This window comes from Hemitrygon akajei, chromosome 5 (genome assembly GCF_048418815.1).
Source record: "Hemitrygon akajei chromosome 5, sHemAka1.3, whole genome shotgun sequence".
NCBI classification, from domain to species: domain Eukaryota; kingdom Metazoa; phylum Chordata; class Chondrichthyes; order Myliobatiformes; family Dasyatidae; genus Hemitrygon; species Hemitrygon akajei.
This window is the reverse complement of record NC_133128.1, coordinates 65,132,865-65,398,479: the sequence shown is the minus strand read 5'-3', so window position 1 is coordinate 65,398,479 and position 265,615 is coordinate 65,132,865. Positions and strand designations below refer to the sequence as shown.

Genomic DNA, 265,615 nt, shown 5'->3' with positions numbered 1-265,615 from the left:
ATGGCTTTCTGCCAGAGTGCAGGTACAGATGCTACTCCAAAAAGAAAACTATTATAGCAATAAAGTGCTTTGAGGGTGTCTATGGTGAGAAACATTTTGGACTCTTCTTCCATCTCTGTCTGTTGGTTGGCTTCAGTTAAATCCAGTTTGCTGAAGTGTTTTCCTCCAGAAAGGTTTCTAAATATTTCCTCTATTGTGGGCAGAGGGTGTTGATCTACTTTCAGTACTGGGTTGATGGTGACCTGAAAATCACCACAGATAATGACAGACACATCTTTCTTGGCTACTGGGACTACAGGAGTTGCCAAGGTGTTCCACTTAAACCTTGGAAAGAATTCCTTCAGACTCCATGCAATCCAGATTGCTGGCTACTTTATCACAGATGGTATTAGGAACTGGACAGGCTTTGTAAAACTTTGGCGTGGCACTTTAATCTATCACTAGTTTACCCTTGGTATGTTTGAGTTTTCCAATGCCATCCTTGAATACAACAGTGGCATCATCTAGTACCTTTCTTAATTTGCTTTCAGTTGAGTCGAGTTATTAATTTCAAACTTTCTGCATAATCACTCAAAGAGTTGAGCTGCATGTGCATGTAATGAGAACTGTATAACTCATCTCTTTCTACCTTGGGCCACGAACTTATCAAGTACCCACACTGTGGACACTTTCTGGAGGTCCAAGATCCGTATGCTCCACAACCGCTGGACTAAATGTGTAAATGTAGGAGGGGACTATGTTGAAAAATAAATGTGCTAGGTTTTCTAAAATTGACTCCTTCTACCTTAGGCCACAAACTTGTCTATCATCCCTCGTATGTGCCCTATGTCATTGCATTTTCTGAAAGTTTCACCTTTAAATTTACATTGGTCTGGTCTATTTGAGCTCCTTCTCCAACAGTAACACAATTTGTTTAACCAGGCTGTTTAGACCTTGCAATTTTGATCACGCTCACTTTCATTCCTGCCTGCAACTCAGTTGCGTCTCTGCCTGCTGTTTCCATTGATACATTGAAAAGAGCAGTTGAAATCACCAAGTTGTGTTTCAGTCAAGAACCATTTTTGAATGTTTTCTTGCAATTTTCCATAAACTAAACAAACTCTCAATGTATCATTAAGCCCATCACTGAACTGACAATGCTTGGACAATCTCTTCAATTCAGCCACATAAGCTGAAATGGACTTTAATTCCTATTGATTCCACTTAAAGTGTTCTACAATCAACAATAGTTTTGGTTCAAAGTGTTCCTGCATTATGTTCATGATATCAGCAAAGCTCATTTTAACTGGTTTGGTCAGAACAGCCAAATCTCTAAGCAAACTATGTTTTTCCTCCAATCTTACTCAGCAAATTGGCCACTCACTTTTGATTGGCTATTTCATTTGCTTCAAAGTACTACTCAATGGATTCAGAATACATGACACAGTTATCTACTGTGCAATCAAACATGCCTATCTTTCCAATGTAGCCAGCAAATTCTGCTTCCTTTATTTTATATTTTTACCCAGTATTTACCGTTCATGAACCTGTGAATTTCACCCATTTTATGTCTTTTTTAAAACTTGAATGTCTCTGTCTTCCCAAAGAAACTTATGTGGCACCTTTGATTTTTAAAAAAAAAATGTTTGTCTCTCCCCTTCCTAAAGAAAATGTACTGCACTTCAACAGATAGGTAGTTATCTTGGGCTCATTTTACAACTTACTTGTTATCACTGTTATGCTTTGCAACTGCAGAAACAAATCAAAAGAAAACCACAGGAGTCAGTAAAACTTAGTTTTACTTTTAGTGAGGCACTCACTTTTGTCATGGTGATGTAATGACATATGCCCTTCACATACTTCTTACATATAACCTATATTGAATTATGTGAACAAAGAATGATTAATCAAACAACATTTTTACAATATTAGTGGTAGAAGCTCTCAAGCCAGTGGTGCGTGCCAAATCTACAATAAGATGTTCTTGTGGACCTTTATGACCTTTCTTTGACCTCTCCTCCACTTTGTATGTCCTCATCACTTTTCCCCGGTTGAACACAGTGTGTACCCTTTGGCTCAGCGTGTCCAAGCTGATAGTTGGACGATTCTACATTCATCCCGACTACCTGTATTAGGTTCTTAGCCTTCCACGCACTGGCCATTCAAAGCCTTTCCTTGATGCAGTGATTTCATCTGCCTCTATCGGCTGTGCATTTCAGTGATCAACCACGTCCCGTGTGAAAAGTTTTCTCCTCTGATCTTCTTGAACTCATTTACCTCTCATCTTAAATCCATGCCTTCTTACTTCAAACACCCCTACCGTGAGGAGTCGATTCGTACTGTTTACAGGGCCGGCAAACCTCTGGCACGTGTGCCTAAGGTGCTAGTACAAAAAAAATTGTTGACACAATGCATACAGTGCTGCTACTCAATTATTTAAATCCCACCCATAATTAAAAGGTACATGACAAGTATCTTTACTGCCAGATGAAGCAGCAAATGTTATTTTCACAGGCAATGCCACATGCCAGCTTGGTGTCAGCTAGCTATTTGCAAGAACATATTACGTTGGGTGCTACATTTGTAATCTTCACAGCATCTGGTATACATTTTAGTACTTGGATAGTAACGGTTATAACAACACTGTTTAGAAATTATCTTTTTCAGATTGTCTCTTTAAAAGATTAGTATTAATAATTTTGAATAGGTTTTCTAAAATGTTTCATTTATTTCAAACTTTTAATTAGTAAAACAATGAATACATGCAAATAAGCAAAAAGACAATTTTTCCTAAAAAGTCCATAGTTATTATTAGTTGTTGCTCAGTTGAGTCCGACTCTTCATGACCTCATTGACCATCGGATCCATAGAGTTTTCATGACGGGATATGGAAGTAGATTACCAGGCCTTTCTTACTGTTGCTACCCAGGTTGGGACCTGGATGGGGTTGAACTCCGGACCATCTGCCTTGAAGTCCAGTGCTGATACTACTACACCACCAGCCGGCCCATAATTATTGTTACTAAGTCATTAATCTCTGCTCAAAATGACCAAGGCATGAGATTTTTATTTTTATTAAAGAAGATCACCACCAATTTGGGCACACACTCTCAAAAGCTTCATCTCTCCTAGTTTACATGGACCTATCTGTGGCATTTATAAATTTTACTCACCATTCGGCTTCCTTCACTGTATAGAATATCTCAATATCACCAAGACCAAGGAGATGGTGGTGGACTTTAGGAGATCTAGGCCTCATATGGAGCCAGTGATCATTAATGGAGAATGTGTGGAGCAGGTTAAGACCTACAAGTATCTGGGAGTACAGTTAGACGAGAAGCTTGACTGGACTGCCAACACAGATGCCTTGTGCAGGAAGGCACAGAGTCGAATGTACTTCCTAAGAAGGTTGGCATCATTCAATGTCTGTAGTGAGATGCTGAAGATGTTCTATAGGTCAGTTGTGGAGAGCGCCCTCTTCTTTGTGGTGGCGTGTTGGGGAGGAAGCATTAAGAAGAGGGACGCCTCACGTCTTAATAAGCTGGTAAGGAAGGCGGGTTCTGTCGTGGGCAAAGTACTGCTGAGCGAAGGGCGCTGAGTAGGCTACAGTCAATTATGGATAACTCTGAACATCCTCTACATAGCACCATCCAGAGACAGAGAAGCAGTTTCAGTGACAGGTTACTATCGATGCAATGCTCCTCAGACAGGATGAAGAGGTCAATACTCCCCAATGCCATTAGGCTTTACAATTCTACCGCCAGGACTTAAGAACTTTTTAAAAGCTATTATTAATGCTTTTTGAGATGGTGATTTAGATGCATATCATATTTTTTTTACTGAGTTAAGTATTGTATGTAATTAAGTTTTGCTACAACAAGTGTATGGGACATTGGAAAAAAAGTTGAATTTCCCCCTGGGGATGAATAAAGTATCTATCTATCTATCTATCTAGAAAGCATTCCTAGTCTATCCAGTCTTCCAGTAACTAAAGCTCTCCATTTCAAACAACATTCTAATGACTCTCCCTTGTTCAGTCTCTAGTACAATCACACCCTTCAACAAGTGTGATGACCAGAACTGCATATAGTTCTCCAAGGGTGGTCTAATCACTATGTTGTAGAAATACAATGTAATGTGTATTTGGCAGTCCATTGAGACCAGCCTGCTATACGACTTCTTCACAACCAGTCATTGTATTACCAGTTTCAAAACACTGTAAACTTGAATCCCAGTGATTGATCTGACATTTTTTCCTTCAGTCTCACCTATCCAGTCAAATCATCACAAAATGTCAACTCACTTATGGTATTGACTTATAAAGTCAGAGATTTTACACTTATAGTAATTTTATGTATTGAACTATACTGCTGCTGAAAAACAACAAGCTTCACAATAAATACAATTCTGAATGTCATTGGTGCCTTTGCATTATCATCTCAGCAATTCGCACCTCAGTTCACGCTCCCTGAGACATCGATATTTTGATCCTCTCCAGCAAAGGTTCTGTAAAGGTCAGAGCAATGGTCTACTCAACTGCGGCTGAATACAAATCCAGACCAGGCCCCCAAGACTAGAAATTCTCAGATGCCCCGTCCAGTGAATCAAAAAGCCATATTAAAAGGGACACACACAGAGAAAATCTACAGATGCTGGAAAAGAGAAGAGTTGACGTTTCGGGCCATGACCCTTCATCAGGACTGGGAAGAAATAGGAGGAGGCAGAGTGACTCTTTTCCATAAATATGAACAAGAAGGTAACCAGATGTACTTTAGATCAACAGCAACGAAGATACTGAATGACAGTCATGGTATCATCATGCATGACGATTATCACTAGAGCTAGTTGACTGAAGTTTAACCGTATCGTGTCTATCAAAGAAAAAGTACACTTTCCAATCCAATGAAAGTTCATTGACCAGAAATATTTGCTTTCTTCTGCAGAGACATTGCTTGTTCTTCATACATCTACAATTTATGTTTGTATTTAAAAATATCAAGATCCAGTCTTTATCCGGCACTAAAGCTAAATAATCGAGTCTCTCTCACCTGAATCCGATTAGCGAGCGGCTGGTTAATTGCTACGAACTAGGATGAAGTTATATATTGCTCAGTATGAAAATCATTAAATTTTAACAAGGTTGAACTCACCTGGAAAGACGTTTCCGTCCCGAATACAAAGTCCAATGTGAAGGAAAATCTAGGAAATTGTATAGGTTATCAGCGGAACGCGCTTGCGTTTTTATAAATGCCTTTTTATCTTGCCGTTACTTAGCTACAGTGTTGTATTAGATCTTTTGTCTCCTCCCCTCTCCTCCGAGTGCCTGTTCCTGAAGTCAAAGCCAATTTTACCCCACTCCCCCTTCATTCCGTTGTCAGTTACAGTGAAGGCAATTTAAGTTCCTTGTTGAACTTTTCCTCCGCTTTGAAGTTTCTGTAGGCAACAGGATTACAAACAAGGCGCATGTTTGAACTTGTCTGAATTGCATTGCGTGCCTGTTAACTACATCTTCGCTCCATTCAATTAATTACAGATGTCGATATCTATGACCATGATTAGCAATCAGATCCCTGAATTTGTATTTGTACCCGACCAAACAATTTTAACCCGTGTGTGCATATGTGTGCAACTGTTATAAATGTGCAATCATTGAACCAGCATTTCGGCCAGGTCCTTCCAAATGTCCGATTAACAAGTCCTCTAAATCTCCTCATATTTTATTTCTAAGTACACGTCGTAAATGTAAATTTGAAGCATCATCTTACGTTCAGCCTAGTTCTCAACCCACGCTGTCGTTGATTCCTTCAAACAGCAACCGCGAATATTGCTTTATAATGAAACAGACCTTCCCAATTCGCATATTTATCAAATACATTGAACGAGGCTGTCTCATGTCCGTCGTTATCCTATGCTCCTTTCGACTAAGAATCTGACTTTAAAACTTGTTCTTTTAATCTATACATCTATGCGTTAAGAAGAAGCACAATCCACTGTTATAACTAAAATCTGCACGTCAAACTTCACATGAGCAATTATACAACGTCTAACACACCCGGATATTTTACCGTAGTTTCAAATTTCAGTAAAGTATTCAATTTCCCCATGCTGTTTAATGTTTTGAGCAATTATGACTCGCACCAGATTACACATTATCAGAGTTTAAGACCATAAAACAAAGGATCAGAGTTAGGCCGCTCGGCCCATCAAGACTCTCCTTCATTCCATCATTGTTTAATTTAGTAACCCTTTCAATCCTATTCTCCTGCCTGCTTCTTCCACCCACCCCCCACCCGTAACCGTTGACGTCCTGACTAACCAGGAACCTATTAATCTCTGTTTTAAATATACTTGATAACTTGGCTTCCACAGCCGCCCTGGCAATGAATTCCAGATTCACCACCCTCTGGCTAAAGAAAATTCTTCTCATTTCTTCTTTAAATGGACGTCCTTCTATCTTGAGGCTATGTCCTCTGGTCCTAGACTCATCCACTATTGGAAACATCCTCCCTGCATCCACTCTATCTAGGTCTTAAAGTTTTCGATCGGTTGCAATCAGAATCTCCCTCTGAACTCCAGTGAGTAGAGTAGGCCCAGAGCCATCAAACGCTGCTCACAGATTAGCCCTTTCATTCCCAGAATCATTCTCCGGAGCCTCCTCTGGGCCCTCTGCAATGCAAGCACATCTTTTCTCAGATAAGGGGCCCAAGCCTGCTCACAATACTCCAAGTGTGGTCTGACTAATGCCTTATAAAACCTCCTGCTCTTGTATTCCAGTTCTCTTGAAAAGAATGTTAACATTATGAACCCCCTGAATGTTGTAACTGTGAACAAAATCACCAGAGAGACAATGAAGCTAGTGGATATAGAAGTTTATTCAGCATAATGAGCAGCTATTTGAGATACTCTTGCAAGAAGAAGCCTCCCAACCTAATATGACATGACATTTTTATATGCTAAAGATCAAAGGTAAAAGGGCAATTCTTTAGTTATAATGTATCTACAATGCTTCCTTTGAACTACATATAGTTTCACTCACCTCCTTCTTCGCAGCCACACTCCAAACCCAAAATTAATGTTAATCTTCACTGTCTCTAGGCCACATTCATGCATATGGAAAATGATAATGGGGCAAGAAAATGGCAGACAAACTGAATAAGTACAAACGTATTTTGCACCAGTCTTCACTGTGGAAGACACTAGTAGTATGTGGAAGTTCCCAGGCGTCAGGGGTCATGAAGTATGTGAAGTTACCATTTATAGAGAGAAAGTTCTTGGAAAACTGAAAGGTCTGAAGGTAGGTAAGTTACCTGGACCAGAAGATGCATACCTGAGGTACTGAAAGAGGTGGCTGAAGAGATAGTGGAGGCATTAGTAGTGACCTTTAAAGAATCATTAGATTCTGGAATGGTTCTGGAAGACTGGAAAATTGCAAATGTCACTCCATTCATCAAGAAGGGAGAGAGACAAAAGAACAAAAACTATAGGCCAGTTAGGCTGACCTCAGTGGTTGGGAAGATGTTGGAGTGGATTATTAAGGATAAGGTCTTAGGGTACTTGGGGGCGCAGGTTAAAATCGGCCACAGTCAGGCATGGTTTCCTCAAGAGAAAATCTTGCCTGACAAAACCATTGGAATTCTTTGAAGAAATAACAAGCAGGATGGACAAAGGAAAATTGGCTGATGTTGTGTACTTGGATTTTCAGAAGGTCTTTGACAAAGTACCACTCATGAGACTGCTTAACAAGCTGTGAACCCATGGTATGACAGGAAAGATTCGAGCATGGATAAAGCAGTGGCTGATTGGCAAGAGGCAAAGACTGGGAATAAAGGGAGCCTTTTCTGGTTGGCTGGATGTCTAATGCTGTTCCACAGGGGGTTGTGTTGAGGCGGATTCTTTTTTTGTGGACTCAGGAAAGAAATGCGGATGGTAGTTTGACTCCCAGGTGCCAGGGTCCAGGATGTTTTTGATCATGTCCACGATATCCTGAAGTGGGAAGGAGAACAGCCAGAGGTCGTGGAACATATTGCTGCCAACGATATAGGTAGGAAAAGGGAGGAGATCCTGAAAACAGACTACAGGGAGTTAGGAAAGAAGTTGAGAAGCGGGACTCAAAGGTAGTAATCTTGGGATTACTGCCTGTGACAGTGAGTATAGGAATAGAATGAGGTGGAGGATAAATGCGTGACTGATGAGTTGGAGCAGGGGGCAGGGATTCAGATTTCTGGATCATTGGGGCCTCTTCTGGGGCAGGTGTGACCTGTACAAAAAGGACATTTTGCACTTGAATCCCAGGGGGACCAATATCCTTGCGGGAAGGTTTGCTAAGGCTATTGGGGAGAGTTTAAACTAGAATTGCTGGGTGGTGGGAACCGAACTGAAGTGACGGAGGAAAGGGAGTTTGGCTCACAAATAGAGAAAGCTTGGAGACAGTGCAAAAGGGAGGATAGGCAGGTGATAGAGAAGGGATGCACTCAGTCCGATGGTTTGAGATGTGTCTATTTTAATGTGAGGAGTATCATGAATAAAGTGGATGAGCTTAGAGCGTGGATCAGCACTTGAAGCTATGATGTGGCCATTACAGAGACTTGGATGATGCAGGGGCAGGAATGGCTACTTCAAGTGCCAGTCTTTAGATGTTTCAGAAAGAATAGGGAGGGAGGCAAAAGAGGTGGAGGCGTGGCACTGTTGATCAGAGACAGTGTCACGACTGCAGAAAAGGAGGAAGTCATGGAGGGGTTGTCTATGGAGTCTCTGTAGGTGGAAGTTAGGAATAGGAAGGGGTCAATAACTCTACTGGGTGTCTTTATAGACCACCCAATAGTAACAGGGACATCAAGGAACAGACAGGGAGTCAGATTCTGGAAAGGAGTAATAATAACACGGTTGTTGTGGTGGGAGATTTTAATTTCCCAAATATTGATTGGCATCTCCCTAGAGGGAGGTAGAGCTTGTTCGGTGTGTTCAGGAAGGTTTCTTGACACAATATGTAGATAAGTCTACAAGAGGAGAGACTGTACTTGATCTGGTATTGGGAAATGAACCTGGTCAGGTGTCAGGTCTCTCAGTGGGAGAGCATTTTGGAGATAGTGATCATAATTCTATCTCCTTTACCATAGCATTGGAGAGGGATAGGAATAGACAAGTTAGGGAAATGTTTAAATGGAGTAAGGGGAAATGTGAGGCTATCAGGCAGGAACTTGGAAGCATAAATTGGAAACAAATGTTCTCAGAGAAACATATGGAAGAAATGTGGCAAATGTTCGGGGATATTTGTGTGGTGTTCTGAGTAGGTACATTCCAATGAGACATGGAAGGATGGTAGGGTACAAGATCCATGGTGTACAAAGGGTGTTGTAAATCTAGTCAAGAAGAAAAGAAGAGCTTATGAGAGGTTCAAAAAACTAGGTAATGATAGGGATCTAGAAGATTATAAGGCTAGCAGGAAGGAGCTTAAGAAAGAAATTAGGAGAGCTAGAAGGGGCAATGAGAAGGCATTGGTGGACAGGATTAAGGAAAACCCCAAGGCCTTCTACAAGTATATGAAGAGTAAGAGGATAAGATGTGACAGAATGGGATCAATCAATTGTGACAGTGGAAAAGTGTGTATGAAACTGGAGGAAATAGCGGAGGTACTTAATGAATACTTTGCTTCAGTATTCACTACGGAAAAGGATCTGTTGATTGTAGAGATGACTTGCAGTAGACTGAAAAGCTTGAGAATGTAGATATTAAAGAAGAAGATGTGCTGGAGCTTTTGGAAAGCATCAAGTTGGATAAGTCAACAGGACCTGATGGGATGAACCCCAGGCTACTGTGGGAGGTGAGGGAGGAGATTGCTGAGCCTCTGGCAATGATCATTGCTTAATCAACGAGGACGCGAGAGGTTCTGGAGGATTGGAGGTTTGCGGATGTTGTTCCCTTATTCAAGAAAGGGAGTAGGGATAGCCCAGGAAATTATAGGCCAGTGAGTCTTACTTCAGTGGTTGGTAAGTTGATGGCGAAGATCCTGAGAGGCAGGATTTATGAACATTTGGAGAGGCATAATATGATTAGGAATAGTCAGCATGGCTTTGTCAAAGGCAGGTCAGGCCTTACGAGCCTGATTGAAATTTTTGAGGATGTGACTAAACACATTGATGAAGGTAGAGCTGTAGATGTAGTGTATATGGATTTTTTTTGGCTTTTCCAATATTTTTATTAAATTTCATATACACAAATACAGAATTCGTAAGGATACTTATACAAATCAAAATAAGATAGCATAAATGCACTATATATAAATTACACTGATACAATCACTGTATCCCATATTCATGATCAATCAAATAAAATAAATTGAATTATGAAATACAATAATATGGTTAATTATATTATTAAAAAAATCTACACCCACTACCAAGACAAAGCTGGTTGGTAAAAAAAAACCAAGAGGAAAAAAAAGAGTACTTTACCATATAGTGTTTTATAATAATAGCCCAGATCTCTATTTTAATAACAATAACAAATCAAAGATTTATAAAATAGTTCAGAAAGGGTCCCCATAGCATTTGAAAATCTTGGTTAGAATTAGAAACCAAACAACGAATCTTCTCTAAATTTAAACATGACATAACATCGCATAACCATTGAGCATGTGTAGTGGAGGAAACCTCTTTCTATTTAAGCAAGATCGCCCTCCTAGCCATAAGAGAAATAAAAGCCAGTACCCGCGAATGAGAAGGCTCCAAAATTATAGCTCTTTCCTCTGCAATACCAAATAGGCAGTCAAAGGATTGGGCTTAAAATTAACTTTAAAAAGTACAGAAAAAGTTTGGAATACATCTTTCCAATATTTTTCAAGGCTCAAACATGACCAAACATATGAATTAATGAAGTCTCTCCATGATTACATCTGTCACAATAAGGAGATATATCTGCAAAAAGACAAGAGAGCTTGTCTTTAGACATATGAGCCCTATGTACCACTTTAAATTGTAGGAGGGAATGATGAGCACATGATGATGAAGAATTAACCATTTTGAAAATAGCCATCCAGGTCTCATCAGATAATGAAGTTTGTAAATCCTTTTCCCAATCTTTTTCAATTTTGTCTAAAGGAGCCATTCTCTATCCCAACAACAGACCATAAATATAAGATATTGAGCCATTATCAAAAGGTTTCAAATTAAACATTACATCTATTATGTTCTTATCCGGGCTGGTAGGAAATATACATAGTTTAGATCTTAAAAAATCTCTAATCTCTAGATATTTAAAAAAGTGGGTATTTGATACATTACATTTCACTGAGAGCTTTAGAATATAACTTCCAATATAACTCAGAGTCCTGCCATGTGCAGAAGTTCGCTGATGACACGGCCATAGTGGGGTGTGTCAGGAATGGACAGGAGGAGGAGTATAGGAAACTGATACAGGACTTTGTGATATGGTGCAACTCTAACTACCTGCGTCTCAATATCACCAAGACCAAGGAGATGGTTGTGGACTTTAGGAGATCTAGGCCTCATATGGAGCCTGTGATCATTAATGGAGAATGTGTGGAGCAGGTTAAGACCTACAAGTATCTGGGAGCACAGTTAGACGAGAAGCTAGACTGGACTGCCAACACAGATGCCTTGTGCAGGAAGGCACAGAGTCGACTGTACTTCCTTAGAAGGTTGGCGTCATTCAATGTCTGTAGTGAGATGCTGAAGATGTTCTATAGGTCAGTTGTGGAGAGCGCCCTCTTCTTTGTGGTGGCGTGTTGGGGAGGAAGCATTAAGAAGAGGGACGCCTCACGTCTTAATAAGCTGGTAAGGAAGGCAGGCTCTGTCGTGGGCAAAGTACTGGAAAGTTTAACATCGGTAGCTGAGCGAAGGGCGCTGAGTAGGCTACGGTCAATTATGGATAACTCTGAACATCCTCTACATAGCACCATCCAGAGACAGAGAAGCAGTTTCAGTGACAGGTTACTATTGATGCAATGCTCCTCAGACAGGATGAAGAAGTCAATACTCCCCAATGCCATTAGGCTTTACAATTCAACCGCCAGGACTTAAGAACTTTTTAAAAGCTATTATTAATGCTTTTTGAGATAGTGATTTAGATGCATATCATATTTTTTACTGAGTTAAGTATTGTATGTAATTAGTTTTGCTACAACAAGTGTATGGGACATTGGAAAAAAAGTTGAATTTCCCCATGGGGATGAATAAAGTATCTATCTATCTATCTATCTAGAAAAGAAGAAAGATTCCCTCCAACAAATAGATCCTGAAATTGTTTAATGCCTAATCTATCCCATTCTCTAGAAAACAGATCGGTCATAGATGGTTTTTAAAAAATTAGAAAAAATAGGACTAGAAAGGGAAAATCTCAATAAACTGAAATGTTTTCTAAACTGTAGCCAGATCCTCAAAGTATGTTTAACCACCAAACTGTCAGTTAATTTATTTAAAGATAAAGGAAGAGATGATCCAAGAAGAGAAATAATAGAAAATTTTGTAACAGAGTTGGCTTCCAAAAAGACCCATACTGGACAATCCTCATGATTAATATAACCAGAATGTAAGATTTCATATGTTAATTGCCCAATAATATAACCTAAATTGGGTAGAGCAAGGCCTCCATTCTTTTTAATTTTTTTAATTTTTTTTTATTGTTTTCAAATAGTTACAGAATAAATGTGTATGGAAAAAAAATGTGTTACCCAGCCCCCCTCCCCTTAACCCCTCTCCCCTAACATCCCTATTAAAAAAAATAAGAAAGAAATAAAGAAAAAGAGGAATGCCTGGATATTGGAGGGTCCCCACATGCTCCATGGAGTTCGTAATAACTTTAGTATATATATTTATTTATTTCCCCAAGTAACCAATTATTTCATCTTCAGAGCACCTATATATTTAATCCTGTCTTTTGTAAGTAAGGGCACCAAATTTTCAAAAATGTTTCATATTTATCTCTTAAATTATAAGTAATTTTTTCAAGTGGAATACAGCCATAAATTTCGTTCTTCCAACGATCTATACTTAGATATGTATCCGATTTCCAAGTCACTGCAATAGCTTTTTTGGCTACTGCCAATGCAATTTTTATAAATTCTTTCTGATATTTATTCAATTTGGGTATCGGTTTTATCCCTTCAATATTACCTAGTAAAAGTAATATTGGGTTGTGTGGAAGTTGTATTCCAATAATTTGTTCCAGTAAAACTCTTAAATTTGTCCAAAAAGGTTGAATTTTAGAGCAAGACCAAGTAGAATGTAAAAAAGTACCAATTTCTTGGTTACATCGGAAACACTGATCAGATAAATTTGGGTTTAATTTATTTATTTTTTGTGGTGTAATATATAGTTGATGTAAAAAATTGTATTGCACTAATCTTAATCGAATGTTTATTGTATTTGTCATACTCTCAAGACATAGTCTTGACCAGTTTTTTTCTTCAATTTTGATATTCAAATCACTTTCCCATTTTTGTCTTGACTTATGGACTCCTTGTTTAATTGCCTGTTTTTGAATCAAATTATAGCTACAAGAGATAAATTTTTTAATCTTTCCTTTTTGAATTAAAGTTTCTATTTCATTGGGTTTCGGTAGTAACATTGTTTGACCTAACTTTTCTCTTAAATAAGCCCTTTTTTTTTTGAAGTGGGCTTTATTTAATTGGGGTTTTCTGTTCTTCCATATATAGGAAGAAAGAATTGAATCTAAAGAATTAAAAAGAGACTTAGGAATAAAAACAGGTATGGCTTGAAAAAGGTATATAAATTTAGGTAAAATATTCATTTTAATAGAATTAATTTGACCAATCAATGATAAAGAGAGAGGCGACCAATTAGAAAGTGTCTTTTTCACAAAATTCATTAAGGTTAGAAAATTTTCTTTGAATAGATCTTTATAATTATTTGTGATTGTTACACCCAAATATGTAAATTGTTTTCTTACAATTTTAAAAGGAAGGTTAATAATTGGTTGGTATCAAATTATTTAAAGGAAACAATTCACTCTTATGTAAATTCAATTTATATCCTGAAAACTGACTAAAATTAGATAGTAAAAGAAACATAGAGGGTAAAGAAGTTGTAACATTAGATATAAAAAGCAATAGGTCATCAGCATAAAGTGAGACTTTATGAATAGCACCTTTCCTTAAGATACTGGTGATAGACTCTCAAAAGGCAATTGCTAAAGGTTCTAATACCAAATCAAAAAGCAAAGGGCTCAACGGACATCCTTCTCTGGTTCCACTTTGGAGTTTAATTGGCTTAGAAATCTGAAAATTAGTAAGGACCCAAGCAGAGGGAGAAAAGTAATTTAATCCAATGAATAAAATTGGGCCAAAATTAAATTTTTCTAAGGTTTTAAATAGGTAATTCCATTCAACTTGATCAAAAGCCTTCTCCCCATCCAGAGAAATCACCCATTCCGATATTTCCTTGGATGGAGAATGCATAACATTTAACAGTCACCATATATTAAAATGGGAATATCGATTTTTAATAAATCCTGTCTGATCATCAGATATTATAGAAGGTATAATATTTTTGAGTCTACTGGCCAAAACTTTAGATAGGATCTTAGCATCAATGTTGAGTAAAGAGATTGGTCTATATGAACAGCATCCAGTGGGATTTTTATTCTTTTTAAAAATAAGCTAAATGGAAGCTTCATAAAAAGACTATGGCAACCTACCCACCTTGAAGGAATCAGTAAGGGTAGAACATAAATAAGGTATAAGCTGGTCAACCCACTTGGAGTACTGTGCTCAGTTCTGGTCGCCTCACTACAGGAAGGATGTGGAAGCCATAGAAAGGGTGCAGAGGAGATTTACGTGGATGTTGCCTGGATTGGGGAGTATGCCTTATGAGAATAGGTTGAGTGAACTCGGCCTTTTCTCCTTGGAGCGACGGAGGAAGAGAGGTGACCTGATAGAGGTAAACAAGATAATGAGAGGCATTGATCATGTGGATAGTCAGAGGCTTTTCCCTAGTGCTGAAATGGCTAGCACGAGAGGGCATAGTTTTAAGGTGTTTGGACGTAGGTACAGAGGAGATATCAGGGGTAAGTTTTTTTACACAGAGAGTGGAAAGTGCATGGAATGGGCTGCTGGCGGCAGTGGTGGAGGCGAAAATGATAGGGTCTTTTAAGAGACTCCTGGATGGCTACATGGAACTTAGTAAAATAGAAGGCTATGGGTAAAGCCTAGGTAATTCTAAGGTAGGGACATGTTCGGCACAGCTTTGTGGGCTGAAGGGCCTGTATTGTGCTGTATGTTTTCTATGTTTCTACGTAGAGAGGCTACAGAAAGAAGGACTTAGACTGAGTGGGAGAATAGGTGAAGTGGGAGATGGAATACAGTGTTGGGAAGTGCATGGTCATGCACTTTGGTAGAAGAAATGAAAGTGCTATTTTCTGAATGGAGAGAAAAGACAAAAAACACTGAGGAACAAAGGGACTCGGGAGTCCTTGTCCAGGATCCTGTTACTGTTAATTTGCAGTTTGAGTCTGTGATGAAGGCAAATGTGATGTTAGCATTCATTTCACGAGGACCAGAACAAAAAAGTAAGGATGTAATGTTATAAAGCACTTGTGAGGTCCCACTTGCAATATTGAGAGCAGTTTTGGGCACCTCATCTTAGAAAGGAACTGTTGAAACTGGAGAGGGTTCAAAGAAAGTTCATGAAAATGGTTTGAGGATTGAACGGCTTGTCATATGAAGAGCATTTGATGGCTCTGGGCCTATATTTGCTGGAATTCAGAAGAACGAGTGACCTCATTGAAACCTATCGAATGGTGAAGGGCCTTGATAGAGTGGATGTGGAATGATGTTTCCTATGGTGGGAGAGTCTTAAGACCAGAGGACACAGCCTCCAAATAGAGGCTTCCTTTGAGAACAGAGATGGCAAGGAATTTCTTTAGCCAGAGAGTGGTAAATCTGTGGAATTCTTTGCATGGGCAGCTGTGAGGGCCAAGTCTTTAAGTATGTTTAAGGCAGAGGTTGATAGATTACTGATTGGTCAGGGCATGAATGGATACAGAGAGAATGCAGGAGATTGGGGCTGAGAGGAAAATTGGATCAGCCATCATGAAATGGCGGACAAGACCTGATGGGCCAAATGGCCTGATTCTACTCCTGTATCTTAGGGTCTTGTATGCTGGCGACTGAAGTCTAATTCTTCTGAGCTGTGTTTTAAATCCAGTCTGCAATCCACATTCAAATCTGAAGACTAGTTGCTGGTGAAATTAGTATTTGTTATATACCCTAACTCCAGAATATGCTGAAATTTGCCTTACTCACCACTGACTCAACCTGCAAGTTAACCTTTAGGGAATCCTGCACAAGGACTCTCAAGTCCCTTTACACCTCAGATTTTTGAATTCTCACCCCATTCAGAAAACAGTCTACACTTTTATTCCTTTGACCACGGTGTATAACTGTAAACTTCCCTACACTATATTCCATCTGTCACTTCTTTGCCCATTCTCCCAATCCATCCAAGTCCTGTTGCAGGTTCCCTGCTTTTGCAAAACTACCTGCCCCTCCACTTATCTTTGTATCATCTGCAAACATGGCCACAAAGCCATGAATTCCATCATCCAAATTATTGACATATTACGTGAAACAAAAGTGTCCCAATACCAACCCCTGTGGAACACCACTTGTCACTGGCAGCCAACTTTTATTCCGACCGTTTGCCTCCTGCCAGTCAGCCAATCTTCTATCCATGCTAGTGTCTTTCCTGATATACCATGGGCTCTGATCTTAAGCAGTTTCATGTGCAGCACCTTGTCAAAGGCCTTCTGAAAATCCAAGTACAAAACATCCATTGACTCTCCTTTGTTTATCCTGCCAGTCATTTCCTCAAAAAATTCCAACAGACTTGTCAGGCAAGATATCCCCTTAAAGGAAGTAATGCTCATTTTGGCCTACTTTATCATGCACCTCCAAGTACCCTGAAATGATGATCTCCTACATAATAATGAACTCCAACGTCTTCCCAACCACTGAAGTCAGGCTAACTGGCCTATAGTTCCTTTCTTACTGCTTCCGTCCTTTCTTAAAAAAATGGAGTGACACTTGCAATTTTCTAGTCCTCCAGAACCATTCCATTCTGGTGATTCTTGAAACATTGTTACTAATACTTCCACAATCTCTTCAACTACCTCCTTCAGAACTCTGGGGTGTAGTCCATTTGACTTATCTACCTTCAAACCTCTCAGCTTCTCAAGCACCTTCTCCTTAGTAATAGCAACTAGGCTCACTTCTGTGCCCCCCCCCCCCCAACTCTTTCGATTTCTGACATGAAGCTAGTGAATTCCATAGTGAAGAATGCCATTTTTGGTTTGATCCCCCATTACTGCTTCTCCAGCATAATTTTTCAAGAGTTCAATATCCATCTCGCCTCTATTTTACTCTATATATAGAGTGAATATGCTTGTGAATGTAAAATACCATACTATTTGCTATCCCACTTTGTAGAATACAAATAAAATAAAAAACATGGAAAACAAAAACATTTTCATGGCCACAATTATTAAAAAATCAAAATTAAACATGTTCTATTATGGCATCTAATACCTCACTGGTTAAGTTCAGGAACAGGAAGTTCAGAAAGATAGAAACAACTGTAACAATGCTAGGCAAAAATTAAACTGCCAGTACGTTACCCAGCACAGATTTGTCATTATCAAAGCCTGTTCTGAAACAGGTTATTTGGAACTCATGGTATTTGGGAGATTGTAACATCAAGGCAAATGCCAAGGTGAGCACTAGCTGTTTGTCTTTCGCTCTGCTAGCGGAGAGCGGAGAGCCTGCTGCTGTGCCTGGTTTTCTCCGTTTACGATATGGACTTGGACTACAGACTATTTTTCAGTCTTATAGTTTCTTTTTATATTTTGTATTTTCCACCCGATCTTTCTCTTTCTTCATGTGCAGGGAGAGGGATTTGGTGATTGATGTGCTTGTTTCGTTTTGTTTTTTTTTGTGCGGGAGGAGGGATATGGGGGTTGACGTGCCTGCTTTTTTTTTGAGCAGGGAGGTGGATTTGGTGATTGGTGACTGCACTGCCTTTCCTTTCTTGGTTTCATGGCTGCCTGGAGAATAATTTCTGAGTTATATACTTTGTTAATAAATGAACCTTTGATAGAAATCCACTGCAAATGTTTTTGCCTCGATATACATCTGTCAGACTTGGCATGGACAGACAAACCTCAGCACTTCAATCTTGATTTAAATTTGTCAAAGGCCTTACCTGTATCAAATGGTGGATAGGCAATACAAATACAACACGGAGAATGCAGTGTTTTTTTTCTCCCAATGAAGAGCTACAGTGGCATGCCAAAGTTTGGGCATCCCTGGTCAAAATGAGTAGAAGATGAACTGATCTCCAAAAGTAATAAAGTTAAAGATAAAACATTCTTTCCAACACTTTAAGCAAGATTAGTGTATTATTTGTTTTGTACAATTTTAGAGTGAAAAAAGGAGCACCATGCACAAGTTGGGCACCCCAAGAAATTTGAGCTCTCAGGTAACTTTTACCAAGGTCTCAGACCTTAATTAGCTTGTTAGGGCTATGGCTTGTTCACAGTGATCATTAGGAAAGGCCAGGTGATGCAAGTTTCAAATTTTATAAATACCCTGACTCCTTCAAACCTTGTCCCAACAATCAGCAGCTGCCTAGCCCTCTGAAAATTAAAACAAATTATGCCCACAAAGCAGGAGGCGGCTATAATAAGGTAGCAAAGCATTTTCAGGTAGTCGTTTCCTCAGTTCGTAATGTAATTAAGAAATGGCAGTTAACAGGAATGGTGGAGGTCAAGTTGAGGTCTGGAAGACCAAGAAATCTTTCCGAGAGAACTGCTTGTAGGATTGCTAGAAAGGCAAATCAAAATCCCCATTTGACTGCAAAAGACCTTCAGGAAGATTTAGCAGACGCTGGAGTGGTGGTGCACTGTTCTACTGTGCAGCGACACCTGCACAAATATGACCTTCGTGGAAGAGTCATCAGAAGAAAACCTTTCCTGCATCCTCACCACAAAATTCAACGTCAGAAGTTTGCAAAGAACATCTAGACAAGCCTGATGCATTTTGTAAACAAGTCCTGTGGACTGATGAAGTTAAAATAGAATTTCTTGGCCGCAATGAGCAAAGGTATGTTTGGAGAAAAAGGGGTGCAGAATTTCATGAAAAGAGCTCCTCTCCAACTGTTAAGCATGGGGGTGGATTGATCATGCTTTGGGCTTGTGTTGCAGCCAGTGGCACGGGGAACATTTCACTGGCAGAGGGAAGAATGAATTCAATTAAATACCAGCAAATTCTGGAAGCAAACATCACACCGTCTGTAAAACAAAAGCTGAAGATGAAAAGAGGATGGCTCCTACAAAAGGATAACGATCCTGAACACACCTCAAAATCCACAATGGACTACCTCAAGAGGTGCAAGCTGAAGGTTTTGCCCTGGCCCTCACAGTCCCCCAACCTAAACATCATCGAAAATCTGTGCATACACCTCAAAAGAGCAGTGCATGCAAGACGGCCCAAGAATCTCACAGAACTAGAAGCCTTTTGCAAGGAAGAATGGGCAAAAAAATACCCCAAACAAGAATTAAAGACTCATAGCTGGCTACAGGAAGCATTTACAAGCTGTGATACTTGCGAAAGGAGGTGTTACTAAGTACTGACAATGCAGGGTGCCCAAACTTTTGCATCAGGCCCTTCTCCTTTTTTGTTATTTTGAAACTGTAAAAGATGGGAATAAAAAAAGTAACCTTGCTTAAAATATTAAAGAAATGTGTCATCTTCAACTTTATACCTTTTAGAAATCAGGTAATCTTTTACTTGCTTAGCTATTCACAGTAACAAAAATTTTGACCAGGGGTGCCCAAACTTTTGCATGCCACTGTATACCTAGATATGCCCAAAGTGAAAAGACAGAATCATTGTCACAATTGCTTTAGTCACAAGGTTGTGAATGGGAATTTACCAGACTAATGCACCTACAGGCCTAGGCACATACAGACGTTGTGGCCATTCCAAGGAAATATCTGCACTTTAGGTTAAAGTTAACTGTGTGTGAGACTCCAGTCTGATCATCCTTTGCCTGTCATTTAATCCTCAAGTATTAAAGTCATATATTTACTGCCTATGCCAAGCAGAACGCAAGACTGGTTGAGACTGCATTACTGCTTCCTTCCTGTTATGAAAAAGTGTAACTTTTTTGTCCCAATAAGTTCCTGTACAAAACTGATATTATTGCTTGGTCACTTACATGGTTAATGGACAGAGATTTGAGATACTCTGCATTTTCAAACAGCCTGTGAATGTAAAGGTACAATAGACCATCCATTTCTAACTGAGAAATATATTTGTGGCAAGTTAGAAATTACTTGAATCATGATTATTTTAAATTAAAATGTACCTTTAATCACATCAATTATCCAAAATGGGCCAATTTCACATTCACTAGAACACAATCAATTCTGATGAGCTAGGGAAAGCACTGATAATCAAATGGCACAAAAATGGAAAGGCAGAAATAACTCTCTATTACTACTCTCAAACAAACTAACAACTGCTAATTTTAAAATGCCTGATTATTTCCAGAGATAATGCAGAGAGTCTAAAAATTACTGGTTAAAATACAGATTCAATTATAAAATACAGATCTCACTGATTAAAGTTGTGCTATTATAGGGCAGATGGTGGAAAAAACAATTCTCAGACAACTCTACAATTAAGGATTAATGGTAAAGTTCAGATAACATGAGGTGAGATAGAAAATTATCAACACGTAGTGGTGCTGCTGTTCCAACTTCTCCAGATACTCAGGTTAGACCACAAGACACAGAAGAATTAGGCTATTTGCTCCATCAAGTCTGCTCTGTCATTCGATCATGGATGATTTATTTTCCCTCTCAACCCCCTTCTCCTGCCTCTTCCCCATATCTACTGACACCCTTAACAGTCAAGACCCTATTAACATCCACTTTAAATATACCCAATGACTTGGCCTCCGTATCTATCTGTGGCATGAATTCTAGATTCACCAGCTTCTGGTGAAAAATTGTCATTTGTTTCTAAACAGATGTCCTTCTATTCTGTGGTTGTGCCCTCTGGTTCTAGACTCACCCACTGTTGGAAACCTAAAGCAGAGGTGTTGATTAGGCCATTTGGCCCATCTATTCTGCTGTGCCATTTCATCATAGCTGATCCAATTTTCCTCTGAGCACCAATCTCCTGCCTTTGTCCCAGACCCCTTTGTGCCCTGATCAATCAAGAATCTGCCTTAAATGTACGTAAAGACTTGGTCTCCACAGCTGTCTGTGGCAAAGAATTCCACAGATTCACCACTCTCCGGCTAAAGAAATTCCTCATCTCGGTTCTAAAAGGACACCCCTGTATTCTGAGACTATGTTCTCTGGTCTTAGACTCTCCCACCATCTCTACATCCACTATCAAGGCCTTTCACCATTTGATAGGTTCCAAGGAGGTCACCTCTCATTCTTCTGCATTCTAGTGAATACAGACCCAGACCCATCAAATGCTCTTCATATGACAAGCTATTCAATCCTGGAATCATTTTCATGTACCTCCTTTGAACTCTCTCCAGCATCAGCACATCCTTTCTAAGATAAAGGGCCCAAAACTGCTCACAATACTCCAAGTAAAGCCCCACTAGTACTTTATAAAGCCTCAATGTTACATCCTTGCTTTTATATTCTAGCCCCTTTGAAATGAGGCTAACAAAGCATTTGCCTTCCTCACCACAGACTCAACCTATAAATTAACCTTTAGGAATCCTGTCTTTTTTTTGTATTTTCTCTCCATTTAGAAAATAGTCAACCCTTTCATTTCTTCTACCAAAGCATCCTCTCCATGTATACTCTAATATTATGTTTCAATGTGATTTCCCCCACTCCTCCCAATTCTTCTAACCTAAATGATCTACCCTGTATGTTTCTCATTTTGACTGGTGCAGTTTCCTTCCACATTATAAAGTTCTGAAGGTTTGTAAGTTAATTGGCCACCGTAAGTTAGTGTCTAGGTGAGTGGGCCCAGGCACCTGGCCACTCAAGAGCCTGAAGCTCTAGCACTATAAATGCTGAAAAAGATTAAGTAGTGACTGGTATATCATGTATCAATCAGGCAACAAATTTATTTTGTGATTTGTTGTACATTGCTGTGTACAGTTATGGTTCAGTGTGTTGTATGACAAGGAACAATGAAGATCAACCCAACACATACAAATACAGCATTGTAATCAAGAATGAGGTTGATATACCCAACTTTATTAAGTTTAAAATACATGCACAAAGAAACCAGCATTTCATTAAAAATTTAATTTGAAGTACATTTTCCTCTGAGAAATTTGTTTCCTCCAATTTTCAAGCATTAAGATAGGATATTTGTCACAATAACTATTTCATCTACATAGCTCAGTTTAGAAACAACCCACATTCTATTCATTCCCTTACACAGCTTTCAATTATATGAGCAAAGACATGCACCATTCACATGCCTGGATCTGGTGAGCACCAGTCACAGCCTGAAAAGCAGGTGATCCACCTAAGTGAGGAGATTTACCGTAGTTGTCTACTGCCAATACATGCAAAACAGGTGCTGTAAGTACACAGAGCTGGAGATTTTCAAAAACATTTCAAAATTCTTGCAGTTTTCATTTCTTCCTCTTCACTAGTGTTGCAAGAATCTGACTCTTATTCCTTTGCCAAATATTTCCATGCCAAATGGACATTACATTGAATATTCTCTATAAAGTACTTTATCTCAAGACACAGGGCATCTGAGGGTTAACTAATAAATTCTCAATTAGTGATGAGCCAAGAGACAGCTCCTTAAATATATTATGCATTCTTACAAGACCATAAGATCCAACAACTCAAGGAGCATTGAAGGATGGTCGAACTATTGGGCTGAACCTGTTAGGTCATTTGACTATTACCCTTGGATGAAATGTTAACTTTCAGACCCACCTATAAATGCATTTTTTGAGGGGGAAAAAAACAGCAATACAGATGATTAAAGGATTTTGTCATTTTGCAAAGTATTTTCCTGTACAAAGAATATAATGAGTTGCCATTATGTCAAATGTAGACAAAAGCAAATAATATTCCACTGAAGCTTGATTAATCTATGTCTTTACAAGGTTACACTTTACAGCACAACTGGTGCTTCTTCTGTCAATAATCAACTGTATTATTCTACTTACAAGGAATTAAAAAACATATTGCAATCTGAACTCAAGTACATTTTTGTAGAGTCAGACTGAAGAATTCCAATCAGGTGATTTGATAAGCTTTCAAGCAACATACAGAATTATTTTCAAAGCATCCATTTTATCATCTGATATTAATTTTCCTTTAGAATCCTGGCAATATTGTCAATTCTTTATATTCCTGAAGCAGGTGAACCAAGTCTAATCATTCCAAAAGTGCCCTGAACCATATTGTATTTGAATTTCATTCAAATACTGTAGTTTAACAAAAAGTTATGATTTGTCAATCTGGACCTAGTTTGCATTCAATGATTTATGCAAAACTTAACAAATACATTTGTTATCAAATTTCCAAGGGCTTTATGTGAAATCTCTCCAGGAGATCACAGCACTTAATATCATAATTAACTGCAGTAACTTGATTCTAACATAAAAGTTGATCATGTAGTTGATTTCAAGTAGCATTCTAATTCTACTGTGCATTTAATGACCAATTTCTCCCCTTCTCTATGCTGCATCTCCATTCAGTTTCTCATTTCACTAAATTCCTTGTGTCCTTAAGCCATTTCTGTCCCAAATCCATTTTTTTTGGAAGACACACTGTCATAAAGGACTCTTCAGTAAGATGAGCAAGTGATCAATATTAGGATTTAACCCGTGCAAATTCAGCATCAAATCAGTGATAAACAGTCTCAGATTAAGAGTGCAAAATTGCAAGTCCTGAACTTAAATTTTATAAAGTCATTTAATAATTCCACAGCAATACTTTATCCTGCTTGTCGATATAATGTTCCTTCACAATTCTTACATTGGTTTTCTCTACTAAATCCTGCAATTAAAGTACCAGCATTCATTTCTGCATCTTGATAATACCTAAAAGGCACTTACAATGAATGCTTTAATTATAATTTGCTGTGTCCAAATATTAGAAGGCAAACAATTCATGAGGAAAATGGCACAGTGGTAGCTTTGAGGAACGGCCGTATTCCCTGTCCATCTGGAACAAAAAGATCAGAGTACAAATAACATTTGATATCTTTTACATTACTTCCTTCAGCTGTCCTTAGCAGTATCTGCAGACAATACTTTGTGAAATTACATTAATTTCTTTTTAGAAATGCCAAGTGACTGTGTGTGAGAGAAAATAAACATTATTGTGCATGAATCCCAGAATATATCATTTATCTAAAGGAGATCTTCATTGGATCCAAACTGGGTTTGTACTTCCCACCAGGTAGATAGAACTGATTATCAATTCAAGACATCACAAAGCACTTTGCAGCTAATGTGTGAAACTGGCAGATTTCCTGCACTCTTACATGTTATTCCAATGAATATTCCAAACACAAAATGCACTCAAAACATTTATACAATTATAATACCCTTGAGATACTTAATATCAATGGCTAAACAAACACAGGTGTGGTTCAAGGGTGTACAGAAAACAGAACAATAGTGTGTAAAAGGGAGCAGGAGAATCAGAGTCCTGATCTGCTAAAATGAACACACAATCAGATCTCTGCTCTATGATCTCAGGAGCTGGTCTGTTAAAAGGAATCTTTAAAGCAGCGTGCCTAACTAAATGTCAAACCATCAGAATTTCTAGACTCTCATATTATCAGAGATTTATGGTATTTTAATGTAGGAACTGCTCCAAGGACCAACAATTTATTACTGAGATTAGCTGCTCTTCTTAGTAAAATAATGAGGCATTTATCATTAACGATAAAACACAAATTATTCTGCTCTTCACTACAGTGCCATGGCACCTCAAAGCAGGACTGATCCTGCTTCAGGTCCCAGCAGCACTATAGTGCAGAGCCTGCTCAGATATTAGGAGCCCAATCATAGTTTGAATCCAAAACTATTTTTTTTACTCCAAATTCATCCGAATCCCTGTCATTGAAATGCTCTCTCAACCTACAGACTCACTTTCAAAGAATCATCTCATGTTCTCATTATTTTTGCTTATTTATTTGTTTATTATAACTTTGTTTTGTATTTGCATAGTTTGTTGTCTTTTGCTCATTGATTCTGTTATGTTATTATTCTGTTATGGATTTATTGAGTATGCTCACAAGAAAATGAGTCCCAGGATTGTATATGGTGACAAATATGTACTTTGACTAAAAATTTACCTAGAACTTGCTTAAATCCACACTATTCTATTCTAGTGCAGACTTAGTCCATGATTTTAACAACTGAGGTAAAGAGCACTGCAGTGTTGATAGGAGATTCTATAGTCAGAGGAACAGAGACAAGATTCTGTGGATGCAATAGAAACACCAGGGGTGGTATCCTGCCTCCCTGGTGCTAGGATCATGGACATCTTGGATCTGGTCCATGGCATTCTCAAGGGTGAGGGCGAGTTGCCAGAAGTCTTTGTGCATATTGGCATCAATGACATAGGTAGAGAAGGTGAGTAGGTCCTGAAGAGATTCTAGATAGCTAGGTAGAAAGCTGAAGACAAGACTTCCAGAGCAGGTGAATGTGTGGTTGAGATACTGGGGCAGGGGTTCAGATTTATGGATCTCTGGGATCTCTTCTAGGGAGAAGGTACGACCTGTACAAAAGGGATGGCTTACACTGGAACCTGAGGGAGTCCAACATCCTTGTGGATAAGTTGGCTGGAGTTGTTCGGGAGGGTTTAATCCAGTTTAGCACGGGTCTGGGAACTGGAGTAATAGTGCTGAGGATGAAGTAGTTGGTTTACAAACAAAGGCAAAGTGTATTGAGACTCCTAGCAAGGAAAGGCTGGTGACTGGGTAAAATTACAGTCAACAGGATGAATTACAATGTAAAAGGCAGACAAAACTGTAAAAATCAATTACAGGACTGAAGGTGCATCTGAATGCGTGAATTACACGGAATAAGGTAGATGAACTTGTAGCACAGTTACAAGATTGGTATGTATGACGTAGGCATCACTGAATCATTGATGAAAGAAGATTATAGCTGAGAGCTCAACGTCCTAGGATACACACTGTATTGAAAGGACAGACAGCTAGGCAGAGGGGTTGGCATGGCTCTGCTGGTAAAAAATGACATCAAATTGTTAGAAAAAGGTGGCATAGGGTTGGAAGGTGTTGAATCATTGTGGGTAGACCCAAGGAACTACAAGGATTAAAAGATCCTGATGGGAGCGGTAGACAGGCCCCCAAACAGCAGTAAGAACAAAGTCTACAAATTACACTTGGCTCCCAGAGCCACTCATGGCAATAAATTCCACAGATTTACCACCCTCTGACTAAAGTAATTTCTTCGCATCTCTGTTCTAAATGGATGTCCTTTAATCCTGAAGTCATGCCCTCTTGCCCTAAACTCCCCTACAATGGGAAATAACTGCCATATCTAATCTGTTCAGGCCTTTTAACATTCAGAATGTTTCTAGGAGATTCCCCCCCCCCCCCACCCATTCTCCTGAACTCCAGGAATACAGCCCAAGAGATGCCAGATGTTCCTCATTCAGTAAGCTTCATTCCTGGAATCATTCGTGAATCTTCTCTGAATCCTCTCCAATGTCAGTATATCCTTTCTAAAATAAAGAGCCCAACACTGCACACAATACTCCAAGTGTTGTCTCACAAGTACCTAATAGAGCCTCAACATCACATCCCTGCTCTTATATTCTGCGAGGGGTGAATAATAAGTTCCTGGCCTAAGGTAGAAGCAGTCAATTTTAGAAAACCTAGCACATTTATTTTTCCACATAGTCCGCTCCTACATTTACACATTTAGTCCAGCAGTCATGGAGCATACGGATCATGGACCTCCAGAAAGTTTCCACAGCAGGGGTGATTGACAAGTTCATGGCCCAAGGTAGAAGGAGATGAGTTATTAACTTTAAACTTTCTGCACAATAACTCAGAGTTGAAACACATGTGCATGTAACGAGAACTGTACAACTCATCTCCTTCTACCTTAGGCCACAATCTTATCAATCACCCCTGCTGTGGACACTTTCTGGAGGTTCAAGATCTGTATACTCCACGACCGCTGGATTGAGTGTGTAAATGTAGGAGGGGACTATGTTGAAAAATAAATGTGCTAGGTTTTCTAAAATTGACGCCTTCTACCTTAGGCCACGAACTTATCAATCACCCCACGTATATCTCTAGAAATGAATGCCAACATTGCATTCACCTTCATCACCGACTCAACCTGGAGGTTAACCTTTAGGGTATCCTGCACAAAGACTCTCAAATCCCTTTGCATCTCTGCATTTTGAATTCTGTCCCCATCTAAATAATAGTCTGCCCATTTATTTCTTCCACCAAAGTGCATGACCATTTAAATTCCAACATTGCATTTCATTTGTGAATCGTGAGTGGTGAATCTGTGGTATTCATTGCAAGAGTAGCTGCGGAGGCTACCTTCATGTTTATTTAAGGCAGAAGTTAAAATATTCTTAATTTGTTAATGCATGAAGGGATACAGGGAGAATGCAGGAGATTGGGGCCAAGAGGAGAACTGGATCAGCCAGATGAAATGGTGGACAGACTGGGGAAGAGGCGGTGGCTCACAAATAGAGAAAGCTTGGAGACAGTGTGTGAGGCAGGATAGGCAGGTGATAGAGAAGGGATGCGCTTGGACTGACAGTTTGACATGTGTTTACTTTAACGCAAATATTGTGATTGTAAAGCAGAAGAGCTTAGAGTGTGGATCACTACTTGCAGCCATGATGTGGTGGCTATTACAGAGACTTGGGATGGCTCAGGGACAGGAACGGTTACTTCAAGTGCTGGGTTTTAGATGTTTTAGAAAGGTCAAGGAGGGAGGCAAAAGAGGTGGGGGCATGGCACTGTTGATCAGAGACAGTGTCACGGCTGCAGAAAAGGTGGATATCATGGAGATATTATCTACAGAGTCTACGTGGGTGGAGGTTAGGAACAGGAAGGGGTCAATAACTTTACTGGGTGCTTTTTTATAGGCTGCCCAATAGTAACAGGGATATCGAGGAGCAGATAGGGGAACAGATCCTGGAAGGGCGTAATAGTAGAGTTGTTGTGATGGGAGATTTTAATTTCCCAAGTATCAACTGGCATCTCCCTAGAGTAAGGGGTTTAGATGGGGTGGAGTTTGTTAGGTGTGTTCAGGAAGGTTTCTTGACACAGTATGTAGATAAGCCTACAAGAGGAGAGACTGTACTTGATCTGGTATTGGAGAAATGAACCTGGTCAGGTGTCAGATCTCTCAGTAGGCGAGCATTTTGGAGATAGTGATCATAATTCTATCTCCTTTACAACTGCACTGGAGAGAGATAGGAACAGACAAGTTAGAACAGCGTTTAACTGGAGTAAGGGGAATTATGATGTTATCAGGCAGGAAATTGGAAGCTTAAATTGGGAACAGATGTTCTCAGGGAAAAGTATGGAAGAAATGTGGCAAATGTTTAGGGGATATTTGTGTGGAGTTCTGCATGGGTATGTTCCAATGAGACAGGGAAGTTAAGGTAGGGTACAGGAACCGTGGTGTACAAAAGGATGCAATAAATCTAGTCAAGAAGAAAAGAAAACCTTACAGAAGTTTCAGAGAGCTAGGTAATATTAGAGATCTATAAGATTATAAGGCTAACAGGAAGGAGCTTAAGAAATAAATTAGGAGAGCCAGAAGGGGCCATGAGAAGGCTTTGGCAGGCAGGATTAAGGAAAACCCCAAGGCATTCTACATGTATGTGAAGAGCAAGAGGATAAGATGTGAAAGAATAGGACTTATCAAGTGTGACAGTGGGAAAGTGTGTATGGAACCAGAGGAAATAGCAGAGGTACTTAATGAATACTTTACTTCAGTATTCACTATGGAAAAGGATCTTGGTGATGACTTGCAGCAGACTGAAAAGCTTGAGCATGTAGATATTAAGAAAGGATGTGCTGGAGCTTTTGGAAAGAATCAAGTTAAGATAGGTCACCGGGACCGGATGAGATGTACCCCAGGCTACTGTGGGAGGCAAGGAAAGATTGCTGGCAATGATCTTTGCATCATCAATGGGGACAGGAGAGGTTACAGAGGATTGGAGGGTTGTGGATGTTGTTCCCTTATTCAAGAAAGGGGAGTAGAGATAGCCCAGGAAATTGTATATCAGTGAGTCTTACTTCAGTGGTTAGTAGGTCGATGGAGAAGATCCTGAGAGGCAGGATTTTTGAACATTTGGAGAGGTATAATATGATTAGGAATAGTCAGCATGGCTTTGTCAAGGGCAGGTCAGGCCTTACGAGCCTGATTGAATTTTTTGAGGATGTGACTAAACACATTGATGAAGGAACAGCAGTAGATGTAGTGTATATGGAGTTCAGCAAGGCATTTGATAAGATACCCCATGCAAGGCTTATTGAGAAAGTAAGGAGGCATGGGATCCAAGGGGACACTGCTTTGTGGATCCAGAACTGGCTTGCCCACAGAAGGCAAAGTGTGGTTGTAGACGGGTCATTTTCTGCATGGAGGTTGGTGACAAGTGGTGTGCCTCAGGGATCTGTTCTGAGACCCTTACTCTTCGTGATTTTTATAAATGACCTGGATGAGGAAGTGGAGGGATGGGTTGGTAAGTCTGATGATGTCACAAAGGTTGGGGGGGTGTTGTGGATAGTGTGGAGGGCTGTCAGAGGTTACAGCAGGACACTGATGGGATGCAAAACTGGGCCGAGAATTGGCAGATGGAGTTCAACCCAGATAAGTGGGAAGTGGTTCATTTTGGTAGGTCAAATATGATGGCAGAATATAGTATTAATGGTAAGACTCTTGGCAGTGTGGAGGATCAGAGGGATCTTGGGGTCCAAGTCCATGGAACACTCAAAGCAGCTGCGCAGGTTGACTCTGTGGCTAAGGTGGCATATGGTGTATTGGCTTCATCAATCATGGAACTGAATTTAGGAGCCGAAGTAATGTTGCAGCTGTGTAGGACCCTGGTCAGACCCCACTTGGAGTACTGTGCGCAGTTCTGGTTGCCTCACTATAGGAAGGCTGTGGAAGCCATAGAAAGGGTACAGAGGAGATTTACAGGGATGTTGCCTGGATTGGGGAGCACACCTTATGAGAGTAGGTTGAGTGAACTCAGCCTTTTCTTCTTGGAGCAAACGAGGATGAGAGATGACCTGATAGAGGTGTATAAGATCATGAGAGGCATTAATCGTGTGGATAGTCAGAGGCTTTTCCCCAGAGCTGAAATGGTTGCAGCAGGAGGACACAGGTTTAAGGTGCTGGGGAGGAGGTACAGAGATGTCAGGGTATTTTTTTTTTAATAATATAAATACACCGAGTGGCGAGTGCATGGATTGGGCTGCCAGTAATGGTGGTGGATGTGGATAGGAAAGGGTCTTTTAAGAGACTTTTAGACAGGTAGAACGTAGAAAATCTAAAGCACATTAAGGCCCTTCAGCCCACAATGTTGTGCTGACCATGTAACCTACTCTAGAAACTGCCTAGAATTTCATTAGCACATAGCCCTCTATTTTTCTAATGCCCATGTACCTACTTAAGAGTCTCTTAAAAGGCCCTATTGTATCTGCCTCCACCACCGTTGCTGGCAATGCATTCCATGCACCCATCACTCTGTGTGGAAAAACGTACCCCTGACATCCACCTTGTATCTATTTCCAAACACCTTCAAACTATGCCCCCTTACATTAGCCATTTCAGCCCTGGGAAAAAAGCTTCTGGCTATCTACAGGGAGCTTAGAAAAATAGAATGCTGTGGGTAAGCCTAGTAACTTCTAAGGTAGGGACATGTTTGGCACAACTTTGTGGGCCAAAGGGCCTGTATTGTGCTGTAGGTTTTCTATGTTTCAACGACTTAATGGGCCAAATAGCCTAATTTTGCTCCGATATCTTATGGTTCAACACAGATTGCGGTTAGAGTTCAAGCAGCTCAAGCCACAGGGATACAACTTCCACCCACCTGCTCAGGGAACAACCAAGAATTCCCTGAACTCAGAAAACTGACTGTTGGCCGACAGGCTCACCTCTTTAAGACTTACTTTTGTTTTGAGTGTGATGTATTGATAAAGAGCATTGTTCAAAAACATTACGGAGCAATACCACAAGTAAAAATGACAAATTCAATCATGAAAGTAAATTAACCCTGAGTATGAGCGCATCTGTTTTGCTACAAAACATTTTCCAAAAAAAAAAAAAATCCATTATCCAAGGCTGTCAACCAAACCATTTTGCCATTTAAGTCTCTCCACTGCTTGTGGACAGTTCTGAAGTTGAGTGACTCATTTCCCAGGATGATTAGTAATTGGCAATAAATGTTGTGCAGGTTGATGAACATCTCATCCCAAAAGCAAAGAAAACCAAGCTTGGACAGTCACAAGTACACCAACATCACGCAGCATTAGCAAGCATGCTAAAGTTAACAAAATGAGCAGTCAAGATACAAAATTGTTCAGGCATTAAATATTATTAAAAACAACTGATAATTAATCATACCAAAATCTATTCTCTGAAATACCCGATCTAAATCACTTTGTACAAAACCAATGCAGGTCCACAATCCCTTATCCGAAATTCTAAAATCCGAAAACCGAAGCTTTCTTCATGGAGTGTGGAACGTGTTGTAACAAGTCTTGTTTGGCGCACCAACAGCTGACGTCACTCAGGTGTGAAGTGGCAGCACTAGCAGAGGCCACCAGATGTCAGCTATAGCTCAGCGCTTGTACTGGTTACACGTGCATTCGCTGATATTGTGTGTTCACTGTTGACTTTGTGTTTAATTTCACTGTGAAAATGTCAAAAAGAGCTGCAGATACCCATATGGGAAACAATGAGAAAAAGAGAAGGAAGCATCTATCATTATCAGTAACGCAGAAAGTGGAGTTATTGCAGAAGTTTGATCATGGTGTGTCTGTGCGGTGAAACAGCTTTTTACTGGCACTGCATTCCTAGAAAAACCATTAACAATGGCTGATGAAAGAGCACCAACAGGTCTTAGAAGATGCTAAGGACAGGTTAACTATTCTTGGGTGTTCCAATGCAGCAGGCACACACAAGGTGAAGTTGGCAGTGACTGGAAAAAGCCAACATCTGAGATGCCTGAAAGGTGTACGCAATTTACCTGTGCATTATTATGCAAACAAGAAAGCATTGGTAACCCGAGAAATGTTTTCTGACTGGTTCAATAACCACTTTGTACCAGTGGCACGAGTTCATTGCAGGCAAGCTGAACCAGAAGAAAACTGTAAAATTTTATTGTTCCTGGACAATTGCTTTGCATATCCCCCTGCCGAACTTCTTGTGAAAAGTAATGCTTTTGCAATTTACTTGCCCCCCAATGTGACATCTATATTACAGCCTTGTGACCAAGGAATTTTACGTTTCATGACGAGCAAGTATAAAGACTACTTTTTGAATTGTATGCTTTCTGCAGTCAACAGAAGAGAAGGAATCCAAGACTTCCTGAAAGAGTTCAATGTTAAGGATGCCATTTACACTGTTGCTAATGCTTGGAATGATGTTGCTAAATTAACAGTAACAAATGCTTGGCACAGACTTTGGCCTACGATGATGTTTGATGTAAATGAACCTACAGATCAAGACTTTGAAGGATTGTGACACTAATGAGAAGATGATTATCAAACATCATAACTTACACTAAAATGTTATCGAACTAAAGTGTAAATAAGTTAGAGGAAGCTGACATTGAAGAAATGCTGCACATTGACAATGATGCACCTGTTGTGCATTCCTTGAGTGATGGGGAAATTGCTGAAACGGTGTTAAATACAGATAAGCATGAAGATAGTAGTGATGATGACGACATAGTGAACACAGGTGAAAAAATCCCATAGACAATATGGTGAAAATGTGTGATCAATTAATTGCTGGCCTTGAACAACGTGCATTTATCAGTGAGCAAGAGATTATGGCAGTTTACTCAGTTAAAAGAGAGCTTGCTTAGACATAAACCTATGTTAATGAGACAAATGACACCTGAAGTCTTTAAAAACGCTGTCTGTCAAATTGCTGCTTCATAACTTGAGAATCTTGTCCCTGGCCCACCAGGTACCTGTAGAGTATTTAGCTTTGTTTGCCAGACGTAATACAACTTAACGAGAGGTATCTGTACATACTTAGCTTAGTTTGAACTTGTCCTACAGTATTTACATTCTACATTTATTCCAGTAAGTCATTTACCATGTGTTTGAATCGGTTTGTTTGAAGCTGTATATTTTTGTTTTCTTGAATGTTATTGTTGGAAATAAAATGTACTTGTGTATTTATGGTCTATAATTATCCCACTGTTTAATTTATCAGTACATTACTCTATAAATAAACTAACAGTATTTGTAAAAGAGCGCGGATCGGGAAAACCTGGAAGTTCTCTCTCCAGCACTCGTTGTTTAAGCATATACAGACTTGTTTAAGCATATAGACTTTTTTCTTGTCATTATTCCCTAAACAATACAGTGTAACAACTTACATAGCTTTTACATTGTATTAGGTATTATAAGTAATCTAGAGATGATTTAAAGTATACGGGAGGATGTGCATAGGTCCGGAGCTCCCCCGGGTCCTAAAGTCCACCCACACAGAGGTTAATTATCACTGTAATTATCAATTTTCTGAAATCCGAAAAATTCTGTATTCTGAAATGCAACTGGCCCCAAGGATATCAAGTAAGGGATTGTGGACCTGTACAAAAATTAAGCATGATAACTATTTTCCTCCTCCCTCACCAAAACATTGATGGATTCTGATGCTCTAAAATCAAGGTTCTTTTGGAAGTCCGGAAAGAGGCACAAAACTTGCTGCTTCACAATTGTTTTATTAAGTATTATAGAGTTGAAAATGGACAGTGATAGAAGTCTACTAAGTGAGGAGTGATAGAAGCATAAAGATAGTGTCACTATGCGGTCACTTCTTACCCTACGTAAATAAGAAAAATTCCATTCAAACTTGCAGATAAGAGTCTGTCTAGACCAGGGGTGGCCAACCTTTTACATTTCATGTGTCAATTTTTTCACGCACGAGTTCAGATGTGCCATACAACTCTTGTACCCCCATTCAGTTCTTGTAAAAATGTTTATATAGACATATTTAGCTTTTTACATGATATATTGATTTAATATAAAAACAAGATAAGCATTACTTACCTTAGAGACTTTTAACAAATATATTTTGTCTTCTTTTGATTTCTTCCTTTTTCTTAATTCACATTCTTTCCATAACATAGACCCAAGCACTAGCCTTAGTTTTCCTTCTAATGATGTTGTGTTTTAGTGTCTATTAAGATCATGTCTTTTATTATGTGAGAAAGTGTTTTCACAAACAATGCACAACAGTTTTCCTGACAGACCCGCTGTAAATAAGAACTCATTTTCCCACTGTTCATTGAATTCACGCTTACTATCACTTTCTGCTTTTCTTTTGCTCATTTTCTGTAATGGGTAACTGAATATAAAAACAAAGCTTAATTTTCGAAAAAGTACAAAACTGCAAATGTTCACAAAGGATGAACAAAGCACAACTCCGTAGTGCACGAGTGTCAATTGTAAACTGACTGGCAAAAACCTGCGACGCACCGCTGGTGCAGACGCCTGGCACCTCAGGATCAAACAAGTATCAAACGTGTATTGAACAGTTATAGAACGACTGCAGAACAAAAGCCCTTCTTTCCTAGTTTGACTCATTGAACATCTTTAAAAATTGAAAAGAGATTAATGTGAAAGATAGCAATTATTTTTTAGCGATTTTATTATTTCGTACACATCTTTTGGTGAATGTTAAGTTCCAGATTTATTCTCAGTAAAACCCATTTCTAGCTCTATGCTACTTGAATTCCTGTTATAGATTTTTTTTCTACAAATCGGTTTTTGGTTAATACTTTTTGCATGAGTAGGCTTACTTTTTTTAATCATTATCACTGGGTGCAATGAACCACTTCTAATCATCCAATGTGTCACTTTTGGCACATGTACCATAGGTTGGCCATCCATGGTTTAGACTACACTAGAAAGCATACTAAACAACAACTGTTAAGCTGCAAAGAAAATAACAATTAAACAGACAAATCCAACACTTGAGCTACAAAGCTGCAAAATGGCCTTCCACTTGGTAACAATCTGCAATGTTACACATTATTGGTTTTTGAACAGAAGATTTTCCTTCTCATATGCAGTTCCAAAATGACTGGGAGATGAGCAGCAAATATTTAAGACCCATTGTAATTGAATTAAATCATCTAAAGTAAATTACAAGATGCAGTTAACTAAATATATAGTGTTGACTTTCCATAACCAGCTAAAGAAATTTCAAGTTTAAAAGAAAGAGGGACAATCTCATTGCAGCACAAAATCCTTATGTGGTATGATGGGTTAGATGTCAAGATATTTGCACAGGAGTGACAGGGGGTGGGGTTGGACTATCAATGAACAGGTGTAGCTTCAAGGTTAGGTGACAGTCAGTTAAAATGGAGTTGCAATAGAACAACTTCTCATGAACCTTAGCAAATCTCTGCCCAGCAGGTTCTGGAGCGGGGTCATTGGGGAGTATCTGAAGAGGAGGATACATTTCGTAAGATCCAAGAATGAAAGACTATGAGAAATCGGTACAGAAAAGGAGATCAGCTGAGATCATACTCAATGACATAGCAGGATTGAGGGGACAAGGCTTGGCGCACCATGGTTGCGTAGCTGTCAGAGTGACGTGATTGTAGTTCGGGGCATTCCAGAGATCAGATTTCAATTCTGGCACCATCTGCAAGGAGCTTGCACATTTTACATGACTGAGTGGGTTTGGTCCAGGTGCCCTGGTTACCTCCAAAGACATATCGGTTAGTAGGTTAACCAGTCATTGCAATCTGTCCTGTGATTAGGCTAGTGTTGAATAGGTGGGTTGTAGGGCAGTGCCGCTTGGTGGGCAGAAGGCCTTGTTCAGCACTGCATTTCTAAATAAATGACCTGTTCCTATTTTCTTACGATTCTCCTGTTCATACAGTGCACTTTGTGTCCATGTGCAAGTCCCTTCACTCCTATGTACTACAATTTTAATATTTATATGTTGAAACCCAACTACTTACTTCACTTAAACTATCTACTTCTGTACTTAATTTAGGATAACTTTTTTCATACACTTACTTTGCCTTTTAAATTTTCATTTCTCTGATCTTAATTGGTGCTGTTTATGACTGGCTCTCTTTTTGACTTTTACCCCAACACTCACCAAAATCCTCTTCACCTTGCTCCACCCAGCCTATTGATTTTTGTACTGCTAACTTCCAGCGATGAAACCGTTTGTTGCTCTCTGTGGATTAAAAATATATATTAAATAAAGTGGGCTAGATATTCTTCCACATTTTAATGGCACCTAATTAGCCTTTTAACTCTACTATAACCCAGCTGCAAAAGGAGGAGAGTTGGGCATGGGATTAACAACCCCATCCCATAAAAATAAGAGCTATGGAAACACCAAAGAAGATCCAAAAAATCTCATCCCTGACAGAGGAAGGATCTTTTCCTAGAAGATGTAAAGATGGGCCACACCTGGCAACAACTTAACAGATTAGCTCAGGATAGAGGACTTTGGTGAGCTGCTGTCAATGGTCGATGCCCCAGTAGGGGTGATAGGTTTAAATAAGTAATTAGCCATGTCACGTGTGGAAGCTTGAACTTATTCTTTTGCTCAGATGCCTTTATGACATTGCTCTTTTCCGATTCAAACTTCCTCCAGTCCCAGGTCTGTTAAACAGAAAATGATGCCTTGTGCAGTCTCTAATGATCTTACTGTTCTTCAAGGTATATCTGTATCTGTCTCAACTCCACACTAGTATTCACTCTATAATCCTGCATCACTCAATCTCCCATCTGATACTTTCTCATACTTATCAACCAATTCTGGATTATTGCACTTCACTGTGATACAATTAAGGCATTTTACTTTTTGAAGTATTACCTCTGACAACACGATACGATAAATGAGGAACAGGTACAGTGTTTTACACTGCTTGCACTGCATCACAGACCAGTTCACAAATGGATGCACCTTACAGCAAGCACTGGCTGGGGATTCCAGACAATGGAAATCCAATGAATAAAGAATGTGCTAAGAGACAAGATGGCATTACGCTACTTGACGTGACTAAAGGAAATTTTTTTTTAATTCCAATTTTCTGTTACTGTAATATTGATAGCATTTACATCAACATTGAAGTCATCTATTTTTGTAATGAGGGAAGCAATGAAAATCTTAAATCAGATTCAAGGTGGTTTGTAACATTGTAGTTAAATTAAAATTAGAAATACATTTATACCATTCTATTAAACCCCCAAAAAAATCATTTAATGCAACAAATGGCCTGTGACAAGATTTCCAAGTCAAATGCTTTCTTACCTTCAATCTCTATCTGTGGTTCAAATTTTTCCCAGTCTGAGATTGAGGAACCGTCTTTTGGCAGATTCCAGACTCCAATACCATCTGCAGCACCAGCCACCATGGCTACTCCTAGTGCAGTTGTTTGTGCCATGCTTGCTTTCACTGCAAGAAAGCAAAACACACAAAATGCTAACTCAGTTGGGATTTGGGATTTTTGTGCACGTGCTGTCTCAAGAAGGCAGTGCTTATTTAGCAAAGTATTTATCACCTTCTGAAAATACATTTCTCCTTGTATATACAAACCAAGATTGTGAAAATGTGCTTCCTAGTTCATAACTGTTCCACACAAGTAACAGCCTGTCAGCCTCAACAGATCTCTTCATATTCTTCAACATGTCAGAAGAACAGCCTTGTTTACTCAATCCCTCCTATCACAAACCAACCATCCATGGACCAAGTCCAGATGATAATTTTAGTGCTAGTAACTTTTAAATTAGGTTGAACGGTGCAGGTTAGGGCACAATCAACACAATTTTGGACAATTTTAATTTTATTGAGGAGAAAAACAAAGGATGGAAGTAGTGTGTTGGAACAGCTTTAAAAAAAAACCAATACAATCCATAATGATTCATAAATTAAAAAGTGATAGACCTTTCCATCACTAGATTCAAAATAGTAGACATAGCCATACAAACAAAAATAATGTACCAAAAGCACTTACTGCTCATGCTCAATAAGCCTAATGTTTACAGATTCTGAGCAACAAAAGAAACATTCTGAAAACTCAGAGCTGCATGTATTAAAGAACATAGAACAGTACAGCATAGGAACAGGCCTGCTGGCCACAACTGTGTACTGAGCCAATTAAATTAATAATAAACATGAGGAAATCTGCAGATGCTGGAAATTCAAACAACAACACACACAAAATGCTGGTTAAATAATAAAATGGCCAATTAAATTAATTTCTCCTGCCTAGACAATGTCCAGATCTTTCCATTTTCCTTATTCATGAATCTATCTAAATGTCTCCAAAGCTTCTGCCTCTATCACCACCCCAGGCAATGCATTCCAGGCACCCACCACTCTGGTATTAAAAAAAAGTCTGCCCCTCACATCACCTTTGAATTTACCGCTCTATCACCTTAAATGCATGTCCTCTGGTATTAGGTATTTCAACCCTTGGAAAAAGACATTGTTCGTCTACTCTATCTATGCTTCTCAATCTTCTGATAAAACATTTTTTAAACTTGTAAAAAGTTGACCACTTCTCACGATTTCCTCACGTGTTTCCAACAATCTTCAAGCAAAAAATTGAGAGCTCCCACAGAAATCCTACCAACTTCCATTTATTCAAAGCTTTTGAGGAAGCTTCATACTTTTTTTTACTACAAACCAAATAGGCAAGTGCTCAAAATATGAAATGGAAACAGAAAATTCAAGAGATACAACAGGTTCAGGCAATCTGTGGAAAGAAACACAAGATTTCAGCCTTTCAGATAGATAGCTCCAGAGGCTTTTGTAGACCCAGGTGACTTCTTCCAGTTTATCCACGAAACATGTTATTCTTCTCTCCTCATGTCTCTTTCTTTCAAAGGTGGCTGGAGCCCGTGATCTACAGCTGCAGCTCAAACTATGGTTCTTCACTGGCAATGGGTTCTCACTCTATGACTGATTGGCCTGGCATTTCAAAATCTCCTGGTGTAGCCTGGAAGACATGCACCTTTGGGGTGTGGCCCCGTAGTTGACCAGATTCCTCACTGATGTTGCCAACTGAAGCGTCACTGGATATTGAAATGTCAAGAGAGCAGGCAGCTTACACCGCCTTCGAAAGAAGGCCCCTGCACTCGAACAATCTCTCTTCTTTTGATGGTGAAAGAAATTCTGTTGATCCTGGAGTTGGGGTACTTGGGGAAGTGATGCGGCAGATTATAACATCAAAACAATGAGCTGTTTGTCTCCCCTCTTGTTGTAGGAACGATATCTCTCTCCTTCTCTAGGGAGAGGGAGTGCCTGTCTGAGATGAAGTGTTGGGATGGATAGAGGTTTTAGATGGACTCTAGATCATGACTTCATTTGGGGCTTTGCTATTGCCTGCATGGTGGGTGATGGAGGGTTGATGCTTTTGTTGGAGCAAGTGGAGGAGAGGGGAGGGTTAATACCTTTGCTGCTGCTTGTGCATGGGGGGCTTTGGGGTTTTAACTTTTTCTGTCATTCATTCGTTGGGGTTTTTTGTTTCATGGATGTCTGCGAAGAGTAAGAATTTCAGGTTGAATATGGAATACATTCTCTGACATTCAACTGAGCTTTTACAGTTCCAACAAAGAGTTTCAAAATTAAAATGTAAACTGTTTCTCTTTACACAATATTAGTCTTTCCAGCACTTTGTTTTTATTTTGCGATCTCACAACAGCCCGAAGTCACTCTATAAAACTATATTTAATATAGATAAGAGACTTCTGTCATGAACAATTCATCTTTATAAAAATTAGCAACTTCCCCCAAATATTCAGTATTCAAGAAAAAGTACTGGGTACTGGAAGCAAGCCCCTTTTTCTGACAGGAACTGGAAGGAAGAGTGCAACTTTGGATCCTTACCAACTGGTATACCAAGTATATCTGATTGAAGTTGCAGCATTATCTTGTTGCTGGTCATTCCTCCGTCTACTCTGAGATCTGTCTGTTTGATCCCAGCATCTTTGTTCATGGCCTCAAGAAGCTGAAAGCAGCATACAATTATTGAGCTACAACATTTAATTACCCTGCTAACTTACTTTATTCCACAATATTTTTGTTTAGATTTCAGACAAGTTTCAAACTTCATTTCTATTTTGTATACAATTTAATCTTCCACTCAATAAAAAGACATTCACCTTGAGAGTTCAACTCTAATACTACATTCCCAGCAGAGTGGTTCACTTCCAGTATAGTTCAAAATTAAGGACAAGGTACACAGGTATTGGTTTATGAACTACACTTGTGTGGAGCGAGTGTAGTTTTCTTGTTTATTTGCAATTCTGGCATGGTTTTAAACTTCCGTTCTCACTACAGGTTAAGCAAATAAAGGTCACTGAATTAAGATCAACAGCTCAATATCCTTTCACTCAGAAGAAATTACTTCTATAAACCATAAGCCAAAAGTTATGGGCAGATAGGATTTTGAAAGGATTATGATCTTTGAGCACTTTGGTTGTTTGGCTCGAATTTACAAGAATTACCCAGAAATTTTTCTATGCTGATCCTGGTTGCACCTCTTCTAGATAATGTAACCACATGGTGAGGGGCAGCATGGTTGAAAAAGGCAAATGGTTGATATTACACTTCAATATCTGTATTAGCAATTTGATCATCAGAAAGGTCCTAGACCACTTCATTAAAAAGACAAATGTGATCTTGTTGATGCATTGCAAGTTGAATTAATTGACCTCCTAGCAACACAAACAAAATGGAGGAACTTAGCAGGCCAGGCAGGATTTTGTGTGTGTTGCCCGGATTTGCAGCATCTGCAGATTTTCTCGTTTGTTAATTGACTTGCACCTTATTTATTGGCTTGAAATTTCCACCTACATACAATTACAAAAAAATCCTTAGAAGATGCAAGCATGGACTTTTGGTGTTTGGTGCAAAGATCGTACAGTGTCATTTTGGTTAATTCAACCTCCGCACCCCCCCCCCCCCCCCCCCTCCATTTCAGCTTATAATCAGCAACAGGCAGTTCACACTATAAATCAACATGCAATGTTACCTTCAAGGTATCTTTGCCACTTTGGACTCTGTGCTCCTCCACTAAACTTCACTTAATGACACACACTTGACGAGATGATTTAAGAAAACATACGCACACACACAACCACTAATGGGAGAAATATTTTAAGCTAATTTTCTAGATTCCATGCATTTTTCAACATTTCTTATAATTGGCTACATTTTCAGTTTTCTTTTCCACAATTAACTCATTTTTTGGGGACATTAAAAAAATAACAGTATTACATAGAGTCAGCATTGGTTTATAAATGAGCAAGCTTATTTGACAAATCTGAGGTTTTTTTTTGAGGCTACACACAAAATAACAAAGACAAAGGGATTTTGTCTCCTTGCACTTCAAGGTCTTCAATAAAGTACCAAAAGATAGAATAGCTGCTGGCACTTGCAGTATTATTGGTTTGACAGGATTTACAAAGAACCTTTCACCAATTCTCTACTTGTCTGTGCCAGAACAATCCAGTAAGGGAAAATGAAAGTGCACCCAAGGTACACTGATAGAATGAAACTCTGGCTTACCTCACGTGTTTGAAAGGCAACAGATTCTAAAGCAGCAAATGCAATGTGATTTCTATTTGTAAACTGGGTAATGCCACAAATTATTCTGAGGAACAAAAAGAGGGAAAATATTTATTTAAATTATACATGCACCCGATTTTCTGCACATACTATAAAAATGCTACATGATTATTCATTTGGCCCCATTCATTTTTCAAGTTCAAATTTACTGTCATCTGACTGCACATATACAGCCAAGAGAAACAATGTTCCCCCAGACCAGTGTACCCACAAAACACATCACATGAAACAAAATATTACCACAAATAAGTTAATAAAATACAATTCAAACTTCAAGTATTGTGCAGCACAGGTAAATGTGCATGGTAAACAGCTTGCTGATGAGACTTCTCTGGTGGCAGGGTATTTATTCATTAGTCTCTCAGCCTGGGGGAAAGAAGCTGTTACCCAGTCAGTAGTCCCAGTTCTGATACTCCTGTACCTCCGACCTGACTGTAGTGGGTCAAAGAGATTGAGGATCCCTAACACTCATCCCACAACAATGCTTTGGTCCCTTCATATACAATGCCATCGTATACCATGACTGTTTTGAAATGCTGAAAAATTTCAATTTTTCTACAGAAAAATCTGTATGTGGCAACAGGACAGTGCACAGAACAAAATACAGTAAAGTCCCAATAGTCTAATATCCCATTGTCTAGAAAGCTTGGTGGATCACATCTGGTTCACAGGATGCCAATTGCTATGCTCCCTGCAACACATTTGGGCTCTGATTCCTATACGCATTAGTAACTCGCCTTGTTGCATTTCTCACACTCACTTGAATTTCACTGGGTTCTTTCTGGCCCTCCCGTAACACCTACCAAGTTCACTGGAGAATACTACATTTCTAAGTAACATTTGATATTTGAGGATCAATATTATGTTGGGCGATCGAGGAATTACAACCTATTGTCTGGAAAATCTGTCAGCCCAGAACTAGCAAAATCCTCAGTATGCTGGATAATCAAATTCATACTGTACTAAGTATATGCTCAGTGGCCATCTTTTGGTATACCTGCTTGTTAATGCTGTTACGTAACCAGTAACTGGTTTCACTTACCAGCAAAGATAGATATGTCAGTTGAAGTCCAATGGTACTATTTTCAAAAGTTTTATTAATAAAGGGGCACAAAAATTAAGGTTAATACAAACATTCAGATAACATGCGTCAATACTCAATCTAAAACGCAGGTACATTAATAATCACTCAGAAATAAGCTCTTTCGTTGTCTAGGGTATAATACTGAGTCCAATTGGAAATATAAAGAGTCACTCTGAAGTCTGCAGGCTTTTCTCTTTTGGTTTCACGTGTTGGAGAGAGAGAGAGATAAAACGGAAAAACTTGCCGTTTACATCCGTGTAATCAGGGGAGCGATCTTCCCCGTTGTTAGTTAAAAAGCGATCTTCCGTTGGTTCCAGCCACAAACCCCGCATTCGGAATTTAACGCACGTGGCTTATTTCAAAATGGCTTCCCGTTCCCACGGGAAGCGGTATCGTGCTTCTTGGTGTCTCCTTGGTGCGTCTGAGGGTCGTCCTCTTTCAGACCCTTCTTTATACTGCCTCACGGGATCTCAGGTGTCAATCAGGTTGCAGGTGATGCAACCTCTCTCTCTCAACCAGCCCACTTTGCCCGAGGGCTTTACAATGTCCCTGCGAGTTGGCACGTCTGCAGTTCCCAGGTGTCTCCTGAGAACAATGCCACAGTCACCAGCTTTTGTCCCAGTGGAATGTCTTTCCATTTCCTGTGTCCATTCAGCCTGTCTCTCTCTCTCTCTCTCTCTCTCTCTCTCGGGTCATTGACCCCCCCTTCCCTAGGGCTCTTGCAATTCTCACAAAGGAGGGGGCTGGTATCATAACACCTCCCCTCTTAAAAAGGTTTTTACCAGCGGTTAAAACCCAGAGTGGTACAGTCTTACAGAAATTTTGAATCTAATACAATACAGAAGCTTTTCTTTTCACTACAGAGTAATACAGTTATACATTCAAGTCAGCATCTAAACAGTTAACAAGTACAGTGCCCCTTTAGTTAATATCTTAACATCTTAATATCTTAAAGTCTTGTAGCATCAGACTTCAATTCAATAACCACCTATTTATTTATTGTTTTCAGCAACAAAACTGCGGAGGTGTGATCTTAGCTTAGGTGCATCTACAAAAGTTTATGCGAATACTAATCGTTTCGGTCGGTTTACTTCGCCGGCAGGTCTCCAAAGGTCTGTCTTTATTATTCACAGGCTTTGGCGCAACCCGTAAAACCTGCTTTGCTGTTAAAAAAAATGGCATCCCCATTAACCGTCACCTCTTTTCTGGCGAGTCCCCCCGTTGGGACTTTGAGTAATTTGGCGTGGTGAACTCCCGCCCGCCTCGTTCATCGGGGCTATTTTTTTCAACACCATGCCCCAGACTGTCAAGACCCTTCAGGCTATTTGTTTTTAATTCCAACTCCTCTTTCAGGTAGCATTTCGAATGCAACCTCTTCACACCCCACCCTGGCGTAACAATAGAGTGGGGGGCCCCGCTATTTCCCGACTCACTCTGTGAGCGATCTGCCAGGTTTAAAATTTCTTCCTTCGACTTGGGAACTACAGACTTTCCGTTTCCTTCAGTAACAATCCTCATTCCCCCCTTAAATTCGGCACTAACCTTGGCCCCACTCTCGAACACAAACACCGTGGAACTCACACTTCCCACGGTTACCAAGGTTAACCCTTTTCCTACTGAACCAACCCTATCTGATTCACAAAGACGGCCGCCCCGTCCCCCTGAATCAAACACCTCAGACTTCCCCTGAGCGCTGTTACCAGGTTCAGCACCACGTGCGCCCCCATCTTGGACACACTCAAACGGGACATTGGCCCCTTCCAGGCTTTCAATACCCGTACCTTTTTCAAATTCTAACGTCCCCCGATCCTTCCAGCTACTCTCTAGGCAGCCCCCCGTTGGGGAAGGCGCAACCCTGCGAGCTGAAACAACCTCCTCGGCCATTTCAGCTGACTTCTCCACAGCAAGGATACCCTTCCTCTCTAAGACTGCCCTCATTTCACTCTCGGGACCATCGAGAACACCTTTAGAACTCTGAACTTCTTCAAACAATTCTGCCAAACCAGACAGATTAACCATGTCCAACTCTGGACATTTTAACAACTTTATCCGTTTCTCAACTTTAGTTCCTACCTCTAGGACCTTTCTCTTCACTAAGGGCAGGGCTATTTCCTCTCCCTTACCCCCTTTTACTTTACTGCTTTCTGTTTTTCCACCCTCGGAACCCTCATGGTACAGGGTCGGTAAAAACATCTTGGCCAGATCACCACTGGCTTCATTTAAACTGTCCTCTTTCTCAGCCGCTTTTTCCGACAGGCTGCGTGTGACCGCGCATGCGCGATAGCTTTGGGACTCTAGGGGCGGGGCCACCGTACTCGCCGGTCGGCGGGTCGGCATCATGGCTGCCCAAATCCTCCCTCTTGCTAACACACTTTGTAACAACGCGACCCACTGCTCTTGTGGCCACTTCTGGTTCACTGCCACCGTTTCAAAAAACAAGAAATAACTATCAACATCCGTCTCTTCGAACGGAGGTACTACTTTCAGCTCCCGACTAACATTAAACCGCTCTCTCCTTAGCTCCTCCCTCTCTCTTTCTCTCCCCGCTGCCGCTCTCTCGGCTGCTGCTAACTCTCTGATCCGAATTTCATGCTGTCTTTGCCTCTCAGCTTGATCCTGCTCGTTTTCCATCTCTAAGCCCTTCGCCAAATTTAACAAGTCTGCTTTGGTGCTCACCTCTAGCGCCGCCACAGTCGCGTTTTTCATAAATTCACACACGTCCATCTTTGCTGGTTTTCTGTCTGGCTACCTGCGAAACCAGATTTAAGTTTGGACTTACAGCCCGATTCACTGACCCTCCCGTTTGGTTTCAAATCCCGGACGAGCCCCCACTTGTTACGTAACCAGTAACTGGTTTCACTTACCAGCAAAGATAGATATGTCAGTTGAAGTCCAATGGTACTATTTTCAAAAGTTTTATTAATAAAGGGGCACAAAAATTAAGGTTAATACAAACATTCAGATAACATGCGTCAATACTCAATCTAAAACGCAGGTACATTAATAATCACTCAGAAATAAGCTCTTTCGTTGTCTAGGGTATAATACTGAGTCCAATTGGAAATATAAAGAGTCACTCTGAAGTCTGCAGGCTTTTCTCTTTTGGTTTCACGTGTTGGAGAGAGAGAGAGATAAAACGGAAAAACTTGCCGTTTACATCCGTGTAATCAGGGGAGCGATCTTCCCCGTTGTTAGTTAAAAAGCGATCTTCCGTTGGTTCCAGCCACAAACCCCGCATTCGGAATTTAACGCACGTGGCTTATTTCAAAATGGCTTCCCGTTCCCACGGGAAGCGGTATCGTGCTTCTTGGTGTCTCCTTGGTGCGTCTGAGGGTCGTCCTCTTTCAGACCCTTCTTTATACTGCCTCACGGGATCTCAGGTGTCAATCAGGTTGCAGGTGATGCAACCTCTCTCTCTCAACCAGCCCACTTTGCCCGAGGGCTTTACAATGTCCCTGCGAGTTGGCACGTCTGCAGTTCCCAGGTGTCTCCTGAGAACAATGCCACAGTCACCAGCTTTTGTCCCAGTGGAATGTCTTTCCATTTCCTGTGTCCATTCAGCCTGTCTCTCTCTCTCTCTCTCTCTCTCTCGGGTCATTGACCCCCCCTTCCCTAGGGCTCTTGCAATTCTCACAAAGGAGGGGGCTGGTATCATAACAATGCAAATATCTAATCAGGCAATCATATGGCAGCAACTCAATGCATAAAAGGCATGCGGGCAAGGTGAAGAAGTTCAGTTGTTCCTCAGACTGAACATCAGAATGGGGAAGAAATGTGATCCGTGTCTTTGACCATGAAATGATTGTTGGTGCCAGACGACGTGGCTCAAGTATTTCAGAAACCACTAATTTTCACGCTTAATCTCTTGAGTTTACAGAGAATGGTGTGATAAACAAAAAACAAAATCAGTGAATGGCAGTTCCTTGGGCAAAAAAACCTCATAAATGAGTGAGGTCAGAGGAGAATCGCCAAACCGGTTCAAGCTGACAAGAATGCAACAGTAACTGAAATGACCATGCATTATAACAATGGTATGCAGACAAGCACTTCTGAACACACAACACATCAAACCTTGAAGTAAAACAACAAAAATACAACTGCAGATGCTGTGGATCAAAGGATACATACACAACGCTGGAAGAACTCAGCAGGTCAGGCAGCATCCGTGAGAAAAGAGTAGCCAATGTTTCAGGCCAAGACCCTTCATCAGGAATGGGGGGGGGGGGGGGGCGGGGAGAGAAGAAGAGAGGGCCAAAGCCCAGTAATAGAGATAGGGGAGGGGGAAGGGCTAGAGGCGCCAGGTGGAAAACCAATCAGAGGAAAGATAAAGGGGGGAGGGGATAAGCATAGATAGATAGATAGATAGATAGATAGATAGATAGATACTTTATTCATCCCCATGGGGAAATTCAGCATTTTTTTCCAATGTCCCATACACTTGTTGTAGCAAAAACTCATTACATACAATACTTAACTCAGTAATAATATGATATGCATCTAAATCACTAACTCAAAAAGCATTAATAATAGCTTTAAAAAAAAAGTTCTTAAGTCCTGGCAGTTGAATTGTAAAGCCTAATGGCATTGGGGAGTATTGACCTCTTCATCCTGTCTGAGGAGCATTGCATCGACAGTAACCTGTCGCTGAAACTGCTTCTCTGTCTCTGGATGGTGCTATGTAGAGGATGTTCAGGGTTTTCCATAATTGACCGTAGCCTACTCAGCGCCCTTCGCTCAGCTACCGATGTTAAACTCTCCAGTACTTTGCCCACGACAGAGCCCGCCTTCCTTACCAGCTTATTAAGACGTGAGGCTACCCAGACGGTAGATGAGGTGTTGCTCCTCCAACCTGAGTTTGGCCTCATCATGGCAGTAGAGGAGGCCATGTATGGGCATATCTACATGGGAATGAGAGGCAGAGTTGAAGTGGGTGGCAACCGGGAGGTCCAGTCTATTGTGACGGACGGAGCGGAGGTGCTCGACGAAGTGGTCCCCCAATCTGCGTCCGGTCTCGCCGATGTAGAGGAGGCCGCACCGGGAGCACCGGATATAATAGACAACTCCAGCAGACTCGCAGGTGAAGTGTTGCCTCACCTGGAAGGACTGTCTGGGGCCCGGAATGGTGGTAAGGGGGGAGGTGTGGGGACAGGTGTAGCATTTGCGCTTACAGGGATAAGTGCCAGGTAGCAGTTCTGTGGGGAGGGACGTGTGGACCAGGTAGTCGTGGAGGGAATGATCCCTGCGAAAAGCTGAGAGGGGTAGGGAGGGAAAGATGTGCTGGGTGGTGGGGTCCTGTTGAAGGTGGCGGAAGTTGCGGAGGATAATGTGTTGGATCCGGAGGCTGGTGGGGTGGTAGGTGAGGACAAGGGGAATCCTGTCCCTGTTGTGGTGACAGGAGGATGGGTTAAGGGCTGATGTGTGGGAAGTGGAAGAGATGCGGGTGAGGGCATTTTTGATGATGCCAGAAGGGAAACCACGATCCTGAAAGAAAGAGGACATTTGAGAAGTCCTGGAATGGAAAGCCTCATCCTGGGAGCAGATGTGACAGAGACGGAGGAACTGGGAATAGGGAATGGCATTTTTGCATTGGGCAGGGTGGAAAGAGGTATAGTCAAGATAGTTATGGGAGTCAGTGGGTTTGTAGAAGATGTCAGTAGATAGTCTGTCTCCTGAGATGGAGACTGAGAGATCAAGAAAGGGGAGAGAAGTGTCTGAGATGGACCAAGTGAATTTAAGGGCTGGGTGAAAGTTAGAGGCAAAGTTGATGAAATTGACGAGCTCAGCATGGGTGCAGGAAGCAGCACCAATGTAGTCATCGATGTAGCGGAGGAAAAGTTGGGGAGTGGTGCCAGTGTAGATTTGGAGCATAGACTGTTCCACATAACCCACAAAGAGGCAGGCATAGCTGGGGCCCATGCGAGTGCCCATGGCTACACCCTTGATCTGGAGAAAGTGGGAAGAACCAAAGGAGAAGTTATTGAGAGTTAGAACAAGCCCCGTCAACCGGAGAAGTGTGATGGTGCTGGGGAACTGGTGGGGTTTGTTATCCAAAAAGTAGCGGAGGGCTTTAAGGCCTTCTTGATGTGGGATGGATGTGTGTAAGGATTGAACATCCATGGTAAAAATGAAGCGGTCGGGGCCAGGGAATTGGAAGTTCCATCCGTCACAATAGACAGGACCCCCCGGTTGCCACCCACTTCAACTCTGCCTCTCATTCCCATCTAGATATGCCCATACATGGCCTCCTCTACTGCCATGATGAGGCCAAACTCAGGTTGGAGGAGCAACACCTCATCTACCGTCTGGGTAGCCTCCAGCCTGGTGGTATGAACACTGAATTCTCCAATTTCCGGTATTTCCCTCCCCCTCCCCCAGCTACCTCTCTGCCTCTCTCCCCTTTCAACTTTCTGCTCCTTTATCTCTACAGTTCTTTCATGCTTATCCCCTCCCCCCCTTTATCTTTCCTCTGATTGGTTTTCCACCTGGTGCCTCTAGCCCTACCCCCCCCCCCCCCACATCTCTATAACTGGGCTTCGGCCCTCTCTTCCCCCTCCCCCATTCCTGATTAAGGGTCTCGGCCCGAAACATTGGCTACTCTTTTCTCACGGATGCTGCCTGACCTGCTGAGTTCTTCCAGCGTTGTGTACGTAAACCTTGAAGTAGATGGGCTACAGCAGTAGAATGCCACACCATGCTCCACTCCTGTACCAAATAAAACAGTCACTGAGTGCAAGTGTTGTGATCAAGTACAAAGCAGCATATGCTGATGCCAGCCACATTGTGGTGGGACTTTGATCAGGTTAGCTTAGTTTTTGCCCAACTACTACTATCAACACATGACCTGCAATAGTCGAGGACTCAACTCACAACCACTGCTATATCACCAGCAAGAATGTCCATCACCCATCTCTCATCCACACGCTGGCAAATCCATCTGGATGTGCAGCTCCTGCCTGTGTACACAGATTGAAGAATACGATACCAGTGAAGAGGACTACAAAGAGCTGGATGGCAGAAGCAGAGGAGCAAATGCAGTTAGTGGACTGGACTGTGCTCAAGGATTTGTTAACATACCTTAATGAATATGCTGCAATCGTCACTTACTTCATAAGTGTATGTTTGGATATGTTTGTACCATAAAGCCATTCTGAGTCTTCTGAGTAGTGCTGGATGAACTAGGAGATTTGTAATCTGCTGAGGGCTCGATCTGAGGTGTTTAAGGCTGGTGACCCAGAGTTATACAAGAAGTCTAGATACAGGCTTTGGAAAGCCATTCTGAACGCAGAGGAAATTTGAACCAAACTGGAATCAGAGGAAGAAGCTCAATGGCTGGGCAGGACATACATAATAACTTTGTGCAAGAAGAGATTAGATAGCATAAGGGGCAGTGATGGGTCATTGCCAGATGAGCTGAATGCCTTTTATACACATTTCGATAAGTGTCTGGTCTAGACGGCGTACCTGGCCAAGTATTAAAGACCATGTAGACCAACAGGCTAGAATACATACCGATGTATCAACTTCTCACTTCTGTGGTCTGAGGTTCCCACCCGATTTAAAAATGCATTTATACTGGTACTCAAGAGCACAGTGACCTTCTTCAACACCTATCCGATAGCACCTAGATCAACTACAATGTAGAGCTTTGAGAAGTTTGTTATTGTGTGAATCAACTCCTGCCTCAGAAAACTTGGATTAACTCCAATTTATCTACCACAGCGGGTCAACAGTACATTCAATTTCTCCAGCTCTTCACTCTCTTCTGGACAACAGGAACTCACATCAGGCTGCTATTTATTGACTACAGCTGGGCATTCAACATAATCACCCTGCTTCAAGACCTGGCATCTGCATCTCCCTCTGAAATTGGATATTCAATTTCCTCATCAGCAGACCCGAGAAGACCGGTAACAATATCTCTTCCGTGCTGACCACCAACACAGATGCGCCTGAAGGCATATTTATTTCCCTACCTAACTCGTTATACACACACTGCTGCGTGGCTAAGCACAGCTTCAATGCCATCTTCAAATTCACTGCTGGTACTACTATAGTTGGATGAGTCACAGGTGGTTTTATCACCTGGTTGAGTGGTGCTGCAAAAACAACCCCTTGCTCAACATCAACAAAACTGAAGAGATGACTGTTGACTTCAGGAAGGGGAAGGAAGATGAAAGTGTGCCAAGATATTTTAGATGAATGGTGGTGGAGAGAGTCAGCAGCTTTAAACTTCTGGTTGTTAACATATCAGATGACATGCCCTGGGCCCAGCACATAGATGTGATCAGAATTGTATCTGATCGATTGTGAGAAGGTAGTAAGTGTACAAGTGGGTGTTTGATAGTGCGGTTAATTGCTTGGGCTCTCTTCTGTCAGGCGTGTTTAAGTGCATGCATTTTTGTCTCAGCAGGCCTGATTTGGCACTCCCACACTGCAAGTTGTCAGTGTGTAGTGTTACTAGCCTAACTCAGTAAAAATGTGTAATCATATTATTCCATTATTGTTCTTGCTCCATGTATACTTAACAAAGAAAGTGTGCCAGTGTCTTTACTTTCTTAGGAGGCTGAGGTGGTTCAGTTTGCCATTGAATACTCTTAACAAGAGTCTGGAGGTGCACTGTTGAAAATATCCTCACAGATGGCAACATGGTCTGGCATGGCAATGCAAATGTACAGAAATACAAGAAGCTCTAGAGGGTAATGGACTCTGCCCAGTATATCGTGGGCCCACCCTTGGTAGTATCTGCAGGGGATGTTTCATACCTCAACTCCATTCTATCCCTCCTAGGTCAGTCCCTTCCCACCTACACTGCAACATTTCTCATGCTCTTGATCTCCAAATTTTCAATTCCCTGCCTCTGATCGCCTCATTTTCACCATGGTTGTCCAGTCACTATCCCCCATCAAGCTGGCCTCAAAGCTCGCCGCTTCTTTCTCAATAGACGAACCAGCCAGTTCCCACCCATCACTATCCTCCTCTGCCTGGCAGAGCTGGTCCCCACAATCAATAATTTTCCTTCAGCTCCTCCTGCTTTGCCCAGGTTCATGGGGTAGCTGCGAGAACCCACATGGGCCCCAGCTATACCCGCCTTTTAGTTGGCTACACAGAACAGTCTGTTCCAAGCTTTCCCTAGTAATGCTCCGCAGCTCTTCCTCTGCTACACTGATGGCTGCGTTGGTGCTGCTTCATGCACCCGAGCTCAGTTCCTTCATCACTGCTGCATCTGCTCCCAGAATGTGGCTTTCCTTTCCAAATCAGGGATGTCCTCCTCCTTCAAAGGACAGGGTTTCCCCTTCCTCCACTATTGATGCTACCCTCACTCACATCTCTCTCATTTCCTGAACATCCATGCTCACGCCATCTTCCTGCCTTCTTAACAGTGATAGAGTTCCTCCTGTCCTTACTTATCACCCCATACACCTCCAAATCCAATACATCATTCTCCACAACTTCCACCATCTCCAAAGAGATGCTACCACCAAATACATACTTAACTTCTGCCCTCCACCCACACCACTTTTGTCAGGCAGTGCTCCCTCAATGATTTCCTTGTCTATTTATCCCTTCCCAGTAATCTCCTTCCCAATACTTATCCCTGCAAGCTGCCAAAATTCATGTGTGAATATCAATTTCTTCCTCCGGTAAAAAAATATTTTTCCTACCCTCCCCTCTTCTTCTATTCCCACTTTGGCCTCTCATCTGCCTATCACCTTCCCCTGGGTCCCCTCCTCCTTCCCTTTCTTCTGTGGTTCACTCTCTCGTAGAAGTCATTTCTTCTCCAGCCCTTTATTCTCCCTATTCACCTGGCTTCTTCCATCTCCTGCTAGTTATCCTCCTTCCCCTGCCCCCACCTTTACTCTGGCGTCTTCCTCCTTCCTTTCCACTCCTGAAGAGTCTCTGCCTGAAGCGATGGCTGTTTATTCATTTCTTTGGATGCCGCCTGACCGGCCGAGTTCCACACACAAAATGCTGGAGTTGCTCTGGATTTCCTGCTTATGTAGAATTTCTCGTGTTTGTGATCTACAGGAGGTGCATCCTCAAGATGGCGACATCTAGCAAAGATCCCCAACACAATGCCGTCTTTTCCCAGCTACCTACTCATAAGGCAGAAGGCACAGGAGCCTGAAGTCCCACATCACCAAGTTCAAGACAGCTTCTTCCTTTCAACCATACAGTTCTTGAACTAACTGCCATTGTGTACAAGTTATGTTTAATGTTTTATTTTCCTTGTGAATGTTGTTAATGATGTATGTGTCTGTAATGCTGCTGATGATTCTTCATTGCAGCTGTGTATAGACAATAAACTTGATTGTGAGCACTTCTCCAGATTTTGATTCACGTTTTGTTTGCACCAACAACCCTTTCTCGTTTATTTTCTTTTGCCTTCTAAATTTTCCAACATATTGCCTTTTGCTCTCTCCCTTTTAAACTTATTTGCACACAATTTCCAGTTCTAATGGAAGGTTATTAACCATATAAAATTTAAACATAGCTTGTTGTCATCTACACAGATTCTCTCCAGCCTTGGAAAAAATTAATATATTAGCAGCATTGATTGATCAGCAAATACCTCATGCATCCCATTCTAGACAAATACAACTGCTGAGTTACATAGTATACACAATAGCAAAATTGGTTCTGACACTGATTGCAGTAACTGCTAGAGCTTTCAAACCATTAAACCATTATAAGCACAACAATGATAAATCCAATAGACAGACACTACAAAACAATCACTTTTTTGGTATAGGGATGAAAATTAAGCTCTTACCCTCTTGCACTAGGTTCCCAATATGGTGCATATAACCCCGAGAAGGCTGGAACAAAATAGCAACCATGAGAGGAACCCACAGATGCAGCAAGCTTTTCTGAAAAAAAAAGGCAGATAACTTTAGCACTTATTCAACAGAACTTTAAAAAAACCATGAAAATTTTCACAATCGCTTTTGTACAACTCATTTATTCAGCAAGCACATCAGAAAGGTGGTAAATTGCTAGGCTAGGGTATTTTAGTTACCATTTTACTAAACAACTACGAATGTAAGTAATGGATCTTCAATAGACTTAGAGGAAGGTATCCTTCAATGATATGATGAGATACAGGAATACCCGGGAAAAAAATGATGGCAGTCATATAAATGCAGAATATTTTGTTTACAAACAAGGAAATTATCTGTGACAATCTGCAATGATGTTTATTTTTATAGTGCCATACATTTTCATGTTTCTCCATAAATAACTGGGTCAGGATGTTACACTGATATACAAATGTGGAATTTCAATGAAATAATACTATTAACTTATTTTATGAAAAGTACAAAACCCAGGGATGTAAAAAAAATCAAAACTTTGTATTTTCCTATTTATTTTCTGTACTCAGAAATAAAAATTAAGTAACACTTGCCAACTTCCTCAGCTGAATTAATGATACGAAGATTTTCTCGCAACCATCGCACTACAGCACCACCTATAGCGACTGATCCCTAAAGGAAAAAAAGTGTAACTTAATGAGAAACAATGAGTTTGATGAAAGTAGCACCACTTTTTTTTTACTGTAAGCATGTGGTCTTATAATAAAATAACTCCATACCTAAACGTAATTTAGCCTTTTTCATTATATTGTACATATTAAAATGGCGACGAGAGGGTGTACAGGAGGAAGATATGCCAACCAGTGGAGTAATGTCACAGCAACAACCTGGCACTCAATGTCAGTACGATGAAAGAGCTGATTGTGGACTTCAGGAAGGGCAAGACGAAGGAACACATACCAGTCCTCAGAGGGATAAGTGAAGAGACTGAGGAGTTTCAATTACCTGGGTGTCAAGATCCAAGGACGTAACCATATCCCAACATATTGATGCAGTTATAAAGAAGGCAAGACAGCAACCATACTTCATTGGGAGTTTGAAGAAAGAAGCTGCAGAAAGTTGTATATCTAGACAGCTCCATCTTGGGTACTAGCCTACAAAGTACCCAGGACATCTTCAAGGAGCAGCATCTCAGAAAGGCAGCTTGCATCATTAAGGACCTCCAGCACCCAGGGCAGGCCCGTTTCTCACCGTTGCCATCAGGTAGGAGGTACAGAAGCCTGAAGGCACACACTCAATTCAGGAACAGCTTCCCTTCTGCAATCTGATTCCTGAATGGACATTGAACCCTTGAACACTACCTCACCTTTTATAATATATATTATTTGTTTATTTGCATGATTTTTAATCTATTCAATATACTTATATTGTAACTGATTTACTTACCGTAGATTCCGGACTACAGAGCGCACCTGATTTTAAGCCGCTGGCTCTAATTTTAGAAATAAAATCATTTTTTTAATTGTAAAGGCCGCATCGGATTTTAGGCCGCACCAGATTTTCGGCCGCAGGTGTCCCACGTTGTAATATGAGATATTTACACAGAAAGATATTACACGTGAGGATTTTTTTAACTTTTAATTAAATCCATATGGTAACAAAAACAAATACATATTGCAAATGCTTTTTTTCGAACCGTGCCCGTACGCGGCTACTTTTAAATATACGTTGCGTATACTTCTTTACTGAACAACATTCCAATATCTCCTAACGACTGGTAAAAAAATATATATATTGCAGCCTACCAGGAAAAGTTATTGATACCTTTAACTTAAAAGCAGAGTTCGCTCAGATCCAAAGCCGCTCGCGTAATGCGCTCCCTCCCTCCGTCCCGTTTCATCGCAAACCGGCATTTTCCCACAAGACACCGCGAAACCGGGTGTGACGTCATAGCATCCCGCGATGTAGTACAGAAAACAAATATAGTTTAAACTAAGTAGGCAGCACAATGCTTCGAGTGTTTTCCATGTTGATGAGGGTGAGTACAAATGACTGATTTACAATAATTTAATTGTGAAAGTGCGCTTGATTTATCGTACAATTTCATTGGACCTCTGTGAACTACTCATCAATTTTATTGGTCTACTGTTACGAGGCAAAATGTTTACGAGGCGGCATGAAAAAAATCATGCATTAGCCGCTTCGGATTATTGGCCGCAAAGTTCAAAGCTGTTCAAAATGTGGGAAAAAAGTAGCGGCTTAAAATCCGGAATCTACGGTATTTACTTTTATTTATTTTTTCTTCTACATCATGTATTGCGTTGAACTGCTGCTGCCAAGTTAACAAATTTCATGGCACATGCTGGTGATAATAAACCCAATTCTGATCATATTAAAAAGGTGTCGCTCACCAACTAGGAAGCTGGTTTCTGTTTACACTAACCTGAAATAAAACAGTCACATTGAAGAAAGGCCAACTCTGAGAAGCCAGTTCTCAGGTTTCAGCTGTTGAAATGCAGCGGGTAAAAATCATTCAACCTTTAAGTACAAGTACTATTGAATAAACATTATAATCTTTGAATGTGAATGAGAGCAAGATGAAAAAAATATTTTCCAGATGCTCTTTTTTTAAAAAAACAAGAGACATTTAATCCAAGGATTACGTGGCTGAGCAGAAGATTGTGTAGGAATCCAGTGAAAAAACTTCAACTCCCACCTTTCTCAATTTAAAAGTAAAAATACAATTATGAATGAGTAAAATAATCTGATGCTGACTACCAAGCTTTTGAATTATCATAAAATTTACATTCACTATGTCTTTCAGGAAGGAAAATCTGCTGTCCTTACCCAGCCTGCTACATACATTGTTTTATACATAGTATACATCTTGAGTTTAGATAAACAAGGTGTGATCTCATTGAAACATATGGAGTTCTTGTGAGCTTAGACACAGCAGATTCTGCAATGATGTTTCTTCTGACAAGCTGTCAAGAACCAATCACCAATCTAAAAAGCTATTCATACAGAAATAAAAGGACATTGCTTCAATGAGTAGTGAATCACAAGATTTCACTGAGAACACTGGGAGACTGTAACTTAATGTATTCAGAGCAATATTAATTGGATCAAAGGATTATGTGGTTCATACCATAATCCCACTGAATCACACAACACATTGCAAATTAAAAAGCTTGCTTCTGCTTCACTTTAGAAACATAGAAAAGCTACAGCACAATACAGGCCCTTTGGCCCACGAAGTTGTGCCGAATATGTCCCTACCTTAGAAATTACTAGGCTTACCCACAGCCCTCTAATTTTCTAAGCCAAAAAGGTACCTATCCAAAAGTCTCTTAAAAGACCCTATCATATCTGCCTCAACCGTTGCCAGCAACCCATTCTGTGCACTCACCACTCTCTGCGTAAAAAACTTGCCCCTGACATCTCCTCTGTACCTACTCCCCAGCACCTTAAACCTGTGTCCTCTTGTGGCAACCATTTCAGCCCTGGAAAAATGCCTCTGACTATCCACACGATCAGTGCCTCTCATCATCTTATACATCTCTATCAGGTCACCTCTCATCCTCTGTCGCTCCAAGGAGAAAAGGCCAAGTTCACTCAACCTATTCTCATAAGGCATGCTCCCCAATCCAGGCAACATCCTTGTAAATCTCCTCTGCACCCTTTCTATGGCTTCCACATCCTTCCTGTAGTAAGGTAACCAGAACTGAGCACAGTACTCCAAGTGGGGTCTGACCAAGGTCCTATATAGCTGCAACATTACCCCTCGGCTCCTAAATTCAGTTCCACTGTATGACTTCTTAACCAGAGTCAACCTGCACAGCTGCTTTGGGCTTCCAATGGACTCTGACTCCAAGATCCCTCTGATCCTCCACACTGCCAAGAGTGTTACCATTAATACTATATTCTGCCATCATTTTTGACCTACCAAAATGAACCACTTCGCACTTGAACTCCATCTGCCACTTCTCAGCCCAGCTTTGCATCCTATCAATGTCCTGCTGTAAACTCTGACTGCCCTCCACACTGTCCACAACACCTCCAACCTTTGTCATCAGCAAACTTACTAACCTATCCCTTCACTTCCTCATCCAGGTTATTTATAAAAATTAGGTCGATTAAGGGTCCCAGAACAGATCCCTGAGGCACACCACTGGTCACCGACCTCCATGCAGAATATGACCCATCTACAACTACTCTTTGCTTTGTGGATCCAGAACTGGCTTGCCCACAGAAGGCAATGTCCCCTTGGATGCCATGCCGCCTTACTTTCTAAATAATCCTTGCATGGGGTACCTTATCAAATGCTTTACTAAAATCCATATACACTACATCTACTGCTCTTCCTTCATCAATGTGTTTATTCACATCTTCAAAAAATTCAATCAGGCTCGCAAGGCCTGACCTGCCTTTGACAAAGCCATGCTGACTATTCCTAATTATATTATATTATCTCTCCAAATGTTCATAAATCCTGCCTCTCAGTATCTTCTCCATCAGCTTACCAACCACTGAGGCAAGAATCACTGGTCTAATTTCCTGGGCTATCTCTACTCCCTTTCTTGAATAAAGGAACAACCCTCCAATTCTCCGGAACCTCTCCCATCCCCACTGCTGATTCAAAGATCATCGCCAGAGGCTCAGCAATCTCCTCCCTCACCTCCCACAGTAGCATGGGGTACACCTCATCCAGTCCCGGCGACTTAACCAACTTTATGCTTTCCAAAAGCTCCAGCACATCCTCTTTCTTAATATCTACATGCTCAAGCTTTTCAGTCTACTGCAAGTCAGCACTACAATCACCAAGATCCTTTTCCATAGTGAATACTTAAGTATTCATTAAGTACCTCTGCCATTTCCTCAGGTTCCATACACACTTCCCCACTGTCACACTTGATAGGTCCTGTTCTTTCACATCTTATCCTCTTGCTCTTCACATACTTGCTGAATTCCTTGGTGTTTTCCATAATGCTACACCTGCCAAGGCCTTCTCATGGCCCCTTCCGGCTCTCCTAATTTCCTTTTTAAGCTCCTTCCTGTTAGCCTTATAATCTTCTAGATCTTTGACATTACCTAGCTCTGAATCTTTTGCAAGCTTTTTTCTTCTTGACTAGATTTATTACAGCCTTTGTACAGCACGGTTCCTGTACTCTACCACAACTTCCCTGTCTCATTGGAATGTACCTATGCAGAACTCCACACAAATATCCCCTGAACATTTGCCACATTTCTTTCGTACTTTTCCCCGAGAACATCTGTTCCAATTTCCTGCCTGATAGCCTCATAATTCCCCTTACTCCAATTAAACACTTTTCTAACTTGTCTGTTCCTATCTCTCTCCAATGCTATTGTAAAGGAGATAGAATTATGATCACTATCTCCAAAATGCTCTCCCACTGAGATCTGCCACCTGACCAGGTTCATTTCCCAATACCAGATCAAGTACAGTCTCTCCTCTTGTAGGCTTATCTACATACTGTGTCAAGAAACCTTCCTGAACACAGCTAACAAACGCCACCCCATCTAAACCCCTCCCTCTAGGGAGATGCCAATCGATATTTGGGAAATTAAAATCTCCCATCATGACAACTCTGTCATTATTACACCTTTCCAGGATCTGTTTCCCTAGCTGCTCCTCGATATCCCTGTTACTATTGGGTGGCCTATATATAAAAAAACCCACCAAATTATTGACCCCTTCCTGTTCCTAACTTCCACCCATCGAGAATCCGTAGACAATCCCTCCATGACATCCACCTTTTCTGCAGCTATGAGACCATCTTTGATCAACAGTGCTGCACCCCCATCTCTTTTGCCTCCCTCCCTGTCCTTTCTGGAACATCTAAAACCCGGCACTTGAAGTAACCATTCCTGTCCCTGAGCCATCCAAGTCTCTATAATGGCCACCACATCATAGCTCCAAGTACTGATCCACGCTCTAAGCTCATCCACTTTGTTCACAATACTCGTTCCGTTAAAATAGACATCTCAAACCATTCGTCTGAGCGTGTCCCTTCTCTATCACCTGCCTATCCTCCCTCACACACCGTCCCCAAGCTTTCTCTATCTGTGAGCCAACTGCATCTTCCCCAGTCTCTTCAGTTGAGTTCCAACCACCCCCAACAATTCTAGTTTCAACTCTCCCCAGTAGCCTTAGTAAACCTCCCCACCAGTATATTGGTCCCCCTGGGATTCAAGTGCAACCCATCCTTTTTGTACAGGTCACACCTGCCCCAAAGGAGGTCCCAATGTTCCAGAAATCAGAATCCCTGCCCCCTGCTCCAATCCCTCAGCCATGCATTTATCCTCCACCTCATTCTACTCCTATACTTACTGTCACATCACTTTCTTTTGTACTTATGGATAGACAAGCAGCTGGATAGATTGTCAGGTAGTGCGCTGTACTTCCCTGAAGCTGGGCTTTCTCAAATTCTCCATCATTTCCTCTGGTGAATTTGCTATCTGATCTCTGCCAAGTAAGACACAGTTACAGCACCTGCTGACTCATTCAGTTAAATGGGAATTGTGGGACAATGAGGAAAGAAGCTAATTTAGTGCTTGTTTTAATAATTTCAAACTGTGTTTGTGTGGTTTTCTTTATTTAAAACATTTTAAATATCTTAAAATTCAGGTTTTTGTGTTCTCCTGGTATTTAGGCCTGTTAAAAAATTCCCACTGCTGCCTGTGATGAATTTGTATGTTCTCTCTGTGACTGCATGGGTTTCCTCTGGGTGCCCCCTTTTCTTCGCACATTCCAAGGACGTACAGGTTAGGGCAAGTTGCGGGCATGCTATGTTGGTTCCAAAACCACAGCAGTACTTGCAGGGGGTCCCTAGCATATCCTTGGACTGTGTTGATGCAAATGATACAAATCACTGTGTTTTAATGTACATGTGACAAATAAAGCAAATAGTTAAACCTCGCCAGTTTTGACAGTCATAAAGCAAGGGATTCATCTTTGTCCTCGTTTCCAGCAAAGCTTTGCGGACAGGGCTGGTTCGTTCCTTCACTTCACACAATGATACCATTTGATAACTTGTTGCTGCTCAGCTTCAGAAGTGAACTGCCAAGCAAAATGCTTCTTACAAATCTGGAATGGGGGGGGTGATAAATGAGAAGTGTAAGGAAAGGATACAATGATTTCTACTTGTGAAAAATCTAGATCTGTACTAGTTTAGAAGCTGAAATTTCCATGTGTTTAACAATCAGTGATTTAGTCCACATGTGGCTAACAAATATGGTCACAACACAGACAGTGATCACTGATATTTGGTGCGAGGGATTTAAGCTAGCTAATGTGAATCTTAATTATTTTGTAGAACACTTAACTGATATGGGAGGAGGACCAGCCTCCACATTCAATATACAGGCAATATTACTTCAAGAGAATAGATTAAATATGCCAGCATATTAATGAGTGGCTATGTTGATTGCTTTGAATAAAAAGTCAGTGATAAAGCTCCCACAGTAATATCACCGGTGAGTCCATATTTCAGTACAAATATGGACATACATATGCACACAATAATTCAAAAACAATCAAGCCCAAATTTTGTTCAGATGACCATCCATTTCTTTCATTTGATAATGCTTTTAGAAGAAATCTGTATGCAGCACCTAACACAATCAAGTATAAATGACTGAATAAGATAACAAAATAGTGAACAAATCTCAATAAAGATGTAGCGTGACAGCTTGTTGGTAACAACAAGGGCTCATCTTGGAAAACAAGAGCCTAGCGAGGAATCTAAAAGATAGATACATAAACCACTTATGTAGGAATATTGGATTTCAAGACTGTTTTAAGAAAACAAAAGCACCAAATCATTTAAAAACAATGTCCCAAAGCACTTTGCTGTTGATGAAAGTGTTTTTGATGTGCTCTGATTATTCCATTAGAAAAAACACAGGATTCAAAATGGTTCCTGCAAGCTTTTACAATCATCTGCTGTAATAACCAAATGACATGCTTGATGATGCTGGCCAAGAAATGGAAATTTGAGGACATGAGGGGAAAAACCCCTACTCTGAAACAATACAATAGAATGGTTCTGGTTTCAGTTCAGTGTGCTTACAAGTTCTGTGCCCAAATTTCTGGAGTGGGACACAAAGTGAGAATCTGTAGACTCAAGAGATAATTTTTGCAATGGAGCCTCATTGCATAGACTCTTCCTATTACAAAAGATATATGGCACAGAAGAAAGGATAGTAATGATGCCAACACAGAACCTTTTCCAAGTGAAAAGATGTAACCTATTTGGGTTATATTCTTCAGTAAAGTGACTGAATAAAGTGACTGAATAGTTCTGTTAAAGATTAACATCTAGTCCCCAGCCTAAAAATTGAAAACCTCTACCTTAGCAAATTCTTTGAGAACAAAATGAGGCACCACAAGTATAAAAGTTATTAGGAAATTTAGTAGGAATTCAGAGGGAAACTAACAATCAGCATGTCTGGATACCATGAAAGGAAAGTTGGACATATTTAAGAATCAGAAGGTAATGCAAAAGAGATATGAAATTAGGTGACAGGCAGCTCCAATGGACCAAAGAAAAACAGTCATTGGGTCTAATGACTAGAATTTGTACAGTACATTTGTATCATATACAAAAGGTGAAGAACTGAATTCTATAAGTTTAGGACCAAAAGAAATACAACTTACTTCCAGTGCGTAGTACGCAGGCTTGTTCTTGCCTAATTTATACGCTACCGTTGTCAGAAGGCCATGTTTAGAGAACACCGGCTACAAAGAACAAGTTCAATAAAACAGCACTTTTTAAAATTTGTAATATCATATAAGAAATGTTGCCAACTGTGAAATACAAAATCAATACAACAGAATTTAGCCACTAGACTCAAAGCATATAATGTTTAGTGCTTCAATATTTTCATTACAAATGCCTTTACTGTTATACATTACTCCAAGACATTAAAATACACTAACCTTCTGTCCTGTGTTAGACAAGAGGAAACAGCCTGTGCCGTATCTAAAAAGTAGAGATAAAACATACAAAAATGTAATAGGTTAGCTTACAGTAACTGACATTGCTGATAAAAATGCTGTGTCATTGCATGAATTTTACCACTAGATTATTTTTCCATAGGTCTGATTGATTGAATGAAACTACAGAATAAAAATTGAATGAATGCATCCACACCAAGGGTAGTATGTTCAGTTTGATGCCTCATCATAAACGTAGCAATGCTGCAAGTAACCTAGCTGTTTTTTTTGCACAATACTGAAAAAAAAGAGTAATAGTAATCAAGGAAAATATTTCATCACCCTCTTCATTAATTTGTCACAATGTCAAGCAGCAAAGTGTACAAATTAATCTAAAAAATTTTAAGTCAAAATTCTAAAAATCATAAAGACATTGAGACACAAAAGGCTGCAGATGCTAGAAATCTGAATTAATACACAAAAGATGCTGGAGGAGCTCAGCAGATCAGGGAGCAGATAATGTCTCAGGCAGAGATCCTTCAGGATTTTGACATCGATACCTTAGGGAAACCCAAGGTCAGGAAAATCTAACTATATTTCAAAGTGAGCAGGTAGGTTGGATACAAAATATTGACATACATTCTTCTGAATGGAAGACTGTCACCATAAATAAAGAAACAATTTATAGATATTTGTGAAATGACAAACCAAAGTAATGCACAGTACTTAAATAATGAAACAATGGATTCAGCTGGCCAAAATAGAGCGAATGTTTCAGGTCAAAGGTCCTTCTTAAAATTAGAGAAAGTGAGAAAAATTAATTTTAAGTTGCAGTGGAGGGGTGGTGGAAAAGAGCTGAAAATTTTTTAATTTGTCTGACCTGTTGAATGTTTTCAGCATGATGATACATCTTTACTTCAAATTCTCACATTTACAGTTTTTGATTTTCAGGTCCAATTGACAGGGTTCCTACTTGATAACAAAATAATGACCTAAAGGTGCACACTGTTAATGTGATGCAAACGGCCACTAAGTTTGGAGGAATTAAAATTAACAGCACAAATGATCAGTTCCTCGACTTGCAGACTGATGTGTGGCAAATTTGGCATCGTGTACAGGTTATTGATGGGAAATGCCTGTACATTGAAATTATGCATCGATTAGAGTTGGTGCTGAATATTGGAGCAGGAAGTTAGTAACCCAAGTACAGTTTCAAAAGATATGTTCGTTTAATTAATAGAGCTTTAATCAACATCAGTTCAGAAACTGAATACCGTAGATTCCGTATTTTAAGCTGCTACTTTTTTCCCACATTTTGAACAGCTTTGAACTCTGCGGCCTTTAATACGGTGCGGCTAATACATTATTTTTTTCATGCCACCAAAAACATTTTGCCTCGTAACAGTAGACCAATAAAATTGATGAGTAGTTCACAGAGGTCCAATGAAATTGTACGATAAATCAAGCGCATTTTCACAATTAAATTATTGTAAATCAGTCATTTGTACTCACCCTCATCAACATGGAAAACACTCGAAGAAAAGCATTGTGCTGCCTTTATGGCAGTTATTTAGTTTATAATATTTTCGCTTAGTAATTCATTTTCTAGTTAAAGTTAGAAGTGTTTTAACTATATTTGTTTTCTGTACTACATCGCGGGATGCTATGACGTCACACCCGGTTTCGCCGCGTCTTGTGGGATACCGGTTTGCGATAAACAGGACGGCGGGGGGGAGCGGCGGAGCGGCTTTGGATCTGAGCGAACGCTGCTTTTAAGTTAAAGGCGATCAATAACTTTTCCTGGTAGGCTGCAGTATATATATTTTTTACCAGTCGTTAGGAGATATTGGAATGTTGTTCAGTAAAAAAGTATACGCAACATATATTTAAAAGTAGCCGCGTTACAGGCACGGTTCGAAAAAAAGCATTTGCAATATGTATTTGTTTATGTTACCATATGGATTTAATTAAAAGTTAAAAAATCCTCACGTGTAATATCTTTCTGTGTAAATATCTCATATTACAACGTGGGACACCTGCGGCCGAAAATCCGGTGCGGCCTGTACAAGTAAAAAATTGATTTTATTTCTAAAATTAGAGCCAGCGGCTTTTAATCAGGTGCGCTCTGTAGTCCGGAATCTACGGTAACATGAATTGTCAATACTGCAACTACTTAATTCTTATTGCAAAGTTTAAACATGTCATATAGTTAGATACTGCAGATTAAATTGTTATCAAAACATTCAATAAAGAAAATTGGAAGTTAAATGGATTACAGAGTCTGCACCTTCACACTCCACTTCTCTCATGCTACAGTACTTCATTCATGTTTCTTAAATATCAATAGAGATACTCTTACCTTCGTTGCTGACCAGCCATAGTTGCCTTAATGTCTTAACCACAATCAAACAAAATTACATCAAATTATACTGCTGAATAATTTGGAACTAAAGGATAAAGAAAAAGACACAATTGTCCTCAATGTTTGCTCCAAGAAGATCCAAACCAGTATAAAGACAATCATCACTGTTACAATTTTAAGAAAGCTGAAGGAAGAATTTCCCATCACAACAAATCTAAGCAGATGCTCAAGTTGATTATTACCTCCCTCTCTAGACACTATGATAAACTGAAAGATTTTAACTGTTCAAACTTACGTATTTTTTGAATCTCCAGGTTTAAAACACAATTGCCCAACCAAGGCAGCACATTGGTCACCTAAACACTGATAAAGATAACACAATTATAACCATCTTTTCTTCCTCAAAAAAGTTTTACACCACAAAATATTTGGCATCAATTGTAGTTAACACAAATTGGAGGGCAAATCATAAGCTACCTTAACTAAAAATATGCCTCCTGCCATCACTAAGCTATCAATATATTACATTAATATTTCCTGTGGAAGTAAGATTCTCTATTGACGGAGACAGGCGTTTCTCTCCTTTGCTCCCTGTCTTAACAAAGCAGGTTTTCTTTAAATGATTAATAAAGTTTAAAAGTTTATCGTATTCGACTTTTGACTAGAGGAATGTCAGAGTAATAAAAATGTCTACTACATACTGCAGCTATTTGAATTCTTTCTGAAATTCTGAAATCTCAGTTTAAACATATTTGGTAGCATTTCCTGAGAGCCTTTAAAAAAGAATTGAACATACTTAACTAAGACAAGTTTCTGTCATTACAAAACTCTAGTTAAATGTTAATGCTCAAATAGCAAAGGTATTTTTAAGTACTGAGAGTGAACAGACAAATTTGCCTATTCTTAGAAGAAAAAGATCTCCAGTGCAAATAATGTATAATTTTGTTATGGAAACTTCAAAACCATTAGGGTTCACCAACTCATGGTAAAATTTACACTGACATCAGGAGTGTGTGGATACACACTTTATCATAAAAATCACCAAGTTCCTGAAAGTAGCTCAGCCCTTATCCATAAACTATGCCATTTTTCCTCCATTCCATACCAAGTGCGAGGGAAATTGATGACACATTAACAAAGTTACAAACTGGTCGGGGAGATACACCATTCTTTATTTTACATTCTTTGTTTTCAAGTTTTACACAATGGCAGACAAATTATTACTATTGATTAGCACTATTACTCTGGTCCCTAAAGCTAACTTTACACATACTTAACAGCTTAAGATATTTCAATATTATTAATCTAAAATTCAAAATCATTTAGTTTTAAGTAGCTGGTCATGATTCATCCTTCACTGAAATGAAGAATACTGGAATGTGGATCCACTTTTTAAAAATATTTTACAGAATGATAGTTAATAAACTGGAGCTTTGCATTCTTAGTTTGCCATAAGAATTCTTATGTGACACTTGGCTAACTTGATTTCATCATGCCTGCTAACTCTTGAATTAATTCTACAATTTTAATTGGTGTTAACTGTAAGCACTCCTTTATGGCTGAATGCAAAATTTAGGATACAATCATTTTAAGTGAAGAGGTAACATCTCTGGAGTTTTCAGTGTGCAAAGTTTGTAAATAATAAAATATACTTACTCCTGAAATGGGTACATTGGTCAGTGTGCCACCTTTCTATTTGAAAAAAAATGTGACAGATGTTAAAGTGTATACAGTTTAAATGAATGTGCCTTGATTTAAAAACAATATTTTTGAACATTCATGTAACATTACGAGACCCCTCGCACCTTTCCCATCCCTACGATGGCAAAGAAATGTATTTTCTCTAGAAGATGTAGTTTTATCTATTGAATTGAGAACAAAAGCAAATTGCTTAACCATGGAAATGACAGCTGATAGTAACCAACCTCGCTTACTCCCAAAGAACCTATACAATTTTGCTAACAATGACATACACAGTTAAAGGTAGGGCCTTTAACATTATAGATGTACAGAGGGATCTTAGAGTCCCGGTCCACAGCTCCCTGAAAGTGGTTATACAAGTTAATAGGGTGGTAAAGTCATATGTCATGCTTGCCTACACTAGTGAGGCAAAGTTTAAGAGTCAGGAGAACATGTTGCAGCTTTATAAAACTCAGGTTCAGTAGCATTTAGAGTACTGCATTTAGTTCTGGTTATCCCATTACAGGAAGGATGTAGAGAGGGTACAGACAAGGTTTACCAAGAAAATACCTGGATCAGAGGACATGTGCTAGAAAGAAAGGTCGGATAAAGCAGGGTTATTTTTCCTAGGTGAATGGAGGCTGAGAGGAGATCTGTGAGAAGTTTATATTATGAGAGGCATAGCATAGGTAGCCAGCATCTTTTCCTCCAGGCTCAAAAATATCTAAACTAGTGAGCAAGGATTTAAAGTGAGAGGTTGAAAGTTCAGGGGAGATGTACAGAGCGGGCAAATAAACTCTTCTCGGGCTTCCAGTCAGGTACCGATATTGATTTTAACCAATGTTTCGATGACAAACTCTGCTGTCTTCATCAGGGATGCTGCTTGGGAATGTCTAGTTTGGTGGTATTTCTACCCATTATCCATTCCTGCTGACTGGATGAGTCTAACCAATTAGGCTTCCATTGTTGCACCTTGTTTACAATTGAATTCCAGTTCTTGGAGTGAGAACGTTGTCTTTGTTAAAATTCTTTTCCTCTAGTTTTATTTCAATGGCTTCCTTCACCAGTGATCCCAAAAGCCATTGGCGCAGCACAGTAGTTTTGTGCTGTCGAAGTCAATCCTACGGTCAGCACGCATACATTGTTCTGCTACCGCTGATTCCTCCGGATAACCCAGATGGATACACCTCCTCTGCTCCTTAATGCGGGTTTCCACCGTGCGGGACGCACACACTGGCCAATATACCGTGCACTGCTCCGCATTCACAGGGAATCCTGTAAGCACTAGCCGTCCCGAGTCCCAAGTCATCTTTGACTTGCTTAAGCTGTGATTTGAGCTTCCTTACGGGTTTCTGAATGGTCCTGAACTGGTATTTCTTCAGGATCTTAGCGATCCTTCCAAAAACCATGGAACTATAGGGAAGACAGGCAGTAGTGATGGACTCCTCGTTGTTTGGCCTTCTGGTTTTTCTGTCGGCCCTCTTAAGGACCCGATTGATTTCCTTCACCTTGCAGCCATTCTGTAGGAACGTCATGCATAATTGTCTTATTTCTTTGTGGAGACGCTCTAGGCCCGAAATAGCTTTTGCACGGTTAATCATTTGCAATGGCCAAGGATTGACTTTGACAGCACAAAAGTATAGTGTTGTGTCAATATCTTTAGGGACTGCCTGATGAAGGACGCCATTGAAGTAAAACTAGAGGAAAAGAATTTTAACGAAGATGAAGGTCTCACTCTAAGAATTGGAATTCGATTGTTAAAACAAGATGGAACAGCAAAAACCTGAATGTATGAGGACTAATCAATCAGGAGGGAGGGACGACAGGGGTATAAATACCGCTAAACTAGACAAGCCGAAGCATCATCACTGATGAAGATGGCAGAGTTGGTCATTGAAACATTGCCTGTACCCAGCTGGAAGCCAGAGTACAGCTTATTCGTCATATACACAGGGAAAGCTCTAGATCCTTTTTCTCGTACAGAGCAGGTTCTTTCTTTAAAAGACAGTAGGGATGCCTGGAATGTGCTGGCCAGAGGGGGTGATGTAGACAAAAACAAGAGGTAATTAACAGGCTTTTAGATAGGAACAGGGATATGCAGAGAGTGGAGGGATATGGACCATGTGCAGGAAGGAGGAATTAGTTTAATAAGATTATTAGTATTAGTTCATTACACCTGTGCATATGTCAATAAACTTGGTTTACTTTGAGTAGAAGAGACTGCACCTCTGCTGTACTCTAGGTTCTATCAATCAAGTGAGAGAGCATGAGATTTCAACACTCATGCCGGGGAGCTCATGTCAAACATTGATTTTTGTAATAAGCAAACACCATGAAACAAGACACAATATCATGTAGGTTTCAACTTTATAAGGATTGCCTTTACATTTTAACTGTAGTGAAATAAATTCCTTTGTCAAAGTTGTACGTACATCTTTCATATGAAGAGAAAAATTTGAAGAGTTTATGAACAATCTCTTCCAACAGAAACACACTATAAAAACAATTAATATTCCCCAGCAAACAACTGCAACTTCCCTTGGACTGCAGCATAAATCACCAGCTAAGAGTTGTTCAATGATTCTTCTGCCCTCTTTCCTTCAAATGTTAAATAGACTCCTTTGTAAGTTGTGCCCTCCTCACTGCTTTCACCACTTCCTGTATCCCAGAAAAGGAATTTCAAATAATTTAAATATTACTAATTTCCTCAAGTCAACACAAAGTGCCCTGAAGCTACACCATGGAACAGAACTCTAGATCAAACATAACTGATCAGATAGCAGAGTGTGTTTGGCCTGAAACAGCAACTCTTTATTCCTCTCCATAGATACTGGCTGAAGCTGCCGAGTTCCAGCATTTTGTCTGTGTTACACTGTTCAGTCAGCTTATCTGAATAATAACAACAACTCAGGGGTAAAATGAGTTTTCTCATCTTACCGTCAGAGAGTTCAATCTACGTTCTCTAGTTGTTTTTACTTCCCATAGTGGGATCAGTTTTTCCCATTTTGAATCCAGGAATACATTTCAATTTTGCTTAATTCTAGTCTCACCAGACTTCAGGTTCCCCGTTCCTACTCCTACACAGGTCAACAAAGTTATAGTCAGAAAAGTACAGTGCATAAACAGACCATTCAGCCCATCTAGTCCATGCTGAACCATTTAAACAGCCTAGTCCCATCGATCTGGACCCAGAACATAGTCCTTCATATCTCTGCCATCAATGTACCTATCCAACTTTCTCTTAAGTGTGGAAATTGGGCTCACATGCACCACTTGTGCTGGTAGCCCATTCCACTCTCATGAACTTCTATTTGAAGTTTCCCTTCATGTTCCCATAAAACTTTTCACCTTTCAATGCTAACCCATGACCTCGAGTTGTAGACCCACCCAACCTCAGTGGAAAATGCCTACTTGCATTTACTCTATTTATAACCCCTCAATTTTTTATACTTCTATCAAATCGCCCCTCAGTCTTCTATGTTCTAGGGAATAAAGTTCTAACCTATTCAATCTTTCCTTATAACAGGTCTTCCAGTCCCAACAACATCTTTATAAACCCTTTCTCTGTACTCTCTCAATTGTATTTGCATCTTTCCTACAAGTAGGTGATCCCAAACTGCACACAATACTCCAAATTAACCTTCACCATCCTATACAAATTCAACACAACATTCCATCTCTCGTACTCAATACATTGATTTATGAAGGCCAATGTGCCAAAATCTTTATAAGCCTTTCTAGTTGTGCCATCACTTTCAATTAATTATGGACCAGTATTCCCAGATCCTTTTGTTCAACCATAATCCTCAGTGCTACTGTTCACTGTGTAAAACCTACCCTGGCTCTTCCTACCAAAGTTCAACACCTTGCATTTGTCTACATCAATTCCGTCTACCATTTTTCCAGCTGGTCTCCCACTGCAAACTGATAGTTTTCCTTGTTGTCCACTGTATCCCAATCTTGGTGTCATCTGCAAATTTGCTGATACAGTTAACCACATTGTTATCCAGATCACTGATTTAGATGACACACAACAATGGACACAGCACCAGTCCCTGTAGTACTCAACTAGTCGCAGGCCTCCAGTCAGAGAGGTAACCATCTACCTCCGCTCTCTGGCTTCTCCCACAAAGCCAATGTCTAATCCAATTTACTTTGTCATCTTGAATGCCAAGCGACTGAACCTTCTTGACCAATCTCCCATGCAGGACCTCGTCAAATGCCTTGCTGAAGTCCATGTAGACAATATCTACTGCCTTAGCTTCATCAACTTTCCTGACAACTTCCTAAAAAAAAAAAATTCTATAAATTTGCTGATGATACAACCATTGTTGGCAGAATTTCAGAGGATATACAGGAGTGAGACACAGCAGCTACATGTACAACACGCTGGAGGAACTCAGTGGGTCGGGCAGCATCTGTGGAAACCAGCAGTCAACATTTCGGGCCAAGACCCATCGTCAGGACTGAATAGGGAGGGGGCAGGGGTCCTATAAAGAAGGTAGATGGAGGGTGGGAAGAAGGATGGTAGGTGCCAGGTGAAAAACCAGTAAGAGGAAAGATCAAGGGGTGGGGGAGGGGAAGCAGGGAGGGGATAGGCAGGAAAGGTGAAGGAATGCAAGGGGAAAGCACTATGTGTAGTAGAAGGAGGCAGAATCATGAGAGGTGATAGGCAGCTGGAGGAGGAGGCACAGTGAAAGTGGGATGGGGAAGGGAGAAGGAGGGAACTACCAGAAGTTGGAGAATTCACTGTTCATGTTAAGGGGCTGGAGATTACCTAGATGGTATAGGAGGTGTTGCTCCTCCAACTGGAGTTTGGCCTCATCATGGCTGTAGGAGGCCATGTATGGACATATCCGAATGGGAATGTGAAGCAGAGTTGAAGTGGGTGGCAAACAAGAGATCCTGTCTGTTGTGGCGGACAGAGCGGAGGTGCTCGACAAAATGATCCCCAATCTGCGTTGGTTCTCACCGATGTAGAGGAGGCTGCACCGGGAGCACCGGATGCAATAGATGACCCCAACAGACTCACAAATGAAATGTTGCCTCACCTGGAAGGACTGTTTGGGGCCCTGAATGATGGCAAGAGAGGAGATGTAGGGACAGGTGTAGCACTTACATTTGTAGGGTTAAATTCCAGGTGGGAGATCTGTGGGGAGGGACATGTGGACCAGGGAGTCGTGGAGAGAACGATCCCTGCAGAAAGCAGAGAGGGGTAGACAGGGAAAGATGTGCTTAGTGATGGCGTCCTGTTGAAGGTGGCGGAAGATGCGGAGGATAATATGCTGGATCCAGAGGCTGGTGTGGTGGTAGGTGAGGACAAGGGGAACTTGGTCCCTGTTGTGGTGATGGTGTGAGGGCTGAAGTGCAGGAAATGGAGGAGATGCAGATGAGGGCATCATTGATGATGGCAGAAGGGAAACCACGATCCTTAAAGAAAGAGAACATTTGAGATGTCCTGGAACAGAAAGCCTCATCTTGGGAGCAGATGTGGCAGAGATAGAGAAACTGGGAATAGGGAATAGCATTTTTACATTTGGCAGGGTGGGAAGAGGTATAGTCGAGGTAGTTATGAGAGTCAGTGGGTTTAGAGAAGATGTCAGTGGACAAGTGAATTTTGCCTCTAACTTCCACCCAGCCCTCAAATTCACTTGGTCCATCTCGGACACTTCTCTCCCCTTTCTCGATCTCTTGGTCTCCATCTCTGGAGACAGACTGTCCACTGACATCTTCTATAAACCCATTTGAATCTATTAAATCTGATTCCGCTGGTTCACCAATAGTAACATAGCCAAGATATGACAAACACATTGAAGTTATGCAAATTACTTGATGCATGATCATTTGCAGTATTTGCAGTTTCAAGGGGTGTTAACCTGCTCTGTTCAACTGATCGGTATTCCTAGTTGCAGCCTGGACCAAGCTGGAGGTCTGTGCAAATCTGCATTCTTGAAAGTGCTCCTACTAAAAAAGATGCTCAGCAACATTGTATTGGCATCAGTAGCTCAACTTCACATGCACTTAGTGAACTGTCCTCCAGTTCAATTGCTTGCAAGTTCACTGGGCATTAGGATCACTTGAAAAGCATAATGTCCAACTGTTCAGACATTATTGCTGGTGTTTGGTTTAGTGTGTTAAGTCTTTTTACCCTCCCCCATTTAGAAGGACTAACATCAAGTTAATAGTGCCCAAGGACCTGCATCATTGATGTCCACTCTGCATACACCTAATGTCATGGTGTAAAATGTAAAACTGGTGCACACTGGTGCACATGTAAAAACACACATGATTCAATTTGATGGGCAGTGCAAAGCATGCCTTAAGATAATCAGCTACAGGAACAGAATTAGGCCATTTGGTCCAGCAAGTCTGTTCCAGCGTTTGATCACGGCTGATTTACTTTTCCCTCAAACTCATTCTCCTGCCTTTTCCTTGTAACCTTTGGCCTTCACTAATCAAGAGCTTGTCAATCTCTGATATAAATGTACTCGATGACTTGGCCTTCACAGCTGTCTGCAGTAATGAATTCACAGAATCACCAGCCATTAGCTGGAGAAATCCCTCCGCATCTCTGTTCTAAAGGGACATCCTTTAATTCTGAGGCTGTACCCTCTGGTCTCAGACTCCCTCATCTTCTCCATGTCCGCACTGTCCAGGACTTTTAATATTTCATAAGAGTTCAATGACAACTCCCCACCCCCCCAACCATCGTGCTTCTAAACTCTAGCGAGTGCAGACCCAGAGCCATCAAGCACTCCGCATACTAAAACCCCCTCCAATGCCAGCATATCCTTCCTTAGATTTGAGGCCCAAAACTGCTCACAATATTCCAAATGTGATTTGACCGATGCCTTATAAAGTCTCAGCATTATATCCTTGCTTTTACATTCTAGTTCTCTCCAAAAGGTTAACATTGCATGTGTTCCTAACTATCAACTCATCCTGCATTGTAAAATCATGACAACTTTACTGATGATAGACCCATATCCAAAAATTCTGTATCAATTCAAGTAAAGACATAAAAGTCCAAGAGATTACATTTAGTATACTGAATCCAAAACCTGATATCAAACATGCTAGCTAATGATATGTAGGCAAATAGCATTGACTCACCACGTATCCATAAATTTCCGATGAACTTCTTACTTCTGGAAGAATGCTCATTGGTACATCAAAGAACCTAAAAGAATAAATAAAGCAATTATATACCAAAATAACAAAAAAAAACACTAAGTAGTACACTGCAACCAACTAGAACATACAGACTTCAAATTTTAATTCAGAAAACAAATGCTTGGTGGTATCACTATCATTTAAAACCTTGTACAGTTGGCCCTCCTTATCCGCAGGGGATTGGTTCTGGGACTCCTCGCGGATACCAAAATTTGCGGATGCTCAAGTCCCTTATTCAACCTGTCTCAATGCGGTGGATCTTAGAACCCAGTGGAACCACAGACCTTATTTAACCTGTCTCAGAGCGATGGACATTAGGACCAGGTGCCAGAGCTCTGAATGCGCAGTGTTTCTGTTCACGAAAATAATCATGATCACAATTGAAAATAAAGTGGAAATAATAAAGCGATCAGAAAGAGGTGAAACTCCATCGGTCATTGGAAAAGCGTTAGGCTACAGTCAGTCAACAATTGGAACAATTTTAATTGATAAAGTGAGAAAGGCTGTGCCCCAGAGAAAGCTACAATTATTACTAAGCAACGCAGCGGTTTAATTATTAGGTTTTGGGGGTTTTGAGTTTTTGATCTTCCACATCAACCCGGCACGGTGGAGAGTGCACTAGGGAGCGATCTGTCCCGAGACCCGAGAACTTCCATTCCTGAGCCCGGTGCTGAAACATACGTTCTTAAGTGTTTTATATGCATAGAAAGGTAAAATATATACTATATACTAAGACAAACGTTTGACTAACTGACACTAAATAATACCGGATGTACCTGTTCTGACTTAGTAAGAGAACTCCCGATTTTTTTCAATTCCGATGCACCATAACCCACGCACATCCTCCCGTATACTTTAAATCATCTCTAGGTTACTTATAATACCTAATACAATGTAAATGCTATGTAAAATGTTGTTATACTGCATTGTTTAGGGAATAATGACAAGAAAAAAGTCTGTACATGCTCGAACAACAAGTGCTGGAATAGCACTTCTGCGTTTTCGCGATTGGTTGAATTTGCACATGCGGAATCCGCGGATGAGGAGGGCCGACTGTACTCAAAAAAAATCAACTGTTGTAGTTACTTTATTAAACATTTGCAGATTTCAATCATCCTAAACAATAAGAAGTGCTCCTACAAATCAATAGCATCGATGCTATGACCATTGTAACACTGCATGTGGAGCTTAAGGAATGAGTCTTTTCTGAAAGTAATTTCTTTTTGCCAGACAGAAAAATGTTAAAGCAGCTTTCGTTGTGATGTCTTTCCTTATCATGTAGTGATTGCCAATAATTAGTTACCACAAGTATATGAATAATAAGGGTTGTAATAGGTGATTTTTAAGTTCTCTTTGAAAGAGGGCAGGACAGATTTTAGAAAGACTAAACTTTCGTGAAGGATTTCGATAGCTGAGGCAGATGTTTTCCAAAATAACTGATGTCAAGATTAAGGCAGGCATTTTTGTTGGGCCACAAACAGCTCATCAATGAGAGGCAATTCAAAGAACTTCTAATGGGACTGGAGAAAATTGCATGGAAGGCATTCAAGGACATTGCTGAAAATTTTCTTGGTGACTACAGACCACCAAACTGAGTGCAGCTGGTTGACAACATGCTTCAAGCATACACCATGAAGTGCAACATGTCATTAAAGATTCATTTTCTTTATTGCCATTTAGACTTCTTCCTTGCAAATCTTGGTGCTGTCAGTAACAAGCAAGGTGAAAGGTTTCACCAGGACATTGCTATCATAGAAAAACTATCAGGGTAACTGGAATCCATCAATGCTGGCTTATTATTGTTGGACACTTAAGCTAGAAGCCTCAGATAGAGTACAAATGAAAATCATCAACATTTTTAGCTTAGTTGAAGTATTGCAAAGCTTCAGCATCATTGTGCATTATATTCAATAAAAGTTAATTTCTTGTTTCTCCAAATTCTTACCTGATACAAGTAGTCTGAAATTATGTGTTCAGCTTCATGCAGTATCATAAAACAAAAAAATAGTAAGCAACACTTTCAAAAAAATTTGTCTGGTGTAACTGCTGAAATGAGAGGAACAGGCTACCAGAATATCTGTCAGAAAAGGGTGCATATAGAGATTAAAAAAGGGAAGATAGGAGAGAGTGGCCATTGAACTCTTGAGGTGAAGCTAGCAGAAGCCTTGGTCTCACACTGATCAGCTGAAGGGATGGCCCTGATGAGACTCGGACTCACAGACATGCTCCTATCTAATTGGGCAATCCACTAGAGGGCCTATATCTATGTTGTGACAAAGGTTACAGACTGTTTGCAGATCCAATAGAAATAAGCCTTGCATACACAATGCTGCGCACAACACACTATTGCTAAGTGACTTATCTCGGAAGCACACCCGAGCCTATTTAATTGCAGCGCCAATTGGTCCACGGTGTCAGTCACGACCTAACCTTTGGGGAGCCCAAATCCAAGAAACCTCACCACCAGTGTGCTCATTCCTTTAAACCACAGTCACTTCTCTCCACTCCTACCTGGGTCGATCCTTTGTCTGGGTTAACAAATCATGTGACCACTGCCTCGGGCACTACAGGCTCAGATCCGCAGACAACACCTCGATCACCTCGCACCCAGGTCACCGTTTCCCCACACATCACACTCTTGATCTCAGCAATTGTTCCTTAAGCTCTCTGGCCAACATCTTAGGATTCTTACTACAATCTATTTCAGGCATCTTAAGCAAACTAAGACCATATCAAATTAAAAACAGTATCAGCAGTTCAAAAACTAGCCTGCCCAGATGAATAAAACTAAAGTGAATACTTTTTCTGACACTGATTTTTCTAATAATATAAATAGTTAATAGATACAACTTACTTGCAGAGTTGAGGATCCCACTCAAGGGTATTGATGTTGAACAGCAAAGTTCTACTAGCATTGGACACATCTGTGCAGTGAACACCACCATTGTTTGCACCTGTCAGACACTGAGACAATTGACATTATTTTCATTAAAGAATGAACTCTTGCAATAAAACAATTCAAAGTGAGGGTTTTTTGCTAACAAACTTTGCCTTCTTGTAAAGCATAGCATTCAAATTGGAACACTTCTGTCTGACAAAATTTGTACCACTTCAAACTGCTAGGAATAGGATCAAGAATACATCTACATTTTTCTCCCAAACTGGATAGCCTCTTTTACACATTATATTCCACCTTCATACCTCAGACCTCTAAATACCTGAAGCCTCACTGCATTCTACTCACAGCTCAAGACAGTATGCAGCTTTGCAGCATCAGAAGACAAGGTATTCTATGTTTTATCCTCTCATTCTAGTCATTTACAGGTGGCCTGTTTTTCGAACGTTCGCTTTATGACACCTCACTGTTATGAAAGACCTACATTAGTTACCTGTTTTCGCTAATAGAAGAGTGTTTTCACTCTTACAAAAAAGGCAGCCAAGCTCCTCCCCCGGAACTGCATTCTAGCCGCCATTATTTAAACACGTGCCTGTGAGCATCTGCTTTATGTCGATTTATTTTGTGCATCTGCTAGCAAGACGAGTTCTAAGATATCAGAAAAGCCTAAAAAGAGCACGCAAGGGTGTTACACTTAGCGTAAAACTAGACAAGTGTTTCGTTCATGGTGAACTAAGTAAGGACATTGCCCACGCGTTGAACTTGCCTGCGTCCACCAATCGTACTATTTATACGCAGAGAGAAAGAATCCTGAAAGCTGCCGATGTTACTGTTGGTTCTGCTCGTAGCAAAGTAGTTTCTTAGTCAGCATCCAATAATGGATAAAATGGAAAGTCTATTGCATGAGTGGATTGATGGGTGTAAAGTGCGGTGCTCCATTAAGTTATCTTGTACTTAAGGAGAAATCTTTTTAATAAGCTGAAACAGAAAGCACTGGACGATGGTGATGAAAGTGTTGCGAAAGAAGAATTTAAAGGTAGTCATGGGTGGTTTGGTCAGTTTCTGAGTCAAGGGCAGCTTCATAGCTTAAAGTTTACTGGAGAGAGTGCTTCAGCTGATACTGAAGCTGCTGAAAAGTTCCCAGCAGAGTTCCCAGTGGTTATTTGCATAAGCAAATGTTTAACTGACAAAACAGCAATTTATTGGAAAAAATTATCGAGCACCCCAACCTCTAACAACTCAGCCTAACCCATCAGTGTGCTCACTGTCTTCCCGATTCCAGTAAGTCAAACTACACTGTACATACATTATTTCTACTTTATATAGGCTGTGTATTTGTGTTATTTGGTATGATTTGGCAGCTTCATAGCTTAAAGGTTACTGGAGAAACTGCTTCTGCTACGTAGTGAGATTTTCGCGACGCTACAGTGCTGCAATGATTGCAGAAAAGTATTTCTACTTTATATAGGCTGTGTATTTATCAGATCATTCCTGCTTTTACTATATGTTACTGTTATTTTAGGTTTTATGTGTTATTTAGCATAATTTGGTAGGTTATTTTTTTGGTCTGGGAACGCTCACAATTTTTTCCCCATATAAATGGTAATTGCTTATTCACTTTACGACATTCCGGCTTACGAACCGTTTCTTAAGAGCGCTCTACCTTTGGCTAGCAGGGGAAACCTGTATATTGATTGCAAACACATGGAATCTCTGCACCAACTCTTGCAGAATCTGAGATCCTCACAACTGGAACATGAATCAGACTCACTCATTCTGCTTTGTCTAATCTGCCCTTATTTTATTACATACAATCCAATATATACTCTTCAAATTATTTTACAACCTCTGCTGTTTCAACTTAAAGAAAACCCTCTGACAGTCTTAATAGACTACACATACTGCTTTTCCCTATTCAGCTCATTGTAATGTGAAAATACTAACATTTGCTTCAAAATGTCAGTCATCCATAATTTCCTTTTTATAAGTTTATTTCATTGAAACAGAAAACCTACAACACAATACAGGCCTTTCGGCCCACAATGCTGTGCCAATCATGTACTTACTTTAGAAATTAACTAGGGTTACCCATAGCCCTCTATTTTTCTAAGTTCCATGTACCTGTCCACGAACCTCTTAAAAGACCCTATTGTATCCGCCTCCACTAGTCACTGGAAGCCCATTCCACACTCACCACTCTGCATAAATAACTTACTGAATCTACTTCCAAGGACCTTAAAACTATGCCCTCTTGTGTTAGCCATTTCAGCCCTGGGAAAAAGCCTCTGACTATCCACACGATCAATGCCTCTCATCATCTTATACTCTATCAGGTCACCTATCATCCTCTGTTGCTCCAAGGAGAAAAGGCCAAGTTCACTCAACCTATTCTCGTAAGGCATGCTCCCCAATCCAGGCAACATTCTTGTAAATCTCCTCTGCACCCTTTCTATGGCTTCCAATTCCTTCCTGTAGTGGTGACCAGAACTGAGCACAGTTCTCCAAGTGGGGTCTGACTAGGGTTCTATATAGCTGTAACATTACCTCTCCACTCTTAAACTCAATCCCACAGTTGAAGGTCTATGCACTGTATGCCTTCTTAACCACAGTCAACCTGGGCAGCAGCTTTGAGTGTTCTATGGACAAGGACCCCAAGATTCCTTTGAACCACACTGCCAAGAATCTTACCATTAATACTATATTCTGCCATCATATTTGACCTACCAAAGTGAACCACCTCACACTTATCTGGGTTGAACTCCACTTGCCACTTCTCAGCCCAGTTTTGCATCCTATCGATGTCCCGCTGTAACCTTTGACAGCCCTCCACACTATCCACAGCACCTAACCCTTGTGTCATCAGCAAATTTACTAACCCATCCTTCCACTTCATCATCATTTATGAATATCACGAAGAGAACTCTGCTGGATCACTTTTTCATTTTACAAATGACTTGCCACAATTTCCGTAACAGATTCTAGCTTTTCCCCTTTGCTGCAGAATTTGCTGGACTGAATGCAAAAGTTAGAAAGAAAATTTTTTGGATTATGAAAATGGAAGCTTGTAGATTTGATAATTAAAAGCAGGATTTATGTTTTAAATTAGAATACACCTTTAAATCAAATAATCAATACAGATTAGTTACAATGGGTGACTTTAAAATATCCTATTATGAAATGACATAATGGTGTTAAGGAAAGAGGGTGAAGTGTTCTGAAGTGCTCAGAATAATTTTTTGGAGTATTATGCGTCTGTATCAACAAAGAAAGAGCTAATGTTAATTGTGGTTATAAGGAATAAGGGGAGTCCTGTGTACTGAGCTTTGATAGGGGAACATCTAAAAGAAAATGATATTATGATAGATTTAGGTTAGCTGTAGAAAAAAGAAAAAGTAATACCCCCACTTTATGCCACTTCCCTTTTATGAAAGACCTACATTAGTACCCGTTTTCGCTAACCAAAAGCAATCCAAAGAGGATATCTGCTTTTACAGAAAAGGGCACTTGTTTTAGTTTACCCCGAGAAAGACTACCATGACCGTGAATAATTGTGTGGGCAGGTGTGTCCGCATGCGTGTATGTGCCAATTTTTTTCTACAAATCGGTTTTTGGCTGAATCGTCCCGATTCTGGTAAGTGAAACTACACTGTACATACATTATTTCTACTTTATATAGGCTGTGTATTTATCACATCATTCCTGCTTTTACTATATGTTAGTGTTATTTTAGGTTTTGTGTGCTATTTGGTAGGTTATTTTTTGGGTCTGGGAACGCTCAAAAATTTTTCCCATATAAATTAATGGTAATTGCTTATTTGTTTTTCGCCATTTCGGCTTACAAAAGGTTTTATAGGAATGCTCTACTTTCCGATAGCGGGGGAAACCTGTACAATAAATTAAACAATCTCACCCAGATAAATTACATTCAAAAGTTATGCAGCTTAAGGGATGGTTCAAGTAGAGGAAAAGAAAAATATCAATTCCAGGGCTCAGTGTATGATGAAAGCAAAATAAAAAGACAGCAAATGATACATTAAGTTGTTAATCATGAGTGAAGTAGTGAAAAATTAAAGATAAACAGTGAGGGCATCAGGAAAGAATAGTTGCCAACATAAATGGAAATCTATTACTGGTATTCTACAGGCATCCAAATAGTAAGACAAAAGGAGTACACGAAGAAGTGGATTGAAAAAGGACAAATGTAGAAAACTGCATGCATGTATTGAGGACACCGGTAAGGTGCTAAATCAGTGCTTTGTGTCTTCACCAAAGAAGATGCTTCCAAAGTAATATGGAGGGAGGAGATATTTGAAGACATACGATGTGAAAAATTAAGGGATACTAAGGGTTATGGGGAAAAGGCAGGTAGGTGGAGATGAGTCCATGGCCTGATCAGCCATTATCTTATTGAATGGCAGAGCAGGTTCAATGGGCCAGATGGCCTACTCCTGCTCCCATTTCATATGTTCACTTTTTTAAAAATGGTGAACTTAATGTAGTAAACATCAGGATCAGACGAGTTGTGTCTCAGGATTTTGAAGGATGTGTGGGACAGAATAATGAGGACATTGACATTGTTATGGGGAAAGAGTGAAAGGAGAAAATTGTTGAGGAGGCTGCATTAGGAACACAGGATACAAAAGACGACCCAAACAGATTCACAGCTGAAATGTTGCCTCATTTGGAAGAGCCATTTGGGTCCCTGAATGGAGGCAAGGGAGAAGCTGAATGAGCAGGTGTAACATTTCTGTCACATGCAAGGATATGGGTCAGGAGGGAGATTAGTGGGGAGGAGGAAGGGGAGAGATAAAGATAAATTTAGTGGTAGGATCCTAAGTTGAGGAGAATCATGTGGATGCCCATTGGGTGGTAGGTGAGAACAAAAGGAATTCCATCGCTGTTAAGGCAGCAGGAAGATAGGGCGAGTGTGGATGCCAGGGAAATGGAGGAGATGTGGGTGAGGATAGCTTCAATGGTGGAGTATGGGGAAAAACCCATTCTTTGACGAAAGAGGACATCTGATGTCCTGGAAAGAAAAGCTTCATCTTGGGAACAGATGTGGCAGAGACAAAGGATCTGAGAAAAGGGAATAGCATTTTTGTTTCAGGAGACATGGTGGGAAGAGGTGTCATCAAGACAGCCATGGGAATCGGTAGGTTTATTCACGATGTCAATAGTCAGTTTGTCGAGAGACACACAAAGAGACCAAATGAATTCCTGTTGAAGGGTCTCAGCCTGAAACTTGAACTGTACCCTTTTCCATAGAAGCTGCCTGGCCTGTAGAGTTCCTCCAGTGTTTTGTGTGTTGTTTAGGGCAGGTAGAAGTTAGAGACAAAGTTGATGAAATTGATGAGCTCAGCATGGGTGCATGACATAGCACCAATGCAGTCATCAACCTAACACAGAGTTGGGGAACATTACCAGGGATGGTTTGGAACATGACGTGTTCCACACAGCCCATGGCTACTCCTTGAGTTTGGAGAAAGTGGAAGGAGTTGAAGGAGAAATTGTTGAGGGTGAGGACTAGTTCTGCTAGTCAGAGGACAGTGGTGATGGAAGGCAAGTAGTTGGGTCTTTTGACAAGAAAGAAGCAGACAGCTTCAAGAAACACATACACAAAATGCTGGTGGAACGCAGCAGGCCAGGCAGCATCTATAGGAATAAGTACAGTCGATGTTTTGGGCTGAGACCCTTCATCAGGACTAACTGAAAAAGACAATAAGAAATTTGACAGCTTCAAGGCCTTTTTGATGGGCAATAGAAGGTGTATAGCGACTGGATGTCCACAGTGAAAAGGAGGCAGTCAGGGCCAGGGAATTTAAAGTTGTTGAGCAGATTGAGAGCATGTGAAATGTTGGCAGATGTAGGTGGGAAGGGGCCGAACCAAAGTGAATAAAATGGAGTTGAACAATCTCAAGACTATTTTTGAAAACAAACCGTAAAAAGGCATGATTCAAACTCCTATTTATTCCACCACTGTCTAAACTCTTTCCTCCTGTTAATTCACAGCTTAAGCACCTAGCCAATGTTAATTAAAACACATTAAGAGTCAGAGTGCACTCTGTAATAGTTGCTGGAAATTTCAAAAGAACCTGATGTCTTACCCAAATAAGCCAAGAATCAACAGTTCCAAACAGAGCCCGGTTATTGGCCACAGCGTTCTTAACACCTTCCACATTGTCAAGCAGCCACCGCAGTTTCACAGCACTGAAATAGGTGCTGATTGGAAGGCCAGTTTGTGCCTGCAAGAAAAATGAGCATCCAGAGAAAGTAACAAAAAGATCAGTCATATTCAAACCCTGTTATAGTTACATGCTTTCTCATGTTATGCCCGCAGCCCCCTCCTTTGTGAGAATCGCAAGAGCACTGGGGGGGGGGGGGGTCAGTGGACACAGGAAATGGGAGAGAGACGTGCCGGATGCCTCGTTCCCCGGCGATGCAAAATAACGCGACATTGGCCATTGTCTCTTGGAGACACATTTGTGGATTGGGGACTAGGATACGTGCAAGCCCTCGGGCAAAGTGGGCTGGTTGAGAGAGAGATTGCATCACCCCCAACCTGATTGACAGCTACTACCCTGCGAGTCAAGATAAAAGAGGGGCTGTAGAGACGGCCCCTCAGACGCACCAGAAGACACGCTAGTGATCCCGTAATAGCGGGCAGCCATTTGAAGGAAGCCACGTGCGTTCGGTTCCCTTGCCTGGGAGCCCGGTGGCGGGTACCACAGAAACGATTTTCTTGAACTAACAACGGGGAACCAACTCCCCCGACTCAACGGATTGGCCTCATCAACAGACCCGGGCAAGTTTCTTTTCTCACAAATCTCTCTCTCCAACAAGCGAAAACCCAGCGGTCCCCAAAGGCTGAAGCCTGCAGGAACTGAGTGACTTTTATATTTCCATCGGACAATATATTACCCCCTAGACAAATGACAGAGCTATTTCTTATTGATGATTATTACTATACCCACGCTTTTAGATTGAGTAGTGACGACGTATATTATCCGAATGTTTGTATTAACCTTATTTTTGTGCCCCTTTATAAATAAAGACTTTTAAAAATAGTACCATCAGACTTCAACGGACCTCTCTATTTTTGCTGGTAAGTGACCCAGTTACGGGTACGTAACACTCACATGTTCTTTCCAAGATAGTAAATAATACAACCAATATGATTAGAGCCTATTGTATGTTCAATAACGTAGAAATTGCCCTCAAAAGAAGCCATCTCTCTTTAAAATTCCCTCCAAATGCTTTCTTGCTTGCATAATTTTATTGAGATGTTAATTCTCACGAACAGCTGAAAATCAGTTCAGTCTCAATGGTAATTTTTCCCAATATCTACCTAATCTGGACAGAAAATGTTCTGTCTTTAATACCTTGACCATGATCAAAATTGTGAGTAATTCAAGCAAATATATTTTCATAAAAATTCTTTGGTACATGCCAACACTAAATCAGAATCAGGCTTATTATCACCGGTATGTGACGAGAAATTTGTTAACTTAGCAGCAGCAGTTCAATGCAATACATAATATAGCAGAGAGAAAAAATAAACAAATAAACAAACAAGTAAATCAATTAAATATATTGAATAGACTTAAAAACATGTGCAAAAACAGAAATACTGTTGAATTGAAATCACTGAAATCCCTCACCTGAAAAATATTTTTGTTTTTCTCTGGATGTTGGTTAATAAGCTTTTCCACAGTTGACTGTGTCCTGAGGTCGAGCCACACTGATAAATAAATCAGAGATTCCATAAATGCAATACTAGTGTTGTGCATGACAATTGATCAAGCAGGACATTAACAATTTTGTCAGATATATACCAAGCTACTTTCAATTTGCTCAAATGTCAACAATTATATGGCAAAAAAACTCATTATGAATAAATCAAATTAAAAAGTAATGAACTGGTGGAAAAAACATGCAATAATTACTTTAATTTTCTAACTTGTTTATAACCTTAATCATAACTTTTTTTTAATACCTGGTGCATTTGTTATCTCCTACCATTGGGTAGCAACAAAATAAACAGATTGTACATTTGCACCAGTTTTGCATTAGAAAAGTCAAACTAAGTAATTGATGTAGAAACAGGACTAGAAAGATGGGAGGTGACAAGATGGCACGCAATCAACTCGAGTTAATTTAAACCAGTGCAGGTAGCACATTAACTGTGTTTCCACCTATCACAAGTGCTACATCCAACACAAACCATAGTTTATTGCAATAATGCTTCTTCACAGGGAGTAAATTTGAAAATGACTCCATCATTTGATGTCTTGCATTCATTGCTTGAAATGCAGGCCCTCAGCTTCTGGAAGCAATTTTGGCTTTGGGAAAGCCATATAAAACAGCACACACTGGATGCTGAGTGGAGAGGAGATATAAAAGCTCTTAACTCCATCCAGATTAGTCATGAAGAACATCCAGCTGTAGGTCATTAATAGATTATTAATCAGTATATCATGCCCAGATTATTGGAGACATGCAAATGTTCTTTGACCTCCCAAAGATGGTCAAGGTAAGGGCATGTCCTCCCTCCAACAAACACCTACTGTCAGCCCGTGCTCCATGTAAAAACACATCCATTAGTGATCCAATACTTTATTTTACTTTATTGTCACCAAACAATTGATACTAGAGCGTACAATCATCACAGCGATATTTGATTCTGCACTTTGCGCTCCCTGAAGTACAAATCAAAGTAAACATAATAAAAATTTAAATTATGAATCATAATTAGAAAATAGAAAGGGGAAAGTAAGGTAGTGCAAATCAGGTTCGGATATTTGGAAGGTACGGCCCAGATCCGGGTCAGGATCAGTTCAGTAGTCTTATCGCAGTTGGAAAGAAGCTGTTCCCAAATCTGGCCGTACAAATCTTCAAGCTCCTGAACCTTCTCCTGGAGGGAAGTGGGACAAAAAGTGTGTTGGCTGGGTGGGTTGTGTCCTTGATTATCCTGGCAGCACTGCTCCGACAGCATGCGGTGTAAAGTGAGTCCAAGGATGGAAGATTGGTTTGTGTGATGTGCTGGGCTATGTTCACAATCTTCTGCAGCTTCTTCTGGTCTTGGATAGGACAACTTCCATATCCAAGACCAGGTTGTGATGCACCCTAGAAGAATGCTTTCTACAGTGCATCTATAAGAATTAGTGATTTTAATTAGTGATAATTCCAATAATCACAGCTGTTAAAGGTCACATGCCCCCAATGCTGTTCTTACTATTCCGAAAGGCAAATCACATCATTTCCACTCAGTTATTCATAATGGCAGCAATGCTGCCCAGATGCAGTTCATTGCATACATGCACTACCTCTCTCTTGCAGATGGCATTTAAATTTCTGTTTGCAGCTGCACCAGCCAGTCAACACTATATCAACTGAATCAGCTACAGAGGGGGGAGAATTAGGTGGCTATCGAGCAGCTGCCACAAGGTTGGCTGCTTACAGTACTTGTTCAATCTGCCTATCATTTCATTTTTCAATTACAAGACACAGATAATGTGAACAAACTTCACAATCAATCTGAAACCAATATTTCAAAGTCCTGTAAAAGGTAACTGGACTACAGCACGTGCCCATGAGGCATCCTGGAGAAAAGTGGAAGGAACATGTGATGGCAGAGAGATCAGATTCAACCTCAGATCTCTTCAGGGAGGATGCATTTCAGTATGTAACTGCTGGCCAGCTACGTCAACACTTCTGGCTCTACTACCTTATACCATCTGAGAGCTCAATGTCAAATAGCAAACATAGGCAGAAGCTATGCATTGTCATGACAACTTCAACTCCTGCTACCGTAAGCATTTAATACAGTCTTTAAAGTGGCTTGTCACGTAAACCCTTCAGAGAGGTCCCTATGCATCTATAAACATTCTCTACTCTAGCCACTCAGCCTGGCAAAGAAAGAATGGAGGAAGGGCTCAGGAAATTGGAAGACAAGTGCAAGAGGCAGAATATTGCCTCTGCCATATTTCCGCAGTTCTAATTAACTAATGACAATTGTTCTGCCACTAGAGGCACTGTTCATTTTGTACAAATATCACTTCCTGTTTGCAAGCTGTTTAATATCATATCTTGTGTGGGTTAAAATGGATTTCAACTTAAAGCACAGACAGTAGAGAGGCATTCCTTGTCTATCCACTCTCTATTTGCTTTTGAAACAGCCATCTCTCCAAATCTTAAGTTTAGTTCATATTGGTAAACATTTAGCAGGCATGCTTTGAAGGAAATATTAGATTTATTGTTTATCACTATTAAACTATTGTTGCGCCACAAGTTCACTGGCATACTATAGAATGTTGTATGTGCATAATACTATGTTTAATGATCATGAGAATAATCAATATTTGTATATTTATGTGCGTGCTGATACTGTATTGAACTTAATACGAGTTTTACTTAACTTTATCCAGTGTCAAAAAAAGTTTAAAAACCTTTAAAAACCCTGAAGAAAACTTCCAGCTTTGGGCAATTATTGGGAAGGTGTTTAACTCCTTGCCTAGCTTTGTAATATGTAGCAACGACAATACAAGTGGAAAGATGGTCATCTGCTTAGTAGAGATTAATACAGCTCAACAAGTATGGTCGGATTGTTACTGACCATGTAACAGTTCAAGTCTGAACATTTTACACTTCCTAATGGGGCAGATGCATTATGTGCAATGCTGATTTTCAGCTTACTTTTACCAGAAGCGTAGGCAAAGCCTCGCTCTCCAAACCAAAAAACAGCCTCTATTTAAATAGAGGCAGCACTGATTTTAAAAAAAATGCTTGACTAATCATTTCCATGTGACCAATACAACAGATAAAAGGCAACCGAAATACATGGAACTTAGAAAAATAGAGGGCTCTGCGGTAACAGAAATCCTCCAAAATGGAGGAGAATGTATACAGGATTAAAGGGGATATGGGGCAAGGTAAATGAGTGGGTACAGACATGCAACGCAAAACAAAAGAAAGCATGATGTCATCCAACTCAGTACTCAGAACAGGAAAGTGGACTAAGCACAACTGCTCTGTAAGTAATCATCTAATCAGCATTTGGTTTTATTCAGTTCACAGTATTGCATTTGTGTTCTGTTATTGTCTCCTCCACTGCATATTAGAAAACTATGCATCAGACATGCGTCCAAAATGACCCCAGGGCTTACACATGTCTGTTATTTTTATTTCCTGTCCCATGGATTCTTCAGCTTCAGCAAACTTGTCTTCTGGACAGATGCAATCTACCTGCAAAGCTGACTCAGTTTTCTCCTTGCACTTGCACTGCCGGACTTTGGAATTTCCAACAACTCTGCACTTCGTGGATTTAATGTGACCTTTTGACTGTGTTCTCTCCAGACGCCCTGATTAACTATTCAGCCAAATTAAATCAGCTTTCAAAACAACCTTAGCTTTGGTTCTATCAGAGAAATCCCTTTAACTTATACATTAGCCTCTTGCCTTCTTTGCAATTTAATAGTAGGTTGATTTTTCACTTTTCCAGTTAAGAGTCGATAATATAGCATGAAACAGGCCCATCAGATCAATTTGTCCATGTTAACCAGTGCCTGCAACACTGATCCCATTTGACCGTGTGTCCCATATTCCTCAAAACTCCTCCAATCCAGCTGCTTGGAATGAACAAAGAGCAAGGGAAGTGAAAGGTCACTTAAATCCAGTACCACAGGCACAACAATGTGCAATAGCCCTAATAAAGTGTCTTCAACCAAAAGCATAGGAGCATTGTGCTCTACTTATTGGAATCCTGACTGGGTTTAACTGCTGCAGGTTAAGGGATAACTTACACCCAGTTAAAAAAAAACAAACTTAACGGCATCTGAATGTAGCAGGTATGCAAACTGAAATGAATAGCACTGGCTATAATGAAACTCCTGCAAATAATTTACAAAAAGATTTAAGTAGCAAAATATCTTGCAGTTTTACTACAGGTTGGGATTGTTGGCCTGGGACCTTAAATCATTAACTGCATTGGGGCAGCTTGCTATATTCCCGAAGCTGTATGCTTACTATTCTCTTTCCAAAAGAAAATAATTTTCCGGGTTAAACAAACACCCTAAGTCACCATCCCGATGTACCAGCGGTCAGCAAACAGCATGCTGTAACTGCCAGTGATGAGCTAAGGGCAAGGAAACTGAAGGTTACTGCTGCAGTGTATTTAATATTTCAGTAATATTGAGTACCACTGTAAATATTTGACTAAGCTTTCTTTGTCTACAAAATACATTATGGGCTATGTGCGAGTAGTACATGAAGAGCATACACCATTACGTCAACCTGTCATGTGAGTGCTTCACTACAAAAAAAAGAGTAGGCACATGTCCCAGTTCGTATGTTTTTCCTTTACTTAGATTCAGAAGTTACAAAACATAAGTGGTGACAAGGAAGTTTTAAAACAAACCCAAGACAACTACCTACCTGCTGAAACACAGCATGGTTTTCTTCAAAAGGGGTGGGAGACATTTGAGTTTAAAAAAAGAGGCAGAAAATGAACAAAATTAACAAGTAACGAGTATGACACGAGTTCATAAACAGTGAGTACCAGGTGATGATGATAATAAAAAATTTAAAAAGCAGAATAACTGGCTACATTGGAAAGATATATGTATTCTATTGCACAACAGATAACTGGAAGTATACTGAATGAACTGAGCAGCATTTTTAAGCAAATGAAATACTTGATGGAAAACTAGTGCCAGCATTGCCGAGTGCAGTGGGTGGAAAAACAGTTTGCTCAGAAGTTTAACTATTCCAACCAAACCAACTAAAATGACTTTGCTGATATTGTGAAAGTAATGCAGAACCAAAATCGTTGTTGATTACACTACTTTTGCAGAACACTTCAGATTTTATAAGTGGAATCAAAAGGAATGGGAGCCCCCATTTCAGCTTGTGTGGCTGAATTGAAGAAATTGTCCAAACGTTGTCAGTTCAGTGGTGGGCTTAATGAGGCACTGAGTTTGTTTAGTTTGTGGCATCTTACAAGATAGCATTCAGAAACTGCTCCTAACTGAAGCAAACTCATTTAAAAGAGCAGTTAAAACCCTGTAACAATGGAAACAGCAACCAGACGCAATTGAGTTGCTGCCAGGAATGAAAGTGAGCATTATCAAAATTGTAATGTCTAAACAGAAACCTGTCTGATCAAACAAATTACATTACCATCATCACAGGGGGTCACATTCAACAAAATAATGCAGGTTTAAAGGTGAAACTTGCAGAAAATACAAAGACAGACACACATAAAGTACATGTCAGGCAGAAAAAAATAAATGGACTGCACAGGGAAGAGAAAAAGATGAAAAGTCAAGTTGCAGTTTCAAAATGAGCACTAATCTGCATGCTGTTCAGGAAAAATCTAATAATGACGAGAATGATACAGGACTAAGTAGTCTTGAGACTTACATTGAGAAAACTAACCAGAGGTGAACAGCAAACTAATTAAAATGGAATTGTACACTGGCTCAGCTACTTGAGTCATTCCACAAAATGAACTTGAACACCATTTCAAAAATAGTGAACTGAAGCCTGCAGATATCTAACTGAGAATATAATTTCTGTGTGAATGATAGTTGTATCAGTGAAATATAACAACCAACAAGGCACAACGAGGGGTGGGGGGCTGATTGGCAATCTATCCTGCAATGTCACACCCAAGTTTTACAAAGCCTCTCCAATTCCTTCCATGGTAAACAGCCAGTGAGCTAGATCGCATGGAGGCTGAAGGAATTCTTTCCTAGGTTGAATGGAACCCCCCCCCCCCCCACCCCCATAGGCAACACCGGTGGTCCCAGTAGCCAAGGATAGGACTGTCTGGATCTGTGGTGATTTTAAGGTTGCCATTAAACCAATACTGAAAGTAGATCAACACCCACTGCCCAGAATATCAGGGAAACACTTCAGCAAAGTGGACTTAGCCGAAGCCTACCAACAGATGGTGGTGGAAGAGTCCAAAGTGTTTCTCACCATAAACACTCACCAAGGACTTTATCACTATAATAGGCTTGTTTTTGAAGTAGCATCGGAACCTGCACTCTGGAAGAAAGCTATAGATCAGATGCTGTCCGGACACTCAGTGTTACCTGAATAACATCATTGTTACCAGCAAGGATGACAAGGAACATCTCCAAAATCTCAAGATAGTGTTAAAAAGACCAGATTATGGGCTCAGCATGACTTGTCAATTGAGAATTCTTTAAACCAAGCATCACTTACTGTGGTCACACCACTGATGCACAAGATTTACACAAGTGTGCTGAAAAAAAATTCAATCAGTGGTGGATGCCCAGAGGCCAAAGGACCAGTCACAGTTGTGGCCTTTTCCACTATCTGTCAATTACCACAACAGGTTCAGAATGAGAATCAGGTTATACCACTGGCATGTGTTGTGAAATTTGTTGACTTAGCAGCAGTACAATGCAATACACGATAATATTGAAAGAAAAAATTCAGTAAGAATATGTATATTAAATAGTTAAATTAAAAATGGTGCAAAACAAATAATATAAAAAAGTGAGGTAGTGTTCATAAGTTCACTAGATGGCAGAGGGGAAGATGCTGTTCTTCAGGCTTCTGTATCTCCTTGCTGATGATAACAATGAGAAGAGGGCATGTCCTGGATGGTGAAGTCTTTAATAATGGACTCCACCTTTCTGATGCATTGCTCCTTGAAGATGTCTTGGATACTATGGAGGCTAGTACCCAAGATAGAGCAGACTAACTTTACAGCTTCCTGTAGCTTTGAGTCTTATGCAATAGAGACCACCCCCACCAATCCCCCACATACCAGACAGTGTCGAGTGTTTTAGGTGATAAACTAAATCTCTTCAAACTCCTAATGAAATTTAGCTGCTGTCTTGCCTTCATTATAGCTGCATTGATATGTTGTGACAGGTTAGATCCCCAGAGATTTTGACATCCAAGAATTTGAAATTGCTCACTTTCTCCACTTCTGATTCCTCTGAGAGGATTGGTTCACGTTTCCTCATCGTATCCTTCCTCAAGTCCACAATCAGCTCTTTCGTCTTAGTGATGTTGAGTGCAAGGTTGTTTCAGCTCAACTAGCTGATACATCTGCTCCTGTACACCCTCTCATCTCCACCTGAGATCTCACCAACAATGGTTGTATCATCAGCAAATTTATAGATGGGATTTGAGCCATGCCTAGCCATACAGTCATGGGTATAGAGAAAGTAGAGCAGTGGGCAAAGCACACGTCCGAGGTCTGCCAATGTTGATCGTTAGCGAGGAGGAAATATTATTACCAATCCGCACAGATTGTGGTCATTAAAGCTTTTTGCACATTGGCCTTCTTAAATCGAAGTATTGAGTGCAGGAGATGGGATGTTATGTTGAAGTTGTACAAAATGTTGGTGAGACCTAATTTGGAGTATTATGTGCAGCTTTGGTTCTCTACCTACAGGAAAGATGCAAACAAGTTTGAAAGAGTATAGAGACAATTACCAGCCATTGATGGTACTGGAATAAGTTACAAAGGAAAGACTGAATAGATTAGGACTTTATTCCTTGGAACATAGGAGACTGAGGGGAGATTTGATAGAGGTACACAAAATTATGAAGGGTATAGATAGGGTAAATGCAAGCAGGCTTTTTCCACTGAGGTTAGTACTACAACCAGAGGTCAAGGGTGAAAGGGTCGTGAGTATGGAACGACGTACTGGTGCAAGTGGTGCATGCAAGCTCAGTTTTAACATTTAAGAGAAGTTTGGATAGGTACATGGATGGCAGGGGCATGGAGGGCTATGGTCTGGGTGCAGGTTAATGGGAATTGGCAGTTTAAAGGTTCCGCACGAACTAGATGGGCCGAGGGGGCCTTTTTCTGTGCTGTACTGTTCTGACTATAACAGTAATTATAATCTAAACTTGACCTCCTCCAACTGATGGAAGTAAATGAAAATACTGTTTCAAAAGAACAATATTGCCACTGAGGTAGAAAAACATAGGGCTCTGGGGAAAGGGCAATGGAATAAATGTGCTAAAATATTTATTGTAAAGAACTTGTGGGTTCAGTGACCCAAACAGCTTCACCCCAAGTATTCTATTGTTACACTTGTGTGGCACATGTTCATTCATTAAAGTTGCTAAGTCAAGACAAGAAAAGTGAAATCTGATATTGAACAATCTCTACAGAAATCCTTCTCAGGCCTTTAAGCCTCATTTCTGAAGTCTTGATCTGAAAAAGCACAAATGATAAATGCGCATCACACTCTTACATAAAATCCTAGTCCATCAAATTACCAATGTCACTAACAAATGGGTTACACTTAAGTATGCAAGTCCTGAAGTAGATTAAGTGCCAGCCATCTGTAACGATCAGACCTCAGAGAAGGTGCACTGTCCATGGTATTCTGGGATTTAAGTAGATTGGTGGGGATTCTGGTGACAAGTGATTGCAGAGATCATCAAGGGAACATCTGGCCTACTCCGAATTCTGTCCTGTTTAACCAAAGACCCAAATTAAATTCTATTGCTGAAGTCATTCATAACTAATTGATAGATTATTTTCCTATCCAAAAGCTTTAATAGTTTGATTGCATAAATGCTAAGAAAAATTGATGATTCTTGTATTTCAGTTACTGTATCACATGCTATAACTGAGGTTAAAAACTAACACAGTTACAATTAGAGAAGTTACTTGATGCTCACAACATAACAGATGACAAAATGGAGAGGGGGCACCAAGAACCGATTAAGAACAAACTGCATCTTCACTTGACAGATGCCTTTGACTTAAAAATTGGAAAACTCTCTAGTAAAAGCTCAGACAAGCAAGGCTAAGCTTGGCATATTCTTTTTTGAGATGAAGCTGCATACTGATGTAAGTAAATTAAAAGACTGGTTCAGGTCAATAAGGATAAAGTATTAAGGGACCAATGCAATACTGACAGAGCCTCAAGTAAAGGGTATGAAGCTGACACAAAACAAAGAAATGAGAAACCGGCTAACATTCAGCTAGGGATAGCACAAGTCAATGGCAACTTCCCAAGTGAAGACCCTGCTGTTTGCTGCCAGACTTCTGGAAACGAGTTTACAGATACAAAGCACGGATAGCTAGAGGAACTCAGGAAGACAAGCAGCATCTCAGGAGGGGAATAAACAGTACTTGTTTGGCCAGCTAGGGTGTATGCTTTGTAAGATTATGGTAACTATCATTACTTTGAGTCAATACATCACACTGCCTAACAAGTGTATGGGACATTGGAAAAAAATGTTGAATTTCCCCATGGGGATGAATAAAGTATCTATCTATCTAATCTGGACTGAGAAGCAAAAATCTGACATTACACTTCTAGAATGTATTAAAAATATCCTAGATTCAGCTGCCAAGATATCTCTAAGGCAAATCAGAACCATGGCTACTCTTAGGAACTTAAATTTCTAAAATGTGGGAAACTTGTTCTATACTAAAGTGAAAATTAAAAAACCAAGGGCTGCTGCATTCTGTCATGTTGTTAAAACCAAAAGCCATCCTTGAATAAAGTGACTTTATTTAATCTTTGTGTCAGAAATATACAATAATTATTCCATTTCCATAGAAACCAGCAATTCTGCAAAGGGGCAGAAGGGACAACACCTTACCAATTGCATTGTAGAGTGGAGATCCAGTGATTTTATCCCACACGATTGTTGTTTCTCTTTGATTGCTGATTCCAATAGCTAAAAATCAAACAAATTAAAATGTTAATTGTTTATAGTGAAGTGAAATCATTGAATAACAGAAAACGGTATAGAGATAATTTAGAATACTTAATTTAAACACATTTCTAAATTAGTTCCATAGCATTTCCCAATGCACGTTTTTCCTTTCCTCAGCATGTACAATGGTGCTAGAAAGTTGGTGAACCCTTCAGAATTCTCTATTTCTGCATAAATGACCTAAAACGTGATCAGATCTTCGTGCGTCCTAAAAGTAGATAAAGAGAACAATTAAATAAAACATTATACAGGTTTTCTGTCACTAATCCGGCACCATGGGGATCTGAGTGCCAGATTAGTGAAAATGCCAGATTACACAAGGATCACATTAAGCAATAGCTAACCGCCTCATCATACCTTTAAAATATCATGTAAATTAGTACAAGTTAGATAATAATAAAACAAATATTAAATAAGTAGTAAGTGAAATTTTAATAAAGTTATACTCTGTACAGGCACAGATAAAATAAAGGGTAATGGTAAATGTACAGGAATTAACATACAGAAAAGTTGAGCACTTCCGCTTCTAAAGTGAGACATTTAATATACCTTCAAGCAAAGTTACATGTCTGAAAGTGTGGGGTTGTCAGGATCATCAACATCTTCATTTTGAAAATGAGTGAAGCGGCAAGGAACTGGTGCTGAAACTGGTTGGTGGCAGCACATCTGGGTGACCAGAGTTGATAGCAATGGATTTTGAAGTGTTAGCTCCCCTGTTGCACTTTTTCTAGCAATTGCTTTGAACATATCTTGCAAGGTAAACAGTTTTGTATATTTTGGTCTCTCCGATTAGCTTATCCTGCAGCATATAAACACTCATTATTTCTTGCTCAATTTATAAAACTTCATTGCTCTAATCCTTTCAGCAATTCACCTGTCAACTTAATTAGCCTGTCAATAGAAAGTCTCTGCTACAACTTCATCTTCATCACTGCTTTCTCCTCCAATATCTTCCTTCTCTGGATGTACAACCATCTGCATAATTTCTGAGTCAGTATAATGATGAACAGTAGGCTCATCCTTATCTATATTCATTCATTCTTCAACATTGTCATCATTGAACCTTGTTGCAAGATTCTTCGCAGCAAGATTAGTTAGCTCTTGAGCAAAAGAAAGCAGTTCACATACATCTGTTTTTCCTTGGAAACGCTAAAGCCTGTTAAGTCATTTCTAGTGTCTTCACCAGCTGCAGACTCAAATATTAAACCTGGACATAATCTATGCCAACCATTCTTCAGTGTGGATGGCTCTACAGACCTCCAAGCGTTAGCAGCACAGTAAATCATCTCCTTTATATTAAAATCCTTTATAAATTCCTTTACCGGTCTGCCAGCATTAACTGCACTCAAAAGGCACCTCAAACAGGGAATGGTACTTCGACTTGAGAGAACGTAACATGCCATTGTCCAAGGGTTGAATTAATAACGCATAGTTAGGTGGCAGGAAGATACTGAAAACATTGTTTTTTTTTAAACCAGGAGTTCTGCTTTCAGGTGTGCCGAACAGTTGTCTAAAACAAGTATTATCTTACAGTTGTGGTGCAGGCCAACAGAGTCACAGTGAGCTCATGCTTCAGGAACAAATAGTTTTCAAGCCATTCTAGTGTGATGCTAGTTGTAATCCATCTGTTTTTGTTACCATGGTAAATTACAGGAAATTGCATCATACCTTTGAAGGCCCTGGGACATAAACTTTTGTCAATGACCAGTAACTTACATCTGTGGGTTCCTGCAGCATTAGAGCAGCCTAGCAGTCACACCATCTCTCGATGCCTTATACCGTATTGGTGATTCTGCATCTGCTGTTGTTAGTGTTCTTCTTGGTGTACATCTCCAATACAAAGCAGTCTCATCAGCATTGTACACCTGCTCAGGGCTTAATTCCACTCCCCCCTCCCCCCCCCAAATCGGAGACTAACTTGGCAAACTCATCAACAAACTCTACTGCTGCTCCCTTGACTGCTGAATGTTTTTCATTACACACTGCACAAAACTGCAAGCCATAACGCTGTTTGAACCAATGAAGTCAGCCTTCACTACAATCACACTCAATCTAGTCCTAGTTCTTCATGAAACACTTTTGCTTGTTCCTTCACCATATCTCCAGATAGTTCAACACCTTCACCTACACGAAGATTAAACCACATTATCAACACTTTATCAGAGTTCCGAACTTCTTCCGTCTTTCATTGTCTTTCTGTTTCTTTGAGCCACTAATCAGCAAAGAAAAGTGTAGCAGTTTTTCTTTCTATCGTGCACTAGTGGTCGCCAACCAGTCGATCTTTGAGACTTTCCCAGTAGATCTCAAAAAAGTGAAAAATAAATACACAAATACTGTTGTAATGTGAGCATTATAAAAGTAATACTAATTAGGATAATGGTAATATAGCAATACTCCCGCTACTGAAAACTGTTTGTAAAGAGAGGTTGTTTCTGGGTTGCAGTGTTTTACTTCTGGTCTTTTCTGCCTGGTTTGCATGCATTTGACTAAATGATTTAGTAGGTCAATCTCGCCTTTCACCAAGGCCGAGGTAGGGGATCTTGGGCTTAAAACGGTTGGCGACCACTATCGTACACTGTGGAAGAGCTAAAGTTGTAACACTCGCACAAGCTTTTCACCGATACACTACTGTCCAGTTTTTTTTTCAAGAGTTCAACCTCATCTTTAATGGATAATGTGTGGTGTTTTCACTTCACAGCACGAGGTGCATTTCCTTTACTCACTGGGGACATAATTGGGGCCAAAGAAGAGAAAATGATATTAATAAATGCAGGAAAACAAGCAGGAATCACCTGTCTGTGCTTACAAGAGTGCGCCAACACGTGAACAGATCTAGCGCAATCAAAACAATGCGCAGCAGATTGGTACGGTGGCCTGGGAAATTTGAAATTACAGTTGCGTGGAAAATTTGAAATCAGTGCCAGATTATCGAAGGAGCTGGACTGCAGGTAGTCAGATTAGTGAAAGTCAACCTGTACTTGTCAATTTATTTATTGAGAAATATGATCCAACATTACATATACTTTTCCAACAAATACATGAACCTCTAGGATTATCAGTTCATTTAAAGGGGAAATTAGAGTCAGGTGTTTCAATTGATGGGATGACAATCAGATGGAAGTGTGGGAGGCCCTGCTCTATTTTAAAATCATAAACATGGTTTTCAAAATCAAAGTCTGATCTTCACCATACAGGTTTTTGGAAGTGTGTCATGCCTCAGTCAAATGAGATTTCTGGGGATCTCAGAAAAAAAAGTTGTTGATACTCACCAGGCTGGAAAAGGATACAAAACCATCTCTAGAGTTTCACCAATCCACAGTCAGGCAAATTGCGTACAAATGGAGGAAATTCAACATTTTTGTTACTCCTCCCCCCTCCCCCGGAGTGGTCAACTAACAAAAATCACTCCAAGAGCAAGGCGTGTAATATTCCAGGAGATCACAGAGAACCCCATGGTTACATCCAAGGAGCTACCAGCCTCTTGCATTGGCCAACGTTAGTGTTCATCAGTTTACCATTAGGAAAACAGTGAACAACAATGTGCATGGCAGGATTGCAAGGAGAAAGCTACTACTCTCCAAGAAGAACACTGATGCCTGACTAGTTTGCTAGAGACCACATGGATAAGCTAGGTTATTGGAAGAATGTTCTGTGGATGGGCAAGTCCCAAATAGAACTTTTTGGCTTAAATGAGAATCATTATGTTTGGCAAAAAGCAAACACTGCATTCTAGCACAAGTATCTCATCCCTTCTGTGAAGCATGGTGGTGGCAACGTCATGGTTTGGACCTGCTTTGCTGCCTTGGGACCAGGACGGCTTGCCATCATTGAATTCTATGAATTCTGAATCGTACTAGCAAATTCTACAGGAAAATGTCAGGATATCCATCCATGACCTGAAGCTCCAGAGGAAGTGGGTCATGCAGCAAGACAATGACCCTAAACACACAAGTCAGTCTACCAAAGAATGGTTAGAGCAGAAGAAATTTCATGTTTTGGAATGGTGAAGTCAAAGTCCCAACCTTAATCCTATAGAAATGCTGTGGAAGGTCCTGAAGCAAGCAGTTCATGCGAGTCCCACCAGCATCCCTGAGTTTAAGCAGTTTTGTAAGGAGGAATGGCCTAAAATTCCTCCAAGCTAATGTGCAGGACTGATCAAAAGTTACTGAAAATGCTTGGTTGAAGTTACTGCTATACAAGGGGTCACACCAGTTACTGAAAGCAAAAGTTCACATACTTTTTCCAACAAATACATGTAATATTGGATCATTTTTCTCAATAAATGAAGTATATTTGTGTTATTTAATTGGGTTCTCTATCTAGTTTTAAGACTTGCATGAAGATCTGATCATATTTATGCAGAAATAGAGAAAATCCTAAAGTGTTCACAAACCACCGTAAAAGAGCAATTACAGTCACTGGAAATGGACACAAAGTCATTGGTATCAAGCAGGCACTCAGCACAAGAGAGTAATATACAGTCGGCCCTCCTTACCTGCGGGGGATTGGTTCCGGGACCCCCCCCCCCCCCCCGCGGATACAAAAAAACAGGGATGCTCAAGTCCCTTATTTAACCTGTCTCAGTGCGGTGGATTTTAGGACCCAGCGGAGCATGTGAAAGGCCGTGCCCTGATGAAAGCTATAATTACTAAGCAACACAGTGCTTTAATTATTGAAATACATACGTTTCTTAAGTGTTTTATATGCATAGAAAGGTAAAATATACACTAAGACAAACGTTTGACTAACTGACGCTAAATAATACCAGCTGCACCTATTCCGACTTAGAGAACTTTCTTTTTTTTTTATTCCCGATCTGCGGTAACCTATGCACATCCTCCCATATACTTTAAATCATCTGTAGATTACTTATAATACCTAATATAATGTAAATGCTATGCAAGTAGTTGTTATACTATATTGTTTAGGGAATAATGACAAGAAAAAAAGGCTATACATGCTCAAACAAGTGCTGGAGAGAGAACTTCCGGGTTTTCCCGATCCACGGTTGGTTGAATCCATGCATACAGAACCCGCAGATAAGGAGGGCTGACTACACTGCAAAATTATTTCATTCCTGTTTAGTATTCACTTTTCCAAAAAAATAGATACTCTGAAAAGTTGTTTTAATTGCTCTTGCCTTACCATTTGCTGCTTTTTAAAAAAAAACAACTTAGTAAGGTTAATGGATAGTTATACTTGAAGATATACTGAACAAAGTAGATGATCTTGTAGCTCAGTTAGAGATTGATACGTATGACATTGTAGGCATCAGAGTTGTGGCTGAAAGAAAATCATAGCTAGGAGCTTAACATCTAATGATATATCTTGTATCAGACAGACAGGCAGATGGAGTGGGATGGCTCGATATTAAAAAAAATAAAAGAAATCCTTAGAAAGAGAGACATAGGATTGGAAGTAGTAAATTCCTTGTGGGTAAAGTTAAGAAACTGCAATGGTAAAAATACCCTGATAGGAGTTACTGTATATACAGGCCCTCTAACAGTAGTCCAGATGTGAGCTACAAATTGCAAATGAGAGATACAAAACGCATGTAATAAGAGCAATGTTGCGATAGTCATTGAGGACTTAAATATGCAAGTAAACGGAGAAAGCCAGCAGATGCTGGATCCCAAGAGAAGGAATTTGTAGAATGTCATCAAGATGGCTTTTTAGAATAGGTTGCGATTGAGCCCACTAGAGGAAAGGGGCAGAATTAAGTATAGTTGTTGTTACTAAGGAGAAGGTGCCTGAGAAACTGAAAGGTCTGAAGGTAGATCAGTCACAGATCAGATGCACCACACCCCAGGTTCTGAAAGAAGCAGCTGAAGAGATATGGAAGCATTAGAAATGATATTTCAAGAATCACTAGATTCTGGAATGTTTCTGGAGGACTGGAAAATTGCTAAAGTCACTCTATTCTTTGAGAAGGAAGGGAGGCAGAAGAAAGAAGCCAGTTAGCCTGACTTCTGTGGTTGGGAAAGTGTTGCAGTCCACTATTAAGGATGAGGTTTCAGGGTAATTGGAGGTGTGTGATAACGTTCAAAAGTTCAGAATAAATTTATTAACAAAATACATGTACTTCACCATATAAAACACTGAGCTTAATTTTTCTGTTAGCATGCTCAGAAACTTCAAGAAACAATTGAATCAATTAATGACTGCACTCAATAGGATGGGCAGACCACCAGTGTGCAAAAGACAACAAAATGTCCAAATACGAAGAAAAAGGAAATAACTAAATAAGCAAGAAAGCAATAAATATTGAGAACATGCGCTGAAGAGTCTTGAAAGCATGTTCTTAGGTTATGGGAACAGTTCCGTGATGAGGTGAGTGAAGTTGAGTGAAGATTGATACATCCAGTAAGACGACAGCCTGGTCCGATGCAGTGGCCACTTGGGGACCAACCAGGTTTTTACATTCTTTTTTTAAAAAATCATTCTTATGATCGCAAGACAATACAGGACTCCAAGTACATCTGGTACTGCAGGTTTACCCCATCAGTGAGCTGCTTGTTGGTGGAGGAGCTGGACTTGGTGCTGTGTTGCTGTCTGCTAAAGGAGGGTATCAGACTTGGTATCCAGGGTAGATCCTCTGAAGTGATAATATTCAGGAATTTAAAGTAGCTGACTCTCTCCACCTCTAACCCATGAGAACTGGCTCTGGACCTCCACTTTCCTCCTCCATGAAGTCAATAATTAGCTTCTTTGTCTTGCTGACATTGCTGATGACACCATTGTTGGCTGAATTAAAGGTAGTGATAAATCAGCATATAGGAGGAAGATTAAAAATCAGGCTAAGTGGTGCCATTACAATAATCTCTCAGTCAAACTTAAAAATGGCCTTGGAGCTGTACTTAGCCTCACAGTCATAAACAAAGTAAGTAGAACAGGGGGCTAAGCACACAGCCTTGTGGTGCACTTGCGCTGTTAGAGACCAAAGAAACAGTAGGCTGAAGTAGGCTAAAGTCAGCATGGTTTCTTTGAGGGAACATCTTGCCTGACAAATCTGTTGGGAATAACAGGCAGGATAGACAAAGATGCTGTTTACTTGGATTTTCAGAAGGCCTTTGATAAGGTGGCACATACATAGCTGCTTAACAAGATAAGAGTCCTTGGTATTACAGGAAAGAAACTAGCATGGAAAGAAGATTGGCTGACTGGCAGGAGGCAAAGAGTGGAAATAAAGGGGGCCTAATGTGGTTGGCAGCTAGTGGCGAATAGCATTCTGTAGGGGTCAGTATTGGGACAACTTCTTTTCATATTGTATATCCATGATTTGAATGATGCAATTGAATGTTTTGTGGCCGAGCTTGCAGATGATACAAAGACATGTGGAATGGCAGGCAGTGATGAAGTAGTAGTGAGTCTGCAGAAGGACTTGAATTGAGAGAATAGGAGAAAAGTGGCAGATGGAATATAGTGTAGGGATGTGTATGGTGATACACTTTGGAAGGAATAAGGGCATAGACCATTTTCTAAATGGGAGAAAATCCAAAAATCAGAAATGCAAAGGGACTTGCGAGTCCTTGTGCAGGGTTCCTTAAAGCACAACTTCCAGGTTGAGTGAGTGGTAAGGAAGGCAAATAATATGTTAATACTCATTTTGAGGTGACTACAATACAGGAGCAAGGATATGATACTGATACTTTAAGGCATTGGTCAGAGCATAATTGGAGCATTGTGAGCAGTTTTGGGCTCCTTATCTAAAGAAACGATGTGCTGGCATTGCAGGGGGTCCAGGGGAGGCTCACAAGAGTGATTCTGGAAATGAAAGGGTTAATATGAGAAGTGTTTGATGTTTCTGGACCTATACTTGCTGTGTGGAATATGTGTGTGTGGAATCACATTGAAACCTATAAAATATGTGTAAGATTCAAAATTAAGATGTGCGTTTCTGACAGGTCCGGGTTAAAGTCAAAGGACAAATGTGATTTAATTATGTCTAGGGACAACTGTGATTTAATTATGTCTGGGTTAAAGTCTGTAAACAAGTGTGATCTAATTATGAATGCAGAAGCCTTGACAAAATTAACTGTTTGTGGAATCATTGAAGTCCTGAGATATGGACTATTGTTTTACAGAAACATGTAAAAAAACAACTCCAAATATGGAATGGGAAAACACTGTGTACCTCCCGAGTCAGGGAGGGGAGGGGTAAGGAAGAAGGATAAAACCTGCTGCCCTGTAAGGTTCAGGGTTCCCTTCTCTGAAGGGGCCCAGCTCTGCAGAACTGTTAATAAACTTTGTTTCCTTGAATTTGTCTTGAAGCCATTATTCAGGAGCGTGGCTCGTTTCTGACAACTTGGGGCGCTCGTCCGGGATCCACACTCCAGCCGTGAGGGGGGCAAGGAAGGACATCGGAGAAGGTGCACCCTGCTGAGTTCGGCAGTCCCTGATTCCTTGCTCGTCGCCCCGCGCGGCTTGAGCGAGTGATATCCGGCGGACTCAAGGAAACAAAGAGGGGTTGTCGAGGCAGTTGAGACAGTGAGCGATCGAGTAATTTCTGTGCACAGGACCCAGGTAAGAAATTGAATTCCTGTAGAGACGTAGTACACAAGAATCGTGGAACTGCGGGGTTCCTGCAGGTGATTTCTCCTGTAGAGACGTAGTACACGAGAATTGTGGAACTGCAGGGTGCCTGCAGGTGAATTCCTGGGCGATCGCGGGAATACAGGTTCCGGAATTGGACAGGAGTGACCGAGCTAGGTGGGTCACATTCAAATTAAATTCCTGCAGAGACGTAGTGCACGAGAATTGTGGAATTACGGGGTGCCTGCGGGTGGATTGGAACCGAGCAAGTCCTCGAGATGGGGAATAAGGGGTCTAAGAGAGAAAAGGGTAAAGGAAATCCAGGCGCCAATGATGAAAAATACCCCGGGGTACCCCCTGATAGTCCGTTGGGACGGATGTTAGAAAATTGGGATTATGGGAGGCGAAAAGGGAAGTCAAAGAAAAAATGACACAGTACTGTGAATTCTGGTCCCGCCAGCCGATCCAAGGGTCGGCTGTGTGGTGGCCTAAGTTCGGGTCTAGCGAGGATTGGGTACAACAAGCCCTTAATCTGTACGTGAATTCAAAACCTAACGTTAAACCCGAAGAAAGTGATTATGCCCTATGCTGGTTACCAACGACAAATAGTTATAAATTGAAAACGATAAATGAAGGGGGACAGAAAAAGAATACATGGGAGGTGCTCGACCACCTGCCGCCCCATATGTGCCCCCTACCGCTCTGCAAATCGAAGACCCTGAGACGGAGGTTGGCCAACAGCTGATTCGTGTTGAATTTGTATCGAAAGCATGGCCAGATATAAGAAAAAACTGGAAAAACTAAAAGATTGGAATACTAAACCCTTAAGTGAACTACTTAGGGAGGCACAGAAAGTGTTTGTAAGAAGGGATGAAGAGAAACAAAAGAAGATGGCAAGGATAATGGTCCAGACAGTGCGACAAGTAACCGCAGATAGTAGAGAGAGAGACAGGGACCATGGTTGGATCGAGTTAGTAGCCAGGAGCAAGGAGGAGGGCTAAGGAAGGCTTTAAGATGTTTTCACTGCAACGAAGAGGGACACTTCAGGCGCGAGTGCCCCAGATACCGACGGGAAGTGCGCTCGTACGCTATGATGGAAGATGAAGACTAGGGAGGTCGGGGGGTTCCACCCCTTGGGGATGAATTATCGGCAGGAACCCCTGGTAAATTTAAAAGTAGGTCCCCAAGGGTCAGATACAACCTTTATGGTAGATTCCGGTGCCGAAAGATCTAGTGTAATCCAGATACCTCCCGGCGCCCGAACCGGAACAAAGGTAATGGGAGTATCCGGTATTGGAGGCAAAATAATACAAGTACCTGTTATAGAAAACGTGAAAATTGAACATGAGGATAGGGTAACGGGACAGGACCTACTTTTGTTACCCTCTGCGAGATTCAACCTGCTCGGGCGGGATCTGCAAGTCAGGCTAGGCATCGGGACTGTGCCCAGGAACGGGAAGGTAATGGTACAGCTGTTTGCCCTCAGGGAAGAAGACGATAGGAAAATAAGCCCGGAGGTATGGTACCAGGAAGGGAACCGGGGGGGGTTTGAACGTCCCCCCTTGCAAATCTCACTATTACCTAACAGTTCGCCAGTACGGAGAAAACAGTACCCTATTTCAATGGAAGGAAGAAAAGGGCTGCAGCCGGTGATTGAAGGACTGATCGCTGACGGACTACTGGAGGAATGTATGTCACCGTATAATACCCCAATACTCCCGGTGCGAAAGCCAGATGGGACTTATCTGAATGTACAAGACCTGCGGGGCCTAAATGCAGTAGTCCAAACCCGATACCCGGTAGTGCCCAACCCTTACACACTGATGAGTAAGATCTCCCCTGACCATGAATGGTTCAGTGTAATAGATCTAAAAGATGCCTTCTGGAGTTGCCCGCTAGAAGAGAGCAGTCGTGACATGTTTGCGTTCGAATGGGAAAATCCTACGACGGGGCGGAAAAGACAACTCCGGTGGACGGTCCTGCCACAGGGGTTCACCGAATCACCTAACCTATTTGGGCAGGTCTTGGAGCAAGTACTAGCAGAATTCCAATGTGCTCCAGAGAGCCAACTGCTACAGTATGTGGACGATCTATTACTATCCGGGCCAACACAGGAAGGGGTGCAGGAAGACACCATCAGACTACTGAACTTTCTGGGGAAGCAGGGGCTACGGGTCTCAAAGAAAAAGTTACAATTTGTAGAAAAGTAAGTAAGGTATCTGGGACACCGGGTCAGTAAAGGACAGCGATGCATTACCCCAGAAAGGATAGCTGGAATAACGGGAATGTCACTACCACGTACCAAGAAGGAGATATGCACCAGTTAATTTGCGATGCACTTGATATCGAATAGAAGTACCATACCCCGTGGCATCCCCAGAGTTCGGGAAGAGTAGAACGAATGAACAGCACCCTAAAGGCACAACTGACCAAGTTGATGTTAGAAACCAAACTACCATGGACTAAGTGTCTCCCTATTGCCCTTTTAAGAATACGAACAGCGCCCCGCAAGGACATAGGAATATCCCCATATGAGATGTTGTTCGGACTCCCGTATTGGAATAAGGTGGAAGGGTACCCCACGCTACAAGGGGGTGATATCTTTGTAAGGGACTATTTACTGGCACTATCTCGTTCCTTTGCAGAACTACGGAAAAAGGGTCTCTTGGTCCAGACTCCGCCGCTCGACTTTGCTTTACATCAGATCTTGCCTGGAGATTGGGTTCTGGTAAGGACCTGGAAGCCGGAGAAGTTACAGCCACAGTGGGAAGGCCCTTTCCAGGTCCTGCTAACAACAGAGGCGGCTGTACGGACAAAAGAAAAAGGGTGGACACACGCATCCAGGGTAAAAGGACCGGTGAAGCCCGAAAGCTGCACTGAGTGGACCTGTGTTCCCGGTGAAGAACCGATGGTGGTGAGGCTAAAAAGGCAGCAAAAATGAACTCTGTGGACTGTAACATTATTGACTGTAATATATTTGATTTCTATATGTCGGGGAAATTGAAGGGAAATGTGACAAGTGCAGAACCGTGGTACGAGTGGGGCAGAGGGTGTTCCCAGGATCATTTGTGTCCCACTCGCATGTGAACGATCGATGCTATGATCTAAGCAAGAGAGAAACATGTTGGGAGAATAGTAAACCTTATTACCAAGTCTATAATAAAGGATACATGGGTCAGGGGGGGACCATGAGAAGTCTCAGCTGTCCCAGGAAAGACCGGAGTTCTTCCTCCTGCATCAGGAGGGTGACCGGAAGCTGGGAATTAAGCTGTTTGATTCATTAAGGAGAGAAACATGGGAGATAAAGGTGGGCGAGTGGGGTGATGAGTGGCCACCGGCTCGCATCATTGAATACTATGGGCCAGCGACCTGGGCCCAGGATGGGTCGTGGGGGTATCGCACTCCTGTCTACATGTTAAACCGAATTATTAGACTGCAGGCAGTGGTGGAAGTGATAACCAATCAAACGGCACTGGCATTGGAGCTGTTGGCAAAACAGCAGAGTCAGATGCGAACAGCAATATACCAGAACAGGCTGGCTGTGGATTACCTATTGGCCTCTGAAGGCGGGATATGTGGGAAGTTCAATCTTACAAACTGTTGCCTTAAGATAGACGACAGTGGAAAGACCGTGTTAAAAATATCCGACAAAATTCGGAAACTGGCCCACGTGCCAGTACAAACCTGGAGATCCCTGGGGAACATGAGTTGGCTAGACGGGCTACTGGGAGGTAGTTGGTGGCGCACCGCTCTCCTAGTAGCAGGCGGGGGTCTAATGATTCTCTTACTTTTGCCGTGTTTGATTCCTTGTATACGAACACTGATCAGGTGCAGTATATTCCAGCTCCAGGCAGTAGCGATACCCCATCATGGGACAAACGAGCTAAAACTTATGCTATTAAAGAAAAAGGGTGGTGGGCCCCCTGGGAGTGAGAGAATGCTAGCTGAAACGCACATCTTAAAAAGAAAAAGGGTGGTATTGTAAGATTCAAAATTAAGATGTGCGTTTCTGACAGGTCTGGGTTAAAGTCAAAGGACAAATGTGATTTAATTATGTCTGGGTTAAAGTCTGTAAACAAGTGTGATCTAATTATGAATGCAGAAGCCTTGACAAAATTAACTGTTTGTGGAATCATTGAAGTCCTGAGATATGGACTATTGTTTTACAGAAACGTGTAAAAAAAAACAACTCCAAATATGGAATGGGAAAACACTGTGTACCTCCCGAGTCAGGGAGGGGAGGGGTAAGGAAGAAGGATAAAACCTGCTGCCCTGTAAGGTTCAGGGTTCCCTTCTCTGAGGGGGCCCAGCTCTGCAGAACTGTTAATAAACTTTGTTTCCTTGAATTTGTCTTGAAGCCATTATTCGGGAGCGTGGCTCGTTTCTGACAAGCGTGCTTAGTAGTTTGAACATGATAAGGTGGGTGCCTTGAATGTGTTTCCAAGGGTAATAGTGTGAGCAAATATAATTGAGGCATTTAAAATTAGCACATGATGAGGAGAATGAAGGGATAGGGACTTCTGTAGACCAAAGGAACTACCGTAGATTCCGGACTACAGAGCGCACCTGATTAAAAGCCGCTGGCTCTAATTTTAGAAAGAAAATTAATTTTTTACTTGTACAGGCCGCACCGGATTTTTGGCCGCACCGGATTTTTGGCCGCAGGTGTCCCACGTTGTAATATGAGATATTTACACAGAAGGATATTACACGTGAGGATTTTTTAACTTTTAATTAAATCCATATGGTAACATAAACAAATACATATTGCAAATGCTTTTTTTCGAACCGTGCCTGTAACGCGGCTACTTTTAAATATACGTTGCGTATACTTTTTTACTGAACAACATTCCAATATCTCCTAACGACTGGTAAAAAATATATATACTGCAGCCTACCAGGAAAAGTTATTGATCGCCTTTAACTTAAAAGCAGCGTTCGCTCAGATCCAATGCCGCTCCGCCGCTCGCCCCCCGCCTTCCCGTTTATCGCAAACTGGCATTTTTCCCACAAGACGTGGCGAAACTGGGTGTGACGTCATAGCATCCCGCGATGTAGTACAGAAAACAAATATAGTTAAAACACTTCTAACTACAACTAGAAAATGAATTACTAAGCGAAAATATTATAAACTAAATAACTGCCATAAAGGCAGCACAATGCTTTTCTTCGAGTGTTTTCCATGTTGATGAGGGTGAGTACAAATGACTGATTTACAATAATTTAATTGTGAAAGTGCGCTTGATTTATCGTACAATTTCACTGGACCTCTGTGAACTACTCATCAATTTTATTGGTCTACTGTTACGAGGCAAAATGTTTTTGGCGGCATGAAAAAAAACATGCATTAGCCGCACCGTATTAAAGGCCGCAGAGTTCAAAGCTGTTCAAAATGTGGGAAAAAAGTAGTGGCTTATAATCCGACATCTACGGTAGTTTGGTTAGGCTTTTAATTCCTCATTTAATTAGTTCAGCACAACACTGTGGGCTTCATGGCCTAATCCTGTACTGCAGTGTTCCATGTTTGTCCAAATCAGATTGGGGAATTTAGCAGACAAAGTCAGGATCCTGGTACCAATACACCTATTAGTACAATGAGGGGAAAAATGCAAAGCTCTGTGTTACTACAGGAACTGTGCCAGACCTGTAGAACCTCCAACATGCAAACCATGTCACAATGAAGCTTGGAATATTTTCTGCATCAACCCAGATCTCAGCAAGGAGTTTTCCCTCTCAAAACAATACAGATTGACTACTGATTTAGTCAACCTTAAACACAGGAACCATGCTTCCAGAGGCAGGCAAGAACATCGCTGTCCTCTACAGTACAATTGCATACAAGCAAACACTGAAACAGACAACTGTTCAGATCTCAAGCCTGACTTGCTAAATTGCATGCACTTGCCTTTACGTCACTTTTGTTTATATGCCACCTGCTACAGAACCAGGCACCAGAGGTGAGAACAAAGAGGTGGCTATGGAAGGTGGAGTAGCTGCTATGGGATTACTTCCAGTCAGTGGGTCATAGAAACAGAAAACCTACAGTACAATACAGGCCCTTCTGCCCACAAAACTGTGCTGAACACGTCCTTAACTTAGAAATTAATTAGGGTTACACATAGCCCTCCATTTTTCTAAGTCCCATGTACCTGTCCAGAAGTCTCTTAAAAGACCCTATAGTATCTGCCTCCACCACCATCACCGGTAGCCCACTCCACACACTCACCACTCTTTTTAAAAAAAAACTTACCCCTGACATCTCCTCGGTACCTACTTCCAAACACCTTAAAACTGTGCCCTCACTTGTTAGCCATTCCAGCCCTGGGAAAAAGCCTCTGGGTATCCACATGATCAATGCCTCTCAACATCTTATACACCTCTATCAGGACACCTCTCATCCTCCTTCACTCCAAGGAGTAAAGGCCAAGTTCACTCAAACTATTCTCATAAGGCATGCTCGCCAATCCAGGCAACATCCTTCTAAATCTCCTCTGCACCCTTTCTATGGTTTCCACATCCTTCCTAGAGTGAGACAACCAGAAATGAGCACAGTACTCCAAATGGGGTCTGACCAGGTCCTATATAGCTGCAACATTACCTCTCGGGTCATGTTCAAGAACTCAGAGGACCTGAACAAATAAGTTGTGGACAAGCGTGCACCCACAAATTCCTTTAGTCTTTCACAAGCCCTGGATGAACCAAGACATTTGCAATTTGCTGGGGGCTAGATTGGTGGCATGCAGGTCTGGTGACCCAGCAAATACAAAGTGACAATTCTGGACCCAACTTGAAACAGAGGATGCTGGACAGGTGTGCTGGGACTTCAATGCCATCACCTCTTACAAAGCAAAACCATGCAAAATGTGACAAACAAGAGTTCCACTCCCAGTTGAGCTCAATGCCTTTTTTTGTTCTTTGACTGACAACACATGGAAGCACCTTCACAAACACTTACACCTCCTGACGATGCTGTGAGTTTTGTCTGAGGCTGACGTGAGAGCATCATTCAGGAGGGTGAACCCTGAGAAAGCAGCTGGCTCAGATGATGTACCTGGCCGAGTAGTGAAGACCTGTGCTGAACAACAGGCTGGAGTGTTTACGGACATCTTTAACCTCACTTCTGCAGTCAGAAGTACCCTCTTGCTTCAGTCATACTGATGCCCAACAAGAATGCGGTAATCTGCTTCCATCACTATTGTCCATTAGTACTTACTGTACATCCACTGTGATTAAGTGCTTTGAGATGTTGGTCATAAAGCACATTGACTCCTACCCGAGGAGTGGCTTGGATACACTCCAATTTACCTGCTGTCACAACAGGACAAAAGCAGATGCCATCTCATTAGCTCTTCACTAACTCTGGAACATCTGGACAGTGAAAATGCATACATCAAGATACTCCTTATTGATTACGGCTCAGCAAAACTAACCAGCAAGACCCAGGCTTCCATCTCGTTGTGCAACTAGCCCTTTGATTTCCTCATTTGCAGACTCCAGTCTTTACAAATCAGAAATGGCATCTCCTCCACAGGCTACGTCCACACTAGACCAGATAATTTTAAAAAAGCTGGTTTCGAGTAAAAACAATAGGCGTCCACACTAGGCGTTTTTGAAAATACTTCTGTCCACATTAAAACGGATATTTTGGCGAATCTCCTCCTACTGCACATGTGCAGGACACATCTACCGAAAACAAGCGACGTGTTTGGTGCCGAATCTCACCGTGAAAGACTTGGTGCAGGTTTGTTCAGTTACAGACTAGAAAAACTTAGACGGACAGCTGTTGGCTCTCACGCAGGAGGACTTAAAACTAAAAAAAAAAAAATACTGGAGCGTATGGAGGCAACTGACAGGGAGTTCACGGACAGTATGACCCGGCTGACGACGAACATTGAAAAAAATGACGAACTCTGTTGCATTAATAAAGCACCTTGTTAAATGTATAAAACATGTCTGCATCCATATTATCTTGCATTTCCATACAATGTTACATTAGGCTTTTTACACATCTATTGTCAGAGAAGTAGTTGCATAAATAGGTAAACCATCTTCATACGAGCAAGAACAGAAAACAGGGCAAAGTGAGTATACTCATTTATTCAGTAAGTTATGGGTCAAAGTATTTGGTGAGTACATTTCTAACTCTTCTGGCTTCAGTCTCGTTGCCGTCTGTTCTGAAATTGTTAGGTTGTGTTCAAGAAAACAATGAAACGGTGCGCTGCAGTCACCATCTGTTCCACCATGTCATGATAGTGTTTTTAGATTTCTCCGGTTACCCTGTCCACACTGCTCCAGCCAATCCGGCATTTTCAAAATTACACACTCTGGAGGGTGATCTAGAAAAGCTCAATTTTCGGGGGATGAAAACACCGTTTTAGTGTGGACAGAGGGTCAAAATGAAGAGAAAAAGCTTTGGTTACGGATTTATCCGATCTAGTGTGTATGTAGCCACACAGGTGCACCACAAAGCTGTGTGATTAGAACTCCTACTCTACTTGCTTTACTTATGACAGGCCAAGTACAGCTACAATCCCATATTTAAGTTTGCTGACAACATTACTGTATTAGCCCAATCAAAAGTGGTGACAATTCAGCATATAGGAGGGAAATTGAAAAATGATTGATTGGTACCACAACAACCACCACCACCCCTCACTCAATACCAGCAAAACCAAAGCAAGTTGGATACATGAACCAGTCCTCATTAGGGGATTGGAGGTGAAGACGGTCAGTAACTTTACATTAGTTGCTGCTATCATATCAGAAGATCTGGTCTGAGACCAGACTACAAGTGCCATTTCAAAAGGCATGGCAGCACCTCTACTTTCTTAGAAGTTTATTCGGATTCAGCATGACATCTAAAACTTTGACAAACATCCAAAGATGCACAGTGGAGAGTAACCTGACTGGTTGCATCACAGCCTGATACAGAAACACCAATGTTCAAGTAGGAAAAGCCTCCAAAATGCAATGGATACAGTCCAGTTCATTAGAAGGCAAGCCCTCCCTACCACTGACCACAAGGAGCCACAAGTAAAAAACATCCATCATCAAGAGCCCCCACCATTTAGCCCTGCTCTTCTCACTGCTGCCATCAGGAAGTGTAGGAGCCTTAGGTTCCACACCACCAGGTACAGCAATAGTTATTACCCTTCAACCATCAGGTTCCTGAACCAGCATGGATAACTTCACTCACCACAACATAACCTCTGCACAGACTCAAGGACTCAGTTGTTCTAAGTTTTACAACTGAGAACATGAGTTGTAATTTATTTACACAGCTCATCTTTTGCACATGGATTGCGTGTCAGTCTTGTGTAGTCCTTAACTGATTCTATTGTATTTCTTTGTTCTACTGTGAATACCTGCAAGAAGATGAATCTCAGGGTAATATAGTGATGTATACATACTTCGATAATACACTTACTTTGAACTTTAGAGTGCAGCACCTCACACTTACTCAGAATCAACTTCATCTGATAGCTTGTTATGGAAACACCTATACCCTTCAAGCTGAAAATCCTACAAATAGTAGTAGATATGGCCCAGTCCCTCACAAGTAAAGCTCTCCCCACCACCGAGCACATCTACATGAAACGCTGTCACAGGAAAGCAGGAACCCCCACCATCCAGGTCAGGCTCTCTTCTTACACCTACCATCAGGAAAGTGGTAAAGAGCCTCAGGACTAACATCAAGTTCTGGAACAGTTATTATCCTCAACCAAAAGGGAATAACTGTACTCAGTTTCACTTGTCCCATCACTGAAATGTTCCCACAACCTATGGACTCACTTTCAAGGATCTTCATCTCATGTTCAATATTTATTGCTTATTTATTTTTATTCTATTTGCAATTCATTGACTTTTGCATGCTGAATATCCAAATTGCAGTCTTTTATTGATTCTAATATGGTTATTATTCTATTATGGATTTATTGAGTATGCCCACAGGAAACTGAATCTCAGGGTTGTATATGACATGTACTTTGATAATTAATTTACTTTGAACAAACTTTGATCTGACATTTCTCTACTCATACACATTACTGATCTATAACTATTGTATCCTTGGACAACTTTTGCAGCGGTCCACAAAACCAGGCTATTTATAAATTCCGCTTATTAAATCCAGTGTACTTCTACCTCCTAGTTCAAAAACACTCTTCCAAAAGTCTTCAATACATCAAGGTTAATTGCTCGGATAACACGCTGGAGTAATTCAACAGGTTGGGCAGCATCCGTGGAAATGAGCAGTCAACGTTTCCACGGATGCTGCCCAACCTGCTGAGTTCCTCCAGCGTGTTGTCCATGTTGATTTGATCACAGCATCTGCAGTGTACTTGGGGTTTACTAAGGTTAATTGCTTATGCTTCTTAAATATTTTTGATTCCTTCTAATTTGTGAAAATTAAAATATAATCACTAAAACCACATTGATCAATTATACAGAAATGCCTGCATTTACACAGCTCCCATTACAATCACAAAAAGTGAAACTCTGCAGATGCTGGAAATTCAAGCAACACACACTAAATGCTGGAGAAAGTCAGGACAGGCAGCATCTATGGGAAAGAGTACAGCTGACATTTCAGGCAGAGATCCTTCATCAGGACTCATTCCATTTGTAGGCAACTTTCTCCAGAGACATTGATTTTTATTTCACAAAATGCTAGTGGAACGCAACAGGTCAGGCAGCATTTATAGGGAGAATTACTGTCGACGTTTTGGGCCAAGACTAAGGGTCTCGGTCCGAAACTTTGACAGCGCTTCTCCCTATAGATACTGCCTGACCTGCTGTGTTCCACCAGCATTGTGTGTTGCTTGAACTTTCAGAATCTGCAGATTTCCTCGTGTTGATCTTTATTTCCTTTTGTTGTGTCCGATACTTCTTTTGCCTGATTATTCTATTGCTCACCATTCGTATTTCCCAACTTCCAGTATGTTTCTGATGACTCTAAAGTTTGCACTATTTAACTGCTAACCAAACCAATAATAAATTATAGGTAGCAAATAGTAAAATTTTTCTCCAATGGACAGTGAACATCAATTTAGTCACACTTGCTATACTATCCAACTACAATAAGAGACAAAATGGAGAAACTGTCATTCCATGGTGCATTTCTATTGGTGCAATAACTATGCTCAATCTATTGATACTTTCGGAAACAAATCCATTTCACAATTCAATTTTCAGATGACTATGTTTGCCCTGGTTACTCCTTCTCAAAAAGGCTGAACTGATAAACATGGCTTTGAAGAAAAAACACAAGGTTATTTTCACTACCTGCAGAAGTGAAATATTTATGCATTATCTAAGAGAAAAGATTAGATTTTTAAAAATTTTACTTAGTGACAAAACCTGGTAATAAGTTTGCACCACTTAATTGCACCCATCTGATCAGTTAATCTACTAACCTGTAGGTCTTTGGAATGTGGGAGGAAACTGGAGCACCAGCAAAAAATACATGTGGTCACGGGAGAACATACAAACTCCTTAGATAGTGATTCTCTAACATGTTAACATTATATTTTACCATGCTATAAGTTAAGAAAAATAAATACCTTTAATATCGGAAGTTTCTATCCCAAGATATTTCAGTTTGTCGCATGTCTTCTCAATACATTCCACAACAGAATGTAAAATTTCCTTGGGCTCCTCTTCTACCCATCTTCAGTAAAACAAAAGAAAAGTATTTTAGAGCTTACAAAACAGGAGCAGCAATTCATCTTCTTGGATCTGCTCCATTAAAGGAAATCATGGGCAATCTTTGTTCACTTCCCTTCCTTTCCTGATGATCACAACCTTGAAGATTTTTAAAAAAATAATCAATCCTCCAATTTCTCCTTACCTTTGCTCTAAATCAGGGATCCCAACCTGGGGTCCACAGACCACTTGCTTAATGGCACTGGTCCATGACACAAAAAAAAGGTAGGAAATCCTGTTCTAAGTGGTCAACTCTAAATGCAGAAATGGTGCAGCTTTGTTTTAGACTCACTATTTCAGAATAACAAGCTTCTTAGCATCTACCAGTGTCAATTTCGCCCAGAAACTTTAATGGCTGAATAACATCTTTGCTCATTCATTTCAGATTTTGAAAAATGATGAACAATCAAATGAAAAGTTCTAATAAAGACAACCAGAATATCTTGTCTACCCATGATAGTCTGGTACTCTCATATTTATCAAATGCTATCTTTTTGGAAACATCAAGCTAGTCCAGTGCTTGAAGATTTGTCTCTGAACCCTCAAAGGCAATCAACAAAAGGTGGTCCAGGAGAATATGACTGATATATCCCCATCTAGTGACTCAACCAACCTTTGTTCATTATGTCATAAACCAGTTATCTCCAAGCATGTAATCCAGTCTTATATTTTATAATTTCTACCTTTGCACCCATGATAATCCTCTGTTGAAAGGCTTCTCACTAGAATTGCCAAATTCCACCCTTAAACTTAGCTCTCCATTTGGTAGCTGCTTATGTATTTTATAGCAATATGAACAAAGATATATCCCATTTCCTGCACCTTCTTGCCATTTTATCAACAATTTAGCTGTTAGTTAAGGAGGAGGAAGAGGTTCCAAGCTATCCATGACAAAGAAGCCAAGATTGATATGATCTGCTAGTTGATTGCAAAACTTCTGTCTCAAGAGCTGGATATTATCCCAAATGTTCCAATAAATACCAAGTCCTTAATCAACATTGGCTAAACAGATCATCAGGTCATTGTCACATTGTTTGCAGTGGAGGCTTCAAAGCACAATTCACAGCCAGCAACACACAAAAAGCTGGAGTTCCAGCTCTTTGTGTTGCTCCTGATTACAGCATCTGCAATCTCTTGTGCTGACAATTACCTGCCAAATTTCCATATTATTGGAATGACTACACTGCAAAAGTTGGAAACCCTCCTAGGCCATTTTTTTTCTTAAAAAGGAGTTCACGGCATGAAAGTAAAAAGGAAGAATTTCTTTGAGTGCATTTAGATTACAGAAAGCCACTGCAAAAAAACCCCCAAGAAATACACAAATCCAGTTAAAGATAGTGCTGGTGAAACAGTGACTGCAAACACAACTATTTACTACTTTATAACTGTAAAGTAGTAAAGGAGACAAATCTCAAGGTTGTATATACAGGTGTCCCCCATTTCTTGAGCGTTCACTTTACCACACCTCGCTATTACGAAAGACCTACATTAGTTACCTGTTTTCGCTAACAGGTGTTTTCACCGTTACAAAAAAAAAGGCAGAGTGCGCCGAGCAGCCAAGCTCCTCCCCCAGAACGGCATTCTAGCCGGCATTGCTTAAACACGTACCTGTGAGCATCTGTGCTTTATGTCGATATATTTTGTGCATCCGTTAGCAAGATGAGTTCTAAAGTATCAGAAAAGCCTAAAGAAGCACATAAGGGTGTTACACTTAGCGTAAAACTAGACATAATTAAGCGTTTTGATCGTGGTGAACTAAGCAAGGACAGTGAGTCTGGCTAAGGAGGCTGGGTTTATGGAAGTTGATGAAGATGTTGAAGAGGTTTTGGCATCCCATGACCAAGAACTGACAGATGAAGAGCTGATGAAGAGGAAAGGATAACAATTGAACCCGAATGCAGTAGCGGACGGCCCGAAGGTGAAGTCGTCCAGGAACTGAATGCGAGGCAATTGCCTGAGATTTTCGCTGCGATTGACAATGCTGCAATGTTTGCAGAAAAGCACGACTTAAATTTTGAAAGGGTACATAGGTTTAAGGCGTATTTGCAGGGTGGTTTGAGTGCTTACAAAGAACTGTAGGATAGAAAAATGCGTGAGGCTCAGCAGTCAAGCGTACTGCCGTTTTTCAAGCCTTCCACATCAGCCACAGCAGATGATGAATCTTGACCTTCGACATCGAGGCAGGCAGACATAGAAAATGACCTGCCTGCCCTGATGGAAACAGACGATGATGAGATAACACCCCAGTCTACTTTATCTCCCACCACCCCAACCTTCGACAACTCAGCCTAACACACCATCAGTGTGCTCACTACCTTCCCGATTCCGGTAAGTGAAACTACACTGTATATACATTTCTACTTCATATAGGCTGTGTATTTTTGTGTTACTTGGTATGATTTGGCAGCTTCATAGTGTAAAGGTTACTGAAGAGTGCTTCTGCCGAGAGCCCTTGCACCAAGTGTTTTTTTGCCGCAAGTGCTGCCGAGAGCGCTTGTGAGATTTTCTTTACGGTGGACAGGGCTGCAATGATTACAGGAAAGTATTCCTACTTTATATAGGCTGTTATTTATCAGTTCATTCCTGCTTTTACTATATATTACTATTATGTTAGGTTTTATGTGTTATTTGGCATGATTTGGTAGGTTTTTTTGGGTCTCTGAACGCTCAAATTTTTCCCATATAAATAAATGATAATTGCTTCTTCACTTTACGACATTTCTGCTTCCAAACCATTCATAGGAACGCTCTACCTTCGGATAGCAGAGGAAACCTGTAGTATACATACTTTGAAGTAATCACTTCATTGGAAATCTGAATAGCTAACATTGGGATCAAGCAAAGTGCTTTCCTTTCAACTGAATTTGATAAAAACAATCATGTAGTGTGATAAGAGTTTGTAGGAATAATTTCAGAACTGATGGCAGCCTGCTCATTACAAAGGAGCTTGCTGCCAAAGAAAAATATATATGACTCATTGTCTCTTCAAACAACTTGGTCAGAGATCTAGGTAAAATGGATGTGCACTGGACGAGAATAGACAGCCCAATGATTGACAGCTTTTGTGCACGGCCAGAAGGATGAAGCGATAGCAAAATTGAAGACAGAATGGAACATTTTTTGGGCTAGAACTTGCTCACCCAATGGAATCACTGCTCACTTCCACTTACCAAACCCTCTCTGTAATGAAGTATAGGAGAGGCCAATTTGATTATGTTAGAGTAAAAGAGTGAGAGCACAGAAACAATCCCTTTGTCCCAACTCATTCACATCAACTATGGTACCCACCAGGCTACTTTCTTCTACTTGTCTTTGGCTTTTATCCCATTAAACCTTTCTATCCATGTTATTGTGCCTACCTTAACCACTTGCAATGCAAGTTCATTTCAAGGAATAACATCTTAACCTGCCCAACTTATACCCATCACTGAGGCCCTCAAGTCCAGGCAGCATTCTTGTACATCTTCTCTGCACTCTTCAGTTTAAAAATGTCTTTCCTATATCTGGACAACAGTATTCAATACTCTGTGCAGTCTTACCAATGTGTTGTATAACCGCAAAATTATATCCCAGCTCTTGAACTCAATATCCTAACTGATGAAGACCAGCATGCTAAGCGCCTCCTTCATCACCCCATCTTCCTGCAATGCCACTTTCAATGAACTGCCTACTTGAATTCAAAATTCCTCCATTCCACAACACACTCCAGGGTCCAACCCACGATACAAGTTTGACCGCCCAAAACACAACATTTAGCACAAGTCCAAATAGAAAGACGTTTGCCTACTTACCTAGTGATTAAGATCCTTCTGTAATTTTGATAACTTTAAAAAAAAATACTGTCAATGATACAACCTATTTCAGGATCATCCATAAGATTCCTCAGCATATCGTGTACATGTATATTCAAATCATTATCTAAATAAACAAGGCCCCAGTAGCACACAACTGGTTTCCAGTCTGAAAAACATCAACCATCGTTCTCTGCTTCTTACCATTGGGCTCATTACAAATCCAATTAGCAATCTCCCCCCTTGATCTCATTTGATCTAACCTTGACTAGCCTGCCATGCCAAAGCATGTAGAAGAAGGGTTTAGAGGATTATGGGCTGAATACAAGAAATTTGAGATTTTCTGGGTGAGCACTGTGGTGAGCATGAACTCACGGGGGTCAATGGGCTTGTATCTGTACATATTGCTCTGCAACTATTTATCAAAGGGCTTGCCAAATTGATATAAACACACTCTATCCTCACCTACCTTCTTAGTTACCTCTGGAAAAACTCATTTGTCAAGACTCAATTTCCCAAACAAAGCTGTGTTGACTATCCTTAATTCAATCACCTATCCAAACGTTGACAGATGCCATCCCTCAGAATCCCTTCCAGTCACTTACCGCCCCTCACCCCCACCCAATGTCAAATTCACTGGCTTGTAGTTCCAAGGAACCCTTTTCCTGCCCTTCTTAAACAACAGTATAACATTAACCACTCTCCAGTGTTTTTGAACTTCACCTGTAGCTTTTCCCTCACTACCTTCCCACAAGGTCCTGCCCCTCAAAATTTATCCACTTTAATGCTCTTTAAAGCCTCCAATACCTCCTCCCTGGTTCACTCATTTCTCTCACCTCTTTAGCATCATTCATTTCCCCCCCACCCCCGCAGTAAAAGCTGATGAGAAATGCCCATTAACACTCTTTGCACACAGATGGATATATTGACCTTTAAAAAGATCTACTGTCTCCCTCGGCATATTTTTATTAATACATCTATAGACTCTTGTAGTTTCCTCAACAGCACCTGCCACATTCATCTCTTACCCTCATTCTGCCCTCCTTGTGTACAATACTTCTCGCAGTCAAAGGATTTGCTTATTATGATTGTCTAAACCCAATGCATGCCCTGTTTTCCTGAATAGAATCTCAACATCATTTGTCAACCAGGATTCCCTAAACTTGCCAACCTTGCCTTTCACCTGAAAAGAAACATGCTCTTAATACCACATTTCTAAAATTTTCCCATGTGCTGAGAACATTCTTTGATACACAAGAACAGATCCAAGTTTCTGTACACAAAATCTTTACTACTGGTATATCAAGATATTTGAAAGACAGATCTTCCTTTAATTATAGAAGTGAGGAGAGTATAGACCAAGGGGTTCCCAATCTGGGATCCAGAGACCCTTCACTCAATGGAATTGGTCCACAGCATAAAAGTTGGAAACTCTTGGTACAGATTGAGAATGGCTAGATAGTTCAATCACAAGATAATAAATTGTTGTGCATCAGTATTTTGCAGAAACATGGAAGGGCGGGCCACATTGTGGTTATGAGTCATGAGCCAGATTAGGTTTATAGACTATACTGCATTTCAACTTTCTAAAATTACAATTTCAGGAATTACTTCAGTGGGTGAAGAGTGCTTTTGGATATCTTTGAAAGAGAGATGAAAGGAGATATAACATTTAAGCCTTTTCATGATTTTTAAACTGTTTCTAACAATGATTAATTAGGAAATTTGGACCAAGTTCAATACTAGTTATGATAAAGCAACCAACAAAAGACCTTTACCATTACATTAGGAAAAGGAGCACCATAGGACAACCTTAAAAGCTAATAATTATGAGGTTGTAGCTAATACTGTGCAGCACATACTCAGGGTACTTGTGTCATGGAGAAGATCAAATCACCAATGCTACCGGTAATAAGCAAAATAACGAGAGATGGAAATAAAGTGACGAATTCCTGGAACCATAATGTCTCTGATCCAAAGGAGAGCAGGAATGCAAAATGTTTGGCAACTATTGCTGGGATGAATCCATAGCTGACTCAGATTTCATACTGTGAAAGGACTGTATGGAATTTTCAGATTTAGATTTAGCACACGTACATTGGCAACAATGAACTTGCATTAACAAGCAACACATCCAAGGACATGCTGGGGCAGCCCGCAAATATCACCACACATTTCGGCACTAGCATAGCATGTCCACAATGCTTGGCAGAACAAGCCAAGCAACAAAGCAAAAACAGTAAACAGGAATAAATAAATCTGAAACTGAAAGTTTCCTTATTTAATTGACATGCAGCACTAAGTAGACCCATCAAGCTATGCCACCCAGCAATCCCCCAATTTAATCCTAGCCTATCCATGGGAAAATTTACAATGACCAATTGGAATGTGGGAGGCATTCAAGAGAAATATGGAGTAGCGAGTTTGCATTTTTTGTTAAGGGAAGACTTGCAAGTTTAGGGAACCTTTGGTTAGGAAGAGGAAGGTAGTGCATGCCAAGTATAGGTGACAAGGAATGAATGAGGCATTTGAGGAGTAAGAAATGCAAGAAAATACCCAAGAGGGAAATCAGGTGGGCTAAAAAGGTTTGAGACAAGGTGGAAAAAAGAAACCCGAGGGGGCTTCTACAGATATATTAAGAGCAAAAAAAGGATAAAGGACAAGTTGGACTATGTGAAGATCAGCATTTTTATCTATGCATAAGCCGAAAGAGATGGGGGCGGTCTTAAATGCATTTTGTTACATCTATATTTATTTGGAAGATGGACACAGTCTATAAAAGTGAAGCAAAACAGTAGTGAGGTCATGGATTATATCCATTCAGAGGAAGAGGTGCTTGCTGACTTGAGGCAAATAAGTCTCCAGGGCACAATAAGGTATCACCCCCAGAACATGGCTAGTTCAGAAACTGCAGGAGACTTAGCAGGGGTATTTAAAATATCCTAAACCATGGGTGAGGTGCCAGAGGACTGGCAGATAGCTAATGCTGTTCCATTGTTTGAGAGAGGCTTGAAGGAGAAGCCTGGAAATTACAGGCTGGAGAGCCTGATGTTAGAGTTGGCAAGTTATTGGAAAGTATTCTAAGGTGCAGAATAAATATTTGGATAGACAGCACTTGATTAAGGAAAAATCAACATGGCTTTGTGCATGATAGATTGTGTCTAACCAATCTTGAGTTTTGCAAGGAGGTTACCAGGAATGTTGATGAAGAAAATGCAGTGGATGTTTGCCTTCCTTGCAGGGTTTTGTCAATCACTTGCATTCAAGTTGAAGTAAAAAAAAAATCAGACTACTATTGGCTTAATACATAGTTGTTTGCCCCTCTGACTGAAGTCCTGTGACTAGTGGTGTGGCACAGGGATCGGTTTTAGGTCCGTTGTATTTTGTCATCTTTATTAATGATTTGCATGGTAATTTGGTAAACTGGATCAGCAAATGTGTGGATAACTCCAAGTTTGCAGGCATAATGGACAGCATGGAAAGCTTTCAACGCTTGCAGTAGTAACTGGACAATTGTAAAACTGACTGAAAATTGGCAGGTGGAATTTAACACAGTCAAGGGTGAGGAAGGTGTTGCACTTCTGGAGGGCAAAACAATTTAGTACACATGCAGAGAATGATAGAACTGAGGAGCTCATTAGAACAGAGGGATCTTTGAATACAGATCCATATTTCCTAGAAAAGTTGTTAAAGGTAGATAGTGTCACAAGGAGAGCTTTTGGCAATGTACGAGTACAGGAATTGCGATGTTATGTTGAAGTAGTTTAAGATGTTGGTGAAGCTAAATCTGGAGTGTTGTGTGCAGCTCTGGCCACCAGCCGAGAGGAAAGATATTAATGAAATTGAAGGAGTACAGAGAAAATATGCAAGATTGTTGCCAGGACTTGAGGACCAAGTCAAGTCACTTATTGTCATTTCGACGATAACTGCTGGTACAGTACACAGTAAAAACAAGACATTTTTCAGGACCATGGTGCTACATGAAACAATACAAAAACTACACTGAACTACGTAAAAACAACACAGGAAAAAAACTACACTAGACTACAAACCTATCCAGGACAGCATAAAGTGCACGCATTACAATAAATAATAAACAAGACAATAGGCACAGTAGAGGACAGTAAGTTGGTGTCAGTCCAGACTCTGGGTATTGAGGAGTCTGATGCCTTGGGGGAAGAAACTGTTGCATAGTCTGGTTGTGAGAGCCTGAATGCTTCGGTGCCTTTTCCCAGATGGCAGGAGGGAGAACAGTTTGTATGAGGGGTGCGTGGGGTCCTTCATAATGCTGTTTGCTTTGCAGATGCAGCGTGTAGTGTAAATGTCTGTAATGGCGGGAAGAGAGACCCTGATGATCCTCTCAGCTGACCTCACCATCTTCTGCAGGGTCTTGCGATCCGAGATGGTGCAATTTCCGAACCAGGCAGTGATGCAGCTGCTCAGGATGCTCTCAATACAACCCCTGCAGAATGTGATGAGGATGGGGGGGGGGGGGGGGGGGGCGTGGGAGATGGACTTTCCTCAGCCTTCAGAGAAAGTAGAGACGCTGCTGGGCTTTCTTTGCTATGGAGCTGGTGTTGAGGGACCAGGTGAGATTCTCCGCCAGGTGAACACCAAGAAATTTGGTGCTCTTAACAATCTCTACTGAGGAGCCAGTGATGTTCAGCAGGGAGTGGTTACTCCATGCCCTCCTGAAGTCAACAACCATCTCTTTGTTTTGTTCACATTCAAAGACAGGTTGTTGGTTCTGCACCAGTCCATTAGCCACTGCACCTCCTCTCTGTAAGCTGACCCATCGTTCTTTCTGATGAGACCCACCACGGTCGTGTCATCGGTGAACTTGATGATGTGGATCGAGCTGTGTTGCAGCACAGTTGTGGGTCAGCAGAGTGAACAGCAGTGGACTGAGCACACAACCCTGGGGGGCCCCTGTGCTCAGTGCGATGGGGAAAGTTATAGGGAAAGGTTAAATAGGTTAGCACTTTATTTTCTGGAGCATCAAAGAATGATGGGAAATTTGATTGAGATGTACAAAATTATGACAGGTTAAACTATACAAAATAGCGTAAATGCAAGCAGGCTTTTTCCCAGAGGACGAGTGAAGGTAGAACAAGAGACTGTAGGTAAGACTGAAAGGTGAAATAATTAAGGGAAACCCAAGGGGGAACCTCTTCACTCTGAGTGTGAAGAGAGAGTTAACCAAACTCAAACTGTCAGCAAAGTGGAGGATGAGGTCTCAGTTGCAATATTTAAGAGTTCAGATACGGATGAGGGAATGGAGGACTCTGGTTCAGGTCCAGGGCAATGAAATTAGGTAGAATAACAATTTGGTACAGACTAGATGGGTTTGAGGGCATGTTTGTGCTGTAGCATACGATGACTCAAAGGATGTTAAATGTTCAAAATTTAGTGATGAGAATTGATTTCAGGTTAATGTGAAGTTTGAACTTGACAGATTTGTAAGCAACATGTTTATAGGGATAAAGGGCAGCATTAAGTAAACAAACAGGTCACAGATGCTCCTTGACCTTACTGACGGCTCTTTTTCTGACACAAGTGTCCAATCAATTAGTTACACACAAGCCCTTTACCTGCTTAGTCACCTTTTCTATCAGCACTGCACGTTACAGATTGTAGTGCATTTGTATTGCCCTTCATTTATCCAATTTAAATGCTACATGCCAAGTACATGCCCACTCCCCCCCCAAACAGATCCAGTAGTAATTGCAACTTTTCTTATCCAAAGGACTCACACTATCTTTTACCATCAGTTTTGAAAGTTGTGTTTGCCACATTCATAGTTAATCACATGCCCCAGCTGGTTCATCTCTTGCACGGAGCTTCTCAAATAGTATAATTATCTTTAACAACTCCGAGTTCCTTATCAAGCCTAAGATTTGCCTCTAGTTGCAGGGGTCTAGTTACTAGGCATCTCCATGATTTTTTGTTCACTAAGTGAAAATGGGTTTATAAATGCAAGTATACAGTCTTCTTCTTTAGCAACAATCATGAAAACGACTTTCAAATGATTCTTGCAATAACCTGATTTTTTCCAATACATTTTGTAAAATTGCCATCGTGTTCAGCACATTCACTCTGCTCTTTTAAGTGTGGAAACTGGCTCAAATCCTCATTTTCTAACTGAGAGGTGAACAATTTTAATTTCATCTTGGATGCATTGATATCATTTACTAAGCTAGGAAACAATTTGTTCTTGCCCTGGAGTTTCAAATTTAGATCATTGAGATGGCTGGTAACCTCAACTAAAAATGCTAATCAAATCGCCAATTGTCATCACATAAAAGGGCTCTTTCCTCAGGCAGCTCATTTTTCTCTTCTAGAAAATTATGAACGGTATTTTTCAGTTTCCAAAATCCACCCAGAACCTGTCCTCTAGAAAGCCAGAGCACCTCACAATGAAGGACAAAAATCTAACATTTCACAATATTCCCTGAATTCTCGTCTGTTTAATCCTCTTGCTCTAATTTTATTCACACATTTCACAACCAGTAACATAATATGCTGCAAATTTAAAATTTCTCCACACAGTGACTCTTGGTGTATAATGCAGTGATATTTTAGTAGAAGACAACCTCAAAGTTTTCAAGCAAAGTTGTAGTCCCAGCAGCTTTACCTATCATTGACGGTGCTCCGTCAGTACAAACACCGATGGGTTTACTAGAACCTAGTTGTAGATTTTCTAGGCATGTTTTTACTTTGTCAAATATGTTTTTCCATTAAGCGACTCAAGACAGATAAGTTCTTCAAAGACACTAAAATTATCATCAATTCCTCTAATAAAAGTGTTTAACTGGGCTACATCTTGTATGAAAAGTACAAGCATGGACAAGGTCTTTCAGTTGCTCAGATACATCATGAGAGAGTTCTTTCGTGCGTCTCGTATCTGTTTGCTTTGACAGAGCAATTTTGTCTACTTTCCTTTCAATACTTTTTAAATCACCAAGACATCTTGCAAATATTTGGAAACAAGGCTTAGCAATTTCTTCTTCAGAGAAATACTTCCGTTTTTTTGGCCAACGCTAAAGCAATTTAATAGGAAGCTTCTGTCATTGCCAAACTTACCAACTTCTTTTAACAAATATATTTTTGTCTTCTTTCAATTTCTTCCTGTTTCTTAATCACATTCTTTCCACAACTCAGACTCAAGCACTAGCTTCAGTTTTCCTTCTATTTCAGTCTGATGTTGTGTTTCATAGTATCTATTAAGATCATGTCTTCTATTATGTGAGAAAGTGTTTTCACAAACGATGCACAATGGTTTTCCTGACAGACCCGCTATAAAATAAGAACTCATTTTCCCACTGTTCATTGAATTCCTGCTTACTATCACTTTCTGCTTTTCTTTTGCTCATTTTCTGTAATGGGTAACTGAATGTAAAAACAAGGCTTAATTTTCAAAAAAGTACAAAACTGCAAATGTTCGAAGGACGAACAAAGCACAACTCCATAGCGCACGAGTGTCAATTGTAAACTGACTGGCAAAAACTTGTGATGCACCGCTGGTGCAGACACCTGGCGCCTCTGATCAAGCATCAAATGTGTATTGAACAGTTATGGAACGACTGCAGAACAAAAGCCCTTCTTTCCTAGTTTGACTCATTGAATATCTTTAAAAATTGAAAACAGATTAATGTGAAAGATAACATTCGCCAAAAGATGTGCACAAAATAATAAAATCACTAAAAATAATTGCTAAGTTTTAGATTTATTCTCAGTAAAACCCATTTCTAGCTCTAAGCTACTTGAATTCCTGTTTATAGATTTTTTTCTACAAATTGGTTTTTGGTTAATACTTTTTGCACGAGTAGGCTTACTTTTTAAAAAAATTATTATCACTGGGGTGCAATGAACCACTTCTAATCATCCAATGCGTCACTTCTGGCGCATGTGCCATAGGTTGGCCATCCTTGGTCTAATCCTTTTCTTTGGTTAAACTCACATGACATTACTTTGAGCAAAAGCATATTTTTATCATTAGATATTTAATGTATTCTGAATGGGGTTACTAAACTGTCCACATGAAAAACACTTTAAAAATTCTGCCAAAATATATGCAGATAACATCTGTTACCCAATTGATTACTTTTGCTTCATTAACCAATTCTGGCATGATAGATTAGTCAGAATAGACAAAACATTAAGGGTACATGTCTGACAAAAGAACACCTACAGAAAGCAATGATATTTGTCTGCATTATTGAAATGGCACATTCTGCTATGGAACACTTCCATTTTAAATCAACATGCAACAAAGAACAGGAAGGTAAAACAGTGCAGGATTTTTAACTTCACAGAATAAACTCCCACAAGATGGGCATCTTTCACATATGAAAGAAGCAAGATGACTTATGCAGAGGTGTACTAATTACCAGCAGCAAGAATCCCAATATAAACCAGGGACAATTCTGTAAGTGAATTCTTTCAAAGATCATGTCCAAAGTGCAATGTTCAAATATTTGTCAGCTATTACATGTCAATGTTTTATTTGTTCAATGATAAAGTTTAGAAGCCAACTGAAGATTAAATTCTAAGCCTTTCAGTCTTCTAAGATGAAAAATATTCATGAAAGCAATGACTGGGGTGGGGGGGGGCAGAATTCTAAGAAGCTGTTTAATATTACTAAAAAAATCTAGAACTCAAGGGGCTTAGTCCCACAAGGGTGGCAGGTTTCCTTGCACAAGGTGTCATAAATCTTTGGAATATATAGGTATCATTGTGATTAACCTTTCATCATCATTATAAAAACATAATGAAATACAATTGACCCGAAACATCAACTGTTTCTCACACCACACTGATATGATGAACATCTCTGCCATCTTCTTCTAATTTCACATTGCTGGCTACTGCAATTTATTACTTTTCATTAACCATCTTAACCTTATACAAGGTGCAAGCTCTTTAGGATCCTTTATCATAATGAACATGCAGAATAACAGCCGACTGCTGAAACTTGTTCATTCAACAATAATTAACAGCAGAGTTCCATAATAAGAAATGAGACATAATGGAGCAAACAAAGATAAGTCTTGAGTAGAAGAGCAAAGAGATTTAATTGTCAACACAAGAGATTCTGCAGATGCTGCAAATCCGAAGAAATCTCAAACACTATGCTGGAGGAACTCAACAGGTCAGGCAGCATCTATGGAGAAGAATAAACAGTCCACGTTTTGAGCTGAGACTCATCAGGTCCTAATTGGCCCCTGATACAATTCCCGTATTAGATTTGATAAAGCAGTGTTGAAATTAATCCAAGGATTGTAAAGTTATTTATTAAAACCTGCAGTTGTTACTTATGGAACCAGGGATAGACTTTGATTAAAATACAAAGACAAATGTTGGAAATCTACATTTTTAGGAATTCAGCAGTTTCTGTAAACTATCAACTAAAATATTCTACTTAGAAATATAGAAAATAGGTGCAGGAGTAGGCCATTTGGTCCTTCGAGCCTGCACCACCATTCAGTATGATCATGGCTGATCATCCAACTCAGAACCCTGTACCTGCTTTCTCTCCATACCCTGTGATCCCTTTAGCCACAAGGGTCATATCTAACTCCCTCTTAAATATAGCCAATGAACTGGTCTCAACTGTTTCCTATGGCAGAGAATTCCACAGATTCACCACTCTGTGTGAAGAAGTTTTTCCTCATCTCGGTCCTAAAAGTCTTGCCCTTTATCCTTAAACTGTGACCCCTCGTTCTGGACTTCCCCAACATTGGGAACAATCTTCTTGCATCTAGCCTGTCCAATCCCTTTAGAATTTTATACGTTTCAATAAGATCCCCCCTCAATCTTCTAAATTCCAGTGAGTATAAGCCTAGTCAATCAGTCTTTCTTCATATGAAAGTCCTGCCATCCCAGGAATCAATCTGGTGAACCTTCTCTGTACTCCCTCTATGGCAAGAATGTCTTTCCTCAGATTAGGGGACCAAAACTGCACACATACTCCAGGTGTGGTCTCACCAAGGCATTGTACAACTGCAGTAGAACCTCCCTACTCCTGTACTTGAATCCTCTTGCTATGAATGCCAACATACCATTCACCTTTTTCACCACCTGCTGTACCTGCATGCCCACTTTCAATGACTGGTGTATAATGACACCCAGGTCTCGTTGCACCTCTCCTTTTCCTAATCAGCCACCATTCAGATAATAATCTGTTTTCCTGTTCTTGCCACCAAAGTGGATAACTTCACATTTATCCACATTAAATTGCATCTGTCATGAACTTGCCCACTCACCTAACCTATCCAAGTCACCCTGCATCCTCCTCACAGCTAACACTGCCACCCAGCTTCATGTCATTCGCAAACTTGGAGATGCTGCATTTAATTCCCTTGTCTAAATCATTAATATATATTGTAAACAACTGGGGTCTCAGCACCGAGCCTTGCAGTATCCCACTAGTCACTGCCTAAAGGGTGCAAAATCTTGATATTAACTGAAAATTACAGACATAGGAATGTTTTACTAATAGCAGAAGTTGCAACATGAAAAAGTGCTTCAATCAATGGCAAACATTATAAATAAAAATGTCACACTTTGAGTTACAAAGGCCTGCGTGTGCATGGTTCAACAGAAATATCAGTAGATGCCTACTTGAACACTCAATAAAATGATTAAAAGATGTAGAAATATATACTTTGGTTTCTGCTAAAGGTTAGGCTATTCTGCCTCTACGTATAATGACCTTTTCTCAAGCACAAGTGGACTGGATGCATCACACATTAGGCCAATCTAGTTTACACAGAGGGATAGGTGCACCATCACGCTGTGGGAACAGACCCAAAGAGACATCAAGAGATGATTACCAAATAATTTTGATTAAGGGCCTGAACCTAATTAATCAACTTCAAATATTCTAAAACTGATTTGCTTGGATTAAAACAAACAAAATTTACTACGTCTTCGATCTCAACTCTTCCCCCTTTGATGCAGTTCTGTTGGTGTTCAAAAATTCATTGGTGAGAAAGCAAGGGTAGAGGTAATGTCTAGCCAGTCAGGCATTAGAAAGCCAGAAAAACTAAGTTCAGATCATAGAACATGGAAGCAAGGAGACAGTCACTTAGTAGTCAGATGGAATTGAAAGACACATGTAGGGATTGCAGCCAATTGCAAACATAATAGGATAATATTAGTGAGAGATTTTAAACTTTCCTAATAGCAACTGGGTCAACTATTGTGTAACAGGCTTGGTTGGAGTTTGTGAAACATAACCAAGAGATCTTCCTTTATCAATATATAGAGGGACTTACTAGAGTGGGTGCAATACTGAACCTCCTCCTGAGGAATAAGGTAGGGCAAGTGCTGGAAGTGTCTGTCACTGAGCATTTTTAGGTTTGGTGACCATAATTCTATTAATATTAAAAGTTATGAAGAAGGATACCACCACTTCTCAGGTTAAGGTTCTGAACCAGGGCAGAGCAAATTTTAGAGCCAAGGGCAGGATCTTGCAGAGGTTGACTGAACAACACCATTTGTAGGGAAAGGACTATCTGTCAAAAGGGAGGCCTTTAAAAGAGAGATGTCAAGAGTTCAAGGCATGCATGTTCTTGCAAGGGTGAAAGACAAGGGAGATTTCAGAACCTTGGCTTAACAAGAGTTTAGAGGTTCTGGTTAGTAAAGAGGAGCTATACACTACACATGAGCAACTGGGAACTTGAGTATCTTAATGGCTACACGAACTGCAGGAGTGCACTTGAGATAGGTTAGGATGGCAAAATGAAGATACTATAAAGATCCGGCAGGCAGGGTGAATGAAGCAAAATCACAAGAGAATCTATGGATATATTGAGAGACTAGGGAGAGATAGGTTAAAGATTAACATGAGAAAGAATTTCAGGATGTATATTGTATACATTTCTTTAACATTAAATGTATATTAGCCACTTGTGCATGGAACACAAGGAAATGGAAAGATTGCTAGTGAATATTTCTCTGCAGTTTTCACTATAGAGAAAATGATGGATCAAAGGAAATAGAGAAATGAGTAGAAATGTCTTGAACCACACACTAATTAGCAAGGAAAAGGTGCTTAAAGCCTTGTAAAGTATATCAATGTGATAAATCTCCAGGGCCTGACCTGCTTAATTCTTGGACCTTTTTCATCATCTCTAATTCAAAGGACAGGAGAGCAGTTAATGCGGTACCATTGTTTTAAAAGTATATCAAAAGCAAGCTAGGAAAGTACAAGCCATTGATTCTACTAATGGTGGTGGGTAAATTGCTGGAGGGGATTCTGAGGGACACGTTCTACAAACACTTGAAGAGGCAGAGTCTGATTCTGGGTAGTCAGTGCAGTTTTGTGCATAAGAAATAGTGTCTGACAAACATCTTTGAATTCTTGGTTGAGAAATCTACTGGTTGTCAATAGAGTAGCAGCATTTTTATAGTTGCTCCTACTCTACTTAATTTACTGTTTCCAACTTGTTTTGAAACATTATTTTAAATGCAATATTGTTTTATGATGAGGGGTGCCAAAGCTACTAAAAAAAAGGACCCTCCTATAACTTTGGAATCAATTTTGGAGACACTTCAGAAGCATAAAAATGAACTTTCAAAGGAGTTCCAACAGAAATTCCAGCAACTCAGTGCTGAATTTAAACGAATGGATGTAAAATTGGATTTTATTCAAAAAACTTTAACTGAACACGACAAACTGATAAAAGAGAATGAAGACACTTTGACAATGTTGGATGTGAAGATTGATGACCTGGAAAAGATCTGTGATAAATAGTCAAAGGTTAATGAAAAATTAGACAGAAGATTATCGACTTAGAAAACAGAAGCAGAAGAAATAATTTACAAATTCTAGGCTTTAAAGAGTTAATGGAAGGCAATTAGCCTTCGGATTTTTTTTAAAAACAAACCTTTTGGCTAACTTATTTCCGAATATTTTAAAATCTCCACCTAAAATAGACTGAGCTCATTGATCGCCAGTACCAAGATCTCCTCCAGGAGAACGACCCTGTTCAGTGATAATTTGTCTTCACGACTTTCAAACAAAGGACTTCCAATTTGTGAATCTCGTCAGAAAGGTATGATTGATTATGAAGGCCAGAAGATCAGAATTGTGGAGGATTTTTCACCTGAAGTGTTGAATGAACTCTTCAAGTTTAAAAAGGTTGTGTCAGAATTGTATAATAAAGGTCTTAAACCCTCTTCATTACCCCGCTGGTCTTAGAATCATTTTGAAAAATTGCTCCGTTCAACTCAAGAGGTACAGGATTTTTAATTTCTGAATCAGTATCAGAAGTTTAACAGTTCAATAATTCCCTACATAAATCTATGTTGCATCTGCCTGATGGATCCATTTTTAGAATCAGCAGTCTAACTGTTCATTACTTTCTTTTAAGAACAATTTTTAAAAAAAACTTTTGGTATACATTTGTATCTAATTTTTTTTATACTTTTATTTCTTTGCTTAGAAAATTAAGGATTTAACATCAGTAAGTTTTCATTGAGTTAATACTTTCCAAGTTAATGTTCTGAACTTTTAGTTTTTTTAATTTTTATACTATGAGGTTTTTTTTAAAATAAGTTTAATTTTGCTCTTTTTTTGTTGTGTCTTGTTGGAATGCAGTTAGCCTTAAATTTTTTGGAGCACAACCAGTAGATTGTTTTGGGAGGGTAATGTTGGCAAGTTTAGCTGTTGACTGCTCTTTGGGTGGGGGGTGGGTTTCTTCTTTTCTATCAGCTGTTTGGTTCTCTTAGCTTCATTTGTTACTTGGTTATTTTATCTTAAAGTTCACTGTTTGGATTTAATATACATTCCAGCAGTTTTTATTCTAACCTCTTAAGCAACATCTAAAATGGATCATACAATTAATTTACCTTGTTTTAATGTGAAAGGATTAGACCATCCTGTGAAACGCAATTAGATATCTAATTATATTAAGAAATTGAATGTCTCAATTATTTTTTTCCCCCACAAGAAACACATGTTCATAAATGTGATAACTTATGTCTTTTCAGCCATTGGAAGGGTTTATTTTTTTCATTCCTCCTTTCAGGCCAAGGCCAGAGGAGTTTCCATTCTTATAGTCAATTCAGTTTTTCGTTCAACATGTGTCTGATACCAAAGGGTGTTTTGTTATAGTGTCAGGGAAATTAGATAATAAATTAATGGCTTTTGCTAATTTGTATGCCCCGAATATAGATGATCCAGGTTTTCTTTGAACACTTCCCCCCCACCACACCCCCCCCCCCACCTTTTAAAACCAGATTTAAGTTTGTACTCTCTGGCTTTAGGAGACTTCAACTGTTGTTTAGACTGTGTTTTAGATCACTCATCTTTTAAACAATTGACTTTTAGTAGATCTGCCTCCTTTATCCAATCTTTTCTGATGAAATGTGATATTGTTGATATTTGGCACTTTTTTGCAAGCAACAGATGAAAAGTACTCATTTTTTTCCTCATGTTCATAAGTATTTCAGGATTGATTATTTTTTTTGTTGATAGTCAATTGATTCCATTTCTTCGATCCTGTGAATATAAAGAAATTGCTGTTTCGGATCATGCTCCTGTGTTTTTATCTTTAAATCTTCTGGGTGTCTCCCAAATAAACAAATTCTGGCATTTTAATCCAACTCTTATCTGATAATGATTTTTTTAAAAAATTTTGGAGAGACAAATTACTTTTTGAAGAGAATATACTATAAGAGACTTCGTTTTATTTTATGGGATGCTTTTAAGGCTTATATTAGGAGGACAAATTATTTATTTTACCTCAAGTGTTAAGTAAAAAGTACTAAGGAGAGAATTGAATTAGCCAATCAGTTGAAACAATTAGACCAAAAATATGCTTTGGCTCCAGATACTGTTTTATATAAAAGACGTGTAGAAATTAAAACTAAATACGAACTGCTTTTAACTCAATTTTTAAAAGATAAAAGTCAGTTTTATGTTCATGGAGATAAAACAGGTAAACTACTGGCTAACCAATTAAAGACCTTTATAGTTAAACATCAAATTAAAGAAATTTGTAAAGCTAATGGTGATAAAACATCTGATCATTTAGAAATAAACGATACTTTTAGAGAATTCTATTCTAAACTTTATAGTTCTGATTTCCCTAAAGATAATACCGTAATGAATAATTTCTTAGATCGATTAAACATTCCTACACTTTTTGATGATAATCAAAAATTGCTGGATCAACTCATTTCTTATGGGGAAATTGCCGAGGTTGTTCACTCTTTGCACTCGGGAACGGCTCCGGGTCCTGATGGATTTTCTGGAAAGTTTTACAAGGCTTTTTCCCTCTTTGCTTATACCCATTTATATTCAGTCCTTTCGGACTCTTAGATAGGTTGCCACAATCTTTTTATGAAGCCTCTATTTCGCTTATTCTTAAGAATAAGGACCCAACTGAACGTTGTTCTTATAGAAGAATTTCCTTAATGCTTATACTACAATTTTATCTAAGCTTATGACTCATAGGATTGAAAATATTTTGCCATCTATTATTTCTGATGATCAGACTGGATTTATCAAAAATCGATATTCCCACTTTAATATTCATCATTTATTGAATGTAATTTATTCTCCTTCTAAAGAGTTATCAGAATGTGTGATATCCTTAGAAGCTGAGAAAGCCTTTGATCAGGTTGAATGGAATTATTTATTTCAAACTTTAGAAAAATTTAACTTTGGGCCCAATTTTATTCAATGGATTAAATTACTTTATCTATTTCCCTCCACTCAGGTTCTTACTAACTCTCGGAATTCTAAACCATTTAAACTTCAACGTGGAACTAGACAAGGTTGTCCTTTGCTTTTTGATGTGGTCTTAGAACCTTTAAGCTACTGCTTTCCGGAAATCTACTATCACTGGTATTTTAAGAAGGGGTATTACCCCTTTATGCTGATGACATTTTGCTCTACATTTCTAATGTGGAGTCTTTACCTTCCGTACTTCCCTTACTCTCCTGTTTTGGTCAGTTTTCAGGATATAAACTTAACTTTCATAAAAGTAAACTTTTCCCTTTGAATAATTTGGTATTAGTTAATACTAACCATACTTTTAAAATTGTAAAAAATCAACTTACTTATTTGGGTGTAACAATTACAAGGAATTATAAATTCCTTTCTAAAGAATTTTTTTTTAATAAAAACACTTCTGAATTATATTGAGGAACTATCAAATTGGTCACCCCTCTCTTTATCGTTGATTGGCCGAATTAATTCTATTAAAATGAATATTTTGCCTAAAATTTTTATATTTATTTCAGGCTGTACCTGTTTTTATTCCTAAATATTCTCTGGATTCTATTATATCTTCTTATATATGGTAAAATAAAATTGATTAAATAATGTGCATCTTCAAAAAGCTGAAAAGAATGGAATTTTAGCCTTACCCAATTTTGGGTTTTATTACTGGGCAGCCAATATACGGAATCTTAAGTTTTGGCTATATTATATTAAATTAATCGAGAGGACTGTCCGGTCTGGGTTTCTTTAGAAGCCAATTCTGTTAATAAATTTTCTATCATTTCTCTTCTCGGATCCTTATTTCCTTTATCTTTAAATAATTTAACTGATAATTTAGTAGTTAAACACACTGAGGATTTGGGTATAACTTAGAAAATTTTGGTTATTGAGTTTTTCACTTTCAAGTCCCATTATTTCTAACTTTTTTTAAACCTTCTATGACTGATGTAGTTTTTAAAGACTGGAATAGATTGGGTATTAAATGTTTTCAGGATTTGTTTGTTTGAGATAGCTGACAGCTCTTCAAATGAAGAGAGACTAAGTATAGCCTACCCAAAACCCACTTTTTTTCCAATATTTACAAATTAGAGAATTTTTGCGTTAAGTACGTACATTTCCTAAAAGTCCAGATAACAATTTACTTGATACAATTTATAATTTGAAACCCTTCCATAATGGATCTATATCTGATATTTATGGTATGTTGTTGGGAATGAGAAATATTCCTTTAGACAAAATTAAAAATCTCTGGGAACAAGATTTACAGATTCCAATTTCTGAGGATACTTGGAATGAAATTTTAAAATTTGTTACTATCTCATCATTATGTGCCCATCATTCTCTTCTACAACTTAAAGTGGCTCATAGGGCCCACATGACTAGAAATAAGCTGTCTTGTTTTTATTCTGATACATCTCCCTATTGTGATAGATTTAACAATGGAGAAGCTTCACTAATTCATGTGTTTTGGGCTTGTCCGAGTCTTGAAAAATATTGGAAGGAAGTGTTCCAAACTTTTTTGGTGCTTTTTAAAGTAAATTTTAAACCTAATCCTTTGACTGCCTTGTTTGGTATTGTGGGAGAAAATTATATTATTTTAGAGACACATGATTTGCACATTTTGGTTTTTATTTCTCTTATAGCCAGGAGGACATTGTTGCTTTAAGTGGAAGGATGCCACTCCGCCTACTCATACTCATTGGTTAAATGATGTTATGTCATGTTTAAATTTAGAGAAGATTCGCTGTTCAATTTCTGAACCTAGACAAGATTTTTTTAAAAAAACATTGTGGGGACTTTTGAATTATTTTCAAAATCTTTGATTTGCTATTAACCACAGATGTTAGCTAATAATACGTTTTACTATATGTTAAGGATTTTTTTCCTTTTTTTAAAAAAAAACAAAGTTGTTTTCTCCCCCTCTGGTAGCGGGTTTAGATTTCTTTGTAAAATAAAATCTCTTTTCAATATTATGTTTAAATTTAATTTATATGGATATGGAGTAATGAGACAATTTGTGATTCCAATATATTGTAATCAATACACATTATATATCCTACTGTACTCATGTAAGAAATCAATAAAAATATTGAAAAAGAAAAGCATTCTTGGTTATCTTCTTGAACAGGGTAGATGAGGGTAGAGTAATTGATGTTATCTATATGGACTTTAGCAAGTCCTTTAATAAAATCCCCATGGCAGGCTAGCATGGAAGATTAGATTGCTACGGGATCCGAGAGGAGATTGCGGATTGGATTCATAATTGGCTCAGTGGCAGGAAACAGAATGATGGCTGAGGGGTTTTTCTTAGACTAGAGGATTGTGTCCAGGAGTGTGCCATAGGGGCTGGTGCTGGGATTTTATGGTATGAAATTTATATAAATAATTTGGATGCTAATGTATCATTAACAAGTTGGTGAATGATCCTAAAACAAGTGTTGGAGTTTATGTAAAGTGATGAAAAACTACGGGGGGGGGGGGGGGGGTGGTGGGTGGATCTTGGTCAGCCTGGTATGTAGTCTGAGGACTGGTAAATTGCTTTCAACCCAGATAAACCTGAGATATTGGGTTTTGGGAGATTAAATCCATGTACAAATTTTACAGCAAATTGTAGTGCACTGGGGACAATTTTCCCTTTAAAGTGTGCGCGTATGCTCATGCACATCTTTTTAAGAATTTAAACAGCGCTCAAAAGATTATCACCCTCTACCTCCTTAGCATGTAAAGTACATTTCATAATCATACACAACTAAGTTCCCTTTTCTGGTTTCTGATGAGACGGTATTGACAATGTAGAGTTTGCAATGACTTACCTGCAGATTTTAGAAATGGCTTACTTATACTGTTTTTATTGAAGAAATTATTCAGTGCGTACATGCTGTTGTCACTGGACAAACAATTGCAAGTACAAGATTTTTGTGCACACAGGTCATTACAAATTAGAAGGAACATCGCCTTTGGAGTGTTTTGGAACAGACAGATGACTGCGCTGGTAGATCCAGTTCAAACTGAATTATCAAGTTCAAACAGTGGTTGGCCTCATCGACAATGACAAAGAGTAAAAGCGGCTGGTAGAATAGTGTAAGCATAACTTGAATCTCAATGTGGACAAGACCAAAGAGATGATTGTGCATCTTAGGAAGATGCTGGTTGACTACTGCTCACTGCAAATACATAGCTCATCTGTGGAGAGAACTGGGAGCGCCAAGTTTCTGAGAGTGCCATAACAGACAATCTCACATGGTCCCTTAACACCACCTCTTTAGTCAAGGAATTACAGCAGTGTCTCCACTGCCTGATGAGATTGAAGCAAATGAGGCTCCTCTGCCCCCCAACCTAAGCAATTTTTACAGGAGCACTATTGAGACTGCCCTGACCAGCTGCATCAGTCACACACCAGTTTCATTTGTTCTGGCAAGGGAATTTAAGGCAAATGACCCGCAAGTCCCTACAAAGGATTGGAGGACAACGGAGAGAAGCATCAGGGTCTTTCTTCTATCCAAAGAAATTTATCAGGACCCTTAGCATTAGCAATGATCCTTCCCATTCACCCACCAATCTTTCTGATCACTCCTTACCCCTCACCATCTGGCAGGAAATACCATAGCACTAGAACAAAAACTGTTCAGATGGGACCAAAACCATTGTTTTGGTTGGCAGTAAACATGTGTACAGGTGAATGACAATAAACTTGCACATGACTAGGAATGCAAGTACAGATGGCTGAAAACAGCGTCAGTGTCACAGGTAAATAGGGTAGTTAAGGTGGCGACTGCCCACTACCTGCTGCTGTTTGGCACACAGGCTTTCATTAATCAGAACAGTGAGTTTAGGGGAAGTTAGGTTGCAGTTATACAAGACATTGGTGAGACCATACTCACCATTCTGTACATCTTTTCTCACCTTGTTACAGGAAAGATGCTATCAAATTAAAAAGTGCAGGAAATAAATACCAGAATGTAGAGTTGCAAGGAGAAATTGTAGTGAGTGGACTGCAGCCTAGGACTACATTCCCTGAAATGTCAGGAATTGAGGAGTGACTCAAACATGAGGGGTATACAGGGTGAAAGCACAGACTCCCCCCCCCCCCCCCACCCTACAAGGATCTAGAAACTAGATGGAATAGATACAAGATCAGAAGCAAGAGATTTAAAAAGGAACATCAGGGGCAGCTTCTTCATGCAAAGGGTGGTGCATACTTTGAATGAGTTGCTGATGGTTGAGGCTGACACATTAGCAACATTTAAGTCATCCAGATAGGAGTTTAGAGAGCTATAGACCAATGCAAGTTGAAGGGACTAGCTCGCTGGGCAACTCCAGTGCCATTGACAAGTTGGGCACAAAAGTCAGTTTCCATGCTCTATGATTCTACAGCTCTGTAACAGATGGATTAATCACCAATTTACCAATTTCAGAAATTTCCAGTTCCATACTAAGGAGGCAAGTTATCAGAGATTGCGAGATTGTTGAATTTCTAAGGCTACAATATGCTCAGATGGAAAACGTGATGTTGCTCTTCAAGTTTTAGTCAGGCCTCATTAGCAAAGTATGAGAAGCCGCAGATAGATGGGCTAAAGACAAATAGGATAAAGTCTGACAAGAGTCTCCTCTGCAAACTGAGCACAGTCAGCAATTGACTTTGCCAGTGTAGAGGAGACTGCACAGCAAGAATCATCTAAACCAGGAGTTCCCAATCTTTTTTATGCCATGGAATAATACCATTAAGCAAGGGGTCTGTGGACCCCAGGTCAGAACCCCTGATCTAAACTGTAACTTACAATGCTCAATGTCAGTCTGTACCACTCAAAGATGGTACTCTGACAATTGCACAGGTAGTCAATCTGAAGTATAATACTTCGGAAGTTGCAGCTCAGTAAGGGTTAAGATAATGTCCAGGCATGATAGTGTATAGATACCCAGCCAAGAAAGGTCTTCAAAGAACATAGCTTCCCTTTGCACTGATGGGGACAGAAGCCACTCGGCATAACAAGATAGGATAATGATGCAAACGAGAGATCCTAGAATGACACTTAGCAGCTCAGAATTATTATTGACCTTTCGTGGGTAGATTATATTAGATTATATACACCAGTATTTTCATAGCGTGATCATGCAAATAAGGAATTTGAACATACACAAGGCTACCAATTTGTCAATATCTGTATCCAGCTAGTCAACTCTCTATAAAAATGGCATTTTGTTGTTCAAACTCCAAAACAGTGTAGTGACAGGGGCCATTCTGTTCTCCTAGTGCACGAATAAATAAAGTGTGATTGAGGAATGATTGAGTTTTCAGAGTCCAGTTAATTGGTGACAACAATGTATCGATATTGTATCAATGAGGATTCAACATTTTCAAACGTGTCCACTTCTGTGGAGGAGCTGGATAGTATCAAATGGCAGACTCACTGGACATGAATTCAGAAGGTAACAGGGGCAGTAGCTGTGCAGGTCAATGCCAGGAGTTAATTCTCAAGAGCCTGGCTATCGGGTGATAAGTTAAACAACCTCAAATATGGTCATGACTGCCTGCATTGCCAGATCTCCCAACACTCATGTTGACACTTAAATTTACCGTAACTCACTGATCTGGCAAATGTCTCCACTCAAGGCTTCTGAGATTCATTATTCATATCACACTTTTACTTTAACCAGAATGCCTACAAACATCACCCAAATTAATCATACAGCATTTAATGACAGATTTATCTCTTTCTTACTGGATCAGTGGTCAAATCATTGGCAGAATGATAACTTATATTAATATTTAAAAAGGGATGAAAAGATCAACCCAGTAATAAAAGTAAGTGAATTTAACAATTGTTATATTCGAAGAGCAGCATACATTTTCAGTTAGAGAACACAGAACAACTAAGGATTGTCAGCATGGAAAAAAAAAACTCCTTCCTGCTGATGAATGCTCAACAAAAAAAATAATTGGCAGGCTGATGTCAAATCAATATTGCACAATGAATGACATCATAAACACAAAGTACACTGCAGATGCTGTGGTCAAATCAACATGTACAAACAAGCTGGATGAACTCAGCAGGTCAGGCAGCATCCGTTGAAATGAGCAGTCAATGTTTCAGGCCGAGACCCTTCGTCAGGACTGAAGGAGGGGGCAGGGGCCCCTAAAGAAGGTGGGGGGAAGGTGCCAGGTGAAAAACCAATCAGAGGAAAGATCAAGGGGTGGGGGAGGGGAAGCAAGGAGGGGATAGGCAGGAGAGGTGAAGGAATACAAGGGGAAAGCACTTTGGGTAGTAGAAGGCAGAATCATGAGAGGTGATAGGCAGCTAGAAGAGGAGACAGAGTGAAAGTGGGATGGGGAAAGGAGAGGGAGGGAATTACTGGAAGTTGGAGAATTCCCATTCGGATATGTCCATACATGGCCTCCTCTACTGCAATGATGAGGCCAAACTCAGGTTGGAGGAGCAACACCTCATACCACCTGGGTAGTCTCCAGCCCCTGGTATGAACATCAAATTCTCCAACTTCTGGTAATTCCCTCCCTCTCCCTTCCCTCATCCCGCTTTCACTCTGCCTCCTCTTCCAGCTGCCTATCACCTCTCTTATGATTCTGCCTTCTACTACCCATAGTGCTTTCCCCTTACATTCTTTCTTCACCTCTCCTGCCTATCCCCTCCCTGCTTCCCCTACCTCACCCCTTGATCTTTCCTCTGATTGGTTTTTCACCTGGCACCGTCCACCCTCCCCCCCCCCCCCACCTTCTTTATAAGGCCCCTGTCTCCTCCTTCAGTCCTGACAAAGGGTCTCGGCCGAAACGTTGACTGCTCATTTCAACGGATGCTGCCTGACCTGCTGAGTTCATCCAGCTTGTTTGTACGTGTTGAATGACATCATAATCTAGCTAACGTGGTACAAATTGCTCCACAAATGTCTACACGCTTCAGATGTGGTATTCTGGAGATCCAGGGACTTTCAAATCCCAAAGCACTGATACATGCAAATGTGGTGCCTATTATTTAAAAAAAATACATAATCTGCAAATCATATGAACATCTGAAGGGGGCAACGTCACCCCTCAGAACACATACTAAATACAGACAGAAATCAAAACTAGACAATGAAACACAAAACCATGGAGGAAAGCCAGATATCAATAAATACATATCTGGAAAATAAAACCTCAGAGTGAGAGTGAAGTAAAGATACACAACAATCAAGAAGAATGGTACAGGGTTGAGTCTGTCCATTTATAAACTAAGGAAACTCAAACATATGAAAATCGTAGGGTGTTGACTGATAATTTGTTCACTGCAAAAAGATGAGCACCCAAAGACACCGTACAACATGCTTAACTGATAACTGGCTGTTTTGGTAAACAATAATTAACTTCAGTAGCTATAAAATTCAAAAAGTTTAATATATTTAGTACCAAGACATTACTTAAGTTCACAAAAGAATATGATCAAAAGTTGTCATGCTGAACTATTTAATAAGGCACTATAATTTTTGTGGTTGCCCAATGTTTTACTGAGTAAATATAAAAATACTTTGAGCAAAATTGCAAAACTGGTGGGATTTCCCAGTCAGAAGCTCCATGTGATTTTCCAATCAATGATTTTTTTTTGTTCACTTTTTGATAGACTTACTGGTGCCTGCCTAATATTTGAATGTTATGGTTATTCATATTACCCAATAGCTTATTTTTGCTTACAAAACAGCTATAACTATAATTATAACTAGAAAACAAGTCAGAAAATGAAGTCTACATTCGATTTACTTACCCTGCCCTTGGAAGATGATGTGTAATTTCCACTTGGTGTTGAGCAACAACTATAGATGTCTTAGGATCAAAGACCTGTGAAATAGTTGTTCAATACTATCAGTTTCTTCAAATACTCAGTAAAACATAAATGTTAATTTTCAAAGATACAACTGTATCCATTTACTGTGAAGTTACACCATGCTAACCACAGGCACAGCGAGAATCAGCTGAAGTGAACTGGAACAGAATAATGCATCAGCAGCTTCAAGTCGTCACTTTTATTGTCATTTCGACCATAACTGCTGGTACAGTACACAGTAAAAATGAGACGTTTTTCAGGACCATGGTGTTACATGACAGTACAAAAACTAGACCGAACTACGTCAAAAAAAAAACAACAGAGAAAGCTACACTAGATTACAGACCTACACAGGACTACATAAAGTGTACAAAAACAGTGCAGGCATTACAATAAATAAACAGGACAATAGGGCAAGGTGTCAGTCCAGGCTCTCAGTATTGAGGAGTCTGATAGCTTGAGGGAAGAAACTGTTACAGTCTGGTCGTGAGAGCTCAAATGCTTCGGTGCCTTTTCCCAGACAGCAGGAGGGAGAAGAGATTGTATGAGGGGTGCTTAATATTTCAATAAATCCAATGCTCAAGTACATTTGATAGCTTTTTCAAAAATGTAACTACTCATCAAGGGGGCAGGTATTGACAGAAGACTACATGTGCTTGACTCAATCTGGTCCCCATGTTATTCAAACAGCCTTACAAATCCAATTGTCCTAAGATTTGCATCTTGGGGTTTGGAACTGTCATATTGATGCTTTTAAATGCCAGTTCAAAACCTACAGGTGCAGGAAAAAGTTTGAAACCATTTGCAATTACCTGGTTTTGTGCATTAATTACTCATAATGTGATCTGATCTTCACCTACGTCACAATAATAGGCAAACACAATCTGCCTAAACAAGTAGCAAGGAGGAAATTTATACCATTCCTCCATACTAAACTGTTCCACTTCATCAATATTTCTGGGATACCTTTCATGAACAGCCCTCTTCATCTCAATTGGGTGAAAGTCTAGACTCTGACTTGGCCATTCCGAAACACAGATTTTCTTCGTTTTCAACCATTGTTGTTCATTTACTTGTGTTTCTGCATAATCCAATTCCTATTCCGATTCAGGTGACAGACTGCTACCCTGATATTCTCCTGTAAAATGTTTTGATACAATTTTGAATCAATTATTCCCTCAACGATTGTAAGCTGTTCAGGCCGTGAAGCAGCAAAGCAGCTCCAAACCACAATGCTCCATCATGCTTCACAGCTGGCATGACGTTTTGGTGTTGGCGTGCACTGCCCTTTCCTCCAAACATAGCAGTGTGCATTTCTGCCAAAAAGTTCAACTTTTGTCTCATCTGTCCACAAAACATTGTCCCAGAAGTGTTGTAGAACATCCAGGTGGTCTTTTGCAAACTAACTTGAGACACATAGCAATCTTTTACTATTTCAAGAGCAGCAGTTTCCTCCTTGGTGTCCTTCCATGAACACAAGTGTTTTTCTTAGTGGACACATGAACAGAGACTTCAAGCAAGTTCTAGAGATTTCTGCAGGTCTTTTGCTGTTACCCTTGGGTTCTTTTTCACCTCCTTCAGTATTGCACATCATGTTCTTGGTGTGATTTTTGCAGGACTCCTAGGGAAGTGTAGCAAACGTACTGAATTTCCTCCATTTGTAGACAATTTCTTTTACTGTGGACTGATGAACACCCAGGTCTTTAGAAATGCTATTGTAGCCTTTCCCAGCTTGATATTTTCTCTACAATTCTTCCAAGGTCCTCTAAACATTGTTTTGATTGACATATGGTGCACAAGAACAGATCTTTCTAGAGAAGAGTAGGATCTGACAGAAACCTGGCTACCTTTTTTTAAAAAAAATATGCATAGGGCAATTGGGAACACCCAACTCCTAACAGCTTTCATGGAAGGCCTTACCCCAAAGGTTCACATACTTCTCCAACACCTCAAACAATTCTAGTTGACTGATTGGCTACTGTAAATTATGACAGTGTGCAGATAAGCTGCAGTCCAAAGGCACCTGATGGAGATGCAAACAGAAAAGTTACAATGCATCAGAAATGTGAGGACATTGGGAATTGCAAACCTTGCTCTGCTGAAAATTGGCATGGACACAACAACAGAGGATAACTACACTCATTCAACTTCTGGTGTTCTCACAACCAATGATCTCACTTTAAGAACCATATTGCTTTTTTTCATGTTCTCGGTATTCATTACTATTTATATGCATTTGCAGTTTGTTGCCTTCTACGCTCTTGCTCTTTCATTGATTGTGTTTAGAGTTACAATTCTAAAGATTTGCTGAGTATGCCCACCGGAAAAAGAATCTCATGCATGTACTCTGATAATAAATTTTACTTTGAACTTTGAAAGGAATGTCTTTATAGATTTTTTAAAGGCACGAGGTTTTACATTAAATTCTACTCATAAAATAATGTCCATGATTTGAGGTTCAGAATAAATAAGACAAAAGAATAACAGTTCCCATGGGCCTGACACCTGTACCTTGGGGTCTTAAAAAGTATGGATGCAAAGGGGACACTGGTTTAAACCAATCAATTTTCTGGAGAGAACTAAAGGACCAGAATAACAGATGTGATATCACTATTCAAGAGGTGGGGGAAGTGGGGGTGTGGTGGGAGGGGAAGAGAAAGAAATTCTTTCACTTTTCATGTAGTTTTTCCTCGTAATGTTTAATCCAGCTATGCATGGGAGCATTTCAGTTACTGTGCGGCCACGTATCCACGCAACTTAGAGGGAATAGCCTCTTGATTTTCTACCTTTATATCTATCAGTTCCTTCCCTAATATATTCTTGTGACTTGGCACCCACAGCCTTCACTTATCCTATGGTGGACTGCTGAGCTCAAGGACTCAATCTTTCAACTTACTTTATGTCAGTCTTTTGATGAATTTGTCCATGGTATTACCTCTCAATCTTCTGAACACAAGATTTTAGGTCCACCCTAATCAATTTCTCCTCAGTAAACAGCTTTCTCAACCAATGAATAAATACAGTGAACCAATGTGACATCAAGGTCAACCTTGTGCAATGAGACCAAGATGCATACAGCATTCCAGATCAAGTTTCAATGTCCTACATAACTTAAGCAGAACTCATCTTGTCATGTACTTCTGTCTACTTATGAAGTTCCATGTCATTTACTATTTATGATGTGTACATAAGTCACAGCTCTTCTACCCAAAAAAAATACAACTCAAAGTATTCTAGTTTTCTTCTTAAAAGTAGAAAGTTTATGTTTGCTCATTTCACACTCCATTGAATCTTTCCGTTCTACATAGCTTATTGTTCCATCTATTTTTGACTCAGCAACAAGTCTGGGTACATAACAGTCAATCCTCCATGGCGTGCATTGATATGGACTGAAAATATCCCTTTTCCACACTGCTAACTCTTAAAAATTCAGAGCTTTTTTAAAAAAAAAAGTTCAGGTTATTTATATTAAAATATGCAGGAGGTTCCAAAATAAAGTCCTGATAGTCATTACTATTTAGCCCTGTGTGTGTGTGTGTGTGTGTGTGTGTGTACACACATGAATATACACATAAAAATGAGAAAACTTTTGCACAGCACTCTATACTTCATCTCCATTTCTGTACTGTATGGTTCTTTTCACTACATCCTTAGTTCATTTGGCATTTATACTACTTACACTTTTGCTTAGGTCCACAATTCTGTTCTGTAGTACTTCTGAAAAATCTTTAAGGAAGCTTCAGGAACATTAGTTGTTGAACTTCAAAAGACTTCAATAGTAAAATCTGACCACCAAGCCAGAAGCTACACAGGTCAGTTTTGGATCAGTTCTGAAGTACATGATAACAATATTTCTGCTTCTAAGTTGTTGTTGTTTTTTTAAAGTTTAACATTTCCAATCCTTCAATCCTTCCAAAGGATCATCTCCCTTTTTAAATGCATTCCTGGCATTTCAAAGTACTGCACCCAGACCTTTGACCAGTGACCAATCCATGCATCTAAAGTTTGAGAGGAAAATGGAATTTAATATAGACAAGTGCAAGGTTTTGCACTTCAGTAGGACCAACCAGGATAGGTCTTACACAGTGAACAGTATGGTTGAGAAAAGGATCTGGGAATACAGGTACACAATACATGGTAAGTGGTGTCACAGGTAGACAGGGTCATAAAGAAAACTTTTGACACACTGGCCTTCATAAATCAATGTATGAGTACAGAAGATGGGATCTTATGTTGACGGTGATGAAGACATTGGCAAGACCTAATTTGAAGTATTGCGTGCTGTTTTGGTGACCCATCTACAAGAAAGATGTAAGTAAGGTTGAAAGACTGCAGAGAACATTTACGAGGATGTTGCTGGCTCTGGAGCACCCAAGTTACAAGGAAAGATTGAATAGGTTAGGACTATATTCATTAGAATGTAGAAGATTGACAAGAGATTTGACAGAGGTATATAAAATTATGAGGGACAGAGGCGCTAAATGCAAGCAGGCTCCACCCCCACCCCCCCCACTGAGGCTGGGTGGGACCATAATGACAGCTCATGGCTTAAGGAGGGAAGGTGAGGTTTAATGGGAACACGAGGAGAAAAGTCTTCACTCAGAGGGTTGTGAGTGTGGAATGAGCTGCCAGCACAAATGGCCCACGCAAGCTCGAATTCAATGTTTCAGAGAAGTTTGGATAGGTACATGGATTGTAGTAAACTGGAGGGCCGTGGCCCCTAGTGCAGGTCGATGGGACATGGCAGTTAAACGTTTCAGCATGGACTAGATGGGCCAAAGGCTTGTATCTACACTGTACTTCTCTATGACCTTCACCATTCCCACCTCTGTTCCCTTAATAAATGCCTTAACATAGCATCCAGACCTGCACCTCAAGAACTATCTTTGAATTACTTCCTGGATCTATTTTTAACCTATCATCACTGTTGCTTCTCCCTTCATGACTGCAAATACACGAATTCAAAACACTCATTTAGGACCCCAGTCGTAAGGAATACTACTTTTTTTGGTTCACCTGAGCCACTCATTTTCTTTAGCTATCCATGGTCATACAGTCCAAAGGATAAGTACACATAAATCGAATGTTGCTCATTATGAGCATGCTGACCTTGAAGTGCCTAACTATCCTAATCCTATTTAGGAGAATTTGACTTGGTCTTGGATCCCTTGTCAAGTCAAAGTTTTCATCTCATTAGCCCTCTTTGGATCAAAAAAAACTATAGAAAGTTGTAAAATCAGTCAGCTCCATCCTGGGTACTAGCCTTCATAGTATCCAAGATGTGGTGTCTCAGAAAAGCAGCATCCATAATTAAGGACACTCATCACCCATAACATTCCCTCTTCTCGTTACCATCAGAAAGGAGGTACAGAAGCCTGAAGGCACACACTCAGTGATTCAGTAACAGCTTCTTCCCCTCTGCCATCCAATTCCTAAATGGATATTGAACCTGTGAACACGACCTCACTTTTCTATTATTTGCTTTTGCACTATTTTTAATTTAACCATTTAATATACATATATACTATAATTGATTTACTTATTTTTCTATATTATGTATTGCATTGTACTGTCCCATTGAGTTAACACATTTCACAACGTATGCTGGTGATATTGAACCCGATTCGGATTCCTCAGATTCCCTTGCTTCAAGGAGAACAAGCACTATCTATCAAGCATACTGACAAAACTGAAATGCTTCACCTTAGGCAATAAGATGCCAGAGACATACGAGTGTATAATCTGATTCCCAGACCAGTATCAGTTGTGGCAGGGCTTACATGCTATTACAGGCTACAGGCTATAACATTTTATGCATTTTTTTCCAGAATAGAAGGGGGTTGATATGTCATGATCCACCCAAGAGCCTCCAATGCATCTGCACCCATGTTGCAGTTTTCTGGAAAGTGAACCTGTAGGATGTATCTGGCCCAATGGTGTCCCAGGTGATGTCCTTAGGTCCTGCACAGATCAGCTGGCGGGGGTATTTGCAGACATTTTTAACCTCTCCCTGCTTCTATAAGAGCTTCCCACCTGCATTAAAGTAGACAATATCATTCTTGAACCCAAGAAAAACAAGACAAGGTGCCTTAATGACTTCTGCCTGGCAGCTCTCACATCCACCATCGTGAAGAGCTTTAAGTCATAGCATGCATCAGCTTCCTAGCCAACCTTGACCAACTGCAATTCACCCATTGCCAAAAATTACGCTAGAAAGATAGTACAGGTGGCCCATTTTTCAAACGTTCGCTTTACGACAGCTCGCTGTTATGAAAGACTTACATTAGTACCCGTTTTCGTTAACCAAGGAGGATTTTCACTTCTACGAGAAAAGACACCCACTTTATACATGTTTACCCTGAGAAAGACTACCATGACTGTGAAGCCTTGTGCGGGCAGTTGTTTGCGCATGCATTTACATGAACATGCGTGTACGTGCTGATTTTTGTCTTCCAAATTGATTTTGGCTCACTGTCTTCCCGATTTTGATAAGTGAAACTACACAGTACATACGATATTTCTACTTTATAGAGGCTGTATATTTATATCATTCCTGACTATATGTGTTATTTTAGGTTTTATGTTATTTGGTAGGTTATTTTTTGGTCTGGGAACACTCAAAAAAATTTTTCCCATATAAATGGTAATTGCTTCTTTGCTTTACGACATTTCGGCTTACAGTTTCATAGGAACGCTTTACTTTCGGATAGCAGGGGGAACAAAAATGGCAGATGAACTGAATAGGCATTTTACTTCAGGCTTCACTGTGGAAGACACCAGAGGCAAGCCAGGAATCCGAGAGTGTCAGGGGGCAGGAGTGAGTGTAGTTGTTATGCAAAAGCTTAGAAAGCTGAAAGGTCTGAAGGTAGATCAGTCACTTGAACTACCGTAGATGGATTACATTGTACGGTTCTGAAAGAGGTAGGTGAAGAGATTGTGAAGGCATTAGCAGTGATCCTTCAAGAATCACTTGATTCTGGAAGACTGGAAAATTGAATGGCTTCCTAGAACAACGAGGTAAATTGTGAGGTCAGGAGTCTTTGTTATAAACTTGCACCTCAGTATCTTTTTGCACTGCACAGTCCCTGTAGCCGGTATACTTTATGGTGCATTGTTATAGTTTTACCTTGTTCTACCTTAATGCTGTTGTAAGGAATTGATCCAATTGAAGATAAGCTTTCCACTGTACTTCAGTACATGTTGCAATAATAAAACAATTCCAACATCCTAGTGACCCTCCTCTACACTCCAGTATAACTATCTCCTTTCAATGGTGTGGCAACTAGAACTGTGTGCACTACTCCAGCTGTGGCTTAAACAATACTTGATAAAAGTTTAACCTTAATTTCCATACTCTGATATCCTAAAAAACCAAAGGCCAATGTCTTTATCACATTATCTGTGCTGCCATCTTTAACATGTACACAGATTTGTCTGTTCAATACTCTCTAGGTCCTACCATTCATTGTGACTGTCTTATCCTTCACAGACCTCCCAAAATGCATCATCTCACACTTACTAGGATTCTGCCTACAACTGTTCTGCTCACATTACTAACTAATTAATATCTATAACCTAATACTATCTTTACTGTAAACACCATCACTGATTTCGTATCACCTGCAAGCTTACTAATGATACCCCATATTCAAATTGGAAAAAAATAACACTCATAGGGGTAACAAAGGATTCTACATGGAGCCTGTGGTACATCACTGGTCACAAGCTTTAATTTCAGGCCTCCTATCGCCAAGCCAGTTTGAATCTAATTTGCCACCTTGCCTTCGATCACATGGAAACTCAAAAGGTGAGACCATGTAGGATCTTTCCAAAATCTGTTTACTATAGTCGGCCCTCCTTATCCACGAGGGATTGGTTCCCGGACCCCTTGGGGATACCAAAAAAAACACAGATGCTCAAGTCCCTTATTCAACCTGTCTCAATGAGGTGGACATTAGGACCCGGCGGCCGAGCTCTGAATCCAGTGTTTCCGTTCACGAAAATAATCATGATTGAAAATAAAGTGGAAACAATAAAGTGATCGGAAAGAGGTGAAACACCATCGGTCATTGGAAAAACGTTAGGCTACAGCCAGTCAACGATCGGAACAATACTCAGGTATCTGGCCTTGAAGTCATGTGTGATCAATGTACAGCAATGGGTTCAGCCCTGTGGGGCACCCACGTGAGGATGGGGGCGGAAGGAATGTTTATGCAGCTTGACTCTGACATCTGCTTATTTGGAAGTCCAAAACCCAGCTGCACAGTGGTTTATTTAGACTGAGAAGTAGGAGTTTGCTCATCATGCTCTGTTGGGCAATCTTGTTAAATCCCAAAATGAAATCCAGAAACAACACTCCAACATAACTGGCCCCATTTTCTAGATGTGCAAGGCCAAGTTCATGACAGATGCTATAGTATCTAAATAGTACAGATCTCAGAATGACATTTGCATGGAGGTCAGTGACCAGTGGTGTGCTTCAGGGATCTGACCCTTACTCATGATTTTTATATATGACCTGGATGAGGAAGTGGTGGGATGGGTTAGTAAGTTTGCTGATGACACAAAGGTTGGGGGTGTGTGGATAGTGTAGGGAGCTGTCAGAGGTTACAGCAGGACATGGATAGGATGAAAAACTGGGCGGAGAAGTGGCAGATGGAGTTCAACCCAGATAAGGGTGAAGTGGTTCATTTTGGTAGGTCAAATATGATGGCTGAATATAGTATTAATGGTAAAACTTTTGGCAATATGGAGGATTGGAGGGATCTTGGGGTCTGAGCCCATAGGACACTCAAAGCTGTTGCGCAGGCTGACTAGTTAAAAATATGGTGCATTGGCCTTCATTAATTGTGGAATTGAGTTAAGCAGAGAGGTAATGCTGCCACTATATAGGACCCTGGTTAGACCCCACCTGGAGTACTGTGCTCAGTTCTGGTCAGCTCACTACAGAAAGGATGTGGAAACCATAGAAAGTGTGCAGAGGAGATTTACAAGGATGTTGCCTGGATTGGGGAGCATGCCTTATGAGAATAGGTTGAGTGAACTTGGCCTTTTCTCCTTGGAAAGACAGAGGATGAGAGGTGACCTGATAGAAGTACATGTGATGAAAGGCATGGATCGTGTGGACTTTTTCCTAGGGCTGAAATGGCTAACATGAGAGGGCACAGTTTTAAGGTGCTTGGAAGTTGGTACAGAGGAGATGTCAGGTGTAAGTTTGTTTTTTTTTAAATATAAACGCAGAGAGGATGAGTGCATGGAATGGGCTGTTGGCAGTGGTGGTGGAGGCGGATACAATAGGGTCTTTCAAGAGACTCCTAGCTAGGTACATGGAGCATAGAAAAATAGAGGGCTATGGGTAACCATAGATAATTTCTAAGGTAAGGACATGTTTGACACAGCTTTGTGGGCCGAAGGGCCTGTATTGTGCTGTAGGTTTTCTATATTGGTTTATAATGTCAAAGATAAAAACAATTACTGCTGCCTCCAACAAGGTCAGTATTTATTGTTTAGTTTTTCAACTGGGGGTAGTTTTTTTTTAAATTATCACCAACACATGAAAGAAAGCTCAGAGCAAAAAGAAAGTAATTTTCTAAAAGCAATAATGATGCAATAAAATTTTAATAGCATTCTAGTCTAGAATTTGGAAACTGAGTTCCACGTTACGATTTTAAAGCTTATTTTTAGGTTTTCAGTCTACAAGTCCTCCAACATAACCTTCAAGGAGTGGTGCTTTAGGAAGGTGGTGTCCATTATGGATCCCCACCACCAGAACATGCCCTCTTCACACTTACCATTGGAAGAAGGCACAGAAGCCTGAAGGCACACACTCAGCAACAGCTTCATCCCCTCTGCCATCCAATTTCTAAATGAACACTGAACCCATGAACACCATCTCACTACTTTTTTTGGTTTCTGTAATCTTGCTCGATTTATTTTAACTTAACATTATATATCACACACACTTAATGCAACTCATTTTTTCCTCCAGTTCTCTATGCATTTCATTATACTGCTGCCGTAAAGTTAACAAATTTCGCAACATATGCCAGTAATATAAAATCTGACTGTTAACTATGTCATAATGTCTGATGTTTGCGCAAGTACAGACTGTACACATTAGAAAAAGGTCATTCTATAATAAATGGAGACAAAGCAACCCCAACTTTGGCAATCTTCATGACAACTGTACACTTCTTTTAGAAAGGCAAAAATAAATCTGAAGTTCAAAAACTGACAGCAAACACATGCAAGTTTGACTACAAAAAGTAATTACCAATTGAACAAACATGTCACACTGAAGATGTGATAAAAGGAACAATGCTGCCATGTTGGCGTGTTAGCGCAACACTATTACAGCTCAGGTTGTTGTTCAGAGTTTGATTCCAGCGTCCTCTGTAAATTCTCCCTGTGAGATGCTTGTTTTTTTTTTTACCCGGGTGCTCCAGTTTCCTCCCAGTCCAAAAACACACAAGTTAACTGTTTAAAGAGCAAATACGAGGAAATCTGCAGTGCTGGAAATTCAAACAACACACACAAAATGCTCGTGGAACACAGCAGGCCAGGCAGCATCTATAGGTAGAAGCACTGTCAATGTTTCGGGCCGAGACCCTTCGTCAGGACTAACTGAAAGGAAAGATACTAAGAGATTTGAAAGTAGGAGGGGAAGGGGCAAATGCAAAATGATAGGAGAAGACCAGAGGGAGTGGGATGAAGCCAAGAGCTGGAAAGGTGATTGGCAAAAGTGATAGAGCTGGAGAAGGGAAAGGATCATGGGACAGGAGGCCTAGGGAGAAAGAAAGGGGAGGGGAGCACCAGAGGGAGATGGAGAACAGGCAGAGTGATGGGTAGAGAGACAGAGAGAAAAACAACAAACTAAATATGTCAGGGATGGGGTGAGAAGGGGAGGAGGGGCATTAACAGAAGTCAGAGAAGTCAATGTTCATGGCATCAGGTTGGAGGCTACCCAGACGGAATACAAGGTGTTGTTCCTCCAACCTGAGTGTGGCTTCATCTTGACAGTAGAGGAGGCCATGGATAGACATATCAGAATGGGAATGGGACATGGAATTAAAATATGTGGCCACTAGGAGATCCTGCTTTCTCTGGCAGACAGAGTGTAGGTGTTCAGCGAAACGGTCTCCCAGTCTGCGTCGGGTCTCACCAATATATAAAAGGCCACACCAGGAGCACCAGACACAGTACACCACACCAGCCAACACACAGGTGAAGTGTCACTTCACCTGGAAGGACTGTCTGGGGCCCTGAATGGTGGAGAGGGAGGAAGTGTAAGGGCAGGTTTAGCACTTGTTCTGTTTACAAGGATAAGTGCCAGGAGGGAGATTGGTGGGAAGTTAACTGTTCATTGCAAGTTGTCCTGTGATTAGGTTAGAGGTAAATCAGAGTTGTTAAGGGATGCTGGGGCAGCTGGCTCCAACATCCCAATTTGACAGTCAACTGCTTCAATCATACTGGTGCCCAAGAACCTGCCTCGAAGACCATTGTCCAGGAGCAATTAGATTCACTGATGGTGTGTTGAGTGGTAAGCGATTAAACATATCAACTCCTGTCTGAGAAGCAACTTGGATTCACTTGAATTTGCCTGCCAACATCACAACAGGTCAACAGCAGATGCCATTTCAAAGGCTCTTCACTCAGCCCTGGAACATCTGGGCAGCAAAGTTCCAGACATCTGGATTACAGCTCTGCCTTCAATACCATCACCCCCCCCCCTTAAAATTAATCAACAAGCTTCAAGTCCTACACCTTAAAACTTTCTCATGCAACTGAATCCCTTCCTCACTTGCAGACCCCCCCCAAAAAAAAATCAGCTAGGATTGGCAACATTTCCTCCACCACAATTCCTCTCAGCACAGATGCACCACAAGGCTGTGTGCTTAGCCCCATGCTCTACTCACTTCATTGTGAAGCTAAGTACAGCTCCAATGCCATATTTAAGTTTAACACACCAACAAATCAGGTTGTACGGAGCCACAACACCCTCTCACTCAATGTCAGCAAGACCAAGGAAATGATTATTGACTGGAGGTCCATGAGCCAGTCGTTATCAGGAGGGACCAGAGGTGGAGAGAGTGAGCAACTTTAAATTCCTCGGTGTCATCTTTTCAGAGGATCTGTCCTGGGTGCAGCTGCAAGCGCCATTACGAAGAGAATAAGGCAGCACCTGCACTTTCTCAGACGTTAGCGTACTTTCATAATGTCATCTAAAACTTAGACAAACTTCTAAAGATGTGTAGTGGAGAATACAACCCATCCAAGGATGTCAGGACAGACGTACTATTTGCAACCCAACTCGTTGGATAGCTGTCAGCAACAATCTGTACAGAACATCTTGCGAAATATATGTGTGACAGCTTGCACGGAGAGGTCGGATCGGGAGCGGATTATTTTCCAGTCGATGAAACACGTACGAGCTACAGTTGGTCAGTTCTGCAAAGCTACACCACGCACATAATTATGAAAAAATATGCTTTAAAATCTTTAATATCTACCGGCTGCAAATGCCGATTACAATGCGTTCTTGTGAATGCCCTTCCATGATCAACGGTAACGTGCAAAAATCAAACTACTGAAGGAACTCAGCAAGTCAGGCAGAAACCATGGAGAGAAATCTACAGCCTAAATGAAGGATCTGGAATCGAAACAGACTGTTAGCTCGACACCTGTTTGCACCCCCCCCCCCCACCACCAGCAGAATCAAAAATCTGCACACCAATCTCAGCATTGTGCAAATGTCCTAGGCACCCTATATTTTTATCTGGTTTCAACTCTTATGGCCTCCAGAGCCCTGGAGGCTGTCCGCGATAACCTGGAGACAAGCAAGCGAGACAGGACTGAAACAACCTACTAATTGATTTTCTTATAAAACTGCACGACAGTGTATTGATACGATAAATGATAGTTTAAAATGCAAACGGTGGTCACACTAAATATTGAATTTAGTTTAAAAAAAAACTCTTTACTGTATACTTGATATTTAGAAACATGTTTAGAAAATTTAACATTTAGAAACATAGAAAACCTACAATACCGCGTAATACAGGCCCTTCGGTCCACAAAGCTGTGCCGAACATGTCCTTGCCTTAGAACTACCTAGGCTTACCCATAGCCCTCTATTTTTCTAAGCTCCATATACCTATTCAGGAGTCTCTTAAAAGACCCTATCGCATCCGCTGGCACCACCACTGCCAGCAGCTCATTCCACGTACTCACCACCCCCGCATAACTTACCCCCGACGTCTCCTCTGTACCTACTTACAAGTACCTTAAAACTGCCCTCTCGTGCTAGCTATTTCAGCCCTGGGAAAAAGCCTCTGGCTATCCAGATGATCGATGCCTCTTGTTTCATTATTTTTGAAAGCATCTTCACTTTACAGATGTCCAAGACATTCGCACAATACTGCAGTTTATTCAGATTGTTAGTTCCAACATAACAAACTGCCAAATGTAACAATATGGTATGGTATAATGTTTCACTCTCGCTGGCGGTGGCATACGAGACATGACACTTTCTGGGCACTTGCAAATCTTGGATTTGCACACCAAGAGAAGTTGCACTGAATACGACCTGATAGCAGCAACCTGCATACACCATGGCGGAACTGCCCTGCAAGCAAGGCGAGCCAAACCCGCAGGCTGCCCTCGGCGCTGGAGTGAGGTGATGCTGTGTACTCACCATGAACCGAGTGGAGCTAGTGCCTTGATCAACTGCGCCCACCAAGACCCCCATGCTGGCTGGCTGACCCCCGCCGCTGCCCGGGAAGTCACACAAGCACCCCGTCGCCCCAGCGACCGGCTTTATGACACGCTCACGTCGCGCTGAATGTGACGTCATGGCCTCACCCCGAGCGCGGCAGCCAATTGAAATGAAGGCGTCGGCGGTCCCATGTGGAGGCGGGGTCAATGAGCGAGGAGACAATGGGACGGCTGCCGCAAGCTGATTGGCTGCGCCCGCCGGCCTCGTCCTCAGGTACAGTACTCCCTCTGGCTGGAACAATACATGCTGGGATAGCGAATTTAATCATCAATGTCTTCCTACATCTTATTATGGTCTACTTGTGCTATGGGGCAGGAGCAGGTCATCTGAGAACCTTATGTGCTGCGGAAGTGTAAGACCAATACCCTTTACATGCATCAGATTATGATTGTTTCCAATGATTTACCGCTCGGCCCTTTACACTGCTGCTGTCTTTGTTTGGGGAAACAACCAAACAGATAATGATTGGTAATGTCTGTTCAGCCCCACAAGGTCCCTCTGACTATGTGGTACCAACCACGGGAGGGGGATGACCGTGACCATCCACAGTACAAAAAATGGAGAGGAGCTCTTATCAAGGATAGGGTGCCCAGCTGCCCCAGTTGGTAATAATACTATGAAAAACTTTAGAACTGTGATAGACAAAATTTACTTAATCCAATTCACCAGTATCACGTCTCATCTATTTTCACATAAGCCACAGCCTGACAAGAGATTGAAAAGCTTTCCAAAAAAGGATCTAGTGCTTTCCCGGCATATCTGATGAATAAACTCTTCTTGGGCTTCCAGCTGGGTACAGGTATCAATTTTAACTGACATTTTGATGACAAGCTCTGCCGCCTTAATCAGGGATGATGCCTGGGCATGGTCTGGTCCAGTGGTATTTATACCCCCATTGTCCATCCCTCCTGATTGGTTAGTCCTCATCCAATCAGGTATCCACTGTCCCACATTGTTTACAATCGAATTCCAGTTCTTAACTCGAGCGAGACCTTCGTCTTTGTTAAGATGATTTTCCCCTTAGTTTTATTTCAATGGCTCCTTTCACCAGGCAATCCCAAAATCCATTGACATGGCACAGTAGAACAGTGTTCTGTCACCACTGATTTCTTTGAGTAGCTCAAACGGAAACACCTCCTGTGCTCGTTGATGTGGATTTCAACTGTGTATCTTGTCTGGCTGATATACACTGCTCTGCATTCACAAGGAATCCTGTGAATTCCAGCCATTCTGAGTCCCAGGTCATCTTTGACCCGCCAGTCTGTAGGAAGGTTGTGTGTAATTGTCTTATTTCCTTGTGGATCTGAAATAGTTTTCACACAGTTAACCAAAGAAGAAGGAACAACATTCCTACAGAATGGCTACAAGGTGAAGGAAATCAATCGGCTCCTTGAAAGGGCTGATGGAAAACCCAGGAAATCTAACAATGAGGCTACTGCCTGTCTTCCCTATATTTTTACGGTTTCTGTGGAAATGCTGGATTAATACTATCCACAAACCCATAAGATGCTCTAATCACAGCTTTTGTGAGTCAAAAATAACCTGGGGCTCAGGATAGCTGACACTTACAGGATTCCCTGTGAATGTGGAGCAGCGTATATCGGCCATATATCGGCACAGTGGAAACCTGCATTAGTTTGGGTTACCTGGAGAAATTGGCAGTAACAGAACATTGCATTTGCAATGGCTATAGGATTGACTTTGACGATACAAAACCACTGTGCTGTGTCCATGGCTTTTGGGACCTCCTGGTGAAGGAAGCCATTGAAATAAAACTGGAGGAAAAGAATTTTAACAAAGGCGAATGACTCGCTCTAAATAAGAACTGGAATTTGATTGTAAACAAGGTGGGACAACAGAACACGAGGAAATCTGCAGATGCTGGAAATTCAAGCAACGCACACAAAATGCTGGTGGAACGCAGCAGGTCAGGAAGCATCTATAGGGAGAAGCACTGTCAACGTTTCGGGCCGAGACCCTTCATCAGGACTGGACAACAGACACCTGGTTGGATGAGAACTACCCAATCAGGAGGGACAGACAACGAGATAAATACCACCAGACTAAATATGCCGAGGCATCATCCCTGATGATGACAGATTTTGTCATCGAAATTTTGGTTAAAATCGATACCTGTACATGGCTGGAAGCCTGAGGAAAGTTTATTCAACAAACTTTCTGGCTCTGTGGCCACAGAACTATTCCTTTAATCAAAGTATTCACCTAGATAAATTCGTCACACTCCAAGAAGATTGCTCAAGACAGCATCAAGCACTGCAGATGATCTACTTCAAACTTTGCAATAGTCCATTAATTGTCAGATTGTGGAGACTCTTCAAATGTCCCTGACTTTCCATTGTATATAATGATATGCAACTCATAATCTTAACCAAGTGATCCACCACAATCCAATCTCAATGCAGCTATGCCACCATGTATCTTTTCAATCTTCCCTATTCCAATATTGCACCTCAGATCCAACAAGTCCTCCATATAATTGGAACTAATCTACAGGACGAATGGAAAACTGTTCAAAATTCTTCAGTTCTATTCCAAAGCCAAGATCCCTCTAACCAACAAGTTGCATTGCTGTGCACTTGGAGATTGAAGTCACCCAACAGTTCTACAGCATAACGAGAGCCCTTTCACTTTAGGACAACATTCAAGCACCATTTACACTAATCTTGCACCAATCTTAATTTTATTCTCGCCATGCTCTCACCAGTTGTCCTTAAATTTAAAACTCACACATTACAGCAATTTACAGTGTCAATTAACTTACCAGCCTGCATATCCCTTGCCACCTGTGTGATATGCTCAAGGTTTGGAGATCAACTTGCGCTAGTTACCAAAAACCTAAAAGATATCTAAATGACAAATGATTAGATAAAATTACCAAAACAATTCTTGAAATCTGATCATTTGAAATTATTAAATTTACATGTTATCTATAATTTGGTGTTGTTGGAAGAGGAGGTGGAGGTGCTCTTCAAGCTTATTTTGAGCTTCACTGAATTAGTGTAGGATGCTAACATCAGAATGGGAATGAAGCAGAGAATAAACAGAGAAAATCTGCAGATGCTGAAAATCCAGAGCAACACACACAAGATGCTGGAGGAACTCAACAGGCCAGGCAGCATCTATGGAAAAGAGTATAGTCGATGTTTCAGACCGAGACCCTTTGGCAGGACTGGAGAAAAAAAAGCTGAGGAGTGATTTAAAAGGTGGGGGGAGGGGAGAGAGAAACACAAGGCGATAGGTGAAATCAGGAGGGGGAGGGATGAAGTGAAGAGCTTGGAAGTTGATTGGTGAAAGAGATACAGAGATGGAGAAGGAGTCCAATAGAAGAGGACAGAAGGCCATGGAAGAAAGAAAAGGGAGGACAATCAGAGGGAGGTGATGGGCAGGCAAGAAGATACAGTGAGAGGGGGAAAAATACAAACATTTGTAGATGGGGAATAGTGAAGGGGGGAGCGTGGCATTACCAGAAGTTCGAGAAATCAATATTCATGCCATCAGGTTGGAGACTACCCAGACAGAATATAAGATGTTGTTCCTCCAACCTGAGTGTGGCCTCATCACGACAGTGGAGGAGGCCATGGCTAGACATATAAGAATGGGAATGGGAAATGGAATTAAAATCCACAAACCCGCTTGTCAGGTAGACCCATTGTTTCAGCTTGTTCCTGCCCCACTGAACTTATATCTACATACCTCGACTCTTGTTTTATTCCCCCTAGTTCAGTCGCTTCTTACCTACATCCATGATATTTCACATGCTCTGGATCTTTTCAATGATTTCAGGTTCCCTGGTTCCCATCATCTTATTTTTATGATGGATGTCAATTCGCTATACACCTCCATCCCCCACCAGGAAGGTCTAAAAGCTCTCCGTTTCTTTCTGGACATTAGACCCAACGAGTTCCCCTCCACCACCACTCTCCTCTGCCTAGCGGAACTTGTCCTCACTCTAAATAATTTCTCCTTTGGCTCCTCCCACTTCCTTCAAACAAAAGGTGTGGCCAAGGCATTCACATGGGTCCCAGCTATGCCTACCTGTTTATCGGCTACGGGGAACGGTTTATGTTCCAAGCTTAAACTGGTGAACGTCCTGCACTCCTCCTATGCTACATCAACGACTGCATTGGTGTTGCTTCCTGCACCCGGCGACTTCATCTACTTTGCCTCCAACTTTCACCATGCCCTCAAATTTACCTGGTCCATTTCTGACACTTGCCTCCCCTTTCATGATCTCAGTGAAACAATACATCTAATAACTCAATACAAAATTAAGAAATGCATCAAGAAAATATAGATGAATTAGCAAAAGAGGTGGATAGGAAAATATTTCAGTGATCAGATAAAAAAGGAAGTTGAGAAAAAGGCTCAATATAAAAATGGAATCTAGTGAATAATTTACAAGATGCTAATATTCATCTGAGTTTCTTGAACCTAAAGAATGGTGTGTATTTTGAGTAATCAGCCAAGATATTTCAACATTTATCCAATAAATGCAATAAAATAATTTAGTTCAGTATGGGAGCCATGCCACATGGTCCACAGTGATTTAAAGAGATTCTCACCAGGTACAATAGATATAGACAGCAAACATTGGCAATATTCCCTCTAATTTGTACTGACCAGTGTGCACAAAAATCTTGAGCTGTACAATTTTTTGCCCAGTGACAGTAACATGTGTGCAGTGAATAATTTCTTCAATAAAAATAGTATAAATAAGTTAGTTCGAAAATCTATAGACAAAGCATCGCAAACTCCATGTTGTCAACACTGCATCGGAAACTGGAAAAGGAAATATGATTATGTATGTTCGTGAAATATACGTTACATACCAATGAGGTAGAGGGTGACAACCTTTTGCGCGCATTTTAAACTCCTTTGTGTGCTAGTAGCAAAAGATGTGTGCTCATGCAGACCTCGGGGAACATTGAACATTGACCTCACCATTGACACATACTGTACGTATCATGAATGAATAAATGGTACAAATTCTAACTCAAAGCATTATGGAATAAGAAACCTAAGCATTCTTCACTCAAGTTGTATCACTCATTGTTGCCACTTTCATATCATATTTGTACAACCGAGACGTTGGTTGAAAAGTACTGTATCATAGAAATGTTGCAAGTCACAAGTGCGTTTGTGTGTGTGAGTGTGTTGGGAGGGTGGTGTGATATTATAAAATGTTGCTTTCTGGCATTTATCCCAGCATATTCATTTATTGTGCAGCCAAACATCTTTGCATTAGATCTCAGAACAGAGCAACAAGAAGACTGGTGCCTCACGTTCAATAAAGCTGCTTTTAGTTGAGATGCTTGCAGTGACAATGTTCATTTGCAGGCTTGTTTCATGTAGACCTGCAGAAACCTTCGGAGAGAAACAGAAATACTCAGCAGGCACAACTGGTAAGTTTAAATTTGAAGAGTACATGCTAGATCTCTATTGGTTGGAATTTTTCAAGCCAATCCTTAATGGCAAAAAAGGATTTAAACTGCTGGAATTTGACAATTGCTTCCTATTTTCTCATGAAAACATTCATAAAGGTTAATTAATTTACAGCAAATGACATTCTGATCAAAGAAAACGTTCTTCTAGTTCATATCCTCCATTCAGATGGTTAATGTCATTTCCAATATGAACCTTTAGGGGCACCCTACCAAAAGTAAACACAATCAATAATGATGATTTATATGAAAGCTTTCCCTTTAACCACTTTTGCAGAACTTGATTTACTATGACCACTTAATTGTCTTCTCTGGGCCCCAGCAGACAAGGAATGGCTATTAAGGATAAGCATGTTTTAAAAAGATAGCAAAAGGAATGAGGGAGAGAGGTAGGCAGGAGTGATATTGTGTGCTACTGGCTAAACAATAATGGCTGGCACTTGCTCCCCAGCTGGAGTCACAAGGTAGCAACATTGCACTCACCCTTAGCAGATAGTTCATGAGTTTGACTACTTGCTACACGCATCCATGGGACACTGGGAACCTTATACAGGCCATCACTGGTAACAAACAGATTTAGTTTTCAAAGATGATAAAAGTTAATTTTTGTCTGTGTCAGGAAATGCATAAAAATCACGATATGATAATCATCCCTCTATGGTATTGGAATGAATGACATAAAAACACAAACAACTGTTAACAAAGAAGAATTGCTTAAAGTAGGGAGAGAGAGCGAAGGGGAGAGGTAGAAATTAGTTCTGTTGTCCATAGGAATGAGCATACGATGTACAGACAATGGATTTTATAACTTATAGAAACCTGTTTGGGATATTACTATGGTGAGGCTGATGCAGATGCAAAACAAACTTGGTACTATGAGGTCATGTCTATTGGTATGCCTTCCAAGATGGCGGCGCGATGCAGCTTGCAGCAGCCACTCCAGAGCTGATTATCTGCTATTGTGAAGTGGGGTGCCGTGCGCAATCATAATCGATTGAAAATGGACGTGGGAGCACAGAGAAACATCGGGAAATCTCCAGGAAGACCCTCTTCATTGCTGCTGCTGCTGTGAGTTCCGGGAGTCTGCTGGGAAGAACAGGCCCCCAGTCCTCGGGGTCGCATTGCTAATGGCCGTTGGCGGGGCTGTCTTAATACGCTCGGCAGAGGATGGTGCTCGGAGAAGCTGTGCCAGAGGGGATGGTCGTCGGCTTGGAGGTTCGATGGACTCTGAGTCCGCTGTGGTCAGGTCACTTTCAGTGTGTGCTGTGTCTGCGAGGCTGAGTCAGGCAGCGCCGTGGAAGTCCATAGCGGGGGTATTCCCTTCTGCCGCCAGCGTGGGATGGCAAGTCTGTCGGGACCCTGTGGAAACTGTGTGGTGGTTTCTTTTGAACATAGTCTTTTAACATCTTTGGACTATTCTTACTGTGCCCATGGTCTGTTTTTTTTTAAATCAATTATGCTATTGTTTGCACTGTTGTGACTATATGTTGAAATTATGTGGTTTTGTGCAGGTCTTGTAGCTTTAGTTTTTGGTCTTGTTTTGTCTGGTGGATTTGGAGCTCCTTTCCAGGGAACGCGCTAAGACGGTAGCGCGATATTAATATGCAGCAGCCTCTCCGGACTCTGGATTGGGGATTGCCAAACGTTATGTGGATTTTCTGGTGTAGTCTGTTTTGTTATATGCTTTTGTGATATCATTCTGGAGGGACGTTGTCTCATTTTTTAACTGTATTGCATTTGTGGTTTCTAAATGACAAATAAACTGAATCTGAATCTGATGTCTATTAGTGTGATTGCAGGAACACACGGAATCTATTTCTATGAACATAAGAACATAAGAAATAGGAGAAGGAGTAGGCCATCCTGCCCATCGAGCCTGCCCCGCCATTCAATAAGAACATGACTGATCTGTCCGTAAACTCAGCTCCATCTATCTGCCTTTTCCCCATAACCCTTAATTCCCTTACTATGTAAAACCCTATCTAACTGTTTCTTAAATATATTTAGTGAGGTAGCCTCAACTGCTTCATTGGGCAGAGAATTCTACAGATTCACCACTCTCTGGGAAAAACAGTTTCTCCTCATCTCCGTCCTAAATCTTCTCCCCTGAATCTTGAGGCAATGTCCCCTAGTTCTAGTCTCACCAACCAATGGAAACAACTATCCTAATTCTAAATTATCTATCCCTTAAAAAATTTTGTATGTTTCTATAAGATCTCCTCTCATTCTGAACTCCAGAGAGTATAATCCCAGGCAACTCAATCCCTCCTCATAGGTTAACCCCTTCATCCCTGGAATCAACTTGGTGAACTTTCTCTGCACTGCCTCCAAAGCCAGTATATCCTTCCTCAAGTATGGAGATCAGAACTGCACGCAGTACTCCAGGTGTGGCCTCACCAGTACCCTGTGTAGTTGCAGCATGACCTCCCTGCTCTTGAATTCAATCCCTCTCGCAATGAAGGCCAACATTCCGTTTGCCTTCTTAATAATCTGTTGTACCTGCAAACCAACATTTTGCGATTCATGAACAAGTACCCCCAAGTCCCTCTGCACAAAAGCATGCTGCAATATTTCACCATTTAAATAATAATCTGCTCTTCTTTTATTCCTTCCAAAGTGGATGATCTCACATTTATCAACATTGTATTCCATCTGCCAGACCTTGGCCCACTCACTTAACCTATCTATATCCCTCTGCAGACTCTCCACATCCTCGGTACAATTTGCTTTTCCACTCAGTTTAGTGTCATCAGCAAATTTTGATACACTACACTCAGTCCCCTCTTCCAAATCATCAATGTAAATGGTAAACAGCTGCGGGTCCAGCACCGACCCCTGCAGCACCCCACTCACCATTGACTGACAATTGGAGAAACACCCATTTATACCAACTCTCTGCCTTCTGTTGGTTAACCAATCCACTATCCATGCCAATACACTTACTCCGACTCCATGCATCCGTATCTTATTTATAAGTCTCTTGTGCAGCACCTTATCAAACTCCTTCTGGAAATCCAAGTATACGACATCCACCTGTTCCCCTCTATCCACTGCATCATTATGTCCTCAAAGAACTCCAGTAAGTTTGTCAAACAAGACCTGCCCTTTCTGAATCCATGCTGCATCTGTCTAATGGAACCACTCCTTTCTAAATGTTTCGCTATTTCTTCCTTAATGACAGCTTCAAGCATTTTCCTGACCACAGACGTTAAGATAACTGGCGTAGAGTCGCCTGTCTTTTGCCCACATCCTTTTTTTAAAAAAGTGGCATGACATTTGCTGTCTTCCAATGCGCTGGGACCTGCCCAGAGTCTAGAGGCTTTGATAAGTGATTACCAACACCTCTACTATAACCTCTGCCAATTCCTTCAGCACCCTGGGACGCATCCCATCGGGACCAGGGGACTTATCTATCTTCAGGCCCTCTAGTTTGCTCATCACTATCTCTTTAGTGATAGTGATTTTATCAAAGTCCTCACCTCTCATTTCGTCCATAACATCCTTCTTTGGTATAATAGAAGTGTCCTCCACCGTGAAGACCAATACAAAATAGTCGTTCAATGCCTCGGCCATTTCCTTATCCCCCAATATCAATTTCCCCTTCTCGTCTTCCAGGGGACCTATGTTGACTTTAGCCACCCTCTTCCACTTTATATATTTATAAAAACTTTTGCTATCTGTTTTTATATTTTGTGCTAATTTACTTTCATACTTTATCTTTCCTTATTTCTTGTTTAGTTGTTCTCTTTTGCTTTTTAAAGTTTTCCCAATCCTTCAGTCTCCCACTACTCTTTGCGGCTTTGTACACTTTTCATTTGATACTGTCTTTTATTTCCTTAGTTCTCCAAGGCTGGCTCTCCCCACACTTACTGTCCTTACTTTTGACTGGAATATACTTTTGTTCAGCACTGTGAAAAATCTCTTTGAAAGTATTCCATTGTTCAACTGTCCTACCAAATAGCCGGTGCTCACAATCCACATCAGCCAACTCCTCCCTCATCCTGTTGTAATCTCCCTTGTTCAAGCATAATACACTAGTTTTAGATCTAACTATTTCACCCTCTATCTGAATGTGAAATTCAATCATACTATGATCACTCTTTCCAAGAGGATCCCTGACTACAAGATCGTTAACCTTACCTGTCTCATTGCACAGGACTAGATCTAAGATCGTATTTTCCCTTGTAGGTTCGCTAACACACTGCTCAAGAAAGCCATCACGGATATATTCTATGAAGTCCTCCTCAAGACTTCCTTGACCAACCTGATTCACTCAACCAATGTGGAAGTTAAAATCCCCCATGACAACTGCCGTTCCGTTCTTACAAGCCTCAGTTATTTCTTGGTTAATCGCCAATACCACTGCAATATTTTTATTAGGTGGCCTATAGACAACACTCACTAGTGATTTTTTTCCCTTTACTATTCTTAATCTCTACCCAGATGGACTTAACATTCTGCTCCGTAGATCTTATATTGTCTCTCACAATTGCCCTGATCTCATCCTTAATCAAGAGCGCCACCCCACCTCCTCTGCCTCCCTGCCTATCTTTCTGTATTACCTGATACCCTTGGATATTTAATTCCCAGTCACCTCCACCTGGTAACCAGGCTTCTGTAATGGCCACTAAATCATATGCCATGGTACTGATCTGTGCCACAAGTTCACTAACTTGTTTCTACTACGGGCATTTAGATAAAGTGCTCTTGCTGGAGATTGTGACGAAGGCCACCACTGTGTTCTGCTGGTGATGGGCTCTCTTTGAGAGGACTTAGTGACTTTGAGCTCCATAGAGAGAACAGTGAAGACCTAAGAATGTGGTTATAGGTTACCCTACAGATTTTTTGCACAGTTCTCCCATTAGAGACCTTGAAAAGTTGTCAGTGAATATTTTGCTCATTGGACAGCTCCAAATGTAAAGCTGTGTGTCAGAAGACATTTTGGGAATAACCTCTTCAGCAATGGGCATATCTTTATTTTTGTCCTGATGTTTGTAACCCTCCCAACTGGCCAGATGCTTCCCTCTTGAAGCCTCAGGTTGTGACACTCTTTGGATGAACTACCCAAAGCTAAATGCTGCAAACAATTTGACCTGTTTTGTGCACTTTGTGCTCTAGATATTTAAGCAATGAGTTCAGAAGCTGCCCAGTTAGGTCTCTCATTGCTTGCAAAGTGTCCCTTTATATCTCAAGCAAATTTAACACAGGCAATTGCAAACTGACACATTTTGGAAAGTTGAATCAGACTTGAACAAAGTAGGGCCTTTGGAGTACAAGTACATAGTTAACTGAAAATGGGTACACTAGTAAACAGAATGTAGAGGAAGTCATTAGCTTGCTTGTCTTCATCAGCCGGGATAGAGCTTAAGAGTTGGGATGTCATGTCATAGTTTTACAAAAAGTTGGTTAGCCAACAGTGGAAATATTGTGTGCAGGTTTCATTTCCATGTGATAGGAAGGATATGGTTAAACCTGAGAGAGTGCAGAAAAGATTCACAGTGATGTAATCTGGACTGGAGGGCTTAAGTGATATGGAGATATTGGGTAAGCTGGGTTAGTGTTTCCTGGAATAGAGGAGGATGTGGTGATGTGATAGAAGAATCTAAAATTATAAAGCATAGACAGTGTTTGTTTCTCATGGTTCAGATTCTAAAACTAGGTGTCATGGGTTTAAGATGGTTGAAAGATATTGAAAGGAGATGGGTAAATGTTTCACACAAAGAGTAGAGAGTATTTGGGATGATCTATCAGAAGACGTGGTGGAGTATGGATCTTGACAATAAATTGAATGAGCAGAGCATAGAGCAATATGGAATTCATGCCAGCAAGTGGGATTTGTATTGGTATTATGAATGACGTGGATCTGTTTCTATACTGTACCAGCAGCCATTGTATAGAGAGTTCCAATTTAGGTTGAAATCAGCTGAACAGACATTGCACATTGATTGACATCACTAGGACCTGACCCTGGGAAACATTAACTGTACCAACATAGATGATGCCTGGAAGAGCCTGGTTCAACTTCATGCATCACTGCTCCCTCTGGTGAACTAAAATACAGACAGCACTAATCTTCCAATACAGACATAACTTAACTGCTGTTCAGTGTGATTCATGATGGATGTATTTTCACCCAGAGGCATCACACTGACACAATTATGCTCCAGGAAAGTTTTAGGTTTCCTATCTCTGGGGAGGTGGGGGGGGGGGGGGGGGTGCAGGTTTGTAGTGGTGAAATGTTAACCAATCCAAGTTCTTGGCTTAAACTGGCTGTTGCATTGTTTTACTCTGTAGAAATAAATATTTTTGTTTTAAGGTTATTAATTGTTCAAGCGAGAATTTGATAGAAAATTCTTACTCCCCAAAGTTTACGCTGAAACTAATATGTAAATTCTGTCCCTCAGCGTTCAAACCCTCACTGCCTGTGCAGTTCCAACCTGCTGAATCCACATTCCATGCTCCACTGCTCCCTCTGGTGGACTAAAATATTGACAGCATTAATATTCTGATAACTTCATGGAAGTGTTCAATGGGATTCACCCTTGGTCTTCAGAGCTGTTGGCAGCTGCATTTCTCACTCCACTTTAAAAACCTGGGCTCATTGAACATCATTTTCTCCTTAGGCAAGGTAAAGGATGACTTACTATAATCCAGAAAGCTCTTTCATTTATTGAACCGTCAAGGGGCAGGAATTTGCAGGAGTCATTGGGGATATGAGATGACATAGGACCGAAAGATGTCGAAGCCTTGTGGATAGAATTAAGAAACTGCAAAGTAAAAAGACCCTAGAGGGAGTTATATACAGGCCTCGGAAGAGTAGTCAGGATGAGAGCTATAAATTACAATGGGGTTTAGAAAATGCATGTCAAAAGGGCAGTGTTATGATAGTCATGGGAAATTTTAATATGCAGGTAGAATGGGAAAATCAGGTTGATACTGGATCCCAAGAGAGAGAAATGGTAGAATGCTTGCAAGATGACAACACCACTGTCATTGGCTGAATCAAAGGTCAGCATATTGGAGGGAGATTGAAAATCTTGCTGAGTGGTGTCACAACAACCACCTCTCACTTCATGTGAGCAAGACCAAGGAGGGGATTATTAACTTCAGGAGGAGGAAACCGGAGGTCCATGAGCCATTCCTCATTGAGGGATCAGAGGTGGAGAGGATCAGTGACTTTAAATTCCATGGTGTTAGCATTTCAAGGGATATGTTCTGGGTCCAGCACATAAATGCCATTACAAGGAAAGCACGACAGCGCCTCTACTTTCTTAAAAGTTTGTGAAAACTCGGCATGACTAACTTCTATAGATGTATGGCGGAGAGTATACTGACTGGTTGCATCAATACCCTTAAATGGAAGTGCCTATCAAAAGTTGAGGATACAACCCAGTCCATCCATCATGGGTAAAGCCCTCCCACCACTGAGCACATCTACATGAAATGCTGTTGCAGGAAAACATCATCCGAGTCATGCTCTAATCTTTACTGCTGCCATCAGGAAGAAGGTCCAGGAGCCTCAGGCCCCATACCGCCAGGTTCAGGAACAGTTCTACCCCTCAACCATCAGGCTCTTGAGCCAGAGGGGATAACTTCACTCGCCCAATTGCTGAACTGTTCCCACAACCTATGGACTCACTTTCAAGGACTCTTGATCTCATGTTCTTGATATTTATTGCTTATTTTTTAAATTATTATTTCTTTATTTTTATATTTGCACAGTTTGGTGTCTTTTTGCACATTGATTGTTTATCTGTCCTGTCCCACTGGTTGTGATCTTTCATTGATTCTATTGTGTTTCTTGTATTTACTGTGAATGCCCACAAGAAAATGAATCACAGAGTTGTATATGGTGACAACATATATGTCCTTGATAATAAATTTTCTTTGAACTTTGAAGTTTGGCGTGACCTTGACCATTCCATCTTTGCTGATCATTCCTCACCACAGAAATATGTTGCTTAACACGTAGTTATCATTATCTGGCACAGCTGATCACAGAGATATTTTTAAATACAATCTTCAAATCTCTGCAAATCAAAAACATCTTTTTTCTTACTTGTCTCTTAATAATGAATTATTGGCTGAAACATTAACTCTGTTCCTCTCTCCACACACCTGTTCAGAATTTTCATCACTTTGTTTTTTTTTTCTCTTAAAATTTCTATTCTGCCAGTGAAAAATTGAAACAGGATTCAATTTTAGCCTATGTCATCACCCAACTGTCTGGTCGGGTGAGAGAATGAGGAACAACCGTCTGGGAGGCAGGCTCACTTTTCTGCATCAGTTTTCAGTTATTTTCTGAAGAGATGAGAAAAATGTTTAATCACTCCAAACATGGGAGAGAGGCTGCCTGTGAAATGCTCCACATGCGCCAGGGTGCAGATCTGTGTCAGATTACGCCATAGAGTTCTGGACCCTAGCCACCACCAGCGACTGGAACTCAGAGGCTCAGTATGACACCTTCCTGAATGGCCTTTCTGAAGACATCAAAGATGAGCTGGTCACCCAGGACCTTCCTGCCACCTTTGAAGCCCTGGTGGATTTGTCCATCCTTATTGATGTTTGCCTTCAGCAGTGCTGCAGAGGGAGGGGTTCCAGAGGGTCCCTGGGGTGAGTTCCGAGTCCTTGTCAGACTACATTGCTCTGCCGTTTACCCCCATCTACAATTCCTGTTCCAGAGCCCGAGGCTATGCAGTTGAACGTATCCACCCGACACCGACTGAAAGACAATCAGCACCCATTCCTGTCTGTACTGTGGCCAACCAGGCCACTTCATCGCCACCTGCCCAGTAAAAGTCAAGCACTCACCAGTAGGTCGAGGAGTACTGGTGAGCGTGACCCCTGTCTGGCCCTCCTCGACGCCACTCACTGTCATACCTGCTTCCCTGGAGTGGGGCGTCCAACTTCGAGCAGTCTCCATCTTGGTCGACTCTGATGCAGAGGGGTATTTTATCGATTCCAGCTTGGCTGCCCAGTGGTGGTTACCCACATCTGCTCTTTTGATGGTCAATGCCTTGAACAGTCAAAGACTGGCTATGTCACGTCCCGGTGGGTCTCAGTTTATCCAGCAATCATCATGAACAGTTAACCCTTTGTTATTGACTCTCCTCAAGCTCCCATTGTCCTGGGCCATCCCTGGTTAGTTAAACACAGCCTCCACATAGACTGGCTCAGTCTCATTCTGTCACTCCCACTGCCTCCGCCATGGTCAGATCCCCTTGTCTCCAAGCCCAGATCCACCCCCCCAAGGAAATTCCAGAACTTAGTGCCATCCCTCCTGAATGCATGAACTTCAAAGCTGTGTTTAGCAAGTCCTGGGCCACTCCCCTGCCGCCCCATCGGCCATTTGACTGCGCCATTGATCTCTTGCCTGGAACATCTTGCCCAAGAGGCCATCTATACCCCCTGTCCGTACCTGAAACAGAAGGCATGGGTAAATACATTCAAGAGTCTCTGGCTGCAGGCATCATCCGGCTGTCTTCCTCCCCTGCTGGTGCAGGTTTTTTCCATACATTGATTACTGGGGCCTGAGTGAAGTCACTGTTAAGAACCATTACCCTCTTCTGCTCAGGACATCAGCATTTGAACTACTACATGGAGCCTCAGTTTTCACCAAGCTTGATCTCCGTAATGCCTACCATCTTGTCCGCATCCACAAAGGGGGTGAGTGGAAGACTGCCTTCAACACCAGCCCAGGCCATTATGAGTATCTGGTCATGCCATTCGGTCTCACCAATGCCTCAGCCGTCTTCCAAGCCCTGGTAAATGACGTTCTCAGGGACATGCTGAACCAATTTGTCTTTCTTTATCTTGATGACATTTTGATTTTTTTTCTAAGTCCCTTGCTGAACACGCAGGTCACGTCTGCAGAGTTCTCCGGCGCCTTCTGGAGAACCAGCTCTTTGTGAAGGCTGAGAAATGTGAGTTTCCTTGCAATATAGTCTCCTTCCTGGGGTATGTAATTTCAGGCAGTTCCATTCAGATAGACCAGCAGAAGGTCAAGACCCTGTTCAAATGACCCCAACCTTCGATTTGTCGAGAGTTGCAACGCTTCTTGGTCTTTGCTAACTTCTATCCCGTTTCATCAGAAATTGCACCACTCACTGCTCTTACCTCATCGGCTGTCAGATCCTCTTGGTCCCCTGCTGCTGAAGAAGCATTCTCTGGCCTGAAGCAACGTTTCACCTCTGCCCCCATCCTGATTCAACCAGACACCAACCGGCAGTTCATTGTGGAGGTGGATGCATCTGACATTGGCATAGGAGCTGTTCTCTCTCAGCGCTCAGCCAAGCATGAGAAGGTACATCCCTGCCTCACCACCTCACTCTCACGGAACAGAATTATTATATCAGAAACCGGGAGCTGCTGGCTGCGAAGCTATCTCTGGAGGAGTGGAAGCATTGGCTGGAGGGAGCCAAGGTGCCATTTTTGGTCTGGACTGATCACAAGAATCTGGAATATATCCATTCTGCCATTCATCTCAACTCCCGTAAAACTCATTGGTCCCTGTTTTTCTCAAGATTCAATTTTACTCTGTCCTTCCGCCCTGGTTCCAAGAACGGAAAAAACTGATGCACTCTCCTGAAGACTTCCTTCTTCTGAGACCCCTAAGGTACCCAATGTCATCCTCCCTGCTCACTGTCTCGTGGGTGCAGTACAATGGGACATTGAATCCATTCTGCAAGCTGCTCAACAGAGCGAGGCAGCCCCTAGTCAATGCCCCACTCACAGGTACTACAGTGGGGTCATTCTTCCTGGTTATCCTGTCACCCTGGAACCAGGTGTACTCAGGCCTTCATCAGTCGGCAGTTCTGGTGGCCCTCCATGGGAGATGACATCTGCAACTTTGTCTCAGCTTGCTTGGTCTGTGCTCAAGGCAAGGATTCTAACTGGCCACCCGTTGGTCTGTTACAACCCCTGTCTATCCCCAAGAGACCCTGGTCCCACATTGCCCTGGACTTTGTCATCGGTCTTCCCCCATCAGATGGTAACACTGCCATTCTCATAGTAGTTGATCACTTCTCCAAGTTTGTACACTTCATTCCTTTACCTAAACTCCCCTATGCAAAAGAAACAGCCAAATTACTAATACTTCATGTTTTCACATTACATGGTTTACCTGTAATGTTGTATCGGACAGGGACTCTCAATTCACATCCAACTTCTGGAGGGCATTCTGTAATCTTCTGGGTGCCTCTGTGAGTCTGTCTTCAGGATTCCACCCACAGACTAATGACCAAACCGAGCGGGCCAACCAACAGCTAGATACAGTATTGCGATGTCTGGTCTCCCAGAACCACTCCTCATGGAGTCAGCAGCTACCCTGGGCCAAGTACGCCATAAACTCACATCCGTCCTCATCCACCGGTCTGTCCCCCTTTGAGTGCTGCCTCGGCTACCAACCTCCACTATTTCCTGCCCAGGAGGAGGAGGTTGGTGTTCCATCTGCCAAAGCATTCAACCGCCGTTGTCAGCAGATGTGGAGGCACACTCGCTCTGCCTTCTCCGTGCCTCAGTTAGGATCAAGCGTCAAGCTGACCGCCATCTTTCCAAGGCCCCACATTACCTCCAGGGACAGCGTGTGTGGTTTTCAACCTGCGACCTGCCCCCTCGAGCCCTCAATGTGGACTCCCACAAGCTCATCCCCCCCCCGCCTCATTGGCCCCTTTCCCATTGCTAAAGTCATCAGCCCTGCTGCCGTCCTTCTCAAGCTCACCTCCACTCTCCGCCGCGTTCATCCCACCTTCTATGTGCTCTGTATCAAGCCTTTTATGAGCCACCCCGTGTCCCGTCCCCAAACCATCCCCTTCCCCACGGCTCATCATGGGTCAGAGACCTTCACAGTGTGTCGACCACTGGACGTTTGTTGCTGGGGCCATGGCCTCCAGTACCCTTGTGGACTGAGAGGACTACGGTCCTGAGGAGAGGTGCTGGGTCCCCACCCATAACATCCTGGACCCTTTTCTCATCAGGGACTTTCATCGGCAGCACCCAGCTCTACCTGCCATGACATCAGGAGCCGACCATAGATGGGGGGGGGGGGGTACTGACATTGCCTCCAGTTGAACTGTCTTTTTGTGTGTTTCCCCCAGCTGTCATTCTGTGTTTTTGTATTGCCATGTTCTCTTGTTTGTTTTCATGCCCCATGTCCTCCTGTCCCTGCCCCTGTATCACTGATTACTCCATCCTCACCGGTTTCCCATTACTACCTGTTTTGCTGCCACCTGTGTCTCATTGTGCTCCACCTGTCATCTGCCTCTCTGGTTATTGCTCAGTGTATTTCAGTCCTGTGTTTTCACCTGTTTGTTGTCAGATTGTGCCAGTGAGTTTTCCCGATTCTGATTTTTGAATTTCTCTGGATGTTTTGAACTCTGCCTGAACTTTGACGCCAACTTTGTTTGTACCTCTGGATTTGTTATGCAATAAATGTCACAGTGTGCACAGTACTTGGTCTGTGATTGGGTCCCTGCACAAGTGCCCTGACAATATCCTCTATAATAATTTTTTCTGGTAATTCTCTTTCCAAGAGAAAACAGGACAGTCCATCAGCATTTTCATGATTAGTCCTCTTGAATTCGATTTTGTAATTGTGTCCTCGAAGGAATAGAGCCCATCTCGTCATTCATGATGCTGCTGTTAGTGGAACACCCTTCTGTGGATTAACAATGGACACCAGAGGTTGATGGTCAGTGAGGAGGGTTAGGGTTACTCCCAAACAAGAACTGGTTGAAATGTTTTAGATTTCAAACTAGACTCAAGGCCACTCTGTCAATCTCTGTAATTTTTCTCTGCAGCAGTAAAGGAATGTAGTGCAAAGGCTATAGGGCATTCACTTCCATCACTCATAACATGTGACAGGACTGCACCCAAACCCTAAAGCACAGCATCACAGGCAAGCTTCACTGGACAATGTGGACAAAAATGTTAAAAGACTATAAGTTCGAAAGAAACCACACCACACAGTCACAGAACAATATGGATCATAATGGGTGAGTTACAGTGTCTGATGTCACCATTTCCTTTGCCTATTAAAAAGCCACCTCACACTGCTCTGTCCATTGCCATTTCTTCCCGATATATAGTAATGAGTTCAAGGGGTGGAGCAGAGCAGCCAGGTTTGGCAGGAGCTTTTTAAAGTAACTTACAACTCCTTAAAAAGGACTGTGACTATGACATGTCCTTTGGCCTTGGGTCATCCACCACTGCTGGAATATTCTCACCATAGTTGTGTAATCCTTGTGCATCAATAGTGTGACCACAGTAAATGATGCCTGGTTTAAAGAATTCACACTTGTTGCATCATGCTCAAAACTTCTAATCTTGTTAACCATGTCTCGACAATTTGGAGATGTCCCTTGTCATTCTCACTGGTAACAGTGGTGTCACCCAGGTAACACTGAGTGCCTGGGCTGCCTTGCAGCACCTGGTCCGTAGCTTTCTGCCAGAGTGCAGGTACAGATGCTACTCCAAAAATAAGTCTTGTGGCGGTTCGCCCACGCGGCGAGCGAACCGGCTCCAGCAGTTGCGGCGAGTCCGCAGCCAGCAGCAGCCGAGAGGGCTCTGAGTGCAGGGCAGACCTCGGCCTGGAAGCCAACGTCACTGCAAAGAGCAGTGGATGCTGGGAGTGGGGACTTAAGCACGTACAGATTGAAACAGTAAACAGTTCAACCAGACCCTGCTGGACTTAGTGTGTTGCTTTCACTCATTGCGTATCAGCGCGACTACATTGGTAACCCCGACGGTCCAACGGCATTTGGACCCAGCATGAACGACTCGGCTCTGCAGAATGCAGTTTCCCTTAAACTGCCAACCTTCTGGACCACTCAACCCCTGGTCTGGTTCGAGCAAGCAGAGTCCCAGTTCCAGGTCAGGCAAATTGTCTCAGACGCCACCAGGTATTACTACGTGGTGGGCGCCCTCGACCAAGAGACAGCGGGCCACGTTATCAACTTTCTGCATCAGCCCCCAGCAACAGACAGGTACGAAGCACTCAAGGCCCTGTTAATCCGCACATTTGGCCTCTCCCACTGCGAACGGGCCATGCGGTTACTGCATATGGATGGCCTGGGTGACCACGTGCCATCAGCCCTAATGAGCGACGTGCTAGCACTGGCAGACGGCCGTAAGCCTTGCCTCCTGTTTGAGCAGATCTTCTTGGAGCAAATGCCAGAAGACATCCGCCTCCTGCTAGCAGATGAAGACTTCAGAGACCCGCGCAGGGTGGCTGCCCGCGCGGACGTGCTTTGGCGCGCCAAACAAAATGGTGGAACCACCATCGGAATTAGTGCTGTGGCACGGCCGAAAGCCCAGCCCTCCCACACCCCAGCAGTGGAGCACGTAACACCCACACTAAGGGGCGGCACCACTTCTGAATCTTGGTGTTTTTATCATCAAAGGTGGGGTTCTGGGGCCTGCCGCTGCTGACCGCCCTGCTCATTCCAGGGAAATGTCAGGACCAGCAGTTGCTGATGGCTACAGCGGCTGGTCACTGTGATTGCCTCCTCTACATTTGGAACAAGCACTCCGGGTGTAGATTCCTGGTAGACACGGGGGTGGAACTCAGTATCCTACCCCCCTCGAGCAATGATACCTGAACTAGAAGAACAGGACCGGAATTTACGGCAGCCAACAGCAGCACCATCCGCACCTACGGCACAAGAACCATCCCCTTGCAGTTCAGTTCCAGCCGCTTTACATGGACATTTACGCTGGCCACAGTATCACAGCCATTGCCGGGTGCGGACTTCCTCCACGCGCACTGCTTGCCCGTGGATTTGAAGGGACGATGATTGGTCGATGCGAAAATGTTCCAGACTTTCTCCCTCGGTGAGGCCAGGTTACTGGCCAAGTGCCAGTTCGGCCTACCCGCCATCGACTTCTTGGGACACCGGATCGACCACCATGGAGCTGTGCCCCCGCCGGCAAAAGTCGAAGCCATCCACCGATTTCCCAGAGCCAGCACTGTTAAAGGCCCGCAGGAATTTGTTGGGATGGTTAACTTTTACCAACGTTTCCTGCCCTCAGTGGCCCGGATCATGCTGCCCCTTTTCGGCTTGATGTCTGGAAAGGTCAAAGAGGTCACTTAGACAGAGGAAGTGACGGCAGCTTTCGAACAAGCCAAGAACACACTGGCAAACGCCACGCTCCTGGTCCACCCCCGGGTCGACGTCCCCACTGCCCTCACTGTGGATGCCTCCGAAGTGGTAGTTGGTGACGAGCTCGAGCAGCTCATCGAAGGCCAATGGAAGCCGCTCGCTTTTCTCAGCCGGCACCTACGACCCCCGGAACTGAAGTACAGCACTTTCGACAGGGAGCTGCTGGCCTGTACCTTGCCATCCGGCACTTCAGGTATTTCCTGGAAGGGAGGGAGTTCACGGTCTTCACAAACCATAAGCCCCTCACCTTCACGTTTGCCAAAGTGTCGGACCCGTGGTCGGCCCGCCAGCAATGCCGCCTGTCGTATATCTTGGAGTTTACCACCACAATCAAGCACATCTCCGGGAAGAGCAACATGTTAGCCGACGCACTGTCACGCACCTCCGTCCAATCAGTGCACTCTCTGTCTCTGGGGGTGGATTAATCGGCGTTAGCTAAGGCGCAACGACTGGACAGCGAGATACCGGCGTACCGAACCACAGTCTCAGGACTCCACCTTGAAGATGTACCCATTGGGCCCGAAGGTAATGAGCTCCTTTGCGATGTGTCCACCAGGCAATCTCGGCCCATTGTCCCGACTGCTGGAGGCTCTGCGTTTTTCACGCCTTGCACAGTTTAGCCCACCCTTCCACCCGGGCGACCATCCAGCTGATCACAGACAGGTTTGTGTGGCACGGCCTACGCAAGCAGGTCGGGCACTGGGCCAGGACATGCATTCACTGTCAAACCTCCAGAATCCAGAGGCACGTGAGGGCCCCACTGTAATCCTTCCAGCCGACACACAGGAGGTTTGAACATGTCCACGTGGACATCGTCGGCCCACTGCCGGTTTCGATAGGAGTAAGATACCTGTTCACCATGGTGGACAGGTTCACGAGGTGGCTGGAAGCTGTCCCATTCGCTGACACGGCCACGGTGACATGTGACAGAGCCCTGATTACCACCTGGGTGGCACAGTTCGGACTCCCAGCCCACATCACTTCAGACAGGGGTGTGCAGCTCACATCGGCTTTGTGGTCCACACTGGCACAACTCCTCGGAACCCAGCTCCACCGAACGACTGCTTACCACTCGCAGTCCAACGTTTCCACAGGCACTTGAAGTCAGCCCTGATGGCACGCTTCCGAGGTCCAGACTGGGTTGATGAACTCCCCTGGGTGCTGCTTGGCATCCACATGGCGCCCAAGGAGGACCTGGCCGCACCATCGGCTGAACTTGTTTACGGTTTCCCGCTCACAGTTCCCGGTGAGTTTGTGCCAGCACCCCGTGGCCAGGAGGACACACCTACGGCGGTCCTAACTAAACTTCGGGAGCGGTTTGGAACACTTGCCCCAGTCCCAACGTTCCATCACGGAACAGCACCCGCTTTCGTGCCCAAGGACCTACAACAGAGCAAGTATGTTTTCGTTTGCCGAGGCGCGCACAGACCACCCCTGCAGCGACCATACGAAGGACCCTACAAGGTGGAGCGCCATAATGGGATGACCTGCGTTCTCGACGTCAGCAGTCGTGAAGAGACTTTCACCATTGACCATCTCAAACCGGCACGTCTAGACCTTGAACGCCCGGTTGCGGTGCCACCCCCACGACGACAAGGCTGGACACCTAAAAGAACTGACAGTGTGCAGGCTGTGGACTCTGCACCTCCTAGCGCAGTTTCTGGGGGGGGGGTGTCATGTGGCAGCTCGCCCACGCGGCAGGTGAACCGGCTCCAATAGTCGCAGGCAAGTCTGCAGCCAGCAGCAACCAAGAGGGCTCTGAGTGCGCGGCAGACCTCGGCCTGGAAGCTGACGTCACTTCTGCCCTGCAAAGAGCGGGGGATGTTGGGAGCGGGGACATGCGCGGATTGAACTAGTAAACAGTTCAACCAGACCTGCTCGATTCAGTGTGTTGCTTTCACTTGTTGCGTATCAGCACGACCACAGTCTATTTATAGCAATAAAGCCCTTTGTAACTGTTTATGATGAGCAACACTTCGGACTCTTCCTCCATCTCCATCTGCAGGTAGGCCTCAGCCAAGTCCACTTTGCTGAAGTGTTTCCCTCTAGAAATATTTGCAAAGATATCCTCTTGTGGGCAGAGAGTATTGATCTACTTTCAGTACTGGGTTGATGGTGGCCTTAAAATCACCACAGATCCTGACAGACACATCCTTCTTGGTTACTGGGACCATTGGCGTTGCCTAATGGCTCCACTCAAACTTGGAAAGATTTCCTTCAGCCTCCATGTGTTCCAGCTCTCTGGATACTTCATCATGGATGGTATACAGAGCCACACTGGTTTCGTAAAACTTGAATGTGGCATTTTCATTTAACAAGATTTTACTTTTAATGTGTTTGAGTTTTCCAATGCCATCCTTGAACACTGCTGTGGCATCAACATGTCGGCCTCAGAGACTGAAATCACAGGATTGTCCAGGGCTGTCGAAGTTTGCAATGGTTCTTCTATATATGTTTTGATAGTCAAAGTGAACACAGAAGACACTGAGCTCATCTGGAAGCGAAACTCTGCTGTCTCCCATGTCACTTGATTTAATTTTGTAAGAGGTGATACTATTCAAGCCCTGCTACAGCTGTTGAGCATCCTTCATTGATTCAAGTTTGCACATGATAGCTTTCTGGAGATCATACTTGAACCTTTTGTAACTTTGTTGGTTACCAGACTTGAATGCTTTGGATCTAACCCTCAGCAGTTTGTGAATCTCATGCTTCATCCAGAGGTTCTGGTTGGAAAAGACTCTGAATGATTTTGAGGGGACACACTCATCTATGACTGTCTTTATAAAGTCCGTAATCTCTGTGGTGTTTTCATTCAGATCCACACATGAGCCCTTGGTCACAGTCCAGTATACTGACTTTAAGCCATCCCATAGCTGCTCCTCTACCTCTCGCAATCAGCTCTTTGTTGTCCTGACTCTGGAACCCTGCTTCTGCCTATATGCAGGCAGAAAGACAGCCAAATTTCTCTAAATGCAGTCTGCGCATGGAATGGTAGGCATTGCTTATCTTAGTATAGCAGTGGTCTAGTGTTGGGACCTCTGGTGCTACAGGTTATATGCTGATGGTAATTGAGCAGAGATTTCTTCAAACAAACTTGATGGAAATCCCCAACTATGATATGAAATGTGTTGGGATGGACTTCCTTGTTTGTTAATGGCATCATGCAGTATCTCAAATGCCTGATTATAGTTGGCCACTGATGGTATGTAAACTGTGGTCAGGATCATGGAGGAGATATCTCTTGGTAAATAGAATGGTCGGTGTTAGATCATTAGATGGAACACGAGTACACCCAAAACTGGCACATCAGAGCACCACAGAGAGTTTGTTATAAGGCACAATTTGTCTTTTCCACATCAGCAGTTTGGTCCATTCTGTGTATTGAGAAGCCTTTGGGTCAGATTGATGTATCTGGCATACTCTGAGCAAGCCATGTCTTGGTAAAATGTATAAACACTGTTTGTATAATCAGCGATGTGATGCTGATAGCTATGATGCTAATGTTAATAGTTAAGTATAGCTATGGCAGGGTAGGAGTGAATCAGTTACTTAGCAAAGTGGGCGAATTTCTGGGCACTGTCCCTTTATTCCTGATCCTTTTGCCATTGAGGCTATGGATTACTTAAGTTGTCTGCTGCTGCACTTTCTGTACAGATGAGGAGAGATTTCTTGGCTGACTGCTCTAACTACAGCAGGAGGTGGATGGATGCGCTTGGGTACCAGTGGGTTCCCATTGAACAGCTGCAGTTACAGCAGTGTGGGAAAATTAGTGCTGTCAATGTTTTAGTACATCAGAGGGAGCAGTAGAGCACAGCACAGTGGAAATCAAAACAACGGCTGATGCTGGAGAACTGAAACTGCACAGTGAGTGTGCAGAATAGTGCTGTGCCAGAACTTGGAGCAAGATCACCAAAGGACTCAGGAGAGTAATGCAGAACTATTTCATCAAGCCAGCAGAGCCCAAGAAAATTAAAATCTTTCTGTGTTAGAAATATGGCAACAGCAAAAAGTTCCGGGTGAAAATGCATCATTGCAAAATTAGATCAGTTACTTCAGACATGATGCATGCATCAGAGATACGAGTGATAATGCATCGTTTAAGTCTCTACACAATGGGACATATTCAATCATTATTTAATCAGTGGTGCAAGCTCTGAAGAATAGTGTAAATGTAATTTTATCTTCTTGATGTGAAGGAGTTTAATGATTGGATTTGGATACCTTGCACTGCCAGGCGTTAACAACATGGTAAACCCAAGAGAGCAGTGGTTAATGATTCCCCAGGTGTCTTGACAAAGAGGTGTATTTGCACATTTATCCTGTCAATTTTCACAGTTTTTAATGAGTTAAATAAGTTGTGCAAAAATAGAAATTGAACAAAGTAGTGAGGTAGTGTTCATGGGTTCAATATCCTTTCAGAAATCAGATTGCAGAAGGGAAGAAGTTGTTCCTGAACCATTGAGTGTGGCTTTCAAGCTTCTGTATCTCCTCCCTGATGTTGACAATGAGAACATGGCATGACCTGGGTGATAAGGGTCCTTAATGATGAAAGTCACCTTTTTGAGGCATTGCTCCTTGAATATGTCCTGGAGACTAGTGCCTTTAATGGAGCTGACCAAGATTACAACACTCTGCAGATTATTTCGATCCTGTACGGTAGCCACCCCCCGCACCCCCCACCACCACAAACAGACAGTTATGGAGCCAGTTAGAATGCTTTGCACAGTACATCTGTGAAAATTTGAGTGTGTCTTTGGTAGATCTTCTCAAACTCCTATAAAATGTTGGGTCTAGGATAGGTCCTCATAGATATTTACACCCAAGTCAAGTGCAAGTTTGTTGCTACGACACCACTCAACTAGCTAATGTATTTCACTCCTGTACACTCTCTTCCACCATCTGAAATTCTGCCAACTATAGTTGTATTGTATTGTCAACAAATTTATAAATGAGATTTGAGCTGTTCACAGCCACAGTCATGTGTGTAGAGAGTAGAGCAGTGGGCTAAGCACACATTCCTGATCCGCAGAGACTGTGGGCTTCTGGTTAGTAAGTCGATGACCCAGTTGCAGAGGAAGTACAGAGGCCCAGGTTCTGGAGCTTTTCGATCAGAACTGTAGGAATGATTGTGTTATACACTGAGCTGTAGTCAATAAACCGCATCCTGACATAGGTATTTGTATTGCAGGTGATCCAAGGCTACATGAAGAACCAATGAGATGGTATCCACCGTAGCCCTTTTGTGATGACAGGCAAACTGCAGGAGATCCAGGTCGTTGCTAAGGCTGGACTTAATTCTAGCCATAACCAAACTCTCAAAGCTCTTCACCACTGTAGATATGAGTGCTACTGGACAACAGTCATTGAGGCAGCTCACCCGGCTCTTCTTGGGCGCTGGTATAATTGTTGCCCTTTTGAAGCAGCTGGGAGCATCTGACTGTAGCGATGAGAGATTGAAAATGTCTTTGAACACCCTCGCCAGTTGGTGGGCACAGGTTTTCAGAGCCCTACCAGGTACACCATGGGGGGGGGGGGCCTGTCACTTTGCAACGGTTCACCCCCTTGAAAGAGATCACAGGGTCACCAGAAACTGCAGGGATCCTCATAGCCATAGTTTTATTCTCTCCTTCAGAGCGGCATAAAAGGTGTTGGGTTCATTTGGGAGTGAACCATCATGATGTTAGGTTTCGCTTTATAGGAAGTAATGGCTTGCAAACCCTTCTAGAGTTGCTGTGTATCTGATTCTGCCTCCAAACCTTTGGAATTGTACCTTTGCTCTTGAGATCGCCCTCCACAAGTTGTACCTGGTTTTCTTTTTTCTTGTACAGATCTAGATTGCCTGACATGAATGTCACAGGTCTAGCCCTCAGCAGACTACGAACCTCCTGGTTCACCCACGGCTTTTGATTTTGGTATGTACAGTATGCTTTTGTAGGGACACACCCCTTCACACAGGTTTTAAATGAAGTCAGTGACAGCTGTGGTGTACACATTCAGGCTCGAAGATGAATCCCTGAATACAGTCCAGTCCACTGATCCAAAGCAGTCCTATAAGGTCTCCTGAGCCTCCCTTGCCCATACCTTCTTGGTCCTCTTTACTAGTGCTGCTATCTTCAGTCTTTGGCTGTACTCGGGGAGTAGATGTACAACCATATGATCGGACTTTGCAATGTGTGGATATTGAATAGAGCAGTAAGAGCTCTTGATTCTGGTGTAACAGTGGTCCAGTGTGTTGGTTCCTCTGGTACTATAAGTGATATGTTGGTAGTAATTACGTACTCAAAGACATTTTCAAGCTGGCCTGGTTAAAATTCCCCAAAATGATAGGGAAGGCATCAGGATTCGCTGTTTCATGCCTGTTTATTACATCACTCAGTTTGTTTAGAGCCTGTTTTACAGGCTTGAAGTGGAATGTACACCGCTACCAAATACTGATTGGCATCTCTCTAGAGTGAGGGGTTTAAAGATGGGGTGGAGTTTGTAAGGTGTGCGCAGGAAGGTTTCTTGACACAATATGTAGATAAGGCTACAAGAGGAGAGGCTATACTTGATCTGGTATTGGGAAATGAACCTGGTCAGGTGTCAGGTCTCTCAGTGAGAGAGCATTTTGGAGATAGTGATCACAATTCTATCTCCTTTACCATAGCATTGAAGAGGGATAGGAATAGACAAGTTAGGGAAATGTTTAAATGGAGTAAGGGGAAATATGAGGCTATGAGGCTATCAGGCAGGAACTTGGAAGCATAAATTGGAAACAGATGTTCTCAGGGAAGAAATGTGGCAAATGTTCAAGGGATATTTGCATAGGGTCCTGCGTCGATACGTTCCAATGAGACAGGGAAAGGATGGTAGAGTACAGGAACCATGGTGTACAAAGACTGTTGTAAATCTAGTCAAGAAGAAAAGAAGAGCTTACGAAAGGTTCAGAAAACTAGTTAATGATAGAGATCTAGAAAATTATAAGGCTAGCAGAAAGGTGCTTAAGAATGAAATTAGGAGAGCCAGAAGGGGCCATGAGAAGGCCTTGGCGGACAGGATTAAGGAAAATCCCAGGGCATTCTACAAGTATGTGAAGAGCAAGAGGGTAAGGCATGAGAGAATAGGACCAATCAAGTGTGACAGTGGAAAAGTGTGTATGGAACTGGAGGAGATGGCAGAGGAACTTAATGAGTACTTTGCTTCAGTATTCACTACGGAAAAGGATCTTGGTGATTGTAGGGATGACTTGCAGTGGGCTGAAAAGCTTGAGCATGTAGATATTAAGGATGAGGATGTGCTGGAGCTTTTGGAAAGCAGCAAGTTAGATTAGTCACCAGGACCAGACGGGATGTACCCCAGGCTACTGTGGGAAATGAGAGGAGATTGCTGAGCCACTGGTGATAATCTTTGCATCATCAATGAGGACGGGAGAGGTTCCGGAGGATTGGAGGTAGATGTATGTTGTTCCCTTATTCAAGAAAGGGAGTAGGGATAGCCCAAGAAATTATAGACCAGTGAGTCTTACTTCAGTGGTTGCTAAGTTGATGGAGAAGATTCTGAGAGGCAGGATTTATGAACATTTGGAGAGGCATAATATGATTAGGAATAGTCAGCATGGCTTTGTCAAAGGCAGGTCAGGCCTTACCAGCCTGATTAAATTTTTTTGAGTATGTGACTAAACACATTGATGAAGGTAGAGCAGTAGACGTAGTGTATATGGATTTTAGCAAGGGATTTGATAAGGTACCCCATGCAAGGCTTTTTGAGAAAGTAAAGAGGCATGGGATCCAAGGGGACATTGCTTTATGGATCCAGAACTGGCTTGCCCACAGAAGGCAAAGTGTGGTCGTAGACAGGTCATAATCTGCAAGCTGGCTGGTGACCAGTGATGTGCCTCGGATCTGTTCTGGGACCCATACTCTTAGTGATTTTTATAAATGATCTGGATGAGGAGGTGGAGGGATGGGTTAGTAAATTTCCTGATGAAACAAAGTTTGGGGGTGTTGTGGATAGTGTGGAGGGCTGTCAGAGGTTACAGCGGGACATTGATAGGATGCAAAACTGGGCTGAGAAGTGGCAGATGGAGTTCAACGCAGATAAGTGTGAGGTGACTAATTTTGGTAGTTCAAATATGATGGCAGAATATAGCATTAATGACAAGACTCTTGGCAATGTGGAGGATCAGAGGGATCTTGGGTTCCGAGTGCATAGGACACCCAAAGCAGCTGTGCAGGTTGACTCTGTGGTTAAGGAAGCATACGGTGCATTGGCCTTCATCAAATGTGGGATCGAGTTTAATTGCTGAGAGGTAATGTTGCAGCTATATAGGACCCTGGTCAGACCCCACTTGGAATATTGTGCTCAATTCTGGTCACCTCACTACAGGAAGGATGTGGAAACCATAGAAAGGGTGCAGAGGAGATTTACAAGGATGTTGCCTGGATTGGGGAACATGTCTTATGAGAATAGGTTGAGTGAACTTGGTCTTTTCTTGTTGGAGCAATGGAGGATGAGAGGTGACCTGATAGAGGTGTACAAGATAAAGAGAGGCATTGATCGTGTAGATTGTCAGAGGCTTTTTCCCAGGGCTGAAATGGCTAGCACGAGAGGGCATAGTTTTAAGGTGCTTGGAAGTAGGTACAGAGGAGAAGTCAGGGGTAAGTTTTTACTCAGAGAGTGGTGAGTGCGTGGGATGGGCTGCCAGCAGTGGCGGTGGAGACCGAAATGATAGGGTCTTTTAAGAGACTCCTGGTTGGATACAAGGAGCTTAGAAATAGAGGGCTATGGGTAAGCCTATGTAGTTCTAAGGTAAGGCCATGTTCAGCACAGCTTTGTGGGCTGAAAGGCCTGTATTGTGCTGTAGGTTTTCTATGTTTCTAAGATGATTGCTGAAATTTTCTGTGGCAGATAAAATGGACAGCATTTGATTGTGAGATGTTCCAGGCTGAGTGTGCACAACTGGGACAGCATCGCAACATTTGTACACCACAAGGAGTTGCCCATGAAGCATTCTCCATCTCTTCTGCCTTTGAAACTCTCAGCAGTCCTATTTTGGCAGAGTGTTACGAAACTGTCCGGCTGTATTACTTCATCTGGAATGATGGGGGTTAGCTAAAGTTTTGTGAAACAAAAAACAAAATAGCTTTTAATGTTCCTCTGCTACAGCAATCTAGCTCTGAGATCTTTGATTTTATTTACCCGAGACTGTACGTTTGCCAGCAAGATGGTCGGTATTGGTAGCGGAAAGTCACGCTTCTTTTTGGCAAACCTTTAAACCAACGTTGCATCCTCTTTTCCACTGTCTTAAAGGGAAACCACATCAACCAGAGTCCAATTGAGTTCCATCAACTTTAAGTCGTGATAAAGTTTTTAATCACCTTAAAACAATGTTACTAACTGGACAGACCTTAGAAGTAGTTGTGATCCTCAGCTGCAGCAGACTGAAATGGGAGTATTTGATGGTTTCCTTCAGAGCTGCTCACACGAGTTGCCTTCTTGACAGCATACTGGAAGTGGTAATATTAAGTTTTGGTAATATTGCTGTCAACAGTGAACCTCCTTGGCAAATCATGATAAATAAATATTCTTAACTTTAACATACATTGGCAAAACAAAAGTCACAGCATTTATAGAGATCATGGACATGGATTCTTAAATTGCTTCACAATCCTTTGCAATGTTAAGAAGACTAAAAGGTGAGATAATCCCCAAAACAGAATGCTACTTCCAATGTCTCTTCATGCTGATATGAACAACGATCTGATTAAAAACTGCTTCAGGCTGTCAGTTTTCTGGCTGACTGATAGAAGATGCCAGTTTCCAGGATATTTTACAATCCTTATTAAGACAGGAAAACACAATGATAGAGCTGGAAATACAGTTACATCATCTATCATTTCCAGTGTGTAATCAATTCAAACCAACATGCAACAGACATAGTGATTGCTGCTGGTAAATTTAGCACACGGAAGGGTCAAGTGGACAAAAATAACTAGCATAATCTCAGAGCAGGTATACTCAAGGAAAACTGATACTGATGTTTGGACATTACTTAATGAGTCCAAGATGAAGGAAATGCATTTTTTTTTGTGTTTCAACTAATGTGAAGTTTCAAAGGGATTAGCTTGCTATAATATCACCTTTCCTAGATTCTCTTGGTTTCACATTCATTTACAGCGCACTGCAGTTATAGTCCTTTTTAATGTAACAACATGTGCGTAGAATTCTCACTGATTGCTATCAAGCAACTTTTGTCACTGAGCCCTCACGTAGGTGACCAAAACTTGGTCAAACAGATAGGCTTAAAGGAACATTATAAAGAGAGGCAAATATGCAATGAGGAGAGAGAAAATTCCAGGCATGGCCTTGAAAACCTAGCTTATTGCTAAAATTCACCGTGCAAGTGTTGTTGCTAGTTGTGGCCTAATTAAAACTGGGGGTTTAAGCAAGAGGTAAAATTGAAGGAGTGCAGACAACTGAAAGGTTACAAAACTGGAGGGATGGGACCATGGAGTGTTATAAAAACAAGAACGAGAATATTAAAATTGAGATATGGGCAGCACTTGCTACAGGTTAGGAAAGGGCTACTAGAGCTTTGGATCAGCAATCTTTGAAATGTAGAATTTGTTGGGTTTATTTCAATGCAAACCATGGATATTTTGATTTCATTTTCAAAACCTCTCTTTAGAAATGTTATTTCCTGTCTAAATGGGCCTGACATTGAAGTGAAATCCTTAAAAAAAAAGTCTGGGATCTGGATGTGATAATTACAATCCAGCACTGATCAACTCTCCATCTGATTTGCCTATTTAAAGCATGATTTTGTTCTTTGACGAGCATTGAATTAATGTAGGCTGAATACAAGACACAGAACACACAAGGAGCAAAACATAATTTTTATTTCTGCAACTGGCCATGCTGTTGAGATAAGCAGCAAATGCTGTATGAGGCTAATGGGTGTAAAGTTTATATTCCATTTATTTTATAGAGAACATTAGCTTTCATCTCCTCCAGGCACATTCCACCTGCTTAGATTTAATCTTAGAAACTTAGTTTTATTTCATTTCTGCCAATATGTCCATTTCAGGAAGCATTCAGTTTTTGGTTCTTAGTTCCCTGTTTTCCATGTTTATCTTTCATATCCTTTGGTGAAATAAAGTCAGTTTCCAGTTCTGAAATTAGCCCTAAAATGTGGTATATTTTAAACCAGGTGCAAAGGCTCAACTGTTTCTTTTGCCAAAGCGTGGTTTCTGACAGCCACTAATCTCAGCAACTAATGTGAAGTTTCATCTTGAATGCCTACTGTTTTTAATGTTTTTCTAAAAGTAACATTTGAAACTAAAACTCTGAGGCCCAGAGCATTCCAAATGATATATTAATTGAGTGCAATTGTGTGACTGACAATGTCAGCTTTGTCCCTGCTGCAAACTTTGGTTGCGTCTGAAGGTAATATTTTTTGAGGAAGACTTTAGGGTCTAAAGTATTGGGGGAATGGAAACTGGATCTCTGGTCTATATCTCAGCTTATTACCAGGGGCAAATAGAGGGGGTTAGAACAGTATGGGAGAAGATTTGATTGGCAGACTGATAGACTAGGGGTATTTGATAAAACATGGAATGTAAATAAGGGAATTACCTGATAGGCCTCTCTATCTGTCACTGTGTATGGAGACTTAGTAGTCCTGGGAGGATGCTAAGTCTTTGTCTAAGCTCCCCTTCAATGCTCCAGCAGAAATGCTATGTGGGGGAAATGAAGTCCCTTTGTACAACTTAACGCAGAAAAAGTGCCAGGCAGCAAGAATGACTCAAAATGATTGCTATCAAATTTTATTCTCTGGTAATAAAATCAGTTGCAAAATTAATTGTTGTTACTTACTGGCTTTGGAACTGAGGAATAATTAATAAAGAGATAAGAAAAGCTTGATGCACATTTGCTTAAATACTCTTAACTTTATTCATATTGACTGGACAAATCAAATTGGTGAAGGCAGCTTTAAAAACGAGGTCATAGAATGTACTGGGATGGTATTTTCGGAATGATAAGATAGGAAATAAATTTGGTGGGGGCCAGTTTATCTTCAACTTTACCTGTGTGTTATGAGATAGGGATAATTAGTAACCTAACAAGGAATCCTTTGGGGAAACGTCATCACAAGAAGACAGTTTGTTTTTTGCCGTTTGAGAGAGACACGGTCCACTCAGAAAGACTGTCAAGTTGGATCGAATTTTCAAGTCTATAAAATCACAAGGGTCACCTTGGTCAGGTTTAATTGGAAACTGACATGGAATGGAACGATTAGAAGATTGGTTAGTAGATAAACAATGGCAAGCACATTTGAAATATTTCAAAATTTTCAATCACCATTCATTCAGCTGAAAAATTAATCCACAAGAAAAGTAATTTATTCATAAATAACTAAGGAGGTTAGAATAAAACTAATTTAAAATAGATTCTTAATGTTGCCAGAAAAATGGTAAGGCCAAAGAAAAGTTTTAGAAAGCAACAGAAAGATGGATGAATATGATAAAGTAATGAAAACGTAAAAGAATGCAAGAGATTTTTGCACCAATGTAAAAATAAGAGAGTGGCAAAACAAGGTGATCTCAGAAGTAAACAGGTAAGTGATTATGGGAAATAAAGAATAGTTCAGATGTTGAAAAATTGTTTTATGTCCCTCTCAGTTGAGACATGATAAATTTAGTGGAAATGGAGAGTTCTGAAGAGGAGTGAGGAAGGAGCATGCATTCATTAAAATTACAGGCAATCCCAATATTATGGGAGAGGGGAAATTAAGGCATCCTGAGAGATTAGTCCATATTACCTATTCCCATAACGTGAAGCTATGTTATCTGTGCATGCAGAGAAAAAGGTTGGCAACCTTCCAAAAATCCGTAGGATTAGCATTCACTTGTATTGCTTTCTAAATGTCTTGTGTGTTGGTATTTTTCAAGGCCAATAGAGTGAGCATTAAACTAACTTTAAGATCGATCAAAGTTCAGTGATTTTTCTTTAAATTTTTACATTCAAAAATATATCACTGTTACCGTTTCTGACCACTTCCTCTTTGTTTAATATAGATATGAACAAATGGATTTTCATCTTCCTCTTATTGAGTACTTGCCTCCGTCGCACAACTTTATGAAACTGTTTCGTTCTGCCTGAAGGTAAGCAAGTCATTTGCTTTCTCTCAACAACTTGAAATTTTTTAGAAAATATCCACCAACTTTACGATTGGGATTCATTGCTCATCAATTAAAACGCTCAGAGGTAGTTTCACCATGTTTTAAAACATATGTTCTCCTACATTGACAATGAGAATGCAAATGCAATAAACACATCATTGTATTGAAACCTAATGTTTTCTGTAAGCATTTTTTACAAATCAGTAATTTTATATTTTTTGTGTTTGTAGATTCTAAGCTGCAAGCTCAAATTCACAAGGAAATATACTTAAAAAATATGTTCTCAATGCAAACAGTTCACTTATAATGAAAGGGAAAGTTGGCATACACAGTTATTTGATATTAAAATAATAATCACATTTTTAAAGCTTAGATCTTGTTACAGTTTAGTTGTACAGGTCCCCAACCCAGCTTCCAAACATTTGACTTCTGCACGATGTGGAAATACAAATGAGTGCTTAGGAAACAACAAGAAGGATTTGTCAGTGATTACAGGCCTGCAGGCAGCTTCTGCTTCTGTTTTGTGGAAACCTGGTTTGATGCCGTGTTTCTAACTTATGAATTGTTTGAGTTATGAATAGCTCACCGGAATAGAACTATGCCATAACCTGAACTGACTTGTATAATGATTTAGAATTCAGCAATACCAGTGAAGTTCTGACTCAATGGCAAATATTTTGAATCCATATTCTCCCGCTACACCGATTTATTTTTAAAAAGCATCACGTAATTAATCTGCAATAAGACCTGCCCTTGAAATGTTTGCATATAACCCTAGCAGTTGCTGTTGCAGTCTTATATCAATGCAACAACTTTAAATGGGGATTTATCAAAACCAGAATCAAATTTATTTTCATTGACATATATTATGAATTTTATTTTTGTGGCATAAGTACAATGAATGACAAAAAATGGCGACAGCTTGTAATGAATGAATAAATTAATTAATTAATATAAATAAAAGAATATACACTGCAAAAAAAATGAATTAGTGTTCACGGGTTTGAAACTTTCAAACTTCCCAGTAATGGAAAGGGACAAAGGTCTTAATTTACACCAACTTGCTAAAAAAAAACCTTTCTTTTTCAATCAGATTGTTATGGGAAGGAGACAGAGAAAATAATTACAATGAGGATATTTGATTCGCCAGAGTCCTTTAAGTAAAAAACAATATTCTACAGTATTATTTTATTGCATTTTGGCTCGATTGAAAATGACAATATTGCATTCTGATTTTCATTTCTTAAGGTAATTTGTTTGGCATACTTTTGCTCTGATTCTACCATCTGGTTTCAGTTTAACAACTGGAAAACTGTTGTATTTAGAAACTGTGTGTGACAAGTGTCTTCAGAATAACATTGGTCCCACAACTTAATGATGAGCTGTTCTCTCTGTGTCATCATATGTCATCAGGGACTGAAGCCTTAGTTACCCACACTGAAATTAGCCGGTGGCTAATGAAAGGGATTGATAAGGTAGAAGCAAGAAAGTTGTTTCCACTGGTAGGTGAGACTAGAACTAGGAGACATAGCCTCAAGATTCAGGGAAGTAAATTTAGAATTGAGATGAGGAGGAACCGCTTTTCCTAAAGTGTGATGAATTTTCTGCCCATTGAAGCTGTGGCGGTTACCTCAGTAAATATATTTAAGACAAGGTTGGATAGATTTTTGCATAGTAGGAGACTTAAGGGTTATGGGGAGAAGGCAGTAGGTGGAGATAAGTCCATGGTCAGATCAGCATGATTTTATTGAATGGTGGAGCAGGCTAGACAGGCCAGATAGCCTACTCCTGCTCCTATTTGTTATGTTCGTCTGTTCTTATACAAATAAATAACCAAGCATAAAATGTTAAACTACAACAAAGATGATAATTTAGACTCTAATCCAACAAGAAGTAGTAGAAATCATTTGTTGAAGGTCAGATTAAAATACCTTCAACAATGTACCAGATTAAATACCTTGTTAAATACCTTCAGAAATTTAAGTTAATATACCAGAAAGATATCCCCTAGAGTCATGAATTAAGTGCACATTTATAAACTCTCATCTACAGTCTTGCAATCTCATAATTTACAGTCCTTTAGCAATTAATGCTGGGACCATTGTGTCATATACAGACATGACTTGATAGAGAATGTAGATGGTTTGGTTTTAACTTTACTGATGAAACAAAAATGATTGAGTAGGAGATAGGGAAGAAGATTGTGAAAGGATACTAAAGAACACAGACCAATTGGAAAATTGTGTGGAGTGGAGATGGGTGGAATTCAATCCAGACCAGTGTGAGGTAATGCATTTTGGGTCTTTATGTACTCACAGAAAATTTACACATCTTTCAGTTCAAGATGTTACTTTTAATCTTTTCTTAACTCGGAAGCCACTGAAGAATCCTGGGCAGGAGGGATTTAATATCCAAACTGGTCGTCACCAACTAATTTCACTGTGTGGCACTTCGGTAAAGGTTCATTCCCTGATTTCATAAGAAACTGTCCATCATTTAGTAGTGGGACCGATGCTGACTTGAAGTAATCAAGCGTACATCAGTTTTTACTTACAACAGTTTTAAAGTGATTTGGACAGGTATTTGTATAGGAAAGGAGTAGATGGGTATGAATCCAATGAAGGCAAATGATAGGTATCACAGTCAGCATGGATGAGTTGGGCTAAAGGGCCTGTTTGTAGGCTGCACAATTCTATTACTTTATCTCTTATAAAAAGGTTATTTATTAATTTTGCATAATACAAGTAAGTGTGTTTTTTGGCTGTCATGGAATCAGATGCAAGATGTCATTGACTGATGTATATATTTGTTTCATGTGCTTCAGCAATATTCTTTATGGAAATATTAGTGCAGAGAGAGGGGAGGAAATTTAGATAACAAATCTCTATCAATTGAAACGTCCATCTGGGCAAGATTCTGGAATTTCTCAGTTGGAAAGTCCCTTCAGCTGTTACTTTTGTGAACAAGTTTATACTAATCATATTTAATTTAATTATCTTAATCATCATTCTTTTATTTTTTCTCAGAGGAGCTCTCTATTTCCAGAATCGCACCATATTTATCTGCTGTAATGCAGTTAATGTACTCCTTGAGTTATAATTTATAAATACTTTGTGATATTTCCAGAAAAAAATGCATATTTCCAAAATGCTGCTTCCCTTCTATTAATTAGCAAGAAATTGGATGCAGGAAAATAATCATACTTCAAAACCATGTCATTTAGAAAAACTTTACTTTGGAAAAATGTTGGGATATTTTTGTGGCACAAGTAGCCCATGTTACTTTAAGATGAGGTAATTTTACTCTGTGACAACAAGGATCAAAATAAATGTCACTTGTGGTGATGCTAAGAGCCGTCATTAATACAGTAGGTCTAACCTTAATAAATTATTACCATAAAGGGATTCAAATCTGAATAAGATCACTTTCTGAGTTTGAAAAAGGTTCCTTATTGTGAAAATGTGTCAAGGCCTATCGCTGAATTAAGTAGGGGACACAGGCCAAGGCAGTAATTGAAAAGTGAGTGCTTTAATTCATACAAGGGATGTTGATCATGCAGTAACCTTATCTATACTTTATCAGTTTGTGTATTTACTTATATTTTGATTGGTGATAAAATTCAGGAAGCAAATTTCCTTTCTCTTAAAGGCTTTAATCAAGGTCTTGGTGTCCTTTATACATCGGAAACAACAGCTATCACACATGAGCAGGAGAAATGTCAGTTGTTCCTTTACTGTTTACTGAGGATTAATATTCTCCATTCAATGTCTTCATATCCAAAGCTCACAAATAAATCCTCTCAGACACCAAGTAAAATATACTTTGAAGGCCAAAACAATGACAAATTTGTAAAAAAGAAATTGGTGCAAGTACTGGTTTATATTTCTTGGAGAGATAGAGCACATACAGCACTAAAACAGACCTTTCAGCCTACTGAGTCCATATTGACCATTTTTATACTGATCCTGGAACGAAGGGTCTCGGCCTGAAATGTTGACTGTGCTTCTTCCTATAGATGCTGCCTGACCTGCTGCGTTCCACCAGCATTTTGTGTGTGTTGCTTGAATTTCCAGCATCTGCAGATTTCCTCGTGTTCGCGCTTATACTGATCCTATTGTGATGGATATTCAGGATCCAGGGCTGGGGGCTTTTTTGCCAAATTCAGCTTTCGCACATAGCAGCTGACACTTGCAGAGACCAAAGAGTTGTTTTTAAGCAAGTTAAACTTCAAACCAATATTCTTTCTTCAGCTTCTTGACATAAATGGGAACCAGTCTTCAGTTTTTAATGTGCAAGCAATAACCAATTTGTAGTTAAAAGGACAGCTTTGCAAATAAAAGCACTGTCTATAGAACCCAGTCTGTGGCCCACAGCATGAGGCTGGCTGCTCAAGAGATGCAGTGTAAGACAATGGGGTTATGTTAAGTTCAAGTTCAAGTTTAATTATCATTCAACCATACATGAATATCCATGAATACACCAAAACAGAACAGAGGTCCTTCAAGGCAAAGGTGCCAAACACAGTACCAACAGTCATATGCAGCACAAGGCATATATAGCACATATAAGATTGCAAGTAAACATATAGTCTCAAAAAGTATATAGCCCAAGTTCCTGAATGACATGTCCTGTAAACTGACCCACCCAAAATGCTGGTGGAATGCAGCAGGCCAGGCAGCATCCATAGGAAGAAGTCCAGTCGACGTTTCGGGCCGAGACCCTTCGTCAGGACTAACAAATTTACGTTATATGTCAATGATTTGGATGATGGAATTGATGACTTTGTTGCAAAGTTTGCAGGTGATACAAAGATAGGTGGAGGGAGTTTTGGGGAAATAGGGAGGCTACAGTAGAACTTAGACAGATTAGGAGAATGGGGAAAGAAGTGGCAGATGGAATAAAGTGTCAGGAAGTGTATGGTCATGCACTTTGGTAGAAGAAATGAAAGGGTAGACTACTTTCTAAATGTAGAGCAAATACAAAAATCTGAGGTGGAAAGGGATTTGGGAGTCCTTGTGCAGGATTTCGTAAAGGTTAACTTCCAGCTTCTGTCTGTGGTGAGGAAGGCAAACGTGATGTTAGCATTCATTTCAAGAGGACTAGAATATAAAAGCAAGGATGTAATGTTGAGACTTTGTAAAACATAGGTGAGGTCTGACTTGGAGTATTGATGGTTCTGGGCCTGTATTCACTGGAATTTAAAAGAATGAAGGGTGACCTCATTGAAAAGTATTCAATGGTGAAAGGTCTTAATAGAGTGGATGTGGAAAGGATGTTTCCTATGGTAGGAGTGTCTAAGACTAGACGATACAGCCTCAACATCCTTTTTGAATGAAGATTCGGAGGAATTTCTTCAGCCAGAGAGTTGCGAATCTGTGGAATTCGTTGCCGCAAGCAGCCGGGTAGGCCAAGTCTTTATGTACATTTAAGGCAGACATTGATAGATTCTTGATTGGTCAGGGCATGAAGGGATCTGGGGGCAAGGCAGAAGATTGGGGCTGAGAGAAAAATTGGATCAGCCATGATAAAATGGTGGAGCAGACTTGATGGGCCAAATGGCCTAATTTTGCTTCTGTATCTTATGGTCGAATTTTGTGTATTTGGGAACTCTGTCACCAGAAGCTTTTAGAGTAGCTGTATGGAAAGGTTTCTGAAAAAATCATTGTGTGTGTAAAGTCACCCTAATGGCAAAAAAGCCAATATAAGTGAGAGCAAGCAGTCAGGTTTGATAAGAATGATCAAGGAACGTCAAGAAGAATGATAGAAAGATAGGGTGAACTAGAATCCATCCCTCAGCCTACAATTTCTGCAATGAAACTCGTTCATCTGCAACTTGTTGGAAATTCTTTGTGATTTAGAAATCATATGTAATTTGAAAATCTCTTGTGAGTTTGAAATATGTTTTAAGAATTCTATCTAAATTTCAATGTATATTGTAGGTTTTCGCAAATAAAACAAAGTGAGGTGTTTTATGTTTAAAAATCCAGTAACACATTTTATTGAACTCCAAAACCTACACACAAAAATGCACTAAAACTCCTTACGTAATAATGTCATCACATTAGCCAAGACTCCTAAAGTGAAACCCCAACTCAATGTTGATGGTTGTGAATTATGTACATTTCTCACAATTACATTACTCTGCAGAATCACATAAATGAATTATGTTTAAACTGCTCCTCCTTGGTATGGAAGGAGGACCCACTGCTCAAATAGGGGATGTTAGCAGCTAAGCTTGCAATGGAGAACAAAAAGAGAAGTAATCTGGCCTTTGGAGAATAGCTGACTACAGCATAACATACAAGGATATTGCCCGGTCTAGAGGACCTGAGTTATATGGAAAGATTGAATAGGTTAGGACTTTATTCTTTGGAACATAGAAGACTGAGAGCAGATTTGATAGAAGTATACAAAATGATGAGGGGTATACATAGGGTAAATGCAAGCCAACTTTTTCCACTGAGGTTGGGTGAGACTATAACTGGTGTTCATGAGTTAAGTAAGGGTAAAAGGTGAAAATTTTAAGGGGAACATGAGGGGAAACCTCTTCCTTGAGAGGGCTGTGAGAGTGTGGAATGAGCTGCTGGTGCACGTAGTGTATGCAAGCTTGATTTCAATGTTTAAGAGAAGTCTGGATAGGTACATGGATGGTAGTGGTATGGATCCAGAGCAGGTCAATGGGAATATTAAATGGTTTGGCATGGACTAGATGGGCTGAGGGCCTGTTTCTATGCTCTACTATGACTATGATTTCAAAGCTAAAGTCTGATATTATTCAAGGCTATGAAGTAGGGGAGCTGAGAGTGAAAATTAAAATTGTAGTAGGCATAATGGAAATGAAGTAGAATGCACAATATGTAAAGTTCCTGTACAGATGTATGAGATCAAGCAAACAATAGAATTAGCTCTTGCCCTTACCTACCACCCTATGAGCCTCTGCATCCAACATAATATCCTTCATAACTTTTGCCATCTCCAAAGGAATCCTACCACCAAACACATCTTTACCTCCCCACCTCTCTCTGCTTTCTCCAGAGATCGCACCCTACATGATTCCTTTATCCAATCATCTCTCCCTACTAACGTCCCTTCTGGCATCTATCTCTGCAAGCGGCCAAAGTGTTACACCTGTTCATTCACCTCCTCCCTCACCTCCATTCAGGGCCCCAAACAGCCCTTCTAGGTGAGGGAACACTTCACTTGCAAATCTGCTGGGGCTGTCTATAGTGTCCAATGCACCTGAAACGGCCCCCTCTAGTTGTGAGACCCATTGGAAATTGGGGGACCACTTCGTTGAGCACCTCCGCTTCATCCACCAAGAGCAGAACTTTCTGCTAGCCAAATATTTTAATTTCATTTCCCATTCTCATTCTGACATGTCAGTCCATGCCTTCCTCTTGTGCAGGAGCAACACTTTTTATTCCATCTGGGTAGGCTCCAACCTTATGGCATGAATATTGATTTCTCCATCTGGTAAAAACAAATCCCTCCTCTCCCTTCTATTCCCCACTCTGGCCACTTTCCTCTTTTCACCTACTTATCACCTCCCCCTGGGTGCCCTTCTCCTTTCCTTTCTCCTATGATCGATTCTCTTCTCCTATCAGATTCCTTCTTATCCAGCCCTTTATCTTTCCTATCCACCTGGCTTCACCCATCACCTCCTTCCCCTCTCCCCACCTTTTTATTCTGGCATCTTCCCCCTTCCTTTCCAGTCCTGAAAAAGTGTTTCAGCCCAAAATGCAATTATTTATTCACTTCCATAGATGCTGCTCGATCTGCTGAGGTACTCCAGCATTTTGAGTGTATTGAATAGATGTAGACAGAAGTAGCTGTTGTCTTTGTCAGCTTGTCCCAGATTGCACTAAACTAGCGCTTGTAATAGGAACACTGGATGCTTCCTGTTGCAGTTGTATTATAATTATAATATTATTATAACTAACAACTGATGCAACTGACAAACACATTCAGAAAAAGCTCGAATGACACTTGGAGTAGGTTAAATGGTCAGCACAACATTGTGGGCTGAAGGGCCTGTGCTATACTATACTGTTTAACATTGGATAAAATGATCAAAGTGAAGCTTTATAATCAACCCTAGACCTATTGGATTATGTTGAAGCTTTCAAATCTGACTTTGCTGAATTGTCAAAACTATTATACGATAGATGTGCACTGTCAAGTGACTGTGGGAGGTCAGGGGTTTGGTAGTAACTAAGAAACAAATAAAAGAGAACAGATTCTCCTAGATACTACTAAATCCAATGCCATCGCACCATCTTAACCCATTTTACTCTCGCAAAATTCTCATCTACTCCCTCCAGATACTCGCACTCATTCACACACAATTTTGTGAGCAGTGATCTAACCAACCCTCATGTCTTTAGGACATGGAGGAAATTGGAGCATCTGGTAGAAATCTGCACGGTCATTAAGAGAATGTGTAAAAACTACACACAGATAGCACTGGGCCAGGATTGGAATCAGCTCTGTGGTGTTCTGATATAGCAGTGCTATGCAACTCTCCTTTTATAATTCCTTATTGTGTGAAAATGTAATTGTTGTGATGTTCAAGAGTGCTGAAAGCACAGGCTGAACTCTGTTACTTCACTATTCCTTGTGTTCTTATCGAGATGAAACGCATCATCCGGTTTTTAATTCATGGGAAAAGTCATAACCAAAGAATCCAACATTCATGTTCCACCAAATATCATAGAACACCAGGAACTTGATGTCTGTCTTCAACTTTCCCCAGCATTCAACTGAAAGAACTCAACAACACAATTAACTGTAATCAATAATAAAAAAAAAACAAACTGAAGACCTATTCGTTTTTTGTGGCTTATTGATATCCTGAGCAGTTTATCACCCAACATGTGATTGGAAGAGCATAATGACTGGTTTTCAGAATGTTCAGGTCAGTGAGAAACACTGCATTTCCTTTTAAGTTCAGAAAGTTGAGAATAAAATCCAGGCTGCCACTTGAATATAGTGCTGAGCTGCCATCATTCAGATGAATTTGCCAAGCACAACCTTGCTGCTCTTTTGATGAAGAGCTGGGGAGTTTTTCTTAGGTACCTGAGCCAATATTAACATTAAATCAAACATTAATCGTATACCACAGCACTTGTGCTTATGGTTATGTGCTGAATACAAATTAGCTAATGTGCTGCATATTTCAACAATGGCTGCATAAGAGAAAAGTTCTTTGTTTGCTGAAAAGTATTTAAGAATGTCCTCAGTTTTTGGGGAAAAAATTTGTATATTCACTAATATTATAGTTGACTCTACTGGTTTCCTCATGCACAAAATAAAACACCCCCTCAAACACTCTTGCAATGACTATCAGTAAACCATGTGATATCCTAACTGCTGCACTTGCAGGCTTGCTTTCAGTGGTTCATGTTTGTAGAAAGACCACAAGGCCACCAAGATTCTCCAATCTTTCTGCTTTATTTTTCCTTTCAAAATAGATAACTCTACATTAATTACACAACACTGTCATGAATTTGCCCGTGCAAATCTTGGCTAAATTATCTTGAAGACTACACTACCTTCACAATGATATTTTACCTTGTTTTGTGTGATCTGCAAATATGGAAATAGTAAAATTGGTTTCCTCATCTAATTATGTTTAAATATGTTGTGAATAGCTGAGGCCAAACCATTGATTCTCTTTGTATTCCATTAGTGAACACCTGCCAATCAATAAAGACCCACTTATTTCAACTCTCAGTTTTCTAGCTGTCAACCTGCTTTCAAAACAGGTCAATATATTATTGTCAATCCCATCTGCTTTAACTCTGCACATTAATCTCTATGTGGGACTTTATCCAAGGTGTTCTGAAAGCCTTATGTGAGCTAGAGGTCATTGTTCTTGTACTGGTTGAGGGCCAGAGACTGAAGCAGAATGTCCTCCTGAAATTAGCATTCTGTCTGAATAAATTCCATTTGTATATTAGGTGTAATTTATTTTGTCTTTGTTGATTCCCAACAGGGATGTTAAGTGAAGGCTTCATCTGTGGAATTCCATACTGGAATGAATACCAAAGGGAATGTAGGACTGAGAAGAGACAACAAAACCCATTAAATGATGACATGGTGCATGAGTTGACCTCAGTCAGTAACTTTCGGCGTGGCTCTCACTCTGATTCAGCAAATCCGGCTCTGTCACTTCTCGGAAGGTGCAAGTCTTTTGGCAGGTCACTCAGATCGAGCGGACAGGAGAAGAAAATGACACCACTGGTACAGGTCTCAAAGGTGACTCCTATTGCCAGGCAGAGGTCCCTGGTGGTAGATATTCCAGGAAGTTCTGGTGTGAGCAAGGAAACTTACTTTGTTCCCTCGTGCTGCAAAAGTATTTGTGACAATTACAATGACCTGCAGATTGCTGGAGATCATGTGTTGCCAATTGATTCTGAAACATCTGGCCTGACTTCCCAAAGCAGCCATGAAGTAAACATGGGTCCATTCTTGTATTCACTGGAAATCCCATCACCAGAGTCTCCAAAACTGTCAGAATACCCAAACAAGCCACTCAATAGTGACTCATCTTGTTGGCGCGATAGCAGTGGTAAAGACAAAAGCATCATCCAGCACTCTCAACCACTCACCAACTCTGTTCTCAATGATTATCTTGAGCAGAAAGTTCTAGAAGTCTACAAGCAGTACATGGTGGACAATATGGTGAATAATCCATCGCCAACAAAAATAATGGAATCAGAACTTATAATGAATAATGTTGACCAAATCAGCATGCAGATATCAAGAGAACGGAATATGGAAACTATGAAAGCTAAGGACATTGTTATCAGCTGTTTGTTGCGACTTGCAAGTGAAATACAATCAAATGAGCTCAGTACTCCAATTTTACAGATATCTTCATGAATGTAAACTAGATTTAAACATAACTGAGGATCTCAGCCTTGTTGATGTGAGTTCTTGATGATATGGTTAAGCTTAGGCAAGATTGCCACCTGTATCTTGTTATAACAGTCTTCTGGATCACTACATCAACCCAAGAATCAAAGCCCTTCAGCATTAGCAACCATCCTCTAATGGCCTGAACAAAAACCTAGTCATCAGACTACACCCCTTTCTTCAATCAGTAATCATTCTCTCCAGGAAGAGAAAGATCCGGACTGCTCATCTAAAATCCTGATGCGGAGTTTTGACCCGAAATGTCAACTATCTCTCTGACTCCACAGTTACTGCCTGAATGACAGAGTTCCTCTTGCCGTTTTTATTTTGCTCTAGGTTACAGCATTCTCTTGTGTCTCCAGTTAAGTCTGATCATAGTGTAACAGAGGGCTGCTGGCCCAGTGCTCCTGTCTACAAAGCAACTATAAGTGTGAGATTCCACCCATCCTCTCTGCAAACTACACAACTCCTCGTAAGACCACTACATCGTTTCCCAGAGTGCTGGCACAAAATAACAATGACAGAGATAGAATCGAGTGAAAGATTTTCCCCACCATCTTGTCATATTATTACTAAGGAATCACTGGCTCTTGGAAAGAATATAAGAACGAAGAAATAAAAGTTAGTCTGATATCCTCATGTATCTCACTTGAAGCAGTGGAAGGTAGCTGAAGGTTTACCGGTGACTCATGGTATGGCACAGAGTCGGGTGTTAGGAGCCTTGTTATTTATATAAATGATGTGGATGCAAAAGCACAAAGTTTAATCAGCAAGTTAGTGGATGACATAAAATTAGGATGTTTGTTGATGGTGAAGAATGTTATCATTGATTACAGGTGGGGCGGGGGGGTTGATCCATTAGGAAAGAGGGATGAGGAATGCCAAATGGATTTCACTACAGATAAATGTGAGGTGATGTAATTTGAAAAGTCAAACCAGCATAGGATTTATAAAGGGAACTTGGAGTGCAAGTGCATAGTTGATTGGAAGCAACATCACTGGAAGACAGAGTGATGAAGAAGTGTTTAATACGCTGCCCTTCATCAGCAAGAGCAGTGTAGAAGAATTGGGACATTATATTGCCATTGTATAAGTTGTTGGTGAGACTACACTTGGAGTACTGTGTACAGTCTTTGTCACCCTATTATAGGAAAGACATAGTAAAACTGGAAAGAGAGTAGAAAGGATTTATGAGGATGTTGTGTGGACTAGAGGGGCTTAATTGTGAGGGAAAGGTTGGGCAGGCTAGGTCTTTATTTCTTCGAATATAGGAGAATGTGGGGTGACCTTATAGAATCATGAAGGGCATAGATAAAGTGGACGGTGGCAGTCTTTTCCCCAGGATAGGAGAGAGCAAAACTAGGGGACATAGTTTTATGATGAGAGTGGAATCTTTTAACAGGAAATTGAGAAGCAACATTTTCCTGCAAATGGTGGCGAGTATATGGAAGTATCCTTTAAGAAGCTATTGGATTAGTACATGAAATAGTGGGGCTTAAAGGCATATGGGCCAAATACAGGAATTTGAGAGGAGCTGAGTGGGAACCTTGGCTAGCATGGACTGGACAGGGTGAAGGGCCTGTATCTCTGCTGTATTACTCGATGACTCTAATATATGTTGCCACCAGTTGGTAGAGGAGGCAACATGGATCGGATACACTAGACTTGTTGGATGTTTTATCGCTAATAGCAAAGGAATAAAATAATGCATATTGGTTATTTAAATATTTGTTTCTTTTTAGGCAGCACTTTCATTATATAGTTAATTATTGACTATTGCGTTGAACATTGTATTGGTTTCTCATGATTAACCAATAGCAGAAATAACATTTATTTAGCAAAATTCATGCTATCTTATGCTAAAATGAGTCTTGCAGGAGGACCTAAGTGACAAAGTGACTGGGATAGCTTCTTTATTATTATTGTATTTCTTCTAACTTACCAATACTTTGTTTTGAAAACGCTTTGCAGTTGAAGTGAAATTGTCTTATTTGAAATTACACTTCGTTTTTTATTTGTAGGATGATTGTTGCTGGTCACACAAAATCAAGAGTGAAAATGGCAAACTGCTCATGTGCACAACAATCAGATGTCTTAGATAATATAAAATCTAGTTTGCTATATTCTGTCAATAATTCTTTAAAAGTAAATTACTAAAGATTGTTGTGACCACACACAGATTATAAGATGTATAAAAAGAGTTAAATTCCTTGTGAATTTGTATGTTTTTCTGATAAAAATATACCTATTGTATTGGAATTATACCATGTTTCAATTAAAAGATTGATTTTCATATCAATTAAATTTTGTATTTCAGTAATGTTGTATTGATATTTATGTTTTGATTTCAGGAAAAATCAAATATTTTCAGGTTATAGAATAATAAAACGTGTAAACAGGCCCTTCGGGCCAATGGACAATCTGACCATGGTGCTCAGCAAGTCAATCCCATTTTCTCACATTAGGACCATATCCCACTAAACCTTCCTATCTGTGTACTTATCCAAATGTTCCACCCTCTTCATGAAGAATCTGCCCCTCAGGTTCCTTCTAAATCTTTCACCTCTCACTGTAAACCTCTGCCCTTGGAAAGAAGACCATGGGCTGTGCCACTCATGATTTTATACAACTCTATGAAAGTCACCCCTAAATTTCCAGTTTTCCAAGGAATAAAATCCTACCCTGGCCAATCACTTCTTATGCTTCAGGTCATCAATTCTTGGCAGCATCCTCATAAATCTTCTCTGCATTCTTTCCAGTTTAGTGATGTATTTCTAATAACAGGGCATTCAAAACTGTACAGAATACTCCAAGTGCAGTCGTGTTGAATTCTTGCACAATTGCAGCATAAGATCCCAACTCCTGTACTCAATGCCCTAGCTGAAAGCCAGCATGGCTAAAGCCTTCTCACCACCCTATCTACCAGTGACACCACTTTGAGTGAACTATTTACCGCTGCTGTAGGGTGCTTTCCCATGCTTCTGCAAAATAAAAGGAAGCAGAAGCAATTTTCTTATCGAGATTCGTTTAGCTGACTACTACACAAAACAAACTTTGAATTAATGTTTGTAAGGGTGGGGGGGGGGATAATTCAAATTGCCTTTCAGACACAATTTCAGTTGGCAGAATTATTTTGAGTTAGTGGTAGATCAAACATTGGATAAAACAGGAGTGTTTTTCAAATTCACTACTTACTTGATCTGAGATATCGATTAGAACTCGCACTTTCTAGATGTAGTGTAGGAAAATGTTTAAGTTCTCAACCAGCGTGATTGCACTGAACACAGAATTCACTCAGTTAGAAATACTGTGGTAGTGTGCATGCATGGAAAGGGATAAACCATCTTCTATCTGTGATGTCACTTTGAGCAAAGTAAGTGTTCTGCATAATAATCGTAACTGTACAATTGTTCATATTTATTTAAAATGTATGCACACAGGTAAATTAACAGTGTAAAGAATGAACACTGTGATTAGTTACTAAGGTAGGACAGTGCTTTGTCCTTTATCAGATCACCAAATTATGATGTTTTCAGATAGGGAAAGAGCTACCGGAACTGTGGAATTTAAATAGAAGGATTTACCAAAGTAGATGCTTACTATGTCTTAGCCCCACATCATGATCTATAGTGCTTTTATCTCACATCAAACTGACAAATGTTAGTTCCTGAAATTTTATTCAAATGTAATAGTTCTTTTATACTTTTATGAATGGGTGTGTCTTGAGTTAGCCCGTGAGAGCTGAAGTGATGGCCATCTCAATAAATGTGAAAGACCTGCTTCTGCCATTATGGGGTTTATGCTTCTAGTAGCTCTTAATACATCAAGTGTGTATTAAATGACAACTGTCCTCAAAGAGGTTGTTGTTGACCTCACCAGGATTTGGGAAGAGGGAAGTCTGATCTGATCATTTTACTAATTACATACAGAAACCCCATTTCTCCAGGTAATGTGGTCAATTTTAACAATGCAGGAAATGGCAATTTAGTCCATGGTGTCCATATCACATTGGAAATAGGAGAATTTCATTAAGAAGAAGAATCAAAGTAATGTCCTGTCTTGTCTGGGTAGAAGCTTCTAACCATTGCCACTGTTGAGGACAAGACTGCATTTAAAGCTGATGATAGTGTTCCCATTCTATTAACCTTGGGCATTGACCATGCTGACAACTGAAGGGTCAGTTCACTTCTGATACGTAAATGGCTCTGGAAGTATGTGATTTTAAAGTGAGTGTTCATTGTTCGTGTCAAGCAAAGCTGCACTGTGCAGAATAAAAGGTACTGAATCAAATGCAAGAGTTATTCAGAACAAAGTGTGCAAAATCCTGCGACTGGGGGACAAGACAAATTGACTGCATAACTACATTGATTGCATGGTAATCAGTTAAATAGAGAAATATATGAAAAGTGGACCATTTATATCACTTGGCTGCAGATTTCTTTCCTCAGAGGAGGACCAAGGGAATCACAGCAGGGAACCATTGCAAAGAAAGCCAAAGGCAGTACATCTGTGTCTAGCAATTCCTCAGTAGATAAAAGGCAGGGAGCAAAAGCGATGGCATTTCAGTTACAAGCAGCATCAGAGAGGTAACTTAATCAAGGTGTGAGCTGTTTCAACACAATTAGTTATATTTTGTAACTCCAGGAATGTAGTGAGTTCTGCTGACATTACTTGCAGAATGTTCTTTAGATTCTGGTCAAAACTTTCCACCTAGCCATATGTAACTCAATGGTACGGTGTAGATGTAATATGTCTTAGTCAATTTATCTTCAGGAAAAACTGAAACTGTTCTGCAACAAACTGTGGTACATTGTCACTAAGTATTCTGGAACACAAATCCTTGTGAAAATGCTTCTCAACACAACAGTGTGTGAGGCTGTTATGGGGGCTATTGGGAACACTTCTAGCTACTTTGTAGCTACATCCACTACTACTCAGCAATTTGTGCCCATGAATGGTCTGGCAAAATCCACATGAATCCTCTGCCAGGACAAAGCAGGCCGTTGCCAGGGATGGAGAGATGCTGTTCTTAGCATCTTCTGGATGTGTTGCCATCCTAAACAGTGCACAGCCAGCTGCTTGATCTGCTGATCTCTCCCAGGCCACCAGACAAAGCTTCAAGCCAGCACTTCCATTTTGACCATGCCTAGATGATTGGCACGTAGCTCCTCCAACACTTCAGTTCTTGACTTGGATGGTACAACTCTCAATTCCCACAACAGGCAACTCCTGTCAAGGGTACGTTCACCCTGGTGCTGATAAAAATGGGGGAACTGGAATTTCTGCTGCATGTTCCAGCCATTTTGGGTGGCCATGTAGACCTAAACCAGTGCGTGCTACTTTCTAGTTTCCTTTTGGATCATCCCTGCCATAATAGGGAGATTTGCATTAGGGAGAATATGTTAAGAGGAGAAAACTGTAAATTTTTCAGTTATTTCCTTTTCCAACGGTAAATGTGATGATCCATCCACATTTCCATGAATAGTTGTCCTCATGAATTCAATCTTTTAATTGTGTCCTCCAATAAACAGAGCCCATTTCTCCATTTATGCTTCTGCTGTCAGTGGAACTGCCTTTTGTGAATTGAAAATGGACACTCGTGGTTGATGATCAGTAATGTGGGTAAACTCTCTTCCAAACATTCTACACCACAAACCAGGCTCAAGGCATCTCTGTCAATCAGTGCTTACTTTTTCTCTGCAGCGGTGTGGGAATGTGATGCAAAGGCTATGGGGCGTTCGCTTCCATCACTCATAGCCTGTGACATGACTGCATCTATACCATTAGGTAAGGCATCACAAGCAACACTGGATGGCTTGGATCATAATGTGTGAATACAGACTCTAACATCACCATTCCTTTTGCCTTTTGGAAAGCCACCTTACACTACTCTATCCATTGCCATTCCTTCCTTATCTGTAGTAATGAGTTCAAGGGCTGGAGCACAGTAGACAAGGTTGGCAAGGACTTGCTATAGTAATTGACAAATCCAAAAAAGGACCACAACTGTGACAAGTCCTTTGACCTTGGGGCATCCACCACTGCTTGAAATTTCTCAGCACACTTGTGTAATCCTTGAGTGTCAATAGTGTGACCACAGTAAATGATGCCTGGATTAAGGAATTCACACTTGTTGCATCATGCTTGAGTCCATAATTTTCTAATCTTTTTAAGATGTTGAGATTTTGGAGAGGTTCCTCATCATCCTCACCAATAACAATGATGTCATCCAGGTAACACTGAGAGCCTGGGCAGCCTTGCAGCACCTGGTCCATAGCTTTCTGCCAGAGTGCAGGTGCAGATGTTATTCCAAAATAAACCTATTATAGTGAGAAGCACTTTGGACTCTTCCTCAGCTGTCCATCTGCATGTAGGCCTCAGCTGTCCATTTTGCTGAAGTATTTCCCTCCAGAAAGGTTTGCAAAGATATCACCTCTAGTGGGCAGAGGGTATTGATTTACTTTCAGTATTGGGCTGATGGTGACCTTAAAATCAACACAGATCCTGACAGGCCCATTTTTCTTTGCTCCTGGGACCACTGGTGTTGTTGTTCAATGGCTCCACTCAAACTTGGAAAGAATTCCTTCAGCCTCCATGTGATCTCGCTCGTTCAATACTTTATTGTGGGTGGCATAAGGAACTGGATAGGCTGTATAAAACTTGGGTGTGGCATTTTTATTTAATATATTTTACCCTTGTTATGTTTGAGGTTTCTAATGTCATCCTTGAACCCTCATCCAGAACCTTTCTTAATTTGTTTTCAGTTGAAAGGGTCTGTATTGTGTCAGTGACCAATGGTGTGCCTCAGGGATCTGTTCTGGGGACCTTACTGTTCGTGATTTTTATAAATGACCCAGATAAGAAGTGGAGGGATAGGTTAGTTTGCTGATGACACAAAGGTTGGGGTGTTGTGGATAGTGTTGAGGGCTGCCAGAGGTTACAGCGGGACATTGATAGGATGAAAATCTGGGCTGAGAAGTGGCAGATGGAGTTCAACCCAGATAAGTGTGAAGTGGTTCATTTTGGTAGGTCAAATATGATGGCAGAATATAGTATTAATGGTAAGACTCTTGGCAGTGTGGAGGATCAGAGGGATCCTGGGGTCCAAGTCCATAGGACGCTCAAAGCAGCTGCGTAGGTTGACTCTGTGGTTAAGAAGACGTATGGTGTATTGGCCTTCATCAATCGTGGAATTGAATTTAGGAGCCGAGAGGTAATGTTGCCCTGGTCAGACCCCACTTGGAGTACTGTGCTCAGTTTTGGTCGCTGCACTACAGGAAGAATGTGGAAATCATAGAAAGGGTGCGGAGGAGAATTACAAGGACGTTGTCTGGATTGGGGAGCATGCCTTGCGAGAATAGGTTGAGTGAACTTGGCCTTTTCTCCTTGGAGCAACAGAGGATGATAGGTGACCTGATAGAGGTGTATAAGATAATGAGAGGCATTGATCGTGTGGATAGTCAGAGGCTTTTTCCCAGGGCTAAAATGGCTGCCACAAGAGGACACAGGTTTAAGGTGCTTGGGAGTAGGTACAGAGGAGATGTCAGGGTAAGTTTTTTTATGCAGAGAGTGGTGAGTGCGTGGAATGGACTGCCGTCAACGGTGGCGGAGGTGGATACAATAGGGTCTTTTAAGAGACTTTTGGATAGGTACATGGAGCTTAGCAAAATAGAGGGCTATGGGTAACCCTAGTAATTTCTAAGGTAGAGACATGTTCGGCACAATTTTGTGGGCTGAAGAGCCTGTATTGTGCAGTAGGTTTTCTATGTTTCTATGACTCTATTGTAGGGGATGTGGCATGCAGATGGTGGATGTACCTCCAATCAAGTTATCGTTGTCTCAGCCAATCACAACCCCACATTGCTGGATCTCCTGTTTTTACCATATATAAGCTCAGCGTGGCTTGTTGATTGTTGTATTTCAGTGTTTCAAATAGCATTCCCACCAGAGATATCTTTTCTCTATTATAAAATCTTAGATGGGTATCTGCAGGCTTCAGTTCAGTATCTTTGAAATGCCATTCAAACTCATTTTGAGGAATGACAAACAGCTGCTCCACTGTCCAATAACATTTTAAGTAATTTGCCATTCACTTCTGGTGTAAGCCATATTGCTTGTCTCTTGTTAGTTTTTCCACACTGTAAATGTCAAGGCTACACAATCCTATGCCACTCTCATCATTATCAGATTTTTCATCAATGGCAAGCAGGTTAGTGCTCTTTTTGAAGTTACAACTTGACTTTTTAGCCTTTTCTTTTCACTGCACAATCCATTTGTTCTTGTCTGCTTGACATGCTCTTTGTGTGTGTCCTACTTTTTGAATTTTCTGCAAGTTTTGCCTTTAAATCTGCATTAATTTGGCAATGCACATTTCTGCTTAGATGTTGCAATATTGGTCAAGCTCACTTTCATTCCTGACTGCAACTCAATTGCATCTATGGTTGTTATTTCCATTGATCCAGTGATTTCATCTTCTCTTTTAAATGTGAACTGTGCTTCAGGTAGGAGCTGTATTTGAATGACTTCTTGTAAGATTCCACAAACCAAACAGTCTCTCAGTGCATCATTAAGCCCATCAATGAACTGACAATGCTAAGACAATTTCTTCAGTTCAGCCATATAAGCTGAAATTGACTCCCCTTCCTTTGATTTACTTATAAAACCTGAAGTGTTCTGCAATCGACAATAGTTTTGGTTCTAAATGTTCCTGCATTACCTTCACAATATCAGCAAAGCTCATTTCAGCTGGCTTGGTTGGAGCAGTTAAACTTCTAAGCAAACTGTATGCTTTTCAACCTATTATACTCAGCAAAACTGGCACTCGTTTCTTATCAGCTATTCCATTTGCTTTAAAATACTGTTCAATTTATTCAGTATGCATTATCCAGTTATCTGCTGTGCAATTAAATGTGTCTATCTTTCCAATGTAGCCAGCTAGTTCTGCTTTATTTAATTTATTATTATCACCTGGTACTCACTGTTTATGATCTCATGTGTATACTTATTGCTTGTTAATTTTGTCCTTTTTTATCATTTTTAAAAACTTGACTCTCTCTCTCTCCCTTTATGAAGAAACACGTGCTGTAGTTTTTTTAAAACTTGAATGCTTCACTGTGCTTCAACAGGTAGGTGGTCATCTTGTGTTTATTTTAAATCTTCCTCCTTGTCACTGTTCTGTTTTGTATCTTCAGAAACTAATCAAAAGAAAAACATGGGAGTTGGGGATACTTGTGTGCTTAGTTATTTTTCTTTAGTGAGGCATGCACCTATGACTTCGTAGTGTAATGTTGTATGCCATCAACGTACTTCTTACATATAACACTTAATGAATTATATGACCAAACAAAGACTGCTTATTCAATTGATTTACTCTATTTAAAGTATTACTCAAATATTACTGAAATATTAGATATAGTACACACTTATTTCAGGAACTGTCTCTGTAAATAAGGAAGTCAGCTAAGTTCACATTTCAAAAATGAATCAAGGCATGTAGACACCTCAAAACCAAGTTATGACTGGAATTGTGCATTTTTACATATTAGAATCTTAAAATAGATTCAGATATATACTTGTATAAGCAAACAAAAATATGTTATGTTAGGAGTAAGTGTTGCACTGAAAACTGTATAATTAATTTTTGCTGAATTTATTTTTGCTTTCAATAGTGTCTTTCAATTAGCATGAAATACAACAATTAACTTGGAGAGGGAGAGCGAGAGAGTAAGAGTCAGACAGACAGAGAGAAAAGAGAGACAGAGAATAAAAGAATGTGCAAAATAGGCTTAGAAGAGATTACAGCCAAAATAAAAATTAGCAAGACACAAATATAGGGCTGCGCAGAGACAAGTGCAGTGCTTTATTCCTACTTTGTGAACACACTATATCTTTGTGAGTCCATAAGACATAGGAGCGGATTTGACCTATCGAGTCTGCTCCCCCGTTTGATAATGGTTGATTTATTTTCCCTTGTTAGTACAGTTAAGTCTTAAGCAGACTCTTTTTGGTATGATTATTAGGGGCAGTAGAGTTGAAGAGTTAGTGGCAAATGCCTCTGCTTGCCATGTCTCGTGCATACCTCTGAATACAATAACACTAGGCAGTGAAAACATGAGATGGAGAGAAAGATCGAAGGTGAAGGAAGATCTGAAGGTAAACAAAGAGCTTAAGGATCAGGTGCTGGAGAAAAAGCTTCAAAAACAGCAAAACAATAGACTAACTATGAAAAGTAAAATTTCAGTGGCAATGTTGACTAGGTACCAGACAGTATCATGCACCTCCTATTTTGTTGAGCTTCAGATTGATGTTTTTGAGGTTCAAATTGTGAATCAGCAGAATGATCAACATCTGATGTGTCCTCCAGAATATAATAAAATTTATAACTTCCCTTTGCTTATTGTTTGTCCACCACAGAGATGAAACTGAGTAAATGAAACAATCATCAGCAGGAAACACCTGCAAACTATTTCTTACAGTCTCTGTTTCAGGGTGTAGAATGACAGAGATAGCTGAAGGGAAAAAACAGGGGCCTTGACTTCTCTTGTTGAGAAAAAGAATAATCTACTGGCTATACACACATAATGGATGAGTAAATTGTTATTTTTAGGCAATCCCTGGAGATTGAGGATGACATGCTTCCACTGGGAACAGAAGAAGTCTGTGAATGATTTATTTTAATGTGGGATATGTGTTGTACATGAGCTACCACACCTAGGTCTTGATGCAATAGTAAAGAGGTTCAAGACAATTGAAGACCATGCTTTACTGCACAATGTGTTCATAAACACACATACACCACTCCAAGTTCACACAGACATAATCTGACCATGAACTCAGACAGACACACACACACAGACACACACACACACACACTCTCTCTCTCTCTCTCTCTCTCTCTCTCTCTCTCTCTCTCTCTCTCTCTCTCTCTCTCTCTCTCTCTCTCTCTCTTTCTCTCTCTCTCTCTCTCACTCTCTCTCTTCCTTAACTTTATTCCTTCACCACTCATTTTGACCTGATGCCTTCCTTCATTTTCTCTACCTCCAAAACCTTTCCCTTCCTTGCTTCCTTTGGTCTCCTCGCTTAGATTATAAGGTATAGGACCAGAATTAGGCCTTTGGCCCATCATGTCTGCTCCACCATTTCATCATGGCTGATCCATTTTCCATCTCACCTCAATCTCCTGCCTTCTCTATGTTTCCCTTCATGCCCTAACCAATCAAGAATCTATCAACCTCTGCCTTAAGTAAACAAAGACTTGACCTGCACAGATGCCTGTGGCAAGAATTCAACAGATTCACTACTCTGTGGCTAAAGAAATTCCTCCTCATTTCCACTCTAAAAGGACACCCCTCTATTCTGAGGCTGCGTCCTCTGGTCCTACACCCTCCCACCAAAGGAAACATACTCTCCACATACACTCTATTGAGGCCTTTCAAGAATTGATAGCCTTTCTGTAATTCATCTGAATTACAGAGAATACAAGCCCAGAGCCATCAAATGCTCTTCATATGACAAGCTGTTCAATCCTGGAATAATCTTTGTGAACCTCCTTTGAACCCTCTCCAGTGTCAGCGCATCCTTTCTTAGATAAGGAGCACAAAACTGCTCAAAATACTCCAAGTGAGGTCTCACCACTGCTTTATGAAGCCCTAACATTACATCCTCACTTTTATATTTTAGTCCTCTAGAAATGAATGCTAATATTGCATTTGCCTTTCTCACCACTGACACAACCTGCAAATTAACCTTTAGGGAATCCTGCACAAGGACTCCAAAGTTCCTTTGCACCTCAGATTTTTGAATTTTCCATTTTGAAAATAGTCTACTCTTTTATTACTTCTACCAAAGTGCATAACCATATACTTTCTGACACTGTATTCCACTTCTTTGCCCATTCTCCTCATCTTTCTAAGTTCCCCTGCTACCTATTTCTTCAAAAATTGCTGAAGATGGATGGAGACTTACTTCTTTGCTTCCTGTCCCTCTCATTGCTCCACTTTGCCCATTCCCCTCTTGATTCTCACAAAGCTTCGTCATCTCTGCTATCCTCAATTGTCAACATGTCACCACACAACTGCAGTGAGTGGGGCTGCTCACTGACTATTGTGGATCAAGGTCCTTTAAGGAGAAGTCCTGTACCTGCTCCATGTTGTGTCCTAATCATATTCCTGAGGCCCAGGCAGCAGTTTCTTCAATTTATGGTCCTTCCTGTTGTGGGATCATGATCAAGTGAGCATTGTACACATGGAATTTTCACAACTATAAGCAGTATGGGAGACAAAGGGTCAGATTCAGGTTGAGGAATGTAGAAACTGTGTGGGTGAGGGAGGCTTTAAGGGTGCAGCAGAAGCATAGGGCTTTGCTGATCACTTTCTGGTCAATGAGATAATGGATGTAAATAGAGAACTGATTAATAAAAATATAAGAACTTAAGAAATAGGAGCAGGTGTAAACACAAGAGATTTTACCAATGCTGGAAACACATGCAAGAAGAACTCAGCAGGTCAGGCAGCATCTATGGAAATGAATAAACAGTTGATGTTTCAGGCCGAGACCCTTCATCTGGGCTGGAAAAGAAGAGTGAAGAAACCAGAATAAGAAGGTGGGGGAGGGGAAGGAGTACAAGCTAGAAACCAGATGAGAGGAGGAGGGGGAAACGAAGTGAGAAGCTGGGAAGTGATATGCAGGAAAGGTAAAGGGCTGAAGAAGAAGGAATCTGATAGGAGAGGAGAGTGGAGTATGGGAGAAAAGGAAGGAGGAGAGGCACCAGGGGAAGGTGATGAGAAGAGGTAAGTGGCCAGAGTATGGAATAGATGAGGAAAGGAGCAGAGGGAAAAAGTTACCGGAAGTTAGAAAAATCAATGGTCATGTCATCAGGTTGGAGGCTACCCTGACAGAGTAGGAGGTGTTGCTGCTCCAACCTGAGAGTGGTTTCATCATGGCAGCAGAGGAGAACATGGCCCAACATATTCGAATGGGAATTAAAGTGGTTGGCCACTAGGAAATCCTGTTTGTCGTAGATGGAGCATAGGTGTTGGACAAAGTGCTCCCCTAACTTATGCCAGGTCTCACCAGTGGAGAGGAAGCTACACAAGGAACACTGGATACAGTAGACAACCCCGACAGACTGGCAGGTGATGTGTTCCCTCACCTGAAAGGACTGTTTGGGGCACAGAATGGAGTTGAGAGAGGTGAATGGACAGGTGTAGCATTTCTTCCACCTGTAGGGTTAAGTGCCGGGAGGGACATTATGAATGGGCAAGAGAATCATAGAGACAGTGATCCCTGAGGAAAGGGGGGAGTGAGGTAGAAGTGTGTTTGCTGGTAAGATCCTGTTGATGATGGCAGAAGTTGCAGAGAATGATGTGATAGATGCCGACACTCATGGGGAGGTAGGTAAGGAAAAGAGGAACTCTACCCCTGTTAAGACGATGGGAAGATAGGGTGAGGGCTGATTTCCGGGAAATGGAGGAGATGCAGGCAAGGACAGCATTAATGGTAGAAGAAGTGAAACCCTGTTCTTTGAAGAAGGAGGTTGTTTCTGGTGTTCTGGAAAGGAAACCCTCATCGGGGAACAGCTACGGCAGAGGCAAAGGAACTGAAAAAGGGAATAGATTTTTACTTGTGGCATGTTAGGAATTATAAAAGATATCAGTGGACTGTTTGTCTCCAAAGCCAGAGACAGAGAGATGGAGAAAAGGGAGAGAGGTGTCAGATATGGACGTACTCCTTCCCGTCTTACACTTTCTCATTCTGGCTTCTTCTCCTTTCCTTTGCAGTACTGATGAAGGGTTTGGTCTGAAGCATCAACTGTTTATACCTTTCCATAGACGGGGCAGCAGTAAGCTATCTTGCACTTGGAATTTCCTCCACCATTCATCAAGGCTATGGGTGATCTTCTCACTCAGTACCACATTCTAGCACTATCCCTATATCCCTTGACATCTTAAAACCAAGAAATGGATTTATTTAGAATAAACATTACTGAGCCTCCACAACAATCTGTGGTATGGAATTCCAGAGGTTCCACTGACATTTCACTTGCCCTCCAGAGATAATAAGTAGGGTAAAACTTGCTATTATCCCCTCCACAGAAACAATTCCAGAACCTACAGAACCTTGGGAAATTACAACCAGAGCATCCACTACCTCTAAATACACCTCTCTCAAGACTCTGGGATGTAGGTAAGCAGGTACTTTGCATCTATAATGATAGAACAGCTTAAAAACAACAGCAGGATGAAACACAGCATGGCTTTATAAAAGAGAAAGCAGCTGTGTCTAAACCACTGTATTTGTTTGAGAATGTAGTATATTTGGATTTTGGAAGTAATGTGCTGACATGGGTTCAAGTTCAGGTTTAATTATTATTCAACCATACATGACTACCCATGAATACAGCCAAAACAAATAGCATTATTTTGGGGCCAAGGTGCAAAATACCGTACCAACAGTCATACACAGCAGAAGGCAACTATATGATAGTAAACACAAATACGATATCAGTGAAATACAAACATATAAAAATATATAGTTCAAGACCCTGGCTCCATGAATGTTGCAGCAGTCTGCAGTTGAACACAATACGGTTTGTCTTCTGCTGTGCACACACTGGGGGTCAGCACGGACTCCAGCTAGGGTGAGATGCTGCACAGCCCCGACACGGGTGGAGCGCGCCAACTCTAACGCCTCTCTCCTGGGTGGCTGTAAGCAGGCACAACCACGGCTTGAGGCCACACAGCTTCCTTGCCTTCCACCAACAAATCAGCGAACAGAACTTGTAGCATTCCACATTAACGATGCCCAGCAGGATCTATTGATCACAAGAAAAGTGATTAAGACGATCAGACTGCACAGTGCCTTCACGCAATGACTCCTCTGGTGCCTCCGTCGCCGGCAGCAGCTCGATCCAACCCAAGTCCGGCTCCTCCAGTTTCTCTGCCATTGAGCAATTCACCGATGGGGTAGACCTACAGTACTTTAAGTTCTTAATGTCCAGTAACATCTTGTGATCGTAAAAAAAAAAATTTAAAAAAGACATTAACACCTTTGGTTGGCCCCATAGATGCCTCGGTGTCTGAGTGTGCTGCCATCTTCTCAGAAAAGTAAGGGTTGGGATCAGTTACTGGATGGAAAGCTGAAAGCTGGACTAAACCAATCCTTCTCACGTTGACCAACTTTGAATACGATTTTGACAAATATTTAGTTCTTAAGTCCCACATTCTCATTAGGCCTTCGATTACAGAGCATAAGTATGTAAATACAAAATGATTTCTTTCTCTGTTGTGTAGCTGGTGTTTGCCATGTTCCTCTATCCAATAGATGATATAATATTTCAAATCTACGTTATCACTCTTTAAACAATGTTAATAATGATAATTTCTGCAATTGATTTTTTAATGGTAAAAATGATGTGAATGGTCAGAACTGCATGCATTTTCCCTTCCTCAAAGTATAGGCAATATCAAGGAATATGCAAAGACTGCAGCACTACGACACACGGACATCTCACCCATTCATAGCCGATGGATAATTAGGAACAATTCAAGTACATACCTTTCAAAAATTGTTCTATAGTAACAATATAGCAGAAATACTGTCTCTTTTCAAATGAATGACTCCCCTGATTTCCATGTCCATGTCTGAATTTTATCAATTTCTTATTTGAAATATGAGATACTGCAGTTGAAGTTACCCTCAACATTACCCTCCATTTCTATCTTTAATATCTTTATTTTTCCTTTTCAGGGATCTTTTGAAGATCCTGACCTGGAGTTACACGTAGACTTCGGGTCTTTGCGGGACCCGTTCTCGGGGTTTCAGGACTGGCCTTTGTTGTTTGACATGACAAGGGTTCAGCCTGAAAGTCCAGCTCGAATTCAGAAGTCTAAGATCTCGGGGCTCCGGAGACGGGCGGATTGAGGGTCGGTGTCACGGGGAGGCTGGAAAATCTTTTGCTGTGGGCTTTTAGACCCGAGATCTTTGCAATCTTCAGCTACAGAGCTCGTAAAAAGTGACAAAATGGATTTTTTAACATTGTTGTGTTGCCTTTATGGCATTTGTTTAGTTTATAATATTTTCGCTTTAGTAATTCGTTTGTTAGCATTTTTTAGTTAAAGTTAGGATTGTTAAAGTAAATTCGTTGTCTGTGATATATCGCGACATGCGATGATGTCACATCCGGTTTCGCCGCGTCTTGTGGGAAAATACCGGTTTGGAGAAACGGGAAGGAGGGGGCTCACATGAGCAAGATCAGCGCAAGAAAAGTTGTCTTTCCACGCATTAGAAACATAGTGAAGCAACGCCGTAAGTTCATGAGATAATCGATGTGTTGAATTAAAATGTTAACGCCGATTCTGTTAAAAGTAATGATGGTTGATAAGGTTTATGTTTTCGTTAGTTAAAGAGTTGCGGCTAGTTTTTGTTGAAGTGTATTTAAAGCAGTCAATGGCGTAGGTAGATTCTGACTGTATGCTGCATTTTAATGTAATGTAGTTGTAGTTTACTTTTGCAAGTATTTATGATGTAAATGTGATATCAAGAAGGAAACAAATACTGTACAAATCTTGTATTGTTTGATCAACAGTTTTCACCATACGTTAATGTGGAAGAGTGAACAGTAAACGGTTAATCTTACTGCGATCCTGTTTTCATTGACTACGGTTTACCTCGGTGTTTAGTTCAGCGTTCTCTTACACCTGAGCGAGAACACTACAATCGTAAACCAAGCAGGTTGTTGTTATGTCTCCTGCTCGCTGGGAAAATGGGGGACTCCCCCCTCTCCCTTATTAGGGAGAGAGAGAACCTGTGGTTTGTCAAATGCCAGATGAAATGTGGTAGTGTTTGGCGTAACTGCATGGCCCATGTCTTTGCTATAGCCTAGCTCATGCTTGTGCTTGGTAGCGGGTGCACTTTTTTTGCTGGGGGGAGAGGGGATCGGTGCTTGCTGCCGCTTTCACGTGGGTGGGGGGAGCTGTGGAGGACTTTGGCGTTCTCACTTTTAACTGTTATTCTTTCTTTGGGGCACTTCGCTGTTTTCGTGGATGTTTGCAAAGAGAAAGCATTTCAGGATGTATATTGTATACATTACTCTTGTAGCGATGTACTACATACAGAGCAAGAGACGACAGGCAGTCGGTAAGCCGTTTCGAGACTAGTTTATTCAAACTTTGCGGCGCTGGCATTTAATCCCTGGTGCCCGCCCTCTCCGGGAGGAAATGACATCAGAGGTACTTTACCAAAGTCTCTCCCCGCACGCTGGCTATTTGTGAGCTGGTTCGCCTGTGCAGAAAGTGGGTCGCCACATAACCCCCCCCCCCCCACCGAACCGGCGATACACCCCCCAATGTCCACAGTCTGGATCAGCCTCTGTTTGGGAGGTCTGCCTCTGCGCCGTGGTGCCTGAACCTCGACTGGCTGCGCCGTCCACATGGGCTGGTTTGAGTTGGTCCACCGTGAAAACCTCCTCTCTCCCCCGAATGTCCAGAACGTACGTGGACCCGTTGTTGTTGATCACCTTGAATGGCCCCTCGTACGGCCGCTGTAGCGGTGCCCGGTGTCCGCCCCTTCGTACAAACACAAACTTACAGTTCTGCAGGTCTTTGGGTACATGGGTTGGGGTCCGTCCGTGCTGTGAAGTCAGTACGGGGGCCAGGTTGCCGAGCCTTTCGCGTAGTCTGTCCAGGACTGCTGCAGGTTCTTCCTCTTGTCCCCTTGGGGCTGGTATGAACTCTCCTGGGACGACCAGGGGTGTGCCGTACACCAACTTGGCCGACGAGGCGTGCAGATCCTCTTTGGGCGCTGTGCGAATTCCAAGCAGGACCCAGGGAAGCTCGTCCACCCAGTTAGGTCCTCTCAGGCGGGCCATGAGAGCAGACTTCAAGTGACGGTGGAAACTCTCCACTAGTCCGTTCGACTGTGGGTGGTAGGCAGTAGTGTGGTGTAGCTGCGTTCCCAACAGGCTGGCCACAGTCGACCACAGGCTGGAGGTGAACTGGGCGCCTCTGTCGGAGGTAATGTGGGCCGGTACCCCGAAGCGAGCTACCCAGGTTGCAATCAGTGCTCGGGCGCAGGAATCGGCAGATGTGTCGGTGAGCGGGACTGCCTCTGGCCACCTCGTGAACCGGTCTACCATAGTTAGGAGGTACCGTGCTCCTCGGGACACTGGTAGGGGGCCCACGATATCCACATGAATGTGGTCGAACCTCCGGTGGGTGGGTTCGAACTGCTGCAGCGGGGCTTTAGTGTGCCACTGCACCTTGGCTGTTTGGCACTGCGCGCACGTTCTGGCCCATTCACTGACCTGCTTGTGAAGTCCGTGCCACGCGAACTTGCTGGAGACCAGACGGACGGTTGTCCTGATAGATGGGTGTGCCAAACTGTGTATGGAGTCGAAAACTTGCCATCTCCATGCTGCCGGGACGATGGGGCGTGGTTGGCCGGTAGCCACGTCGCACAGGAGGGTCCTCTCACCTGGGCCTACGAGAAAGTCCTGCAGCTGCAAACCCGAGACTACGGTCCTGTAGCTGGGCATCTCGTCGTCTGCCTGCTGTGCCTCCGCGAGTGCTGCATAGTCCACCCCCAGGGACAGGGCCTGGACAGCTGGTCTGGAGAGTGCGTCCGCCACGACGTTGTCCTTTCCCGAGACATGCTGGATGTCCGTCGTGTACTCGGAGATGTAGGACAGATGTCGCTGCTGGTGAGCCGACCAGGGATCGGACACCTTCGTGAACGCGAAGGTCAACGGTTTGCGGTCCGTGAACACGGTGAACGGTCTGCCTTCTAAGAAGTACCTGAAATGCCGGATTGCCAGATACAGTGCCAACAGCTCCCGGTCGAAAGCACTGTACTTGAGTTCGGGTGGTCGTAGGTGCTTGCTGAAGAACGCCAGGGGTTGCCAGCGCCCCTCGATGAGCTGCTCCAGCACCCCACCGACTGCTGTGTCGGATGCGTCCACCGTAAGGGCGGTTGGAACGTCCGTTCTGGGGAGCACCAGCATTGCGGCATCTGCCAAGGCTTCCTTGGCTTTAACGAAATTGGCCGCGGCCTCCTCGTCCCAAGTAGTGTCCTTGCCTTTACCCGACATCATAGTGTACAAAGGGCGTATGATACGGGCTGCTGAGGGGAGGAAACGGTGGTAGAAGTTCACCATACCAATGACCTCCTGCAGGCCTTTGACCGTGTTGGGCCGAGCAAAGTGGCAGATTGCGTCTACCTTGGCGGGCAGAAGTGTTGCCCCGTCTTTGGTAATCCTGTGGCCCAGGAAGTCGATGGTATCGAGACCAAACGGGCATTTGCCGGGTTGATCGTGAGGCCAAAATCACTCAGGCGGGAGTAGAGCTGGCAGAGGTGGGACAGATGCTCCTGACGACTACAGCTGGCTATAAGGATGTCGTCCAAATAGATGAACACAAAGTCCAGGTCACGTCCCACCACATCCATTAGCCGCTGGAATGTCTGTGCGGCATTCTTCAGGCTGAACGGCATTCGGAGGAACTCGAACAGGCCGAACGGGGTGATGAATGCTGTTTTGGGGATGTCTTCAGGGTGCACCGGGATTTGATGGTATCCCCAGATGAGGTCTACTTTGGAAAAGATTCTTGCCTTGTGCAGGTTTGCTGCAAAGTCCTGAATGTGCGGCACGGGGTAGCGGTTTGGAGTGGTAGCCTCGTTCAGTCTGCGGTAGTCACTGCATGGTCTCCAACCCCCGGCTGCTTTGGGCACCATGTGCAGGGGGGAGGCCCATGGGCTGTCGGACCTCCGTACAATCCCCAATTCCTCCATCCTCTTGAACTCCTCCTTCGCCAGGCGGAGCTTTTCCAGGGGGAGCCTTTGTGCATGGGCGTGGAGGGGTGGTCCCTGGGTCGGAATGTGGTGCTGTACCCCGTGTCTGGGCATGGCTGCCGTGAACTGCAGTGCCAGAATCGATGGAAAGTCCGCCAGGATACTGGTGAATTCGTTGTCCAACAGCATGATGGAGTCCAGGTGTGGGGCCGGCAACTTGGCTTCACCCAGGGAGAACATCTGGAAAGTCTTGGCATGTACCAGTCTTTTCCCTTGCAAGTCGACCAGCAGGCTGTGAGCTTGCAAGAAGTCCGCCCCCAGGAGTGGTTGGGCCACCGCGGCCAGTGTGAAGTCCCACGTGAACCGGCTGGCGCCGAACTGCAGCTGCACTGTGCGGGTGCCATAGGTCCATATCATGCTGCCATTTGCAGTCCTCAAGGTGGATCCTGGCTTCCTGTTGCGGGTGTCGTACCCTGTCGGGGGCAAGACGCTGATTTCTGCTCCGGTGTCGACCAAGAAGCGGTGTCCCAACTGTTTGTCCCAGATGTACAAGAGGCTGTCCTGGTGGCCAGCTGCCATAGTCATTAGCGGCAGCTGGCCCTGGCCCTGGCCTTTGCAGGTCGGGCGACAACGGCGGGCTTTTGTGCCCCACCGCTGGTGGTAGAAACACCACTGTTCACTGTCCTCCTCACTCCTGCCGCTGTGTTGTGTGCACCCCCCTGCCGGGCCTGGTCTGGTCCGCTGTTGGGCGTGTGGCCTGGTAATCTGACCGACGGACGCCACGTTCTCCCTCTTGGCCCACGTCTGCCCGGGCCACCACCTTCCGGGCGTCGCTGAAATCTGTGTCGGCCAGCAGCAGATGTATGCCCTCGGGCAGTTGCTCTAGGAACGCTTGCTCGAACATGAGGCAGGGCTTGTGTCCGTCAGCCAGGGTCAGCATCTCGTTCATCAATGCTGACGGCAGTCTGTCTCCCAAACCGTCCAGGTGAAGCAGGCGGGCACCCCGCTCACGCCGTGAGAGGCCAAAGGTCCAATGAGCAGCGCTTTGAATGCTTCATATTTGCCTTCTTCCGGGGGCGACTGTATGAAATCCTCAACCTGGGCGGCCGTCTCCTGGTCAAGGGCGCTCACCATGTGGTAGTAACGCGTGGAATCAGAGGATATCTGCTGAATCTGGAACTGGGCTTCTGCTTGGCTAAACCACACGTGTGGTCGCAGCATCCAGAAAGTCAGCAGTTTTAGCGAAACTGCGTGAACAGATGAAGAGTCGGTCATCTTTGGTCCAAATCCTGTTTGGACCGTCGGGGTCACCAATGTAGCGATGTACTACATACAGAGTTAGAGACGACACGCAGTTGGTAAGCCGTTTTGAGACTAGTTTATTCAAACTTTGCGGCGCTGGCATTTAATCCCTAGCGCCCACCCTCTCTGGGCAGAAATGACGTCAGAGGTGCATTACCAAAGTCTCTCCCCGCGCGCTGGCTATTTGTGAGCCGGTTTGCCTGCGCAGAAAGTGGGTCACCACACTCTGACATTAAATTGGACCTTTGAACCTTTGAACAATTGAACCGCTGAAATGTTCAAGTGATTTTAAGGACTATTTGTAATTTTTATTCAATGCCAAGTATTCTTCTAACTAATGTAATGTTTATATCTGATTACTGGCTTTCAAATATTGGGTAATGGTAGTTTATTCGAAGCATCAGTACACTTTCATTTAATGACTCATGAGATCACAGTTCAAATCCACCGATAGAGATCGAGATACACATAAGGCAATCTCATTAAAACAAGAGTAGACAGGCTCAAAGTGACTGTCAAACGACTGTGTAGAGTGAAGAAGAGCTACTGAGTATAGCAGATACTTGCATCTTTTAAAGCTTGTCAATCCAGAAGAACATTCAGTTCCACACAAGGAAGTGACTGCATAGAATCTGGTGAGAAAAAAGGAACAGAATCTAGAAAGTTATGAGGGCAACTTATTTTGGTCCTTTTCGTCAAAATGAAAGCATACATTCCTCCTGTATTCATCTTTTATACACTGTCTGCCTTTACCTAAATTCCATCAGAACTGCCTTACAGGTGGAAATGACTTACGATGACAACACCTGCAGACCAAATAAAGGGAGTATAACACACATACTGCCTTCAATAATTCTCTAAAGCATTATAAACATAAGTGGGCTTTAAATAAACACATATTTATAATGAGTGTTCATTATAATGATGGCTTGTCAGTAATGTGAAAAAAAAGTCAAAGTACATTTATTATCAAAGTATGTATACTTTATACAACCTTGAGATTTGTCTCCTTATGGGCAGCCACCAAACGAAGAAACCCAATAGAACCTATTAAAACAAAAGAAGACCGTCAAACACCCAATGTGCGGAGAGGAAAAAAAGAAAGAAAAAATGTGCAAACAATAAAAGTAAGCAAATAGCATTCAGAACTGAAGTTCGCAAAAGTGAGTTCACACTGTGATAATTGCAGGCCACAGCCACAGTTCGGTGCAGAGATGAATAAACCTTGCAGAGTAACGAGTTGAAGTTCAGTGCAGAGAGAGGTAAATCTTGTGGAGCAGTGACTTGAACCAGCCTGTGCCTTGCCTCCAGCCCTGACACCCGATCCTCTTCAAAGTGGTTCGGCACTTAAATCATCTGAATCTTTCTCTTGGACCCAAGCCCTGCTGCTTCAATATGCTCTCGGGCTGCTGCCCTGCCACCTCAATTCAGTCCATACTCAACTTTTCCAATTTGGCTCAGTGCTTAAATTGATCAAACCTCGAGTCTTTCCTCACTCAGGCCTGGGTCTGGGCCCCGCCGCCTCGACTCTGCATCGCCTCCACTCACCTCACCTCAGTTCCGCTGAATCGAATTGCATCCAAGTTCGCTCCAAGAATGGGCAAGCAGTGGCTCATTCCCAGCTCTTCAGCCTGAATCCCACCGCCTCAATTTGGCCCGAGCACACCATGCTGTAGCCGTCCTTTATCTTTGAGACTTCAGTGCTCATTGCAAAAACGCCAGGTCATACAGGGGGTTCAAAAGTTCAACTCTGACGGGAAATTATAGTCCATTGTTTGCAGTGATTGTTTAGCAGAAAAAGTGTAATTAATGAAGTATTTAATTATTTTCTTCATTTTTATTTGTCACCAGCAAGCAGTTGCTGAGCTTCACCAGTGCCAGCTTTAACCGGAAGTGACGAAATATTTAAAAAAATGAAGTAAAAGCTTCACATTTTCCCGAGCTTTATTCCAATATAATCAAGAAATAGGGATCTCAGAAAGGTCATGGTGACTCATTGGATAAAATGTGCCCACTTCACTGAGGACTGAAGTGTCCGGAGAAGGACTGCCAACGACTACATATCTCCAGCACGTTGTAGTGTTGCACTGCATTTTGAATGTGCCTAATTTGGAAATGAAGCTGGGGAGATTTCCATCATATTCCGGCCAATATTTATTATTTAACACAGATTTTTAGTCATTTTTGCATTGCTCTTTGTGAGGTCTTGCTGTGTGCAGTGTACATGCTGTTACCGCAATGAGGCAACTTATCTTTGGAGAATTGAAAAATGTAGTAAGTGCCACTTAAGTGAATGAATACAGAATGATTATGCATAGGCTTTTGAGATGGTTGTTCTGATAATTTGATATCCAGCAGGCACTAGTGCTTTACTGGACACCAACATGCAGCAGGCAACTTGGTAGCATTGACATTTGGAGTCAAAAATTATAATTATTGGAGATTCCTCTCTCACTAAAGTGCTTTGAACCACATCCCCATATGTGACTGTGCCAGTCAACTTTCATACATCTGCTAGGAAAATTTCTATTCTCTTTTAGTGGCAGAATAAGCAAGCTCATCATGTGATTTCCCCACAGTGCAGCACTGGTATTTCCTCACTTTGTCAATAACCAGACAAAACTAAACGCTATGATTTCAGCTTTCTGGTCTCAGTGTTTTACTCAGTGACATTTCCTCACCCATAAAGTCTTGGGGAATTCCTATTTACACTGGGTCACTGAGCTCTCTTAACCGAAAACAACAAAATCAGAATCAGAATTAGGTTTGTTATCACTGACATTTGCCATGAAATTTGTTTTTTTTTTGCAGCAACAGTACAGTGCAAGACATATAAATTACTATAGTATATTCAGACCATGACTTCTTACAAGGCGGAAGCTAACAGCATAAATGGCTGTGATAAGCTCAATGCCTTTTATGCACACTTTGAAAAGGAGAATAAAGCTTCACCTGTGGAAATCCCTGAAGCATCTGTGGTTAAGAAGGCATATGGTGCATTGGCCTTCATCAATCATGGGACTGATTTTAGGAGCCGAGAGGTAATGTTGCAGATATATAGGATCCTAGACAGACCCTACTTGGAGTACTGTGCTCAGTTCTGGTCGCCTCACTACAGGAAGGATGTGGAAACCATAGAAAGAGTGCAGAGACATTTACAAGGATGTTGCCTGGATTGGGGAGCATGCCTTATGAGAATAGGTTGAGTGAACTTGGCCTTTTCTCCTTGGAGCAATGGAGGATGAGATGTGTATAAGATGAGAGATGTATAAGATGATGAGAGGCACCGATCATGTGGATAATCAAAGGCTTTTTCCTAGGGCTGAAATGGCTAGCAGGAGAGGGCACAGTTTTAAGGTGCTTGGAAGTAGGTCCAGAGAAGATGTCAAGGTTAAGTTTTTTAACACAGAGAGTGGTGAGTGCATGGAATGGGCTGCCAGCAATGGTGGTGGAGGCGATTACGATAGGGTCTTTTAAGAGACTCCTGATTGGATACATGGAGCTTAGAAAAATAGAGGGCTATGGTTAACCCTAGGTGATTTCTAAGGTAGGGACATGTTTGCCACAGCTTTGTGGGCCAAAGGGCCTGTATTGTGCTGTAGGTTTTCTATGTGTCTTTGTTTCTATCTGACAACCCTGTGATATCTGTCACAGAGATCGATGCCAGAACATCTTCAAGAGGGTGAGCCCTTTCATGCAACAGGTCCTGATGGTATAACTGGGAGGACAATGAAAACCTGTGCCAACCAACTGGCTGGACTGTGCCATGAGATCTTCAATCTCTCATTGCTACAGTGAGAGGTTCCCACTTGCTTCAAAAGCGCAACGATCATACTGGTGTCCAAAAAGAACAGGGTGAGTTGCCTGAATAAATATCATTCAGTGACATTGTGATCTACTGTGATGAAGTAGGTTGATCATGGCTAGAATTAACTCCTGCCTAAGCAAGGACCTGGACCAAAATAGGTCTAAGCAGATGCAATGTCACAGATCACCACTCGGCCTTGGATCACCTGGAGAACTAATTGATTCCCATGCAGCGATCAACAGAATCATCCCCTCAGAACTAACCAATAAACTTCAAAACCTGAGCCTTTCTACCTCCTTCTTCAACTGGATCGTTAACTTTCTCATCAGTCTGTGTGGATTGAAAGTAACACCTCCTTCTCGCTGTCAAACAACATTGCACACCTCAGGAAGCACACCTGCATGCTTAGCTAGCTGCTCTATTCTCTCTATACCCATGATTGTGTGACTAGGATATGCCCACTTCTCATTGCTACCAGACAGGAGGTACAGGAGTCTGAAGACATAATGTTCTAGGAACAGCTTCTTCCCTTCCACCATTATATTTCCAAATGGAAAAGGAACCCATGAACACTACCTCACTGTTTTTTAATATCTCTTTTTGTACTACTTACTTAATTTGAATTTTAACGTACATTTCTTAATATAATTTATAATATATTTTCTGTATTACTCTCGACTGCTGCCGCAAAACAACAAATTTCACAACATACTGTATGTCAGTGATGATAAATCTGATTCCTAAAATGTTAAGGATGCTGTAGCAAGAAGAGCCATGTTCCGGATGGTGAGGGTTGTGAGTGAAGAATACTACCTTCTTGAGTCACCATTACTTGAATACGCCCTCACTGCTGGGGAAGGCTGTGCCCATGATTGTGCTGGCTGAATCTACAACCCGTAGAGCTTCTTTCAATCCTGCACATTGGAACTTCCATATCAGGCTGTGAAGCAACCAGTCAGAATGCTCTCCACCATATATCTCTAGAAATTTGCCAGTGTCTTAGTGAAATAAGCTCAGAATGAAGTAGAGCTTCTTCATGATTGCATCAATATGTTGGGCCCAAGACAGACGCTCCAAGATGTTGACACCCCAGAACCTGCAATTGCTCACATTTTCCACCTCTAATCCCTCAATAAGACTACTTTATGTTCTCCCGATTTCCCTTTCCAGAAGTCTACAATCAATTCATTGGTCTTGCTGATGATGAGTGTGAGGTTGTTGTTGCAACACCACTCAACCAGCTGACTTAACCTGGTTAAAGTTTTGTGAAGCTGATCACTCAGGCATTTGCCTCTGTCCTAAATCAGAGTCTAACGTCTATCTCAGGGTTCTATATCAAGTCATCCAGTCTGTACAAGAACCAGTGAAGACACCCAGATGTGATAAAGACTTAGTTGTCACCTGGCAAAGTACTGGCCATCACTAAGAATGAGGGTACGTGAGTAGAAGGAAGTAGAGGGTAGTTGCCTTGTCACAAAATACAGTAAGCTGAACCAGCACAAATTAGTCTTATTGTTCTAGAGAATCAGAATCAGGTTTATTATCACCGGCATGTGATGTGAAATTTGTTAACTTAGCAGCAGCAGTTCAATGCAATACATAATATAGAAGAAAAACAAAATAAATAAAAGTAAGTAAGTAATTAATCCATTACAGTATATCTATATTGAATAGATTACAAATCGTGCAAAAACAGAAATAATATATATTAAAAAGAGAGGTAGCATTCAATGTCCACTTAGGAATCGGTTGGCAGAGGGGAAGAAGTGAATCGCTGAGTGTATGCCTTCAGGCTTTTATACTTCCTCGATGATAGTAACAATGATAAAAGGTCATGCCCTGGGTGCCGGGGGTCCTTAAAAATGGACGCTGCCTTTCTGAGACACTGCTCCTTGTCGATGTCCTGGGTACTTTGTAGGCTAGAGCCCAAGATAGAGCTGACTAGACTTACAACCCTCTGCAGCTTCTTTTGGTTTTTGGTCCTGTGCAGTAGCCTCCCCACCCCACCCCCCAACCATACCGGACAGTGATGCAGCCTGTCAGAATGCTTTCCACGGTACATCTATAGAAGTGTTTGACTGTTTTTGTTGACATACCAAATCTCTTCAAACTCCTAATGAAGTATAGCCACTGTCTTGCCTTCTTTATAACTACATCAATATGTTGGGACCAGGTTCAGTCCTCAGAGATCTTAACACCCAAGAACTTGAAACTGCTCACTCTCTCCACTTCTGATCCCTCTATGAGGATTGGTTCGTGTTTCCTCGTCTTACCCTTCCTGAAGTCCACAATCAGCTCTTTCGTCTTACTGACGTTGAATGCAAAGTTGTTACTGCGACAGTACTCCAGCAATCGGTATATCTTGCTCCTGTATGCCCCCTCATCTTCATCTGAGATTCTTCCAACAATGGTGGTATCATCAGCAAATTTATAGACGGTAGTTGAGCTACACCTAGCCACACAATCATGGATATAGCGAGAGTAGAGCAGTGGGCTAAGCACATACCCTGAGGTGCACCAGTGTTGATCGTCAGCACGGAGGATATGTTATCACCAATCCACACAGACTGTGGTCTTCCAGTTAGGAAGCCAAGGATCCAACTGCAGAGGGAGGTACAGAAGCCCAGGTTCTGTAACTTATCAATCAGGATTGTGAGAATGATGGTGTTAAATGCTGAGTTATAATGGATGAACAGCATCCTGACATAGGTGTTTGCATTGTACAGGTCATCTGAGGCCATGTGAAGAGCTATTGAGATTGCATCTCAAAGCAGCAATGCAACAGGCAACTTTATCTATGTTATTTTCTTCCAGACTCATTCTGAGGTACTTAATAAGTGGGTGAAACAGTCAATATTTGCAAATGATCTTTGAAATATCCAAAGGAATGACATACATGAACTTGCATTATTATTGTGCCTGGACATAGCATTTGATTTGCCAGAAGCAAGAGTGGTACATTGGTACAGTACAGGCATGATATTGTGATCTGAAATTGGTAACAGAAGTTAATGAATCATTTTGAAAGGAGAACAAAAGGTTTAAGATGGCACTTCCTTAAACTGGCCACAAATTGACAGTTTCATCCTCTGATAATGCAGTTTTTAGCTTTGCTAAACAAATACCCTCTTCAGCTTGTCTACAAGTACAGCTGTTCAAATGATGGGAAAAGATAGAATACAAGGCTAACACCCAAGGCTAGTAACCATGGTTATGTGATGTAACAGGAACAAGATAAAAAGTAAGTCATGGGTTAACTGAAAAAATAAAAGACACTTCAGTGGGAAGTAAGATGTTCAGATGCTCCGAATTACATTGGATCCCAGGTAACAAGAAGAAAATGGCAGAAATATTGAACCATTATTTCACATGAGTGTTTGCTTTGGAGGTTGAACATTGGTTGATGAATAATGTGATAAGTACATTTAAAGTTTAAAAGGGTGCCGCAGGATACATTAATTAAATTAAACAAACTTGAAGAGGATAAAGACCCCATCTAGATATATTACATGTATTGTATATATTTTGGAAGAAGCTAGGAATGATATAATGGAGGCACCAAAACATTTGACTAATAATTGGCTGGAAAAAGGTGCCGGAGGGCTGGTGAATGGCTAATGTCCTTAAGTATATCTGAAAGGGAGATAGACCATGGCCTGGGAATTTACCTCAGCTTAAAAGTCATGGTGGGAATAATAATGAATTTTCATCAGAATGAGAGTTCAGGTCCACAAACCGGACTGACTGAGTAGGCCTATTTTCTCTGCCTGCTCCTGCCCCACTAACCTCATAGAACATAGAAGAGTACAATACAGGAGCAGGCCATTCAGCCCACAATGTTGTGCTGAACCAGCTAAAAAAATCAAAAACACACAAACACTAATCCCATTTACCTACACCATGTTCATATCCCTCCATCCTTCTTACATCCATGTGCTTAGCCAAACAGGTCTTAAAAGCCTCTGATGTATTTGCTTCTACCACCACACCAGGCAGTCCATTCCAGGCATTCATGACTCTGAGTAAAAAACTTACTTTTCAACCTACCCGCCCCCCTCACCTTCAAGACATGCCCTCTGGTATTAGACATTTCAATCTTTGGAAACAGATATTCTCTGTCTCATAATCTTGTAAACCTCTATCAGATCTGCCCTCAGCCTCCAAAGCGCCAGAGGGAAGAACCGAAGTTTATCAGACTCTCATGATCGCATATGCCCTCTGAACCAGGCAGCCTGGTAAACCCCTTCTGCACCTTCTCCAAAGCCTCAACATCCTTCCTATAGTGGGGCAACCAGAACTGTATGCAGTACTCTAGATGTGGCCAAATAGGAGTTTTGTAAAGTTGCTACATATCCTGACTTCTGAACTCAATGCCTCGACTAATAAAAGTGTTCCATAAGCTTATTAACCACCTATTGACCTGTGTAGCCACTTTCAAGGAACTATGAACTTGGATCCCAAGCTCTCTCTGCTCAGCAACACTGTTAAGCACCTTGCCCTTGTCAGTGTACCATCTCCTTGCATTTGCCCTACCAAGGTGCAACAACTTACATTTATGAGTTAAACTCCATCTGCCATTTCTCGGCCCAGATCTGCAATTGGTCTATATGGTGCTGTATTCTTTGCCAGTCTTCTACACTATCCACAACTCCACCAATCTTGATTTTGTTCACAAATTTACTTGCCCATACATTTACATTTCCATCCACGTTATTTATATACATTACAAACAGCAGAGGTCCCAGCACAGATCCCTGTAGAACTCCATTAATTACAGACCTCCAGCTTGAATAAGCCCCTTCAACTATTACCCCATTTTCTATATGCAAGCCATTTCTAAATCCAAACAGTTAATTTGCCACGGATCCCATGCATCTTAATCTTCTGGATTAGCCTTCCATAAGGGACTTTGTCAAATGCCTTTCTAAAATCCACTGCCCTACCCTCATCAATCTCTCTCATTAGCTTGTCAAAAAACTCAGTCAAGAAGGTAAGGCAAGACCTGCGACGCACAAAGCCATGCTGGCTCTTCCTAATTAGACAACGGGTTTCCAAATGCTCATATATCCTATCCCTAAGAATCTTCTCCAGCAATTTCACTGCAGCTAAAGTGAGACTCACTAGTCTATAGTTCCCAAGGTTTTCCCTTGTTCCCTTCTTAATCAGAGATACAACTCACCAGTCCTTCAGGATCTCATTTTGGCTAAAGGACACAAATGTACTGGTCAAGGGCCCAGCAATCTCATCTCTTGCCTCCTTGAATAATCTCTAAATCCTCTAAATGCCCTAAAGTATTTATACACTCAGCACTGATTTCCTGGTCCTCCATATCCTTCTCCTTGGTAAATGCTGAAGCAAAGTACTCACTAAGTACCTCACACACGTTCTCTGCATCCAAACAAATGTTCCCCTCCTTTATCCTTGAGTGGTCCTACCTTCTCACTAGTTATCCTTTTACTCTTAATCTATGTATAGAAGGCCTTGGGATTCCCCTTAATCCTACTTTCCAAGGATTTTCCATGGCTCCTCCTGGCTTTCTTAATCCCCCTCTTTAGTTATTTCCTGGCTTCTTTATACTCTTCATGTGCTTTTTTTGATCCAAACTTCCAAAGCTTTACGCACTTATCCTTTTTCTTCTTGACTAAACTTATCACCTCTCTGGACATCCAAAGCTCTCATATCTTTCCATCTCCACTCTTCGTTCCAACAGAAACTTACTTTTCCTTTACTCTGTGCAATTAATCTTTAAACACCCGTTACATGTCTGATATGGCCTTGCCAGAGAATAGTTCACAATGAATGCTTCTTAGTTCCTGCCTAATACCCTCGTAACTTGCCTACTCCAATTCAAAACTCTCCCACAAGGACCATACCTATCCTTATCTACACCCTCTGGAAAGATAGGGAATTGTGGTCACTGTTCCCTAACTATTCATCCACTGAAAGGTCAGTCACCTGACACCAGGTTCAGTATGGCCCCTCCTCTCATTGGACCATCCACATTCTGATTCAAGATACCTTCCGGGATACACTTAACAAATTCAGCCCCATCTAAATGAAGAAGGTCCCAATTTATATTAGGGAATTTGAAATCCCCCATGATAACAGCCCAATTACTTTTAAATATTTTCTTAATCTGATAACATATCTGTTCCTCAATATACTGGGGACTATTTGGGGGTCTGTAGTACAACCCCATCAGTGTGAGCTCACCCTTCCTATTTTTTGAGTTCTACCCTTACAGGCTCGGTGGATAAGACTTCTATTATGTCCCCTCTGAGTGCAGCTGTGATATTGTCTGATTAGTAGTGCAACTCCACTCACTCTTTACCTCCTCCTCTATCTTTTCTAAAACTTGGAAAACCTGGTATGTTAATCATCTATTCCTGCCCCTCCCTCAATGAAGTTTCAGTAATGGCCACAACACCGTGGTTCCATTTACTGATCCATGCTCTGTTTACCCATAGTACTCCTAGCATTAAAATATGCATACTTTAAGCTATCCGACCCATCATATCTGTTACTTAAATTTTGCCTTCCGATACTTCCCCTGACATCTGCCTTCTGGTCTGATCCTTCCCTTACCGACCTGGTGTTCTGGTACCCAGCCCCCTGCAAACCAGTTTAAACTCTGTTGAGTAACATCAGCAAACCTTCCGGTGAGGATATTGGTGCCCCTCCAGTTCAGGTGCAACCCGTCCCTCTTCTACATGTCACCCCTTCCCCAGAAAAGGTTCCAAAGATCCAAGAACTTGAAACATTGTCCCCTGCACCATCTCCTCAGCCACTCATCTATCTGTGCTAACACCCCATTCCTACCTGCACTAGCCCGTAGTACCTGGAGTAATCAGGAGATTACAACCTTGGAGGTCTTTCTTTTCAGCCTCTTTCCTAACTCTGTATACTCACTGTGTAGGACCTCTTCCCCTTTTCTGCCCATGTCATTGGTGACAATGTGCACCAAAACCTCTGGCTGTTCTCCCTCCCCCTTGAGAATATACTGCAGTCACTCTGATACATCCCGGACCCTAGCACCCAGAAGGCAACTTCTTACGCCCTCAATCTCCTCACTAACTTTCAATTCCCTGGCCCTGACTGCTTTATCTTCACCATGGATGCTCAGTCCCAAACACTTCTATACCCCAACAAGAAGGCCTCAAAGCTCTCTACTTCTTTTTGTAAAAAGCACCAACCACTCCCCACCACCATCACCCTCTATCTGGCTGAACTGGTCCTCACCTTGGGCAAATTTTCCTTTGGCTCCTCCCACTTTTTCCAGACTTGAGGGGTAGCCATGGGCACTCACATGGGCCCCTGTTATACCTGCCTCTTTGCTGGTAATGTGGAACAGCCCAAGTTGAAAGCCTTCCCTGGTTACCCTCCCTTACTCTTCCTCTGATGACTGCATTAGTGATGCTTCATGCCCCCATGCTGAGCTCTTTAATTTACCAACTTTACTTCTACCATCCAACCTGCCCTTAAATTCAATTGGCCCATCACTGACATCTCTCCCTTTTCTCAGTTTCCTCATCTCCCAGGATGCAGTGTCATGAATCCTGTGACAAGTTGAAAAGGACCAGCAGATATGGAACACACCTGGAATCTGGTTTACTATAAATTAAGACTATATTTATTACTACTACGAATTAATATCATTAAAACCGGATAATACTATACAGGTTATAAACTATTATATATATATCTCCGCAAATGTGTGTGTAGATACAAAAATAATAGTCCCGGAAGTAGATATCAGTCTTACGGTGTCAGGTAAGTTTAAGCAGTTCAGTTCACTTTGTGTTGCGTCGAGTTGAATTGATGGAGAGAGAGAGAGAGAGAGTTAATTGAGTTTTTGTTTACGTTGGCAGCTTTAGTTGTTCTTGCTTCTGAAGTCTTTAGAGTCACTTCGTGTGAACCCCACACAGACACAGACGGACAGAGCCCCTTCTAGGGAACGGTCTACTAACCCACGGCACAGGTTCACCACCAGCAGACCCCCACTGGCAAGCTCTTACCTGCACTGGTAATCACGGGTCGAAATTAATCGGTCCATGGCCTCCACCCTCGTGGTGGTCTTAAACTCCACCAGTGGTTTCTCGGGTAGCTTCCACACTTCTCCCGTGTCGTGTCTCCTCTGCCTTTATCAGACTTTTTATATTCCATCTGGAATTCCAACTGTCCGTTAGCTCAACCGCTCTGAGCTGTTACCATGGCGACTTCCCAGCTCGTGTCTCAGCTGGCACCGTACTCTCTCTCTCAAGGTTACAATTAAAAGTGTTATCAAAACCAAGTCAGAGTCCTCTCTCTCTTTTAATTGCCTCCTTGTTCATTAGACTGCTGAATTTTCTATCAGTTTCTCACCTGCGTGACAGCAGCTTTCCATTCCAGGACATCAGAGATGTCCCTCTTTAAAGAGCAGGGTTTACCTCACTCCACTATTGATGCTGCCTTCACCCACATGCAAACCGCACCCAATATACCACATCGGTGATACAGTCAAGCACCTCTCCCAGCCCCTTCCAGTGGCTTCCCAGCTTGGGGGGGTAATCCCTTCTTCTGGGAGGGGCAGTAGACCCACACTCGGTCCCCCCCCAGTAAAGTCTCGTCCCTGGCTGTGGGCATCAGAAGCTGGTGAGCCACAGCATGAACAGCCCAAAGGGCCCCACCCGAGGAGCCGCAAACACTCCAGCCTGGTCCTCCTAGGCTCAGGAGGAGGGCCAAACACCAGATCTACCTGTGTGCGAAGCTCTTGCTCGAACATGAGCACGCCTGGTGCTCTCCTGAACCGTTGCCCGATATGCCCACTATACTAGGGGTAGGTGGCGATCCCAATCACACAGGTCCTGGCTGGGCTGACGAGGATGGTGAGCTGCGTGGTAAGGGTGCGGTTATATCGCCCGGCCAGCCCATCACTTTGCGGGTAAAAGGGGGTGGTCCGCGTTTTGCTGATTCCCAGCCGCTCGCAGCCCTGCACCTCAAAGTTACCCCCCTGGTCACTGTGGAGTTCCTCAGAGGCATCTAGATGGCAGAACTCCTCCATGAATCTCTCAGCAGTGGTGGTTGCATTCTGGTCCAGGACCGTGTGCTCTCTGGCCAAGTGCAGCAATCCATGGCCACAGGAATAGCAGGGTTCCCAGCATCAGTGCGGGTGAAGGGGCCCACGATCTCCATCCCTACGCACTCCACTGGGGCCCCCACCAGATACCGCTGCATTAGCGCCCTAGACTAGCGGACCTGCCCCTTCTAGGATGTACAGCAGTGCACAAACAGCTCCACATCCTGCCTGCATCCAGGCTAATAGAAGCGATTAGGCAGCTTGCCCAATGTCTTTGCAAGCCTGAAATGACCAGCCCGCGCACTGACCGCAGCACCGTGGCAAGGAGCCCCTGGGAGGACAACTGGCTGCAGGAAATATCTGTCACTGTTGGAAAACTGCCACCGCTGGAGCAACAAGCCAGCGTGCCCCACTGTGAGTATAGGGCTTTGGTCTCTGGACCCAGGCTGGAGACCTGCCCCCACCCGGGCTGCTGTCCCATGTTCAGCCATCGCCTCACCCGGGCCAGCATGGGACCTCTCACCTGCTCACTGCGCAGCTCCATAGTGGGGAGGTCTTGCCCCTGGCCTTGGTGGCCCCACAGGGACGGTGAGAGAGGGCGTCAGTGCTGCTGTAGTGCCTTCCGGCACAGTGCTGTGTCTCCGAACCGTGGCCCTGGAGAGCCTCCAATCACGGAGTCAGTCACACCTTGGTACCGCGGAAGCTCAGCAGCTAGCTGAGTGAGGCAGAAACCGTCAGCTGAAGAGGTGGGGGCTGACCTGGCGGAGGGTGGGGCCACAGCCGCGAGCTCCTGGCTGGTGACACAATAATAGAATAATAGTTCAGTGCGGCTCAGTACGCCACAACGCATTCTCCCTGGCCCCCCCTCCTGCGGCGAGACCCCCATTGCTGCCTCCTGATGTAATGCTGAGGCTTTTAAAAGCATTGACCAGGCTGCATGTGTATTGGGAACAACTGGGGCACATTATCTAATAAAGGGTGTACTGGACTCGAAGGGATTCCAGAAGAGGCTCACTCGAATGACGCTGGGAATCAAAGACTGATGTTTGAGAGGGTTTGATGACTCTGGGCCTATACTCGCGGGAGTTTAGAAGAATGGGTGGCGGTTGGGGGGGGGATTTCATTGAAACCCATCAAATATTGCAAAGTACAGATAGAGTGGACTTGGGGAGGAAGTTTCCTATTGTGGGCGAGTTTGAGACCAGAGTGCACAGCCTCAGAATGGAAGGATATCACTTGAGATTGGAGACGAGGACAAATTTCTGTAGCCAGAGGTTGGCTGTGGAGACCAAGTCATTAGGTATATTAAAGCAAGGATTGATAGTTTCTTGATTGGTAAAGGCATCACAAGTTACAGGGAGAAGGCAAGAGAATGGGCTGAAAGAATGGCGGAGAAGACTTGATAGGAATGACAAAATTCTACTCCTATGTCTATGGTCTTCTTAGAAAATGTACCGGCATTTACATAATACTTCAACGATGATCTCACTATGACTTAATATGATTCAAGTGAATCATATTCCTAAACTCAACCTTGTACAGTAAAGGCAAAGGTACAATCTTCCTTCCTGAGCAACTGTTTCATTTCCTGGAACTTGAGTTCAAGGGCATACAGTATAATTAGTACATTAGTATTATAGAATAATTATAGAATATTAAAGAATAATTAGTATTATTCCGTGTTTTTCATTATTTTTACTGAAATAGATGACTTTGGATTTTTTCACACTATACCACACCTGTTTTTACTCACTCATCCAGCTTGCCCTCACCTTTTTGAAATGTCTTTGCATTTCCTCGCAATTCACATTTCCACTTTGTTTTAACATAGAACATAGAAATCTACAGCACATTACAGGCTCTTCGGCCCACAATGTCGCCCAACCATGTAACCTACTCTAGAAACTGCTCAGAATTTCCCCAGCGCATAGCCCTCTATTTTTCTAACCTCCATGTACCTAAGAGGCTCTTAAAAGACCCTATTGTATCCACTTCCACCACTGCCACCAGCAGTGCATTCCGCGCACCCGCCACTCTCTGTGAAAAATTTGCCCCTGACACCACATCTGTACCTAACCCCAAGCACCTTAAAACTATGCTCCCTTGTGTTATCCATTTCAGCCCTGGAAAAAAAGCACCCTCTGGCTATCTACACGATCAATGCCCCTCATCATCTTATACACCTCTATCAGGTCACCTCTCATCCTCCATCACTCCATGGAGAAAAGGCCAAGTTCACTCAACCTATTCTCATAAAGTATGCCCTCCAATCCAGGCAACATCCTCCTCTGCACTTTTTGTGTCAATAAATTTTGAAGTACGACAGTCCGGGCCCCTAGCAATTTTCCCTGTTGATTGTTTCTATCAATGAACTCTCAAACCACACTTGTGCACCCAGGATCTTAAACATCTTAAAAAAGGAGTGATTGAAGCAGATGTCTGGGGTTAAGGGATATTTGATTTCTGTGGTTGCAAAGCTAATGAGTTTAAGGACAGACAGAGACAAAGGAGCAAATAAGTCTTGTTCACCTATCATTTGGAGAAATTATCTCAAAGTCCAGTGGTCAAGAGGCTGGCGAGGAGGAATTGTAGAACCAGGAGTAGATGAAAACCAAATGGTGTGACAAAGGAATTATGAGTCAGGTGGAGATTATGACCCTGCATGCCATCCTGAGTTGAGGAGGAAGATGAGAAGCCAGCCTGGCAAGTTGGAGCAGCAGTTCCATGTATGGAATTGCCATGCTTTTACTTTTACAATTGGCTTGATCGAGATACGATGGTCCCGATAATTCTGGAAGATCAGGAGAAATGGACTGAAGGAAGAATGCTAAGTTCGTGTACAGTGATGTAGTACCCCTGAAAATGGGATATGGCAAATGAAACATAGATTCGCTATGTTCATGCATCAGACACATTATGGAACCAAAATAAATTACAATACATCTAGTTAACATAGCAATATCATAGTTATCAATAGGTAATGAGATGTACATTAAATCAAGTTCAATCCTTTTCCTGTTTATACTGTTATTCATTTAACATTCAGGCATTTTGTTTAACTATCATTTCTGTTATTCTATGGGAACATCTCACTTTATTTCTAAATGATCATAAATATAACACAAAATATGAAAATACTCCAATAAACTATCATCTTCTGTTATTTTATTTGCTTAAAATTACAATTATTTTCTGTATTTCTTCGCCTACTTGAAAAAAGGATATGGCAAGTGAAGCATATGTTCAAGCATCAGTCACTTTACGGAACGACTACGGCGTGTACTTCCCCTGCATTCTGGCAGGCATGAGCAATCAATCGTGTGGGGAAGATTGAATGTGAGCCCTTCCAAGTTGATGGCAGATTCTGTGCTTAAAATGGTACTGTACTATGAAAGAATACATTGCATACAGATTCTCAGAATATTCAACTAAACACATTTGCATCTTTTTTTTCTCAATATGAAAGTATATTCATATGAAATAAATTATTTTGACTCCTTTAAAAATTACTTGAACAATTATTTATAACTAAATTGAACAGATTTCAAACTTGTCAAACAAACAACACAGAAGGAGCACCGTGTTTTTTTTATACATAAATTTTTATTTGATTTTTAAAGATAATTACAGAAATAGAACAGTGAAATAATTATATATTTATATAATTTATATATATATTTATATATTATATATATATCAGCCCTCCCCCTCCCCTTAACCCTCCCCCCTTACATCCCTATCTAAAAAGAGGGGAAAAAAAGAAAGAAAGAAAGAAAGAAAGAAAGAAAGAAAGAAAGAAAGAAAGAAAGTGCCTGGATATTGGAAGATCCCCACATGCTCCATGGAATTCAAAATAACTTTAATATATAATTTATTTTTCCCCAAATGACTAATAACTATCTTCGGAGCACCTATATATTTAATCCTATTTCTTGTAAATAAGGGCACCAAATTTTCAGAAATATGTCATATTTATTTCTTAAATTATAGGTAATTTTTTCAAGTGGAATGCAGCTAAAAATTTCATTATTCCAATGGTCCATAGTTAAGTATGAATCTGATTTCCAAGTAACTGCAATAGTCTTTTTGGCTACTGCCAAAGTAATTTTTATAAATTATTTCTGATATTTGTTCAATTTGAGTTTTGGTTTTATCTCTTCAATATCACCTAATAAAAATAATATTGGGTTATGTGGAAGTTGTATTCTGATAATTTGTTCCAATAAAACTCTTAAATTTATCAATATCTTATTGATATCTTGATTACATCGAAAACATCGATCAGATAAATTTGGATTTAATCTATTTATTTTTTGTGGTGTAATATATAGTTGATGTAAAAAATTATATTGTACTAGTTTAAGTTGGACATTTATTGTATTTGTCATACTATCAAGACATAGTCTTCACCAATTTGTTTCATCAATTTTAATATTCAAATCAGTTTCCCATTTTTGTCTGGACTTATGGATTCCTGGTTTAATTGTCTGTTTTTGAATCAAATTATACATACAAGACGTAAATTTTTTAATTTTTCCTTTTTGAATTAAAGTTTCTATTTCATTAGGTTTTGGCATTAACATTGTATGACCCAGTTTATCTCTTAAATAGCTCTTTAATTGAAAATAACAGAAAAGAGTGTTATTTGATATTTTATATTTATTCTTTAATTGATCAAATGACATCAATATACCTCCTTCAAAACAATCTCCTATATGTCTAATCCCTTTTTGAAACCAGTTATATAAAAGTTGGTTATCCATTGTAAAAGGAATGAGTCTATTTTGAATTAAAGGTCCCTTTGCTAATAATGATTTCTTTATCTCATCATCAACATTTATCTTATTCCATAAATCAATTAAATGTTTTAATAAAAGGGATTCTTTCTTTTCCCGTATCCATTTAGATTCCCATTTATATATAAAATCTTCTGGTATATTTTCTCCTATCTTATCTAATCTATTCTAATCCATGCCGGTTTATCTTGATCAAAAAAAGACGAAATGAATCTAAGTTGATTCATTAACTTAAAATTTGGAAGTTGTAACCCTCTTAGGTCAAATTTACATGTCAATTTTTCCAATGATATTCTTGACATCTTACCTTTCCAAAGAAACTTCCTCTTAACTTTATTCAACTCTTGAAAAAATTTCTGCGGTATTTGTATTGGTAGTGTTTGGAATAAATACTGTAATCTAGAAAATATATTCATTTTTACAGCATTGACTCTACCTACTAATGTTATTAGTAACATCGTCCATTTATCAAGATCTTCTTGAATTTTTTTCAATAATGGCATATAATTTAATTTATATAAATTCTTTATATCGTTATCAACTCTTATACCTAAATATTCTATACCATTTATCGGCCATCTAAGTTGAGTTACTAGTCAACATTGACTGTAATCTCCTTTAGTAAGGGGTAAAATTTCACTTTTATCCCAATTTATTTTATACTCTGATATTTTCCCATATTCTTCCAACCTAAAAGATAATTTACGCAATGAATGTAATGGGTTTGTTAAATAAATCAGAACATCATCAGCAAATAGATTAATCTTATATTCCTCCCGATTAACTTTAAAACCCATAATATCTGAATCAGTTCTAATTAATTCAGCTAAAGGTTCTATCGCTGGTACAAATAGAGCAGGTGACAATGGGCAATCTTGTCTAGTTGACCTTGTTAATTGAAATGGTGCTGAAATTTGGCCATTTGTCACTTCTTTAGCTTTAGGACTAGTATTTAAGGTTTTAATCCAGTTTATAAAAAATTCTCCTAATCCATATTTTTCCAATACTTTAAATAAAAAATCCCATTCCAATCTATCAAATGCTTTTTCTGCATCCAAAGCAACTGCCACACTCATTTCATCCCTCTTTTGTGCCAAGTGAATTATACTAAGTAACCGAGTTACATTATCTGCCGATTGTCTATTTTTAATAAATCCTGTTTGATCCATATGTATTAATTTTGGTAAATATTTAGATAATCTATTAGATAAAATTTTTGCTATTATTTTATCGTCCGTATTCAACAAAGAAATAGGCCTATATGATGTGGTTTTAAATGACCTCTATCTTTTTTTTGGTAATACTGTTAGAATCACTGTCGAAAAAGATCCTGGAAGTTTATGTATTCTTTCCGCTTGACATATTAACTCCATAAAAGGAGGGATTAATAAATCTTTAAACTTTTTATAAAATTCAGGTGGAAAACCATCTTCTCCTGGAGATTTATTATTCTGAAGTGATCCTAGGGCTTCTTTGACCTCTTTTAATGTAAAGGGCATATCTAATCCCTTCTGTTCTTCCAAACTCAATTTTGGAAGAGTTATTTGTGATAGAAATCTTTCTATCTCATCAACATCATTTTGTGATTCAGAGTGATATAATTCAGAATAAAAAATTTTAAAGGTTTCATTAATTTCTAAAGGATTATAAGTAATTTTATTTGCATTTGTTCTAATTGCATTTATCGTTTTGGATGCCTGCTCTGTTTTCAACTGCCAAGCAAGAATCTTGTGTGATCTTTCACCTAATTCGTAATATCTCTGTTTAGTTCTCATAATTACTTTTTCTGTTCGGTATGTCTGGAGTGTGTTATATTGTAACTTCTTATTAACAAGTTGTCTTCGTTTTTCTTCTGTCATATACCTTTGAGATTCTTTTTCTAATTTTACAATCTCTTTTTCCAATTGATCCATTTCTACCATATATTCTTTCTTAATTTTAGAGGTACAACTTATTATCTGGCCCCTCAAATATGCTTTTATCGCTTCCCATAATACAAAGTTATCATCAACTGAATGTGAATTTGTATCTAAAAAAAAACTGAACCTGTTTTTCCATAAAATCACAAAAATCTTGTCGTCTTAATAATATTGAATTAAATCTCCATCTGTAAATCAATTCTTCCTTATCCATCATTATCATTGTCATTATCAAAGGGGAATGATCTGACAGTATTCTCGCTTTGTATTCCATACTTTTCACTCTATCTTGAATATTCACTGATAATAGAAAAAAATCTATTCTTGAATAAGTTTTATGTCTATTTGAATAAAATGAATAATCTCTTTCTCTTGGATTAATTCTTCTCCATATATCAATCAAATTTAAATCTTTCATCAATGATAAAGTTAGTTTGACTACTTTTGATTTTGTAATAGCCTTAGTTGATCTATCTAAAACTGTATCTAAACAAAAGTTAAAATCTCTACCTAATAATATATTATCATGTGTATCGGCCAAATTCAAAAAAGTTTCTTGTATAAATTTTGTATAATTTTCATTTGGTGCATAAATATTCATAAGAGTCCATAACTCCAAAAAAATTTGACAATGTATAATCACATATCTCCCTGCAGAATCAATTAATACATTTTGTATTTTAATTGGTAAGGTTTTATTAACTAAGATTGCAACTCCCCTCGCCTTTGAATTGAATGAAGCTGCAATAACATTCCTGACCCAATCTCTCTTTAATTTCTGATGTTCTGTCTCTGTTATATGTGTTTCCTGCAAAAATGCTATATCTACTTTCATTTTCTTAATGTATGTTAGAACTCCTTTTCTTTTCACAGGTCCATCAAGCCCATTAACATTAGAACTTTAAAAATTCAGTAAATTAGTCATTGTTTTTAACAAGGTTACTCCAATCTATAACAGTATATAATATCTCAGCTCTTATAGGACCTTGTGGAATCTCTTTTAAGATCCTTCATGTTGCTATGTGTCTCCACCCCAATCATCCAGGCAAAGAAAGAAAAGTAGAAAAAAGATGAATTATAAAAAAAAGATAACAAAATACCCCCCTACTAATGTTGTGAATAGAAAAAATCACAACATAACCCCCCTCCGTTTTACGGGTCATGGCAATCGCCATGATTACACATGTGAATTCCGTAGCAATCGATCAGAAGTTCCTCCAGCACCCCGTAATAGAAAAAAAACATATATAAGAGAAGAAAAAAAATTACTACTCCCTAAAAGTACTACTCACTACTCCCGATTAATAGTTAAATTTTTACCTTCATCCCCTTCTATCGTATAGTTAAAATATATTTATATATTCTTCTACCCTTAAATATCCATCAAAAAATCCATTTTTTTAAAAAAAAATCCATTCCCAGTCTCAGTATTCATCTTTAATCCATTTTGTTTCCATAAATTCTTTGTTGTGTCTAGCGAATATTTGGAAGTTCTTGCGCAAAGTTCTTGTTTTGAACTCAGAGAAGACTGCAACCCATATGAATGAGCAAGGACAGTTCATCTTAAATGGATAGTATTGAAACCACGCCATGAGCTTTGTGATTTTAATGCATAGCAAAAAGTAAGTTAAATGCAAAGTGTGATCTCAATTGACAGCATTAGCAATTCTGGGAAATGTCAGGTTAAGGAATATTCTTTAATTGTGGACTATGCCTTGTTGCTGATCTGGAATTCTTGAAAACAACCTGTGTACGTATCATGACTAAATTCTGGCGTATCACAATGGCTGAACATTCATTCTGTTGTCTGAAAGTTGAGTCATTTGTATGTCACTAAACATTTTCAACAATAATATATCAGCAACTGCAAATACTGACAAAGGTTAGTATGAATACACTAAATGGCTGGTATTGCCTGATTTAGTTGGTAATTTACCAAATGTCCTCATACTTTTCTAAAAAAAATGACAGATACAATGAGCATCACAATGGTGCTAATAATAAAACTAAATGATTTTTTAAAAAATTAAAGATATTCGGTAAAGGCATTTAGCTTCCCACAGAGCTGAGATGAAACAAACAGCTGCAAAGATAATTTATAATTTGATCTTCTTTGCAAATTGAAATCTTCTGCCAAGGACTTTACCTGGTCTTAATTCAAAATGTGTGCATCAGGAGACAGCAGGAGCTCATTCAAATTTCCCTTACTCATCCCCATCCCACTCAAACTGGTGCATTCAGTGAAAACCAAAATGCACTGGATACGAATCCTTAACAAATAGTAAATCTCACTACAACCACAAGATGCCCCCATTTTATAAAACTTGGATGTCACAGTTTGTGAAGCTTTCACAAGGGTGCTATTGTCTTAACAAGGTCATGATATGCAAATAAAGACCTTAATACATACAAATTAGATAAAATGTGAAACAAGTTATACAATACTATTCCATCTAAGATGTGGATTGAGTGCACAGCAAGAACCCACTGATACTTTTGAGGCATACATTAATTAATTTGAGAATTTTTTTTCTTTAATTGTCTGATCACCACTCCTTCTTGACTTGCACTACCTGCTTTCTGTCACTTAATTTCTCTGGTCATCTCTCAAATACCTTCCTTGCTTCTTTCCTTCACACTCTTTTTTTCTGTATGTTAGGCATACAGTATTTATATTGTATGAACTCCAGTTCTGATCAAAGGTTTTTGAAATTATGTTTCACCTAATTCCCCTTCTGAAAAGGTCACCTGACCTGATGAATTTGAAAACAAAGAAATAATATGATGATTAAGGAAATGTTTTGACTTTTCAACCATGAGACTCGCCTCTCAAAGAAACAATATTTAACTGCATTGAACCCCAAGGCTCTATGATGTTCTTACTGGTGTACGGGTTCCCTTTCTGTGAAATGAAGGTGCTGAAGATGAGGTAGGTGGTTTACAAGCAGAGGCAATGTGCAGAGAGGAGAGGCTGTTGATAGGGCAAAATTGCAGTCAACAGTATGAGTTGAAATATAAAAGGTGGACAAAATTGAAAAAGGTGAATACTGGACTGTATTTGTTATATTTGAATGCATGCAGTATACGGAACAAGGTAGATGAACTTGCAGCACAGTTGCAGATTGGCAGGTATGATGTTGTAGGCATTACTGAATCATGGCTGAAAGGAGAAATCATGGCTGGGAGCTTCATGTCCAAGGATACACATTATATCAAAAGGACAGGTGAAAAGTGATCACAATATGATCAAATTCATCCTAAAATTTGAGAAGGAAAGCAGAAGGGGTGGTGTTGCTCTGCTGGTAAAAAATGAAATCAAATCATTTGAAAGAGGTGACAAAAGGTTGGAAGCTGTTGAAGCACTGTGGATAGAGTTAAGAAACTGCAAAGTGAAATACCCTGATGGGAGTTATATACAGAACCCCAAACAGCAGTAAGGATGGAGCCTACAAATTACAATGGCAGATAGAAAATGCTTGCCAAAAAGTTAATGCTACAATAGGCATGGGGGTCTTCAATATGCAGGTAAATTTGGAAAATTGTGTTGTTGATGCATTCTAGGATGGGAAGTTTCTAGAGTGCCTAAGAGATGGCTTCTTAGAGCAGCTCATGGTTGAGCAAACTAGAGGATCAGGTATTCTGGATTGGGTGTTGTGCAATAAGATGGAATTGATTAGAGACTTTAAGGTAAAAGAACCTTTAGGGAAAAGTGATCATAATACGATTGAATTCGTCCTAAAATTTGAGAAGGAGAAGCTCAGGACTGATGTATCAGTATTATAGTGAAGTAAAGGGAATTACAGAGGCATGAGAGAGGTGTCAGCCAGAATTGATTGGAAAAGAACACTGGCAGAGATGATGGCAAAGCAGCAATGGCTGGAATTTCAGGAAAACAATTTGGAAGGCACAGGATATATACATCCCAAGGAGGAATAATTATTCTAAAGGCAAGATGGCATAACTGTGGCTAGCAATGGAAGTCAAAGCCAACATAAAAGCCAAAGAGAGGCATATAATACATTAAAAATTAGTGGGAAGTTAGAGGATTGGAAAACTTTTAAATACCAACAGAAGGCAACTGAAAAAAATCATTAAGAAGGTAAAGTTGGAATACAAAAGTAAGCTAGCCAATAATATTAAAGGAGATACCAAAATTTTCATTAGATACATCAAGTGTAAAAGAGAGGTGAGAGTAGGTGCCTGACTGCTGGAAAATGATGCTGGAGAGGTAACAATGGGGGACAAAGAAATGGTGGATGGACTGAATAAGAGTTTCGCATCAGTCTTCACTGTGGAAGACAATAGCAGTATAGTGAAAGTTCCAGGTGTCAGGGGTCATGAACTGTGTGTAATTATCATAACTAGAGAGAAGGTTTATGGGACACTGGAAGGTCTGTAGGCAGATAAGTCCCCTGAACTAGATGACATACCCCCTGGGTTCTGAATGAGGTGGTGGAAGAGACTGAGGAGACATTAATAATGATCTCCCAAGAATCACTAGATTCTTGAATGGTTCTGGAAGACTGGAAAATTGCAAATGTCCCTCCACACTTCAAGAAGGGAGAGAGGCAAAAGAACAAAAACTATAGGCCAGTTAGTCTGACCTCCATGGTTGCGAAGATGTTGGAATCAATTTTTAAGGGTGTGGTATTCAAGTTGTCACAACCACGGATTCAGCAGCGCAGTAGATATGGCAATTGCGCTTGTGAATATGCACATGTCAGCTAATTATTATTTAATCGTGATAGTATTTAACTCCATACTTGTCGTCGTAGTGCTTGATAAGAGTTGGACAGAGCACAGCAATGCTTCTCTGCCTGTTTGCAGTGTCATGACCTCAGTCCCCTCCTTCAAGAGAATCGCAAGATCACTATTAATTTGGGTCTTGGACCCAGGAAATGAGAGACAATGCCACGGAGTTGACCATTGTTCTTAGAGGCACCTGTGTGAATTGCAACTCTATAGTACGTGCCAGATATCAGGGACATGGACACCCTCGGGCAATGTGGTGTGGGGATGGCCTCACCCTACCTTGATTGACATTTACAAATCTTGCCAGCCATGATAAAAAGGAGACTGCTGGAGGCGGTACTCCAGCGACGCACCAGACGGAGACACCATCGCTCATCGCTCCCGTAAGGACGGGAAGCTGTTCGGGAGCCACGTGTGTTCTGGTTCCCCTAGCTAGGGAATCGAGTGGCTAATAACCCCGAAAAGGAGTTCGGACTGACAATGAGGAACTCCCGTTCTCGATCTCACGCTTTGAGTCCAGAAGGCTGGCAAGTTTATTTTCTCTCTCCAACCCATGAACACGCAGCGGTCCCTCAAGCGGCAAAAAGCATCCATGAACTGGCGAGACTTTGATATTTCAATTGGACAAATAGTTCAACCACTAGACAACGATAGAGCTAATTTTTGATTGATTATTACTACACCTATGCTTTAGATTGAGTTTTGACGATGTATATGATCTGAATGTTTTGTATTAACCATACGTTTGTGCCCCTTTATAAATAAAACGTTTGAAAATAGTAGCACCAGGCTCAGCGGACCCATCTATCTTTGCTGATAAGTCACCCGGTTACTGGGGAACGTAACAGCAGTCAGCCTTCCCTGAGAAATTGGACTGTCGAGTCAACTGACTCTGAAGACTAGCGGTATTCATTTAATGTTTAGATGTTCTTCTCAGCCGCAGTGTAGGCTTCGTTTTCCATTTGGGAGTTTTAGTTAACGGCCCTGTTTGGCCTAGCGTTTATTGTTTTATTTTCCCTTTAACACTGTTCACATTAAAATCTGTGAACTATTGACCTGATTCAGTGTCTCTCACTCCGCATTTGGGCCTTATCTGAAACTGGTAATGGGGTATTTGGAGGCACATGATAAAATAGGCTGTAGTCAACTTGGTTTCCTGAAGGGAAAATCATGCTTGACAAATCTGTTGGAACTCTTTGAAGCAATAGCAAGCAGGATAGACAAAGGAGAATCGGTTGATGTTGTGTACTTGGATTTTCAGAAGGCGTTTGTCAAGGTGCCACACATGAGGCTACATAACAAGCTACAGGCTGATGGTATTACAGGAAACATTCTAGCATGGATAAAGCAGTGACTGACTGCCAGGAGGAAAAGACAGAAATGAATGGAGCCTTTTCTGGTTGGCTACCGGTAGCTAGTGGTGTTCCACAGGAGTCTGTGTTGGGACCGATTCTTTTTACGTTATATGTCAATGATTTGGATGATGGAATTGATGGCTTTGTTGCAAAGTTTGCAAACGATATGAAGATTGGTGGAAATTTTGGGGAAGAAGAGAGGCTACAGAAGAACTCCGCCAGATTAGAAGAGTGGGCAAAGAGATGGGAGATGGAATACAGTGTTGGGAGCAGTATGGTCATGCACTTTGGTAGAAAAAATGAAAGTGTTGACTATTTTCTAAATCAGGGATTCCCAACCTGGGCTCCACAGACCCCTTGCTTAATGGTTTCAGTCCATGGCAAACAAAAGATTGGGAACCCCTATTCTAAATGGAGAGAAAAGACAAAAACTGAGATGGAAAGGGACTTGTGAGTCTTTGTGCAGGATTCCCGAAGGGTTAATTTGCAGGCTGAGTCTGTGGTGAGGAAGGCTAATGCGATGTTAGCACTCATTTCAAGAGGACTAGAGTATAAAAGCAAGGACGTAATGTTGAGGCTTCATACAGCACTGGTGAGGTCTCATCTGGAGCTTTGAGAGCAGGGTTGGGCACCTTGTCTTAGAAAGGATGTGCTGAAACAGGAGAGGATTCAAAGAAGGTTCACAAATGATTCCAAGATTGAACAGCTTATCATATGAAGAGCATTTGATAGCTCTGGACCTGTATTTACTGGAATTCAAAAGAATGAGGGATGGCTTCATTGAAACCTACTGAATGGTAAAAGGTCTTGATATAATGGATGTGGAGAAGATGCCTCCTGTGGTGGGAGAGTCTAAGACTAACCTCCAAATAGAGGGGAGTCCTTTTAGAACAGAGATAGTGAGGAATTTCTTTAGCCAGAGAGTGGTGAATCTGTGGAATTCTTTAACTGGGGCAGCTGTGAATGCCATGTCTTTATGTACAAATGTATATTTAATGCAGAGGTTGATAGATTCTTGATTGGTCAGGGCATGAAGGGATACAGGAGGAAATCAGGAGACTGGGGCTGAGAGGAAAATTGGATCAGCCATGATGAAATGGTGGAGCAGACTCAATGGGCCAAATGGCCTAATTCTGCTTCAATATCTTATTGTCTTTTGGTCTTATGAAATAATTTGGATCAGAGTATGAACTGGTAGAAACAGCTATATAATAAAACATCTCAGTGGGTGTGGGGCTTCATAGAAGCTCAGCAGATACTTTCTGAATATGCTTTCACTTCCATCCTATTTTGGATATTTTGAAGAAAATCATTTGATTAAAAAAAAATTTCTTCACATCCTTTTCTTAAAACACTACATTAATTTTGAGCACAAACCTATGCCTTCCTCTACTTTACCATGAAAGTGTAATGGACAAGTTCCCTCAAGTTGTCATTTGGCAACACACAATGAATATCCATGCACAGGACTTTGGCAAAGAACTCAGTCTCACTTTACACCTGAGTTAACAAAATTCTCATTTGTGTAGAGTTGGAGTCATAGAGAAGAACAGCACAGAAACAGACCCTTTGGCATATCTAGTCCATGCTGAAATCATTTAAGCTGACTACTCCGAATGACCTGCACTGGAACCATAGTCTTCTATATCCCTACAATCCATGTACCTATCCAAACAGTTTTTAAACGATGAGATCAAGCTTGCATGTGTTACTTGTGCTGGAAGATCATTCCACACTCTGGTGACCCTCTGAGTGAAGAAATTTCCCCTCATATTCACCTTAAACTTTTCACATTTCACCCTTAACCCATGACCTCTGGTTGTAGTCCCACCCAACCTCAGTGAAAAAACCTTCTTTCACTTACCCTATCTATACCCCTCACAATTTTGTCTACCTCTATCAAATCTCCTCTCAGTCTTCTACGTTCTAAAGAACACAGTGCTAACATATTCAATTTTTCCTTATAACTCAGATCCTACAGTTCTGGCAACATCCTTGTAAATTTTCTCTGTACTCTTTCAACCTTATTTACATCTTTCCTGTGGGTAGGAGACCAAAACTGCACACAATACTGTAAATGTAGGCCTCACCAACATCTCATACAACTTTAAAAAAACATCCCACCTCCTGTCACAAACAAGAGAAAATCTGCAGAGTTGTAACTCCAAGCAACACACACAAAATACTTGAGGAATTCAGCAGGCCTTACTTCACACATGGATTATCATTCTAATCTTCCAGAGGACCAGTTTTGTCTCTTGCAATCTTTTAGCTCTTTACATGTACATAAAATCCTTTAGGATTCTCCTTCACCTTGTCTGCTAGGGCAGCCTCATGCCTCCTTTCAACTTTCCTGATTTATTTCTTAAGTGTTCTCTTGCATTTGTTATACTCCATAAGCACCTTCTTTGTTCCTACCTGCCTATACCTGCTACACACCTCCTTTTTTCTCTTAAGCAGGGCCTCAATATCTCTTGAAAACCAAGACTCCTTACACTTGTCATCTTTATCTTTTATTCTGACAGGCACATACAAGCTTTGTACTCTCAACATTTCATATTTGAAAGCCTTCCACTTACCACGTGCACCTTTGTCAGAAAACAGCCAATCCACACTTGTCAGATCATTTCTGATATCATCAAATTTGGCCTTTCTCCAATTTGTAATCTTAACCCACACACCAGACCTATCTTTTTGCATATTTACTTTGAAACTAATGGCATTGTGGTCACTAGATATGTACGTGGCATCAAATATTTTTAGTTTGTATTTCCATTCTTTGTTCTTCCCTAGTATCTTCCAGAAGGAGATATGCTTAGGTAATGCTAAGGCAGAACCATATTATTCTCTCCCACAGCCTATGGACAAACAGAGTATCAATAGTCAGAAGGATTAATCCAATCTTAGGTAATAGCTCAAAGCCAGCAAAAGTTAATTTACAGCCTCTTTAATACCAGATCAATCTTATTTCCATTGACAGAAAAGTAGTAAAGTGAGCAGTGGACAATTGCTCACCATTATCCTTCTAAACTAAATTCACCACCGTTGCCTACAGAGATTTGTGGACAATAGCCACCTGGCAAACTTCCTAGGCCTGATGGCGACTTTGAAACCATAGCCCAGGAGTTATGCAAAGAGGACATTGACGAAATAAAAAGAACCTCAAAAAAATGAAGTCCGTTTACAATTTCTTTTGTGAATGTTATCTGGCTGTCTTCCTTCCATCTCGTAAGTGCAGCCAGCTTTAACACTGATTGCTGTAATTCTGTTTCTAATATTTAATCTGTTGCTGGGGACCTGGCGTTCATTCAACCTCATGAAAGATAATGGCCTTGAAGCAGCAGCTCCACAATACTTGTCATTCAGACTTCTCCAGGTCAGTTGACTTGCCAGTTCAAATAAGAGACAGCCAGGGTCAGACAAATGCCAGCAGTGCTTGCTTTATCTAAAAATACCAAACTAAGTTGATTTGTAGCACCATTATCCTTGACCTTGTACTGATGTGACATATTTTCCGGATTTGGGAAGATGTATTGGCAAGAATAAGAGGAAAAGAAATCAGTTTCAGAAAATATCCCAGAGAGTAACTTCAACAACTTTTGAAATATTTCACAAAGGCGCTTTCAAAAATGAATTGGCAACATATTATCAATGATAATCTGTACTGTCAATAAAACACTACACCTCTGAAAAGCTATTTTTTATCCTGAAGTGGATCATAATTGACTATTTCTTGGTCAAGTTGTGATACTCCAAAAATTTAATTGGATATTTCTGACTATGATTCGCTCTTGTGCATATGACTAGAATTCCGTGACAGTCAGCCACCTTCGAGAGTGTCCTAACCAGCTGTATTACCCTTTGGTATGGTACTTGCAAGGCATTTGACCACAAGACCCTGAAATGAATTGTGAGGACTGCTAAGAGAATCATCGAAGTCTCTCTCGCTCTTTCTCCTCCATCCAGATCATATACCAAAAGTGCTGCATTCGTAGAGACCTCAGCATCGGCAAGGACCCTATCCATCCAACCATCTCTTCAACCTCCTATTGTCTGGAGAATGTACCACAGTGCAAGAACAAGGACTGCTCGGTTACATAACAGCACCTTTCCCCAGCCTGTGAGACTGTTGAACACCCTGATACCACGCAGTCCACATTACCTGTGACAGCTCCAGTAGCAGTAAACTGTTGTATATTTAACTGTATGTTGTATGTACACTTTATGTCAACTTGTACATCTATAGAATATTTTTTATTATCTGTTAATATTATTTTTTGTGATGTATGTGGTATATGTACTGTGTTTCACACCTTGGTTCCAGAGCGATGTTGTTACATTTAGCCGTATATTCAATGACAATAAACTTGAACTTGAAGTTGACATCATTCATTGTGCAATCCTCCTCTTGGAGCGTTGTAGGGGAAATTGGATCAAGGTGTGGAGAAAAAAATTCATCTTTACTGCACATTCTTACATTGGAGACCCAGAATGGCAAGACCCATGCTTTCCTATTGTCCCCAAAGTCTTCTCTCCTACCACTCACAACCTCAGATACAGTCAGGCAGTCATCACATTACCCATCCTTTGCCCACTTCTTGAGTCCTGCAACTTATTTCCAATTCAGCTCCTCTTTGAATGTTACAACTGAATCTGTCTGACTACCAGCCCTGGAACTGCAGTCCAATCACTTACTGTTTACTGTGCAAAAAAAGAAAATACATTTGCCATTCTCCTTCATTCTACGTCCTGCCAATACAAACAGTTTTTCTGTATCTTCTCTATCTATGCTTTCAAGATATTAAATACACTTATTTAATCACCTTGCAACCTAATTGCTCATAAGAATCAAAGAGTCACAGAAAAGTACAGCTCAGAAACAAGCCCTTCAGCCCATCTAGTTTATGCTGAAACATTTAAACTGCCTGGTCCCATCGACCTGCATCTGGACCATAGCCATTCATACCCCTACCATCCACATACCTATCCAAACTTCTCTTAAATGTTGAAATAGAGCTTGCATGCACCATTTCTGCTGGCAGCTCATTCCACATTCTCATAACCCTCTGTGAAGAAATTTCCCCTTGTGTTCCCCTTAAACTTTTCACATTTCACCCTTAACCTGTGACTGCTAGTTGTAGTCCCACCCAACTACATTGAAAAAAGCATTTATCCTCTTGATACCCCTCATAATTTTATATACATTTATCAAATCCCCCTGTAATCCTCTACAGTCCAAGGAATGAAGTCCTAATCTATTCAATCTTTCCTTATAAATCAGGTCCTTCAGACCCAGTAACATCTTTGTCAATTTTCTCTGTACTGTTTCAACCTTGTTTACATCTTTCCTGTATGTAGGAGACCAAATCTGCACACAATACTCCAAATTAGGCCTCACCAACATCTTATACAACTTCAACAAAACATCGATACTTTGATTTATTAAGGCCAATGTGCCAGAAAATTTATTTACAACCCTACCTACCTGTGGGAATCATTTTCAATGAATTATGGACCTGTAATCCTAGATCTCTTTGTTCTACTGCACTCCTCAGTGCCCTACCATTCACTGCTTAAGACCTACCCTGGTTGGTCCTACCAAACTGTAATACCTCACAATTGTTTGCATTAAATTCCATTTGCCATTTTTCAGCTGATTTTTCCAGCTGGTACAAATCTCACTGCAAGCTCTGATAGTCTTCCTCGCTGTCCACTACATCCCCAATCTTGGTGTTATCCACGAATTTGCTGATCCAGTTAACCACATCATCATCCAGATCATTCATATAGATCATAGACAACAACAGACCCAGCACCGATCCCTGCAGTCCTCCACAAGTCACAGGCTTCCAATCAGAGAGGCAACCGTCTGGTAACGCTCTCTGGCTTTTCCCACAAAGCCACTGTCTAATCCAATTTACTACCTCATCTTGAATGCATAGCAACTGAACCGTCCTGACCAACCTTCCATGCAGGGCCTTGTCAAATGCCTTGCTAAAGTCCATGTAGACAATATGCACTGTCTTGCCTTCATCAATTTTCCTGGTAACGTCCTCAAAGAAACTCTATAAGATTGTTTGGACATGACCTAACACGCACAAAGCCGTGCTGACTATCTCTAATCATTCCTGTCTATACAAATGTTCATATACCAAGTCCTGTAGAATACCTTCCAATAACTTTCCCACTACTTATGTCAGGCTCACTGGTCCCTAACTTTCTTGGTTATGTTTAGGGCCTTGCTCAAACAGCAGAACAATACTAGCTATCCTCCTCTCCTCTGGGAGCTCAACCAGTTGCTAAGGATGATTTACACATCTCTGCTAGGATCCTTACAGTTTCAGCATCTGCCTCCCACTGAGTCCGAGGGTTCACCTTGTCAGGCCCTGGGAATGTATCTACCCAAATTTGCCTCAAGACAGCAAATACCTCCTCCTTTGTAATCTGTATAAGGTCCATGACCTCGTTGCTGTTTTGCCTCACTTTTATGGACTGTGTTTATCTCCCAAGTAAATACAGATGCAAAAAAAATCTATTTAAGATCTCCCCCATCTCTTTTGACTTAATGCACGAATTGACATGCTGATCTTATCAAGGACCAATTTTGTCCCTTACAATCCCTCTTAACATATCTGTAGAATCCGTTAGGATTCTCTTTCACCTTGTCTGCTAGGGCAGCCTTCATGTCTTCATTTTAGCCCTCCTGATTTCTTTCTTACGTGTTCTCTTGCATTTCTTATACACCATAGCTATGCCTATACCTGCTATGCACCTCCTTTCTTTCTTAACCAGGGCCTCAATATCTCTTGAAAATCAAGGCTCTCCAAACCTGTTATCTTTACCTTTTGTTATTGCAGGTTTAGTACTCTCAACATTTCACTTCTGAAGGTTTTCCACTTAACCAAGTACACCTTTGCCAGAAAACAGCCTGTTCCAATCAATACTTGCCAGATCTTTTCTGATACCATCAAAATTGACCTTTCTCCAATTTAGAATCTCCATCCATGGACCAGACATATCTTTTTTTATATTTTCATTGGAACTAATGGCATAATGATCATTGGATACAAAGTGTTCCCCTACACAAACTTCTGTCACGTGCCCTGTCACATTTCCCAATAAAAGATCAAGTATCACACACTTTCTCATTGGGACTTTTGTGTACTGATTAAGGAAAATTTCCTGAACACACTTAACAAATTCTACCCCATCTAGATCTGTTACAATATGGGCATCTCAGTCAATATGATGAAAGTTAAAAATCACCTACTATAAAAACCGTATGTTTCTTGCAACAGTCTGTGATCTCTCAAAAAATTGGTCCCTCTAAATCCTGCAGACTGTTGGGGGGGGGGGGTTCTATGATATAGCTCCACTAATGCAGTCATACCTTTCTTATTCCTCACTTCTGCCTCACTAGATGAGTTGTCCAGTCTGTCCTGACTGAGCACTGCTGTAATGTTTTCCCTGACTAGTAACAACACCACTCTGCTTCAGTCCCTCTTGTTCTGTTGTGTGAAAGCAACGGATGTCTGGAATATTGAGCTGCCAGTCCAGCCCCTTCTGCAGCCACGTCTCACTAATGGCTACAATATCAAAATTCCCTGTCTTGATCCATGCCCTGAGCTCATCTGCCTTTCCCAAAATACTTCTTGCATTGAAATATCTGCAGCTCAGAACATTATTCACAGCATTCTCAACCTTTTGATTCCTGGCTTTGTCTGAGGTCATAACACAATCTGTCTCCACAACCTCTCCACTATCTGTTCTGGCATTCTGGTTCCTATCCCACTGCAAATCTATCTTAATACTCCCATGCAGGGCTAGCAAACCTTCCTGCTAGGATATCAGTTCTCCTCTAGCTCAGGTGCAAACTGTCCCTTCTGTACAGGTCCCACTTTCCCTGGAAGACAGGCCAATGATCAAAAAATCAGATGCCCTCCCTCCTACACCAACTCCTTAGGCACGTGTTAAACTGTATGACCTTCCTACTTCTGGCTTCGGTAGCATGTAGCACAGGTAGCAATCATGAGATCACAACCCTGGAGGTCCTCTCTTCTAACTTCCTGAGCTCACTTTGCAGAATTCGTCACTCTTTCTACCTATGCCTTTGGTACCTACATGGACCACGACCTCTAACCCCTCACCCTCCCACTTACCCTAAAGATGAAAGCTTCTTTTTGCATAATGATTAACAGATTCTGGAAAAAGCATATCACACATCACGGTCAGGTCAATGTCATCTGCATTGACCAGGTTAGTGAACCCCGTAACACAGGAAACACAGTAAAATGACCATTCTTCAGAGGTTGAAGGAAGAGTTGGGTTGAAGAATTGCGGTTATCTTCTGCATACCTACCCTGCATTCTCCAAGCAAATCACTCAGGAGTTAAATGCCAAGTTATGCTTTGAGGTGAAATGCTGGGTTAAAAATCAATATTGAAGGTTTGCCAGGTCACAAAGTACATCATCATTTCTCTTGGAATTCAAGGCCAACCAAAAATGCAAAGAATGATTAGCAAGCTATTCCTGGTTCTTTATCACAAGAAAAAAAATCCGGTGTTGTAAAGCAACAACAACTTGCTTTTACATTTTTTTCAGGATACTTCATAATAACACAAGCAAAGAAAATGGCAAAACAAAAGGTGATACGTAATGGCAAGATCTTGTGCAAAAATGTAGGTAGGTATTAAGGAAAGGAGGGAGTAGAAATGCCTGAGGGTCAGTGAGGGAATAGAAGACTGTGGTAGAAATCAACTGAAAGCACAGCTGCCAGTGGCAGGATGAGGGAGGAGAAATCTCAAGCACTGACGTGAAAAGAGACAGAAGTTGGTTATTAGGGGTTACAGATGTTAAAAAGATGACACATTGAAGGGATTTAAATAGTTTTAAATGTGACGCATTAGAATATTGGTGAAGCATGCCCAGGATTTCACACTGTGTAGTATATATGTAGCAGAACGGAATTTTTGAACTAGTTAGGAGGCAGGTATCTGACAGGCAGGCTCGGAGGACTCTGGAAGCGGTAAGGATGTGGCAGAAGGTTCAGATGCAGATAGACAATTCAGAAACTTCAGAAATGCTCTTTATAGACCATGAATTGTCATAGCCGAGCTGTTTACTATTTTAGAAAGAATAGAATTCGGATTTTTGGGATTTCCATTAACCACAAGGAGACAATAATACAGTAACTTTTTTTTTAATTTTAAGAGACCATAATAAAAAAGCAGAAATAAAATAAAACACTGAAAGAAAACATAGGTAGTTTATACAGAGGAAAACAATTAAAAGAATAAGCAGACAAGTTGAAATGAATGAATGAATACCAATACAAGCTTGTTCTGTATTTTCTAATCATTGCTTATAAAGAGATCAGCATGACCAATCAACAATAAATGTAAGCTGCTGCTCCAACTCATTCAGCTACAAATTCACTCATTAGAGCAAATATCAAATACCTCAAATTATACCAAAATATTTTAGAACACTGATGTACTTTCGCAAAAGTTCTTTTTAAGTTGAATTTGTTTGGATTGTAGCCAACTACCACTCACCCTTGCATTAGGCATTTCTGTGAGAACCTTTGCCCAAAAGCATTAAAAACCTTAAACTGGGTTTTATGGGGAAAAGGCTGCATAACTGAAGATGTCCTAAGCAAGTTGTTTACACTTCCCTGGCTATTTCCCAATCGCCTGCAAACATTGAACTCGCATCGCATCCAGCAGTGCAGCAAAGTTTTGGAAACCCCCTGCTAATTATGTCAGACTGAACTTGCCACAGAAATAGCAACTCTGCATATCTGAAAAAGGAAGATTAGCTGCCAGTTACTTGGTAATGCAAAATATAAGACCACAAGACCATAAGATGTAGAAGCAGAATAAGGCCACTTGGTTCATCGTGTCTGCTCCGGCATTACAGCCTATCAACCTCTGCCTTAAATATGCATGAAGACTTGACCTCCACAACTGCTGGTGACAATGAATTCCACAGATTCTTCATTCTCTAGCTAAAGAAATTCCTCCCCATCTCTGTTCTAAAAGGATGCCCCTCTATTCTGAGGCTGTGTTCTCTGCTCTTAGACTCTCCCACGATAGAAAACATTCTCTCCACATCCACTCTATCAAAACCTTTTACCATTCAATTTGGTCACCCATCATTCTTCTGAATTCTAGTGAATACAGACACAGAGGCATCAAAAGATCTTCATATGACATGCTGTTTAATCCTAGAATCATTTTCGTGAACCTCTTTTGAATCCTCTCCAGTTTCAGCACATCCCTTCTAAGATAAACTGCTCACAATACTTCAACTGAGGCCTCACCAGTGGTTTATAAAGTCTTAACATTACATCCTTCCTTTTATGTTCTAGTCCTCTTCAAATGAATGCTAACATCACATTTCCCATCCTCACCACAGACTGAACCTACAAATTAACCTTTGGGAAATCCTGCAGAAGGACTCCCAGGTCCCTTTGCACATTAGATTTTTATATTTTCTCTCCATTTACAAAATAGTCAAGCCTTTCATTTTTTTCGAGGAATAGAGAGCATGTCGGTAGGGTCAGTATTTTGCTCTGGGTGTCAGATGTGGGAATCCTGGGAATCTTCCAGACTCCCAGATGGCCATATCTGCACCAGGAGCACCGAGATGCAGCTCCTGAGAGACGGTGTTAGGGATCTGGAGCTGTGGCTCGATGACCTATGGCTTATTAGGGAGAGTGAACAGGAGAGAGAGAGCAGCTACAGTGAGTTAGTCACCCTGAGGCTGCAGGAGTTAGATAAGTGGGTGATGAAGGGTAGAGATCAGATAGTAGAGAGCACCCCTGTGGCCGCCCCCCTCAGTAATCGTTATCTCGTTTTGGATGAGGTTGAGGGGGGTGACCTGACAGAGGATGACCACGGCGATTGGGTCTCTGGCACTGAGCCTGGTTCTGTGGTGCAGAAGGGAAAGAGGAAGATGAGGGATGTGGTGTCATAGGGGATTCCATAGTGAGGGGAACAGACAGGAGGTTCTGTCTGCCTGATAGAGATACCCACATGGTGTGTTGCCTCCCAGGTGCCAGGGTATGGGATGTCTCAAATCGGGTGCAGAGTATTCTGAGAGAGTGAACAGCCAGGAGTCTTGGTACACGTTGGTGCCAATGACATAGGTAGAAAAAGGGAGGAGATCCTGAAGAGAGAATTCAGTGAGTTAAGATGGAAGCTGAAAAGCAGGAGCTCTAGGGTAGTAGTCCCAAGATTGCTGCCTGTGCCACATGCTAATGAGCGCAAGAATAGCATGATCCGGCGTATTAATGCATGGCTGAGAGACTGGTGCAGGGGGCAGGGCTTCAGATTTCTGGATCATTGGGGCCTCTTCTGGAGGAGGTATGACTTGTACAAACAGGATGGGTTACACCTGAACCCAAAGGGGACCAATATCCTAGCGGGCACATTTAATAGAACTGTTAGGGAGGGTTTAAACTAATTTGGCAGGGGATGGGAACCCGAGTGATAGGGCTGAGGAAATGGAAAACAGAAATAAATCAAAAATAGTGTGCAACAGAGATCATAGAAAGGACAGGCAGGAGATGAGGCATAATCACAGCCAGTGGGATGATTTACAGGGCAATAGAGGCCTGGTGCAGTTAAAACAGAAAGCAACAAATACTGGACTAAAAGTGTTATATTTGAATGCACGCAGCATAAGGAACAAAATAGACAGTCTTGAGATTCAGCTACAGATTGGCAAATATGGCATAGTGGCCATCTCCGAAACTTGGCTAAAGGATGATTGCCATTGGGAACTGAACATCCAAGGATATGTGGTGTATCTGAAAGACAGGTTAGTAGGCAGAGGCGGTGGTGTGGCTCTGTGTATAAGAAATAATATTAAATCATTAGAAAGAGATGACATAAGATTGGAAGGTGTAGAGTCTCTGTGGATTGAGTTAAAGGGTAAAAGGACCCTAATGGCAGTTGTATACAGGCCTTCAAACAGCAGCCAGGATGTGGATTACAAGTTACAGCAGGAAATAGAAAAGGTGTGTCAGAAAGGCAATGTCATGATAATCGTTGGAGATTTTAACATGAAAGTGGATTGGGAAAACCAGGTCAGTACTGGACCTCAAGAGAGAGAATTTGTAGAATGTCTAAGGGATGGCTTTTTAGAACAGCTTGTTGTTGAGCCCACTAGGGGATTGGCTGTGCTAGATTGGTTGTGCATTGATCTGGTGTCATTAAGTGGACATGAGACTGGACCCAAATGCAGGACGCAGGCACTGAAGTACTGGGGGCAGGATGGGACAAGCTAAAGGATAGGACAAGGTGTGGAGACCGTGGCGTTCAGAGATGATCTTGAGGCTTGGCTAGAGGCAGGGGTCTCGAGGCTTGGCTTGAGGATGGGTTCTTGGGACCAGGAATACTGGGAGAATAGCCCCAAGATGGGCCGCAGAACTCCTGGGCAGGGCCCAGACCTCCCAGGCAGGACACAGGGGCCTGGGCAGGTCGCGGGGCGCAACCCGTCGGAGGCAAGGGATAGGAAGGCGTAGAGCCCTCCGCTGGGCAATGGCAATCTGGCCTGGCTTACCCGACGGAGGCAAGGGAGGGGAAGGGGCAGAGCCCTCCGCCGGGCAACGGCAATCTGGCCTGGCTTACCCGACGGAGGCAAGGGATAGGAAGGGGTAGAGCCCTCCGCTGGGCAACGGCAATCCGGCCTGGCTTACCCGACGGAGGCGAGGGATAGGAAGGGGTAGAGCCCTCCGCTGGGCAACGGCAATCCGGCCTGGCTTACCCGTCGGAGGCGAGGGATAGGAAGGGGTAGAGCCCTCCGCTGGGCAACGGCAATCTGGCCTGGCTTACCCGTCGGAGGCGAGGGATAGGAAGGGGTAGAGCCCTCCGCTGGGCAACGGCAATCCGGCCTGGCTTACCCGACGGAGGCGAGGGATAGGAAGGGGTAGAGCCCTCCGCCGGGCAACGGCAATCCGGCCTGGCTTACCCGTCGGAGGCAAGGGGTAGGAAGGGGCAGAGCCCTCCGCCGGGCAACGGCAATCTGGCCTGGCTTACCCGACGGAGGCGGGGGTAGGAAGGGGCAGAGCCCTCCGCCGGTAACGGCAATCTGGCCTGGCTTACCCGTCGGAGGCGGGGGTAGGAAGGGGCAGAGCCCTCTGCCGGGTAACGGCAATCTGGCCTGGCTTACCCGTCGGAGGCGGGGGTAGGAAGGGGCAGAGCCCTCCGCCGGGCAACAGCAATCTGGCCTGGCTTACCCGACGGAGGCGGGGGTAGGAAGGGAGCTCGGTCCAGGGTGAATTCAAGACTCACAGCGGCCGAAGACTCGGGCGGGCTACAGAGCAGCCCAGTCCATAACTCACTCACAGAACTCACTGTTAACGGTGGTTCTCCAAGCTGGGACGGACAGGACAACCCCCCAACTATACTCAATCCCAGAGCCCCTTATATTCACAGCCAACCGATAGGCATCAGGTACGCCTCCTTGAACCCAACCAAGCTAAGATGATTCTTAGATGTGATTATTTGAATTCAAGGCGAAAGGAGGGGCGGTCGAAGGACCCGGAGTGCGGAGTCCGCGGACCGGATCAAGAACCGGAATGTGGACTTCGGACCTGACCATAACATCTGGAGGTAATAAGAGAGCTTAAGGTTAAGGAACCCTTAGGGAACAATGATCACAATATGATCAAGTTCACACTGAAATTTGAGAGGGAAAAATAAAATCCAATGTGTCAGTATTTCAGTGGAATAAAGGAAATTACAATGTCATGAGAGGTGTACTGGCCAAAGTTGACTGGAAAGGGACATTTGCAGGAAGGAAGCAGAGCAGCAATGGCTGGAGTTTCTGCAAAAAATGAGGGAAGTGCAAGATAGATATATTCCAAATAAGAAGAAATTTTTGAAGGGAAAAAGGACACTACCGTGGCTGACAATTGAAGTCAGAGCCAAAGTAAAAGCCAAAGAGAGGGCATACAAGGAAGCCAGAGTTAATGGGAAGATAGAGAATTGGGGAGCTTTTAAAAACTTGCAGAAGGAAACTAAGAAGGTCATTAGGAAGGAAAAGATGAATTATGAAAGGAAGCTGGTGACTAATATCAAAGATGATACTAATACCTCTTTTAAGTATATAAAGGAAGTTGAGGGTAGATATAGGACCAATACAAAATGACGCTGGAGATATTGTAATGAGAAATGCAGAGATGGCAGAGGAACTGAATGCGTATTTTGCATCAGTCTTCACAGTGGAAGATGTGCAGTATAGTGGGCGTTCAAGAGTGTCTGGGAAGTGAAGCTTGTGCAGTGAAAATTACCACTGAGAAGGTGTTCAGGAAGCTTGATGGTCTGAGGGTGGATAAATCTCCTGGACCTGATGGAATGCACCCTCGAGTTCTGAAGGAAGTAGCTGGAGAGTTTGCAGAGACATTAACAAGGATCTTTCAAGAATCAATAGATTCTGGTATTGTACCGGATGACTGTGAAATTGCAAATGTTACTCTGCTATTTAAGCAGGGTGAGAGGCAGCAAAAGCAAACTATAGGCCTGTTAGCCTGACATCAGTGGTTAATGGAATCGATGGTTAGGAATGAGATTACGGAGTGCCTGGAAGCACATGACAAGATAGGCTAAAGCCAGCATGGTTTCCTTAAAGGAAGATCCTGCCTGACAAACCTACTGCAATTCTTTGAGGAGATTACAAGCAGGGTAGATAAAGGAGATGCAGTAGATGTGGTATACTTGGATTTTCAGAAGGCCTTTGACAAAGTGCCACACATGAGGCTGCTTAGCAAGATAAGAGTCCATGGAATTACAGAGAAGTTACTAGCATAGGTGGAGCATTGGCTTGTTGGCAGCAAACAGGGAGTGGGAATACAGGGATCCTATTCTGGCTGACTGCCGGTTACCAGTGGAGTTCCACAGGGGTCGGTGTTGGGACCGCTGCTTTTTACGATATATGTCAATGATTTGGATTATGGTATTTTTGGATTTGTGGCTAAATTTGTCATTGATACAAAGATAGGTGGAGGAGTGGGTAGTGCTGAGGAAACAGAGAGCCTGCAGAGAGACTTAGATAGTTTAGGGGAATGGGCAAAGAAGTGGCAAATGAAATACAATGTTGGAAAGTGTATGGTCCTGCATTTTGGTGGAAGAAATAATCAGGCAGACTATTATTTAGATGTGGAGAGAATTCAAAATGCAGAGATGCAAAGGGACTTGGGTGTCCTTGTGCAAGATACCCTAAAGGTTAACCTCCAGGTTGAGTTGGTTGTGAAGAAGGCGAATGCAATGTTGGGATTCATTTCTAGAGGTATAGAATATAAGAACAGGGATGTGATGTTGAGGCTCTTTAGAGCACTTGTGAGACCACACTTGCAGTATTGCGTGCAGTTTTGGGCTCCTTATTTTAGAAAGGGTTATACTGACATTGGAGAAGGTTCAGAGAAGATTCACAAGAAAGATTTCAGGAATGAAAGGGTTACCATATGAGGAATGTCTGGCAGCTCTTGGGCTGTATTCCCTGGAGTTCAGGCGAATGAGGGGGGAGGATCTCATGGAAACATTCCAAATGTTAAAAGGCCTGAACAGATTAGACATGGCAAAGTTATTTCCCATGGTAGGGAAGTCCAGGACAAGAGGGCACGACTTCAGGATTGAAGGATGTCCATTTAGAACTGAGATGTGGAAAAATTACTTTAGTCAGAGGGTGGTAAATCTGTAGAATTTGTTGCCATGAGCGGCTGTGGAGGCCAAGTTATTGGGTTTATTTAAGGCAGAGATAGATAAGTTCTTGATTAGCCAGGGCATCAAAGGTTTTGGGGAGAAGGCAGGGAAGTGGGGATGACTGGAAGAGTTGGATCAGCCCATTATTGAATGGTGGAGCAGACTCGATGGGCCAAATGGCCTACTTCTGCTCCTATATCTTATGGCTATATTTCTTCTACCAAAATGTGTGACCATACACTTCCCAACACTGTATTCTATCAGCTACTTCTTTGCCCATTTCCCAAATCTGCTAAGTCTGTCTGTAGACTCTCTACTTTTTCAAAACGACCTGCCCCTCAATCAGTCTTCATATTGTTTGCAAACTTTCCAACAAATCCATCAACTCTATCATCCAAGTCATTGACATATAACATACAAAAACATCAGTCCAAAAACACAGACCCCTGTGGAACACAACTAGTCGATAGCAGCCAACCAGAAAAGGCTCCCTTATTCCCAATCATTGTCTCCTGCCAATCAGCCACTGCTTTATCCATGCTAGAATTGTTCCTGTAATACAATGGGCTCGTAGCTTGTTAAGCAGCCTCATGCATAGCACTTTATCAAATGCCTTCTGAAAATCCAGGTCCGTAGAAGGTAGCAAGTGTACTAGGGCTCACTGGCACGCAGGGTCCCGTCATTCAGCACATGGTCAACACTGAGTTCACATTGTTACCAGAGGATCTGCAAAAGGCAAGCTGGCTGGGTCAGAGGTGAACATGGATGGTGCACTTTCAGCAAGATCCTTTGGCCCAGTGTATTTCAATTCCAGCAATACCCTCAGGACACAGTCACCCTCCGAATCTCAGGATGTGCACTGTAAGCTAATGCAAGGTGAGCAAAGACTCAGGTCATAAGAGGAAGCATTCGGAGTTTTGCCATTCTGTTCTTAGAGATTTGGTACAATAAGACTCTCACGTCTTGCAGCTGAATCCAGACAGTGGTTATGGAATCAGAGATGGTTATCAAATTACTCAATGTAATTGAGATCCAATAAGATTTTTTTGTGTTCTGATGAAGAGTTTTTAATCTGAAATATTAACTCTTTTCCTCCTGCCTGGCCTGACGTGCTGAGTATTTCCGGCATTTCCTGTTTTTAATATCCAATATGCTGGAGCAGATCCAGGTTCTTGCTATTCAAAAGGTGTCAGGGATGACCATAGATGCTTGACTTCTCGGGTTCCAAAGGGGAGGGTAAACCTGACTGAACTTCATGTTTTTTACATCCTTTTAGACCATTTATTAGAATCCAAATTTCACATTGCGGTAAAGAACCAGGAATGTTATTCTGTGTATGGAGTACTTGGTTAAATCATCCTTAGCTGTCCTATATGTTTGAAGGGCAGACTGATATGGTACATGTTTATAACTAAGATTATTCGCCAAATCTATTTAAGCTGTTTCCTTACACTCCAGTAACTCAGGTTCAATCCTGACCTCTGGAGCTGTTTCATTGAGTGAAATGCTTGCTTCCATGAATTAGGATGAATTGCTAACACCAAAGAGATAGGAAGCCGTGCCTTTCAATTACATCAACCTCTCCGGCACACACTGGAATACCCAGTCCACATTTTTCAGATAATGCTTTAAAACATTTGTAGCAAAAATCATATCTCTGTAGCAAAATGTAATTAGATCCAGAAAGCTTCAACTTCATCTAAAAAAATGAGCTGGCTTTGAAGGTTAATTTAGCAGTTTAGATTTACATCTACTGTTCTCTTAGTGTGTGGTAATTTAGCAGAAAGCCAATGACAGATCAGTGCTGTATCATCCCTTCACAGAGCCTGAATGGTATTGAGCATGGCTCAGAAACCAAATATGTAATATTGTACTTCTACCTTAATTTCTGTATTTACTAGTTTTGGTTAACTATTCCCCTCAAGAGGTACAACTGTGATTCATAGGGTAATTGATACATTGTTGCCACCTGTAGCATATTTTCAGAATTTTGAGAGTACAATTGCACTTGTCCCAGACACAACTTTTACTTAGATGTAGATCAAGTACTATAAAATTAGTCCCTGATTTTTCTAAAATAGGCAATTTTTTGTATTATTTTTTGTTTTGCCCATCTGATTAAATTGCTATCTGTACACTTTTGCCTGGGTCACTCCATTCTGTCAATTTGCTCATTCAAATGTTGTTGTGTACTTTGTGTTCTGAACTTCAGCCGCTGTCTTTTCTGATGCCACCTAGTGGAGAAGAGCAGCAGTGCCCCTGGAGATGGTTGTACGCAGCCTTGAGTGAGTCATGACAGACATGAGTTTGCCATCTCAGACTTTAAAAAATGGTTGGTGCACCTTGCCTTGGAAAGGCAAATGTGAAGAGCAGTAATGCCTTCATGGGGCGAGCTTCACCATTAGGAGTGAGATTTTCATTCCGAATGAGCATCGGAGCATCTCTGTCCATGGCACGAGCAGTTTAAGGTGGAATTCAAGACCTAGTCATCAGCCCATTTGACGTAGACCTGGATGCAAAGGATGAAGCCCAAGAGCAGTTTCATTCTGACCTTCAAAAGCAAGTC

General features: G+C 41.3%; 2 protein-coding genes across 4 annotated transcripts; one reads left to right on the top strand and one right to left on the bottom strand.

Annotated features, from left to right (window-relative positions):
• Nucleotides 1-22,227: 22,227 nt before the first annotated feature.
• On the bottom strand, nucleotides 22,228-155,930 carry LOC140727833 (glycerol kinase). Of its 2 annotated transcripts, XM_073045636.1 has the most exons (19): nucleotides 155,796-155,930; nucleotides 142,043-142,116; nucleotides 114,623-114,729; nucleotides 94,413-94,490; nucleotides 84,461-84,540; nucleotides 82,907-83,044; nucleotides 76,761-76,870; nucleotides 73,847-73,913; nucleotides 66,710-66,745; nucleotides 65,349-65,416; nucleotides 62,695-62,737; nucleotides 62,413-62,493; nucleotides 54,326-54,404; nucleotides 53,693-53,789; nucleotides 41,778-41,862; nucleotides 40,095-40,215; nucleotides 37,515-37,658; nucleotides 36,348-36,428; nucleotides 22,228-24,189 (listed from the first exon to the last, which is right to left on the bottom strand). In XM_073045636.1, exons 1-19 carry the CDS (start codon nucleotides 155,847-155,849, stop codon nucleotides 24,134-24,136), a joined length of 1,599 nt encoding a protein of 532 aa, XP_072901737.1. In that variant the 5' UTR covers nucleotides 155,850-155,930; the 3' UTR covers nucleotides 22,228-24,133. The 2 variants fall into 2 exon arrangements, with proteins under 2 accessions (XP_072901737.1, XP_072901738.1); XM_073045637.1 differs by lacking the exon at nucleotides 36,348-36,428.
• A 5,239-nt stretch (nucleotides 155,931-161,169) lies between these two features.
• On the top strand, nucleotides 161,170-202,814 carry LOC140727832 (TLR adapter interacting with SLC15A4 on the lysosome-like). 2 transcript variants are annotated; one of them, XM_073045634.1, is made up of 3 exons: nucleotides 161,170-161,299; nucleotides 189,552-189,638; nucleotides 199,651-202,814. In XM_073045634.1, exon 3 carries the CDS (start codon nucleotides 199,653-199,655, stop codon nucleotides 200,538-200,540), a length of 888 nt encoding a protein of 295 aa, XP_072901735.1. In that variant the 5' UTR covers nucleotides 161,170-161,299; nucleotides 189,552-189,638; nucleotides 199,651-199,652; the 3' UTR covers nucleotides 200,541-202,814. The 2 variants fall into 2 exon arrangements, with proteins under 2 accessions (XP_072901735.1, XP_072901734.1); XM_073045633.1 differs by lacking the exon at nucleotides 161,170-161,299 and adding an exon at nucleotides 182,394-182,408.
• The last annotated feature ends 62,801 nt before the right edge of the window (nucleotides 202,815-265,615 follow it).

What these genes read in the sequence shown, in the direction of transcription:
- LOC140727832 (XM_073045634.1), top strand. Translation starts at nt 199,653, where the DNA reads ATGTTAAGTGAAGGCTTCATCTGTGGAATTCCATACTGGAATGAATAC.
- LOC140727833 (XM_073045636.1), bottom strand. Translation starts at nt 155,849, where the DNA reads ATGGGGGTCTTGGTGGGCGCAGTTGATCAAGGCACTAGCTCCACTCGG. An exon ending in TGGGATCCTCAACTCTGCAA is followed by an intron (nt 73,914 to 76,760) that starts GTAAGTTGTATC and finishes TTATTCTTTTAG; the next exon opens with GTTCTTTGATGTACCAATGA. An exon ending in TTGCCTTTCAAACACGTGAG is followed by an intron (nt 40,216 to 41,777) that starts GTAAGCCAGAGT and finishes TGCTGCTTTCAG; the next exon opens with CTTCTTGAGGCCATGAACAA.